This window comes from Xiphophorus couchianus, chromosome 10 (assembly GCF_001444195.1).
Source record: "Xiphophorus couchianus chromosome 10, X_couchianus-1.0, whole genome shotgun sequence".
NCBI classification, from domain to species: domain Eukaryota; kingdom Metazoa; phylum Chordata; class Actinopteri; order Cyprinodontiformes; family Poeciliidae; genus Xiphophorus; species Xiphophorus couchianus.
Genome location: NC_040237.1, coordinates 10,571,961 through 10,807,824, shown reverse-complemented (window position 1 = coordinate 10,807,824; position 235,864 = coordinate 10,571,961). Strand labels below are relative to the sequence as shown.

At 37.7% G+C, this 235,864-nt stretch overlaps 6 protein-coding genes across 11 annotated transcripts; 4 read left to right on the top strand and 2 right to left on the bottom strand.

Annotated features, from left to right (window-relative positions):
* Window positions 1–8,593: 8,593 nt before the first annotated feature.
* On the top strand, window positions 8,594–99,093 carry myo1d (myosin 1D). The gene is made up of 22 exons (XM_028029864.1): window positions 8,594–9,040; window positions 31,004–31,212; window positions 31,665–31,758; window positions 33,270–33,435; window positions 34,197–34,250; window positions 34,896–34,991; window positions 35,594–35,710; window positions 36,960–37,163; window positions 37,698–37,843; window positions 37,928–38,042; window positions 38,836–39,006; window positions 49,949–50,019; window positions 51,071–51,145; window positions 52,570–52,702; window positions 53,294–53,460; window positions 54,540–54,747; window positions 64,925–65,148; window positions 66,458–66,596; window positions 67,219–67,323; window positions 67,500–67,613; window positions 73,946–74,100; window positions 94,738–99,093. Exons 1-22 carry the CDS (start codon window positions 8,946–8,948, stop codon window positions 94,892–94,894), a joined length of 3,015 nt encoding a protein of 1,004 aa, XP_027885665.1. The 5' UTR covers window positions 8,594–8,945; the 3' UTR covers window positions 94,895–99,093.
* A 4,233-nt stretch (window positions 99,094–103,326) lies between these two features.
* Window positions 103,327–109,135, bottom strand: cdk5r1b (cyclin dependent kinase 5, regulatory subunit 1b (p35)). Of its 3 annotated transcripts, none has more exons than XM_028030012.1 (3): window positions 108,679–109,135; window positions 105,103–106,113; window positions 103,327–103,786 (listed from the first exon to the last, which is right to left on the bottom strand). In XM_028030012.1, exons 2-3 carry the CDS (start codon window positions 106,005–106,007, stop codon window positions 103,765–103,767), a joined length of 927 nt encoding a protein of 308 aa, XP_027885813.1. In that variant the 5' UTR covers window positions 106,008–106,113; window positions 108,679–109,135; the 3' UTR covers window positions 103,327–103,764. The 3 variants fall into 3 exon arrangements, with proteins under 3 accessions (XP_027885813.1, XP_027885812.1, XP_027885814.1); XM_028030011.1 differs by having other exon boundaries at window positions 105,103–106,095; window positions 108,679–109,126; XM_028030013.1 differs by lacking the exon at window positions 103,327–103,786 and having other exon boundaries at window positions 105,099–106,095.
* An 816-nt stretch (window positions 109,136–109,951) lies between these two features.
* Window positions 109,952–118,270, top strand: psmd11b (proteasome 26S subunit, non-ATPase 11b). Its single transcript, XM_028030139.1, has 13 exons — window positions 109,952–110,095; window positions 111,476–111,577; window positions 111,809–112,005; window positions 113,723–113,780; window positions 113,996–114,190; window positions 114,582–114,726; window positions 114,829–114,889; window positions 116,115–116,177; window positions 116,395–116,520; window positions 116,879–116,914; window positions 117,015–117,066; window positions 117,152–117,294; window positions 117,368–118,270. The coding sequence occupies exons 1-12, from the start codon at window positions 110,005–110,007 to the stop codon at window positions 117,292–117,294; spliced, it is 1,269 nt and encodes a 422-aa protein (XP_027885940.1). The 5' UTR covers window positions 109,952–110,004; the 3' UTR covers window positions 117,368–118,270.
* A 1,198-nt stretch (window positions 118,271–119,468) lies between these two features.
* On the top strand, window positions 119,469–142,046 carry LOC114152039 (vesicle-fusing ATPase-like). Of its 2 annotated transcripts, none has more exons than XM_028029688.1 (22): window positions 119,469–119,572; window positions 121,419–121,504; window positions 122,260–122,356; window positions 122,893–122,932; window positions 124,471–124,637; window positions 124,742–124,852; window positions 125,021–125,096; window positions 126,123–126,278; window positions 128,724–128,923; window positions 130,630–130,795; window positions 130,973–131,047; window positions 131,750–131,937; window positions 132,452–132,547; window positions 133,224–133,380; window positions 133,462–133,595; window positions 133,943–134,009; window positions 134,097–134,176; window positions 135,605–135,739; window positions 137,112–137,225; window positions 139,711–139,766; window positions 139,950–139,997; window positions 141,598–142,046. In XM_028029688.1, the coding sequence occupies exons 1-21, from the start codon at window positions 119,561–119,563 to the stop codon at window positions 139,975–139,977; spliced, it is 2,241 nt and encodes a 746-aa protein (XP_027885489.1). In that variant the 5' UTR covers window positions 119,469–119,560; the 3' UTR covers window positions 139,978–139,997; window positions 141,598–142,046. The 2 variants fall into 2 exon arrangements, with proteins under 2 accessions (XP_027885489.1, XP_027885488.1); XM_028029687.1 differs by having other exon boundaries at window positions 139,937–139,997.
* A 1,467-nt stretch (window positions 142,047–143,513) lies between these two features.
* wnt3 (wingless-type MMTV integration site family, member 3) lies at window positions 143,514–175,316 on the bottom strand. Its single transcript, XM_028029689.1, has 4 exons — window positions 174,929–175,316; window positions 152,456–152,697; window positions 148,659–148,924; window positions 143,514–146,135 (listed from the first exon to the last, which is right to left on the bottom strand). Exons 1-4 carry the CDS (start codon window positions 175,006–175,008, stop codon window positions 145,656–145,658), a joined length of 1,068 nt encoding a protein of 355 aa, XP_027885490.1. The 5' UTR covers window positions 175,009–175,316; the 3' UTR covers window positions 143,514–145,655.
* Window positions 175,317–185,843: 10,527 nt separating this feature from the next.
* Window positions 185,844–193,009, top strand: ormdl3 (ORMDL sphingolipid biosynthesis regulator 3). 3 transcript variants are annotated; one of them, XM_028030249.1, is made up of 4 exons: window positions 185,844–186,263; window positions 188,292–188,495; window positions 188,784–188,935; window positions 191,475–193,009. In XM_028030249.1, exons 2-4 carry the CDS (start codon window positions 188,322–188,324, stop codon window positions 191,608–191,610), a joined length of 462 nt encoding a protein of 153 aa, XP_027886050.1. In that variant the 5' UTR covers window positions 185,844–186,263; window positions 188,292–188,321; the 3' UTR covers window positions 191,611–193,009. The 3 variants fall into 3 exon arrangements, with proteins under 3 accessions (XP_027886050.1, XP_027886049.1, XP_027886048.1); XM_028030248.1 differs by having other exon boundaries at window positions 185,845–186,181; XM_028030247.1 differs by lacking the exon at window positions 185,844–186,263 and adding an exon at window positions 186,270–186,747.
* Window positions 193,010–235,864: the final 42,855 nt, after the last annotated feature.

The window sequence follows — 235,864 nt, the reverse complement described above, 5'->3', positions numbered from 1 at the left end:
TAAATACGTTTCTGTGACACAGTTCACAGAAACGTGGTAGACACAATATGAAGCGGAAGGAAAATTTAGAAGGAATTCCATTTTTGTTTAATTAAAAATCTATAAAATAGGACAGACACATTGAGTTCCTTAAGTCAATGCTTTATATGGCCATCTTTATACTTAATTGTTAAATTTCAAGTCATTTGGGATTTTTGTAGATCTAAAGACTGAAATTCCTCCATATTTTTCTTTGCTTAGTTGCTCAGATGCAGTCAGACTGGATGGAAAGTCTCTATAAACGCCAATCTTTAGGTCATGTAATAAATTAATAATTGTATTCTGGTCTGGACTGACTGGGCCGAGCTAACACACGAGTATTCTTAATATGCTTGACCTAAGTCAGTGTTTTCCTACCCCGGAATTCAAGGGGCACCCTGCATTTAATGCTTTAGATGTTGCCCTGCTTCAGAACACCCTATTTTAATTATGACTGATTAACAGGCTTTTGTTGAATTGCATACATCAGAATTAGGTGTGTCAAAGCAGCGACTTATCTCAAACATGCAGGACAGTGTGCCATCCGGACCAGAGTTGAGAAATTATTGCATTTGTTTTTCTGGCTGCACATTAAGGCTTGTTGTTCTGCTGAAAGGTGACCTCTGGATTTCTACTTGTATTTAGTCCCATCCATCTCCTGATTAACTCTGATCCCCCTGCATGTTGGCACATAAGCAGAAAATTTCAGGTTTTACCCTTTTCTCGTCTCCCCCAACACGACTTCATGCAGAACTTCTTGTGGCTTTCTTTCAACAATGGCTTTTTTTCCTGTCAACCTGCAAACAGCAACCTGCTGATTATATTTGACTGTTACAACATCATTTTTACCTTTGCATTGTATATCAGTTACGACAGGGCTAAAGCTTAATGTTGAGGAAACCTAAGCTACTTCTCTGAAGCAATTGTCCTGCTGGCAACTGTAAGGTGATTAGCGAGATCTAAAAACATAAAGTTATTTCTGTTCTGAAAATCTTTCTAATCTGTGATTGGTACTGTGAAGTAGTATTGTATTATGTTTAAAAGAAAGGCTCTGCGTAAAGGAACATTTGTTGATTGGATTTTGGATATTGTATAACCACAGCAAGAGCTTCGTTGACATTATGAGTGAAATTCAAATATGTTTCTGGTACAAGTTGGACTCTGCAGTGGTCATGTTTGTGGTGTCCATAGTGGAGCATAGCATTGCTGTAGCTAGGTGTCTGGTTTGGGAACCTCAGTGTATCATCTCTACTTTTTAGAGACAGTGTGGTTCTGTCGGAGTCCTACTGCCATGACCATCAAGATCAGAGCTGTTCCTCCCCATTAGAATCATTCAGTTGAGGTAATTGACATTTCTGATCAGAATGCCTGTATTTGTTTAGGATACGTTCCACTGGGACAGACATAGGAACCCACTGGACAGAGCATATTTCCCTTCTGGCTCTTTGAATCTCTTTAAGAGAATTCACATCAGCTGCACAATGTCATGTCTTGTCAGTTTTCACACATCGTTTTATGCCTTTCACACACGTTTGATGCGTTGCGCTGAAGCGTGCTGAACCAGAATAGGCCTTCTCTATGTGTGTATGGGCCTAAGCCAACCTCTGTTGGGTACACAATCCGACTTAGTGACCATATTTAGATCAGCTGCTTTTGGCCTTATGACCCACACAAACATGATACGGGTTGTGAAATAAGTTTCACCTGACCTTCTCACCAGACCTTTCATTCATCAGTAAACACAAGTGGATAGGGGGCGATAACAACGTGCCAAGTAGAACTTAGCGCTCAACTCACAAATGGGTGATTACATAAACATATTGATGCATGAACATTTTGTGTACAAATGAATAGCCTTCAACTTTCAAAGAACATATTTAGGAGTTCTTGGTTGACTTCAAATCTATGTTATTTAATTTTTTCTTGGTTTTATTTTTCAGTAAACCTATTATGATTATTTTATTTGTCAGGCATTTAAACCTCATTCAAGCACAATTTAAAGTTTGTCATTTCAGTTGTTTATGTGCTGAATGAACTGAACGAGCTTCTGAACATAAAAGTTGCACTTTTTTCTAAGGAGTGCAAATATTTTAACAAAATATTTTAACTCTAATTTGTTGACAAACCTTATTAAGCTCACCTTTTAACCTCTTTCCATTCTATGACAATAATCAATTATGCTAACATTTGTCGGGAAATATAAGTTATGGATAAATAAGTGGAGACGCATCCAGCAATTAGCCAGAGCTCAGATTTGACCAATTTACCCATGACCAACTCTAACTGCCTACTTATCTTTGCGGCTGACTAGTGACAGGGTCAGATGTTTCCCAAAATCTCCATCCTATTGGTTGATCAGCTCCTCATGATGACTCATTCCCAGAAACCTCCAGCTCCATGTGAGCTGCTGAGTTTTGAGACTAAAAGTAGAGAGAGAAACGTTACAACAGACACACCAAGAAGTCGGCTGCTCTGTTGGTTTTATCAGATTTTGTGTGAGGTTCCTGAAAACTTTTAATATTTTTCTGTTTTACTCCCCTCCTGAAAGACTTTCAGTTTCCCTCACTTATTCTTCAAACATGTTTATTGATTCTGAATCCAAAGTGAGCAGTCTTTGGACTCCCTCGAAGTTAGTAACAAGATGGCTACTTGCCTTTTTATGCTACAAAGCCCTTTGTTTAAATTTCACAGCGAGACCAGTAAAATTTATAAAAGTACAATTTTATTCAGTTTAGACACTATTGAACATCCAACATATAATTCAGAGAATGCTCCCTTTATTTTCCTGTCTGTAAATTTCATGTTAGGATTGTTATGTTTTCTAATTAGTTTTTTTTTGCCTTCCTTTTGCTTAAATATATTAATTGTAGATGTAATTAATAATAAATGTTTTCATTGATTAAGTGTAAATATTCTGCATAGCAAACAGTTGATCCATCCTTCTGCTATAAATCATAAAAACAACAGAGTATCTAATGTACATTAATATCTGTAGGCACATTTTAGGATTCATGAAACACAACCCTAATTATTCAATCTTATTAAATATGTTTTCTATCATATTATACAAGGTCATAATAAGGTAGTTGGAAAAAGAATTCAGGCTCTCCTCCCATTTGTTTTTGTCAATGAGTAAAACATCCATGTGGGGCTTCTGTTATGGGCTCAAGTCTATCCAGGTCTAGCAGGCCACCAGCATCTAATCTAAAAACAACCATGAGCAAGCTGTTTACTCAAACACGAGCTGGTAGATCTGCATGCATCGAGGAGTGGAAAGAATCCAGTGGTGTCATCCTTATCACACGGAAACAAAAGCCTCTGATTAACTCGCTGTAGCAACAGGAACGGCTGCCAAAGCACATCGGGTCCAACATCTCGTGTGTATGTTTTTGTGTCAGGACGTTCTTAGAGTTCACATCATGCATGACGTGCAGAGACCAAACAGCAGCTACCGTTAAGTCATTTGCAATATGAAGCATTGAGATGGTTTATTGATAATTATGTTGCTTTAATGACTAACATGAATACTGTATTATCATACTTTTATGATATTACAATACTATTCCGTTTATTTCAATGCCTGGAAAGATCGATCCTGATCTCATTCTAGTCCTGCTGGAAGGTGAACTTCCACCTGGGTCTACAGTGTTTTGCAGCTTCTAACAAGTTTTCTCCCCAGTTTTGCCTCTGAGCTCCATCCATCTAACCAGAACACTGTCTCACACAGGTTGGCTACCTTTTAATTACTAACGTTAAATCTGTCAACAGATTTGCCTACCAGGTATGTGGATCTCTGCAGCTCCCAAAGGATTATTGGGTTCTTTTCTCATTAATGCTCTCCTTCCCTGTCGTTTTGGTTTAAACTGACTTCCATGTCTTGGTAGATTTACAGTTGGTGCCATTCTCTTTCATATTCAAGTGATTATTAAACACTCATTGGCATTTTAAAAGCTGCTTCAAACTTATCTACAACTTTATCCCTTACCTCTATGTTGAATTCCTTTGGTCTTTGTGGCAGTGTTTGCTTGCTGAAGTTCTTTAACAAACCTCAGTCTACCTGAGGAATCATTTAGCTGAGATCAAATTGCACAGAGGTAAACTCTATTTACTAATTATATTACCTTTGGCAAAATTTCACCAAATTTTGCCAAGTAAAAGTGCAAAACACCACACTGTTCACCATTTAAATTTGTTGATAATTTTAAGGTAATTTACTATTTTCTTCCACTTCACAGTTACACTTTGTATTTTTGTTTTTCAGATAAAATCCCCCAAACCACATTAAAGGCTGTGTTTGTAACATGACAAAAATGTGGAAATGTTCATTGTGAGTGCATAATTTTGTATATATTCATGCATTACAACACAAAAATTGTTGACAAAAGCGATGTTGTGGCCATTAGCAATAACAGTTTTCTAAATAGTTGGTTATGAGGGTCTAAATTAAACACACAAGCTTTGCATTATTGATAACTGTAGTTAAACCAGAAATATTTAGTAGAAAGAGGAGAAATTGGAATTTCATTTCCTTTAGAATCAAAATACATGAATAAGGGCAAAGAGTTCCATGTCTCCTTTATGTTTGAGATAGTTGCTTTATTTCAGTGTGAGAATAGTATTTAATTGTGAGCTTTTTTTTTTTTAGAACTGTGGCATTGAAGAAACATATAAATGGGCTTCATTTTAATCTCATACTGGAAGGAAAACTGTTTCTTGACGGTCTTCTTAGATTTGCCCAATGAAATGAAAATGGAAGAAGTGCTCTGCTGAGACAAATAGAAACTTAACTAGATTAACTTAATCAAGATAACGCAATCAACCTTTGCATACGATAAATGCTGTTTAGTAACATACACAACAACTACAATTATATGACCAAAACTGCTCAAGATTAAAGATGGAAAATCAAATTGTAGATATAAAAAAATCATTCCAATGGCTCCAACACATCAAATAATAATCATAAAGTAGTGTTAAATGATAAACAACAAAGAGAGAGCTCAGTCCCAAGTCTCATTGACCTGCACCTTTCACCGTGATATCGCTTTATGACATCGGGACTTTGCAACTGCATGCCTGCTAGCCTGTGTGTTTGGCACACATTTCAATTAAACATTCTCAAATGTTTCAACAAAGACCTACAGCAAACGTATGATTGTTACTTTGATGTGTAGTATCAAAGTATCAGTTACATAGAAATTTCAATTTTATGTGCACTAAATATTTGATTTTATTGTATTTTAATGCAAGTCATAGTTGTAGTGAGTTGTAGTATTAGTGCTCCGAATATAATGTCGTGGCTTCATTTAGAATCCGTTCCTCTGCCGCCCTCTGGTGGTAAGTTTGGTGAAAACAATAAATTTTCCGTTAACATATGAAAGTGGATTTCCTATAGTTTTCTTTGAAAGAGATGTTTGTTGTCTGAGATGTTTGTTTTCTGTTTATTGTTTAAAAAAATGAGAATAATTTCTTAAATTTAAAAACTGAAGATAAGCAATTCATTACAAATAAAATGCAGGACTCAGTCCTGCCTATACTATGCCCTCTTTTCAAAATGTCTCTATTAAACTAAGAAGTAAGGTTTTTCTCAGAGTAGGTCAGAAGAATGTACAATTCCCAGCAAAACTTTTTATTTCGCAGGTAACCAGCTATATCATCCTAAAATGCCAATCCCTGCTGCATTTGTCTAACAGTTCAGCTTTTCCTCACCACTTACCCTCCTTCCTACGGTATGGTGGCATAGTGAAATGACTGAAAGACATTTCAGTCATATCTATCCAAGGTATCTTGGTTTAACCAAAAACGTAAAATAAAAAATGCCTCAGTTACATTTTTCTATAAGAATTGTAAGGTGTGTCAGTCTAGTTTTGTCTATTTTTCCCTCCAACACAATAAAGCACTAAAAAAACTATGGCTGTGTTTTATTTTTAATATGCTGAAAATAGGTAAGAAAATAATCGCCTAGTGTTTTATTTTTCAAAATGTTTAACATGTGTTATTAAATTTGATGTGCATTGTCTTTTCATTTTATGCCTTTTAAGTTTAAAAATATAGATATAGATATAAAAATCTTTGGAAAATTTGAAAATTCAGTACCAGAAACAGTACTTATGTGTAATTGAAACAAACAAATAAAGGGATCAAGATCTAAAAATAGGATATTGAGACTGACAATAATAAAGATAACATTTTGTTTTGTGTGCAGAGGAGTTACAATTAATTCGTAAACAACCAGTGTGGCTAAAGGAATTCCCTTGGGAGACCAAATGTAAACAGGTAGTACTAATATGGAAAATATGTCACAAAGGTACTGATATAGAGTTTAAGATCAATCTGGGGAAAGGAGGATTATGGAGATATTGTTTGTGTTGCAGGGAGTGACAGAGTGAAACAAGAGGAAACAATATTTAATTTCTATGCTTCTATGCTGGAAGCAGTTCCCTAAAAACCTGAGATGTGCAGAAACTGCTGGTTCCTTTTAAGTTTGAAAACATTATCGCTTATTGAATAAGAATAAGGGTAGAAGATTATTTTATCTGTTAATTTCCTTATGCCATAGGAATTTACTTTCTTTCTTTATAAGTGATCCATACATATTTGTGTTAATTTTTTAAACTTATATCTTGCTTTTTATTGCAGCTGTCTTTACCTTACCTTTATTAACTTTTCTGTAAAGTATATTGTACCTTGTGTCGCCTAGACGTGAACTTGCATGCATTTTACACCAGGTGGCACACTAAAATCACCGTGAGTCAAGTTGCTTTGACCTTAAACAAGAGGCCCAATTCAGACATTGGAATATCAGCTGTATATCATTTTGAAGAAAGACTGGTTCAGATTGAGGTAAATACCTTCCAATACACATCAATTTATTTCCCAGTCATACGCTCTTTGATGAATTCCACTTCTCTTCCTTTTATGGTAACAGAGAACATCATAAAATAAAAATAATAATGCGGTTTTTCCTCTGTTTTTTGTGCAGGCTTCGTCATTGCTGTGGAGTAGTGGTCTTTGGGAATATTTGCGATGTTTTCAGGCTGACACAATGCCCAGTCTGGCCCAAGTCTACCCAAACACCTCTACACTTGTGTGGGCGGGGCGCCTTCAATAATGCTGAAATCCTATTGGCTGAGGGGCGGAGGGGGCGGGCGTACACAGACATTGAGGAATAGACGCAATATTGACTTTCCAGCCCATACCGGTCCACTCCTCTGCCATATTGAACGTGGCAAATTGACCTTGGTAACTGATACAGTTATGTTTGAAAACTTAGATCTAATAAGATCTGAATGAGTGATCGTTGCCATAAGAGACACACTCACACATACATTCAACTGACCTTCTGTAATTTTCAGTCAAGAACTAGTGACAATTCAGATTAAAAAAGGTTTGCAACTAAAAAAATACATATTACACAAATAATATGAAACAACCATGCTTGGAATTCCCCTCTATTATCTATTTCACTACCGTGTAGCTTATTCTTGATGAATGACCTTTTGATTTCATTTCACTATCTTCTTGAGCACACAATATTTGTGAATCTGATTAACCTGAAATAAAGTTTGGTTGTCCAGTAGGGTTTTCCTTAAATTTGGAAATTTGTCTGGACATTGCTTATCACTGATTGTAGAGAGACTTCAAACAATCAGAGGGATCCCATAATTAAGAGTTACTGGTGAGGAGAAATATTCAAACATTTTGCAACACTACAAATAAACGCTAATACAGCAAAGACCATAATCAATAATTCTGAGGAAATGTAGAAAAGGTGTGGCATTACTAAAACTGAATTTTTAACTGAGGTAAGAACAACAACACTGAAATTGGTCAGGAAGGCTATAAAAGTCTGACACTAAAATAGGTGAAGGGATTTATGATAATGACAGTTGCATTTTACATTTTAAAACCGTCTCTTCTATGTAGATCAGTGACACAAATGTCCTTTTCTATAGATTGGATTAGACTCTCAAGTCGGATAAAATCCTGAGCTGTTCTAAATATCAGTCAGTTTTGACCCAAAATGTGGTGAAGAGAGGTTGTTTTCCATTCAGCATCACTGAAGCATACATCATATTCAACAAAAGCATGGTTGCTCTTCAAGAAAACTAGAAAAGACCTAGCCTGATTCCATAAATAAATTTGACAGAAGGTCTGGTAGGGTTGTGGTCAAGAAATGATCCGCAAAATCTAAGATATTTGGAGAACATTTTTGCTAAAGGGATTCTGGACACTAAGAGACTCCTGCCAAACAGTACATCAACAAAGTAGTTAAGTTTTCCACAACTTAACTAGGTTTATATATATATATATATAATTTTCACCCCCAACAAATTAAAAAGGTGCAAATGTATTTTTTTTTTTTTTTTTTTTTTTTTTTTTGCAATACCACTTTTAAAAGTCTCAAAATCCTTGAATGGTAAGAGGAGTTTCATAAATCTCACACAAATTCCCTAAAGGTAACGGAACTATCTTGCGCCGCGTTGTTGATTTTGCCTGTCATAATATGGCGGCCACATTGACGTGCGACCCGGACGTTCGTGCTGCGTCTGTTTTGGTAGATCTACGTTGTGAAGCGGAGGGGTGAAAACGACTGGAGCTCGCGCACGCTGTAACGGGACTACTTCAGGAAAGAGCAGGGAAGTTTGTATGGATATGAGGGTTTTTTCCCCTTGTGGATAAACAGAGCTGCTAAAGGAGAACAACGTTTAGCAAACAGAAGGAGAGCCTTTTAAAGATATGTTCTAGGTTAATTTATCATGAGTGGACATAGAGTTTGACTTGCCAAACAAATCAAAATGCGAAGCGTACGCTGAGGAGGAGCTCAACGAAGACCGCCAATGTTCACCTTTTCCTAGGCACTTTACAACAAGTTCTTTAAATATTTTTTCGCTACTTGTTTCAGTAAAAACAACAACGGCGACAGCATGGCAGAGCACGAAAGCTTGGAGTTTGGGAAGGCAGACTTTGTGCTTTTAGACAACGTGTCGATGGAGGAATTCATGGCCAACTTAAAACTCAGGTAAGCGGTCACTCACCTTTAGAACCCTGCTGTGGTGTCTACTTAGAAAATGTTAGCATTTAATCATTTTTTGACCTGAAATGGATTATAAGAGGGGTTAGACGGTGTATCAACAGGTACTAGTAGTTGACGTGTATGCAGCTCTGAGAAACGGTAACTATCGTCATTGTTTTACAATTTATTTTTAGTTGCATTTGTTTGATCTTAATTGTATTCATTGTATAGTTTTGGAGCCACGGCTCGCATTTCCTTTGGTTTTTAAACCGAACAGGTGACTCCTTTTTGAAAAATGTGCGACTCCACCCAGTCTATTCAGGCTCTCGGTCAGCGGGTTGGTAAAAGCATGATGTCAGGCATGCGAAGATGTAACATTACGCTGTTCAGGTGGGGCAGCGGCTCCTACCGCTCACCTCTGCCATCTGTGATGAAAGTGCAAACTGATCCCCAGTGTCTGTTAGAGCTTTTAGTGTCTAATTCAGCAGCTCTGGACAGTTAAACCCAGAGGATCTTTCTGTTTCTCTAATTTACCCGAACAACTACTCTCATGAACACATTTTAATATTTTTGTCACAGTGCAGTTTCACTGCAAAGTGGTCCTTTAGTACTGTGTTTGTAACTGCGGTCATTTACAGCTGTCCTATTACCATTCTGCCAGCACATGAAGGATTTGGTATTAAGTCTTTTTTGTTTTCCATTTAAACTGCAATGTCAAGAATGCACATTGTTATTGGACAGGTTTGTCTTGGGTAAAAAAAGGAATAGAAACATTTCTTCAACATTTTGAAAATATTTTCATTCATTCAAAGATAACAGTTTCTGCATCTGTGCTTGAGCGAAAGTCCATCTCTTCCTTCTCCCACACCCACTCAGGCCTCATTTAGAAAGAAAATAAGACTCTTACTGCATGAAGTGTCTAAAGTATGTCCCAAAAAAACACAGTGTACATCTTTTGTTCTGTCTCAAATAGAGCCGTAAATAACAGGATGAGCTAAGTTTCTCTGGTGTTCATTAACGGCATTGTTTCATTCAGAAATGTAAGCTCCACTCAACACTGTATATTACATTTACGATGTGAAAACATGTTTTTGCTTCTATATCAGCATGCTCAGTGCTTTCATTTTGTTTGATTTCAGCCACAAACTTCAGTATACTGTTTTGGAATTATGCTTGATAGACCATCACAAGTTTCAGTTATTAAACTGTGGCATATTAAAATGTGGCATGTATTCAGTTTGTATTCAGCCCCCATTGTTCAATAATATGTAGAACTACATTTCACTTCAATTTCAGTTGCGAGTCTTTTGAAGTTTGTGGCTGCTAGGTTTGAACACCTACAGACTGAAACGTCTGTCCAGTCTGTGCAAAATGGTACATGGTCTGCGTTTGTTTCCTGCTTTATCAAGTCTAAGGACTCCAAAGCGCTTTGCACTACATAATTTTTTTTCTTTACCTGTTATAGACGCTCCTAGTGATGGTGATAAATTACAATGTAGCCACAGCTACCCTGGATCAGACTGACAGAAGCGAAGCTATAGAATTTGGACTTTGTTTCCTCATATTTTCGACTTTAATCTTGAAAAAGGTTAGAAACTAATAAAACTCTCATTGTTTTTTTTTTTTCTTCCAAGGTACCCTAATACGTCCAGATTAAGCTATCAAAAAAGCAATACCGCTCGAATAAAAAAATAAAATAAACTTTCCTATTATATCATACATAGACCTTTTTACTTCATTAGGTAAATGTCATGAGGTGTGTTTTTCTGTTCCTTTTTCTCCTTATGCCTGCCACCTGGGCGTAATTATCACAGCTGTTCTTGTTGTTTTTGATTGTGTTTAGTCCCAGCGTATTTAAGTTCACCTGTTGTGCCCGGTCCCTTGTGGGATCATTTGCGTTGTTCACTGCCTTCTCAGTGAAGTCAAGAAACGTGTACATAGAAATAGTTACCTGTGCTGGTAAATAAAGCACAGGTTTATTTCCCTTCTACGAGCGGCATCTGGATTCACCTCCTTCCTCTATGGTTGCCCTTGACAGTAAATTAAGTAGAGCAAATGTTGTTCTTAACAACATACAATAGTTGCATAAAATCATATTTTAGAATATATATACAGTACAGACCAAAAGTTTGGACACAACTGTGTGTCCAAACTTTTGGTCTGTACTGTAGATATATTATTGATCCGCTTATGGGATGAAGATTAGAAAAGATAGACACACTAGAAAATTAATTATTTTTCTTGAGTTTGCAAACCTCATCATATGTCTGACATTCTTTAATATTTGGGTGCTGGAGCATCGGTTTTCTATAACACCATCAGAAAAGTCCAGCACATTTAATACCCCTTCCTTATCATTTTAATCCAGTTTGTATATTTACTTTAAGTCTTAGCTTGTAAATAGTCTGTTCCCTGAGTTTTCTAGAGGGACAATGGACAATAGAGTGATGCATTTAGGACCTTTAATAGAAAGCTTGCATTGAATGCAGGTGGATTAAGATATTTTTGGAATGTTATTCTTAGCAGTTGTGATATTGTCTGTTTCGACTTCTAATATGAAACATCCCACTTTCAGTCCAGAAAAGATTAGCAGCAGAACTAAATAAAATAGTTTTTTCCACGGAGCTCCATGGTGACGAGTGCTATTGTTAGAACATGGCCTGCAAGTGACTCATTTGTTATAGACTCTATAGGGACCAGTTATCACGTTAACTACTAGACACCTGGCTGTCAAGGGAGGTAAAGCATGCAGTTGTTAATTGATATTTTTGCCCTTTAATTGTTTCAGCAAAGAATTATTCTCTCTATTGTTTTCTCTCTTAAGTGCCCCTGGGTCTTTTGAAAGGTGCTTGTAAGTTAAAAGTGTAATTAAATCTTAACGTTCATAAACTGACAATTAGAGACTGAACAAGTATGACTGATTTAAAAGAAAATCTCCTCTATAAAGGATAAGACAGCACAGCTCAGGTTTGCATCTGAATATCTGAATGATGAATTGGGCACCTAGCATTGTGAGTCTAGCGTGTTTTTTAGGTATAGAGCATTGTAGTGTAAAATGTAAGGCGATCTGTTTTACAGCTCAATCTGGGTCATTAACAGGACACTGATCATAAAAATAAGTGCAAATCTACAACAGAGTGCCTGAAAAACTGAAGAACCAATGTGTTGCCTAGTCAAAGTCCAGACCTAAGCTTGTTTAAAGTGTTGTAGTAAGACCTTAAATACTAGCTGTCTAGAAACAAATGTCTGCAAACCTGAAAGCACTAAAGAAACAAAAGATTGGATGCAAAACGATTTTACACCAATGAAAGGTTGATAATTCCGTACAGAAGATAACATCACGTCATCCCTGCTGAAGGTGACCGTGCAAGTAGCTCAACATCTGGGGTGTGTGATTTTTAACCCATTGGTTATATTATTCATGGCTAACTGTTCATGGCATTTTATTCATTTGAGGTTCAATTTACCTAATTCTTAGGCCTATTTAATGAATTACATTTATTTGTAAAACATGTTTTACAATTTTACATTTAAGCTGACTTTATGTACTTTTACTCAAGACTAAATATTAGCTGCTCCTGATTAGCAGTAAAAATCTCAAGCAGAAAAATATTCACTCAGTTGTGTTGAGATGTTTCAGTCGGTGAATTATTTTTCTTTAACTAATTTGAATCACCGAAACTCAAAATGTCTCCGGTAAAGAATTCTGGTATAAAAGTGAAGGGGTTTTTCTAGAGGACACAGCCGTTCTGGTTACCAGTGTTTTTACAGCCATGCTTTTTAAATTAGATCAGCGTCTGTGGTGTGAACAGTAGCTTTAGCAGTCGGGCTGCGAGACCTGAGAGCTACCAGATGGCACCAGGCATCATTTTTCCAACTATGTCCTATTTTCTGTCTGTTTGTTTTCCCTCCAGCCAGACTGTTCAGTCCGGAGGTGGCGTGTGCAGATTGTTATTTGTAGAGGGTGTGACCAGCCAGGAGCGCTTCCTTTTTGCTCTCTCCCACCTTCCCCCTTAGTCTCAGAGTGTGTGCATTCATGCAGGGAAATGTACGTGTGTTGGTTAGAGTGGGAGTGAACCACTTAAGGGATGGATCCAGAGGGCATCTAATGTTCTCTGTTTGGTTCGCTGCAGTTATCCAAAATAACTTGGTCTGGAGCACATCTGCCCCGTGTATTATGGCTTCAAAGGACCTGCTGCTGTACAGCCAACTTCGGCTCTCTCTACCACATAGTTTACTTAAAACATATCTCCTACAGTTGTAAGGCTGTCTTTGAAGTTGGCAAGCCCTCATATTGGGACGTTTTTTCCCTTCATTATGGGGGATTTCTACTGTTAAAGTCCTGGCATATCGGGTAATCACATTCCCTTGTGGCAGCAATTAAGCCCTGATATGGAAAAAAGGGCTCATGGTGAGACATTGTTGTTTAAGCTGACATTTGGTTTGTTTGACTTGAAGTTGACCTCTGCAGACTGTTCTGCTCTCCTCAAAATAGAGCCCAATCAGATGCCCAGTCCATTTGTAGAGATGCCAAGATAGAAGTTCACATTCTTGTTTCGTCTTGGGAAGTTTCAGTTGATACAGTGCCTTACAGAAGTATTTACATGATTTTCTTTTTCTTCACATTTTGTCCTGACATAGCCACCGATGTTTCCAAATTATTTTTATTTAACATGATGAATCAACAAAAAAGTAGCACATACAAATACATTTGGTGGTTTTCAAAATTATAATGTCAAATGCATGTGCACTCAGTCTTTTTTACTTTGAGACCCCAGAATCAAATTTAATGCTACCTGTTGCCTGCATAGCATAGGTCAGAAAATGTGTAAGAAGGTCCTCTGGTCAGGTGAGACTAAAATATACCTTTTTGCAAAATGCTGTTTGGTGGAAAACGGACTCTGCATGTTACCCTGAAGACATGGTGAAACACTGTAGCAGCAACATCATGTTAGGGTGTTGCTATTCTTCAGCAGGGACAGGAAAGCTGGTTGTTGGTAAGTTAGATGGAGCTAAATAGTACCAGAAGAAAACCTGCCAAAGGGTGCACTATATTCACCTTTCAGCAGGAAAAAGCCTCTAAACATCGACCCAGAGAGTTACAGTGGATGCTTTAAATCAAAGCAAATCATGTGCTAGAACGGCTCTGTCAATATTAAGGTGCTAAATCCAGTTGAGACTCTAATTGATGTCTATAGCTGTTGAAATGGAGCTATTTTATAAAGGAGAAATGGGCAGAAATGTCAGTCTTCACAATGTGCAAAGCTCGTTAAAACATACCCTAAAAGGCTTGCAGCTAAACTTGCAACAAAAGCTAGTTCAATAAAGTATGCACAACACATTTCAGATTTTTGTCATAATTCAGAAAACCATCATTTTGTATCATTTTGCTCCCATTTCACAATGATGAATTGTGAAGTGGGATCTTCACAATTCATAAAAACCAAAATAAAATGACATGAAGTTTGTGGTTGTAATTTGACAAATCATAAAAAGGTTCATAGTGTATGAATAGTTTTGCAAGGCACTATAAAATTTGGCATCCAACTATAAATGCTTATGCCAAAAACTGTGGTTTTATGCTAAGCAAGGCAGTGGAAAAAAGGTAACCTAACACACACATGAACCTGCTTCATGTTTCATAACATTTTTAGGTTAATACAGATAAAATAAGTACCGAAACAACCTTTTTGATACTGAGCAATTTCCGACTGACTGAGGGTGGTATAGTCTGTGAGAAACAAAATTCAAACAGAACGTATTTGTACAATATTAAAACGTTGGAAAATAACCTTTTCCACTTGCTAAATTTGGAAAAAAGACCAAAAAAAGAAAGTGATTAAATAAAAGTTGAAAGAATAACAGCATTAAGTAAATGTTCTCAGCGTCCTGGAGATCTGACATCCTGCCCGACATCTGAAATGTCTTTATAAGGCAGCATTGTTTAGTCTGATTCCTGCAGCCCAGTGGAAAAAGAAAACTGCTGCATGTTTTCCTTAAATTAATATGGTAGGACTTTTCTTTTTCCAAAGTAACAGCCTTTTTATAATTTGAGATTCTAATATGTTTGGTATGTTTTTCACTTGTGCTAAAAATGTTAAAAGAAGCAAAACTGCAAAGCCTTGTTTTGATCTCAGTAATAAGGATCCAGATGGGTAGGAATCAGTGTTCCTAATATGCAATCTAAATTGCACTGATGTGGCTTCAGCTCTGTTTGTTAAATTATTTTCAACCTGAGGCAATACATTCTTTTCTCTATAAACTTTGGATGGTGTTTATGTTATTCCCCCCCCTAGTGTGCGACTGTAAAGACTGTTGTCTTCAGGTTTTGAATGTAGCTGCTGAAGGACTCTGAGCGATTTAACCCTTGTACTCATGTACAAGGAGTTAAAAGAGACTTTGACCGGGAAGCCTTGGATAATATAGAGCAGAGCAGGAACGCTGGCATTTCCCTTCCTTTCATTGTATCCTGTAGCCTCTCTCTGACTAGTCTGTTATTGTTTTGTACAGTTTGGCACAGCAGTGCATTTTAACACTAGCAACAATTTTACTTCTCAGATAATTTGAATAAATCACAGTTCTGACTTAACCAAATTAAGGTTTGCTCTCTGTTTCTAGTAGCTCCATGATTTAACTTTAAAATGAACCAAGAAATTGCTTTCATATGGGTGTTAAAAAAGCAGCAATTCTCTTCTTTACCCTGCAGGGAAACTATAAGTGTAGTGCATAAAGAGGCTGTGCTGCCTCTTTATCTTACAAAGTAAACAAATGGTTCTAGCCAGACTTGTAAAATAAGGATTGTCCTGGAGATTTGGTTAAAGGCCTCCTTCTCCTTTGTTGGATACAGATCAATAAATGAGCCTCTGTTCCTGTTTAGAACCCTTTTTATATTACAAGTGTTGACATCTTGTAAGATATTGAGCTAGCTTCTCTTTTTGTTTTTTGCTGACTTTCCCTGTATGCATTTGTTATCAATGCACAATACAACAAAGTGCTTGTTCCCTGCAACAAATATGCAGCAGATGCCTCTAAGAATATTTATTCCCAACCTGCTTATTACAGTTCTTTTTCCTTGCAGTGGTCACTGCCTGGAGGAGAATATTTATAGATGATTGCCAAGATAGAGGCTGTTCTCTCATTTACTCTGTGCTCTTTTCAAAACCCGCAGCAATAAAGTATGAGGTCTAATTACCATCATGAACATAAAGATAGTGGATCTAAAGTTGATTCTGAGTGTGTCATTGTGTGAAAGTTAACCCATAAACATCATCAAAGTACTTGGTAACTTATGTGAAAGTAACCTCTTGGTTCCAGGAGAGTATGACCTCTTTAGATTTACTAAAAGAATCTTTTACTGCTTCCCCAGTGACTCTCACTGCTAGTGGTCCTGTTAACATTGAAGGATGAGAGACTCTCCTGAGCTGACTGGATTCATAGAAGGCTCTCTGAGAAATGCTTGCTCCCCTGCAATCCAGCACTGAAAAGTCCAGTCTCACCACAGGAATTTCCATACAACCAGCTGTAATCTGAAACACATTACCATTGCTGCATAAACAGGGCTGTGCCTGTGTAGCTTATTTTCCCCCTCTGAAATGGGTTCACCAGCCCTCAGAGACGTCTCATTTGTGGACTGAAGGAGTTGGCAGACGGGGTCAGGAGGAGGCCTTTAATACAGGCTTTCAAAACCCATTTGTAGTCTTGTTTTATCACCTCTGTGTCATAGTTTCTTGACTTCTGCTTTTTGTTTTGTTTTTTTCTTACTTTAAAAAAAAAAAATCCTCTTAACCCTATATTTAATTTGTGACCAGGAACATTTAGCTTAATAAGATAAAATGTAAAATTGTGGGGAGGGAATCCGTTTTATTTAATTCTTTCAAAAGTTAATCCTCTTTAAAAACCAGGATGGTTTGAAAAATTATTTTGGTCAATGAGAAAATGTTTGTCTCAATTTATTGCTGTCGTTGGTTGGCTGTAAAGGATGTTGACCTTAAGGGTTGTGGAAGAGTCCAAGGATGCTGCATGGACTTCTACTTAAGCCACTCCTCTGAAAAAAGTTGGTTCAGTTCAATAAAGAACTTTATGGTGTTTTCTTTTTCTTTTATATACACTCATCATGGGCACAGATGGTGTATTCATTCTGGGCTTTTAATTATTATTTCCATCCATCTTTTGAGTGTTGGAGGATTTAGAGCTGCAGAATATATTAAGTCCCAAACCTCATTACATTATTGCTTGCCTGCAGTATTTGGTAGGCGTTTATATTTCAAGTTACAAGCATTATAGTTTTATAGACCTAGTTATTTGTCAATCCACCCACTTTGTGCAATGTAGCAGTAAAACTAGAACCAAAACAAACTCTCAGCATAATGCAGCCATCATTATATCTAGCATTGTAGATCTGAAAACCTCCTCTTGACTCCTCTAAACATTTTTTTGTAGGCACACAGCTCCAGCATTGTCTCAGCTAACCTTCAAAGGTATTAAGCTATCCCATGTGAGTCCAGAAGGAAGGGGTCTTTTTTTAAAACAGGTGTTTGTCAGCAGGTTCTCAATTCTTACAAATTCATAAGATGTTTGTTACATACCGAAACCAAAAAAGGTTTAAGCACATAATTAAAACAAAAGATTATTGACCTTCATGGTCATGATGAATGTATGTAAGCTTCTGACTGGCACTGCATGTATGTGTCTAACCTGAATAAACAATTTATGATCTATTTAAATTATTTGTTTTGCATTCAGCAACAAAGCTGTGGCATGACAGGTTTGAATAACTTTGAATAACCCACAGCACCTCTCTGTAGCACATGTGGTGTTCATATTTAGAATTAAAATTTAGCAATCTCTCTCGATGTTTTTCTAAAATATATTTATATTTTTCTTTTTAACTTTGTTGATTCATTTACAAGAGAAATTCAAATATAAGAAAGCTCTATCTAAAATAAAAATTGTAGTTTTGCACTTAACTGATACTGATTTTCCAACATGGAAAAGAGAGAAATAAATGGTGCATGCTCTGTAATATAGGCAGTGATTATTCTCATTTCTGCATCAAAGCTTACACCCCTAATCCCTAAGGTCTAACAATGTGCATGTAAAGAACATGCTGTTGGGTGATGCATTTATGGACCAAAAATGATGGTTCTTTCTTATGATGCGTTCAGTATATTTGAACTTCTTTCCAATATTTGATCTCCAGATCTCAGTCTAGGCCTTATCAATTGAAAAGGGGCATATTAAAATTTCTGACCAATCAGTCAATATAGCAAAATTTTGACAAACTGCAATCAGACTGTTCTGTCTAATTAGAAACGTTTTAGTGAAGCTATTTGATTCTTAATATTTTTTTGGGACTTTTGGTCAGTTAAAAAATATATGCTTGGTGTTAAAATACTTTGTTTTAATATAGTATATTTAATTTTGTTATTGGTGAGTGCATATTTTTCTTCAGTTTCATGCAACAATTAAAATAATCTTGTTTTTATGCTTTTTTATGCTTTTTATGTATTTCTTAGTTTTTATGCTTAATTGCATAATATCGGCTTTTAAAAATCCAAGTTTAACTTTTAGGGTACCTTCTAAAATACTACCTTATTTTAGAAGGTGTCAAAAGGAATGGGGGCAGAGTGCAAAGAAGATTGTTTTATTCTTAATGTTCAAAGATCTCCTTACTCTTTGTGAAGGATGGTGGAGTTTATTGCTCCAAATCTATCTACTACAAATCTATCCTGCAGGGTTTTAATCTTCTCTAAAAAATACAATACCAATTCAAACCGCCTTACATAATCATGCGTTTCTTAGAAATAAAATCCATCACCAAGAATTCCCTGATGTGATATTTGATGGGGATTTAAATCTGTCAGGCCTCGCATGTAAACTGCCTGGCTCATGATTTAACAAGCAGCCGCATCCTCTTCCTGCAACACTACACCACGATTAAACCTCCCTGTTTTACCTGTTGTTGTAAAGTTCCCCCACCCACAGTTCCCCAAGTCTTCGGTGTGACACTGATTTTTCAGATCTGGGTCTCTTTGTAGATTAAAGACCGTGTGCTGTTTCTGTCTGCACGTTGGACGTGTCCTGTCCTGCTCTGACGTTTCCAGCTCTCTTCAGAACTGTATTGTTGTCCAGTCCACCTGTTGGAGCTGCAGTGTCCTGATCCACAGTGGGGGTAGAGCAGCTTACTCACTTTCACAGCCTGTACGTCTCATTACTTTACAGCATCAAAGGGACACAGGCTTCTCAGACAATGGGCTGGAATGCACTTGAGCGTTCAGTGCACTTTGTTTAATCTTTGCCTTGCTTCTGATTGCATTGTGTGCTTTTGCATTTCCAAGCCTCAGTTAACTTAAAGGGGCATATTTTTCTTTCTTACACAAAAAAGTGATATAATTGTACTTTCTAGTTTGGATTATAAATTTGTTCATCATGGTATTTCCAGAAACTCTTTGTACAGACACTGATACTTCTGCATGATGAAATAAGCTAGGGACACATTTTGCTTTGGATTACAATGTATAATAGTGGGTGTGATGGAAAATAGAAAAACAAAGTGCCTGAAAGGTTGGTGTGCTGTAAAAGCACAAGCTACAAATGGAGTATATCTGTATTTCTAGATTCTGTTTTCTATGTGAAAATGGCACAAATAGTTTTGCGTAACTTTAAAATCACCAGTATACCAAGGTTTTAAAAATGAACAGTTTTAACTTTCTGTTTAAATAATTGTTAATGATTTTCTTTTATCCTCATTGTATGGAGCATATTGGGGTCCTACCTGGCCTGTTGCTGTGTGCTGCCAGTTAGCTGGCTGAAATAATTCTCTTACACTTTTCCCTCTCTTAGGCAAGTTCAGGTGTTTGGTTATATAGTCCATCTTGACCAAATTAAGGTCAGCCATGGAAATTAGGGTGCTACTTATCTCTCTTACTCTTTTACTACATTAAAACTGCTTTAAAACCACACCTGGCAAGCTATAACGACTGTTTAGTGGCCTGTTTGTTAAGCAGTAGTCTGCAGGCTCTACCTAATTAGACAGGACTAATTAACCAGGCAATATCAGCTTGTTGTTCTTTCATTTCTGAAAAAAGACCTGAACATCAAAAAGCAATAATGTTCTGTGCAACAACCTTTTGAAAATTACTACTTACCTTTCTGGTGTTTGTATCTCTCTATGTATCAACATCAAAATATTAAATGTCAATCATAACAGTATCATGACTGTAATGGTCTGTTATAACATTTTATACCCACAGCAGTTAGGATAATTGTTGCTTATCCATTTATAATAAAAAGGGATACTTTATTGTCCATTTAATTCATATAACGTTGTTCCTAATATTTCTTTTCAGTAAATCCTAAAATGCACAAAACAAATTTTTATATAAATGGAAAAAAATAGCCATTAATTTTGAATACAACAATGTCCACAATTAATATTAGTTACAGTCCTTGTTCAGACAAATATAAAATCCTCCACTGCCAACATTGCATCAGTTTTCTGATACCTTGTATAAAATTATAGTCATAAAATAAATGCAGAATTTGTCATAGTTGTAGCTCTTTTGTTATCTACTTATTACTGATGTATCTAATTATTTGTCAGCTTTTTTTCAAGTCCTCCATTAGCTTATTTTCTTCTTCTTGTAAGACAGAAATTATATCACTTTCCTTAAATAGCATGTTGAGTAATGTCTGGATTTCTTTGTATCGTATCATTCCTTTTTCTTAATATTCTGTTTCTCTAAATCCATCCTGCTACTCATTTTTACAGCGTATTTGTAGATTAAAGACCGTGTGCTGCTTCAATGTCGGTGCCAATTTCTGTCCTGGTTCATCCCGTCTTTAAAGAGTGTGGTGGACAACTGCTTTCAAACATGTAAAGCGTCAAGCTCCTGACCTGGCTCTCATTTCTTCCAAAAACATCTAGACCTGCAAGCCTAACAGCAACATCCTGTGTGTTGTAGAAGAATTTTGACAAAGCTTTATTTTTAGGTGTCGGGAAACTCACATTTGTGTGGTGATGAAAGCTGGTAAAAATAGGTTAATTTTCAAGATGTATAGCTGGTTTCTTGAGGCGTATTGTCTATGCAGACATCAATAATGACATATTGTTTTTAAGTGGAAGAAATTATAATTTTGTATTGCTTTGCAACACTGATAGTGTAAAACAATATATATTTTTTAGTTTTTATATTGTTTTACACTATAAGATAAAAACAATTTTTGTTTTTATCTTTAATTTATATTTTTGTGCCTTCCTCTTGTTAGTAGTATGTCATCATTTAGATCAATATATTACATCTCAAGAGTTGAGGTTGCAGTGCTGTAAATTTAGCATTATGATCAGTTTAGATAGCACAGATAGAATTAATAAATCAAAAGTTTCCAGGAGTTCACCTGAGAGAATGTAGATCCTTATAGAAACTCCTTTTCCTTCCCAGTTTTCCTGTTGTTATGTCACACAAAATGCCAATAAAGTGCTAAATTTGTGTGTGACGTTGAAGGGGGATGACTACTTTTTTAATGCAGTGTTTTTGATGGATGATTCTGAACTTGGAAGAAATGCCTAAAATCTGATTTTGATAAAATACTGATGTAGGGCTGTGGGATGGTATATGTGTTGATGGGCCTCTCCTCCTACACACCGTGTGGGAGCTGCTGTTTACTAAGCAGGCTTTACAAAGAAGCAGAAAATCCCCTAATGCAGAGCCCAGATGTTGGGTGGCTGCAGACCATGATGAAAGCCTCTGTCACACTTTATTTCTGGTGGTTTCCACAGTTTCAATTTTTAGCAAGTGGCAGACTGACCTAATACTGTATATTAGTACATCTAAAAAAATTGGCATGTACTCAATATTTCTTGCCAGTTATCTAAGGAAGTGAAATTCATTACAGATTTCAATGACTATGGCTTATGGGTAAAACCCCCCAAAATTCAATGTCTCAGAAAATTTGAATATCACATTATACATATTAATAACTGATGTTTTAATCACATCGTGAAAAGTATGCACATTTCCATGTACTCAATACTTGGTTTGGACCTTCTAATTATACTTATCTCCTTATGATATTACTACTGGATAATCATTCTAGGCCAGTAGATTGCAATCACTATTTGCCAATGAGGCCTGAGGTCATGTTTTGAATGTATATATGTATATATAGTTTTCTGAAATCACTTTTTTTTTTTGGCCTTTTGAATCAGAATTTTTCCCAAATAACACATTTCTCCCTCGATACGAGTTTCACAATAAATCATTGCTTGTCATTGCAGTATCATTTTGAAATCACAATTGCAAAAAATGTAATGTTAGGGTAACAGAATGTAACATATTCGTGCTTTATATATCAGTAACGTTAGTTATTTTAATTCACTACAACCTCCAATCATGCATTGGGATACTTAGAGGATTTGGTGGATTGAAGCTTGTGCTAGACTATGAACCAAAGGAGGACAAGAACATGTCCATGAGGAAAATCACATCTCTGTTTCGCCATTGGGAAGGTATAATAGTTAAGTAACAAATAATTTTCAGTTTAAGAGATATGGAGAAGATAAATTTTGACCAAAGTCCACAATACAAATCTCTGGGTCTAGAAGGCAAAAATGACAATAATTTATGGATTGTTATGTAAACAAGCCATCAAATAAAGCTTAAACAGAAAAAAAATAGTAGAACAACAGATGAAGATGGTATGCTGAAATCAAATATCACTGCTGTTCCAGTTATGTGCAAAGCATGATCTGATCAGTGACAATGATGTTTGACTCGTCTCGAGCTGGCACAACATCCATACCCGTTCAACCGCTGAGCTTTATTTGGGGTTTTCCTCCTCCAAATGTTCTTTTATATACTTTCATCCTGTTGTTGTCCGACTGTGCTAAAGCCAAGGACATAAACAGTGTTGAGTCCACAGCAGAACATACCATTGAGTTTTAGGTGTATACATGCTCATTGTTTCAGACTTCACGTAATCCATTAAGTTTTTGCTTACTCCAAATATGACCTTGTTTTGGTTAAGGTAATCCAGATATGTAGTTTTTATACCAAATTTGTAAAAAAAAAAAAAAAACCCACATTTGTGGAGGATGGAATGAACACTTCTTTATGTGTAGTGCATGTATATAATGTTCTATTTATTTTCAGCCTACCCTTCATTGGTTTGAACATATAGCTTTGATTCTTTTGAGATGAGTTGTAGTTGTGAAAAAAGTAGAAGCAGCAAATGTTTTGGATAGTCATTATTTCTCACTACAATACAGCTGTCAGGACACACCCTAAACATTTCTGATGTTTACACTCAGCAAAAGCAGTAATGAACTCGGAAATAAAAGTGGAACAGTCACAGATTATCTCCCTGCAGTTTATAATTCCCATTCCTACAACAACCCTGAACACACACTGATAACGTGTGCTAACTCTGCCACAGATTTTATTGTATAATGGAAATGTAGGGCAGTTCAGATATGTCACTTATATCATTGATTAATTTACTGATAATAAATGTTAATAAACTTCCTTATTTGGTTTTGATTGTGTACGAGATCTTTTGATTAGTTTTTACTTTAGCTTGGAAGTAATTGATGATTGTTGAACATTTTCATGTCTTGTAACATTCACAAAGTAACATTAGGTGAATATGAAAGAATACATGATTTCCAATTTTCTTTAAAAGAATATCTGAAAAGAATGGCATGTATCAGTCAGTGTTTTGTACAGTTTTTTTTTATGGTGAACTTGCAAATTTTAGTCTCTGAGTTGTGAACTTTTATTTATTTCAACTTTTTCTTTTCTCAATCTTTATGCAATAGCTCAAACTTTAACATGAACATTCTTTGATCCAAACAGCTCCATTTTATTTTGCCCTAATCTGACTATGTAAAGCTGCTTCTTCCACATGTGGCAGGGTTCAACTTTGAATTAGGGATGCCTAATGGCTTTTTTTCAGTAATGGATTCCAGATTTAAAATTATTATTGTTTTTATTGTGGAAAACGTTTCTAATAATTTAACCATCAAATTTGTGGGGGGGGTTTTACTGTCTTTTTAGTTAAGGAATCTAATTTACTTGTGAATTTATTTACTCTTTCTTTAATATTATTCATGGTTTAGTTCACCCTTTTGTATTGAAATAACAATTGATGCTAATACAGCAACTACTACTTTTTCAACAATGGCTTTCTTCTTGCCTTTTTTGACATAATTGTCCTGTTTGCAGGATGCTTCAGTATGCTGTTTTCTCACTAATGTTTCCCAACAAATCTGAGGCCTTCAGAGAACTTGAGTGAATTAGAATGCTTATGTTGTCACTGTTTTCTCATCAAAATCCTTATTAGTATTGTTAAACTAACATCCCCAATTCACCTCTTCAAATATAAAAAAACATTACATCAAATGAGGAGGGTAGCTTGGTGATGGCAATTTCTATGTTAACAATTACATTTTTTTCATTGAAATGTTGGCAAACAAAAGAATGTATTCACTTACTGCAAACATCAACAAAATGCCATGGACATTTGGATCAGAGTTGCAAGCACAGCAGAAACTGAAGGCTTCGCAGGATATCTGTATGACTGGAAAAGACCTCGCCCTGCTGAATGTATCTTGCCACAAATCTGCTTTGACTGGTTACATCCCAAAACAATAACTGTGGATTGTAATTTTGAGTCACTCGTCATCCTACAGACCACATGACATTTTTTGGGACCATTGGGGGATATTGCTATGAGCCAAATTACACAGCAAAACCTTTTAATAAAGAAAACGGAGCCACTCCTTTTGCAGTGCTGTGACAATAACATTATTCTGTTGAGAAAATAGAAACAATTGTGTATTATTGCATTCATTGAAGCTGCTTGTGAAGTTTTAACTTTAACTTGCTTTTGAGGATGGAAATTAACTCATTAGGGTTATTCTCTGAGTACTGCTTGCTTCACTCCCCAATGAGAATTTACTCCTTTTTCTTTAAATCTACAGTAGTCTGACTGCTGGCTTCTGAAGGTCAGATACTGACTCACCAAAACTACTCATTTAAATAAAACATCTTTCTGTGTGAGATGTTGTTGGTGACTTGTTTTTTTTTCTGGTGTGATGGAGCCATGTTGGTGAGAAAATGTTACAAGTCGCTGCTGCTCCTCCCCAAGTTAACCATTACAGAGACCCACCCAAACAATTTTGGAGACAGCGGTTGTGTTTGGCTCCGCTCTGTAATTCTGAGGCGAGCATGACGTGTATGTTTACATGCTCTGTTTGAGCAGCAGCTTGTGTGGGTGGTATTTGGGTTTTTCTGATATTTTTAGGGCAGACAGAGTTCCCTGGATAGATTAGAAACACCAGGCAGTGTGTAAGTTTATGTGTTAACCTTTAAAAGTGACTTTTTAACTTCCATGTACTTCCACCAAACTTCCATGTATTTCTCATAATGGGTGAGCTATTCTGCTGTTTGCCTGCTTCATTGCTTGAGATGGTGAAACCTCCAGTAGGTTAAAAAATGCTTTAAAACTTGATCTTAGCATAGCTTCTGTTTTTGTGAGGCAAATCCTGCAATGCACATGGGAAGTGGTTAAAAAAGAGAAAACAGTCCAGCATTTTAGATTTAATGTTCTGGATTTAAACAATAAAGAACTCTGGTTAAGACCTTATGCAGCCATCTCAAGAATAAACAATGTTCAATATTGACTATGGCATCATGATGCTTTTGTATTAATTTAATTACTCAATCAATAGAAGAACTATTTCATAGATTGCTGACAGTCTGTTAATGTCTTTCTGGTACAGTTTTATGGAAAACAGAGACTACAGCATAGAGCGAGTAATTTACCCAGATACTGTGGAAAATAATTAAATTCCTTGTTTTCAGGAAGCACAGATGTGCAAAGCTATCTAAAAAGGAATGTCGATGTGGAGATACAGTATGTATGGTTCATTAGGGCTGTGAGAGAGCAAGAAAGAACAAAATCTTCAGCAGATAACAGAATGAATAAATGGAATACAGCAAAATTGATCTTTTCAGCTTAGACCTTCTGTTATGCATTACACTGAATAGAACATTTTTGTATTCTTTTAAAAATCCCGGCAGTGATCTACTTTGTCTAGAATGCACATTACACAAGTTGTACACTACTCAACTAGTAATAGTTCAACTATCTATATTTTTATCGATAGTTAGTAAAAGCCAGTTTTAGATTGTTGTGTGTCAGTGACTCTGTTCTTTAGGCATAGTGAGTAAAAAAATACAAGATTTTAAGTTCTGTTTTTATTATAAAGAAAAATCTGGATCGGCGAGTCTCTAATTTTCACAAATAATACAGATAAGATAAAAAAAAGTACAACTCTTTTACTAGTCATTAAAGACATTCAAAAGATGCATGACTCATATTTATATGTAATCACTTTATACCCTCTGTTTCACCTCTTCATGCATTTCTCAACCTCTTCCTTGCCCTCTCTCTGTTTGATCCTCCCATGTTTCCTGACTGGGATTTAGAGAGGGAAATCACAGGTCAGACAGTATAATGAAACTTCCAGTCCCAGATGGACAGACTGAAAAATGAGAGCGGATCCAGATTAACGTCAGACGTGCTGTGCTAATTCTGCTTTATACACAGTCCAAAATATCGCCTTTCAGATAGGTTTAAATATGGAATACCTTTAATCTGCTTCATTTTCCTGTATCTATAAAAAGCAATTCTGGGACATTATTTTGACTCATAATTTTCTAAGCTCAGCCCTGTGTGTCATTTAAATCCTCCTTAATCAGAGTGCAACAGATGGATCTCCAGCTCTGTTTCAAGCCTTCAACTGATTAATTTCCCTCTTTGCTTGTGTGCGTTCTCTCAATCCAAACTAGTTCTCAGAGGAATGAAGAAATGTACAAACACTTTAAGCAGATGCTTATAAACTCAGATCTGATGGATTAATGTTTGTCCAGTGTGTCGTGTCTGTTGGGTGAAATAACTGAAACCTCTATGACACACTGACTCTCCCAGTAGCATAAATATACCACAAATATTCCCACCAAAAAACCGTCTCTCACGTTCAGTTGCTCAAAGTGTTTCATACAATTGTAATAATTTTCTCAGTGAGGATCAGTAAGCATTAGCCCACACACTCTGTGTGTTTATTGCTCATGTTTCATTTAATCACTGATATGTGTTATCTGTAAAGGTGGAACAAATTCTAACTGGAAGTAGGTTGACTAAGACAGCTCTAAAGTTATGAAACAATTAACTATTTTAGGTAATTTTCTGGTTCTGCAACAGCATACAGCAGGTTTGATAAATGACAGTTTTGTCATATATAGCATGCAAACTATAAAATGGGAAGTATATTCATGTAAATATCAGGGATTATCTTCTTCATTTCTTTTTTACATATTGTGCTCGTCAGTAAAGTTTAGCTGCATCCTTCCAAACAATTGGAAAGTGGAAGTGACTTCTCTCAATTTTCTCTTTTAAAGGAACAGTAAAGCTTGTATTTCATTGTAACCAGACTCTAGTACTTGCCTTTCCGTGCTTGCTCTAACTGATGCTGAAAGTGTCTACTTTTGACTTTTTACCTTCTACAGTCAAAACTCACAACGTGACTGTTCTTGGTATGGTGCGAATTTGATTTTTCAGTCTCTCACTGGCTGATCAGATCTCGCAATTGCGGTGAAAAGCAAATTTCTCAGTTCATCTCTGTTTTTTTTTGTTAATTCTTTTCTGTTCTATTTGTAATCTAAAGCAAAACAATCCTGATCTATCAACTGACATCTAAGTTAAAAGAACATTAAACACATTTTATTAAAGCTGATCTCTGCTGATTTAAATGTATTTTCTTGGTACCTGACAGCAAAGATTCCCAAAAGACAAGTCCACTTTTGCCCATTGATGACACAAAGAAAACTGACTATGTAGAGAAAAAAAAAAGATTCCTGTGGTTACTTTTATTTATTATGTTTCTGAACACAGAATTTTGACACTTTGATCTTCCATATTTTGCTGAAACATCTTATCACTGAGAGCAGGCTCTGTCACCACCTCTACTTATGCACTGGGATCTGAGATACGTCCCTCCTCTCATGTAAAGCATTGTCCACAGTCCAGCAGAAGCTATTACGCATAAGGCTTAAGTGGGCAGCTCATTGTGTTGGCTCACACTGGAGGAGATGGAGGACCCCTGTCAGACAAAGACCTCCGTTTGACACATAAACAATGGAGCTGGCACACAGCAGCCTTCAGCCTGGGGAGAGGAATGGCACAATGAGTCTGTTTCTGCTGCAACATGGAGGAAGAGTTTGCATGTTGCTTTGTCATTGTAATTCAGAGTTGTGTTGAGATAGAGAATACAAAATGTATTCATCTTATTGTCTCATACAGAACAAATTTTCCTGAATGTATTCAAAACAAGTACATATTTTATAGGTTGTCAGCATCATACAATTTTGTAAAAGGTCATGTCAGACCTGCTGTAGTCTACAGGGTTGGCGACCTAATAAGCCTTGATTATTGTTCTACACATTACATTCAGATAATCATGTTAAAAAAAGCCAAATTTATTTCTTACCCCTGTGAGTTCATAGTGCAATGTAAAATCTTCAGAATGCAGTGAATAATTAAATGTGTGTAAAATAAAATTTCATCCCTATATTTTAAGTGATGAAACATGGACGTGCTGATTAGGATTTAATGTGTTACTGGATGCCAAGCTTTATAAAAAATAAGATTTCAAATGTATCACACGTCCTTTGTGGCTTTGACAAGCTATATTTTGCACTCAAACCTTACATGGGCATATATGCTCTCACTGTTCTAGACACACTAGCATCCTGTGCCATCTTCACCCTTCAAAAACAAGGATGTGCTCATAATTTCCTGTTTGTTACTTGTTTTTGTTATTTTTGTTTTTAAATGTAGAACCAAGCAAAGTGTGAAATCAAAAGGAGTAAAAATAAAATAAAAATAACCGGTTGCAAAAGCCAAGATTTACATATATTTTAACCTGTGACTAATTAGTTCCACGGCCTTCTGTTAACAGTCTGATACACAGTGATGTGGATAATTTAGGTTGATGTTTGAGGACATGAATGATATCAAATCTGCTCATTGCAGCAACATCAAACCATAAAGAGCTACATCTTTTCATTTTGTACTTGAGTCAGCATTTGGTTTTCGGGGAAAAAAATGCCCATTTTTTTTTGGAAACAACAGTCATGCTCCGTTTCGTTTGTCTGGAACTTCTTCAGTCACAAAAGCTTTACACTGAGCTACTACGAATGTCTTAAAAACAATAATGTCTTGGCCTTCTTTGCAAGGCAGCAGCAGAGGTTTGGCAGCTGTGAAGAAAGGCACCATTCTTCTGTGGAGAGAAGCGGAGATGCTAGCAGTGCTTGGACAGGAAGGAAGTCAGCCTGGCAGCCTCATGTTGGGAGAAATGTAGGAATAGAAAGGTTGCATGAGTCTGGGAGTGAAGAGCACACACAGATGGAGGCAGAAAGTGAGACAGGAAAGTGTGTAAATATCTATGTCTGATACGTTGGTAGGATAAGAGCATATTGATTCTCCATAAGAGAAAGGTGTGAAAAAAATAACGATTATGAATATAGGCCAAGACATGGCCGTACCATAACCTTTCTGTGTTTACAGTAAATACTTATTAAATTAACAAAAATAAATCAAACAAAATCTATTTAATAATTCTAGGGCTGTAAACGAATATTTTAGTAATCGAGTAATCTATCGATTACTCCTATGATTAATTGAGTAATCGGATAAAATAAATTTGTAAAATAAAATATTGCTAAATTTAGCATAACACCAGTGTTACTATTGGATATCTACACCAGTTTAATTTTTCATATTTGAGCTTCCCTAACAGTTATTTTTTTGTAGTTTAGAAAATTAACCTGTAACAATAATAGCTCACTTTCTACAAGAATCTGAAATTATATTCAAGTTAATAATAAAGAGGCAGGCTCACAAATACGCTTATAAAAAGTGTCCATACTCAAGCTTTTAGCTTATGTATTCATCTTCAGTCAATTTAATAGATGAACTCTCACCTTGCCCAGACATTTATAACTGTTGTGTCCATGTTAGCGACGGGATTTGACTCCTTAGTATATCAGTACACAGAAACTCCTGAGTTTCTGTGTGTGAGCCACACACACATAATGTAGCTACGATACGTTGCACTACGACACGTAACGTAGCTACATTACGTAGCTGTAACGTAGCTGGTGATGTTACATAGCTGGTAAAGTAACGTCACCAGCTACGTAATGATGTGCTCCGTCACACATTTCTTGAGACCGGGATGATATGACATTTTTTGTGCGGTTTGTCCGTAAAGCTACACTTACACTATAAGCATCAACTACTCAGCCACCCGCCGTGTTCAGTCTATCCTCTTAAATGCATAAATACTCCCGCAGCACTCCCGGGAGGAGAAAAGCTGACGTACTCCAGGCATCGCGCCAGTCATTTTAAAGATGCTTATTGGTCCCCCAAAAACTATGAAAACCCGGGCGTTATCACCAATCAATAAAATCCCCACAGGCCGAACTTGAAAATTGGACGTTATGCTGCTAACAGTTAGCTTTCGTCAAGAACTCATGGGAAGAAGTCAGAGCGCTGCGCAACACAAATAATGTCCCGGTTGGAAGGCGGTGTGCTAAATAATAAAACATAATTTAATGAAGCTCTGAGGCAGATAAATTTTCCTCGAGGAATTTTAATAATCGAGGAACTAGAGTCATTCGATGAATTTCTGAAGTAGGACGGCTCACATGTGAGAACCCATCATGCTGAAATTGTCAAAAGTGTTTCTTTCGTTGTTTTCTTTTAAGAACATTTCTGTATCATGCTTATACTTGCTGTTATTTAAATGTATAAATAAGAATACATGGCTCCTTATTTTCGTGCTTAAAGCAAATATTTCTTTATTTTTTACCAAAAGTAACATATAAATGTTTTTATTCCCTCCAGGTTTGAGAAGGGGAGGATCTACACCTACATTGGTGAGGTGGTGGTGTCGGTGAACCCGTACCGTGCCATGAACATCTACAGCCGGGACACTGTAGAGCAGTACAAAGGTCGTGAACTATACGAGAGGCCGCCACACCTCTTCGCCATCGCTGATGCTGCTTACAAAGCCATGAAGAGAAGGAACAAAGACACTTGTATTGTTATCTCAGGTACAATGAGAAGTTCAAGAATCACAAAAATAATTTATTTTTTTACATTTTAATTTCACATGGTTGCTTTAAAATATATTGTGTTTTCTTGGCATTTAGTGTAAAACTTTTGACTGTTTCTTAGATTAATATTCTGTTTGGCCATTAGCAATGCTGAGGAGGATAAAGCACCACTCTGTGGACAAAGAAGGAACTTAAATCTTAAATTGTTTGGAAGGTTTACAGAACAAGAAGTATGACGTATTAACATATGTTGTTCTGAATGAAGTAAAAATAAATTACTAAAAAGAAACCCAAAAGTGTCTAAAGGACTGATTTGCACTGAAACTGTTTTAACATTATAAACAGTTCAAGTCTCGCTGTTCGATTTGCAAGCCATGCAAACCACTGCAGGGCCATTAATGCCAGAAATACTTTATGGTTATATATTTATCTCTTTCTTTTTATTGCAGGGGAAAGTGGTGCAGGAAAAACCGAGGCCAGCAAGTACATAATGCAATACATAGCTGCTATTACCAACCCTAATCAGAGGGCGGAAGTTGAAAGGTGAGATGAATTTTGGGAGAAAATATGGATTTTGTTTTGTTGGATTACTCTCTTGCTTTGATTTTATTTGTGGAAACCAGTCAGACACGTTCAGTAGGAATAAATTTGGCTTCAGTCAACCGATTGCTTTCATTGTTTTGAAGGAGCCGTAATCTTATTGGAATGCTTACCACCTTACATCAAGGCTCTTGCATCATAGACAGATAAAGTTACAGTCCAGCATGGTGTTATTGTCTCAGGTGACTGAGCAGCTGGTGTTTGCCTTTAAGGCACAAAAAGATGTTATTGCTCCACAGTACAGAACAATCAATTATGCTTTAGAGTGTAATTAAGCTGGATTGATATAAAGGAGATAAGTAGAGCTGTTTGCAAAGCAAACAAAACGTCAGGTAGGAGACTGAAAGGTAGATCACAGATTAAATATTGGAAAATACAAAGTGCTGGTAACACACAGCAGACTGAGGAAGCATAGCTTCGTGTTGGGGGTTTATTGGGCCCATTTTGCAGCCAAAATAACAATCAAGGATTGGACTCCACTAAACCCCTAAAGGTCCGTTGGGGTGTCTGGCCCAAAGATTTTAGTAGACCAAGTTAACATCTCAAACTCATTGTTGTTCTCCCCAAAACATTACAGAAGAATTTTTGCTTTATCACATTATCCTGTAGAGAGGCCACAGGATGAAAAGGTCACAATGCTTAAGTAGGAAGTAAATGTCAAAGAGTCATCTACATAGATGGTGGGACTCCAGGTTTTCAGTTGTGAAACTCTGCTGTTCTGAGCTCACCCATTTGCCATTATTTTTTGACCCTTCATACATCACTTTTAAGGACTGAACGTTGGCTTACCCAACCCACTAACAGGTGTCAGGTTTAATAAATAATCTGTTTTGTTGGCTTTACTATCAGTGCATGTTATGTTATGTTATGCCTGAAGGATATATGTGAGCATTTAAAATCAATAGTACAAAGTACAGTTTCTTATCTCAAAATGTGGTTTACAATAAAGGATCTTTGGGTCAAGTTCAATGATTTGTTCTGTCTTGGTACACTTTACTTTGACCCATCCAATGTCAGAAGCAACAAATTTTCCACAATTATGTGGTCTCTGGAACTGTCTGTCATTGTTATCAAACTCTTGAGCTGCAGAGCTGATTTACTCTTAAATATTAATCCTTTCCCGTGCTGTCTGTACCTCAGTTGGCAGCTCAGAGATTTAGCAGCAGTGGGCTGACTTTAACTGACCTTATGCCTACTGTTAGGTATGGCGGAGGACCTGTCAAGTTGTGGGACCTGGAAACATTGTTAATGTGCATGACGTACTAAACTGAGTCATCACATTAACAATGTAATGTAAACACCATGCTGTTAGATGGATGACCACAGATGCAATGTTTTATACATTTCATTTTCTAGACTGCTGTGTTTTTGAACACTGTACACTTGTGATATAAAGATGTTACTGATGATGTTTGAATAATTTTTTTTCTCTGTTCCACCTTCCCGTTTCACAGAGTAAAAAATATGCTGCTGAAATCCAACTGTGTCCTGGAGGCCTTTGGAAACGCCAAAACCAACCGCAATGACAACTCCAGCCGCTTTGGCAAATACATGGACATCAACTTTGACTTCAAAGGAGATCCCATCGGGGGCCACATCAACAACTACCTACTGGAGAAGGTGGGGTGGTAGGATATCAAAATGGGACACCTTGGGATGGGATAAAAAGATTTGTTAAGACCAAATTTCAAGTCCTGTCAATTGGATTTAGGTCTGAACTTTGACTGAGCCATTCTGATATATGAATTCAAGTTGATATAAATCATTCAATTTTAGCTTTGACTTCTTGTTTGGGGTTCTTATCCTCCATCATCACTCCATTTTCAAGTCAATTTGACACAAAAGACTACTCCATCATTTTCCCATTAAACTTGTCCATAATTAAGAAAAGTATCCCCAGAGCATGATGCTGCCACTGCCATGTATCATGTGTTAATTTTCTAGAAAACTAAGTGTCCAGATTTTGTATTTTTTTTTATTTGGTCTCATTTAACCAGAGAAGCTTCTTCCACATGTTCATTGTGTTCCCTGCATGGTGTGTGGTTCGGTCATAGAGTATACAGATATAGATCTACATTACACACTGTGTGTGACTTTTTGTGTTGCATTGGATTTTATTTAAGGCCATCAGAACATCCAAGGCTGAATACAAATACATGCCACACTTTTTGATGATTTTTCACATGAAATGCTTATAAAATACATAAAAATTTGTGCTGGTGAATACTCAAGAGGTCTGAATGCTTTTCCAAAGATCTTCTACACATTCCAGACTATCTTTATGTTTAGGATCAGTGATGAACAGCAAGACCATTGGTTGAGTTCAATTTATGATGTTGTGACTTAACCAAGCCGTGTTTTTTTTCTTCCTACTAAAACAGTCCAGGGTAATTTTCCAGCAGGGAGGCGAGAGGAGTTTCCACTCGTTCTACCAGGTAATTATATTCACACACCTGTTTGGATTTGCATGAACTCTGTGTTCTGTTGCACAAGCTTCCTTGTAGGTTTTTTTAATGTTTGATGTAAATGTAAAAAAAACGTTTATACAACAGAGCTTTGTTGTGCGGAACAAAGTCCTGTTTTGTTGCACACAACTCCATATATTCTAAACTGGGTGCAGGACCAGTCTGGCAACTGGTTTTACCACTACAATTACATCAGGTGTAGCATATCAAAAGGAAAAGCCCTAGAGAATTGTAGATGTGGTAAATAATTCCATGAAAAGCAGAAAGGTCTGTGTTATAAATCATTTAAAGGGAAATTCGCTGTATTACCATTAAATGTAAATATAACCTCACGGGACTTCTGTCAATATGGTAAGCATCAAAATCTGCATTATGAGTCAGTAAGAATCCTCTTGTCCCTATTTATAGGAGTATATAAAGTGATTCTTATGGATGTTTGTGTTGATAGTTCAGTTGTATTCACAGATTATTTAGTAATGAGACCCTTCTTTTTCATGCACTTTATTCCTGAAATTGACAAAGTTTCAGTTCATTCAGTAATGCGCCACTAAAAAATGTAATCAGAAGTTTTCTAACCAAAATATGCTTCTTTTTTTATTTTTTATTTTTTACTAGCTGTTGAAAGGAGGTCCGGATTCCCTATTACGCTCTCTTCACATTCAAAAAGACCCAACGGCCTACAACTACATCAAAGTTGGAGGCCAGATTAAGGTATTTCAGACTCTTTGTACACATATGAATAATCTACAAGTTATCATACTTAAAACCAAATTTTTCCTAATTCTTCTTCTTATTTATTAATTCTTATCTTGTAGGGCATAAAAAGTAAATCTGTGTTTAAAGCTATATGTTTGGGTTTTAGGAACAGAAATGTAGTGACTCTTCAGGCAGAGTTGCTGTACATAGAGCTTGATCCTTTTCCAAACCTGTTTTTTCAGATCTGCTATCTCTGTTGTTGAATGAGTCAAATGATTAAGAATAACATGGAACCAAAACACTGTACAGCATCCAATTAGCTGATGTCATGCAGCACAGCACACCCAAACAGCTGAGGTGTAGCTTTCCACTCTGTGTCTAAGCAACTTGTGTTTTAATTTCCAGGACATCTGTAATTTAATTAACAGCTGAACTAGAAATCAACCCTTCAAAAAATGAATAGACCACAACATTCAGTGGGAAGATATTACAAATATTTGCTCCACTGTTCAGATTTATAGAAATAATAAATGTTGAATCAAGTACACTTTGTCTTTTGTTCTTTGAATGATTTAGTCAATGTACCTAAAGCATGTTTTATTTTAATCTCTTTGCAGTCTGGCATCAATGACAGCGCTGATTTCAAAGCTGTAGCCGATGCCATGAAAGTAATTGGGTTCACAGTCGACGAGATTCAGACTGTTTACAAGATCCTGGCCACCATCCTTCATCTGGTAATACACAGAAAACCTCAATCTTCATCATTTTGGTTGGCATGATTTTTCCTTTTGCTATTTTTACTAAAAAAAAAAATAACGAAACTGGAAAGGACAGATTTTATTTCAGTTATACTGCTCAGTCACTCCTAGAAACATTCTCCTTAAAGGTTGAGTGTTGGACTTTCCTTTTATAAATGTCAGACTTTGGCATTATAAGAATAAAGGACTCATTATGTTTGTTATCTTGCCCAACAAATAATGAGAAAAGGTACCAACAGGACACTGTCCCCCTTATTATGGGAATATTTTTCCCCTAACCTCTCTGAACACATGCTATTTTACTCCAAGTAATTACAAGCAATGTTGTTGAGGAAATTAAAACAGACTGTTGAAAAAAGAAAAACGTAATAATTAGTACAGTGCCTACAAATAAAGAATAGAGAAATTATGTTTTAAAACTGGAGCAGTTTCATGATTTAAATACTCATAAAAATAAGTAAACTGTAAAGTTTTAAATTCAAAACCATTACTCAAGAGTTTTAACAATGTTTGACTAAACGGCAAAAAATGCTTATAAATCTTTCGTTTATTTGTTAAATTATACGCCATCAGACCATACATATAGAATTTTGTGATGTGGACCAGGACAAAAGAGGAGAGTTGCATACATGAACTACAAAGTAGTAGAAGTGTGACGTAAAATGTTGTCCTGCTACCTCAGATGCCAAAAAGCTCAACTTTGCTGAAGCCGATTGGTACTTTAGACACCAGAAAATACAAATTTGTAGTTTTTGCTCAGGCTAGTGTGAAATGATGTGAGCCAAATCAAATATCTGGTCATAAAATTAGCAGCACTGTAATGGATTCTGATGTTGAGGAAGTCAACACTTTGTATATGTATAAATATAACTACAACATTACAGTTTTACTGAGCTAATCAAATATTATGGTATTTGTTTAGCTGTAATAGGGATACTAAATTTAGAATATTGAAATAAGAAACTTCCATAAATGCGTCTATTTCATTTTTATGCCTTGGAGGGTTTTAAATGATATAGTAAAATCTGAATAGAGTAGATAGAGTGAGCACATCACTCATTATTTAATCTATTAGACTTGCCAGTGGCGTGTTGTAGTTGCTTTGATAAATTATTGCTTTAGTTTTCTATTTCTCGCAAGAACATAAAATATTTTTAATTTTCAGAAGTTCTTACTTAAACAGAAAAAACATAAATGAACCCACGTTCTCTGTTCTGTCCTGCAGGGAAACCTGACCTTTGGAGTGGATGGTGATGTTACCCTGATAGAGAACACAAAGCTTGTCTCTGTCATTAAGGACCTCCTTTCCACCAAGGAGGAAAATGTGCAGAAGGCGATGCTGTATCGCACAGTGGCAACTGGTCGAGACGTCATTGAAAAACAGCACACCACACAGGAGGCCAGTTATGGGCGAGACGCTCTTGCAAAGGTTATTTCTGGGCACCAGTTCTGGTGACCCTTTTGTGTGTGTGTTGTTTTTTTTTTTTTTTTTGTAGCAGCACTAAAGAGATTAAAGCAACAGAGGTCTACATGTGCCTGCAGGATTGTGACATTTCACTTGTTGCTTTGTGTTACTTATGATTCTACTTATCGTAGTTCACAGTAACATATGAGTCACAGTGTTTTGGCATCAGACAGAGACTGAACGTTGTGGAGGATTCAGTTCATGTAGGCAGTTGCAAGACCAGCGCAGTGAAGCTGCTAACAAAAAACAACAAAAAAACTGACTCATTGATATTTTGACACTTTTCATTCCGGTTACTCAGTTGTTGCTAAGCGTTTGTGCCCTGAGATAATCTGAGCACAAACAAGCACAGCATTCTTGTAACCAGGTTGCTATGTATTGCAAATGTTTTTGCCCAGGTCCCTCTTGAAAATGAGATCTAGATCTCAACGGGGTTTACCTGGTTAAATAAAGGAATATATATATATTATTTCCCTCAACATTTTACATTTTCCTCAGGCAATGTACGAGCGTCTGTTCTGCTGGATCGTTGGGCGCATCAATGACATTATTGAGGTGAAAAATTATGATGCCAGAGTCCATGGAAAGAACACGGTCATCGGAGTGTTAGACATCTATGGGTTTGAAATTTTCCAGAACAACAGGTGAAGATAAATGTGAAAAAATTGTTTGCATTTATGTCAGTCAATATTTCACAATTTATTTTATGTGCTTTTTTTATTTTGTAGTTTTGAGCAGTTTTGCATCAACTACTGTAATGAAAAACTGCAGCAACTCTTCATTCAGCTGGTTCTGAAGCAGGAGCAGGAGGAGTATCAGAGAGAAGGCATCCCCTGGAAACATGTATGATGTGTTTTGCTTTCATATTAACCTATGTTTGTGTAAAATTTACCTTCCATCCTTAAAGCAATTGGCTATTGAGTTTAGTTGACAGCACTGGTTGTCAGACACGTTAGAAGTTTTCAAAGCACTGCCGCCATGTCGTCAAGAGAAACAGCAGGTGTTGTCAAACGTTGGAAAAAAAAGAACCAACGAAATCCAGCTTTACAAATAATTAGGAAAGCCCCTGATGTCAACAGTCCCAAATGGGAAAGAAGGTGGCTTCTCACCAATCTCATCTAAATCTAAAATGGCTTCTGGATACTTAAAACTTAAAATTATTTGCATTATTAAATATATTTTTAACATTTTTAAAAATATGTTAAAAATATATAAGAGAAGATTAAGATAAGAGAAGACACAATGGATCTTCATGGTTTTCCACAAGACGTACACCCTGCTGGGTTTTATTCCAAACAGTGGGTGTGTAAGTGTGTGGGTGTATCATAAAAGGGGGTTTCTAGGACCCAGAGGTAATTCACAGTTGACACAGTAATGCATATACAAAGTTGGAGTTCTTCGTGCACTTAATGAATTAAAAAAAACATTTGCATGCTGCTGATCAGATGAGAAGTAGGAAATTTACATCTGTGGTCAATTGATTGATGTATCTCTACTCGAGATTTTGCTGCAAAAACTTTTAATTCTGGTGTTTTTTTTTCCTTTTGTGTTTGGTTTGCACTTTTATCATGTAATCATTGGACATTTCTGTTTTCCAAACTGAATTCACCTCAATCCTTGATCTCCTTTTTTGTAGATTGATTACTTCAACAACCAGATTATTGTTGACCTGGTGGAGCAGCAGCATAAAGGCATCTTCTCTGTTCTGGATGAAGCCTGCATGAATGTGGGCAAAGTCACGGACGAGGTCTTCCTGCAGGGACTGAACGTCAAGCTGGCCAAGCACGCCCACTTCACAAGCCGCAAGGTAGGAAGAATGAGTTGCAGATATTAATCATGTTTTTTTTTTTTGTTTATAGTATGTGACTCTTTGTAGCAGAGTTTGATCTTTGGAGTTGAGTAACGCCAAAGCCGTCTTGCCTTTTCGTAGTTTTGTGTTTGAAACTGATTGGAGATCTGCACCTCACACTGTTTCTTTCATTTTACCTTTCTCATGAGCTGTGTGCTATATTGCAATGACCATTCTTGTCCAAATGCATTAAATATCCATATCTATACAATGTGAAATGTTTACCCTCATAAAATCATTAAATGTTACAGAATACTAGCTTGTTCACATCCTAGATGTGGCTGTAATAATCCAAGAACAGCAGAGGGCAGGTTTCTCCTTGCGTTAAGTAGCTTTTAGTGCTTTAAGTGGAAACTGAATAAACAGGAAGATTCACCGTCTAATTCATACTAATGGTGTCATCAGACTCTCGAACCAAAGCTAAACCAAATGTCTTGTTATTCATTTTTGTTTGCGACATCTCATCTTCTCTGATCTAGTTGATATATGACAAAAAAAGTCTGCTGGGGGCAGAAGTTAAAAGATTTCATTCTACAGATTTTTTTTGCTTTTGACTGGAGGTCTGCTGCAGTCTACTTTTTGAACACCAGGGGGCAACAACTGTCAGGATTTGTTCTTTTGGGAGTCTGACTCAACAATTTGCACAAGTGATGTCACTATCAGCCTATAGGAGAGTGGAGGAGACATATTTACAGATTTATGAGGAGAGTCATACAGGGGAGCTAACGTTAAGTGAAAAGGAGAGCAAAGGATAATGCTGATGCAGTTGGAATGACTTTTGACAGTCATTGCGTGTGTGTGTGAGTGAGAGAGGGAAGCTGTTAACTGAAATATATAAATCAACAGGCTGTGCCAAAAACTGTTCAAAGTCTTCATGTTCCCATGTGAAGCAAAAACACCCAGCAGGCCCACCATAGTTCAGTACCTGGTATCCACCGTAGTTCAGAGTGAAAAAACTGCCCCATGTCACAGGGAGCTGTGAATACAGAAGGACTGAGGTAAAGATTGTACTGCAGGGTTTATTGATCCCTGAAGCTTCTTTTCCTCCTTTCATCCACAAGTCGATATTCTCTTCAATATCACTCTTCTTCTGCTGCTCTCTGACCTGCTCCTCCTGCTGGAATTTCAAAGACATGCCGGGTTTCAGAATACACTTATCCTGCTGGTGCTTCCTGGAACTAATATCTGCATGAATCAATATTGTCTGGAAACCTTTTTGTTTAGTGTTCCGTTTGAAGTCCTTTTCCTGCACAATGTTGTTGTGAATTAACGTTTTTTTTTTTGTTAAGAAGTAATATGAGTTGTTCACTGCTTCAGTGAATCCCATATAAATTCTGAAGGTGTAAATCTTTTTTATGTTGAGTGTGAATACTGTATTTTTATGTTGAGTGTGAATAAGGTATTTTGCTTAAAAATTAATTTGAGCCTATTATATGAATAAAAGAATAATTGAGCCTTCAAACAAATGTTTATATCATCAGATAAATTATTATTAAACCAGCCCTTTCCTAAAGTTTCTCACGGAAGTGAGATCAGTAAAGGCTGTACTCACCTTTGTTGCCAGTGGTTACACTGGTATACAAGCTGTGCACTGTCTACTTTGCATGCAATGCCCCACGAGAAGACATAATACAATGGTTACAAAAATGCAAGGAGTTTACTCACTTTTGTGTGATACTGTATGTACTGGTTGTGTCCCCGTTGGTGGCAACAGCTGCTATCATGTTCATTTGAGAACTGATAACCTCAAGATTGTCTGTTCGAGAGCAAAATTCATGGATGTATCTCTAACAGCAAGTCCAGAAGCAGTAAAACAGCCTCTGACCATCACATTAACACCACCATCTTTGACTACAGAAACTCTTGAAGTAATTTTGGCAGGTTGCTACTCAAACGACATTCTTTTTTTTTCATTGTTGCATTATGACACTCGCTTGGGGTTTTAAACTCTTCTACATTGATATATGTCAAAGACTTAGTATTTAATCTATTGAGAAGACTGTTAATCTATTGTTAAGACTAAGTTTTCTAGCCCAGTTCATGTTATCAGAAGGGGTCTGTGTAATGGTTTTATTGATTATACAGAGAGCAATTGGGCAATGGTTTGAGGGAGATCACTGTTTCATATAGGGTCTAAGTGGGTTTTCTTTTTTTTTGTCTGCTTTTAGCCTTTTATGCACTTTATTGTAGCAGGTGCCACCTGCTGGTCACATTATTTTTACACAGCTTTTTAAGCTGCAGAACAGCATTTTTACAAATCCTATACCTCCTAAATTTTGAACATAGATATCATATCTATGGGTTATTTTAAACGATAACCCAAAGTAGATTTTATTGTTTGTTTTTGCCTAGTTTTTTTTTCCCTCTACATAATTATTTAGATTTCGGGATTTTAACTTAAAGGGGAAAAATAAGAGAAATCCTACTGTTTCACTATAACATCAAATTCTTATCTCTAATCCCATGTGCAGGGTGTATGGTGGTTCTTGGAAAAGGTTTGAAATTCACAGATGTTTGAGGATAGAAATTCCACACAAGTCTGAAGACTCTTTAACCCACCCTAATTCGCCAGCTTCCACCATTCACGCATTCACTCTCGCAGACAGACTAAAGCAGATGTGAAGCTGAAGTAGGAAACGAAGTGTGAGAAAGAAAGAGGGAGTTGGTGTTGTGTGAGAAACTAAGGATTAAATATGAGGTGAGATAACCACACCAAGAGGCAGCAAGAAAGAAAGGTGCTGAGGCATGTGGAAAGACTGTATGATAATCACAACTATATCTGTAGTTAATGATGTTTGGCATAGACTTTCGGCAACATTACAAAAACTGTTTTGTTTTTCCAGCCCATAAACTCCATCAAAAACGTGTATTACAGCCACAGCAGGATGTTTTCTTTTTGTCCTTGATGAACTTTTGTGGCCCGTTCTGTTCAACAAAATAATAAGTAAAAATATATCAGAAAACTAATATAATGTGTCGTTCAGAAATATAGAATTGAGAAAACACTATTGCACTTGTAAGAAAGAAACACCTAAAAACATTGCAAAGCATAAGAAATTAAAAACTTTTTTACCCTAAGACAAGTAAATATCAACCATGAAAATTTCTTTTGAGAAAATCAAAAATGAGTGTAATAACAATAAAAAAAGGTCTGCAGAGCCTTAAGTTGGATAAAAAATGTAACACATACCAAACAAAACACAACTCTGTGTTAGGTGAGCTAATTCAAAAACATCAATAAATATACAAATAAAGACTGGAAAGAGCTGTTATTTGCTGGCTTTTTTATTTTATTATTTTTTTACATTTTTCAAATGGTTAGCATTTGTATTACTTGTTTCCTGCTCCAAACAGGGTACACAGAAAAGACAATCTGCAGGAATAGAGTGAGTCATAGGTCTTGGCCTAAGGAGATGCTCATCTAACAGGATCTGTGCAGCATGTCTGCTTTTTTTCTCACCCTCCTCTCTGTGCTAAATGATGCTACACTGGCCGCAGACTGACGCACAGGCACTCTGTCCAGGCTATTTCATTGCTTCAGTAACTCGCTCTCTACATGCAGCATGTGGTCAGTAAATACACTGTTGCCGCACAGACGGCGTGCTCAGATCGGCTGTTTCCACAGATGGGGAAAGGGTATGTGTACAGAGAGAAAGTTTAGATCCATAACAGATGCACTTTGTTGTGATTCTAGCCCAGTCCGTGTCATCTCTGTCATGATGTTTTCCAGTCAACTGATCAGAAATCCCTTTCATTTACTTCCCAGGGTTCTTGGTCTTATCAAATACTCAAGTTGTTTGAATACTTGGAAGCTTCTAGCTTGTTTACACTTTTTCTTCTACCTAAAAAGGATATGTTTAAATTTGCATAATTGCATGTGATATTTTTTTCCTGCTTGTTTTGGGGCAGTAACATCCAGCTGTCTGCAACATTTCTGCATCTGGTTGTTTGCTATAGCTTTTGACTTTAATCCAACAAGATTTTTAAAAAGGTTTTAGCCATGCTGACCAGCTGCTAAGTGGCAAACTTGTTCAGTTGATTTTTAAAAAGTGTTTTTTTTAGGTCATTATAACACTGCTTAACTTAAGTAGTCAATTTATCTATCTGTCTGTCTGTCTGTCTTGAGAAACGGGTAACTTTGCAAAGGACCAAATTTTAATTAGATCTTCAATGCCTTTCACAACAAAGTCCTATCATAAGTTCTGTCATTCACTCATTTATTGTGACTTTAAAAAGGAGCCTTTTTGTAATCAATTGCTAACTATTCATCATATTTAGCATATTTTATCATAGCATCACAGATGATATTGTGATATCGTGAGAAAGCAGTCAATGTTATGTAACCATGCGGCTAAACACAATTTTACTAATATTTCAAAACAGAGAAATTATGATTATTTAGGTCTTTAGCTACTTATATTATTGATTAGCAGGGTTAGCACACCTAACTATTAATAGACCCCTACATCAAATGAGTGCATTTCTACGTGATGCATGTATAAAAATTACAAAAAATGAAATGTTAAAACATGCTGATCTTTTCAGATATCTTGCTGACTTGAATAAAGATTATTTCTTTATTCAGTAACAGCGTTACTGAATAAAGAAATATTCAGTAACATGAATATGTATGTATCTCTGTATTAGATAGAGATACAGAGGAAGTTAATGTCATGTAAATGTATTGAACGCCCCACTGAAGAGGGTGTGACATGTGGTGTAGTGCATTCACCAATTGGAACAAGATACTTTGTCGTCATTTTACTCAGTGAGTGAGCGTGTAACAGTTACATTAACTTATAAGCAATCAAAACAAAGAATAATCAAGTAAAACACACAGTCTAAAATACACACATGCATCTCCAACAGCTTTATCTTCTGCTCCTTAACATCTCACTTTTTCTCTCCCCCTGTTGTTTTCTGTTTACAACGCTCAGTTTACCTTCAGCTTCTTGTGCGTTACCTTTCACATAGATCCCAGCACGTTGCTTGTACAGGTGCAGAATACTAACAAGTTGTTTGTGTATGTGTACTCCACCAGCTGCCACATGTATGAATTCATGTAGGCGGATGTCCTGGGAGGTAGAGCTTTCACGCACCATGTGTTCGTAGTGCTAATCATCCAAACGAAGTGGTCATTAACACCAGGGAGGTACAAGGTCAGCAAATGTACAAAGGACACGTGGAGGGAGTCAAAATGATACCTTTGTACAGGAGGATATTATATCCAACAGGGCAGCTCCGTGGTTTTATTAATGGGCTGGACTGGGTTTGTACTCATCCCTCTTGCTTAGAGTCAGGGAGGGACGTTGTATGTGGTGGTTTAATGCCCTGATAGCTACTGCAGAGATTCAGAGATGATCAGAGGCTGCTCATCAGGAGGTCTGGCCTGTTTGCTGGTAGAGCTCTCTTTATTCCGGGGACAGAGATTATTGGGGCACAGGTGGCTAAAAGGATTTCTGGAAAGGGAAAAGTGATGGGAGATGCATGGGAGCATAAAGTCTGGCAGGAGCAGGGGAGGTGATGATAAAAATGAAGTCTGGTTTATTGGCAATCTATCAAAACAATCTGTGCTGTAGAAAATGAAGGACATCCTCCAGTACACCAGCTGAGTTTGCCAAGAGTATTTTTTCTGTTGACTTTAACATTAGAAAATCTATGTCAACAAGTAAATCTCAAATTAGAATATCATTCCAGATGTGCTTATTTTAGTTCAATAAAGAAAGCTTTATATTAAATTCTTTCACAACACAGTGCTATATTACAAGTGTTCTTTTAATTTTGATGTGATTAAGAACTAATTAAAAGGCTAGATTATTTTCAGGCTTGGCTATATGGCTGAAATCACAATCTTAGGGTTTCATATCAGTCGATATCGCTAGTTATTGAATAGTTTTTTTTGTTTTAAATATCTGAAATACTGGTGGCTGTTTTATCCAGTTTCCTCTCAAGCTGTTGTACTCATTTTCTCCATTCACTCCACATAGTTTTCCTTTTTCTTTTTTTAAGCAGTTATGGGGCATGATGTCAAAACATGAAACAGTTGCGTGCAAGTTACTCAACAAGTTGTTGCTAGGTAACAATGAGTGAGTTAGATAGAGATACAGAGGAAGTTAATGTCATGCAAATGTATTGAACAACAGCCTTCATCAACGTCTGTGTTTCTGCTAATTTTGCATCTTTTTCTCTAGTGATAAGCTCCACTGTGTAGGTACAACAGGCTCTTACTAGTTTCTGAGCAATTTTTGTTAGCTTCACTCTTGGTCTTCAAAAGAACAAATTACAAAAGCTGTTTTAAGACATTACATTCTGGTTTTCAATTAACATTCATAACATTGAAATATCTAGCACCAAAAATAAAACATTCCTTAATTTTACCCCTTCTACTGTTAGCCATAGCCACTGATTGCTTATGTTCATCCACAGAACCCCCGCAGTTTAACAACTTCAGCAACAGTGTTTTTGTTCCTTAATTGTTGACTGAAAATCCACAGAAATGCTAAAACAGCATCACAGCACCTCAGGTCATAAAACAGGTTTTATGTGTAGTTATGGAGTTTTCATGCTTGCCACATACTGATTATGAGCCCCAGGAAACAGAAATCAAATGACATCCAAACAGTTAGAACAGATGACCCATTCCTCAAATGTAAGTTGGGAAAATCTAAACTTTTTAAATTAAAAATGTGTAGTAACCCTGTCATACAATGAAAGACACACATATTCAATCTGACATTGGTCATGGTAATAGGCTGAGTCCAAATCACAGGAGAGGTACTAATAATGAAGATGCCAAGCTTTGTTTCTGGGGTGTGTGTTGGAGTGTGACTGATTGTTTTGGATGAGGGGACTGTGTGGCTTCCAGCAGATGCAGTCTGCCTGTCTGAGAGAGCATCTGCTCATCTGCTCTGTATGTCCTTTACATGTTTACCTCTTAAAAGAAAAACAAATCTGTAAACAACTTTCTGAATAAACAGAAAGCAATAAAAACAAGTTTTACATCTTTTCTTTGTGGATATTTTGCCAGAGAGAGTGGAGATTTTTTTTTTTTTTTTTGTCTTTTATTTATAATTACCCGCTAAATTAATTGTCTTCATCTGAAATCGTACTTGGCTTTCCTGTTTAAAGAGTAAATGTTTCTGATAATAACAATCTAAAGTAAAATCCCTTTTTGACCATTTCAAGAAGTATGCGTGCTTGTTCAATCACTAAACTCAGCTTTATGGATCATTCCAGAATAAAAAATAATCCTAAATTGTATAGATGCACCACTGTGGTCTACAAGACTTCACAAAGCTAATATTTTTCCTACAAAGACTCTACTTGAAATGACTGAAAGATCACTTTTAAAGCATTTTTCAAGGAGGTCTTAAAACTTTTGATTTTAGTATCTGGCTTCCTTCTAAGGTGGTTGTTTATTGGAGGGTTTGTCAGCGTCACACAGTAAAGAAATTGGCTTTTGATTACGTTAACACAGTGAATTATGAAGCAGTTGTTCAATAGTTTTAGGGAGGAATTGTTTGAAATAGAAAAGATTACAATAAGAAGGAGATATATGAATGGTTTCTGTGTGAATACAGCAAAAGTCGCACTTCATCCTAGGTTCTTTGTGTTCCTGTTGCTCAGACACTATCATCAGAGCAACACATTTTCCTACACAGTCTGCATTTAGTCTAGAAACCTTTAGTCTAATTTTCATCCATTCTTTTCTGCCTTTTCACTATCTTCATTTGCTCATCCTTCTATCAATCAATTCATCTGTTTCCTTTCATCCATCTATCAGGTTTGAATGTGTCCATTCACTTTATCCGTCTGTCCGTCCATCATCGTCTTGCAGTTTGTATTTCAAATTTAAAGCCTGACTTATGTATAAATACCTTTAATACACTAATAGTGAACTTCCTTCTTTTGTCTGAGGGTATAAAATATTTAACTGTGAAAATTTGAGTCTTGCAAAATGATTAAACTTAGACATGAATAATAATGTGTAAACACCATCAACCCACAATCCCTTTAAAAGAACCCATTAACTCTCGCAGAAAGCAATGAATTCAGTCAGAGTGAAAGTGCACAGACTCAAGCCGATCCCCTCATAACGGGCTGCATCTTCTTGTAATGGTGCCAGACTTTTGTGATTATAACAGCTCTCTAATTACTATCTCTTTCACTTACACACACAGGCAATCACACATTTCTTTTGTTTCCTCATCAAACTCTTGTTGACAGTAACTGGAACCAGCTTTGTGTCTCAGTAGATTTCTTCTTTTTTTGCCAGGGAGGTAAATAATCTTTTGATTTCCACCAGGAGTTTTTCTCAAATCCGTCAAAGATTTACTTTCAGCCCCTTTGTGGTTTTGATTTGGGCCTTGGACTTGGTTCATTCAGCTGTCTAAAATAAATCTGAGGCTCTTATTATGTTTGCAGAATTTCCTCTTATTCATTGCTGCTTGTGTGTCTGTTTCTTGTTAAAGTCTGAGAGCTCTTAGCACACCGATGAGTCATTCATCACTTTCAGAAACTAATGGAACATTTTGTAATGGCTGATTTGACAGAATTAGCCACTAAATAACTATTAACATGGCTGTAGAAGGTTGTAATTTATTTTAGCATATACCACCTAAACCTAATAAATTACATTAGATATGATGTAGAAAAAGTTATTCATAAAGCAGGTGACATTAAAGCTCTATGGTTAGCATCAAAGAAGCACATTTCTCAACCATGAATAGTTTTTCATTACATGTTCATCTTAATACATTGGAATATCATAAAAAGGTTATTTTATTTTATTAATTAGGTCCATACCGTTCCTTTCCATTGCCAAATACACTTACTGTTTATTTTTATAAGTGACTCTTAGCTAATGAAAACCCAAAATTGTTTCTCACTAAGTTTGCTAAATAAGACTAATAAAAAAAACTATTTTAGCATAATAATATTATGTTATGCACAATCATGGAAAAGTGCTACAATTATGAAAGTTACCTAAAAGACAGTTGGGCGACTTTCAGTCCCTCGACAAAAGCCACAAATGGTCATTGCTAGATGAGAAACTACTCCATTATACTGTAGTATGGTAGAGGACTTGGATATATGTTTTAGTTGGCTGTCATTTATGTTTTAAATTTTGTTTTTATTGGTCTTATGTAATGTAAATTTTCTATGGTAAACTGAACCATGGACTCTTATCTGTAATGTATAATAATTTAAATTAATTTGAATTAAAGCTTCCAACTAATTAATCTTTACGAGTTTCACTCAATTAATTCAGTGGATATCAAACGTTGATGTCCTAATCTATATAGATGCACCTGCATATTTCCTTCTTGTCCCATTTGCTGTTATTTCCCTTCTCCCTGCTTACTTGACTCTGTCCTCTGCTCTCCTCACATGTTCCCATACAGGCTTCAGTATCTCACTCTTCCTTACCTTTGTTTTCCCCCTTGATGTCTCCACCTGTCAAATTACTTTAATTTTCCTCCTCTTCCGTCTTCTTCAGTCCTCCTCTTGCTGTCTCAGTTTGCCCCCTGGTTTTGAATTTACTTCCTAACATTGATGCACGTTCCTCTCTGTCCTCTTGCTCTTTTACTGTGGGACTTAATCAAACCTGACAGTCTCTGTGTTTCTTGCACCAGTGGGTTTGCTGTGTCAGTAATGCTCATAGCTCTGCAAATCATTCTGGACACCCAGTTTAGCCATCACAGCTTGACTTGTGAAGAGTTATGATCAAAGGGCCACCGATGACTTGACGCTTTGTTTTAAAGTAGACTTGGCACAAATCTTTGACGGTAAATTCATTTAGACTTGAAAAGAGTCCTGCTGAGCCTGATTGTTTAAGGGGGTAAAATAGGTTGTTTGGATTGATGAGAAATTGCACCAGGTTTGTTGCCAGTTTGTGTGAAAGAGGATGAAATGGAGCAACCAAAACATGTCTCCTCCTTCTCTATTCTGGCAGAACTGCCTTTATGTCACAGGAAGTAAGAATCTCATCGGTCCTTCTGGCTCAGTTTGCGTTGCTGACTGGACTTGGTTGCTGAGTCAAATTCAAGCTACAGAAGCTTTAGAAAATGTAATCTGCTAAAGAATATTTGACCTTCAAAAAAGGTTGATAGGATTTTTTTGTCAGTCTTTGCCTAAAAAAATCCATGTATTCTTTTCATGCCTATATTAATCCCATTAAATGGGTACATAAACTGTTGATCCAACCTGTGAAAAAGAGGGATGTGAACTGTTTTCTTTATGATCTTATAAAATGTATAGTAGACAAAAAGATGAAAAATATCCCTCAACTCGGACAGTATAATCACAAATACACGGTTACATTTTTGACTTTGATCAATTTTAACAAGAAAATTCAAATTTCTTTGGATAAAACATGTTTTTCCCCTCTTATGTCATATTCAGACTGTGCTACTGCTCAGTTTACATTAAATAACTGAAATCAAATGTTAACATTTTAATTATATTCAAATGTGTTTATACACACACTTAAAAACGATAGAAGGATTTTGTACAACTCATATTATAAATTACAATAAATTTACAACCAATCAATCTGAATACAGACAAATAAAATCGCCTTCGATTAATATTTACACCTATTTTGGTAACATTTAGAATATTACCCTCTAAAATCTGTACAAAATGTTTAGTGTAAATTTTATATTAGACAATTTATTTCCACTTTGATTTTATTTTTATTTACACTTAGGGGACTTTTCAAGGATAGCTTATATGATCAGTATTGAGCTTGACCTTATTAATGTGTTAAGTGTGACTGTAAATTAAAACCTTTATATATTTTTCTTTTTTAGCCTGTTTGCTATTGAAATATCCACCTCTATGGAACTCTATGTTCACTTTGGTGATGTCCACTCACTGTTTGTGTTTCTCTTTATAGCTCTCACCAACTGATAAGAGTCTGGAGTTCGACAGAGACTTTCGCATCAGGCACTATGCAGGGGACGTGGCGTAAGTATCTTAATTTTTTTTTTTTACTTATTTAGGGAAAGCTTTTACTGATGATTCATCCACTTTTCTGCTTTTTTATGCATTCATGTCTCAGAGCTGCTGACTGGAACTAAAGCTGAGAACATTAAGTTGTTCCAGAAAAAGATTGAGGTTATTAAAGGCCCTCTCAATCAGATGTCTTAGATTTCTTACTTTGTCCATTCCATTCTCTGAAGAGAAATATATTTTTTTCAATATGGTTTCTTTTGATATAGGAAGCTTATATATCTTTGGTTGCTGACTTTGGGTGCAGCTGTTTATCTGTTGTTGTGACAAACGTGCTTCTCTATAAATTAAAAATATGAATGTTTTATTTCAGCAATTTAATTTAATAACATACTGTTGTTCTTTCATGATGCATTCTGAGATTTTATATAGGCATTTATTTCTGTAGATTTTTATCAAACCAAGGATGCTAAATTAACTTTTCAATTGAATATTCTTTTATTGAGATGTACTTGTATAGTATGCATTCGCAAAAAAACAGTATTAAGCATTACCTTATTTTTTTATCAGTGTTATTTGTTGGTCAAAAGTAATCTTCATTGCTATTAAACAGTGTGACCTGTTTTCAGTCACTCACAGCACCTGAACATGACTTATATTGTTAAATCACACACACTAAGAACCATCATCAGGGCTCTCATGGAAATGTGTTGAGCCTATTTGTGAAGGCTAAGTGTCTGGTTCCCAGGGGAGCAGGACCAGGCTGGCAGCCTTGATTGATCCCAGTGCCACAGTAGGGTAAGGCAGGAGACTTAAAGCTTTCACAGCATGGATTATAACAGCTTGGCTACTTATGGAGCTCCTTCACCTACTCAGTATATAATCTGAAGGTGTACATTAGTACCAGACATTTTGTACACTGGCAGAACAAAGCTGAAAAGGTCCTATTTTATTTTAATGACCACAATTTGTGTAAATGATGGTGGTAAAGAACAGCAAGCAGGACAGTATGTCCGAACATTAAAGTGAGCGTCATGTGTACTTACCAGACATTTTCTTTTCACAGGTACTCAGTGGTGGGCTTTATTGATAAGAACAAAGACACCCTGTTCCAAGACTTCAAGAGGCTTTTGTACAACAGGTGAAGCACACCTTTAAACACTTCCTCACATTCTATTTATGTCTCTCGTTGCACTTTCAATTCAAATACTTTCCTCAGATTTATCTAACACTACACTCTTTAAACTTGAGTTTGTTCTTGTAAATATGACATAATAAATCCTTAAAAGTAATGTGTGCACTGTGTACATTTCAATTGTTCATAGCTTTTAAAGCAAATATTTGGAAAATTAAAAGTGAAAGTTTTGTAGCTGAATAAAGTTTCCTAATCTAAAATATCCGTCTTTGATTTTTCAATGTAGGCATGGAATATAACAATATACTTATGTTATGACAACCTTGAGTAAAGATACCACTATATCACTATTATTATACATATTGTAAACCCAAATGAATACCTTCATCAAACTAGAAAAGCAATTCATTATTTCATAGGTTACATTAGTACAAAAATTATTTCCAAATCACTGAAGTAAATATCACTGATTATGGAAAAGTAACCTAGCAGACTACATTCAGCGCTATTTCAATCATGTTTCTACTTGAACAGGATCAGTGAAGAAGTAAAACACTGATGGGAATCAGTTTATCAGCTTTGAGCTCTGAAGCTTATTAAGTATTTTAAGTCGTTTTTTTCCAAATAATTGAACAACAAAAAAGCAGACAAGTTTCTTTAAATTTAATTTTGAAAAGCCTACAAATTCTTTTTCCTACCAAAGGTAGGTATTTTAGTACTTTGGAAATTGACTTTCCAAAGTAGTCAATTTCTGTAAATCTATTAAAAGGTTCAAACTTTTTTTTTGAAGAGAATGTATGAGGTTCACCCAAAGGCTAGTGCATTACATAACCAATGATCTAAATCAATTGGTCCAAATTAATCACATGTTGATTTACCTTTAGAGCCCATTAAAAAACTTTTTAAAATCAGAAATAATCTCACGTATAGCAGACTGGTTTTCTCAAAGGTTTGACTCTAATTTATGCACCATCACAGTGAAAACAGAAAACAAAGGTGTTAAAGGTTTAAGGGATTTGAGTGATTTTACAGAGGATGCTTAACATAAGTCTGTTCATTTTGCTAAAATGCCTTTAGGCATGAACAGAAATTTCAGGGTTGGTTTAGATGTGTTGTGTTGGCGTCTGAATACATAAAAGCTGGAAGCTGCTGCTTTTATTTTTAGTGGACTGAATAAATCAAGAACTGGATTTTAACTGTTGCCTTAAAAGTAAGAAACTGTGTTGGACCATATGGTGCATCTTTTTTCCCTAGAGCACTTTGAAATGCTTTGCTGCTGTAATGTGCTATACAAATAAAATTTGATTGATTGATTGATAGAGAACAAATAATAATTTTATTACTTAAGGTTGCATTTTATTTTATAGTATCTTTCCCTCTTTATGCATCAATTTCTTCAATTTTCTTATCCGTTTCTCTTTTCTTCATAGTTCCAATCCAGTACTGAAGGGGATGTGGCCTGAGGGCAAACTGAGAATTACAGAGGTCACCAAACGGCCACTGACAGCAGCAACAATCTTCAAAAACTCCATGATTTCTTTGGTGGAGAACCTTGCCAGCAAGGTGAGGAGTCACAATCAGTTGAAGACTTAGAACCAATGTCATGAACAAAATGTGAACTCTGTGAAAGGCGGTGGGACAAATCCAAAACAATTCCACAGCTATTATCACAAACCTTAATCCTTCCAAACAAAAATAGCAAATTGTTTGATAACATAAAATATAGGACATAAAAGTAATCATATTGTATTGTCCCGTCAGATCGTTAGTTCCCAAAACCACACCAAAAAAAAAAAAAAGAAGCACATGCTGGGCCATTAATATGCAGTTCTCTAAAGCAATTACAATCAAATACAGATGATTGATGTATGAAAAATGAATCAACTACAGCAAGAAAATATAGAAAATAAAAGAAAAAAGGTAAAGCAGACATTCCCACCTCAAACATGGTGTGAAACTGCATATATACTTTATTCCATAAATGTACTTGAAATACTATCTGGCCAACCTGAAATGCTGATAATTAAATGAACCCCATTTTAATTATCAGCATTCTAGTACCACTAAGCAGCTTCAATCACCTTGTAAGCTATTCTATTGTCTGGTTTATAACTTTTTGACATATGTCAACCTTCTGTCTTCTACAATCCACAGGAACCCTACTACGTCCGCTGCATCAAGCCCAATGACGTCAAATCTCCTCTTCTGTTTGAGCCCGAACGCTGCCGCCACCAGGTGGAATATCTCGGCCTGCTGGAGAACGTCAGAGTGCGTCGGGCCGGCTTCGCCTACAGACAGATATATCAGCGGTTTCTGCAGAGGTATAACAGCCTTAAAAGAACTTTAGAGGCCATCTTTAAGTAAACTATACAATAGCGTCTTAATCTTTTATTCATTGACCATTTATTGTTATCAAGGTGAACTCCTCCATTTATCATGAAATTGACTTTAGGCCATATCGTCCAGCCTTTCCTTCTTGAATGACCATCACAGATTTGGATACTAAGAATAATCGTTGGGCTTTACACTGACTGTGGCGTGTTAATGTCTGTATCATAACCTTAATATCCAGCTCCTACTCTGCCAACTCATCATATATGACCTCACCGCAGTTTCAAAAGAACCCCATCATTATCTTGTTTTAGTTTTAGTCATTTTCCAGCAACCACAATATTTAGTATTTTAGGTAATAGCCACTTCATCTGTATATGATTGTAATTGCTGTAGAGAACTGTTGATGACAGCATATTAATAGCTATTTTTAGAATGGCATTGGTAAATAACCTGCAAAATTTTTTTCCTACTTTATATACCTTTTTAAATTTCTTTTTACATTTAGATTCCCAGTCTCATGCTATCAGAAGCATGTTTACACCCTGATTCAAACTCATTTACCTGCAACTCTACGAGGCAGTTACTGCCTACCAAGATTTGTACTTTATCAAAAAATGGCTCAATATCATTTGATCAAGCTTTGATCTGTAGCAAATAAAATACTAAAAGTTAGACAAAAACGGAATTAACATCTAAAAAATAATAAATTGCACTGTACAATAGGTACTTATTTAAAATGAGCAGAAACTCACTTTACAAAATCAACTTCTTATTAAAATGTCATCTTGACTGCATTGGAAAGTTATTTATTCGCCTTGAACTCCAAACTTTCTCATTTTACAGCTGTAAACTTCCAACTTTGTTGCCAGGACAGACCAAAACAGTTTTTTCTACTAATAAAAATCAGAAAATTGTGACGTACATTATGTACCGACCCCTTTACTCCAATACCGCTATAGAGTGAACTTAAAATAGTTTAAAATAGTATATTAAAAATAATAATAATAAATGTAGCTTTGGAGCAGTTATGCTGCTGTTTTTCATGTCTTCACTTTGGTTTCTTTAGATACAAGATGATCTCAGAGTTTACATGGCCCAACCATGACCTGCCATCAGACAAAGATGCCGTTAAGAAGCTTCTGCAGGGCTGCAAGTTTGACCACGACGTGGCTTACGGCAAAACAAAGGTCTTCATCCGCACTCCTCGTACTCTCTTCAGCCTGGAGGAGCAGCGATCTGAAATGGTCCAAAGAATTGTCGTCTTCCTCCAGAAGGTAATCATGTGACCACATGAGCATATTTTATTTACTTTATGCTAATATGTCATGTAATTAAATCTTTAATCTGTACAGTTGTAATACTACTTTTTTGTCCCTCATTTTACTTCTTGTATTTTAACCCATTAAACAAACTGATAATTACTATTTCATGGTATTTGATAATAATAAAAGAGCTTCTAATGCTTCTAATTCTAAATATCAATCATTATTAAATCTGCCGGTTACCACCCGTAAACATAAATCATCTGATTACAACCTTGAAATGAGATTATGAGCTGCCTCTGTTTCCAAGGCCAAAGATCTTGTTCCTTCTGGATTGCATCAGATGCTGTTCTGCATATGAATAACCTCTGAGAGGAATAAATCTGTCACTCTGCAGTTAATTGGAAAAGCTCAGAGGTGTTTCAGAATCTGAAATCATCTTGTGTTATTGGTGTTGCTTTTAATTTTCTTGTTTTGGAGCTTCTTTATCTGAATGTAGTGGTTTTAAAAGTGTTGATTTTCCTTTTTATATTTTCTCAGAATAGCAGAGCTGAGATGTTAACACTTTTTTTTAGACCTTTTTATAGTTACTGGTGTAGGAGCTGTGAAGTTAAAACAGGTTGCCCAAATTTTCCATCCCCTCTGATTTCCAGGTTGCAGAAAATGCAAACAAATGTATTCACAGTTAAAATTATTATAATGTGGAATTCAACAAATCTGATAAATATTGGCCTTCACCAGCATACCAATAGTTTTTGTAACCTTGACAATGTCATTCAAAATGGGAAAGCAGTGACTGACTGAGATTGTATTGGCTGTCACCTACTTAAACACGGCTCTTGATTCCAGCAGACATGTGAGAGTGACTGGAGAAAAATGCAGCTGAACCACAACTTCAACATAATACGTCAGAATTATTATTATACGTTTAATCTATTTGTCATAAACGACAACTTAGTTAAGTATATTTCCTAATATACTCAGAGCATAAAATAATATGCTCTGAACTTTGGATGCGTCACTGGAGTGAATGGTTGTTGTCTTCCTCATGCGTCAGTGATTTGATGACACTTCCTTGAGGCGAGAATACCAAGATCTTGGTGTGATTATGCTGCATTCGCTGACAGGCATCGTTTTAGTATGCATAGGAAGAATGTGATGGTTTGTAAACTTGGACTGAGACTCTGTCTCAGGTTTAAATTGAGAATATGCAATGCAAATTCTATGTCGGCTTAAAAAAAAAAAAAACAGTTCTGACTGACAGTCACACATGTACAGTATCAGTTTATCAACAGTATGAGAGAGCTCTCGAACATAAAGCAACTGAGGCACATTTGTGCTACGCTTGGGACCCAACTGATTGCCATTCATACATTTTTCCTGCTTGTCATTACTTGATGTCAGCAGATTCCTCCCCACTATGTTGTTGTATTCTTCCACAGCATCAATGTGCACCTTTGTCAAGGTAAGCCCTGACATGAAAGGGTTTTCCAAGGCGAATTATCTTTTGTAGTGAAATGATTGGTTGACCTTATTTATTGATCGATGTGACCCATCAGGAGTTTCTTCTCCCTGAGGAAACCCCTATCTTGTATCTGCGTATAATCCAGCTTTGATAACAAAGAGAAAGCTCAGAGGAATTGAGGCTCTTCCACCAAAGCAAATGGCTCAGCATGGTTGACTTTTTTTCAGAAACTATATTTAATCTTGTCCTCGGTCAGTGTCGAAGCAAAGCTTTCATTATGTGCATGCTCACACACTCCATATTCTCAGAGCGTCAAATAAAAGCGTGACAGCAGAATAGACTCCTGTATCATGCTGTTACTCAGAAAACATCCCAGTCGGAGTCTGATCTGCTGTGCCAAGCAGGCCTCTTATCAGCACCCGGCACACCATCCAACCTTATGCCAGGCGGCACAGTGCCAAAGTTAGTGCTGTATGACTGAGGCACAGACATTCTCCTTGTCCTTGTTTACCTCACAGATTTATATTATTTCCACTTAGTTTGCCCTGTCAAACAAAACAATCTGTGACTCTGCATACAGCTTAAGTGTCAGCTCACACTGCAGCTGCATGTGAAAACCAGGAGACAACGGGCTCTACCATTCAGGCTCCTTTTTCTTCTGTTTTCTCAATGTCCAAAATAGTTCATCAGGGCTCTGTATTGGAGCCCATTTTCTTTCTTCCTTCCATCCATTGTGTATACCTGCTTAATCCTACAAGTATAAACCAGATTAAGCACGTGCTGGCAATTGGCACCTGGAGAAGGTGCCAATCTCCAGCGGTTGTTGGGGGACAACATGGACAGGTCACAGGTCTAACAGCCCTTCTCTTTGCATTCTGTTTAAATTTGATTTGTTTTAAAAAGCTAGACTCCATTTATATGCAAATGACACTTATGTGATTGTCTTTCTCAACATCAGCAATGGAAAATCTTTCCAATCGGCCTTTGAATTTCAGATCTACATTGCACAGTTAAAGTTTGAATTGGACAAAAACAAATTCAAGTTTAATTTGGCTAATTAGAGTTGACTATTCATAAAAAATAATTAGATTATAGTAAAGCATTTCTTACTGTAATTCTAAAAAAATACATTGACATATAATGACAGGCGTTCAGTTTATCAAATCTTAAAAACATCAATACCTTGAAGATTTCTAGCTACAACCTGCATTGAATATGAGGTTGTTTTCACCACATCTGAAGTAATGTCAAAGTAAGGTTTATATAAACCTTGGTAAAGGTTTATATAAACCTTACCAATATTGTTGAATGCATGAGAAGATTTAGGTGTTGTTAGCCATAACAATATGCCATGTTTATTTACTGAAATAGCATTCAAAAGGGCTTGAAAGTGTCAGAATTGATCAATAGAGAAATGTTTGCTGATTTTAATGGAGAAAGAATATTTCACTCCATCAATGTGACTGTTTTGAAGTGGATGCTCCTTCTGTAATGGAGTACATAACACAACCACTGTAATGGTTTTGTTATGTACTTGTTTATGTTGAAAGTTGGTTATAAACTTATGTTCCATAAGATTATTTATGTATTTTATGGGTTTTATGTTTTGCTGCCTTTATGAACTGGTCTCTCTTGGAAAACGTTTCTGCTTTATGCCTTTAAATTACCATAATGCCTCCTACTTTAAGGTGGGGGTGTAGTCGGGAGTACAGGAGGGGCGAGGGCTTCTCCTCATCTCAATTTAATCCTCTATTTATGAGTTCTTTCTTTATATTTTAGGGTTCATCACATCCTTCTACTCTTTTTATTGTCTGGTTTTGTGAAATCCTTCACTGACATCAAGCTGGGAAAAAAAGCAGTTTCATTATTCCTATTTTAAAGAACAGGAAGAAAAACGTCAAGAATCCCAGAGTCCAACATAAATACAGATAGCCCTTAAATTATACATCAACTTCCCCCACCTGCTCTGTGTGTTGCAAATGAATATTTCATAAATCCAAGCTCAGCCATCCACATCACAGTACCTGTCAGCATTTGTCAGAGTAGGCACCATGATGAGACGACACCCCCCTTGTGTACTCTGAGCCTTGGTTTTAATTGCTTTCCAAAGCTTTACATGGTTCATGTATGAAACTGGGTTTATCAGACATGAGGAGTGTTTTGCTATGGGTCATCAGCTTTTATAGAGAAGCCACATGGGGTTTATATGGACAGCATCTAGAGGAAAAAGTTGATTTGATGAAGACCTTTATTTAATCCTTTCCACTGATACTCGGTTGGTAAATCATGTCTTGAGAGCAATGAATAATGTAGTCATTTGAATCTTTCCTTGGAGCTATATTATCGGAGTGGTAAAGAGGACTGCTAACATTTACCTCTTTCTGTGCTGACTTTCTGAAAAGTCGGCACTACCTTGGATCTCCCCAGCAGCCCACACATCTTTACTCTGAATAAAAATAAAAAAAACCTCACCAGAAACACAGTCTCTGATCCTTTTATCCCTCCTGCAAAAAGGATTTAGTTTTTAATTTTTTTTAGTCGGTATTTTATTTTTTATAATATAACAAAGTACATGACTAACTTACAAACATGTAAGGCTGAAGGTGTTGCACTTTATGTTACAACACTGCCAAAAACTCCAATTTTGATTACGTTTCAGAAATGAACTACAGGGGTGGCTAATTAATTAGCACAATAGCAATACTGTACAGTTGGAGTTGAAACCAAAATAATATTGGTAAAATAATATTGTAAAAAATAATATTTTGGTTTCACACATATTCTGTGTGGAATTCATACATTTTGTATGTTCAATTTTGTTTTCTTCACAAATCACACGGATTCGGGACATATAACTGAGAATGTGACAAGTATCGCCAAATGCCCTTTTCTGATATAGAGATTTCCAGAGATTGGCCCAAAAAGTCTGCTTATGCTATATTAAAATGTTCAGAACATCACAGTCTGCCTAGTCATCTCCCGCTCCATCCTACCATCATGTATAAACAAGCTACGATGGACTGACCTCCATCGCAAAAGGAGAATTTTTTCTTTAATAACCATAGCCTCAGATTATTAAAACCAATTATTTTGATTAATTTAGCACACAGATATATAAAGTCAAATTAGTGTCTGTGAATTGCACAAGACTTCCCTAGGAGACGGTATGGAAACATAAATCGTGTAATAGATTTTCAGATCAATTCCATGCAACCCAATCGGTGTAAATGTATTACAAAAACTAATCTATATCAGTTACCCCACTGTGCATTAAAGTTGAAGATGCATCAGACTCTATTAATGTCATAAAACAATCAGTCTCACAACTTATCAATCTTTGTGGATAGTGAATACTTTCACACTTTCTTTCCTTGGAGCTGTCCCATTATACTCCAAGAAATCATGAATCAACCACCAGCATTCAAATTTAATTCTGGATTATTTCAACGTTTGATGGATTTGTAAAACACAAGAATATTACCTTTAATAAAACTCTTTAATAATTCTCATCCAAGAGAAACTTTCACATGCTCTGTCTTCAAATTACAAGTTTGCATTAAATCATTTCAAGGTTTTTGAGACACCAAGGTGCCACTTGTGTGGGGTTCACCTGCATAAAGACTGTTCTGTTCAATCATAGTTCAAATCACCCAAGATTTGTGTGCTTTGCTGTACCTGTAATGTAAAAAATATACATTACAGGTACAGCTAATGCTGCAATGAATAACAACATCTTTCCAAGGTATTTTTAGATGAATCACCCAGTTAATTTTATTGTCCTTCAGATCAGTTTGACTAATGTTTGTTATTTAAAGCTTATTCTGCTGACTATGGGCAATATACCTAGAATCTATTTGGTCCAGTCCCATTTCAATGATCGATGGAGCCAATTCATTTGACTTTTCAATAACACCTCCTTAATGAGATTACAATGTTTCAAATCAGTTTGAACACATTTGTTTCACATCATTGGAGGACATTACCCCTGAGGTAAAAGTTTAAACCCAATGCAGGGAGTAAAGGGGATGAGGAACCAGTGTCCACCAGCAACTCATTGCTGTGGGTTGCTGGTGAGTGTGCCACTCAAAGGAGACCTTCATTGATTTATGATAATGATTGCTGCCCTCAGCTTCTTCCCAGTGTTTCCCTTTGACAGCGAGAGGTCAGCAAACCTCGCAGCTTCACCAGATTCTGTCATACAATCCTGATATTAGCCCCCCTCAGTCCGCCCCGCTCATTGAGTTTGTCATTTAAAAAGCAGTTTGATGTCCCCTGAGGACGTGGAAAGTCACCCACTTGACAGTGGTCCAGCCCTCCTATTGGTCCTTCTCAGAATAAAGTGCAATTTTTAATTTTTTTTATTTTTACTAATCCCATGAAGGAGTTGTTTTCCATATCTTAGAGTGGTCTGTGTACAGTAGTGGCAAGTGTTTACCTTCACAAATACATCACCTCATTGTATTTATAGCCTGGAGTAATCTGCAGTGTGTGCATTCTGATAGGGCTATTTAGATTCCCTGCTGTTTATTCCTCTTAAAAAGAAGATGCCTAGTTAATTATAGTGCTGATATAGTACCGATTTTCAAGTACCGGAACTAATGCCAGCTCTGGTCCTGTTTGTTGACAATCTTTCGTGTATAGAAAGGTTCTTTGAGCACTTAAATAGACTGACAGTGGTTACACTAACAATGATTATATTGGAGGGGCTCTGTGATGGACTGGCCAACCGTCCAAGATTTGCCCTCCCTCTTGCCCACCAGCTCCCCCGCATCCCTGCAAGTATAAGAGGGTATAGACAGCAAATGGATGAATTTTGCTTCTAGATAGCAGCTCACAGTGAGACTCGTGCTGTATTTTATGGAGCTCAGTATCTCAACAGAAACCCTCCAGCCCTTCCGAGTTGCCCTAGCTTTTATTTAATATTCATTTCTCAACCTAAACAGCAGCAGTCTGTCCAGCTTTGTTACAACAGAAAAAGATCCCCCATCTGGGTTTGATGGGCTCGTAAACCCAGAGCCCCTTAGCTTTGTGAGGACAGCCTCCATAATGATCAGATGGCTTTATTAGCCCAAAGATTGAGGCTGCAGACCGTCAGGGGCCTCGTTACAGGCCTGATTTATCCTCAAACCCCCCTGGGTGGCTTCTCCATCGGCCGGGGCCAATCGTTGGAGCCAGAGTGCTACACTGTGGCAGAACATTGATGTGTCTAACTGTGGGGCTTCTGTAGATACCCCCACCATTTTTGCACCATCCATGTACCTATCGCACTCTAATAAAGCTCCAAACACAGTGCAATGGGTTTATGTCTGCTCTCGTGTCATTTATCTGTTTTGTGATGCTCTTTTTATCCCCCTATATCACCTCTTACCACTGACATCAGTCACATTGTAATTAGTGACTTGTGGCTTCGCTAAGCAGAGTTGTTGATCTGGCAAAGACCTGTGCACCATGTGGGCTTTAGGCAGCCAAAATATTTCATGAGCTTTCATTGATTCCCCAATTGGGCACTTTTGTTTTGTTCTTTTGTTTCTATTTGTGTATTGGAAAATTTAGACAGGAGAGCATCCTTCAAATTGAGACAAAGTACAAGACATTTAAACAAAAAAGAAATTCTTGTTTACATTAAATGTAAGCTATTCTCGTTTAATATACTTCATATTGTTGAAGTAACTATAATGAATAGGTTTAAAATAGGAATTTTCTGAATTGAAGGATAAGAGGGTATAGACAGTAAATGGATGAATTTAAAAACAGCATACACTGCAGTGAGTCTAAATATCTTTTCAACTTGCAAAATATCTATATATAACTGGAAATATCAATGGAAATATCACATTCTAAATTGTCCTTTCAATATTATTAATGTGCACAATGATACTGATATGCAGCCCTTACTTAAAAGTCCATCTATTATTTAAAAGCTCTGCATCTTCTTGCTCTCTCTTTTTAGCATTAGTTTACCAGGAACTGTGCTAATGTAGCTATCAAAAGAAAGAAGCTACTGCAGCAGCTTTTGGCAATGCAAGCTGTTGTTTTAACATAAATCTAGCATATTTGGATTTGTGTGCAGAATAAACTTTTTTATTTTTGATTTTCTATTGACTATTACAAGCCAGTCCAGATTAGCACTGCAGTTTGGGGATTATAGTTCTTTGAAACAGCTAAAAATGAGATGATGCCTAATGCCACATTTGCCACCTCTCTACAGACATCACATAGACAGGCACTCAAACTGTAGCTGAGAGAAAACTCATGTTGACTCTGTTAGTTATTGTTATTCAGTGGGTTAGTCTAGGTTAATATAAAAAAATTGCAGAAATTATAAACCAGTTTTATAGGTCAAACAAATATGTTAAACATTTACAAGTAACCTCTCATAAAATTCTTACATGTCCATGCATATAAGGAGTTTATTGCATTCTATTGGATGCAACAGTGTCTGAATATATGACTCCGGGTTATCTATCCCCGCTGTGTAACTGAAAAGCCTTTATTTGCTGCCAAATAAGAAAAGCTCCTCATTTTTTAATTGACTCAGTGTGGATTGCTTTAGTTTTTAGTTAATTTGCTTTTGGTTTAGTCTAGTCATGTATTTATTTTTGGTTCCAAAAAAAATAAAGAAATTGAAATGAAATCTGCATACAGAATTTGATGCCTGCCTGAATTTGGTGCAAATGTGTTCACCATTACAACAGTTACATTTTCATACTTGTCCAGTATCGATAATTAATAGATCATGTTTAAGGTGAACACCAGTCCATCTACTTACTTTCTACCCTTGGTTTACTCTTGTTATTTATCTTGGTGGAGCTGGTGCTTGGACACTTGGTATTTTCGTCTAAATAATAAAAGGATGTTATTCATAAAAGTACAAAGAATATAAAACTTCTAACAATATTTAACATCAGGATGTTAATGCATTAACATAAGCAATATGGTCCTTATGTCAATGCTTTCTGAGTCCTTTATTTCTCTCAGCAATATTTTGATAGTGAGGGTTGACCTAGCTCCTTGCTAGAGCGCCCGATTTACAGCAGCTTAGTGATTACATGCAAAATTGAAATGGAAATAATATGTTAACCTTATTCCCAGAAAACAATCAAAAACGTTCACCTTGTTCCTCCCACTGCCATCACCCGTGAGCACATGGGAGAGTCATCTCAGTTATCTCTCGCTTTTATTCATGATGCATTAGAGACATTGCAGCATTGCAGAAATGAAGGACAAGGTCTTCATTATTCAGCCTACACAGCAATGGAGGGACAATTTTTTGTGAATGTGGGATGATTTGCATGAACAGAAAATAATTTACAAGCCTTACTAAAAATAAAAGAGTAATTTAATTCTGGACGTGATACAAATTTCTGTTCTGATTAGAATCACAAAATATTTGAGGACTCTTTGAAATCATTTTCCTCAATGGTCAGCCTTTTTAATATAAACCACACTGGCCTGTTTTTTGTGGATTTTATCTGCACAGACAAGGCTGACCACAGCTTAATTCACATTACATGATTGATGTAATGTAACTTAAAATAAATAACTTAAAGCTCTGAAAAGCCAAAATTTCAGAAAGCAGTTTGGCTTTGTGATTATTTTTTTCTCATGTGGCTCAGGTTACTGTAGATCATGAATACTTTTTTGGCTGTGCTGTGTGTGCAGCTGCTTTTTACCTTTTTTCTTTGGTTCCAACATGACATTTTCCACTGATGAACAGAAATTTAACACTTTTATTTGCAGCCTCTGATCGATTTGTTTGTGTCTTCAGTGATCCAGCTTGTTCTCTGCATGCTGTTACACTGCTGGTCTCATCAGGTGAAAACTGCCTCCTCCACAGTTTCAATATGCAAATAGAAGAAAGCTTTTTCTTTGCCACCCGCCTCCCCCTCAGTGTAAAGGATTAAATATTCATGATCTCCATGATTACAGTGCATTATACTGAAATGGTATTCAGAAGCGTGCCTTCAATGCACACCCTCCATAGTGCTTTGAACTGTTGATGTTTAGGGCCCTGTCAGTGGATTAGTGGCTTCCAGGGATTATTTAGGGGACACATTAACACCAGATTTGGTGCTTGTGTCAGAATGAGGGAATGCTGTTAAAGTGGAGCATATGGTGCTGGTTTTAGAGAGGCTGGATTAGGAGTTACAGCTCTCTTGGGTCCCCCCTTGAATCTATTATTGATGTTATAAAGGATCTGATAGCCACTCAGTTTATATTTGTTTATAGGCAGTTCTGCTTCTCTCTTTTTTCTTTTAATATTTGTAAGATTATCATTTTCTTCTATATTCGGTGTACTCTTTCTTTTTCTCTCTCTCTCATCTCAATTTCGTGTCTTGTTTCCTGGTATGTTGTTTTATATTTGTATGTTCGTCTTTAACATGTTGAGGATGATATTTCTATTGAAATCTTCTTTGTTGTATTAGTTTTGTTGGTGGGTTATAGCTTTCACTTACACTGATCTTTGTTTTTGCTGTTTCAGTCTTTATGGCAGCAGTTTCAGCAAGATGTCTCTTTGATTATAAGAAATTCTAGAATTACCTTATATTTGCTAACATTTTTGCCTGTCCATCTTTACCATTTTTTTCTTTTATTTATTTGTTTATTTATTTTGCAGGTATCTCCTAAACCAAAAGAAATGTAATTGACTTCAAAAGATTAATTATATTTTGTGAATACTTACTTTTTTTATTTTTTAATCTATACCATTCCCATGTCTTCCAGGTTTGGCGGGGCACTCTCGCCAGAATGCGATACCGGCGGATGCGCGCTGCCCTCATAATCCTGCGGGCCTACCGACGCTACAAGGTCAAGTCCTACATCCGCGAGGTCAACCGTCGCTTCAAAAATGTTCGCTCCATGAAAGACCACGGCAGACACGTGAAGTGGCCGACACCTCCTAAAGTCCTTCGCAAGTTTGAAGAGGCAATGAAGAGCATCTATAACAGGTATTCAACCTGGGCAGCTAAGGATGCGCCAGTTGGAGGTCAGAGGCCGATTTCCAATCTGTAAAACCTTAATTTGCCAATGCTAGTTTTATTCAATTAAGATTTGTTGTTAAAGACTATCATTTTCAGTGTACAGCACATTTTTCTTACTACCAATCCTGCTGTGAGGTTAGTATGTTGCATAGCTTTTTTTTACCTGTTAAGGTCGGGTCTGGGTCAATTAGCTTATAAGTTGGTAATTATTTATCAATTTGGCAACACTGACGAGACAGTTATGAATTGATGTCATGTGGCAAACGGCTTAATTTCTTACCTAAAAACATTGGATAGCCATGAACTAAATAAATATATTTATTCCATTTATTCTAGTTGCACATTTCTACAAAGTTTGGAGAGACACTTGGTTTTGCATAGCTATTATTAAATGATCCCAGATAAAAGCTACATTGATCTGGTTTATCTGTCTTACTCACATCCTGGACTCATTTTGGAACGGCAGGTGTTGATCTGTGTCTCAAGAGTCACAGATGCTGAAAGCAACAACACTCCTATAGTTAAGTGAGTCGCTTAGCATTAGTGGATGTAATTTAGGCCTAGTCTTGGATCCTAGTTTTGGAATGTTAACAGCCAGGATAAAATAAAAAGTTCAAATGTTGTTTTTAAGCTGAAAATTACTTTTCGGGTAACTTACTGATTTCTCTGTGTATCACTCAGACTCACAATTCACTTCTGGACTTGATCAGTGTGATTCTGCAGCAGAGTTCATGATGAAATTCCAGTCTGAGACATTTATAAGGTTCATATTGGGTGTAGTTTATATCTACTTGAAGCAACTGTCGCTTTAAAGTGAAACTCAAAAATAAATCTCCAATTACTCATAGAATAACGAGAGGTCATGAATATTTTAGACATGACGCTTAATTTGCTTAGAGGAAATTTCATTGTAAACAACACATGGTCCAGAGGGTTACGAAGAACCAGATGTGTCGCTTTTCGAGCTGTTTACATCTGTTTCCCGTGGCTTCAGGCTCACGCTGGGTATCGATTTTATTTCTCCTCCTTCAGGGACTCATCTCTGTCTTTCATCTTTTTGTCAGTTTTTTTTTTCACCCTTAAGGCAGCCTTCTTTCAGAATCATGTTGGCTGTCGGGATTTATGAGTGAAAAGGCATCGAAAAATAGCACAGTGCAGCTGGTGTCTGCTAACCCATCGACAGAATGAAAGCTTTGAGCAGGGACATTGATGGAGAAACTTTTCATTTCTGTGATGGCTTTTGGTCTTTATGAATGCCCTTGGATATTTCCTTCAGGTGGTGGGCATGGACACTGATCAAAGGCCTTTCTCCAGAGGAGACTCTGCAGGTCAGGGCCAAGGTAGCCAGCCTGGAGGCTCTGAAGGGCCAGAGGGCTGACTTGGGTTTGCAACGACCTTGGGAGGGAAACTATGTGGTGAGTAGGTGAAGGAGAACCAATTGGATTAAATTAGTTATAAAGATAAAAAAAACAGACGAATAATATTTAACGTTGCCAGTATGCAACATTTTAAATCGATGCAAAAATGCTCTTAGTTATGCTAGTGTTTGTGTGTTATTATGTTTTTATCCTTTTTATCTTTTTGCCTTTTTAATGTACTGAATCAAAGACAATTACATTTTGTTCTGCATATTACAATGGCATTAATGTTGATTTTCACCATACATGGCAGTGGCTATGCAGCTAAATATACTACTACATGTAAAATCTAGTTTGTCTTAATCAGCTTTTTATAAGTCTAGTTTGCAAGTTTCTACTAAAAGTAACATGTAGGATGGCTTCTTGCTGCAGAAGCTGCAAAACAATTTAATAGCAGAGCACATAATCTTTACTTAATTTTTTTTTAATACACTTGAATATTTTTTGTTACTGTTAATTGCTTTGCCTCAAATATAAATTAATTGATGGAGAAATATGGAAATTTGAGGTGGGAAAAGTCTGAAACAATACAAATGTGTAAGAACGATTGTAATTTAGGTCTGATCTCACTGTGATTTCCTTCAAACCGTTTTCTTTTCTCTTGCTTTGTGTGGGACAGAAACGTGACAACCCTGACACCGCTTCGTCATTCACTCTTGTTTCCAGCGAGCTGCAGCGGAAAGACAAGTTCATGAGAGTTTTGTTCTCCTGCAACGTGAGAAAGGTAGAAGGCTATAAAATCATCAGTCCTCAGCTCACCACATTTATCCGCATGTGTGCACAGCTATAAAACCTTCTACTGGAGAGCCTCACCTCCCTCCAGGGTGTGGAGGTTAGCCTGTTTGCCAGCTCATGATGCATCTCTGGGGGATGACTAACGAGGAGCTTTGTGTTTCCCAGATCAACCGTTTTCACAAGGCGGAGGACCGGGCTCTGCTCATCTCTGACCGACACCTGTATAAAATGGACCCCCTGAAGCAGTACAAACCCATGAAGAGCATCCCCCTCTACAATGTATGACACCCCCCATTTCTACATCCTATTTTTAAGCACACAAGGGGTAGTAAACAAAGAGCTCATCAGAAACTCAGTCACAATGAATACGGAGTGTCTGTGAATGTCTTTTAGAAACTCAAGTAGCCATAGATGATTAACTTTAGATCCAAACTCTGACTAGGCCATTGTAACACATAAATATGCTTTGATCTAAATCAAAATTGTATTTCTGGCTGCAAGTTTAGAGTTGTTGCCTGGAACAATCAGTGATGAGCAGTTTCCTTTTATTGAATTTGTTGACAACTTAGTGGCTCTTTATGCCTAAATTTATTAGTAACTTCTATTTTTTTTAAATCTATTTTTCTTGCCATGGGTACTGGTCACTATGCCCTTTAGCCTTTTATACCTCTGCAGTTTTAGTAATTTCACTTACAAATGTCTCCTGCATGTTGGTGGCGTTTGCTATAAGACATTTTGTAGCAGGTATTCACCAGAGGAAAAAACAAAACCACAGAACAAACAGGTTCACCCTTCAGAGGAGGTAGACATTCACATCAGTCAGGTAACATTATTAAATAAGAACATAATCCAAAGCAAAATCTGCAAACAAAGTAGCTTAATTTTTTTTCTTATGGTTATTTTGTTTTTCTTTCTCTTTGGGGTGATAACAAGAGTTGAGCAAATACTTATGACTAATTGCACAGTTCTACTATGAATGGCATACTTAATGTTACCTTTTTAAATTTGAAAGAAATTGACAAGTTTTCTGTAAGACATTGATTTAAAAAAGGCAGTTTGAGAAATTACCCATCTATGTGTACTTAGCCTGATGGACTAAAAATTCGGTCAAGAAGAGCAAACTCCAGCTTACTTTTTCAATTGGTATGATGGTGGAAAGGAGAGATTTTTTGGGGGGGGTTTGTTGCTGCAATGACATACATGTTTCTTGCACTTTTTTTTTCCTGCGAAACTGAGCTGGAGGTCATTTGTAGAGAATAAATGTGCAAGACAGTAATCTGCGAGGCAGAAGCAGGAATAAGTGAGATATGAGGCCGGTGGGCACTGACAGCTGTGACGAGACACTGCAGTGTTCAGTCTAACGAAATGACAAGAAGGAATTACAGAGCTGGAAAGTGGAAACCCGAATCCTTTATCAGAGCATCTGGAGGAAAGATATGGGGATTGAGTAGAGACAGATGGTGTGAGAAAAGACACGTAGCAGGAGTTAAGAGGGTTTTTGGTTATTGTTCATTCAGGGACAAATTGTCACAAACACAAACTGTGAACTCAGTCTACATGCAGAAGACACAGAGGCAGCCATCAAAATAACTCTCAGTGACAGAAGAGAATGACAATATGCACAAAGCTCAAAACATTTAAATATTGTTTTCCACTATCGTCTGTAGTTTTGTTAGCAAAGTCTGGACCAAAACCCAAACCACCAACTGACAGATCAAATTAACAAACAATTCATTTGTATAACCAAGACTAAAATATCCTTTTTTGTGCCATGGTGCTTCATCAGTCAAATTCATTAAAAACAAAATGAGTCACTTTGAGTGGATTGAGTTGTATCACTGAAAATCTGCAAATAAACTAAAAATACTCCGTTATAAGACAGAGGAATTTAAAACTCCTTTTAAATACTTTTTGAAAGGTCTTTCTCAGCAGTCTAAGAAATTGATAACATATAGATCACTTTTTGCCACCTGACATGAAAGACCTGTTACTTATTATAACAGTAATTGAATTAGAATTTTTTTATTACACAGAATTTGATTTATTATTTATTTCTATGTTCCTGATTATGAACCAGATCGTCTAAATTGCCTTGGGATGCCATTTATTGTAAAGTGACAATATAAAAAGTCTCTTGAATTTAACTGAATTGCATTGTGACATCACTGCCTTTGTGTAAACAAAACGCCCAAACCTTTCCACACAATAAAAGTCAAGCTGTGAGGGGAAGGGAATTGGTCAAGGTGAAAAAGTGCTGATGTAGGAGTGAGTGGAAAGGTGTGTATGTGTGCGAGTCAGAATATATAGAGATGTAGTCTGGGAGGCGGTGCAGCTTGACATGGAACTATTGATTAGAAAAGGTCAAATAAAGGGGAAAGCAGTTAGCTGGTTGTTGATTAGCACTGATAGGCCAACAGCACAGCATCCCCTTGGCTGCCCTACAGCGACTATTTACTGCAAAGTAAAGACACCGGCTGGCCTTATAGATGGGTAATAAGCTTGTGAGGAACCGACAACTGTCCAGCTTATGATTTATGCAGCAGTAAATACCTGTGGGTTGAGATTAAACTATTAGTTTAGAGAAATATCCCCTTTTAATCAACAGTTTTTGTTGCTGCTTTTTGACAAATTATTGGTTTCCTTGTTTTTTTTTTTTTCTGTTTCATATCTCCCCCCTCCCCGTCACCCCTCCAAACTCCCCATCTAATCCCAACTACCCCCCCATCTCCCTGCTGTTCTCCCGTTGTTATGCCAACTTCCCGGGAGATAGTGTTGTCATGGTTACTGAGCACAGAAAGGATCAGCTGATGTTGCTCATGTATGTATACTAATCGGACTCCCGTATGCCAGTGTTTGCCCTTTTCTTCATTTTCTGTTTTTTTTAATTTTTTTATTTAGCTAAAAATAGGACAAATATGCAACATAATCATGTTGAAATCTATTTTTATACACTTAAGAAAATCTGGTATTTTAAAAATAAGTTACTAAAAGATGTTGCTGGATGCAGCAGGGCTTACATTATAATCCATCCACTGCAGAGGTCGTTTGCAGAACTTTATGTTCTCCACAACCATGCTAGTCTCTGGTCCTGTCAGTTCTGCAGCAAGAATGGCTGCTAAGCCTCCCTCATTATATTAAAAATAATTTAATCACTGATCTTTCTGTTTTGGGCTGCTGGCTTCTGTTTTGGTTGCATAACCAAAAAGGTTAATCTGGGAGAACCTGCTATTCAAATTATGTTCTTGTGACATCCATGAAGCAGAGCACTTCAGACCAGAGAGCGCTTTTAAAGAGAGGTTCTACCTGGTGGTGGATTTTTTATTTTATTTATTTATTTATTTTTTTTTGCTTGAAAATAAGTGGGTGTTCTTAAATAGCTTTTTTTGCCAGATTCATACAGGCATCTATTGAAAAATCTATAAAAAACAATCAAATAAATTCATACATTATTGCCATAATGCATATCAAGCCAAGAATGAAAATCCAACCTCTAATTTTAGTTTATTTTGTGGGGAGGTAAAAAAAAAAAGTCACATTTATGTTCAGACTCAGAGTTTAAATCAAATTATTAAAGCTTACTTTTGGAGAACAGCAGCAGTTTCTGATTAGGATCCCTAAGTCTCCATGAACATAGGACATCACCTACGTGCCAACTGGTTGTTTGCTAGTTTTTCTGTCCCACCATCACAAACGAAAACGTGGAGTTTGCAACAAACCGTTCTGTGTCTTTAACTCAGAAGACACAGAACGTCTTAAGTTTCAGCTTTAGATGAAACTAAAGCTGAGCTTTCCTCAAACACTCTGGATGGGTTTCTTTCGAAACAAAGGATAAAGTACCTTTATCTGGACTGAGTAGTGTGGAATATCTGTCATGCTGTGGGCCCTTTTCGCTCCCAGCTTCCCTGTAAGCCTCTTTAAAGCATCAATAATGATAGATGTAGGAGAAATATCAAGAATCAAACAAAATCTGTGTAAACAGATAACAGCTTTGACGGATCAAATGTAATGTGTGTTTCTGTTTTGTAAAAATGAGCAGAAATTCCCTTCAGCTTGTTGAGAGAATAAAAAAAAAAACAGTTTTTATAGGTGTTGTGAGACAGAAGCAGCAGAGTAAAGCAGATTTGTTGCAGTCATATTGATCAGTCTGACATATGCAAGACCTTTAAAAGTGTGTCAAGGGTTTACAGTCATCAGGAAAAACTAAGCAGAACAAATATCCAGCACAGAGAAGATTTTTCACTCACTTGATTGAGTCTGACAGCAGTTTGAAACATTGCTAGGTAAGATTTATGACCAACAGCTGAGCAGAGGAAAATTTCCTACAGATTAAATAATTGGGCTTCTGTGTATTTATATAAAATATGAGATGGAAATGAATACTGAAAGTTCATCATTCAACTCATTGGAGCATAAATTGTTGTTCCTTGCAATTGGATTTTTACTATAAATGTAGATGTGACAACCTTTTTGTACCTACCTGATTGTTGGCTGTTAGACAGAGAGCCTTGGTTCTTAAAGCCACATGCATCATTTTGATTCTTGTTATGCTGGTGATATGAACCTGCCTCTGCCTGTCTTCCTTCCTCCGATGGAGAACATTTTCTGCGGGACCGAACTCTGTTGATGGGTGGTAATGTACCTTACTTGCTACCCTGTGGCTATTTCCTCAACACTCATCACCTGTAAATCATCTTACAAAGACAGATGAAGTGAGGAAAAATTCATGAGGACATAAGACAAAGCAGGTAGAGGAGATGAGCTGAACAAAAAAAAAATAGATAAAAGCACCCAGAGCAGAAGAAAGGAAGTTAATGAGATGTAAAGCCAAGCTTCTTTTTCCTCTGAGAAGTGTTTTCCTGTGAAGATATTGGCTTCTTCCTGTAGTTTGTACAACAAAGCAGGAATTCCTCCTTTAACTTGGCTTCTCTCCACATGGTTTGAGGTTTCTAATTAGTGAAATAAGATGGGTCCCCTGGGATTCTGATCAATAATTCTATAACTCCTCATGCTGACTCTGTTTTTGAGGGAAATGTTTTCCATTCATTATCAGGCACCACAGAGTGCCTCTTTTTTAAGTGATAATAATACAATAATGCATTCCTGGCATTATTTCAGACTCATGGTGGTGCAGAAATAGGATTTAATGTAAATTGTTTTCAGTTCAGTATGAGTAACTCGTTGATAAGGTGGTCTGGTAGTACCGATAGAAGAACAATACATGGTATTCGGTTGCACTGTCTGACAGAAGGATGAAAATCTAATTTTAAAGAGAGAAATGATTTCTAACAAACTCTTGTTTTAATTCACTGATTAAATGTAAAAACAGTGACAGTGAAAGAAAATGTGATGGGAGTTTTTTTTATATGTATATATTATGCTTGGTGGCATCATATTCCAAGAAAAGTGAGACATTTAAATTTTAGTTGTTTTTTTGGAGTTTTTTTCTCCACTATTTGACTTATAGATCAGTCAGGGCTGATCAAGGGAATGGCAGATTGATTAGTGTATCACAACTTACTGTTTGTGTTCTATGCATATTTGTTTCATGCTAGTATATTTTTATAAATTATATTTGTCACTCTCTTGGTCAGGTTTTTCTTGAACAATTTAAATATGATGAATAAAACATACAGTGTGTAGTTTCTCAAATGGACAAAATGTTTTATTATATTACTCAATGTATAAATCACAGTTATTTAAAATTGTTTCTTGTTTGGAAAAACAAAGCACTTTTTGGAAAAAAAAAAAAGAAAAAAAAGTATGTTCGACCTGCTAAGTGTGCTAATGTTTTAGTGGCTTTAGTTACTGAAAATCCTGTAAATAAATTTTAATTTTAACACAATATATTTCAGATACTCTTCCTGAGCTTTAGATCTCCACAACTCCTCCAAAGTAATCAAACTTAAGTAAACTTCTCCAACTTTTCCCCTGACCTATCTGCTGTGCTCTTTGGTCTTATCTGATTTTATCTGAGATCAGTTGGTTGCACTGGATCGTATTTAGAAGTGCTGGAGTAAAGGAGGTGAATAAAAATATACAGCACACATTTATATAAAATTAAAACAAATGATGACTTTCATTCCACTTTACAATTATTTGGTAGTTTATATCAACAACAGGGTAACATGGAGACCCACAGGAAAGACAACCAATAATACAAATACTAACGCCTAAGAGCAATTTAGAACAACAAGGTAAGCTAAGATGTTTTTTTGCTGATTGAAAGAAACTGAAGTTCACAGGGACTTACTCCGCACAAAGAAAATCCAGCCAAGATTTTTACTTCCCACCAAATGCCTACAAGACAACAGATTCAACACCTGCTCAGTTGTGCAGTCCTTTAGTTTGTTCCAACCTTACTGACTCAGTAGTCGTTTGATTTTATGTGGGGAAAAGCAGTTTTTCACTTCAGCAGTTTTTGTTTTTTACTGAACCTAGTCATGTGGGCATAGATGTAGCATCTGTTGTGCAACTCTTTTAACCTGTTTGTATCAACTCGTTTATTTCCTGTTACTTGTGTGCCTCTTGTTGATGACTGTGGTCTAGATGTTTGTGTTTTATGATTTTTTATATGATTTTCTCTCTGTTCGCTCTGTGTTTATATGTTGCAGGTGACAGGACTGAGCGTGTCCCCTGGGAAGGATCAGCTGGTTGTTTTTCACACCAAGGACAGTCGGGATCTCGTGGTGTGCCTGCAGCGCATGGTGCCTGCCAATGAGAGCCGCATCGGGGAGCTGGTTGGCACCCTGCTCAGTCATTTCAAGAGGTTAGCAATCAGGGGGCTGTGATAACAAGTAGTGGACAACACATACTGTCAAGAAGCAGGATTTATATTGTATTTGCTGTCTAAAAATATAAAACTTTAAAAAAAAAAAAAATGCTCCACAACACTTAGCTCATTGTCCCCACTTAAACATTTACCATTTTATTTTATTTGCAGCATCACTGTAGCAGGAGTCTACAGTTTTCACAAGCTGAAAACATTCTTTGTTTATTCCCTAAATGAAAATGAGGAGCTCGTGTGTGATGTTGACTGAGGTGACCTCAGGCGGCAGGATTATGGGGCAGGAAGAGGACACAGTCACTCCTGTCCTCAGTTGGACTGTAGCGTTCCCTTAATGTGAGCTCTGTTGTGTTCAGGACACTAACATCACAAGATGGATTTTGTCTGTTGCTGAAGGGGAAACATGTCTGTCCAGCTTGTTAAATAGTCATACTTTGTCAGTAAATGAGAGAGGTTTAATTGACATGTCATAGTAATGGTGAGAGAAGGGCCAGATACAGTAAACAGGCTTTGATTTAAACCATCCCTGTGGCAGGATGTTGCCACTACCATTGTGGAGGTGATGTGGTCAGCATGATGTGCAGTGCAATGCATTTATTTTCCTCCATTGCCTGTGGCAAAATGAAAACAATGCTTCTTAAAGTTTTCTTTCAGCAATTTAACAATCTGGCCTCTTTTGTGAAGGTATGATTCTCAGTTTTTAATTTTTGTCTGGTGTCGCAGCCAATGCCAATTTGATCTCACTTGGTGCTACACTTCATCCGTACCCCCATGTGTTTTTGCTTAAGGCCATGTCTGTCTAGTTTACATCAAGAAAAGCTTTTTTGAAGTCAGAAATTATTAGGCAATCAGTCGTTTATTTACTGAACAGAGGCTCTCTGATGCGTTTGGACCTTTATCCCTACTTAAACTCAGAGCTTTATTTGATTCATCAGACTGAATTTGATCAAAAAGCAGATTTAAAGTAATTTGAAGTACCCATAGCTGGCTTGTCTGCTTCGTTTTGTGTATTGTCCTGTTGTCCTAGCATGATTTTATTTAGACATTAGTACTAATAGAAAGGAAAGGTAATTGGATTGGGGGTAAGTTACCTGCAATCCCCAAATTCTCAAACATGTGTGTAAGTGTTTTATTGTAAAATCTCTCTCTGATCGTTCCTGGATGCTCCAGTGACTGAATCAGGGTACGTGTAATTGACAAGTCCCCACTTTCATTTACACGCCTTATTGTGATCTGTTTTCACAGCAGTTTGTCTGAAACATAATCGTGTGTTGCAGGATGTTGCCACATCTGTTTGTTTCCTGTAGCTGTGTGTGAGGAAGGTGTTAGCATGCTCCGTCACTGCCATTTTGTGATGGTATCTCATGCTATTATGGAGCTCATTTCTCTGTCGGCACCAGGAATGAGGGAGGCCTCCAATGAGCCTTGTGTAATGACCCTCCATGTGTTTCACATTCAGACTCATCCATCACTGAGAAGCCCTGACAGAACAAAGGCAACACCAGCATGTGGAAAGTGGTGTGGATATACGTATATGTGTCTTGTTTTTCTGTGTTTTTCTGCCTGTGGAGGGATTCCTGTAGGTCAGTCTGCATCTGATTACTTGTATATCTGATGCCATAGGTTGTTTTTTGTGCTGTTCTGCCTTTGCAGCTCCTCATATATGTAGCGTTAACCTTTGTCTCTCTTACAACACGCTTCACAGAAAGCAAGATGCACAACAGCAAGCAGGCAGATGGAAGGGCAGCTTACCGCAGCAACAAAGCAGCACTTTATTCAGCTGATAGTGACAGCAAGGCCAACACTGCCACTGGATATAGACTGTCCTCTAGATACTTAATTTCCACTATGGTTCCAGTTTTATTTATTTTTTATTTTTTCGGTAGTTTCCAAATTAATTTGATATGTATTTTGTTTCGTCATAAATTTTAACTTTATGTGTGGTTTTGATTTAGCAATAGCATCAAATATTACATCCTGTGGTTGCCTCTAACTGAAGTGACTCAGAGATTTCTGCAGCATTTTGTAAGAGGATAACCCTATTATCAGCCACGACTTTGTCTGCAGAAATTCAGAAATAGTTCATTTTTATTTTGCATAAAAAAGGATTGGAATAAGATTCCCATTCCTTCACCTTCCCTCCTCCCCTCTTCATCCCCATTCCATGCTTTTATTCCGCATGCCTATTTTTAACTACATCCCCCCATTGTTATCACTTGGGCTTCTAACGGAGCCCCTTCAGCCCCATCATTCTCCGCCTCTTGTTCACTCTGTCTCGTTTCCTCCCGACTCCCACTTTCTTCATTTCTGGCAAGGAAGCAATGAAATATTTAAAACTGTGCTGCTGCTGCTGCTGCTGAGCTCTATATTTGTACAAGACAGATGCACATCTTTCCTCAGTTCATTTTCTAAAATGTTTTCATTTATCTCAGTCAGTTTCCAGTAAACGGATAAATAAACCCAAGTTTTTAAATTCTTTGATTACATGCTGAGAGAACAAAGAAAATTGAAAGTAGTTTTGTCACATTGCAATTTCCATAGTTTTAAATTTACAAAAATAATGACACTTAAAAGTTGGAATTATTTCTTATGGAAAAGAAGGTTACCGTTTTCTTCAATGGGCTAATTCTCTCCACTTTTACTTGTTTTTAGTTCATTATCAAAAGGATTCCTGAAATGTACTCCATTGATGAAAATGAATATAAAAATATAAGGAGATTGGTGGTTTAAAGGTTTAGCAGTTCTGTAAATAGGAGATGCTAGGGTATAAGCTAAGTGCATTCATTCTTGCAAAATTATTCACACACTTCCGAACTTTTCCACATTCAGTCACAAATAATTTCAAAATTGTATGTGTTTTAGGAGAGATGATATGCTATGAATAGACTAACAGAAAGTAGGACATATATGTGAAGTGGAATTAAAAGTACAGTACAGTGGACCCCCACCTATTTGCGCAGAGATCCACCGTGCCCAATTGTATAGAGTTTAAGATAGTTTACAAAGAGATGACAGGGGCACGGCCCCAAAGACTTTTTCCTGTAATTACAGTAAAAGGTGTACCATACCATGCATCACTGTCCTTCTAATTCACAATATTTATTCCAAGCAGTGAGGATAATGCATGTCTTTATTTTATACACACATAAGTACATTTAAGTATTTCTTGAGAATATAATGACTGAGAGAACAAACCTGTTACATTTTCATTAAGGCTAGAGTTTATTTTCTGGACATTGTACAATTTATGGACATTTAAACTAATTGCTTGTTTGACTCAGTGAAACCCACAACTGTGCTTCAGATGGTTTTCCTATTTACTTATGTTGTGAACAAGTGACCCACAGACAAAGGACTAAAGTCAGAAATGTCTCATAGATGTACAAACACAATATCACTAAATACCACAATTTTGTGAATGACTGATAAGTTTTATCTCATTCAGTTTTTCCATCAGTTCTTTAATTTTATTTCTGAGTCATTTCTGCATCATGCTCTTCTGCTCGTGTTCACCCCACTATCCCCTCCACTGAGCCAAAATGTAAAAATAGCTTGTTAGTGAATTATTCATCCTCAACCCCAATTCTCACAGGTGGAAAGCTGCAAGTTTTCTACCCACTGGAATCAACCTATTTATGCAAAAATATTCTTTTCATCCAAAATCAAGAGAAATCAACCATGTTGAAAGGTGACATTAAACATGTATGGATCATGTTGTTCAAGCTGTGTCAATCACAGTTAATCGTCACAGTCTCATACTTCTCCATTGTCCCTGCATGTCAGTCAGCAACTAAAGACTAAGTTGTTTGCAGACCTAGGTTCTATATTTCCTAATTGTCAGGATTTCTGCAGTTTTCCTGTTCTGGAAACCGAAAGGTTTCTAAGGAAAACAGAGGATCATTTGGCCCCACTGATGAGTCACTGCCACTGGAATTTCACAAATACATTATCCGCACATGTGCAGTATGTCTTTTACCACATACCTGTTGTTCTGTGGCCATCTTTGAATTTAAATCTATAAGTCTAATGATGACTTGCAGCAGAAATTTGCCATCGACATTTGATTTATCTCTGGAAAAGTGTAAAATTTGAGCCTATGGAAAACTGTTATTGAAATTATTATTATTATTTTTTTTTTTTCTCCATTGTGCGAACATGTTTCATCTGCTAAGTAGTCTGGTCATCATTCCTTCGGTCCATTTATAAAAATGAGAACTCTGACATTCCTCTGCTCAGCAACTCTCTCAATCTCTTTAATAGAGATCCCAGTGTTCTGTAAGAATGTACATGTAGTCCCTCCAGCACCTTCTCTGCTGGAGAATCCAAGAAAAACTTCAAAAGGGAGCTGCTGAATACTGCAGTTTGTCAGATCTGTTTTAGACTGTCACATGATTTTGACTGATTCCAGTTTCTCAATGAAGCTTATAATATGGGATGTTAGCAGCCTATTTTTAGCCTTTCTGCAGTGAGTTCCCATTTATTATTAACATGAGAAACAGGGTTTTCTTTATAAGTTTAAAGTAATACCCTGTGATTACAGAAATTACCTTTTAAAATGTCTTTAGCGTCTTATAATGGCAGCTTGCATTACCTTACCTTAACTATGAAGTTTCCAAAAAGGGTGACAGCATTTCTAAATGCAGCATGTTTTGTATCAAACAGAAGTCTTACAACATGAATGTACCACAGACAGGCATTTTTTAGAAAAAAAAATAATTAAATTGCATCTTGCATCTCTCTGCTTCCTCTGACTTAATTTTAAACACCTCACTCATTCTGAAAATTACTAATTTGGAGGCTTACATTAGTAACAGCTTTCAAACCTGATAGCACTTGCATGTAATACATTCATTGATTGGAAGATGATAAGGAGCTAGAGGGGTGTAACCAGAAGCCTCTAAAACAGCAATTTGACAGGAAAGAGGGTGAAGATTTGGAAGACATGCAGCAAATGGTCCGAAACCCTGAATCAGGACAACCACTTTGATGATTAAAGCCTCTGCTCCTGGTTAGGTACGCCTGCTCAACCAACAAAGCCACTCAGCGCCTGAAAAAATTAGATTTTTGAGTTTCCTATTGCCATGCTGTCAATCAGCATTGATCAAGATGAAAATCTGACTTTGTTAGCAAAGTCAAATATTCAGATTTTGGCAAAAAATTTCTAGTTTCTTTTTTTATTATTATTATTTTGAATGAAAATATCAAGATTTAAAAAAAGAAACAGGTAAATTACATTTTCTTTATTTCTGTTTTATATTCTACTTATTAAGTGGTACAAGTTTGTCAGTGTAACAGATTTATTGCATCCATTCATGCTTTCTTTCACTCCCCTCTGACCTCCTCCACATTAGTTATGTTCTTCCTCTTCTTAACCCTCCTCCCACCTGACATTATGACTCAGCGCCAATGTGCAGACCTGTGCGCAGACCTTCATTGATCTGTCAGAGTTATATGGTCATATTGTGCTATAACACCTCTCCCCGAAGACATCAACATTTAACTACCCCAACTGTCAGCTTTCGACACTGCAGGAGGGATTTGGGACGTGTCAGTGGGAAGAAGTGTGGAGAAGTGAGGGGGAAAGACTGAAAGTGTCGGAGCGAGGGAAGAGGGAGGAGATGAAGAAACGAGTTAAATGATCTCATAGAAAATGAGCAAAAAACCAAAACAGACAAGGATGGCGACTATAATTTAAACCCCTAGTTTAAAATCGATTTGGGTTCTTGGTTCTATAATCACCTTAGTCTGACATTAAAGGATGTCATCATGAGATTGTCTGTAGATAAGCCTTTATGGCATTTGACTAAAAGTTTTCTTTTCAGTCCATGGTGGATGTTACTCTTGTCATTTGCATAATGCCTGTTGAGTTTTCTGTTTAAACATTAATATTTTGTGTCCAAATTTTGCAATTTTCCATCATTGATGTATAACTTGATCTTCTCCAGAGTTCTCGGGATTCACAATTTAGAACATATTTTTCTTTTTTACTTTAAAGTGACAATTTTATGGAACTTTGCTGTTTTCTTATAGAAAAACATTTCACTGATCATTTAGGCTAACGAACTTGAACCCCTAATTTTTTTGCCTAATCTCACGTTAAAACGTTATTTCGATTTAAAGGTAACAATGTTAATGCTTACTTGTGCAACTTTATAAGGATGTAACATTATCAAATCTTACTAGTGTTTATTTTGCACAAACTAAGCAGTGATAAGTTTATCTGCATGAATGTTAATATCAACAATGTTAGTTGCTGCTATTATTATTAACCGTGCTATTTGTTTTAGAATTTCTTCACTCCCTCAAATTACAGTCGACTGGCCTAACAAAACTAAGCCTCATTTGGGCTCAATATTTAATACATGGACTTCTCCTCTGCATTCAATTTGTGGTCTTTTTAGTTCGTCATTAAGGATGCACATCCAAGCTCTACAAATGCAAAAATACATCCAGTAATGGTGGGGGCACTGTGGTGCACTGTAGCTCTTGTGAGATCAGCAAAAATAATAAAATAGAAGATGATGACTGAAATGGGGGATCTTCTTCCTCCACATCCTCATAGATCACTTCTGTCTACCACTGTGGCTCTTTCTGAGGTGTATCTTATAGACTTCGTCCATTCATGCCATGTTTGCTAATTTTTGAAACTTTACCAAAAATTCAGAGACTAACTGAGAACTGCCCTGTAGTGGCTACGTTGATTTACAACCATTCTAACTTAAACTCATTGAAAGCAGGAGAGCATCGACTCTTAACAGAATTGAAATGGTTGGACTTGTTTATGGTTATAAAGGGAGCATAAATGGACCTTTTTAGTGCCACTGAGTTGTTTAAGACTCTTATGAAGGCTTCAACAAAGTCTTGTATTATTGTTCTGGCTGTCTTTCCAATATAATCAAACACAGTAAGAATAGTCCAAGAAATATGACAAGATGGTAACAAATCAACCCGACTAAGTAGAGTCTAATGAAGACCGCAAATGTCTGGGTAATAACTTAAAAGCCATTAGCTGTCAAGGTGCTGAACACAAAGGAGTCATATGTTGCTTCCTTTTGGCATGGAAAGATAACAAAAGGATGGTAAAAGGTATTCTGTTTGGAGTTATAATGTCTAAAATACGGCTGCATTTCACACCTGTCACTCTAATACCAAGGCAGATGATGAATTTGATGTTTTTAAATAATGTGGTCACTAAATAAGGTGTTAGTTCCATTTTAAAACTATTTTAAAACTAAAATTATTGCTTAATATCAGTAAAACCAGTAAATGGTTCATTCTCACTACGCAAATACTAACTTGTGAAACTGAAAGAAAAGGAGGAGGAGAAAGTTGATCTGTTTGAGTACGACCATAGAACATGATTGGAAAAAAGCGGTCCGTAAAGATGATCTCATAATCTGTTTGCTTTGGCAGATTGTCACCAGGCTCAAATCTTTCACAGTCTTACATCTCCTACTTCAGTGCTCTGATCTGATTATTTTTTTGTTGATGTTATGATTATGATTTGGCAATCTGTTTGCAATTTCACTGAATTGAATCCAAATTATTTTTTTATTCCACCATTTGGTGTAATGGTTTAATGTTTTCTCACTCAGCTGTTGAGATCCTGTATTATACTAATAACCACAATATAGCATGTAATTTCATTTCATTGACAATTTGCATTACAGCATATTGCTGCAAGTGACCAAATGTTGTAATACTGACTAAACAAAGAATTCACCATGTCGAAGGGGCGAAAGCTAAAGATATTTCTCTAAAAACAAATCTATTAATAGATAGCAGATATACTAAACTAAATCTGTTTGAGTCTTTGCAGCAGAAAATGATTCATTTGGAAACAAATATCTGCTGTTGTGCGAAATGTGTAGCTGAGCAATTTAGATTTAACTAACGGCGACATGACCATTGTTTAGAACTGCTTGATAAAAGCATAATGAGAGGGAGGACGCAGAGAGAACTGATGAGGAAAGCAGACAGAGAGGAGGAGACAATCTGCCTTTGTCGTCCTCTTCCAAGGTCACCCTTTCTGCTGAATCAAATATTTCACTCTGGGAGAAATGGGCATCTCTCTCCTCCTCCCCCTTTTCCTCCATCCCTTCTTCTCACTTTCCTCCTCCTCCATCCATCACTTGTTTCACTGCCGCTGCTCCCCCTCCCCCTTCTTGTTTTTCATTTCACATTCCACTTCTCCTCCTCACCACCACCGTCCTCCCACTCACTGCCTCCCTCCTTTCTGGGGCGCTGCGGATGCAGTTCCCATGGCAACCATTAGATCCATGCTTGTCTGGATGTGATCCATTAATAGCCCCGCTGGCTGCGGATAACACCAGCGCATCTTGCGTTGGACCACAGTTGGAGGAAAAATAGACAGAGACGCATGATATCAAAACCAAAATATTCAAAAGAGAAATTGTGTGAGAATGTAGTGAAAGATGGAGTTTGCCTTAACCTAAATTTAGCCTCATTCCCCAGACAGTTAAAGCTGCACATTGACTCCAAGTGCATCCCTTTTTATTTTGTGTCCCCTTAGCATTTCAAACAGAAATGTTTTGAATGATCTTGATTTGTTGTTAGGTGGGTTTTTCTATCGAAACCTTAGATTTTTAGCACAACAAAGCTTTTACGGCCATTTCTGTTTTGACATCCAGCATATTGACAGAACTTCTGATTTTTGTGTTACATTTCACAACTTACAAGTGATTTTTACACATCGAGACTGGGACTCTTTTTGTGCTCATCTCCATGGCTCATCACATTGGCAACATGCTGTACACTGGCTAGATGTGAATGATGAATGGCAGGTGGCCAAGCTGGAGTGTTTGTGTTTTTTTTGTGACTGTTTATCTCTGCAGACCTTGTAAGTACACATCAGAGATAATGATTACAGGGTTAGAAATATGCGGTTTGTCGCAGAGGCAGTGTATGAATGAAAGACCGAGGGTGTGTGAGAGACGGTTTGACCTACTTTTTCACTGCGGAGGACCAGATCCACAGAGATCCAGTCAGCCGCCTTCTTGCCACACCTCTTCATTTTGTCTCACCCACAAGGATAAAAACAATTTGCAGAGTGTTCTGCAGACCCACCAGATCTAATAATAGTAACACATTTTACTTTCAGATGTGACTCATTTAACAGGTGTTTAGGTCAGACAATCACTTAAATTTTATTGTGAGCTACTGCTTGGACACTTATCTGGCTTTACCGCATTTCTTTTATTTCACAGAACATATTTACATGTAAAAATTACTTTATGTGCTTGATGTTCTGTGTGACATTAGAAGATAGTTCTGTTGTCATATTTGTTACCTTTCTGATCAATATAAACCCTCTGAAGTTTTTAAAAATCTTTTTTTTTCTGGAAAATTCAACAGATTAGGCTTTCCTCTTTTAACCAACTACTTTTGATCTGTTGGTTTATTTATGAGCATTTTAATGTGTTTAAATATTCAGCGTTTCTGATCAGAAAAATGGACTCCCCGAACTGTGCCTTTTAGGTTCCCATTAAAACGCTAAATACGACTTGGCACGTCTCATTCATTAATTGCATAATGAGATTCCTCTGCAGTGAATCAGACGCTAATTACAAACAGATCACAACCGTAAATTAAATGAGAGGCTCAGTGGAAATTAGCTGCCATAGATTTGGCAAACATTGTCTTCGCAGCAATTGCTTCATTTCCCCTTTATTCAGCATACATACATAATCATAAAAAGATGTATGTGTGCGATAGACAATTAGGGAAATTGTCTGGTATTGGTTTCGTTGCACTCAGACAGGAAAAGAGAATTTATTTTTAGATGTTGATGGCTGTTGGAACCAGAACCCATGAGTGTGAACTGTGTGTGCGCGCATAGAGGTCCATTTGTTGATTTGCTCTGGAATTCCTTCCATGAACTCTCTGCGTTACTGTAAAAGCTCTGGTCTCAGTAAATGAATGAAATCGGTGGCCTTGCTTTTAGATCACCTGATTCATAGTGTATAAAAGCAATAGTTAAGTGCTGCACCATTAAGAGGTTCCTGTGACCTCTACAATCCTCTCCCAACCCCCAAACACACATTTATTTGCCCAGCAACAGCAGCACACCAGCTTCCTCTGTTAGACCAGTTATTATGGACCCATTGCCCTCCATTTTTTTGTTCTTCTTCCTTCTCCTCCCATCACTAACAATTTCTTCTTCCATTTTTCACCTCTGATCAATCGTTCTCCTATCTTGTCCCCTTTTGACTTATCTATATTGTCTTTCAGTGAATCAGTCCACTTCCACAAAATCTCTTTTACACCAGTTTTCGTTTTCATCTTTTCAGTAAATGACACACTAATTGTGTCAGATAATAAAATAAGTTTTGATTTCACTTTTGGTGTCAAACAAATTTTGTGTTGCATCAACAGCACACTTTAAAAATGGTTAGCAAATTTAAATTTAAAAATGTACATTAACATTTACCTGGCAAAGTTAATTGACCTAAAACAAGTAACCTTCAAAGTAGCAAATTTGTGTTTCTGTTTTTTTAGACATGCAAAGTTGAAGTTGAAAAAGCTGTACATCTTCTTGATGTATGCCAGACACGTCCCAATAATTACTCTAAACATGCAGGCAGAACTGCAATAGAGAGGTTTAGATTGAAGCACTGTATGGCCCAAATATCAGATGTAGATCCAACAGAGAACATGTGGCAAACATTGAAAATTGATGCTCAAAGACTCTATCCATTCAGTTTGACTGATGCATTTCTTAAAAGATGAATGGGCAAGTCAGAGAGCTCCCCACTGCAGGGAAGATTTTGACTGCCTTATAAAAAATGATCAAAATCTAAACTGTGTCCTTTTTCTTTTTCTCATACTCATCATCTTGACTGACACTTACTGTATTTACAATGAAAAACTGTGAATTTGATATTTTATCTCCATCTCGTGCAATGATTCATTCAGTGCCTTCGAACTCTTGTAGCTCTTGAAAGGAAACTTATCATGACCTGACGAGATTTGTTTTAAGAGATGAAACTTTGATTAGGCATTGACTGGCTTTAATGAACAAAATTGGAAACGTAACTACTTTAGAAGTGAGTGCTCAATCTTCAGGAAAAAGACTTAAAGGACGCGACCTGTCTTTATCTGCTTTGACTCAGTGTGAACCAGTGTATTGATTTACCTAATGTGTTTTAAGTTAACTCCTTTGGCCCTTCAGAGTGTGGAGTGTCCTTTAGAAAAGGTCAAAGGCACAGCTGATTGGTGAGTATGATTTAGCTCAGTGGTTTTGAGGTTTTAAGAGGAGAAAAGGTCCAGTGGTGTTGACCCGGTTGGAAATATGAGCTGGTTAAACCACCTGCTGTGTGGATATAATGACTGTGCAGTGTGTTAGCCGCCACCATCTGTGGAGCGGCAACAGTGTCCTCCAGGGACCTGGAGGCCTTTGATTTTTGAGTTTCCGTTCCTAATTCATCCCCCACTGATCTCTTAAACAGTTGAAACGTTGAGGTGAGAAGTGTTCTTTTGTTTAATGGGGAAACGACTGGGAACACCAGACTCACAGCAGCTTAAATAAAAAATGTCACTGATCCCACCTATTCATTACATGTCCTGTGGGAATAAGGGCAGTGAATCTAATAATGGCATATGGAGCACCTTCTAGTATTTTGCATATTTTGTCAATTTATCTATCCTCTACTTTCCTCAGAGTTGAATTCTGGGATTTATGAGCCAGATATTAATAAGGTGCAGCAGAGAGGGTGGAGGGGGTCTTTGGCATACCAGCAAGAACTGAGTTTGTTTATAGAATTAAACTATCACTTTTCTTCATATTTTCATTTAGTAGATGCTGAATTTCCTTCTAGCATAAAACACAAAAGATAGGTGTCCTTTTTAACATTTATTTTAAAAAGCCACATGAATGTAATTTAACTCTGGATTTATGTTTATAGTTTCTGTCCAGCAAGGAAAATCCCTGCCCTGGGTTACTCTTTTTACTCTTTAAAAAAAAACTACAGGTTTATTTTTTAAAGATTCCCTTTTATTTAGCTCCATCGATCTAACTTCCCTCTCCTCGCTGAAAAGAAGTGTCCCTGCAATTTGTTGCTGCCTCCTTGTTTCCCATTAGAAGTGGTGTGTTCAGGATGATGTACAGTGCTATATAGGCCAAAACACTCTAGTCTCCTCTGACGGCATCCTCCTTCTAACAATCTTTCTGTGGTAAACAGCAAGTATTGGTAGATATCCTTGTGTCATTTTCTTTCCATCACCAGATAACAAATTAAACTGTTCAAAACGTGAGATATATTTATACTGAACTCAAATTACATTCAGGAGGAATTAAGTAATTATGTGACATCTTAAGGCATTTGCTTGCATTGGATTTTATTTGGGGATGTTAAAGTAAAATGGTCTGAAAACATAATTCCACCACTTTTTTTAGAGTTTCATTTGTAAAACATCATCCTTTTCCTCCTTCTTGCACTTTACAGTTATGCACAACTTTGTGTTGGTTGATCATATAAAATTAGGATAGAATATGTTATAATATCCAATATAATATATGCAGTTTGTGGTGAAAGCAGCAACCAACTCAACCCACAGAACCTAAAAGCACTTCACACTACACAATAACATCTGTACTGTTGTACATTCAGACGTTTTTGTTGGCCTTTGGCGGCTTTTGATTGTCAGCATTTCTATTCCATAAATGCAGCAGTCCAGATCTCGCTTACTGTGCAAAAAAATAAGAGAGACTCACGGAGAATATTAAAAAGTAGGGCTCTTTTAGCTTAGTTTCCTGCTCGAGTATAATAAAACCTCATATTGCAATTCTTGTACTTTCTAAGCTGCAGACTGACTTTTCTTTAAAGTCTAATCTGTCCTTTGGGGACAATGATATTGTGTAATACGCACCCTCACATGTTAGAGGTTTTTTTTAAGATCTATATGATCTGCTTATTGTTATTTTTATCTCTTGTATGAAGGCATCATTCTTGCTCAGCTATGTTTAGATTTAGGGAACTTCTGTCCCTTTAAGCATTTATTTTGAAGCTTTAGACCTTTCTTTTTTATGCTGTCTTATTGTTGTTGTGTTTATTAACTTGCTTATTAACACTGTTCTTTTGTGCTTGGGTTTGTATTCTGATTGGATGGGGAGCAAAGGCAAAATCAGTTTATGATGCTCTGATTTCCTTTTTAAGGTTGAGTGAAAAGTTTTAATTTGACTTTAGAGTTGATCGATTGAGGAAATTTATTATCATTTTAACAACTTTTCCTTTTCAGTTGTTTCCAGGCTTGAGTTCCTAACAGTTGTATTTGTTTCCATGTCCAAAAAATAATATTTAAAAAAAGCATCATGTTAAAAGGAAGGGGGTGAGTATTGAGGTAGATTTTGACATTTCTGCTCCAGTTTTGACCAGCATTGTTAATCTAATGTGCTCAGGCATCAGCACTTTCCTGTGGTCGTCAGAATAGCCTTCGTGATGATATCAAGCTAAGCAAGGTCTTTGTCCCACTTGTGAAGTAATGCTGTTGTAAAAAGTTTGTTCCAAAAGAGAACCTGCCATGTTTGAAATTGGCAGGTTTACAAAATTGGTCTAAATTGACCTAAAAATCTCTGACAAGTGCATCTCCTGTAAAAAAAGAAAAAAAAACTTTAAAGGAGTATAGGTAATCATACATTAATTTTTGTAATAGTGGACTGATTTAAGAGCCAGGCTTATGGAAAATGCTTCATGTTTCAATTTCTTTAGAACTACTTTGTTTTGCATTTCTCTATTGAAACATTACATCTGCACTTTGCAGCTCCATCAAAACTGCACAGCTCTAAGGCACAGTCATGCTAATTAAAGAGCTGCAGTCAAACAGCCTCTCGGGCAGTTTTTACAGCGTGAACCCCTCTAAGCCACAGCCACTTTAAACTGGGGCAGATCATCTTTTTTGCGGTTTCATCCATCCAGCTGCTTTGAATCAGGTTCTTTGTGTTATGATAATCAGGGACAAGAACTGTTCCACCTATTTGCTGCTCTGGATTATTTTTAGTTTTTATGTAGGTGTGAGTCTGTGCTGCTGAGTGCATGGTGCCATTTGTTGCTCTGTGTGAACGCAGCTCACAGAAGGATGTGAGACATGCAATGCAGCCATGTGAGACAAAGAAAGTGTGATAGTGAGATTAACAGGCTTTTTTGTTTAGATCTGCTGAAGACATTTCCAGTTAACTGAAAGGAGGATGGCAGGAAGTTATGAAAAACGATGACTGGAGTATGCAAAGCTTGAACATACAGTCACGAACATCCTGGTGATTCTGAGGCTTGGGTAGAAAACCTCTACGAGACTTCTGTAGAAAAACATTAAAGTCGGTATTTGTATTGTCAGAATCGATTTAGAACATTGCAGCACAAGTGAAAATGTGTTTTAAACAGATTTAACTACTTAACAGTAAGGACTTTTTGAAACAAAAAGAAATCACGTCGACAATTTGGAAAGCTATAAAATCAATTGAACCTGTTTATAATTAAATGCAACACAGCAATGTATTTGTTCCTCCTGTATTTTAGAGCAAATGTACCTCTGAGTACATCAAAGTTAATTCTTCTTATTTTGCTTCTGATCTGATCTACATTTTACACAAAGACCAGAAAATCTGATGCGGTTTATACACAAAATACATTTTTTCAGTTCAATCTAATTATACAGACAGATTCAAAGTCCATTACATATCTTGCAATCTGATACCAGTTATAAACATAAAGGGGTCAAGTTCAGTTTATTGTTCCATTTGGATGATCTAGCTTACTGCATCAGGTCTGTTTTTGTAGCAATAACCTCATCCAAAATCCATATGTGGCCCTTTAAATCGGAGGAAGCTCCAGCAGTGTAAGTGGCACCGGGGCTTAACTTAAAGAGGGAGATCAGAACACCAAGCAAACACAAGAAACGCAGAAACACTGCTTTAGGAATACTTTGTATGTTAAAGAAAAATGTTAGGGTTAATGTCAGCAGTAGTTTCTTAAGTGGCTACATCTGGAATAGAAACCCAGCAAACATATAAACTCTAAGCCAGTGGGATGAAAAACAGAGTAAACATAGTTAATCACACCAGTAGCTAATTTAATTGTTTACTACTAGAGAAAAAAAACAAAAGGATAACATAGTTACAGCTAAAGACAGTAATTGCAGAGTAGTAGGAGAAAGTAGCAGAGCGGGGAAATATGGTCAGTATGTCCTCCAGCAGCCTTACGGCATTACCAACTTACCTTGCATCTTAGTACATCCTGGTATAGACGCTGAGTGTGGCATTTATTTGCAAACATGCATGGACATTTCCAACAAGAACATAAATAGATTTATACTAGTTTAGGTTGCAAAAAATTCTCCTGGTTGTTGTTCACTTCCACTTCTGTATATCACCTACAGTACATTGAGTTGGTGGAGCCTAACTGCACAAGAAAGCTTGAGCAAATTTTAACTAGAATCCTTGCGCTCTCTCATCTTCCTCATCTTCTTTTTCTTCTGAGTTGTGTTGCTCAGGGGAAAAAAATCTAAAAGCACAAAGGAAAATCCTTCAGAATCAGCGTTAGAATCTGGCATTATTTACACTTTATACAGTTATTCAAACTGAAGGCATCACCGACTACTAAATCGAAAGTCCAGAAATATGTGAGGAACCTTTTTTGTTATAGAACTGTGTATATATTATTTTTTGTTTTGATCCTGATGTGTTTGTGTGCACAAAAAGCTTGGATGTAAACCTGACTCTCCATCAGTCATAAAGGCAACACTGTCCAAATCTGACCTGATGGTTTTTGAACTAAAAACACAACAATACACACTGTCTGAACACATATCAAACATATTTTCTCCTTCTTTTTCTTTCATTTTGATCTCCAAGTTGTCTTAAGATCTAAAATACTGACATAAAGACAGAGCTTTGTACACCTGGGAAGCAGATCCTCTTTGAAGCTTTGACAGATGTATTTTTCTGATTCAATCTGTGCGTTTCCTCCTCATTGCTGTTACTGATACTAAACGTTGGAAACATAAATCTCAGTCTATGAGGGATTAAAATAATCCATACTTGGAGATAAACAAAGAGCTTGATTAAGAATTCTGTTCCATCAGCCTTTAAGTTTCATTCCCAAATGTCTTCTCACCCAGAAAGGAAGGAAGGAATATTTCACTTGAGTCAGAACAAACTTTAGCTTTCCAGCGTGCCATCGCCTCCTCCCCACCTGCAGTACTCATATATATTTTAGCAGATGTCAGCTTGGGGGACATCCCAGTACCTTGTTAGAGGAAAGACCCAGAAGGTGAGCTGGATGGTTTAATGGATCTGAGGTGATCTCTACTGCATCTCATCCCTCTTCCACTGACCTTGCTTTGCTATGTTTTTAAAGACTTGTTTTAAAATTGGGAATATTTTTACTTAAGCATTTTTAAAATTTTATTAAACAAATTATAACCCATTTACCACACTAGAGAGATTTGAAATAAGAAAAAAAAGGCACAGAACAGGGCGGTAAACATGGATGCAATCACTTTTTACTTAATGCAAACTTGTGTTTACATTTGTGACAGTTAATTTTTCTCTGCTGCTGTCAAATAAAAAGATTAAGATTCTTATCATTTTTATGATTCTACAGTGAAAGCACACAAATAACCAAACCCAAATATCACTTTAATGTGTAAATATAAAATAAAATGAAGAGTAAAATACTAAAGACGACGAAAAGATAACTTTATGTCGATGTCGGTCACAAAGTTTGATATGGAAGGCCAAAGTAATGTTTTACATTATAATGCAGCAGACTAACCTCTAAGTAAATGATTGGAAAAATATATAAAAAATGGGCCTCAGATATGATCACATTTTTCATTTTGATCCTGTGAGGAGCAGCAAGACTTCTTGTTTTCCCTTTTTGTTTCACTTGGTGATTCCATATCCAAGGTTACCTTTTATTACTCTGTCCTCCAACTTTCTTCTCTTTCCGCTTTATCCAGATTAGGTTAAAATATCTCACTCCTAAACTCCGACACTCATTCAAAAAGCTGAACTGCCGTCATTGATTGTAATGCAAGAAGGGATCCTTCACCGGGACGATTTTTATGCACTTACCGAGAGAACAAAAACATAATGCACTCTAAATGCACTACTATTACTAATGACTCTACTTTTAAGCCATACAAAGTAATTATAATAAGACCTAACTGTTTACAGTACTGTTTTCATGAATATTGGGGGAAAGTTGAAACAAGGCACAATGTCTGTCACAGCCTTCACAGGATTACGACACATCGTCTGGAACAGTACTAATGTACTAATTGACTAGCGCATAGCAAAGAAGGAATGGTTGTAGTTTTTCTTGGTAAAACTAAAAGCAAGTCGAAATAAAGGTTACAAACACATTGGGCATTGACTCATCTAAATTAGGTCCTAACTTACTTTTCAGTTTGCCCACATTTCTGTTTTAAACTTGTTTTTTTGTTGGTCTTGTCTGATGTTCAAATTTTCTGAAAGTTTGGATTTTCTTTGTCTGTAAGCAAAATAAACAGAAAAATATAATTTTATATTTAATGAATCTATTAATAGAGTTTCCCTTTTGTAACTGAATCACTGAACCTAAGTTACCTTTTCCATAATCCTTGAGATGCATCTGTATGTACAAATCTCGAACACCCATGAAGCATACTGATGCATGTAAAAATAACTTCAATAATAAATCTTCATCAGAATATTTTCCAACCTATTTTTAGCGGTGAAAAAAAGATAACATTATAATTATTTGGTTTCTATGAAACTATACAATCTGTTGTTTTTTGAGCTAATAATAAGGTATGAAGGGTAAACTGACATTCACCCATTGTTTTCAACTTTTCTTTTCTCCCAAATTTCATTTTCTCGCCTTCCTCTTTCTCCAGCCTCTTTTTGTTCACACAGACAAGCTACCTTTGGGGAAAAAAGTGATTCAGGACTCACGTGGCTTGAAGGGCAAAGACGAACACATGCAATGGACTGGGGGGAAGGGAGCTGGAGTAAAGGAAAGAATTGATTTTCCAGTCAAAGAGGCCATCCAATGATGGACCAAGTCTGCCCCCGGGGTTTTGGGGGGCGTTTGAGGGGGGGTTCCGGCTGGCTCAAGCCGACTACGAGTAAAATATTGTAGTCAATGAACTTAAGACCAAGCTGATCATCATTTCTTTCTCTTTAGGGTTAAAGTGCTTACCATTGTTTCTTTAAAACGAGTCTTTGTTTCGGTTCAGAGATGCGTCAGCAGTCCGTTTTTTTTTTTGTGAGGTGGTTTGGATGGGAACGTTTCGGTGTTTTTCGCCCTTCACACAGCACTCGGCCCAACATTCCCTCTGGCATTCCAGCAGCACAGTGAGACGGAGACGGACCGCGATGAGAGATGGACCGAGGAACAGACAGATCGCTGCGCACTCACGCAAACACTACCGTCGGCTGGCTGGCAGCCATGACAGATGGGGGAGTTGGGTTCAGGGGGGGCGGTTGCCATGGAAACCAGCACAGGCGCTACCCACCCTTTTCCACCCTGGATAAGGCGAGCTGCACATGCTCTGCAGAGGAGTGCAGCGTGGGCAGCACAAGCCTTGTTTTTTTTTTCTTCTTGTTTATTTTGTTGTTGTGCAACAAGTCAGATTCAATAGGTCCATAGCTGAAATTTAGACTTTAGATTAAAGCGGCACAGAGCAAGATGGGAAAAATTGAATTTGTTTACATGATTAGTAACTATGTCATCGGGAAAGTGTGTCAGAACAAACACTTGACCAAACAGAACCAGATGCATATTTATTTATCGTGCTTTCAGCCCTCCGGCCCCGGCAGCTTTATATTTCCATCACTTCCTCCTCCCACTCGACCAGAGAGCAATTATCACACAGTCATCTTCTCAGTTTCCATCACATTAACATTATCTCACGTTTCTGTCTCCCTCAGCAGCCCCACAGTTCCCGCTGATTTTATTCTCACTGGCTGAGTCCCTCCATCGATCCTGTTAGAGAGCAAACGAAGCAAAGCCCCAGTTCACCCACAGAGGGTCTAACTGGATGTGACAGTCTCTAAAAACCCGGCCACTGCCGCTCTCTGCTCCAGAAACACAAAATGGGTTGTTCCTTCCATAGCTCTCCTGCATGATTTCTTCACTTATTCATCTTCATTTTCTCAGCCTTTCTTTTCAAATATGCACAGACATGGTGTCTGCAACAGTACATATAGATTCAGCTTCCGCTGTCCTTCATAAATACCGTCATTTTCTCTTACACAGTCCTTCACGCTTTGATCATATGCACCTATTCTCACATCCATATAATCTTTTTAAACTACAACATCTTAGAATTTCTTTTGATGGATGATATAGGACAAGAGGCGTCTAATGACTTCCTGAATCTTTGCTGATGTTAATTTTTTAATTTCCTGCCCCTTAATTCTGATAAAACCAAAGTCTTTGTTACTTCCCTCTTTCATCAAGTTCAAGTATTTTTACTTGGCGTGTCACTTAGAGTAATTTGACAAATTCTTCAGTCATTCCTCATATCCCTATATTTTATCTCCAGGAGTCAAACCCTTTCGTAATACTTGGAAGTGTTCTTGATCTATAATTGTCTAGGCTTTGAGATGGTCATTTAAATTTTTTTTTGAGAGGGCACTCTGAAAGGAAAGTTGGCACATTTCCCCCAACATATAAGGAAACGCTGTTCAGAGAACATTAATGATCACAGCAGCTGAAGTTCAAGTACATTCAGTTAAATTCACTTTTAAATAAAAGATTTTGAGCCACCCTTCACTACTTTATATATCCTGTTATGTCTCTTTTTTAATGTATTTTGTATTCTAACATCATCTTAATGTCATCAGTTACAGATACAGTAGTTTTAAATACATCACTAGTAACTATAGTTAAACAAGTAGGTATTTTTGCTGAACTGATTCAGTGCTGTTGAACAAACTGGTAGCAGTTCCTTTCGTTGTATTGTATGAGTTGATGGATTTTCAAAATTTGATATAAAACTGTTTTATTCTCTGAGTACAAAGGGTGCATTTACATACATAAACAATTCATGAAAATTAGAAAAAAATGTTTTTAGATTTCTTTACCACATGTGTTACAGATGATTTATATACTATGCAGTCGTTTGAATTTATTTGTGTTCTGTGACACAATGTCTAAGTCACTTTGAGACACTATTTTTTTTCCTTTGATAAAGCTTCATTCTTATGCAAAACAGTTTAGGATTTTTTTTTTTTTTCGGTATTGCTGCGAAAAATGTCAAAGGCGCCTTTCTGAGTGAGACAGATAACTCAGTTTGTATGTATGGTGATGATTTATGGCTCCTCACTGTGTGAGCGTATGTGTACCTGTGTGAGTGTGACTGTATGATAAATGTGAGATTCAGTTGTGATTATGATGCCGTTTATGTCAGAGAGGGGGTAAAACCATAATTTATAGCCTTATACATCTTGGTTTCATACAAGGTTTCTAATGCTAAAGGATTTAATTTTTGCGGAATCTAAGGAAGGTTTTTGTGACGATGATAATTAAAAATTTTTCTTCCTGTCCATACTTTCATCCCGCTGCTTTTTGAATATTGAATATTGAATAATGTCCCCATTTCCTGTTCTCTTCACAGTGAGAAGAGGAAGCTGCAGGTGAACATTACAAGCCCCATCCAGTGCAGCATGAACGGACGAAAGTGCACGGTCGTCGTCGAGCCAAAGATCAACCAGTCACATCCGGACTTCACCAAGAGCCGAGCTGGCTACATCCTGGCTGTTCCTGGCAACTAAAACGGGCCAAAAGAAGAAAAGCGCAATAGCTGATTTTTAAACCATTCCGAGATTATAATGAAGATTGTTTTGATTTGCAGAGCTGCTGTTGATGTGGCAAGTAGCTCTACATATGGATTGATTCTTTAAGCTAAGCCAAATTTGTCCTAGTTTTGTTAGTTGTATCATTAAAGACGGTGATATCGGCTAAAAGGATATGGACTTATTACTTACCAAAGGGGAACTGTTGCTTTGGTTAAAATCTGTATTTAAGTTGATTTGCTTTGTGCAATATTTAGTTCGCTGCATACTGATTAGTGTTAATCCAGGTGAGAATGGATTATCTAAAAGCTGTTCTCAGAAACACCGTTGTTGCGTAATATCAGCAAAATCCAAACGTTTCACAGGAATTTCTAATCCCTGAAGCTGGGAGCCCTTGAAAAATGAAGAATACGGTCGATTATGTTTGCTTTCATGTGTACCATTTGTGTTTTCAAAAACTATAATGCTACCAAAGACCGTTCCTATCTAAAGGAGATAATGAAGAACCTGGAATGTCTGCTTTCCTTAATGTTTACATGTGTATCATGAAACTGGGCCAAAGTCTCAGTGACAAATTATTTTAGTTGTCATCACAGGATGTTTGGTAGAATGTGTTGAGCACATTCTTAGCGAAACAATCCTGCTACATAAGCATGTTAAAGCGTTGGCAAAAAATGAACAGCAAGTAGCAAATTAAACAAACTCTTTTCATTTTATTTCATATTGACTGTAGGCGTAAAACTCAATGCTTTATCAGAATTGCTTGCCAGTTCTTCATAAAGATGGAGATCATGTCTGAGTGAGACTAAGGATGCAGGTTATCTTTTCTAACTCCATTAGTTTGCTCAGAGCTTCACCTATAGACCACAGAGACGGGGTTGGACACATTTGGACAGTTCTTTTCATCAGTCAGCTCTTTGGAGACTTGTCTTTTACTCTTCTCAAAGCGTGGAAACCCAAACAGCTCAAACCACATGATTTGTCTTCCACAAGGTGTCAGTTGTGCTACAGTCATCCCTTAGCTTTTTTTTTTTTGTGCTGGCTAAATACAGAATGTGTTTTTCTCTGTTTTGCAAAAGAATCTGTCAACACTGAATTTCACCAAACACAAATTTCATGTTTTAGAATGTGGATTTCATTGTACAGTAATAAATGAAAAAAAGATGCATATACAAAACCATTAAAAATAACGAAATACACACAGTTTGCACAAAGGCGATGTCAGTTAAAAGCCCCTGGCCTTTCACACCACATATTCATAGCTCACTCATTAGCAATAATATTCAAATCCATCCTTGGATTGAACAGACAAAGTAGAGATTTTGGGTTAGAACTATTCTAACCCCATTTTCCCTTTGAGGTGAAATATTTATTTCTGATCTTTTTAATGTTTTCCACAGAAAATTGTTCTTGTAGATGTTCTGGAGCTTTCACTAAAACAATTCTTTTCCATCTTACATTGTTGCTAACAAGCTAACTGCTAACATCCTAGCTTACAAACTAACCACTAAGCCATTATTAAACAGTTTGCTGCTGCTGTGCAAGCTAGTTAGATAACCATTAATGAAATATAACAAAGAAATTTTAAAAGGACCAATCAGATTGATTTGATTTCTGTTTACATGGCTTCTGGTGTTTAGGAGAGTCTGCTGATAATAGGAGTGAGTTAAATTTGAAAGTAATGTTTTATTCATGCTGTCTTTATATTAAACCTTAGATACTCTTAACTATAAAAAATGTTAAAATTCCTTCATGTACAGTTGCTTAATACTTTGACCGTTGTTCTAGTGTTGATCCTGAAAGTCATTAGAGAGCTCCAGAACATTTACAGAAATGTTCACTTCATTTGCTGTTTTCTTTGAACAACAGGAAATATCTGCCTAATCTCCATGTTCTGGTTACAATTTCCACACAGCTGGTTATAGGAGGTCTAAATGTCTTTCTAGATGTTTTAATGTGAATTGCATAAATGACAAACTCAAGCAAAAAGACACAAAAGGATTACACAGCCAAAGCTCCCGTTGTGTTTTCTCTTGACTAAAAGCTTTCTTTATGCTTCACAACAGGAAGGAGAACTTTAGTGGACTTTTAGGCAAGTACCGCACAGTCAGCCAACTGTGTGAGATTTATCCAGAGTTGTTTCATTACTTTGACAATGTTTCCACTTTTTGAAGAGTTATACATATTCCGTTGGTTAATGAAGCGCTTTTAGACAAGAAAAACTGTTGTGAAAATTGTAGCGAAAAAATCGAATCAGGGAAGTGTTATAGGTTTTATTAGACAGTCTACAAAGGAGTAGTTTCTGTGCATGAGTGTGTGTGTGAACTGTAACAGTGCAGCTCTGCATATCCTCCAGCGTGGTAATTTCCCACTGGATTTTCCTCTTTTCCCTCCTCTCTGCTTGGCTCTTCACCGCTCATCATTAGGATGGACTTTGTGTCATTTCTTACTTCAGCACTTCTCTCCAGGCCAGACAAGGGTTGGTGAACAAAGCCTCATTTTTGCTTCCTTTCCTTCTCCTGTCTCCCGCATTGAATGTCTCCACTCTACATCAAATCACTTGGCTCCTGGACCAGCGTAGCTCACTGTACTGCTGGTTGTTCAAAGATTTTTTGTTTTGCTTCTTTTTTGTTTTGTTCTTTTATTTGTTTTACTCCATTTTCATGAACTCAAATGTTTTCAAATAACATTTTTAAAAATACAAGATTGCAAAGAAGAATTATGGATATCCCAAAGCATTTCATAGAGTACACAGTATTACAAATTTATTATCGTACTACCAACATTATTTGATTGTTATTTTGTTAAATATTGCAGAAAGAGTTCGAGACAAATTAGGTACTTTCCGAAATATGGATAAGACTTCTCATTATCTGTTGCAATGAAGCTAAAAACAAAAAACTGTAAAGCTACGTGCATCATTATTTACCACTAATCATGTAGCCATCGTCATTATTCTATGTATTCACATATGGCATGTTTTTCTGTTATGCCGCACAAATGCTCACAATCTATCTGGCCACAAATCTGTTTTATTATTTTACGTATTTTTGAAATACGCACGGATTTTTGTACAACAAAAGAACTTTACACTACTGTGAAAAGTTCTAATTCTTATTATTTTCCTATTTTACTTCCCATGAGAGAGATTTTGTTGTAATCCATCAAAACGATATTATTAAAAAAATTTAAAAAAAAAGGTTCTTGAGGCCTTAATGTGTTTGCTTTGGATTTTTTATGCTTTTTCATTTAAAATATTACATTTCAGACGCTCGGCTCATCACAAAAACAGTTTGTTCCCATTTCATTTCATAAATCTGTGAAACACATTTTAAAAAGACAGAAAATTGTTTTTTTTTCCTTGACATGATTGTTTCCAAACAACTATTTGCTGAAAATTTGAGTTATAGTTTCCCCAAGTTATAAAGTTCAAAGTAACTGTCACAAGCTGTAGGCCGGAGTAGTTTTCTGTTCTGTCCTTAGAGCAAATGAATAAAAGCCAAAAGCAGTCGAGTTTTTGCATCTGCACTTTCTAACTTCTGCTGATTTGTGGCTAAATCTGTAAAAGTAACTCCCCAGGATATTCTGATCACTTGTCGTTTCTGAAAAAACTGTACATTACAATGCATACATTACTGTTATTTGAAGGCTGAGGAAAAATATGCAGTGTTGGCAGATTTATTTTTCTTTGATTTATTTTTGGGATTTTTTCAAAGTAATTTGAGATTCAGTTAATATAGAAATATTGTTAAAAACCATCTTATTTCTAATTATCCCATTATGCATGAGTCTAAATCTGAATGACAGCTTTTGTGCCATTATATTCTTCCCCTTACTGTGATCTATGTTGTTGTTTTTTTTGTTTTTTTTATCCAATCCATGTCAGCCAAATCACAACTGATTATATCTTCTCTCTGTAATTTCTGTTGTCAGTGGCTTTAAGTTAAATCTGTGTGTATGCACCTTTCCTTCAATATGTGCCTAATTTTATATTAAGTTTATATTTTGTAATATTTCCATACTATATATAATGAAAAAAAATCGCAAGTAAAACTAAAGGGAAATGCTGTAATTCTGTGTTGTGCATAGTGTTTTTGTATGATTCAGGTTCAGCTTTTTATGATCCAGAATGATAAATATTGCATTAATCAATTTATTAATAAATGTATTTGCTTCAATTGCTGCCTCTGAGTATGTGTCTGTTGCCCATAATCCAGAAACCGATGTTACACTGGCAATTCCTCTCGGAAAAGTGACTGAAAAAGAAGCTGGGACTTCAAATCTGCTTAAATTGATTTTGTATTAAAAAAAATACTATTTCAGTCAGATTGTAAGCAAGTATTATTTCAAAGAATTGAAAGCATTTTGACAAAATGCATAGACAGAACATAGACAAAATGTGGCCTGTTATTTACTGGGTTCTAATGATTTTAAAAAAAATTTAAATGCAACCTTCATGAGACTGTAATACAGTCAGAGGCTTCTTCAATATACTGCAGTACAGACTGCTACAGGAGATCCTTCCTCCCTACAGTCATCAGGATCTACAACAACTCTTTGAAGTAACTTGGACAATATGAGTTACAATATTTAATTTTGGGGGAATTAATGAAGTATTTTTGAATGCACACAGGAATGATTGACAGTGGTAAGACCCTCCTCCTGGCTTTGATTGGTTATTTCTAGTTGGCACTGGGAGAAAGCAGAGGAATTCGATTTTTAAATTTTTTTTAAAAAATTTTCATGAATTGTCTGTCTCGTACGATACTGTCACATCAGTGACAGTTCGATAACGTTTTCTTTTTTTAAAAATAAAAGTTACATACTGCAGCTGTAACTAGGTGTCACTGGTTTATCTCTTAAAGCCTTTATGCATACATTAGTTACGAAATACTTTTGCAGGAGCGTTTTTGAAAAACCTTATTTGTTTCCTATCTATGTAGTGTAATAGATAGATGCACTACATAGGATTTTACAAGATTTTTGTCCTGTAAAAACATCATTATTTACAGGACAAAGCAAAATTTCAAAGAGTAAACAGTAACTTGTTTATTAAAATTAATTCCTTCTCATGTGCCAACATTGGGTGACGTCCTGGAAAACTGACAGGAAGACTTGGTCATTGCAGACTCCAACTGGTATATTTCTGATGATCTAAACTGTTTGGTTTCCTCACAAGTTAACAACCTGGAGACTATGACTCAGGTTTTCTTCAATTGCCATAACACCACCATTAGGGGAGCAACACTAAGTATTCCACTTCCAATCAGAACGACTGGCGGGCGATGTCTGGTTAGTTTTTAGTAGCCACTGATTCAAACAAAAATCACAATGTTCAGATAATTTGGACCAACGCAAAGCGTTGTTTTACACCGCCACACATCTGGAAAAAAAAAAAAAAACAGGTCACCATGTATGTAATATCACCAGTATTTCCAATATTTGAGCAGGTGGGGTCAGTGTTTAGATAAAAGTGAGCTGAACAAAACAGCACTAACACACGCAAAATAACAAACGCCACCAGCTGCAGCTGATCCAGAACGCTGCTGCTCGCGTTCTCACTAAAACCAGGAAGATAGAGCACATAACACCAGTTCTAAAGTCCCTCCACTGGCTCCCTGTAGCTCAAAGAATAGACTTTAAAATACTGTTGTTAGTTTATAAATCACTGAACGGCTTAGCACCACAATACATTAAAGATCTGCTGTTGTTGTATCAACCTTCCAGACCTCTCAGGTCTTCTGGTTCTGGTTCTGCTCTGCATCCCCAGAACCAGAACCAAACGAGGAGAAGCAGCTTTCAGCATCTATGCACCACAAATTTGGAACAAACTTCCAGAAAACTGTAAAACAGCTGAAACACTGACTTCTTTTAAATCTCAACTAAAAACCCACCTGTTTAGAATTGTATTTGAAATGTAATCAATTACAAATTTATGGATGGAACTTGACTTAATGCTTTGTTTTGATTATTGATTCTATATTGCATTGTGATTCTGTGTTTGTAATGATGTAAAGCACTTTGAAATGTCTTGCTGCTGAAATGTGCTATACAAATAAAATTTGATTGATTGATTGATTGATTGATGTTGTAACGTTGATTAAAAGGACTAAAAGATTCAATGAACAACGTGTGCGCAGATTAAAAAAGGTGACAACAGAAAGTACACCAGTAAATTTCAGTTTCTACAGGAGCTTGCTGTGTTTTTGTTTTTTGCATTTTATGAAGAGCTACAGTGCCTAGAATATCACATAATTTGCTTGTGTGTGATAAATGGACTGTTTAAATGAATGTTTAATTTTCTGCTGCTTGTCCAAATGCTAAGAATCACCTCGCTTCTTAGACACAGCAGATTGAACAGGATAATTGAAGAAGCTTTGATCTCTCTAGAATCGACTTCCTGTTTCAATCTAGTGGTTATGTAACCTCAGATGTCTACAGGCGTGGGCATTCACTCCGTACCCGTTGGAACTTTAAAAGTGGGGCTGTTGATTTATAAAAAGTGAAAATTACTGCTGGGTTTATATTTATCAATCATAAACGTCAGTATGGCAAAATACGTGTTTTGCTTTGTGTTTGCTTGATTCCATGTTTGCTTGAAAATGTATATGGGTGGCGTGAAACGTAGAAGAAAGGTTAGAGTTAGCAACTCTTATTGGTGCTAACTTGGTCAAAGTTGCATGACAGTAAGAGGGTAATTTGTGATACAAAACCCTCCCTTATAGGTAAATTGAAGCAATTCTAGCTTGAGCCAAAATTCTTTCTTCCTGCCTCTAAGGTGGCCCAACCAGTTGTTATGTCAAGGGAGCAATTACTTCTTCAGATTGGTTTAGGCTGTTTTGGATCATTTGTTTCCCTTAGGATTGGAAACCAAATTAAAATAAATTTGATGCCCTAAAACATTTTAGCAATGTTGCGAGGGGGGTAAATACTTTTTCACATCGCTGTAAGCCTTATGTTTTGCACACTTTGATAATTCAGGAAACAAATCTCGGTGTGACATTAAGTGTCTGGCAGTGACATAAAATATCACAAGAGACAAAACTGAGCGATCAGTGCATTTTATTTTTTCATCACAGTACAAAAATAAATTAAAATAAGCAGAAACATACTAAAAAAAAGTTTAAATTACAGCAACTGCTTTTTTTTTGTTGTCATTTTCTTTTTTAAAAAACAGAATGACTTTATCGAACAGCATGTACACCTTCCTCCAACCGAGTCCTGGTACCACTGCGTATGGTTGCTGTTTGCCAAGTTATCCCTTTAAGAAAACAACACATTCTTCTGTACAAATAAACGCTGCAGCTTACACACACTCATCCACGCCTTTGCACACTCACACACTTGCACACACACACCTGCAGCTCATTGAGCAAATCCTTTTGAAGTTTTTAAATCACTGTTTTATCTACAAACAACAAGATACAGAAAAGAATCCGACAGAAATATTTCAACTATCAATTTAGTCGTTTTTTTTTATGGTTTATAAGCTTATAAACAACTAGTGAACAATGCAAGTGAAGAAACATGGCACATTTCAAGCTGAGACGGGGAAATGATTTAGTCTGTTTCACCCGACCTTCTCTGTAGTTCCTGCCTGATCTGAAGAAAACCCAAAGAGCTAAAACAGAAATAACAAGGACTGCTATTTGGAAAAGTGCAGCCCACACTTTTTGATTCCTATTGTCTCATTAATCGGGAGACAACGATTCATACAAGATATTTTCAATAGATGATCTTTAGATATATAGACTGCAGCTGTTATCTGCTTCTGATATGTGGAACATCAGGTTGGGTTTCTTGAAGTAAAACAACAACAAAAAAAACATCTCAAAGCTGTGTAGTTTTGGCATGGTGACGATGGAGGCTGCCGTGTTGGTGATGGTCAGATTAAACACAGGTTTTGATAAATGGGCCCAAAACATAAACAAACCAACTCAATCTTCATTCCCACCAAGGATAAGCACGCCTCCTGCACCATCAACCCCTCCTTTTTAAGTCCTTCCCTTCCTAATCACTCCAATGTGCCCAACTGAATAAATACCTAAATGGCAATAAGTTAGATGTTGGGATAAGTTGCCTCAACGTCCAGTATCTCAGTGTTTTCCTCAATGATATGGCACCGTAAGAACATTTTTAATGCTGAAGCATGAGCACAAGAGTGGCTGCAACACAACCCGTTGACAGAAAAAGTACAAAGAAACTTTTTTTCCCCCTGGTAAATAAATAGCCTACTTTAGCAAGCAGAGATAAATAAAACTAGCGTCACTTTGTTCACAGCATTCTCTTAACGCAGATGCAGTCGGTTCGCAAATCAAGTAAAAGGAACAAACATAAGAATCCTAATAATTGTAATAATAATAATAAGAGCTCTTGGAGGCTTCGTAAAATTGCATGGCACACGTGCAAAATGTTACATTTCTAAGTAGAAAAAGAAAACTTGTTGGAGAACAAAGCAATAAATAAGCCTCGTGGAGCAAAACATCCATGAACATGTCTTTCTTTTTTTTTTCCTTTTTGTTGAATAATGTAAGTCTTTCTGAACACACAATATTCATCGTCCAGTTATTTTTTTTCGTTTTTTTTTTTTTTTTATCAAAAGTTCAACAAAGCAGGGCTGAATGTCCACTGACAGACCCCTCCAAACCCCTTCCACTCCCACCCTTAATACAACTCAGGCTCCGATTGGGATCGAGCTGTCTCTGTCCTCTGACAGTCAGAAATGCATCGCCGCAGAAAAAGAAGAACCCCCCCCCAAAAAAAAAAAAAAACATCCGTGTCAGTGGAGGGGATGTCCCAGAGAGGCAGCGGGAGTTGCCTGTTCATCCGTGGAGCATGAAGAAATCCAGTCAGGCGATGGCCCTCACCCTCCTGCAGTAGGCAGTGCACATCACATTGTCAAACAGTCAGAAGGTCACTGGTGGGCTGATGCAGCTTCAGTCCTGTTCACATTCATTGCTGCAGCTTTTTCATACTGTTTGTTTTTTTTTTTGGTCATTTTGTTCTGTTTTTTTTTTTTTGTCTTGTATTTTATATAATTATGCTTATCTAACAGTTGGTAAAGAACTCACCCAAATCTGGCGATATTTTCTTGTTTTGTTTTTTTTGTAATGTATGTACAGTGTTTATAAATCATCTCTAAATTCTTTCAGTTTTGCCTCCAAGAAATCTGATAATCCTTCATAAAGGTCTTCATCAAGAGGTCTTTCTGAAGGTCATTCAAGGCTTTTTAGTTTGGAAAATTGTGCAGTCTGTACTTTTAAAAAAAATGAGGGAGATGCACTGTCTAAAGTATAATCCTGCACCAGTAGCTGGAAGTCGTGTCTTTAAGACTGGACACAGAACTTGAGACATGGATCACGCTGCAGCTGAGGTTTTCATTTTATAGCTCCACGGGAATCACTTTTTCCATGTGGAAATCCTTAATTCTCTCTGCCTTGCTTTGGTATTTTTCACACAGGCTGCTAGCAGCAAAATCTATTAGGTGCACACGCTGAACACTGGCTCATCTGTTCAGTTTAGAACCCCCTTCTTATGTAAATCAGTGCGGAGGTGATACACTAAAAGTGCTGATAAAGCATCCTGTGACAAGAAAAACTCGAGTATCGATTTCCAAGTCTTGCCACGGCAGCCGTACGTCTCCAGCATGATGGAGGCAAGATGATCCTGCGTTTAACTCCAGCCAGCTTTCCTGTGAACTCTCACCGTTTTAATGAAAAGCATCCTAAAGCTGTCACTTTTGTGTTTGCTCTGGTAATGCAAACATAAATCCCTCTGTATGTAGACCAAACTGTTTAAAGTGAAGGACCTTCAGAAAGCCTGAAATGTTGATTAAGACCATGAAATGATTACAAGAAAGCAAAAGAAATCTGAAGAATCAAATAATGACTTGTGTACAATCCGGTATAATAGTCTTTAAAAAAGCTTTCATTCTTGGGTTCACATCCTTTGCAAGTTTGAAAATACTTGGGGGAGCATTGTGATCCTTTCAGTATATGTAAATATTAAACCAAATGTCAAAACTGCTTCATACAAATATGGAACACTCCCTCGTGTAACCTGGCGTCACGGCAGTTTGGACAGTAGTGAATAAATAGCATCATTGATCATTTCTTAAAAGATGTCAAAATGCGAGACTGGAGTTAACCCCCTTCTCCCCACCCGCCCGATCCCCAGCATCCCCTCACCGGTCCAGGCCAATGAGCAGGCGGCTCCTCTCCTCCTCCTTCTGGCTCTCGTTCTTCAGGTCGGCAAACACCTGAGTGAAGTAGTGGGGGTCGGAGTTGATCTGGAGCATCTTGGCGCTCATCAGGTTGATGATGGACAGGCACCGGTCCCAGAAGGTCTCCTTGGAGCTCTCCACCAGGAAGGGCTTGAGCGGATAGGAGATCTCGTTACCCATGTAGGAGTAGGACAGGTAGAGGCAGGTGAGGAGGACGGCCTGCAGCTCGTGCTCCGTGGCCACCTCGGAGGAGACCACGTCGCGGCACAGCATGTAGACGAAGACCACGTTGGCGGGCGTGATGAAGCCCTGGTCCTGCCAGCCCTGCAGCAGCAGGGAGCGGTCCACGCTGCGCAGCCACAGCACCGGGTCAGTGGGGGAGAGGTGCTTCAGGCGGTAGCAGCGCCGGCACAGGAACTCCCCCAGGCAGCGCAGCAGCTCGCTGGTGGAGGCTTGAACGATCACTCTCTTAGGGGTACCAGGGGCCACATTGGAGTTAGTCAGTGGGGCCTTCTTGACCGAGGATGTCGTGTTGTTGGAGCTCTTGCTGAGAGCCGGGCTGCTCTGGTCCTGGGTGAAGCTGGACAGATTAGCGCAGGACTGCGACTTCTTCAGGTTCTCGTTGTTCAGATGGGACACGTTGTTCTGGTACGTGGCGTTGGGCTGCACTTTCTTGGAGCTCTTCTTCTTGGCCGACACCGCCACGATCCGCTTCCATGGCAGCACGTTGATGAGCGAGTGACGCTTCAGGTTCTTGTCTTTGGCGTTCTTGCTGTTCTGCACGGCCGTGTAGTGGCCCACGGTGGCGGGGCCGTCTTCGAAGAGCGCCGCCTTCCGGTAGCTGGGGGACAGAGACAGAACGGTTCCCATGGCGGCTGATAGGAGGCGTCCAGGAGCGTCAGGGTCAGAGGTCTGAGCTCTTTGAGGGGGTATCTATCACCTGGACAGCCTGCACCTCCTGGAAGCAGAAACATAGCTGGTAAAGATTAGACTAGAGATTTAGAGACGCAGGATGCTTTTATTTTTATATATATTGTTAAAGGAATCATTCTCTAGTCATTAGGTTCATTTTAGATAACATCACAGCTCTCTCAGATACTCTAACAGATATCTTCAGAGTGGTTTTATACCTCAGGATGATAGGAGCATTGATTTGGATCTCTAAGAGGCAAAATGCATCATAAACCACCAGCAGGCATTACGCTGCTTATGAACAGTCGTTGTTTTTTTTCTTCTTCCAAGTTTCACATTTGGTCACATTACTATAACAAACTTTAGTTTATTTTATTGAACCAACACAAGGATCTGCGCAATAATCAAATAAAAGGTAAATGATACACTTAGGATCTGAAATCTTTTACAGTGTTTACAATTATAAACCTAGAAACTGTGGAATACACTAAACCCTGTTTTTGATTTAAAAACAAACTAACAAACAAACAAATTTAAGTTACCTTCATAAATAACTAAATTAATGCTAATTAGTACCTGGAAACCACATTTTGCTGAAATTGGAGTTGTGATTATTTTGTTCTATATCTGCACCAGCTTTACACATCTACGAAGTGAAATCTTGTCAATTTTCCTTTGCACAATACCTCAACATCAGTTCCCTTGGATGGAGAGCATCTGTAAAAACGTATTGCAAGGCCCTGCCATTGTATTAAAGCATAGACTTTGACTATTCTGAATACACAGGTGAACCTCCAGTCTTAGTGTTTTCATAATTTGTTTTCTGTTTTTTTCTGGAAGATTGTCTTGTGTTACGCTTCATCCATTTCCCTAACAACTTGACCTACTTCCTTGTGCCTGACAAAGCAAAACAATCCCACAACATGATGCTGCCATCACTATATTTTGCAGTTGGATTCAGGGTGATGTTTTTTTTTTTGTTGCCGTTTTTAGTAAGAGTGCCCTACATGTCTTGTGGCAAAATTTAGATGGGGATTTGTACCGCTTTCCTTTCCCTTCTCATCTACACTGTCTCACTGTAATTCTGGATGTATGTTTATGGTTCTGATCCTGCTGGAAGGCGGAGCTCCTCTCCAGTCTGTAGTCTTTGGCAGCTTGTCGCAGGTTTTCTTCCAAGACTGCTGGTATTTAGCTCCATCCATCTTCACAGCCATACTGAAGAGTGAAGCATCCCCACACCAAGATATTCCCGCGAGCACCACGTTTCACCGTGGGTCCAGAGTGATACATGGTGTTAATATTTCCATTTTTTAAAAGATTAACTTGCTGGGGACGTCGTTTTATAACCCAACCTGCTTTAAACCTCTTCACAACTTCACCTGCCGTGTCTGCTGTGTTCTCTCTTATGTCCACTACGCTGTTTGTTCACTAATGTTCTTTAAAGAACCTCGGAGGCCTTCACAGAACAGCTGGACTTATTGTGAGATTAATGAACACAAACATGGACGTTGTTTCTTAATTTGCCGATGTCTGGATGCGGCCGTAGCGGGTTTTATGATGTCAGAGTAAAGTGGGCTTGAATACATCGTTTAAATTTCTCTTTTTAGTCATTTTGAAATCCAATAATTTTCCTTCCGCTTCAGAATTTGCTTTTTTTTTTTTTCTTTTGATGGCCAGTCATTTAAAGTCCTGATCAAATACATAGAAGTTTGCGGTTTCAACGTGATAAAATGCGGAAAAATCCCAGAGGAGGTGCGAATACTTATGCGATGCTCTGCAAGTGGGGGAAATGCTAAATATAGCCACAAAGATAAAGAGGATGGTGGATTTGAGCTACACGGATGATTGAAGATGGATCCATAATCCATAATTTACAGTGTGAGAATTATGGCGGACGGATCAGAGTGAATCATGCGTCTCCCCCATCCCCCGCACTAAGATGGACGGCCGGACCGTAAACACCATTTTAGTCATTTTTTTTTTTTTTAAAGGTGAAGGTGGTCGACTTTTATCCACTATTGAGGCACAATAAAAAGCCAAGGTCGCATTTGTATTTCCTCTCAATTAAAACCCACTAAGCTCGCTGAATGTTGGATCACCCCCCCCCCCCCCCCCTTTCCTCCCCTTCATCTCTCTCTCTCACTGCAGCGTTAAAGACCCTCGATCCAACAAGCGTCGTGCCTTCATCATCATGTTGTCAACCTGATTACCGGTTCCTGGTGTGCGGGAGAAATACCAGAACATCCCACTTTATTTTCATGCGTGATATTAGCGTATTATTGTGCAGAGATGAGGAGCTGCGTGTCTGCTGCGCTCTCCGTGGTGCTGAATCTGTTCGACCAAGACAGATCTGTCGCTCTGATAGGCGGTGGCTCACAAATAGAAACGTTATTATTATTCTTTTTCTTCTGCCCATTAATCTACAACATACATGGATACATTTACCACCATTATGCTCATTTGAATTAGACTTAAATTATTATGCTCTGTTAATTAGAAATAATAAGTGCGCATTTCTCGTTCTGAAGAAGAGGAATCCACAAATCCGTTCTACCCAACCAGAGGCTACAGGCTTTTTTTTTTTTTTTTTGCTGCGCAAGGATTACATCAAGAAAGCAAATAAACTCACCAGATCTCCAGCTCAATGATTTGAAAGATGATAGTCTTCCTTAGAGTGACGCGTTTGAAAAATATTACACCATCTCGAACAGAGTAATTGCAGCAAAGAAAAAATAATCCGAGATGTTCCAGAGACGAAGAGAGAGAGAAAGAGAAATGAAAGAAAGCACAACAGATGCAGGCAGCGTAATAAACTGGCCTGGTTGTCGGCGGTGTGGAGACGGCGCCGGGCTGTTGTGGAATGGACGCTCAGATGAAGATGTGCTCCTGGTCCCGATGGCCGCGAGATGCGGGATGCTGCGAGAGCTGATGTTGTGATCTGTGATGGTTGACGCAAAGGCGTTGCAGCGGCCGCCGCGGGTCGCCAGGATCTGCGATGAAACGGCGCCCCCTGCCGGCGGGCATCGAGACTGACGCTTCAGAAACCCAAAGAGATCCGGACTTCAGGGTTAGCAGCGGCTGTTTCTGATATGGGCGACATGAGCGCGACGTGGAGAGCGGCTATTAACTTCCAGTTCGTTTTGTATATAATTATCTCCCAATGCTTCGCAGGTAATTGGAGTGAAATACACTGTATTTTGTTGTTTAAAGTGACAAAATGCAAAAAAGTTTCAGTTAAATATTTTCACAAAACACTGTGAATTTAATCTCAAATTGTTCCAAAACATGTGGAGCGCATTGTCCGGTCCTGTTGTTGCTTTCAACCACATTATGAAACAGCGGTTGCCTGGTACTGACTTATAAATTACTCAGTTTAAGAAAATGTAATTATTTGTATAAGCCTCTCAGATAAAGTCTTTTATGTTCTTTTGTCCGTTTTGCGTTTCAGTTGGACCAAGACAACATTTCAACGAGTGCAGTAATACTAGTTCAAATGTACAGTATTTCTCTGAAATTGGTCTTTCAAGAAAAGTAGATGAATAAGAACCTGCCAAATTCACATAATTAAAGAAATATTTCAAAGACCATTATTTGCCCCCACTTTATACATCATATGTGTTTTGAAAAGAGACAGACAAATACGGTGTAGGTTTGTGTCTTTTCCAGTTTCTTGCACAACAAAGGTCAAAGCAGCCAAAGAAATTAAGGTAGCTCATGTTCTCTTCAAACTCACAGATTATATATATAAGATATGTAAGGGTATCAAAAATAAACCTAAAAATATATTTGTCATTACAAAGCTGATTTTGAAGACTTGTGGGACCTGTTCAACCAATATACTACATTTCCCTAAGTGCACTAAGTCACGCCTAGCGTAGAGCACGCTGACGTCAGCCCGCCAAGAGACGTATTCGCCGCACGTACTTTTCATTCAAGTAGTATTTGAATAAGGAAGATGGCGGCCGCAGCAGTGGTTGAATTCCAGAGAGCCCAGTCTCTCATTAGCACGGATCGGAATGCGTCTATCGACATCCTTCATTCAATCGGTGGGTGTTTATTTCCCTCTTCAGTTAGACCCGGTTCCTCTGAACCTGTTTGTTCCGTGTTTCCCCGCGACTGTCGGAGGCTTTCCAGCAGCTTGAACCGGCGCTGTGCCGTGCTGACTCACTGCTGAACCGATAGCAGCTGGACGTTAGCTCCGCAGCGGCTCAGCTCTCTCTTTAGGCCCATGGTTCCCATGTGTCCCCCAGCAGTTGTAAAATACGGACTTCTTTTTAAGAACTCTGCTCGTTTTCGTGGTATTTTCTCACAGTATATAGGTTCTGTGTCCAACTATCCCCGTTAGAAGGGGCAGTGCTGCGGCTAGCGTTATTAGCTTGTTGTAATGTGGGCACAGTGAAGTCAGCTCCATGATGAGGAAAGACAAACACTCACCGACTTATCTCTGGGACATTTATTAGGAACTTGTTTAAAATCGGCTTGTAAGTCAGCAAGTTCAAATCGGACCCATTTTCCTAACGTTATATATCAGTAGGTAATATGTTTCTATAGACATGGCGGTCAGCAATTTGCCCTGTCACACCTGCCAAATAACTGTCAACTAGTGTCTGCTCTGTTTACTTCAGGACCCATTTTGTTCAGTCTGACTCTGATTCTGAACAGATTAGCCGGATAATCTGCGAGTCAGATAGCACACCTTTAAGAAACATTAAGTTCAACATAAATAATTTAATATTTAAATATGAGCCAACTTTTTAAAAGATAAATAGTTTTTTCTAAACGTGGACAATTAAAGCTAGTTGAATTCAACTCCCTGATTGTCTTGGGGAAATGTATTTAAAGTCCTTTTAAATAGGTAGTCAGAAAATGACACTTTGATGACAAATTCTTTAAAGTAATTCTTTATCATCAGCTTATAGTCTTTGTAAGGAAACAAAGTGCTAACTCCAAAAAGGTCTGACAAAGGCTGCTTTGAGTTGTTTTTCTTGGCATTGGGGTTTCTAATCTGCCATATTCAATGTATCTAGCTCAAACTGCAATCAGAACTAAAATCACTGCAAATAGTGTAATACAAAGTGTTTAGAAAATAAAATGGCATTTAGGCATTTTCTGACTGCATCTCCATAAATTGATATGAAATAGTTTATGCTGGTTAGACATAACTTCAATAATGAAATGGGAGGGCAGGAGGTACACATTGGGGGGGTCACATTTTATGTAGATCCCAACCTCAGAATCAATAAAGCGTATACTTTCCAGAAACTGAGAGAAACTTGTGATACTGCTGACTTTTGTAAAGCAAGCTGCTGCAGCCCCATATTGGAGGAAGGTTAGTTAGGGATCAATGTCTATGTGCTTCAGAGAAGTTGCTTTGTTAGTTTTGTTTTTCTCAGTCATCTTCATTAACGTTTCTGTTTTTAAAACAGTGAGACGAGACGTTCAGGAGAACGATGAGGAGGCCGTTAGGGTTAAAGAGCAAAGCATCCTGGAGCTGGGAACACTCCTGGCAAAGACGGGGCAGGCTGCGGGTAATGTTTTTAATGGTTTAATGTTTGTGATAATTGTTGAAGTGAATTAGTTTTAAATTTTGCCATCACATTATATTTAAAAAAACCACAATCACTTAAACAGTTCCTTAAAATAATTTAGTTTTCCAAGTTTGTTCTAATTTTGAATTGTCTGGCTATTTATATACTACCTTTAAAAGGAAACTAAACGTGCTGAATTGTAAAGTTTTGATGGTCCTCATCTTCCTGCAGAACTCGGAGGCTTGTTGAAGTTTGTGAGACCGTTCCTGATTTCCATCAGCAAAGCCAAGGCAGCCCGGCTCGTCCGCTCTCTGCTGGACCTTTTCCTGGACATGGAGGCAGCGACTGGGCAGGAGGTGGAGCTGTGTCTGGAATGCATCGAGTGGGCAAAGGCAGAGAAGCGGACCTTCCTACGACAGGCTCTGGAGGTTAGTACGTCTAAAGTAGCTTTCATGGGGCGGGTGCATCGAGTAGCACCTAACCCACCCTCAACCACACTTTTCTATGTGAATTTGGAACTTTACTCAGTAAGAGAAGATATGACATTTACTCAAAATAATTTCTGGATTTGCTTTGCAAACCTTTAACTTTTAGCATGTATACATAAAATGTTTCCAAGACAGGGCAGTTTACTGTGGGATCAGAGTGTTTCAAGAGCCATTTAGACCCGACTCGTATCTCTCTATTTGACTTTTTGGATCAAGTAAACCTGACTCCAGGATGCAGTGATCAAAACCTGATCACTCTGTATTCCTGTAATAATGAAACAATTCCTGCCAAAAATATTAAGTTACTTAAGAACCGAGGGGATCGGTTCTTAAAACGCGCTGGCTCAGGGAGTGGGAAAGGTTTCCATCTTAAAGTGAAAGTTGTCATTAAATAAGACTGTTTATAGCATGGCAAATAAATGATAAAAACTGGAACTTGTACAAATGTGATGAAACAGCATGTAAGCAATATCTGATGACTTGCTGCATGTCTTGGCCAAGCTGTCGTATCTAACTCTGGCATTAAGAAACAGTTGGAGTTTTTATTTGACATAGGGAATATCAGGATTTTTTCCATTTATCTTGTTGGAAGGAACTGTCGCAGTGTTTAATTTAAAGATGGTGAAATTAATGTTTATTGTCGTTCCACATTTATGGACCTGAATTCAAATGCTGAACAGAGGAACTCAAAGTGAAATGACTTGTATATAGAGATGTGATGTACTATGCCATCGGCAATAGATGGAAATCAGACAATTTTATTCTTGATGAGATCTGGTTAGCTGTTCAAAAAACCCTCCAACAATTTTAAAAATTATAAAATGCAGTACAAACTACAAAGTTTCCATATTTTTGCTAAGAGCATCTAAAAGCTTGTTCTGTTTTCAAGATTTACAGAAATCAGATCAGGGTTAGGACATCTGATTGGTAATTTTCTGATTTAGAGTTCTTTGATGTATCAAATCAGGGACCAGTCTATCAGTGGATTCTTTGCACTGACATGTACTTATTGTTTTTTTGCTATGTTTGTAGAAATTTACAATTTCTCAAAAACGTCACATTAATCCCAATAAATGTACATTATTTTTGTAGTTAACCTTTTTAAATTAGCCATATCTTTAAGTAGCTTTTTATGTTAAATAACATATTTATGTTGTAAAACATGAAATCCTTAATGTACAATTTGGTTAAAAAAAGTAATCATGAGAAAAAGTAATTATATAAGGCCCTATGTCTAAGCAGCTCATTCAAAAGCATACACTAGCTGTTTTTTTCCTCTAGATGCTGCGATGTACAACTTTTGTTCTTTTCTGAATTTTAATATATAAAAAAAATACCTGGTTGGGGTGTTTGCTGTAAATATCAGTGTAACACCGAGATAGTTACCAAAAAAATGAGCAAATTATGAGTTATTCATCATTTTACAGTGGATTCCATTTTATTTTCTGAATTAAGTGACGTTTATTTTCTTATTCTTTTAATTTCTTGTTGATATTAGAAAGTTTTACCAGAGTTCTGAACTTTTGACTTCATCTAGTAATCAGATTTGGATCTTTAAACGTGAAAATTGAGAACTCCTGTTCTATGAAATGAAGGTCAGCCCAACATTTTCAGTGGTTTGGCTTGGCGCTCATTTTAACATTCTCTCCGATTTCAGGCTCGGCTGATCTCCCTCTATTTTGATACCAAAAGATACCAGGAGGCCTTGGCTCTTGGTGAGTTTTGTTACTTACGCAATGTGGTGTTTTTAGGAACTAGCTATCATGTCCTACTTAAATGAAATCACTTAATTATCACCTTTTTTCTTATGTGGAGCAGATTAAAACGGAGAAACAAGCAGCATGTTTCATATCTGTATGTCACAGTTTAGTAGTAATGTTCAACACTTGATGGGCATGACTTTGACTCGGTCTCGCTCTCCTCCCTCCAGGCTCTCAGTTGCTGCAGGAGCTGAAGAAGATGGACGACAAAGCTCTCCTTGTTGAGGTTCAGCTGCTCGAAAGCAAGACGTACCACGCTCTCAGTAACCTGCCCAAGGCCCGCGCCGCCCTGACCTCGGCCAGAACCACGGCGAACGCCATTTATTGTCCCCCAAAGCTCCAGGCGACACTGGACATGCAGTCAGGTCAGATGGGAATGAAGCTGATGCTTCAAAATTTCTGATGGCTTTAAATCATTTTTAAAAATTATTTTTATAGATTGAAACCGATCTAATCGTCACAACTGTTTGCTAGAAACTGTCTGAAGCAGCTCTTGATTCTTTCTTACTCGCGTGATTTCACAATTTCGGGATTGTTTATGTGAAAGTTTCAGTTTTTCTCTTTTTTAAAAGCAGGAACAAATGACATCATACCTCTGAGCACATGAAAGGTGAAAGGTCCCAGCTGGTTTTGGTGTAACTTTACAGCTTAAACGATCCTCATCTGGCTCTGTGGACGCTTCACATTTCATGGAGGTTTATGTGTCTTACTGTGACCGTAAACGCTTAATGTCGTGCTGTGTCAATTCTGCTGCAGGGATCATTCACGCAGCAGAGGAGAAGGACTGGAAGACGGCCTACTCCTACTTCTTTGAGGCCTTCGAGGGTTACGACTCCATCGACAGCCCCAGAGCCATTACAGCACTCAAATACATGCTGCTGTGCAAAATCGTGCTCAGCTCGTGAGTACTTCTGTGTCTTAAAGTGTACATTTTTATTGAGATAAATGTCTGGAGTTCACTTTTGAAATTTGAACCATAAATTGACTTTTTTGTTTTGTTTAGACCAGAGGAGGTACAATCCCTGGTCAGCGGCAAACTGGCCCTGCGATACGCCGGACGTCAGGTACATAACGAATCGAGAGATTTTTCTTTTTCAGATGTATTAGTGTTAATCAAAAGGTCTGATTAATGTTAAGTGTGTTGGTGTAGATTCTCTGTCATCCAGGACGTTACAATCCCTATAGATGGACTGTTTGATCTTTTTTTTTGTTTCCAGAAGAAACAAAATGTTAGAACTTCTTGTTCTAACATTTTATTTCTGGTGGTTTGTTTGAACCTAAGGGAATCTTCTCCAGCTAGTTTTGTTTTTTCTCATTTAACATCGACGTTTTCATGACCTCAAAGCAATTCTTTTTTAGTTCTCGGAATTAAAATCTGTTTATGGTTAAAACGAACATTTAGTGTCAACAATATGGCGTCTGCCCAAAGCAGCTTTAACTGTTCCAGTTTTATCATTTTAAAACCACAAACGTCAGCAGCATCTGACTAGGATTTTATGTAATATATCACTTTATGATTGTGAAGTGGAAGGAAGTGCTGCTTTTTAAAGTAACATAATGAAGGTGCATTTCCACAGCAGCAACCGTAACCAAAAACTGCTCAACATTTCCTACTGCGTAATTTGCTGTTAGTATAAATCCAGTTGTTCTGTGAAGGCCTTAAAGATATGTTAGAGGAAAAACAGCAGCATGAAGACCAAAGAATGAAGTTTAAAATATGTTTTATAAAACATATCTCAATCGTTGAAATATGTTCTGATCGTCATTTGAAACTACAAGCCTAGCAGGACATGACCCTTCACCTAAACTCACCATATTTCCCCACCACCCTTTTAGAAATTTCATCTGTACAAATGTTTTTTCTTCCACTTCTCCTGATGTGCACTACTTTGTATTAGTGTGTCACATAAAATCCCATTAAAATACAATAAAATTTGTATTTAAAATGTGACAAAACATTTGTAGAATTTCAATAAGTATGGATAGTTTTGAAGAAGTGTATCGTTGTCAGTTTTCCTTTTTTTTAAGGCTGTGTTTACACTCCTAATATTATTTTAAGTCACTATTTTTTTCCCCCTGCATATCTTGATTAGTATGGAAAAGAATTTTTGTGTTTCTAAACTTGATTCCCTTGACCTCAAATGTTTTTTTTTCTCTCCTCTGTGAAATTCAGTTGTTTGCATGTAAACATGAAATGCAAATGCAGCACAGAATGATTTGTTAAACGAGTTTCAACTGTAAACAGAGCCTAAGATGGCACTGAAATATTTTCTGTCTTTTTGTGTTTAGACAGATGCACTGAAATGTGTTGCACAGGCCAGCAAGAACAGATCATTAGCAGATTTTGAAAAGGTAAGAATTATCTTCCACCTTTTATATTCTTTATGAATCAGTCTCAGGACTATTTTGCTTTCTGTTTGACCTCAGCTTTGTTTCCTGGATTAAACTGAGGAAGAAGTGTTGTGCCAAAAGAGAACTTTCTGACGTTTACAAAGTTGTTCATTAAGTACAGATTTATACCTTCTGATTTGAGTCAGTTTTTAATCCAACAAACTATTTTGTCTTTCAGGCGCTGACAGAGTACAAAGAAGAACTAAGAGACGATCCGATCATTAACACTCACCTGGCCAAACTGTACGACAGTCTGCTGGAACAAAACCTCATTCGAGTCATTGAGCCTTTTTCCAGAGTACAGGTATGAATTCTACAAATGCTTGATTTACATCACTTTCCAATGACAAAAGTATGTTGCAAGTCACCAGGTGTGGTGTTGATTTGTATTAAACCTCTCTGAATTAAGAGTGATGCCTCTTCCAGCCTTGCAAATCTACTTTTGCAACAATACCTCCTTCTAGTTCCTTGATCATGCAGTATTTTGAGTTAGTCCCAACACAATACAACTTAGTTACTGGTTTTGCTTTTAAGACACTGTATACTACATCCATTTGTTTTTCTGTTTTATTAGACAGATGCACCGACAGATGCAGGATTAAAGCAACATAGTTTTTTGTTTTTGAAATGTTTGATTTATTTGCTTTGCCGTGTCATTTCAGATAGCACACATATCAGATCTTATCAAATTATCAAAGGTAAGTTTCAGCAGAAACAATTAACTGTTCCCATTTAAATTAAAATCTGTGATTTGTCTTAAAAAATGTACTGGTTTTTTTTTTTTTTAAATCACTAAAGGGTGATGTTGAGAGGAAGTTATCACAGATGATTCTGGACAAAAAGTTTCACGGTAACTTAACATTTCTGGTTCAATGTTGAACCGACTCTGTCGCAGCCTTCAGTGGTGTGACGTACTTTTCCCAACACTCCTCCAGGAATCCTTGACCAAGGTGAAGGTGTCTTAATCATATTTGAAGAACCTCCGGTGGACAAAACATACGAAGCAGCCTTGGAAACAATTCAGAACATGAGCAAAGTCGTGGACTCGCTTTACAACAAAGCCAAGAAGCTGACATAGGTGAGGAGATGTTGGATAAGAAACCACAATTTAGTTTCTTTGTTTTAAATGTTTTCATCTCTCTCGTTCTCAGAGCCGACTCCCCCCGCAGGCCGTGAGATGGAAGAACTGTGTGTGTGCGTGTGTGTGTGTGTGTTTTGACCAGCATGTGTAACATTTTTATTTTTAAAGGGGACAAACGAGGGAGAAAAACAAACAGGATTCCCCCATCCTTGATTTTCAAATGGACAGCTTCATCACTTGTTTGTTTTTTCCTTCCTGATTTTGATAACTCTTCAGGATTCTGTACAACAGTCAACGGCCAACTCAGGCCATCAGGGAATATTGTAGAACTGCATTAAAAAACAGAGAATAATAGGTGTAGGAACACATATATGTTTATATCTGCTGTAAGGCTGGCCCTGCCAAGCATTCAGCTGACTCCATTGCAACCTCACAGGTGCAACATCGACCTCTGTGGCCTTTTGTTTTGCAACCTGCAGAGCAAGGCCTCCGTTTTATTTTATTTTATTTTATTTTTTTTCTTCAACTGGGACATTTGTTATTCCTTCAGGATGCCAACAGTTGAGTCCCCTCTCTATTTCAGCTTTATATAATTTGGTTTCTAGTTTTAGTGTTTTTGCTGAAGGAAAATCACATTGTTGCCACATATCTGCACCAACTCCGAGCCCGTTTTTAAGTTTTCCGAACAGACAGTACGCCATTTCACCAACTGTGCCACCTTTTTTTGGCGCTTCGGTTTGCCTCAAACGTTCGGGCGCAAAATGAAATCGCAGGGTAGAAGTGGAGTTGTTTCCATCGCCTCCGAAAGTCTGCGGGTTTTCCCAAGTGAACACTTCCCCATCGTTAGTTCTTAGCACTAGCAGAGCCTGCTAGTAACCAAACAATTTGTATGAGTTTGATTTGGTTCTTTCTTTTTTTTTGTTTTTCTCTCTCTTATAAAGACATTTTCAAAAATAAATATTTTGTATTTTAACAGTTGTCTTGTCTTTTCCCACAAAATAGACACAAAAGGCTTGATATTCCCTACTACTAAGATTTTTGACAGTGGCCTTCAGTTGATTAAAACAAACTTCTCTTTAAAAATTACCTAGTTAGATCTTCAAACTTATGTTGGTAGAAAGTGAAGAAAATCATCCTGTGAAGAAAATGTGAGACAACAGAATTACCAAGAATTGGATGTCCCTCAAAGTTGATGGGAAGACTGAAAAAAAGTCATGGATGCTGCCAAGAGGCCTAACACTGTACTTGATTTGTCTTGAAAGGCATTAAACACAAAATCTGATTTCAAATAAAGATGATGTATCAGAAAGCAACATTAAGTGAGCTGCAGGAATTTTTTGCAAGCCCCTGACTAGTACATGGGAGAATGTACTGTATTTCTAGGCATTTATAGGTTGGTAATATGAAAGGGGTTTCTTTAGTACAATATCTAAGCCCAGCTAAATTCAGAATAAGGAACATTTGATTTGAGGTCTCCCAAAAGCATGTGGTAAAATGTGTTTTGGTCTGACAAAACCAAGGTTGAACTTTTTGCTGATAATACCAATAGTTGTATTTGGCACAAACGCATTCCTATACCCAGTAGCAAAGCTATTCCCCAAAGTCTGCCATGCTTTGGGTATTTTTCTTTAGTTTTTTTTTTGGACATAACTGGAGGAAATTAAAAATTTAGGTTCTAACAATTTAAAATAAAGATTAAGTTAATTTTAAGCTTAGCTACAACCCAAAGCATACACCCAAATCAAAAAACCGAGGAAAACAGTTCTGGAGTGGCTTGGAAGTTTAAAGTGGGATGAAAACTTCTTCAAACAATTTGTTTACAACCTGATGACAATGTTTGCATTCTAAACCATGATGGAGCAAAAAAAGGAAAGAGGAAAAAATTTGTCTCAGAAAATAAAAAGTCCTTACTTTTCGTGCGAAGTGCATATATTCATTTTAGCAGTAGTTATGGTAATCAATGTTTTTTTTAATTTTTATTCTACAATTCAAAATAAGATAACCAGTGTTCAATAGGGTATACTTTAATTCCCCTTAAACTAACTCAAAATATCTGCAGTTAAGAAAATGCCACACATAATATGGCGACCACCTTCACGTACGACCCGGACTTTCCGTCGGCTGTAATATACGTACCTAGTGACGTTAGGCCACGTACTCTAATCCCGCCTCCGGTACGTCACGCATTTCTGTACGTTTTGCATTTATTTCTGTAGTCTTTTTTTGTCTACGGAACTCTGATGCCCAGTTAAGTCCAACAAAAATGGCGACACGGGTGAGTTTATTTTGACAGGTTTATTGAAACTCCGACACCAATATACAGCGAAGGGAAATACATAAAAGTACACCATACTATTTTAGAACGGGAAGTTTGTTACACGTAAAATGAGCCTGCACAGCATTAGCCAGAGTAGCAGGATCCGTTGTCATTCAGAAGTTCCGGAAGAAGAATCTTATGACCGGTCTGCTGTTTATAGTCGGTTCTGCTGTTGGTTTATAGGTTAAAATGACCAAACACCAGATAGTTGCTTTATCTTCCAATAAGATAATATTTCCGAGAAAAAATTTACCTGTCTTTGACGTGTAAATGCTGCTGAATAGTAAATGTAGCCTCGGTGTTTACAAGGTAAAATGAAGGAAGTGACACTGGATTTAATGGCTGCATAAGGGTGCTTCATCTCAATCTGAAAGTTTTAATTGAAATGTTTTTATGTTATTCAGTACACATTTTTTTAAATATATTTTTCTCCATATTATTTCGTTAGATTTAAAGTTGACAGTCCAACCATTTACACTTCAAAATACATTTACACCTGCTGAGGAAGTCTTGTTTAAAGTTAAACATAAACTAAGGATCACAGCAAGCATGTGGAAGCAAACGCTCCAAGTCAGATGAGACCAGAATTGAACTTTTTGATCCACAGACAAAACTAAAACTGATGTCTGGAGTTAGAACCTAACTGCAAAATTGAGTTTTTGGAGTTAACCTAAATGGAGTTAGATTACAAAAAACAAAATATTAAACTTGAAGCATCCTACCAGGCACCCATAGCATCCCTATATTGAAACATGGTGGTGGCAGAAAGATGCTGTAGGGACAGTGGAGCAAGGAAGCTAGACAATATTTAGAAAATATGTGAACGATTACAAATGACTCAAGTCTGGTAAAGAAATATTGTTTGGATAAAGCATATTTTTGTATTGGAATTGCTTAAATCCTCTTGAGGATCTCTCATAACACTTGAACAATTTTTGTTCATAAAGTGGACACCATCCACTCCTGAATGTGACATTTTTTGTGAAGAAAAGGTTGCTCTCTTGGCATTTACTCATGACAAGTTTTAAGTGTAGCATTTGCCTATGTGGATCTTTGCAAATCTCAGAAGTGACAGCAGCTTTACCTTTGACCTCTACCAAACGATATTGTGACAGTCTCATGGGGAGTTTGCTGCTCTCAGTTGACGCAACTGGCATTTCTTTGCTTTTACTCACAGAAACATTTGGCCGGGATTAATAAATCAAACAATCGCTGGAAAACTGATTTTCACAGAGCTTGCTATCTTTGCACGACGTTAAAATTTGTTCGACAACCTAAAACATTTAAAGGTGCAAAAACAGGAAATCTGTAGTGATACATTTTTTTTCACAGCACAGTGGAGAAACTATTATTTCTCCCACTTACGTGAAGAGTAAGTGGGATTGGTATAACTAGCGGATATATTGCTGGGCTGTGGGGAAGACTAAACATTGTTCAGTCTATCTGAAAAATAATGTGCATTTTAATAATTACCAAGTGCTTCTTTGAAAGTATGTCTATTTTGCCAGAATAGTCTTTCATTTGACTATTAAAGTACATTCTAGGTTGTATGGATTCTTGCTATGAAGTAGCTAATCGGTACGTTGATGTAACTAGTTTAAAATTGCTGAGCAGCTCTTTACCATGCCACAAAAAAGAAAGAAAACAACAGCATCGTGGTGCTTTTTGATTTGTTGAACATAAAAGAAAGTGTTTCCTGACTAAATGTCTAGCATTTAGATTTCTTGGCTAAGTCTTTTAAAAGTAATATTAAATTCTCAAAGGAAATATGAGTAAGTTGTGGTTATTCCTGTCTTTCTTTCAGACCATGAAGGCAGTGAGGTGCCCTACAGACGACCTCTCCCTGACCAACTGCGTCGTGATCAATGAAAAGGAGCCAAACATGGAAGAGTAAGTGGGATTTTTTTCCGATGCATCACAGTTGGTTAACTTTTTCACCCGGCATAAAATCCATTTAGGGATAAACAGTGTAAACAGTGTTGAGTGTAACTTTATGAAACATGCCAGAGGAGATGAGTGTGTTGACTTTAGACCTAAATCCTACCAATCAGCTGACGACAGAGAGAGGGGGCAGATTGAATAATTACGATAAGTTTGACATATTTGAAATAATCTCATGTTTGTACAGACGATGGGCAATGCCATGTTGTTACACTTTACACCAACCTGTTTGCTTTTTATCGATACTTCACAGGCTGATTCTAAAATAACTTGATTTGATTTTTACTTGAAGGTTTAAAGGAATAATCCCACATCTGACAGGAACGAGGATAATGCCTTAAATCTTTTTTAACGTCTCGATTTTAGCCATCAAAAATGAAAAGTCCTTAGGTAAAGACATTACACATAGACTGATATATTTATTTATTTGTCTCTATTAATGTCGATTATTGTGGCTTCCAGTTAAAATAAAGTTTCTCATGATACGGTGAGTGGTTGACTTAAAGGTTGCCCAGCAGACAGTGACAACATTTGATTTGATCTTTTTAAGTGAAATTACCGAAATAAAAATAAAATCTTTTGGATGGTATTCCAGTTTTATTTTTATTTTTTTACCTGAATAGGTTCAGTTAAAAACCCCCACTTGTCTTTGTTTTTTTAACCCCTGCAACTGATTATTGTTGTTGTTTGTGTTGTGCCTGCAGACATGTGGCCGTGTCCAATAACAGACAGGAGTTTGTGTTTACCATTAAGAGACATAATGAAGTGAGCGTCGGCTCCATTGCTTTCAGCCTGCCACAGGTACGGGTCACATGTTTACTCCCCCAACTACATGCTGCCTGACTGTGACTCATCTTTACAGTTAACCCTGCAAAAAACTTGCAAAGAATGTCCTAAAGTTTGACTTAAAAAAACGGTTTTTGAATTTGTTCAAAAGACAATAAATTGTATGGTGTGAATTGTCTTGCTTGAGCCTCTTTGTTTCAATCTGTCTGTTCCTGCTTTTTTCCTCTTTTTCGCTGCCCGCTCTTCCTCTGTCTAAAACACTGGCAGCAACAGAACTCAGGTACTAGTGTAACCTCCTCACGACGGTCTTATTTTACCACCTCGCAATTACCGATTTGCTCAAGTTCTACCTGATGGAAGCTGTTAATAAAAATGCTGTTAAATAAGACCAGTTCCAGAGGAATGTTGCACTCTGAAACATGCTGTAGTCATCTTTTTTCCTGCTAGAAATAGCTTAACTGGCAATCCTGTGCATGTTTAATTTATTCTATTTCCATCATAACAAATAAATGACCCTTAACTAATTCAAGCACTTCCTCTTTTCCCTACAGAGAAAATGGGCGGAAATCACTCTTGGAGATGACTTCAGAGGTGAGCCTTAAGAATTAAAAATCATTTAGATTTAGAACTTCGTTCTTGACCACTAGAGGGCAGTGAAGGATCAAAACTAAACTGAAATAACATGTTTTTTGAGCCATGTCATAAACATAGCTAAAATTCATATTCTACTAGAAACAAAGCGATGTTTAACAAGTAATTGAAATTATCTGAGTGTTTGTAATAACTTTTGAAAAACTCAAGTGAAAGTAGGAAGGATTTTTGCAATAAAAATAAGTAGTTATTTGTTATTTGGGATTTAACTATCGAATCTAAATGGGGCCTAAAGAGCCTCGCAAATATTTACTTAAATGTTTCTGGACAATTTGCTTCTTGACATTTCTTTCTGCAGCCGTTCACAAGCTTTGAGTATTATTCTGACTGGACATTTGACCAATCCTCAACCAGTGGTTGTGTTATAATAGTTTGTACATTTTTAATCTAGCAGGTTATTTTTATCCAGCTTTATTCATTCAAAAACTAGCTTTGACATCTGTTCGGGGTTGTTGTGCGTCTCCATATGTTTGATATTTCATCTCACTGTCATAAAACTGACTCCTGGATGAAATTCAGTAGTCACTATCTCTCTGGCTGAGGTGTTCCTTGCACGTCTCACCCAGGAATCCCATCCAACCTTTTTGTGTTCGGTGACATTAATTTGTCATGTGTTAATTAGCCTCCAGCTGCAGACTTTAAAGACTTCAAACGGCTTGCATGCAACTGACGTTAAAGGCGCTTGACTTTAATCTGACAGAAACCGTCCAACTGACATCTGGTGGGTCATTTAATGCTGATTTCCAAGCATAAAAGGGGGAGAGAGAGAGAGGAGTTCAGCTTTTCTTAAGTGACATAGAGACCGCATAGAATATTAGTTAGCCTGCAGGAAGGACAGACAGTATGACAGTAGATGTGGGTGGTGTCGGTGAACATTTGTCTCAGAGGCTGACCAGCTTCCAGAGACGGAGGTAGCCTCTTCTTTGATGAATATTTTGCCGAAACTCTCCGAGGCCAAAGTGATGCTTGGACTGACGCAGACTATTATCAGGCGAAGAATAAAAGGGGGGCGGCCCACTGGTTCATTCACATCTTGAGGAAAAGAATAAGCTTCATCATGCTTTCAGCGGTTTTGACGTCATCTTAAAAGACTTGAGAAACGCTTTGTGGTCTTTGTAGTTCAGGATCAATATCATACAAGATGACATAGTTGTATGAGGGATGGGATTTGAATCAGAATCTCCTGCTTAACTAGGATAACACTTGTGTGGCTGTGTGTTTCTCAGCAGCATGGTTTGAAACTAAATGTCATTGGCAAACATTTTGGTAGTGAACTTTGCCTCATCAGTTTTAATAGCCACAATTCACTATGTATCCAGGCTACCACGTTGCAGTTAATTAGAATATCATCAAAACTAACAACAAAGCTATTATCACATGGTAGCTACCTTAGTCTAGTATTTTCTGTGAAGTTAAAGGGATAAATAGTCCTTTGTTTAAAACCTAAAGCTTTTATCCTTGTTTTTTCCCGTCCACAGTAACAAACTACAAGTTTGATAAGTCCAAAGGGTGCATAAGCAACATGACTGTGGAAATTGACTTCCTCCAGAAGAAGTACATTGACAGTAACCCGTATGATACTGACAAGATGGCAAGCGAGTTCCTGCAACGCTTCTACAACCAGGCATTCTCCATCAACCAGCAGGTGTTTTGGGGCTTTACAGGGTTAAATATTAGGTCTACACAATGGCTGCAGTTTTCTTTTTTTTTACAGAAATAAAGGTTTTTCTTCTTGTTTCCCTTGTTAAGCTGGTATTTAGTTATTCCGAAAAGCTCTTCAATATGGTGGTGAAAGATATCGAAGCCATGGATATGAGCATCCTGAGAGGAGAAAAGACATCCGACGCTTCAGGAAAGAAGGTATCTGCAAATGTTCCTCTCATCCAGCAGCTTTCATACCGTCTCGAGTCAACTGAAGCTCTTTATTTCCAAGTTAAAGCTGCGGGTTTTTGTTACTCAACATTTCTGTGAGATCTGTGTAACTGTGTCCAAACCAGGATTATTGTTTTCTGCTTCTGTTTTCCTCAGATGAAGATCGGTTTGTTGCTGACAAATAGTCAAGTGATTTTTGAGAAATCGGAAAGCTCAGCTGTTGTTTTGATTGGTGAGTGTTTTTGCATGTTACAGCGCCGCGTGTTCCTCCTCCACAGATTTCTTCGTTTTTAGCTCCTCTGCTTCACTTAAATGTTTCAGATCTTCTCATAAATTGTAATATCAGACAAAGACAGACTGGGTAAATTCATGTTTTTACATGTTGTTTTCATTTAATTGGAGAAAAACTATCCAAGCCCTCCTGGCCATGTATGACAGGGTAATAGCTTTCCTGTTCAAATCATAAACTAACTGTGACTAACAACATTTTCAGGAAAGCTAAGTTCAATTTGAAAAGCCACACCCTGGTTTGATAACTCCCAAACTTTGTCACTGATTTCTTTATGCAATCAGCCTCTTTAATAATGAACTTTTGTTCATTATTAAAGAACAACTATGTGTTGTCCATAGCCTAACACTTTTTGTATTTAAAATCCACTTTAATTTTATGTAATATTTTTATTTCATGACACACTGGGTTTTCATTGACTGCATTTTGTCAATAATCAAACTGACCAGAAAGAAATACCTGAAATATTTCCCAGAATATTGAATGCACATCATATTAGCTTTACTTTTTAAAACTTAATTATTGAAATAAACTTTTGAATTGTATTTTAACTTTTTCAAATGCACATATAAATGCTAAGATAACCCTGGAAAATTATTTTATTTTATTCCATCTAAAGTAACTGACATTCGCTCCACCAGGGGGAGCACAACACCCACATAGGAAGGTTTGCCTTCACATTCGTTAGGCAATATAGCAATAAACAGAAGCACCTCACACACCGTTTGCATTTATTAGTGATTAAACAGATTGGACACAATAAAGTTTATAAACTCGCAGGAAAACGAATGCGTCGTCTTCTGCTTTTGTAGTTCTGACTTTCTGTATCCATTGGGCATATGTTAGAAAAGAGAAAAAAATGAAAGATGGCCCAGTTGCATGTTCAGGTTGGTTGGAAATGTTCTGTGATTGTCATGTTTCAGCTTGCCGGTCGTACATTTAGTGTCTTGTGCTCACTTCACCCCGAAGGAAAATCTAAAACCCGAGATGCTCGGCAGTCCATCATCAGCCCCGACTGGAACTTTGAGAAGATGGGGATTGGAGGCCTTGACAAGGAGTTTTCTGGCATCTTTCGCAGAGCCTTCGCCTCACGAGTCTTCCCTCCAGACATTGTTGAACAGATGGGTAAATGCCCCTCCTCACCGCCCCCTTTTACATTTTTTTGTCAGTTCTTCCTTCTCTTATTTGTCTGTTCCTGCTCATGTGTTCCTGAGATTCCTGAGAAAACAAGATTATTTTTCTGTGTCACTAGAAAATTCTCTTACATTGTCCTCATCATGCTAGTTCTACCTCAGCCTTCTACAAATATATTCCTTAACGGTAATTTGGGGTTTTTAATTGTTTATTTGACCGTTCCTTTTTCTTGGTTGGAATAATTCAATAATATAAAACTGTAATGAATTTAGCCTAAGCCTTTGCTGTGAATTAATTTAGGGTCAAAACTGGTCAAAAATTAAAGCAGCCCCACAATGCTTGACAATTGTGGCTTGTCCATGTGGGGGTTTCTGCAAATTTCAGTCAAACTTAACTGTGTTCATTTTGGACCCGGTTCTTGGTTGGCAGGAGCTCCAGTCCATAGTCATGTTAAAATGAAGCAGAATCTCACAGCACAATGCCACCACCATCCTGCTTAACTGAGGTAGTTTTCTCAGGTTCTTAGCTTAGTGTTTTTTGAAGGTCCAGTTTGAAATGTTCCATAAAAATATAAAATACGTTTATGTTCAAGACTATTATTCAACTTCTATGAGTGCAAAATTTTAGAAGGTGCTATAAGTTTTCAGTTGTTATATGAATCTCAACATGAAGGCAAGATAATTTCTTATAAAAATGTTCTTGAATCAGCAATCGGTGTTAATCAAACAGCCAAGCCTGTGTCCTTTTATGGGCACCGCAGACCGCTGACTAAACAGCCCTGACAGAAACTTCTGCACACACTCATTAATAAGTCTCTGACAGCTGTCAGGTTACATGATGATTCACTCTAAAGGACAGCAGCTCACTCTAATGAAAGCCATGAGTTGGACCTGTTTGTGACTCAGACCCCCAGACCTTGCTTCCCGCATCTGCATTTGATCAACCCCGCACTGTGAGTCTCACTTTTACACCCAGAAGTCTTATGAAAACCTATTGTTTGCACCTATGATTTTAAAAAATGTGCTCCATGCTTAAAGAGTGTAGCCAGAGAGACCTGTACCCACCCTGCGGTGGGGCAGTGGTGGCAGGATGACCTTTAGCTGGGTGGTTGTGTGCAGGAGCTGCCCTTTGGCTGCCGGCAGCTGGCCGGCCATCGTAATGAGATGGCGTGCCCTGATAGAGCTTCCCGCTAAGGGTAAACTTTTAATTGGTAGGCATGTGGAGCAGGGGGCTGCAGGTGCTGACAGGGAGGCGTTCCTGCTAAAAGTCTGAAAGTTTCACCTTGTCTCCCCTTTGCTCCTGGAGAAGCGAGACAGACGGACAGAAACTTCAGAGCTTTGTCTCCGAAAACCACAGAGACAAGCACATCACTTTTCCCCGCCGCGCTCTGCCCCCGTCCCACCTGTCAGCCCGGCTGCTTTTCCCTCAGCACAACCAAATGGCATCTCAGATGGTTATCTGGGGTTGCTCAATTAGTCTGGGCTAAATGTCATTAGGCAGGTGCAAAAGGCCATGAAAAGATTCAGACATTGAGCAAAATCCCGTGGAGAGTTCATCGCATCCAGACACACTTGAACTTTAGAGGGGGAAAACCCCCCATAAATATATAAAAATGAAGTTATTGATCAGAAGTTTGTGCCGGTGGAGCGATTAATTGAATTAGTCGTGACATATTGATTGTTGAAATAATTGTCAACTGATTTAGTAGTCAATTAGTTGACTCAAAAATAAGATGTTTGCAGTTATTCAGTCAAAACTGAACAAAAAATATACACATTTTGCATTTAAGATGACAAAACTTTCTTTGTCTGCAAATGTGTTCTACCCAGAAGTCCTCAAGTGGCGTAGTTTTAGCTTCACTCGGTTCAAATTTGGTAAAAAAAAAGTCCTATTAATCATCTTTTGCTATCCAACTATTAATCGGTTTATCGGTTGACTTGTCTTTTGTTTTGTTTTTTAAACTCTTAAATTAAATTTTTAAAAATTATTTATTGGGAAAGAAGTAAAAAATCACTTTCTCCCAACAATGGCTTATTTTCTTGCCAGACTTTAATAAGAGACAGAATTTTAGAGCTCACAATTAATAGATCGCTACTGCTTGATCTCTTGTCTGATCAGTGTTAGACTTAGCTGAGATTCAGTTATTCTAATTAAGACAATTGAATATGAGAAAGAGGGACTGAATACATATGCATGCCACACCTTTCAGATTTTATGTTTAAAAAATGGAAACAATTCACTTTTTTACGCATTACTTCATATCGGCTGATCTCATACACCACAAAATGCATTTTATGTGGTTTTATTTTCTTGTATTGTGTGTTTCATCCCTTATGTGAGATTTTTATATTTTTTGAATGTGTAAGTTTTGTTAAAGCAAGTCCTCTGTGTTGAAATGAACCCTTCTTCTCGCACTGCGCTTGTTTCTGCCTCCAGGCTGCAAACACGTGAAGGGAATCCTGCTGTACGGCCCTCCGGGCTGCGGTAAAACCCTCATGGCCCGTCAGATCGGCAAGATGCTGAAAGCCCGGGAGCCGAAGATCGTCAACGGCCCAGAGATCCTCAACAAGTACGTCGGAGAGTCTGAAGCTAACATCAGGAAGCTGTTCGCAGATGCAGAAGACGAGCAGAAGAGGGTAAGAGGAGAATACGCTGTTCCCTTTTTTTCAGAAAGTCACTTTCATGGACACAGTTTTATTCAAAGCAAAAAAAAAGAAAAGCTTTCCGGTGTAGCAGAAGGATCTTGCCCTGTTTTATTAGCCATTTATTTTGTTAGTAATGTCAAAACATTCCCGAACCCTTCATTGAGACATCAGAAGTCTCAGACCTCTTTAAAATAATAATAACAAAAAAACAATAACTAATATCTTCACAAGTGGAGAGATCTGCCCTTTAGCCCGACGTAGCTGTGAAGTTCTGCTTAAAGCCCAGCAGCGATCAGTGACACGAGCGTCACTCTGCACCACTTAATGATAGCGTTGGGTTCTCCTTGACCCCTTATTAGACCTCCATACGCAAACACACCCCTACACACGCACACACAGAGGATCCAGTGTGTAACATGCGCAGCCCCACACCTGCCTTAAATGCTACGTCAGGGTTGATAACCCCCCACCCTGCTGCTGGCTCATTTATTCCATCTGTTTGTCTGTGGACGGCCAGGATTTGGCTCAAATTAGATAAACGTGGAGATGTATAAAAGCAGTGCTTTGCGCGAGCATTCATACCCGTTAGATCTTTTTTTCCATTTCGTCACATTACAACCACACATTTTTAGTGTGACGGGTCACAATTGCAAAGTGGAAAGACAATGACCCAACACACCAGACAGACATTAAAACATAGAAGTGCTGACATCATGCTGTGGGCATTTGTTTTCTTCAGCACGGACAGGTGAGCTGGTCTGAGTTGATGGGAATGGTGAGGGGAGCTAAATAAAGGGCAATCCTTAAAGAGACACTTTGATCAGTTATTATTAAGATGATTGTTGTGCCTTTCAAAATTTTTTACATCATGTTTCAAAGAAAAACATCTGTGGTATATATTGGTAGATCAGAACAAAGTAGTGCTTTATATTGCTAAATGGAAGGAAAACTAAGAGTTTTGTTTTTAAAACCCTTACAGTTAAGAATTTAAAATGTAAGACATACATTTCTATTCAGGCCTACTTCTTTCTAAAATGCGTCAAGCTCAGTCGGATTGGATGGAAAACAGTTTTCAAGTCCCAATAAACATTCTCAGTTGGATGCAGGTCTGTACTTTGATTGACATAAAAATGCTCTGATCAAAAACCATTCCTTTGTAGCAGTTGGCGTTTAATTCTGCTAAAAGATCAACCTCCACCCCAGTATCAAGTCTTTTCCAACCATCACCAGGTTTTCCTCCAGGATGGCCCTTTATTCAGCTCTATAAACCTTCCTATCAACTCCGAGCTGTTTCCATTTCTCTAGAGAAGAAGAACATCCCAATATCATGATACTGCCACCACCAGATGGTGTGTTGTTGACAAAATTTCTCCTTTAAGTCCTTCCCACACCAGCTGGATTTATACTGACAAATCTGGACTCTACTTATTCATTAAGAAACATTCAAAAGCAATTGATTGTTCTGAATTTTATGTGCAGTTTTTCTATCGCACAGAATAAAAAAAAACACTAAACACAGGCAATACCCTTAGGGAACTGGAAGGTTTGTAAGCTTGATCATTCTGACAAAGTGTGTTTGGCATTAAGAGGCGAAGAGAGACCTCCGTGCTTGTAGGTGCAGATGTTTTAAGATAACAGCAGACGGCTTATTTACGGTCTGCGCGTTAATCTTCCTCCTCTCCTGCCTGGCTCCGCAGCTCGGAGCCAACAGTGGCCTCCACATCATCATCTTCGACGAGATCGACGCCATCTGCAAGCAGCGCGGCAGCATGGCGGGCAGCACCGGTGTCCACGACACAGTGGTCAACCAGCTGCTTTCCAAGATAGACGGAGTGGAGCAGCTAAACAACATCTTGGTCATAGGTGAAAAGCCCCGTCGCTCTCACTTTCTCTCCGGGTTTATGCAACATAAACTCTCACACTCAACAGGCTGTGCAGTGTTCTAGCTGAGCACCTGCACTCTATCTCCTGTGTGTCATTCATCCTCTTCCCGTGTTTCCCTTCCTCTCCTGCTATCTCGCCATCTCCCGTCTCCCTCAGGTATGACCAACAGGCCCGACCTGATAGATGAGGCCTTGCTGAGGCCCGGAAGACTGGAGGTGAAGATGGAGATTGGTAAGACATGAAGAACACACACAGACAAGGCTTCACTCCACTGTTTATTTCAAGCAGCGTCTCTCACAGGCCGCAATGTGGATTTATATTGTATTAATTATAACAGCAAAAAAAAAAAAAAGAAACTATTAATTGGTCCAACATTCCTGTCTAAACTAAAGTAAACAGTCAGGTGGGCGGTCTCTTGCTCCAGATACATTTAAGAATGTTTTCTTAAATTTTGTGTTAAATAAACAATTTTTTTTTACCTGTTATTGTTACAGACACGCTTTATAATTTATTTATTGAATCCAGACATTAACAAATGAAGCCCAGACTAAAACAAAGCAGTGAAATCCCTCAGCTGTTGGTAGCCAGAATGTTATGCAAAAAGCCCATTTTTTCTCATTTCTTTGTCCTTATTAGTCAAAGCTTATCCTTGCAAACTAAATATCTTAAATTATAATTAGAAACAGTTTCAACAAATATCAAACTTACTCCAAAGGGAGAGATTATGTCTAGAGTGCTCAATTAGAATGAGTATGCTGTATCCAATGGGGATGAAAATGGTCAGAATGATAGTAGGAACTTAATTCTACTCATATTATTGCCACAGTACAAGATTACTTTCATAGTGCATAGCCGTTGGGGTGTTTAGAATAGCTTTTCAACTTAATAACTACTAACTTACTAAAATCATTCTCCAACTTTTTCTTTCTCCAGGGTTACCAGACGAAAATGGTCGCATTCAGATCCTAAACATCCACACAACAAAGATGCGCCAATACAACCTGCTGGCCACTGATGTGGACATTAAGGAGCTTGCTGTGGAAACTAAAAACTACAGCGGTGCTGAGTTGGAGGGACTGGTCCGGGCCGCACAGTCCACCGCCATGAACAGACACATCAAGGTCAGATTTTCCTTATTTTAGGGCTTTTTCGATATGTGCATTGTAAAAACTGAAAAAAAAAAAATACTGTACATCTTACAAGAAGTAAATACTATATGAATCCAGGTGCAGTGCAGGTGTTTATTATGTTTGGACTTAAGCGTTTTATCAGGTGCACCGGCTCAAATCTACACAGCTCACTGCTGCACACAGATAAGGAAAAGTTCTCATCTGTTAAGTGTTCTGCCCCCACAGGCGCATACACTCAGAGAGCAGCAGATATTAGAGGGTGATGATAAGTGACGGACAAGGGGTGTACAGATCTCTGATGGCTCTGACGCTTTTCTTCACTCCTCTAAGCAATTATTCGTCCCTCCCTCTCCCTGTCTGACCTTTTTGCTACGGGGGGAATGCTGTCTCATGGCACGTTGAGCAATCTAAATGTGCCGTATTTCACGTAAAGGCGGTATTTACCAGGGGGACATTGAATTGTATCAGTTAGGAATGTACTTATTTTTTTTTTGTGCTGTTGCAGGCCAGCAGCACAGTGGAGGTTGACATTCAGACGGCAGAGAAGCTGCAGGTCAGCAGACTGGATTTCATGGCCTCACTAAATAACGATATCAAACCGGTAAGTTTGTGTGTGCATCTCTGTTTGTTTCTGTCCTGATGGAGTCAAATAGGGACAGGAAGTCACCAATCAAACTGGTTTCCATCATGTATAGTCATTCCCTTTTCTGCCTTACCAACAGTAGGAGACCGTGGAGCTCTTTATTTTGGCTCTGCAGAAAATCATGTGCTATATTGTAGTAAAATTATTAATATACATTGGTAGTCAGAATGAGCACATGCTTTTTTATATACATCCTAAGTATGTCATATTCTAGTTTTCTCTATACTTATATATCCTCCTTTTTAATTATGTATATATTTAAAATTTCACTCTTAGTACTTCTCTCTATTGTAATGTACAGTACATACTATTTTTGCATACCTGGCCAGGACAGCTATGTAGCAGCTAGCTGACTAGTAGATCAGATATCTGTCTGGAAGTTTGCTTAGCAAGCTGCTTGTGTAGCTAGTATCCTATTTGTCTATTACTTTGGATAGATGACTATTTGCCTGTTGAAGTGAATAGCTATCTGGTCAGTTTTCCAGCTTTTGAGTAATATTAGTATGAATTATTGCAACTCCAACTTGTGTAAAAGTTTAAAAACATTTGAAATTGTGTTAGTTGTACCAACAACATTTAACAAATTTTTCGTTATGTATAACATGGTACAATAATATTTTCTGTCTATTTTCAGGCGTATGGAACCAACCAGGAGGACTACGCCAGTTACATCATGAACGGTATAATCCGGTGGGGTGATCCAGTTTCAGCAGTCCTGGAGGATGGAGAGCTGCTGGTCCAGCAGACAAAGAACAGTGATCGTACGCCGCTGGTCTCTGTGCTCCTGGAAGGTAGATCAACATTAATGCGTTCAAACCCACAGGAAGAAAAGCATTATTTTTCCAACTAAACTTTCCGTGTTTCCCTCTCAGGCCCACCTAACAGCGGGAAAACAGCTCTGGCAGCTAAGATTGCTGAAGACTCCCAGTTCCCTTTTATCAAGATCTGTTCACCCGACAAGATGATCGGACACTCTGAGATCGCCAAGTGTCAAGCAATTAAAAAGGTACGCTTCATTTTCATCTACTGAAAAGTTTAAATATACATCATTTTTTTAAACTCTAACTCGCAGGAGATATTAGAATTAAAAACCATTGTTTTTTTTTTGTTGTTTTTTTAAAAACCATACATTTTAAAGGGACTTGTTGAAATGCAGTTCTTGTGGGTGAAAGTATAGATCCAAGTTTTTCTGTTAACTACTTATGTAATATGGACCTAATAACCTTGAATTGAGGAAAAGTGTTTTTTACTGAAAACAATTAAAGGAATTTAAATCTAGAATAAACTCATCCAAAATTATTTTGTCAGTTTCATCTTAGATTTAATGCTTAATTGGTTTCTGTTTCTTAATAGATATTTGAAGATGCTTACAAATCGCAGCTGAGCTGTGTGGTAGTTGATGACATTGAGCGCCTGTTGGGTAAGAACCTTGTTTCATAGAAATCAGTGTAGATGTATCTTATCCTGTCAATCATACTCAGGTTAAAATGCATTATTTTTTTTTCAGATTATGTACCGATTGGTCCTCGTTTCTCCAACTTAGTGCTACAAGCTCTGCTGGTTCTCCTCAAGAAACCGCCTCCAAAGGTACTAACAGTTTTAGTTGTGTTATTTATCTCCTCCTCATGCTGTTAGACCTTAGGCAGCAGAAAGAGGGCAGCAGATCTTATGGATGCCTACACAAGGTCTTATGAGGAATTGATGGAGGTCCTTGGCTGCGACTGGCATGTGAGCAACTGTGTGAGGTTATTAGCAAATGTTTTGCTCCGGGTCCGTTGTGCTCAGAGTGAATGGTGGCGATACAGACCAATTTCTCATAGCTTCTTTGGTTGTAGTTTGTTGTTGTGTTTGTAAATGAGGGTATAACCCACTATATGGCTGCTTGAGAAGTGGCGCGGGGCCGGGCGCTGAATGCCTGGGTGCAGAGCTCCTCCGGGGTTGTAAAGCGCTGAGCCCAGCGGGGTGCCTGGGGCCGGGGGAGGCCAGGGGGACACGGAGGAGAATGGGCTCTGTGAGAGATCCAGGACCTGGCAGAGCTGCCGCCTGTGTGGCACCTCATCTGCATGCAGCATCACAACCCCCCACGCCATGGGGGGGAGCGGGCAGCTATAATCCCCCTGTCTGCTCACCACTCCTCTGCTTCTCCTTCCTCCGTTGTCTGCTCCTGGTTGTCCTCCAGCTCGTCGGCTTAGTGGAGCTGCAGTTCTTCTCTTTTGTCTTCTTTTTTTTTTTTGCTCATGTTTGCCCTCTGTGCTGTTGTTTTCTACTCTATTCTGCTATTAGTTTCTGTTCAGTATGCTCTTGTTGCGACTGAGACCCCGCTAAATGCCATCCTTCAGCAGGGCCGACAGCGAATCGCATAATCGATTTATTATTTTAAAGTCTGCAGAAAAACCTAAAATGAAATGAAGCAGAAAACGGCTCGTAAGGAGTTTTCTTGGCCTTATGTTTAAATAAACAGCACAGAATTGTCTAAAATGATGTTTAATGCATCGGGTTACCTTTATTTTTTCTCAGATTTTTGTTAATTATTGGGCAATTTTAAGAAATTTTGAGAGTTTTTAATGTAAATTTTATTTTCTATAATATGTCTATTTATTTTTTTTAAAGTCTGCATTCAGACTTCCTCATAAGGAAAAACAGATGTTTATATCTGTTTATTACATGTTATTTTTTGATTTTATGTGACGGTGTAATTGAGCATCATTTTATTGATTGTGTTCTTTACAATGTGCAAAAAAGGTGCAAGATATAAGTAAATGGTCATCTGCTTGTAATGCAGATTGAACACGCAGGGTTTTGGTTTTTGTAACGGGATTCAAGTCTTTTCAATTGAACAGAAAATCCACAAAACTTACATCCATGTCTACAACATGTGCTATTCCATTTTCTCTTTTCTTTCTATATGTGAGCTTTCTGGTTTAAAATCAAGTTTGAATCTCTGGAGAGAAAAATCAGGGAGTAAATTGGTGATAAACAAAAAAAGGAATGAAGCACATGTCTCCTCCCTTTCAGGGACGTAAGCTGCTGATCATCGGCACTACGAGTCGCAGAGACGTGCTCCAGGAAATGGAGATGTTGGACGCTTTCAGCACCACCACCCACATTCCCAGTATTTCCAGGGGAGAGCAACTCGTACAGGCCCTGGAGGTAAAACATGCACGACTCAAATTGAGCAGGATAATTAATTACATGTTCCTGATATTATGCATTCTCTCTATTTCTCGTAGGGATTCGGTAGTGAAAATGATTCAGTCTAAATTTCACAGAGAGAATCTCAATCACAAATACATGAGAGACAAAATTGAACATAGATTTTACATCAGTGAGTGAAAGAAGTGCTTAATCCCCAAGAAAAACAGGATGTAAAACTAATAGCATTTTTGCTGATTATCCAGAATCCTGAACATGTTGTCAGGGTCAAATACTTATTTCATTCAGTGAAATGGAAAAATATATAACTTTTGTTTTATGCCTTTATTGTCCTTGCATCTTAAAATTAACCTAGCATAAAAATCAGTCATATAAATTGCTAAATTTGTATAATATCAAAAAAAAGAATGTAATTGAAAAGTTAATTTATTCATATTTCCAGTAACACAATTCACCCAGTGAAACACATTATGTAGATTAATTACACACTGTCTGAAGTTTTCAAGCCCTTATGTCTGGTAGTGCATCTTCTATTTTGTTGAATTTGAATACATTTGAATTTTTTTGAAAAGTAAAATTATTTTCATAATTCAATTTAATAAAAACACTGCGTCTGCAGACTGAGGCTCAGAAGCCACATTAAAGCTTTCGAGAGTGGCTCTTTGACAGAGTTTTTAAATATAAATAAATAAAAGTATTTATTTAAAAAATGCTAATTTTAGCTGGTTTTCCATGTGTATTTTTATGCAATAAATGCCACAACAAATTCTCAGAAATGAAGGAAAATATTTTTCACTTTTGAAAAGTGCTTTTTTCCCCCATTACTTTTCCATCAACTTGAAATTCAGCAAAATGCATTAAATATTTGTATTTGTATTTTTTTAATAATACCCCAAAATACAAATTTTGATCCTTCAATTTAATCACAAAACCCGCCCATTTTCTAAAGTGTGTTTTTATTAAATAGAAAAAGACGCGTTATCTAAATAAGTGCAGATTTGGTCACATGAGATGATTTTATGGAGCAGAAGTGAGGATAAAATGTCTCTTTGGATTGTAAAAGCTGCTGACCCATGATGTAGGAAATAACATGGACTTAATATTTCTGGTTTTAAGATTATTTATGTTGATCTTTATTGATCTGATTCTATGATAACTTGAATTGTGAGTTTTCATAATCCTCGAGATTAACTAAAAACCTCAATCATCTATTAGTTTCACTTCACGGAAGTAACTACTTTGTGAAACTGAAATTGAGCGGGATCTCAATATATTTACTTATTACTGTATGTTTTGTATCATATTTGAGCTATTTTCATATTTTATGTGGTTATGTTCAACTTGTATCTCTTCTCTCTGCTCCCCTCAGCTGTTGGGGTCTTTCCAGGAGAAAGAACGACTCAGCATAGCTAAAGCAGTGAAGGACAAAAGCTTGTGGATTGGCATAAAGAAGCTGCTCATGCTGATTGAAATGGCCGCACAGGTATGGATAACAATATTAGTTATTATTCAACATAACACTTGACTGTTGAACTGGAATAACTTCATAGAGCTCCTTAAGGATTGTTGTAGTATTTGAAAGCATGCTGGCTCAGTAGCTCTCCAGGATTTCTGGAGGTGCTTCAATTTGATTTTTTTCATAATTATTATTAAGCTGCATTTCCACCAGATGAACAGTATGTGAATATTCTCACTTTAACAGAAAAGAAATCCCTTAAAGACCTGATACAGGACTTGAGAGATGCAACATTCTTCACTTGAACAAAGGTTTTTGCAATTCGTAGCAAGTTTTTTTTATTTATTATTATCATCTTTTTTTTTTAAAGCAAAATTGATTTTTATGTTACCTAATTTTTTACTCGAGGGACTATTTGATAATTAAAGTTCCAATACACTAATGAAAATCCACATTTTATATTATTTGTATAAATGTCTTTTATTTTTAGTTATATTTTCAATAATTAATTGTTTGTAGAGACAAAAAAAAATCTACTTTAGGAAATGAATCTTTTCCATATGAGGTCACGTTGCTGTGAAACCAAATCAATTTATTTTTAAGGCTTTTTGCACATCTGCACCAGGGATGCTAATAAGTGCGGAGAGTGCTGTATATCACTGCTTTTATAGCTTTGTGTTGGCTCCAACAATGACTGATCCTTCCTCATTTTGCTCTATAGCAAAGATTTAATTCGCAACGTCTGTAAAACAGTTCCTTTTCGTGGAAGCCCTCACATTCAGAACACGGTTTCGTAACCGTGAACCGAACTGCGTCCCAGCAGCTGGGAGAACTGCTCGTGAACTGGAGCCGTACTGGAGCGCTCTGCTCGACAAATCATCAGCGAAGCCACACGGTTTTCATTCCAGCTTGCGGATGACAGGTTTTTGTCCCAGACTGACAACAAACAGGCCGTCGAGAGCTGAGAGTGTCAGCCAGATGTGGAGGAACACGGAGGGATGGGTTGATTCAGCTCAGACCACACTGCCAGTTTCAAATTTGTGCTCTGAATATAAAATCCAACATGACTGATTGATTGGAAAGGCTATCCTGCATCCTCCAGCGCTTCAATTTTAACCCCTCAACTGTATCAACTTGCCCAACTTCAACTCTGCACCTAGTGTATTAGTAAAGTTGAACAAACTTGATTATTTGCAGTCAGAATTTTTTTCCATATAGCAATTTGCACTGATATCAGATGTATCAAAATTAGGGTTCCAATTCTTTATTTTATTGGTTTCCCTTTGATAGATACAATAAGATTCGATATGGTTTTAATTTTTTTAAATGAGATAAAGGAAAAACCCTAAACAAATATATATTTTTTGTTTTGATGTAGTGTTTTTTTTTAAATTATTATTTAGTCTTATTGCCACCAAAAACACATTTATTTTGTTGGGATTTTGTGTAATGGACACAAAGTAGTCCATCATTGTGAAGTATGCAATTTATTCTCTAAGGGGTCAATATTAACTCTGGAAGAGCTGCATATATTCCCATTTCAGATGAAAGAAAAACTTCTAGACATTGAAACCACAAAGCTGCTCTTTATGGAAAAGCACCAATGGAAGTCCATAGCGAGCATGTCGTAGACAGTGGCCTGCGACACTTGAGCCTCAAATGAGACTAGAGGTAACTTTCTGCCCTCCATGCAAAATGCTAAGGAACCCTCTCGTATTTGATGGAGCTAAATTCAGGACAATACTGCAAGAAAGTCTGAGAGATGCTGCAACCGACTTGGGACAGAAGTTCACTTGTAACAGGAAAACAACCCTAAAAACACGGTCGGAAATGCAATAGGATGGTTTTTAGATCAAAGAATGTTAATGTTCTAGAATGGCCTTGTCAAAGTCCCAAGCTAAATCAAATCAATAATGACAGCAGAACAGGACTGTAGAAAGTACCGACTCAGGAATACACATGCATGTCAAATTTCTAGTTGTTAACCGAATTTAAATGTATGCATTGTTTTCCTTCCGCTTTACAACAATGCACCACTTTGCATCGCTCCAGATGAAACAAATCAAAGTTTGTGGTTGTAACGTGACTAAATGTCCGAGGTTTAACTGATATAAATCCCTTTGTGAGGCACTGTACCTTATTTTGCTGCTTGTGTAGCCCGACAGAACGTCTCCTGCAGCATCATCTCCTAACTTTGTGTCTGTTTGTCTAGCCTGGATGCAATGTGTAAGAGCTGTGGTATGCACTGTTGCAGCCATGTTTTACACCCTCCCTGTTCTGCGCCTGAAGAAATATGAACCTGTGTTCGCCGAGACATGCTGCGAACAGGCGTGCGGCGTCACTCGTCTTCACATTCCCGGTTTCCCTCTCGTTGCTCCCGTGCTTCACAGAGGTTGAATCCGCTTCTTCTCCCCCTCGGCCCTTTTTTTTTTTTTCACAGTTTGATGTAAAACAAGGTGTTCCAGTTTTAGCAAAAGTGAAACATAGTTTCTAAGACGTTTCTCTCTTGCAGATGGACCCTGATTACAGAGTCAGTAAGTTCCTGAGTCTACTGAGGGATGAAGGAGGGTAAGTATCCTCTTCCTGTTTCTGTGACACTGAACACTCTCACCACACTCGCACACATCTGTCACTGTTGACCGAGACAGGGAAGAGCCAGATGTATACATTTCGATCAGTATATGAAGTGAGATTAATAATACACATGTTCTCTCTCTGTTATCTTTTTTTTTCTGCAGCCTTGGCTCTAAGCTGGTTGGAATCTGAAGGAACACAGTGAGGAAGAGTCATCCTTCATTGGTAAGACTGCAGAGCCTGGATTAAAGGGAGATTACATGGAGATGAGCACATGTAGCGGCAAACCAGATTAACAATGACCATTGGCTTCATTAATACTCCTCATGCAAATGAAATTGGAAACTGCAGGGCTTGTTCGGTACGGTGGAAAGGTTTAATATCAACCTTGATTTGTGAGATATCCTCCCCACCCTCTCTCCAGATTTCTTCTCTTTTGAAATGTTTCGGATCACCAAGCGTCTTTTAGACAAAGACAACCTGAGTAAATAAAAAAACAAGATTTTCATTTATTAAAGGAAAAGAGCCAGCAAAGCCAACCTGAAATGTGGAAAAGTAATTGTCCATTAAACCTAGCAGCAGGTGCCGTAAAGCATTTCTCATAGCTAATGGGTGTTTTGCGTCCTTGTTGAGAAGTTTGAATCAACTTTTCTTCGCAGAGGTCTTTTAATTCAGTCACATTGAAGCGTTCTTGGGCATTACCAGCCTGATTATGGCCTGATTTAAGGCTGGACTTTGACTAGGTCACTCTAAAACCTTTGTGCCTATTTATTGATCAATTTTAATCACTTAACCACTAATTTTTAATCCTGCCGTGAACTCATAGCCGGACAGCATGGCATCCTGAAGAAGCAAAACGACGACCACGTTCGAATTTTTAATACAACATCCTTCTTTGAAATGATGCCAATTTTGTCAGATGTAACAGCGACACCTTTTAGAAGGTTCCACTTTTTTCTCATCTGTCCACAGAAGTCATGAAGATCATCAGGATCACATTTCCACTCATTTTGATCAGGGTGTGTTTCTGGCCTCATCTCTCTCAAATGGTTGCAATTTTTTTCCTCAGTCTTCTATTACTTATTGTTAAATCATCAATACTTACCTAAGCTGGCGATTAATGTTCAGACAGATGACAGTGATTTTAATTCTAATGTTTTTAATACTTTAAAAAAAAAAATAGGTTGGAGTATAATGTCTTTCTTTTGAGTTTGCTTGGCCTACTTCATACAGTCAGGCAGGATCTACTTATATCTGGATATTCACAATCACAAAGTAATCTTAAAGTATTAAAATAATATCTAAAACATAACACCATCACTATCCTAACAAGTAGTCAAGGTAACTGACGTGTAGTCTGATTGTTAGAAGATAAGAAGGGAAGATTTGTCTTTTTCTACAGTAGATGTACATGCTCTTCATCATGTATGTGTAATTTTGAGTCTGTAAATTTGATCCAAATTTTACGTTTTTGCCTGTAATGAGAGCATTTGAACTGAAATTTGAAACAAAACAAAACTCAAAGTTTCCAAAAGTTAAGTACCACACGCTTAACGGCGCCTTTTAACATCCATCCTGTGAAACTTGGCTGCCCACGGTGCGAAGACTACAAGAAAAAACTTCTTTGCCTGCTGCAGGAGTTTTACTTCTCATCGCAGCCTCAGAGACATATGGTATAGTCGGCATAAACAGCGTTCCTAAAAATAAGCCGACTAGACAGCTGCTCCCCTGTGGCGGCAAGTCCTCTTTTTTTTTTTTTTTTTTCTTCCCTGCCAATCTCTTCTCACTTATATTTGTTTGTTTTGGGGTTTTTTTCTCCGCTCAGTGACTGAGAAGCGGAGGTCTGAAAGAGGCTGGCAGGGGAAAGCATCAATCTGGATCCTTCCTTCTCGTCCCTGTGAAGTTCCCTCCAGTGCAGATGTCAGCAGCAGCCACCGACCAGGACACCAACTTCACTTCAAACCTGTGCCAAGATGGGAAATGAGACTAGAAGTGTGTATATGGGATACTTGCGTTTTGGATTTACTGATGACTAAAGCTGCCATCCTTGTCGCCAGAGCTGCTTAGGGATTTTTACTCATTTACGTTAAAGAGTCAGCGCAACTGAGGCACGTCTATAGCAACATGTGCACAAACACTAATTATGAGACAGTTTTATTTCAATGCACGGATTTGTAGCCTAATCATTCCATGACACGACTTGGTGTTCAAGTTGTGCACTCGCTTCTATCTGATCTTTTTATTATATGAATAAATTCTGTTGCTTGCAAGACACTCTGGTTTTGTTAATTAATGCTCATCAATCTTTAGACTGTGTGCAACATTTAAGAATCGTGCCTCATTTCTCGGTTCTGGTCATCCAGACTTTTTTGTAATGTTTAGATATTTAGAGGTTTGTTTTTGTTTTTAACTTTGACTATTATTTATCTCACTTCTGCGCAGCATTGTTTGTGCAAAACCTTGAAAATTATTCAAACTCTTTAAAGTTCTTCATTTTCATAAATTTTACTTTTAAAGAACATTTTGTGTGACGCCCTTACATAATGTAGCTCATACTGGTGGTGCTTTCTGATATGGGCAACTGCTCAGGGCAGCATCTTGTTGGGGGGTCGTCTTCCCTTCTTGGTTTTGTGTTTTCACCCATCTGTGGTCTAGACCAGGAAACTGTCAAAGCTTCTGCCTTAATAGCTGTGACAGTAACCACTTTAATATAAGTGGTTACTTTAACTGCTGGAAGACAATTACAGGCTTAGTAAGAATGCAGAATTAGTTGTAACAAAGAGAAAAGTTTCAAAGCCTTGTAGTGCTGTGAGTGATGCTGCTTACATTTCTTCTGGTTTTATTAGAACTGAGGAACGTGTTGTTTCGTCGCCTGTGGCTCAGTTTTAAGAATTGTGAGCTCTAGTGAGAAGGGACCTCAATAAATGAAGAACAGCAAATTTGATGTAAATCAATAAAATCCAGGGTTCCAACGCATTTTCCAAGTAAACGTCCCACACTTTTCTAACCTCTAGAGTTCTCAGTCAGTATTTGAATCATTGTCTGTGTTTAAAGTATCAAAGATTGCATACAAATTTTAGATATTTCCAAATTGTTCAGATGCAAAAGCTGCAAAACCAAATGCCATGAAGAAGGCTAGATGAATGGAATGGGTGGACGGATGGATGCAACACTGTATGTGCAATGTTTATTTAACTATCAGCACAAAAAACCTTCTGATTAGAGTCATGTTCTTTTATAAATTCAAATATTTATCATGTAGACAATAAAAGTAGGAATAAAAGTTGCTAATATTTTTACATTATTTTTCCCCATACTTAAACCTGAACTGTGTGGGAACCCTGGAAATACGGTCCTAGTTTGAAAAATGCGCTGTCATTTTGTTCAAATTTTTTTAAAAAAATACACCAATATCAACTTGACAAGTGAAGATATTGATCTGACGATGGAAACATCAAGAAACACGAGACAGACAGATTTTTCTTCTTCAAATATATAATCTTAGTTCAATCATACATATATATACATTGTATAATAAATAATATTTATAAAAACATAACATTTACGATTATAAAATAAAAAGGGAATTATTCACTTTAAAACATTTGTACAAAACTTTGGATATAGCAGGGGGGGTAAAGTCGGGATATTGAATAGTGGAAAGGTACATCCAGGTAGAAGATGACACAAATATGCTAAGCTATGTCACACAGAGAGGACAGCCTATACAGGGTGGGTATAATTTATAAGAAGCATGAGGAACCATCACAAAATAATTTTTTTTTTTTTTTTATCTTTTCCCGCACAAATGACCTCATTTTCCCTTAGTGATCTCCTAGTTAAACCTTAGTTAAATCCATTCCTCTGCTGAACTCCTGCATGCTCCCTCAGCGTTACCACGACGGTGCGGCAGGCATGTTTTTTGGGGTGAAGCACAGACAAGAATACAGCTTCATAAATCAGACCTGTTGAATGCTTCAGGACGGGAAAAACATGAAGGAATGCTTGGAGAGGCATGACAGCCAATCAGAGGCTTCCCTAATCCTTGGTCTCCACGTGTCATCACATGTCCTCTTGTTTTTACTGAATCAGATTTATTTTTAGACACAAATCTTTATGTTGAACCCGATGAACTGTAATCAAACGCGCTAAGGCTCGACTCAAGTATGGTGCATGGATTCATGAGCAGTTTACAGGTCAAACTCGCCCTCGGAAAGTGCAACAAAGCTATTATTCATAAGAACTTTGCAGACTTTTTATTATTTCTGTATTCCCACCTAGAGTTGTTGGAATAGTGCATACATAAACCCATGTGGGGATGTTGGTGAGAGAAATGCGCATGCGCCCTCCTGCATACCTTCAGTCCCATCCCGATGGCCATAATTCAGAAATGCGGGGCTATAAACCTCACACTGTAGCGTGTACATACAGTATATCTATATATCTATATATATCTTCCAGAATTCGTAGTTGACTGGTCCAGTGGAAAGGACTCAATCAGCTCAGTAGTTTACAGTAGACAGGACTGTTGCACCGTCAGCGTCTGCCTACTGTTTTCAGTTCAGTAGTTAAAAAGTGACATTTGGGTTGCAGAAGAATAACATAGGATTTCATGTTAGTTTTAGACGTACGTAAAAGCTGGAGAAGTGAGGTGTAAGTTGGGAAGAAGGGTGTGTTTTACTACATTATGTGTTTCTATACATGCCACAAACATCATGTTGGCATAGAAGAGGGAAATAAATAAAGACACGGGGGAGAGGGCTCTGAAAGTGGCACAACTGCTTCCCATGAGTGACGTTTTTCAGGTAGTCCAGTGCAGGGGTTATAAGGACTAAGTTGTTTTGTTGTTTCTGATTTACCTTTAACTATCCATCACGGAGCCCTGCGAGTGTCAGGTGTTTCAGTAAAAACAGAGATTAAATGGATCGTGTTCCTCAGATCAGGAAATAAAGTATGTTAGAAAACTAACTAGAAGTTAAAATCTTAAAACTCTGCATCACTTCATCAGCTGAAAAGTAGAATAAATGCAACATTCATATTCTAATAAAACAAATCATAAGTTTCCTGAGTGTTTAGGTCACAGGTTCCTAATGTTGGGATCATGATGTCAGGTTATTGCCATAAGTGTTTCAAAGATTAAAAACTGTAATCATAAAGTAATTCAAAATGTTTACTGTTGTGCCATGTTATTATTTAACTACCTTATTATAAGTATTTGTACTGTTCAATGTGCAAAAACTGAGGTGGAGAAATATTTGCTGCCTTATAGATTTCTTCAATTTGTCACGCTTAAATAACTTAGATCAAACAAATATCAAAGTACTTTTACTTTACTCTAAAAGTATTTGCTTTTAGAGTATTTAAAAGTAAATACTCTAGAAGTACTTACTTTTACAGTAAATACTAAAGGTTTTCTAATAATGATTTTATTTATTCATTTATCCAAATTGTTCAACATTTTTAAAAATATTTCAGTGGTAGGCCTCCATTTTATGTGACAATGTTAACAGAAAGTGTAAATGTCTGATACGTCCAAAGTGATTTAATGACTGTACTGTTAATAGCGCTGATGGATGAATATTGCATCTGAATATTGCAAGATGTTGACAATCTTTTAACTCCAGTTATACAGCTGGTGTATAGAAACACCAGGGTTACTGTAAATCACTGAACCCAAGGAATTACTAAACTAAACTGACCTAAGCTCTGTTTTTATTGTTGTACCTGACCCTGGCTTGGCTCCGGACATTACAGCCTATGTTTGTGTCTGAGTGGGTTATTGACCGGTATGCAGAATGTGTCTGCGTCTGCAGGGAAGTTGTGCAGGACACGGGGGTTAGGGTAGAAGGTCCAGCAGTCAGTTTGCCTTAAAGTACAGGCCTCTTATTTGCATGTGTGTACATCATAGACACGCACACACTCTTGGCAGCTGACGTAGCAGCACCAGTGGAAGATGCAGTGGCATTTCTCCTTGCGCTTCTCAGTCCGGGTGTTGTGGCCGCGGCCGCAGCATAGGAGGTCACATCCCTCGATGCCATGTGACGACACGTTGCAGATGCGGTCGCGCGTCCCGAATGATCCCGTTTCTGGGTTGGGCTCGCAGAAGTTGGGCGAGCCCTCATAGTAAACCAGATCGCGCTCGGTGGGGTGCTTGAAGAAGTTGTACTTCACTCGTAGTGTCTCCACCCAACCCCGTGACTCACGGTGCTTCTCCACCACCATCTCTGAGGCGCTGTCGTACTTGTCCTTCAGGTAGTCACCCAGCGTGCGGAAATCCGGCTGTGCCCACCAGCAGGTCTTCACCTCGCAGCTTCCAGAAAGGCCGTGACATTTACAGCGCAGGTGCATGTGGTCGAGGATGGTCTGAGAAACACAGAAGGCAGTTATTAGTTTGTGGGATTATATTTTGGATGTCATTGACCAATTGAAACAGCAGTGCACAAAAGCACCTCAGATTTGACCCAGAACTGTTTCTCTCCAGGTCTCATTAAAAAGTCTTTGCCAGATTTCTATGGGACAAGCTAACCTCTATCCAGAGATATGCCTCCCCACGATCTCAGGATATATACAAAAAAGATATGAAGATATGACTTTGTCGGTCACATCTGCCTGCTAAAGATTTTGTCAGAAGGCCTGTCAATACATGTCTTTTAGAATATGTCTCCACCAGTTTTGCACATCTTTAGACTTTCCAAGATAGCTCAACATTCATTTTCGACTGTAGGGACAGACTCCCAATTAGACTGAGTTCTGGGTGTCGACTTGGCCAATATAGCAGTACATAAATCGTTTTTTTGTAAACTATTTTATTATAAATCTAACTTTATGTTCTGAGTCTTTGTCATGTTGGAAGGTGAACCGCCACCTCAGAGGGAAATCTTTTGAAGGATCTACCTGGTCTTCTTCCAGAGTTGTCTTGTATTTAACTCTTCCTGCCTGGTTTTGTTAAGTTTAAATCACAAGATTCTTGAAGCTGTGATTATTGTACATTTTTTAGCAGACATTTTCCTTCCACTTAGCTTTCTGTGAATATTCTTGAATAGAGAGCAGTTGGATTCTTTAGCAATGATTATTTTTAGGCTTATCCTGCTTGAGGGGGGTGTCAAAGACTATTTGCTGGGCAAAAATCAAGTCAACATTCTTCTTCTATGTTTGTATAGGATGTAAGACTGTCACGTTTTGTTGGCTGTAAAGTTAGTCAAAGCTAACAAAATGGAGATATAAAAATCTAAATGTTACATTAGACTGTAAACTTTATAAAATATGTTATATTTTTACATTTGTGTTAATAACACAATGCTGAGGTGTTTTAATCCAATGTAAAACCATGAGAATCTCCATAGCAGCCCATTGCTTAGAATCAGCAGGTTGCGTTGCGGTTTATTGTCTGAAGCTTGCACAGTGCTGTTCTGCGAAATAAAAACGAGCCACTGGCTGTATGTTACTGAGGGTTCAGGCAGCTGTGAAGCACAGATGGTTTGTGCTGCAGCTAATTCTCTCTGAAGTCAGCGTGCTTTCCCTCAGGGCACATTTTACCTTTGTGTTTTGATTTAGTTGTGCTTTAATTTAGCAGATATATTTAGCAGCTGAATTCCCCCAGCTAGGGCGGAAAGCGGGTGGTCGTGCACTGGTGGACTGGTGACATCACGATGTGAGCTTGTCATGCTGAGATAAAGTCCCAGGCCCTCGGGGCTAAACAATAAAGTGTGAGAGCACCAGGTGGAGAGAGCTGGAGGCCTCTGACGGCAGCGCTGCTCAGTTATCTCCTGTGGCCCGTCTAACTGCTCCGGTGTGCTCGGATCAAAGGGTCGCCTTGTTCCCGTGTGGTCCCTCTATTTGCCCCAGAGCGAGCAGCCGAGGGCCTGTTTTCCCCCAGCGGTGACGGCAGCCAGTGATGTTTTAAGTCTGAGTTGATACCCTTTCTCTTACACCGTCAACTCGCTCGGGTTATTTGACTGTTGGGGGAATTTTTTTCTTCTTCTTCTTCGTTGGAACACCGAGCATGAAAGGCAAGGTGTGGGGCTGACTGTTGTTTAAATGAGTAATTAGCCAGTCATTCAAAGTCAGGAGCTCAATTTCAGTCAGTCTCGGAAATGTGTGGACGAGTCAAATAGCAAATCCCTGCCCATCTCATGAACAGTTAGTAATCCCAAACCGCAGTGTTTACCGCATAAATCATCTTCACAAGCAGCTCATTATTTTAATCTTCAAAATGGCCTAAACGTTTCTTGAAGTTAAATTAAGTTAACTAAGTTCAACTTTCAACAAATACACTGACCTGCATTTGAATTTACAAATGGATGTCTTGTGGAGTACGTCTCCAACAGCAACAATTCGAAATGTAAATTTTTGCCCATATCATCTTTGCCAAAAAGTTCAAGTTCAGTCAAATTGGATGCACTGCTGGACAGTGAACCTTTGACCCCGTCTCAAGTATTTTACCACCTATAATGGATTTTCTTTCTTGATTACTTCATTGGTGTCCTTGTCCCTGAAGAAGGAAAGGTGTATAGCCAGGACTTGGTTTGCAGCTGTGGCACACTCTTTTCTATTTTCAAATGATGGGCTCAACAGTTTGGTGTAATAGGCTATAAATGCTTAAGAAGCCTCAAATGTGATTGAATTAAAACAATTCTGCAAAGCCAAGTGGGCTAAACTTCCTCCACTGTGATCTAAAAGACGCATTGCCAAGTTTGTGAGCTGAAATGTTTAAGTTTGACAAAGAAAGTAAAAAAAAAGAAGGAATTTGTAAAGCAAAACACTTTTTCAAGGCATTATACACTCAGAAGTATTGTTTAAAGCCTACCCAACTTAAGTCTATTCGGTACTACACATTTACATTTTATTGGTCAAATCCTATCAGTGACTCTTTCTGCATGTGCTTACTGTGCGTCCGGCCTCGTTGTTGTGCCGGTTCATTGCAGAGCGAGCATCCGGTCTGTTCTCTCTGGCATCTGCAAATTCCCTTGACACCAGCACCCCAAACTCCGCGTCCTCGCTGCAGCCGCCCCACTTCCAGCCCTCGCCCGGTGGCCCCTTGTGGTGTGAGTCGCAGCCGCACATGGTGGACGTGCCCTCGGCGCAGGATCGGGTCACTGCGAAGGCAACACCGGCAGAGGCTATGGCATGGACAAACGCAGACTCTCTCGTAGCTGAAGGAGACAATCGAAGACAGGCAGAGTAGAAAAAAAAGGAGAGGAGTGTCAATCTTGGATTTAAACATGGACAAAGCTGCTGCCAACATCCAGACAGATACATTGAAAAGGATCCCTCCAGGCAAAACCCTTTTAACACAGCATTTTATCTATGGAAGCAGCAAATTTATGGGCAGGTATTTGCCAAAGGAAAAAAACGAAAAGAAAAACAAGTAGCTCAAAGAAAACTCTCCTTTTTTGTATTAATTTTTTAACAGTTTTTGTTTACAATTTTGTTTACATCAGTGGCAACAAGGATAAATCCCTGCCCTGAAACCTCCCCTTTGTGGTGTCAGGTAGGCCCCGGCATTGAGTGGGAGCTCAGTGACCTCCTGTCATCCCCTAGGTGTGCTGCTGTGCATCTGGATAGTGTTTCAGGAATGTTGTCACCCCCTGCTCCTCCTCCGCACCCGTCCCAGCTAGGAGCCCAAGGGCCTCAGGTGAAACCGAGCAGAGCGTCGGCCCGTTTCTTACTGATGCTGAAGGGATGGAGTTACGCCTCCTTTCAAGGCAACAGCTTATTATGTAATCAGATACCATTGTTTCACAATCACAGCACACTTACCACAGCTCAGCCATTACACCTTATTAGATCTGCTATAGACTCACACAAGTATGGCAGTGTGTCATATAGCTGACTTGTCAGGAGCGCTTTGTGGCCTGATCTCTCCAATACAGGGGTTAGGGCAGATCTTATGTTTTTTTGCCTCAACATGAACAGAGAATCAAACTTTCAGCTGCATCTAAAGCCAGGAATTCCTCCGTGACTCAACTTTAGAGAAAACCCAAAAGGGGCACTTTACAATCCTCACTAATGCTCAACATGTCTCCAAGCAAAGTTGCAAAAAAGATGGACTTCAAAGTCAAGTCAAGTCAAGTAGATCTTTATTGTCTTCTCAACCATTTATGAAGTGCACAGAAAGACGAAGGCAAAGTGGTCTTGATCAGCAGTTCTCCAGCCTTCCTGTAAGTTTTTTGAGAATTTTCTTTGAAAGTTGTCCTCTTTATTCATTCTGTTTTCATACCATAGCCATGTTTGTGCACTGTTTGCAGCCCACTATGTTTAATTTATTCTCAGTCATAAATCCAGCAGTACTGTGAAGGAACACAAGTCAGGGAGAAAAGATGTGGAAAATTTTAAAACAAGGTTGGGTTCTAAAAGAAAATCTCAAGCTTCGAACATCTCATGGAGCACAACAAAACATATTACTATCTCTGTGGTGGCAGCAGTATGCTGTGGGGAAGCATAATGTTCAGCAGAGAGAAAAAGCCTAATCAGAGGTGATGGGAAGACGTAATTTAGCCAATTACAGGGCCGTCCTGGAAGATTCCTGTTGCAGACGTTCAACTTCCAGCAAGGTCACAACCCCAAACACACAGCCAGAGCTACAACGGGATTGTTCAGATCAAAGCATATTTATCTGCTAAATAACCCAGTCAAGGTCCAGATTAAGATTTTCTGGCACGACTTAAAAATACATACTTTTGCAGGGTTCTCTATTGATCAAGACCTATTTAACAACAGCCTGTGCTTTTGGAAGTAAATTTTGTAGAAATAAGGGATGACTCAAGACTTTAGCGCACTTTACAGTCTACAGGTTGGGCTTCCTTTTCTTGCCCTGCCAGGACCAGTCAGACCCTGAAAACAAGCCCCCATGAGCCCTGGGCCCCTGGATCTCTGGCTGTCAACCAAGGCCAGCACTGCTCCTGCTACCTGCTGGGCCCATCAATCCGCCTTTGTTTCCCTTGTGTCACACTGTATTATCTGCACAAAGGACCCAGCGACTAGCGCCCCCACAGCCCCGCTCTGCCCAGAGCTGGCATTCCCTTAACTCCCCCTCCTCTCCCTCCAACTACCCATTTCCACCTCCACTCTGAGCTGAAATGGCATACACCCATTTCCCCCCCCCGCATCTATACCCCTGGTTCCTTAGGCATTCACCAAACAGCAGCGCCAATGTGCACCTGAAGGTGGCGACAGGTTGGACGTCTGCAGAACTCCCTTCTTTTTCCTTACTCCTAAAGAGACACACTCATCGTCTTTCCTTTGCTACTTCCTTCGCTTCCTCATCCCAAAGATCTACTGGTCTAGATTTGGAGAGATCCCCTTTCAGGCTGTTTTCATGACAGAGTCAAAAGGGCGTGTGAATGGGGTGTCCGTGGGAGCTGGACTGTGTGGGGAGCGGACTGGTCTTCATGCACAGTAGGGGTTGAGCGGAGCCCCTAGGCCCTTTTCTGTTGCCTGTAATCTCATTTGGCCTCCCCTATCCCTTTTATTTGACTGGAGAGCTTGGACTGCTCACACTGCCCATTCCTGCCCTGTTTCCCTCTCATCTGACACACAAGCTAATTCATTTCCAATCAGAAGGCTTAGTCACAATGCAGGACCGTCTACCTTTAAAATCTGGGTTTTGAGCAGAAGACATGGTTCTATTGTTTCCTGTGTGAGGGATACTCCATATCAGTAGTTCTGTTAGGGAAAAGCACCTGATATATTTTTTATAGGGTGTCAACTGCACTTATTGCACCAATTTGCCAATCGATCAAATCAATATCTATCTGAATAGAGTCAAAATATATTGCCTTGAAATGTTTTTTTATGAGGTTTTCACATTTCGTCAGATTACACCCACAAACTTCAGTGTTCTTTTTCTTTTAACAAAGAATATTCGAAAAGTATAGTGTGTATTTATATTCAGTCTGCATCAGGACATTCTAGATCCAACTTTAACTTGAATTACATATTTATCTCTTTTGGGGCATTCTTCTACAATCTTTCAACATTCAGAGTCTGAAATCTTCATATTACAAAATAGCTCAAGTTTATTTAAATTAGATAGTCAGTGACAGTCGTCACCAATTTTCAAGTTTTGAAACTTCAAAGACTCAGATTCTCCATTGACAATCTGTGGCAAAAAACGTGGAAGGATGTTTGAAAATTGTCTTGCAACCTCACTGCTTTAAACGTCTCCAAATCTGTATCCCTGATCTGTCTGCTGTGTTCTTTATTCTTCATTATAGTTACACATTATCGTATTGCAGTTATCCTAATCAATATTTCTGAAAAATTCTCAATTTCAAAACACTGCTTAAAATTTGGGTTAATTGTTGATAATGTAATTATTAGCAATAGTATAGACCTCGTACTCTTGATATTGTTTTTTCTCTAATAAACCTCTGAGCCTTCACAGAACAGTTGGATTTGTACTCAGATTTAGTTGTACAGAGGTGGAGAATGTGGACTGAGGCTTATTTATAAAAGTAAAAGGGACTTCATACATATACACCCTAGTCTTCTCACTTCTTTATGTTTGAAAATATTTTTATACAACTTTTATTATTATCCTTCATCTAAGTAGAAATGTGGAACTTTCTTTGCCACAGAAAAACCCCCAATAACATGCATTGAAACTTGTGTTTGTTACATGACCATATGTGTAAAAGACTTACACATTGAGTCTATGAAAACAATTAGTATTAAGGATCTACCTTTATCCAGCACTGGCCCGAAGATGGCCAGGTTGTCCTTTATGGTGGTACAGTTCCACCGGCGGCCTCTGAACTGGTGCTGACATTCCTGGATACCCAGTTTGACGCCCTCAGCAACACTGGGCATGATCTCGATGTAGTTACGACAGAAGCGAAGCTGCTTGGCCACCAAGCCAGGGATGGAGCCACACAGGAGGGGTTGGGAGCCCAGAGACGAGTACTGCTGCCCCAGGGCCAGGGACCTGTGTCACACAGCGAGAGATGGGGGAGGGGGGTCAACATTTTTAAAAGACAGCTACAGAACAAGAACAGTCTTGGATTTTTTGGTGACTTTCCCAGAAAATGAATGAGTGAGACAATATGGTTGGGCTGAATATGAAAGGATTTTCTGGACTTGGACAAAAAAAAAAGTCCCCAACCCCTCTCTTGTATGGATTTTGCCTGGATTTGTATTTAGTGAGCCTGGGGGTTACAAAAGGTCTCTTGTATGGAGCCCACCTAGATTGGATAATATAACTTGTGTTGAAAAAACAAACAAAAAATGGCTGAACCCCCTACGTGGGTCTTGGCTTGGACTTAAATTGGCATTAAGAAAATCAGTACAAATTTGACAACACATGTTGGACCCATATGGGTCTCACTTTTCACCAGCGTTGCTCTACATCAGCGTTTCTCCATTCCGGTCCTCAGGCCCCCCTGCCCTGCATGTTTTAGGTGTTTCCCTTCTGCTACACACCTGGATTGAATCTATGGGTGATCAACAGGTTTCTGCAGCACTTGATGGTCATGCAATCATTTGAATCAGCTGCTCTGGAATAGAGGCACATCTAAAACATGTAGAGCAGGGAGGCCTGAGGACTGGAATTGAGAAGCACAGCTCTACATCAAACTCATGTTGGCAATTAACATGGACAGTTACTCCTGTTTGGAGTCAACCTATTTCCTACCCTCACTGGCCCCATATGGAATGAATTGACAGAGAAGTCTGAACAAAAAACAACAAACAAGCAAATAAATAAACAAGCTAGAGCAGTTTATTGGGCTCTGGCTATGTATTTCCGGTAAAAACATTGGAGTGCTTTGCTGCTGGATGCCGTAGTCATCCATTTTCAACTGGGAGCCCTGGACTCATACTTAGAGGACTTTGACTGCAAAAGAAGTCATGACTTAAAGATGCTGACAGATTCATATTGGAACATAAAGCAAAGATGAGATTATGAGGTTCCAAAACCCACCCCTCCATGACTACACCTTGAGGTCCTGTCCATGAACAAAGCTAACAGGATCGGAGGCAAGGGCAGCGGAGAATCCAACCCGCACTCGGAGAAAGCTCGATTGTAAGTTGAGAATATGGATCTCAACTCTTGCTTTGTGCACACAAGAACCGGAAAGCGTTGAGCTTCTTCCACAAAATGCCTTGCTGGACATGGTTTGAAGCTTCGCTAGAGACACAATGGACAACCAAACTCTTGGTCTGCAACTCTACAGATGTTGTTCCAGTGACTCGTGCAATACTGAAGAGGTGCATAACCTGCAACAACCCGACAATATCCAGAGCCTTCAAAATCTCATCACCCACATCCAACTTACTTTTCCAAGTACTTCAACAACTACAACTTCATAGTAATGGATTCACTTTTCACAGAGTCCCTTGACTCTGTGTCCTCTGCAGAGGACAAGATGACCAAATTTATGCAATCTTTAATTAAAGAACTTGTTCACACAGAAAATATCTTAAAGGCAGATGTTATTCAAAAGTTCCTAGTGGGACAAAATAATTATTATCAATAAAAAGGACATATAGTCAGCATATTCTCAAGGATAGTAAATATGCAGATTGAGTTTTCCTTGTAATGAATGTTAATAAAAGTCTCTGATTCTGATTCTGGTCTGGAGCAAACCAATGCAGAGAATGAAGAGAGGAGTTATCTAGCCAGGGATGGACGTTGGGCCTTTACATCCATAACCCTGCAAATAACCTCGTACCACATCAGAAAATGTTTTCTGGTGAGAAACAAGTGCTCCTATTGTACACATTTATGTATTTGATATTGACAATGCTAATTAGTAGACAAAAGGATTTGCATGTAGATGGATGACACACACACATACACCCCCCCCCCACACACGCATACACATATATATATTGCATGGAGACAAAAGGTCCAAACCCAACAAATACTCTCAAACTTGTTTTGCTTATACTTAAAATTTTTCAACACCTCATCTCTTCCCATTCAGCCAAAGAAAAAGATAATTGTCTTTAGCCAAAAGATCAGAGATAATTCATTTTCTAAGGATTGATGATAATAATAATAATAATAATAATAATAATAATAATAATAATAATAACTGCATTTTTTGTTGTCATTTCCTAACAAACACTTAAAATTATGATGGGTTCAATAAACGCGGTCATGCTTAAAACAAACTACACCCTCTTTTAGTACTATGGCTTTACATGTCACGACATATAACAATCGTCTGCTCCTTCCCAGGTTCTAAAATGATTCAAACCTAACCCCAAGTGTACAAAGGCATTCAATAGATTATACTGAGATTATACTGATCAAATAAAGTTAAAGCAGGAAATAAATCCCTGTGGGCACACCCAATGATTGATTTCTAAATATCTTTAGCAATAATATCTTGTACTAATAATTTTCTGTGTGACTTTATCCTTGTCTTACTGTTTGTGGAGAACTAATTTACACAACATTGCCTCATTGTTGGCATGACATGAAAGTCTGGAAAAATGGCCACACATTTTAATCTTTGGCATACAGAGGATTCTTGGTCGACCAATGGCTGCAAGGGGTTTAGGTCTTGTGGCTGCAAAAAAGTCCCAAATCATTGCTCCTACACCATCATGCTCGACAATTGGAATGAGGTGTTTTGGTTGATTTCTTTCTGACATTATGCCTTGCAATTTGGCCAAACATCTCTGCTTTGGTCTCTTCTGACCAATAAAGCCCTTCTCAGGATGATCCACAGCAAACTAAAAGGTGCATTTGCTTATTGACTTAAAACAAGCTCCTATTTAACACATCCTGGTTTCCACCGTCCTATACAAGTGATACACGTGCACGTAATTTTTAATGCAACGTATTCATTTTGTGTCATGATCTGTAGGTGTTTTAACTTTTAGTTTCAATTAGTTTCTGGTTTTAGCAATATCTTACTTAGATCAAGTTCTAGTTTATTGCTGTGGGCTAGTTCTTTTCATTTGCAAATTTGATCAAGGTTTTTTTTGGATTGTTGTTCCTTTGTCTACAGTTTATGTTAGCTATAGGTTTTTCCCTTTTGCTTGTAATTTTCATTTCTTGGCTTTCAGTTTGTTTTGTTCTGTTTTCCTCAGGTTATTTATATTCTTACATCTCAGCTTTTCCACATCTTCTAATTACACTCTTCCTGCTCTGGCCCCCAGCTGTCTCTACTTACTTCTGATTAACTCTTATTGGTTCATCTGCTACTTTCACCGTTTCCTTAGCATTTAAGTCAGGGGTGTCAAACTTCAGTCCTCAAGGGCCACTGTCCTGCCACAGGTACAAAACACTGGAATGAAATGGCTTAATTACCTCCTCCTTGTGTAGATCAGTTCTCAGAGCCTTGCTAATGACCTAATTATTCTATTCAGGTGTGGTGCAACAGAGTCACATCTAAAAGTTGCAGGGCGGGGGCCCTCCAGGCCTGGAGTTTGACACCTGTGACTTAAGGGTTTCATGGTACATTTCTATAAAGTGTCTTATTCTATTGCCCTCTGTTAATTGCCATGGTTCTCAGTGTTTCCCTCCACAAACAGCAACTCACAATAACATCTCATCCCCCATCCCCTTGGTAGATTGACTGTGGACTTTATAAAACACAGTGGATCAACACCAGCAGTTGACATGACACCCCAAATTATCACTGACAGTGGAAACTTCTCTGTAAAACTTGGGCTAGTTGGAGTTTGTGCCTCTCTACTCTTTCCCCAAACTCTGGGATCAAAGTAAATGTATAATAGCCCAGGTAAGACGGTTCTGACACTGTTTCTGTTTCAGGAATGATTGACCACAAGGAATGTGACAGTTGTACTCCACGTCCTGGAAACATCTGTGTGAGGTCCACACCTTTTGAATCTCCTCCAAACTCTTGAATGAGCATTCCTTTACAACCCTGTCAATGCTGTGGTTATTCGTGTTGCTTCTGAATCTTTTTCTATCACAGTTTTTGTCTTACTCTCAGTTTTTCATTAATACGTCGGCTGCAGTACTCTGCAAAGAATGCGTCTTGAGCTATAAACGTTTGTGTTGACAAGCACATTTCTGTAAAGTGAATCCTTTTACTATTTGTTGTTAATATTCATCTTGGGCTTCTTGGTGTTGCAGATTGTAGCACGGTTGCCTTGCAGTAAAAAGACCATGGGTTCGAATCCCGGCCTGAATGTTTCTGCATTTTTGGATTCTCTCTGGGTACTTAAAATCATTTAATCAATACTCATGCCAACCCTTATCAGTTCCTTGGAATCTGGAAGCAAAGTAAATATATGGCATATAAATATAAAGCACAGCAGCATCCATAAAGTCCTACAGCAGCAGCAAGGGGGAAGACTGACTCCAGTTTCAATAAGGTTATTAATAAAGTTTATACTAAGAGTTTCTGTTTATTTTTCTTTCTGTTACATCGGGAGTGGGAGTCCCATTCCAGAGCATGGATACCGTTGCTACTGATTTTAAAAAGTATATATATTTCCCACTTGTTTGCATGGACAAATCTGCAGATCTGACTAATAAAACCCAACAACCTGTTTCTTCGCTTTGAGAAAAGTCCCCTTTGTGCAAAATCAACCTTGCTGCTAAATTGTTAATTTGTGGTTTAGCTGCTCAAGCTGGTGTTTCAGCAACAACCATGTGTGTTGCTTTTTCACTTGTAATTGACGAAAAAAAACCGTCATGAGCCAATGAGCCATACCAGAGGACTCCTGCAGATGTGTCTAAACAAAGAATAATCACTGGGGAATCATGCCAGGAACTATTACACTTTCATTCAGGTAATTAATTTTAATTGCTTTATATTTCTTTTAAACAAAATGAGACAGAAAACATGTTGGTCATGCCTAACTTTTAACATGCTCAAACAGAACAGCACAAGTTCTTCCAGAAGCTCAAACATCTCAGTGAGGCTCGGTAAAGGAGCGTGCCATGTATTCATGACATTTTTTCCTTTTAAAATGATGAGTGTCGGTGCATTTCAGTGTTATTTTAAGTGATAGGCCAGCTCACAGTTTTAAAGTGATTTACAAATAAGAAAGAAATAAAATTTGTTCTTTTGTATTCAGTCCCTTTTAATTTGCTTCCTCGATGTTGAGTCTGGTATATCCAACTTCCTTCAGATGTTCCATTTTAGGATTAGGTCTCGGATGTTTTCAAGAGAACGTTTATGAACAAACAGCATCATGAAGAGCAAGGAAAACAAACTTCAAGTCAGAGATAAGCTGTGGGGAAGTTTAGAGAAAAGCTAGATTATAAAACTATATCCCAGGCTTTGAACATCGAACAAAGCAAAAATATTTCCTCATCAAACCCCCCCCCCCCCCAAAAAAACGGGGCAGCATCATGCTGTGGAGACATTTTTCTATTCTATCCTTGATCTGAAAGTCATGTGAGAGAATCTGTTGACAGGGAAACCATTATTTGTTTACACATCACATTTAATTTTGTCATGGTCTAATCAAGTAAAGGAGCTACATAATTTATTATTAATCACATGGTTTGCACCCCTGTCTCTCCTAGAAAACATAACTGACAGAGATAATTCCTGCCATTCCTCCACAGAGTCCAGTACTGAACTGTGTGTGTGTGTGGGGGGGGGAGTTCTTCCTGTTAAAAAAGAGTGCTTCCTTTCCACAGTCACCTCAGGCTAGCTTACAAGGAGGGATTATTGCAAAGTCTACAGTTTGATCTAACCAGCTGTTCTTCTTTTCACAAATATGTTTTTACCAGCTGCCATCAGGAACTAAGTTTTAAAGCATTTGATTACTGAATTGTATATTACTGATTAAAGGGATTTATAGGTCTTGAATCGGTAATGTGGCTCTTCAGGACATTTATTGTTAAATTCAACTTTATAAATAAACTTAATTGAACTGAACAAGACAAAGGCAAATGATAAAAGAAAGCAACAAGAAATCATGTTTGCGGTTTGTGGCCAGTTCAACTTTTCACACACTACTTTGTTCAGATTTGTCACTTAAAATCTCTGTAAAATACATTAAAATTTGTTGTGACCAAAAAAAAAAAAAAGTTGTAGGGATATAGGTATTCCTGCAAAGTTACACACAGCATTACATGAGAACATTTACAGGGTATGAAGTGCTAAAGAAAGCATCACAAGACGCCCCACCATTCAGGCATCCAGATGGATTACCACGGGAATAGTCTGAGAACAATTGATCAGCTCAGAGCAGCAACGTCCCAGAGGGTGCAACCCAATCACAGCAGGCGCTAACACTGACAGATGAATGCCTCACCTTGGCACAAAAAGTCAAGTCATCCTAATCAAATGTTCGCCTTTATAGTTTCTGATCTAAATTATGCTTTGTTACATCGGGGTATCAGAGCTAAACACTGTAATATGAGGCCTGGCTGTTTTGCCTCTACAGCTGCTGTAATGAAACATGATGAGGCCATAACAAGCCGGGAACAACTTGTGTTGCTGGCACGATCGACACAGACACACAACAAACAATTCTTACGTTTCATCAGGAATGTCTGCCTCAAGGTTCTTAAAGTTAGGGAAACTTTCAAAATGGAGTGGCTGAAATGCTGTCGTGCAGAGTTAGCAACTCATCAATCTCCAGTCATGTTCCTGTCATGCGCTTATCCGAGCATACGCAGCCACATTATCTCATCTGCCCGCCCTGATCCCACCAACATCACACAGTTCCTATGCTGCTGACTTCACTCCGTCTGATGGGTCTCTGACTAAGGACCTCAATTACAATGTCTGCTAGTTTTTTTTTACTGCCCATTAACTTCTCATTTGTGGGAAGGAGTGTCACAACAAAGTTAGCCAGTTGGAATTTTGTGCAAAAGATTTAAATTTTCCCTATTTTTACATTTTGTTTTATTCTGAGTTTATTGTAATCTTTCACTATGGTTTTGATCATAACTTGTACAGTGCATCAGTATAAAGCGATGTTAAATTATATGAATAAATCAGTCTCATAATTCTTAAAAAATGAAAAGAGATGTTAATTTATCTACAAACTTCTATTTAAAAAACAACTTTACAGTCAAATATCTCTTTTGCTCTTCATCCCACTAAATAAAAAACTTTTAAGCTGTAAAAACCATTAGGTTTTTTTCGATGTTTTTTTTTAATTGAAAAAAACCCCCATACCTTTTCAAATTTTATACATGCTTGCTAAATAAAATCTGGTCATATTCTGGCAAAATGTTTGAACTAAGATTTCATTTCAGTTTATTTTTCCAAAGACAGACATAAACGTCTTTAAAATGGGAAAGTAACTAAATATTTCTGAATTGTGTATTCCACATTTGCATAAAGTGGCAAGTTTTAGGTGGTAGTGTAGTAAGCTTTTTCGGCATTTTTAATTTCAATACACTGTTCACTTTTGCCCCATCGTTGACACAGCATTTAAGAGCTACTGTGGAGGGCGTAAAGCACTGCAGTCCTTCAGGTTGCTTGAGGTTGGATGGGCTGTGCTGAAAGGAATTTTGTTGTGCTTCGGTACAATAACAATAAAAGTATTCTGATTCTGATTCTGACTCTGCTGAACCCTGACCTCGTTTCTAAATTTGAAATATGAAAAAAAAAATGTAAAAAGAGAGGAATTCAAAGTTTCTGAACCCAAACTGAAAACAGAGTGCCGTACTTTGGGCCGACATGTGGTGCTAGTTATGTCTTACAAAACCAGCTGTAATCTCTATGGACATTCTGTTTGCACACTACTGTTTCTTTCTATACATAGGAAATGGTGTTTTTCCCAGTCAGATTCACAAAACTAGGCTCAGTATATTATCAGTTTTAGACCAAAACAGCTAAGATAATTTTGATCTAATATTGTGACAGCTATGTCATTTATCACTTATAACCTACATTTCTAAATTACAACGTTCCTACTATTATCTGTGAGGGATAGCATTCTGGTCGCCAACATCTCTATAAGTGGTGGATATCAAAGGCATTATATGTGTATGATCTAGCCAAAGATATATTGCCATGTGCGTTGTGAATGGACTTCAATTATAAGAGTCTGTCATTTGCAGTTCCAACATCTTGGGATGATAATTGCAAATCAATACAGTATACAGCTTTAATATGTGTTTGGCATTTCGCCTGTGCTCCATTATATCTGACTAACCTCTGTTGTGTGGTACATGCAAGCTGTGCAAATGCAAGAGCTAAATAAAGCAAGCTAAGCTGTTATGCACCATCCTCCAGATGTTATTTGTGTTTAATCCTCCTGCATAACATACTTCTCAAACTAGATGAACACCTCTCTGTGGTGTCTTCCTGTGGTGATCAAAGGCTTGACATGGGTGGGTTGAGTTCTATCCCCCTAAATCAATGTCAACACCTGTCAAATAATCCTCTGTGCTGCAGAACAAAAGTAAATCACAGATTGAAAGTTTGATCTGGAAGGGATTAAACATGGCTCTGGGTTAATTTCCAGATTCTAGTCTTATTTCTTACTTAGGCATAACTATGTAATTCCTTTACTTACATGTTGCACCCTTTAAAGCATTTTGTATCTGCGTTCTAAAACCATTGCATATGTGTTTACTATTCATTGTAGTTACATATTTTCATTAAAATAATGGGTCATAAAAATGAGAACAAATTGCCTTTGTGGGCAATATGAATTGACACATGGTCAACATGAAACATCCCATAAGTGACGAGATCATTTTTTACTCAGCCTTTTTAGGTACAAACTGACAAAAACTCTATAGCTATGAAGTGGCAAAAGGGTGAAATGACCAGCACCTGCTTTAATAGATTGCTTTTTTTAAAACCCCGTCCCAAAAATGATAACACACTTTGATTAAGAGGTCAAATTTTAGCACCAACAATTAGCAAACAGCTGTTTTTAGTTGATAAGTTGGCATGCGGTAGACATCACCTCATCAAACTTCAAAGCTGATGGGCCACAGCAGTAGACGCCCAAGCCACATGCCAGTTCTGTCAACTAATGACACAAAACTTAAAGAGAAATCCACACAACTTCACCAAAATTTGAAAATTCCAAGATCGTGGAAAAAATCGGCTGGCCTGATGAGCCTCGATTTCAACAACAGTAATCAGAATTTGGCATAATCGTCACAAAAACCTGGATTCATCTTGCTCTGTATCACTGGTATTAGCTGAAATTGGTGATGAGATGATGCTGGGTGTATTTTCTTTGCAAACTTTGGGCCATTTAGCACCAATAACAACCTTGAACGTTGGAAGTAGCCATTCTCTGTTGGCTACTTCCAACACAATAATGCACCAAACCACAAAGTCTAAATCTTCTCATACTTGTTTGTTGAACATGACAATGGATTCACAGTACTGTTGGCCTCTTCCACCACCAGATCTCAGCATGTTTGGGAGGTAGCGGAAGGTTGTTGATATACGACAAATCTGCAGCAAACTGCATGTAAATTAGGGCTAAAATCTCTCAAGAATGTTTCTGACACCTAGTTAACCTGATGCCAAGAGGATTTCAAACCATCCCTAAGGCAAAATGAGATTCAACTCGATGTTAGCTAGATTATGAATTAACAAATACTTTACTTGTGTTAAACTTCTTGTTATTATGAACAGAAAGCGAACACATATTTCAGCGCTTTCCTATGTTTTAATTTTTTCTAGGTTTTAAGATCTGATAATTCTTCATTTGTCTGCTTGTTCCCTTTCCTCACTTTGTATGCATGCACACGCTACAATATATGTACTATGCTTTCATGTTACTAGTACAAAGCAACCAATGTCCAAAGAAAAACAACGAGACACGTTCAGGCAGCCTCAAAAACTGCTTATTAAGACCCCTTTCAAAGGAAAAATCAGCTTTATGTTTTATCTACAGTACAACAGAAATAAATGGAGTACATACAGTATATGTACTCAGTCTTCCTACTCATTCAACCCAACCTCTTTCCCACTACTACGGCAACACTGACCCAGTCAATGAATTGAAGATTTCAAAAATTAATTTACCAACCACATGAGAGTTTGTGGTGGACGTGCTTAAACTACAAGCGGTGGATCTACAAGCCCATTTTTCTTCCTTTGCAAACGATGTGCCTCACTTGATCCATAAGAGCAGTTGAGATGAAAGGGATATCTTTTTGGCTAGGTGCTAATGAGAGTCTTAACCCTGAGGGTTTATGAGGTTCATTGTGCAAACAGACACACACGCAGACTCATGCAGATAGACCACATGTGTGCCGTGCTGATCCCGCCTGCTCTGCCTCACTTCTCGGAAGCCACGAGCAACATGTCTTGACTGAGGGAAGGAGCAGCAGGCGTAGAGACCTCCTGAGAGGCTGAATGCCGAGGAAATCCGCTGCAGGGGGAACAGACGAGCGGCGCAGAGGCAGCAAACAGCAGGACTCGGGAGGTGCGTGCCCAGACTTGTTTGGATGGGGCCTCCGTTGCCCTTGGGGGGAGTTCACAGCTTGGTTGGGGGTTTTCTCAGTCTCAGAAACTGGGGTGGTGTGAAAGCATGATGGGCCACTGGAAACCACAGAGATAAAGCAAAGGGATTCCACCACACACCTTGCTGAAGAGCTAAATATCAGGCAATCAAAAGACAGTCACCATGAAGACATGGGCAGACGCCCTCTGAGACAACGTGCTCCAACATAAACATAATCGCACTTCAGAATCACTGAAGTGTTAATTTTGTTTATGTGAAGACACAACATGAGTCAAGGTGATTATGTACATTTGGACATGTGTAGGTGTGTCTGTGTAATGAAATATGCATTACAAACGTTAGTGTGTGATGTGTCTTTTCTAAGATTCTTTGAGAGACAGCAGTCAAGAAGGTTACTCACGAATTTGTACCGTTGATGTATTGGTCACGGACCATAAATAATGGACTGAAGAACGTTTGGTACTGACCATGTGCCAATTCATGGTTGTTTTAACAACAATCTACTCAGACTACTATAAGGAATGTGATTATTTGACTCCAATATGTTGTATTTACTGAAGGGAAATGACTCAAAGTTCCTGTTGGTTGTTAGTTCGATTAGGGATTACAGTCATATTTTATAATTCAGCTTTCCCACACAGAACCAAAATAAAAACTCAATCTTCTGAAAATAGATAGTATCAACCCAAAACCTTGATACAATCTCAAGGAGTAGATTGTGCAGTGGTAGCTGATGTTACATGTAGATCTCATTTGGACATAATTTACTGCTAAATTCACATGCAGTCGTAGTTCAGATCCATATATTTGATTTATGCTAGACGAAGCAAAGCTGCATGATTTAAAAGCTTAGAGTTGGAACTAGCTAATTTAATTTCATACTTTAATTTCAAAGCAGCCAGCCTTTCGTAAAAATGTTTAAATAGGCCTTGCTCAGTTAATTATCAGTCTTTCTTAACGTCTTTGGACTTTTGTTCAATTATAATTTTTTTTTAGCCACTTTGACTTTGGCTTTTAAATCTTTCTGAAATAAAAAAATTGGAAACTCATGTAAAAAGCTTTGCAAAGAAACTATCTTCATATATAGTTTGTGAACGATACCAATAAGAACAGTCTGACAGACATTCAATATGTGATATTTTACAAGAGAAAAGTCTCAAATTGCTTTTAGAACCCAAGAAATCAAACTGTAATATTAAGTCTACAGATAATTGAAATACAGCAAGTTTGATCATTTTTATCTTTTTATTTTACCTTAATTTATCTTAATATTTAATGCAAATGCCTAACTACAGATAAATTGGATACACTGATAAACCATTGTGGGAGTATTTAGGTATGAAATGGTTTGTTTCCAGGACAGAAATAGGATAGGAAAGAGGTAAACGGCTATTATTGATTAACTTGCATAACTCTGCATGTAATTGCATGGTTTTGCAATGGGCACTGTTGGAGGTTTCAAATGGAAAAAACAAAAATCAGTTTTAGTTTTCATGAATTCAGTTTTCTTGACAACACATCACAGTAAAACAGTTAATGCTATTGTTTTTGTAAATTTTGCATTCGTTGGACATTAAAAATCTTGGGAAAATATCTGAGTAATATAATTATTACATATTAATTATATTATATTTGATATTATATTTGATAATATAAAAACGTAGTACAAACTGAGTGATTTATTCTAGACAAACACATTTTCATGTTCATATCCTAAAGCAGATCATCCAGTGGCAAGTTTGCAGCTCCGGCTCCAGCTGGGAGGGACTGTTGTAACAGGACTCAGTCGCTGTGAGAGTTTTGACAAGGGACAGACACCCATGGCAGAGCCCCCTACTTCAGTCAAGTACATAGAGGAAGATAGGCCCTAGGAGTCTCTAGTAGTACCAGAAAAGTCACAAGATTTACTATTAGTTTCTTTTTTTGAAAAGGTCTGAAGCCTGAAGTCAGTGAATAGTGGCTACAGTGGTTTGCTTTGACTGTTAAAGGTAATTGCGGCACAATACAATGTCCATATGTCCAGCAGAGGGCAGAGAAATGCACTGCCACATGCGTCATTGTTGGGAATCAGTTGATCACTTTGTTTTTCACCATGTGTAGTTTGCTACTTAGCTAGCCCTTAAAGTTACTTCTTGATTTGCTCTGAGAGCACTTTGCTTGTACAAACAGATTTGACATTGGCATTGAATTTGATTAAATACTTTGGAATTTCATTGTGTTTGCCCACAGCAATTATTGATGACGGGTGCCAGTTGCTCTGAGCCATGTCTGAATAAGTTAACTTAGTTTTTTAAAAAAGTTATTAATAATGTTGGCTTATTCTGGGTTTGTGCCTGAAGCCCCAAGCCCCAAGTGTGTTCCTCTGTGAGAAGACTTGTGCAGCAGCAGACTGCAAAAACATTGTTTGCATTAAACTTGGATCCACCTCCGGTTTACCTCTATATGTTGACGCCGCCACACAGCTTTGTCAGATTTGCCCGGAGGACACCATGAGGCGCAGAAGGTACCGTGCACTGGAAGCATTGCCATCAAAGTCGCGTATAGAAATCCCATAACAGAATCCGGGAAAGTAAGGAAAAAGTCATTTGAAGGAGAGTAAGTGGAACAAGCAAAGTTGCTGCCTTCCCTCCCCCTGAGCATTAATCTTTTTTTCTGATGGAGGCTGGAATTTGTCCAAATTTTGTTGTTGTTTTTTGCCACTTCTGTTTGACACACTTTATTTATTGTCCATATGCTGCTGAATGATCAGATAAAAAAAAAAAAAGAAAAGACAGAACCCCTCCAAAACAAAGGTTTTAGAACGTGTTGTTCTTTGTCTTTACCACTCTCTGCTGACATTTGAATCGAAGTTGAGACAAAAAGCTCTCAACTGACCCAAGACTCTATCTGTAAGCAGGGAAACTGATCAGATGCCTTGCATCAAGGCATCAGTAAATTCATATCAAAATTAAACATAATGCTGGTGGACAAAACTGACCCTTAGACTCTGTCTGAGCAACGGAATAACAGTATTTTGTGAATTAGTCATAAGAGCAAATTGCCGGCACCACTGCATGAATTGTTAGCAGCACCTGATGCAACATAATGGATTGTTTGGAATGGCACGCCTGGAATTTCTTTGTGAAAATTTTAAATATCATGTTGTAAATGAAATTTATTTTAAAAAAGCTAATTGCTGCTTACTTTCTCATGGGTGGTTAGCTGAAAAAAAAGTGTGAAACTTTAGAAAAATATTAGCAGAAGACAACCTGCCAGTTCTCAAATACTTTGCAAAGATGATAGCCCAGCCCAGGGAAACCCCTCTCCAAATCTAACAATCTGCTATCTTTCTGGGATTAACTCTCAATGCATGTTTTCGATTTTGCTGCTATCTCTTCCAAGTTGCTCAATTTAGCCTGATTTAGCAGGCTAAATTGAGCTAGAAGTGCTGCAGATTTATTGGCATAGAAATGTTTCACCCCAGGTTAGGCATGTTCCTACTAAGAGGTGATAAATTTACTGTTGATTTGGATCCAGACCTGGATCTGGAACTTAGCTTCTTTTTGTATTATTCACTGTGGGTGGAGGCTTACAATCTTGGACTGTACTTTGTTACTAAAACAATTGAAAATCTAAAAAAATTAAAATCATATGGAGAAATTTGGGGTGTGTGTGTGTGTGGGGGGGTCTACATAATTCCTTTATTTATAAGCACATTCATGAAGGTTTCTTGTCATATCAATCTTGATAGATAAATAGATTCATGGATGAACAGAGGAGCTGATGGATGGACAGAAAGTAACCAATTGACAATGTAAAGAACAACATTGTGGTTGGCTATGGGTTCTATTGATGCTCACTCCATCACACCAACAGATTAAGTCTGTAACACAACTCTGGACTAATCTACATATTTCTGCTATTTATGCCAAATTCTGATGGTACCTGCTGAATGTCAGACAAGGCAACAGTTTTCCAATCTCTTATGGTTCAATTTCAGAATAGTCTGCTGGTCAGTTTCCGGTTCATAGAGGAGTGGCCTTCAATAATGCTGCTGTAACCCACCTGTTTGAATTTTGTTGCTTTTCTATCATCTCAAATCAGCCTGCTCATTCTCACCTTATGTCAAGACATTTTTGTTAACACAACTGCTGGTCACTGGATATTTTTTCATTGAGTCTTTGTAAACCCAGTTAAAAAAAAAAGATCCCTATAAATAAGCAGTTCCTTAAATATTTAGAACAGCTACTACTCACTCCTTTTTTGTTCTGCATTCTGTTACTCAGGCTAATCTTCTGCAAGTTACCATAATGCCTAGATGCCTAAATGGATTGAGTTACTGCCTTATGATAAGCTGGCTCGTGTTTTTGTTTTGAAGTAACAAGCAATTAAACAGATGTGCCTAATATCCTGGGTGGTGACTGTATGTCAAAATCAAAATTAAAATATTTCCACCTGGGCTGAACTTTGTTTCTAGTCAGTGACGTGACGGTTTTGATGATTGGTGTGATCTGAACATCTTTGCCACTGACATACATGTTGGAAGAAATGTATTTTGCTAATATTTAACCTTTATAACATCCCATATCGGTGAGATCAGCTAGAAGATTTAAAATCAAGCAGGCCTGTGTGTGTGTGTGTGTGTGTGTCCATGCTTGTCCTCTAATGATGTCTTAGCCCCTAGTCATTGTTGTTTTCCCTTTGAGGAGCTGTCTGCTCTGTGTTTTACTGCAATGGCTGTGTAGCAACGGAGTTTGTCATTTCCTTCAGAAGCACGATGCTTGTCCTTTGATGGTTTGTTAAGATCATGACTCACCTTCAGTGCTTTGAAATATCAGAAGCCTTTGAAGCTCTCACCTACCTCCAGTTTGACTGGATAGTGTGTCACATGTTTCATGTTTTAGATGAATATGTACAATAAACTCCAATTAACTGATGTAAAAAAAACCCAACAAACTATAAAAAGCCTTTAGTTAGCTATATTGTTGAGTGTAGCTGTTTCACTTTGGCTGTAAAGATTTAGCAAAGATCTATTTTAGAAAAAAACATTTTGAACACATTCAAGAAATTATTATGACAGCTGTTGAATAACCTCTTTGGGTGATCTGGATGTCTGCAAAAAAAAACCAAACATCCTGCTTGGCTGGCTACTATCCTGTCACTTTAATACTTTTTTGCATAGTTACCACTTTTTGCTAATGACAGTTATGCTTTCTTGGCACAATACAATTTAATTGATCCTTATGAAAATACATTCTGAAGTAGCTTTTAAGATGAAAATATTTGAAAGTTTGAGTGATTTTGTTATTCAGAAACTCACAATAACCGAAGGTTCATGGTAGATACAGTACGCAAACTTAGCCTAGAATACGTTTAGCCTTAGCAAAATCTATTAGCCAATAGTGCATTATTGTCTGTTTGGATTGATGTTGTGTACAATGTTTGTACTTTTACTTTTATCGCACCAAAAGATTCATCTCTGAAGGATACTTCGGGAATAAATGCACTAGATCTTTCCCGACAAATCTGAATTCACAATAAACTATATAATTTTTGTATAATTTATTTTATCATTTTTTAGCAGTTCTTCTCAGTCTGTTCTCTCAACCAAAACCACACATTACCAGGATGGTAAATAGTTAATGAAGGAGTGAGGCAAATGTAGATATGTCATAATTATTTGTTTTAATAATTCCATCCAGTCCTATTCAGAAATAAATCTTAAAACCAGTCTTAGTTAAAAAGAATTCAGTTTGACTTTGTTTCATCTTGTCGTAATTGAAGCCTTTGTAAAATTATTAAAAATTATTAGGTCACATCCAACATTATCATTAATAAACCAAAATCAAAATGGTACATTTCAATAGAGTTTTGAGGTATTCTATAAATAGAATTAGAGGAAATCCTGTGCCTGCCTAACAATTACATTTTGTATCCAATGCGCAGAAATTCTTCTCCAGAACAAACTCTAAACCACTAACTCTCCAACTAATTTCATATTGGCTCCTTTCCTCTTGCTCATTAGTGTTTGATATACCTTGTCACAGCCCCCCACTCCACACCACACTTCACGTAGTGTCCAACTTCTGGGCATGTACAACTTTTACTGTGCCATCCAACAAATGTCTTGAGGACTACAATTATATATTGCTCAAAGTTGACCAGTATTGAACAATTTACCATATCCAATATTCTAAACTTCTATTGGATTGTTGCTGTGGTTGCTCAGTCATGGCCCACTCCAGGCAGTTTTTGAAATGTTTAGATTTAGGGAATCAGATGAGGAACTCACAAGAACCAATACTGATTAAAATTAAAGCACAAAAAGTGAGTTCAGGTCACGCTGGATGAGAAGAGCAAGATGAGACAAGCATCAGATCAGCAGAGACAAAAGGAGAGTAACTGTAAATAACACCATGAATAGGTCAGGGCACCTGAGGGTCCAAAGTACACAAAAGTATCTTGTACTGTTCTTAGTCCACTTAAGAGATTGGAACTGTAATACTACTAGTATCATATTAATGCTGCAACTTTGCTTCAATATGCTCTACATATTTCAAGCTAAAATTTTGAATAGAAAAGAATAAAAACGTTACTTTTTGTTGCTTACTGGGGAAATTCAAGTGGACCAGCAGCAAAGCGACAGATATTAAACTGGTAGCTTTTGTAATAGCAAGAAATAACAATAGAAATTAAATTATCAGCAGCAGCAGCAACAACATGTTGGTTTATTAAAAGAATAGGAAGACAAAGAAAAATCTGAGTAATGCTAAGAAGGCGTTTGGCAAGATGGTTTTAAGCTACGTGGTTCCTTAACAGACATGGACTTTTTACTAGTCTAAATTTATTCTAAAGTTTTAAATACATTTGATTTCAAAACCACTATGGTTACCATCCTACCACGTCACTGCTTCAACCAACAGCTTGGAGCAGCAGCAATGTAATATTTGTCATAAGAGTGATTGTGAGGGTGAGCCAAAAGGAGGAGCTTTCAATTTACCAGCTGATCTACATTTCTACTCTCATCTATGGCCACAAGTTCTGGGTAGTGACCAAAAGAACAAGATTTCAGATAGAAGTGGTGAAAATGAGTTTCCTCTACAGGATGTCTGGGATGACTGAGAAGTTCAGTCATTTGGGAGGAGCTCGGAATAGAGCCGCTGCTCCTCCACATTAAAAAAAAGCCAGCTGATGTGGCTCGGGCATGTAGTTAGGATGCCTCCTGGTCGCCTCCCTGCTAAGGTGTTCAGAGCCAGGAGGAGACCCAGAGGAAGACCCAGGAGACACTAGGGGGCACCATGTTTCTCAGCTGGCCTGGGAGCGTACTGGGATTCCCCTGAATGAGCTGGCCCAAGTGACTGGGGAGAGGAAAGTCGGGGTTCTTCTGCTTAGGCTGCTGGCCCTGCGACTCAGTCCCAGAGTTGAAGGAAGATAACAGATGGATAAGTAATATTTTTGTTTTGAAAGAAATTAAATCATTTCACGATATGGAATCTACTATGATACTGTGGGAATTTCATATTTTTACTCGAATTTATCACAATGTGGGTTGGTATTTCATACCACATTCTAAAGTGACAAATTAACAAATTATTAATACTTTTCAATGTGCTGACATTGTTTCCTCAAACAAATAATATTTTATTTTTTCCTTTTCTATGTTGTACTTCCAGTCAAACAACTGATAAAATTTTTGTTGCATCAGTTTTGCATTGAACAAAGCAAAGACCTACTTTCATTATTCTGAACTGTTGATTTTTGACCAAAGATCTGGACTGTGTAGTCTATTGCCCTTTAGAATGATGTGAACTGCGTTCAGTTTGTATTGAGAAGGCTAAAAACAAAAATCAATATAAATAAATCGTAAACTGAAATTATGACTTGGGAGGTTGCAGGTTTCTCATCAATCCCAGCCTCAAAGTCCAGTAGATAAAATATATCAACAAGATTCAGGGCTTGTTCTGGTTTGTGTTTCTAGTGGTCACTGAGCTAAACAAGTAGCAAATTATTCTGGTTTTCAGCTTGATAATCCCCAGATTTGGGAAATGGAACACATCGGATCACAACAGTGGATGTTTTCACTCCTAAGTGAAGAGTTGTTGTATTTTAATGTTACACAGACATTTATCTCTATAAGCAATGTAATATGCATCCACTGTCCCTGTGGAAATGAAAAAAAATGCTTTGAGTTTAGTTTCTAAAGAATAGCATTCTTTTGGATGTTCCAGAATTGTGTTTCCCACCCACCGGAGGAGTTTTCAGAGTAATACGTGGACGTCTTTGGTCGTTCCAGAAAAGCCGGCAAACAGAGGATTTTCTCACCATAGGTAGGCGACCTCTCAGTTTTTTTGGATTACGGACTGAAGGCTTGGAGGGGAAGGGGATGATTGTCACAGTCAGATAATGACATTCCTGAAACCCAGAGATGGCCTCCAGAGTCCTGTTTAAGCCACTGTTGCTGATCTGGAAATGTTTGTTTGGTAGATTATTGTAATAAAGGGAATCCTTTACATTTAGTGCGTGTTTGAGCAAATGCTCAATGCCTTGAACCCGTTTTTCAAGGTATTTTGAAGGGGTTTTATTAATGCTCCAGTTGTAATCAGAAAATCTGATTTTGCCTTTAAGAAGTTGCCTAGGTTTCTCTTTTTCTCTCTTATTTTTCACCTTTTCCTATTTTGTATCTTTTTTTTTACTTTTAAATTGAACTGAAAAGGGTTTCAGGTTTTACCAGAAGCAGCATCAGGAGCTGAATCTGTGCAACGTGCCTTCCTTCTGGCAAAGATTCACTGGCAGAAGTGAAGGCAATAAAGCAAAAAAGCAGTTATCGGATTTGAACATCCTGCTCCGCTATGTGAGTTAAACGATGAGTTAAACCGCCGCTGATGTTTGATGGATATTATTGGAGAAAATTCAGCCGAGTTAATTCTTTGTTGAAAGTGACTGTCATCATTCTTTTTTATCCATCACCGTTATTGCAGGAAAGACAAACCCACTGACAGAGCGGCTTAAAGTAAAGCACACCAGCTTAACACATTATCACGTTTTTGACCTTTAACAATATCTGTGTTTAATAATGTTTTATGGTTTGTTGTGCAATTTCTACTGAAGAATCTCTGCATGATGTGTGAGTCAGGTTGGAGGTTTTAGTTGTAGATTCAGATACAATGTCTTAAAAAAGCTGCCACAAAATTCAGTGTATTGTATTTGGATTTTATATGGAAGCACAAAGTGAAGGAAAAAGAGCACATAATTTACAATAATAACAATAATAATAGTAAAAAAATCCAAACCTCCTTTTTAAATAGACCTCATTGGTGTCTAATTTAATCTCAGCACAAATCCAGATGTTCTGTGGAAGCCACAGAGAACACTAGTGAACAAACAACATCATAAAGACCAAGGAACACAGCGCTGCCACTGCGACGGTCCAAGAAGATTATCTGGTCGAGAGTACAAATGACCTCAGCAGGACAATTACCGTGCAATGAACGTGCAGCCAGAGCTAAAATGCAGTGGTGGAGATCACTGTGTGTTTGAATGGCCCAGTCAAAGTCCACATGCAAATACCATCAAAAATATGTGGCAAGACTTGAAAATTGATGTTCATAGACACTCACTTTACAACCTGACAGAGCGTTAGGTATTTTTCCATGAGCGAAAACTTCAATATATGTGAAGCTATAAGCATGCCGGATTTTAGATTTTACATGTAAAAACTTTTGAAAAGTGGCAGAAATTTATAAAACTTAGTGCTAATCTGGGGAAAAAAAATTCCCCATTGAAGTTTGTGGCTGTAATGTGACAAAGTGAGAAAAGTTAAGCAGACGTGAGGGAGAAGTTTCAACTTCTACATGTGAAAAAAACATGGAAAAAAATATTGAAACTGTAATTACAGGGCATGGTGGAGGTGAAAAATATTTACTGAGGGTGACTGGATACAAATGCACTGGATACATTCTATGTTTTTATTTGTAAAAAGTTAATAAAAACATGAATCCTTTTCCCTCTGCTCACTATTATGCGCTAGGTTTTGTTGGTCGATCTCATGAAATCAGTGATGTTTGAAAAAAAAAATATGAAAAAGTGGAATTCACACTTTTGACAACTTCTACCTATCTAACATGGCTGCATTTATAAAGTTGTCCTCACTTCTAAAACTGGCAGATTTACACTTTATGCTTATTTTCTTCTTCCTATGACACTTCATCTCTGTGCGTAAATGCACATCCCTGGAGTTACTTATGCTGCTTGGTTTTCTACGGCCTGTCTTGTAAAAAGGAAGGCAGCCAGGCATGTAGCAGTCAGAACTCTCTCCAACTCGTCCCGCCTCAGCTTGAGGATTTATGGCCAAGTCATCGCTACCACTCCCCCACCCCCCTGCCTCTCCCTTCACACCCCCAACAGCCCCCTGAGGAAGAAGCTGAGAAGACACGGCTTGGGCCCTCGCTGAAACTCTGCACCCTCCTGCTTGACGCACCGCCACCTCATTTTGTCTCCTTTCAGAGTCCTGCAGGGCGACGCCACTGACATCCCCGTTTGACACCTAGACTCCAGTCACCTGAAGCTACAGCCCCCCCCATCATCCTCTTTCATCTTTACACCCCACCTCCCTCCTTTCTCCTGACACCCCTCCACCCCCCACACCTCCTACACGTCAAAATTTGGTACCCAAATCAAAGGTAAGTCTGCATTGTTTGGGCTCAAACAGTACACCAGTGTCATGTAAGCTCCTTGAAGAGAACAGCTGCAGGTAATTCACATGGAGAGGATCCCGAGCTCTTTGTCACTGTTGTCTTATGAGACTCGCTGAAGCCAGGCGTGGGCGTGAAGTTCTCTCTCCCATTAACGCTTCAGCCCTGTGGCCTGTGTGCTTGGCAGCTCTCTGCTCTGTAAACGAAACCAGAAGAAGATGCTCGCGGTTTGGACGCCACCACAGTCGGACCACATGCTGGTAGAGCTACAGGAGCGCAGTAGCTCCGACAAGTTCTGTGCGGTGGGCCAAAAGACACGGAGCTCTGTCGCACGCGGGCTTGTTTATGTTACAAAAGGCCAGATAGGAGGTTAAAAGGTCAGAAATTTGTTTTTGTTTTTAATCTATCACTTTAAAAAAAAAGAACGGGAGGCGGGAGGAACAAAACCTGACAAACTTCAGGTTTTAGCTGGTTATTTTAGCAAATAATGAAAAGAAAAATAACATTTTGGTTAATTTTAAAATGCGATTGGGATGAAAAACATGCTTCAAAAACAAAAATAAAACTAAAAACATAAATAACTTTTGAGCTTTTGCACACTTTCTTCTCTAAATGTCTTTATTCAATTGAAAAATAATAATATTTCAGGGGATCTTAAATGTTAAGTGGTGGCACACCATAGACAATCAAAGCACAACCTTAAACAGCCTTAAACAGTGCCTACGGTTGTATGAGAAAACTATTAATAGTTCAGGGAAAAAAAAGTCTGACTTTCCCTTAAAAGCATTTATTTAAAAACACAATTGGCATCATGTGTTGCCTCCTCGGTGAGCTGGTGAACCCTCACAGATTTATTTGCGTAAGTTAAAAGGCAAAATATAATTTAGAATAATTCAGATGTTCCCAGAAGTAAAATGAATCCTTTTTATAACAACACGCTCCATAATGATAAATGGACCAGAGTGTGGAGGGGAAAAAGCACGGCAAGCCTTTTCCGTTGCACTAGTATTTGAGGTTAAGATTCTTTGGACCGGGCCGGAGAACATTTTTCCACGCAGTCGACTGAAAGTTGCACCCTCAGAAAATGATCATTAGACCAAATAGACTGACAGTCTGATGCCTTAAAACTGTGAATTTTTATGTTTTACTCACCACCAGATGGGATAGCCTCCGAGCACCCGTGAGCTGGACAACCACACACACAGCAAATATCCAATCAGATACAAATCCATGAGGTAAGCCTTGTCAAGTGTGTGTAAGTGGATCAATACACAGAACTTGCAATAGGCAGTGAAGAAGAGTTTCCAGGATGAAGAGCTTCTGGAGTAGCTTAATTGTTGAATGAAGTGGAAATTAAAATATTTGACAAAAAAAAAAAATTGAAAAAAAATTCTTCCTCCTGTTTTTCCCCCTCTCTTTCTTTGAGTCGGGCCAGGAAAGTGTGTCTGTCTCCAAGTAGTTAAGAGAATAAGTGTCTCTTACACTCATGCACACACTCCTACCCGTCCTCTCCTTCCCTCCCTCTCTCTGAGGTTCTTCCCTAAGGTAGATATCTTTTCCTCTCTCTCCCGACTTTTTTCTCCCTCAGGATGCCTCATCCACAGGCCCAATATTAAAGTGGAGGGCGGGCGGGGTGGAGATGTAGGTGGTGTTGGAGGGTGTGGGGTGGGAGGGGGAGGGGAGAAGGGGTGGATTGTAGGATGAGGTTTGGAGATGTCAGCTGGCAAGCCAATCACAGGAGATGGCCTTAGGTAACGAAAAAAATTATTATTCGTTCCCATCTGTCAATCACACGCCACCCCCTGGTAATGTGGAAGAGAAAGGATAGAGTGCAAAAAGAGAGCGAGAGGGAGGGAGGTACAGGGAGGGACAACATGAAAAAAAAGGTAAAGTGGAGTTGTTGCTCAACTTGTTTAATCCGTAATCAGAAAAAAAAAAAAATCCCCCTAAAAAGTGGCCGGAGGCAGGTGATGAGGACTTTGGAGGAAGCTTGGCAGTACCTGCTGACACACATGTTGACATTGATTTGTATTTTCTTTTTTTTTTGTTTTACAGAAGCTTGTGCTCTGACTAATTGATCCGGATATAACCACTGCACTCTTACGCACATATCCCGCTCCTGTGCAGACATACGGGGAATTTTCCAAACTGTTCTCCTCCCAACCCGCCTGAAGAGGGCATAAAGGGGGTCCACAATAAAGCCATAAAACGGCAGAGAGGTGGTTGGGCCAGGCACGCAGGGGTAATGTGCTCCAGCGGCCCAAAGGCGACACATTTTACATCAGTACTATTGTCATTCTGATGGGCTGTGAGGCGAGCAGCCGTGGGACAGAGTGGGGGGGCGATGAGGAGGGAGGCAGAGGGTGAAGGAGGAGGGTGGGACACTTGAGATGATCTTAGCCTGAAGAGAACATGCAGGAGATAAACCCACAAGGAAACTGATCAGGACGAATGCAAACAAGATACCCAGACAAAGATCAAAGGAAGGCGGTTGTACTGATGAGTTATCTGGATTATCAAATCAGTCACAATGACTTGCATGCAGTGCCTCAACCGCTGTGGCTTTTTCACAGTTTGTCACATTACAGCCACAATCCTGAATAAAGTAATTTATTGGGGTTTTATGTGATGGTAATGCAACATTGTGAAATGATGATCTCAAAGGTTTATACAAATCATTATCTGAAATGTTGCGCAGCCATGTCTCTGCAGCAAAGTATAGTCCATGAAACTTGTTCAAGCAAAACAGCTAAAAGCTCAGACTGAATAAAATGCATCTCTGAGCATAAATATCAAGTCTTTCTTGAAACTCCAGAGACTGTCCTGGCCATTATTTGATCCAAACCTTTTCTTTGCAGCTCTGTCTGAATTTCTACCGTTTTTGTCGTGTTTGAAGCTGAATCTGTCGCCCAGTCTCAAGACGTCGTCAATTTTTCACTCAGGATTGCTTTATACTTTGCTCCATCCATCTTTCTATCTGTTGACCAGTTTCCCTTTTCCCGTGGAGGAAAATATTCCTGTGTGATGCTGTCGCCACCACCACCACGCAGTCTTAATTTTATTCTGCACCATATTTTGTATGTTGGGCAAAAGGTTATTTGAACAATGTTGTTGTTTTTTTTGCCAGTCTTTTGTAAAATGCAGATGTGTGAAGTGCATGACTAACAGTAGTTGTCCTGTCAACAGATTGCCATATCTGAGCTGTGGATCTCTGCAGTTACATTGGGCCTCTTCATGAATAAGATTGACAGACATTGTGCCAGCCTTTCTAATATCTAATCATATTTGCAACAATTCAATGCAAAATGTTCAAAGATTTGGATAATGTTTTATAATCCAGGTCTGCTTTAAACCTCTCCACAGCTTTATTCCTGACCTGTGTTCCTCTTCATGATGCTGTTTGCTCTCTAATGTTGTCCAGCAAAACTGATGCCTTCACTGAACAGAGGGATTTATACTAAGAGTGAATTACACAAACATCTATTACTGACTAGTTCATTTCTGAAGAGAATTAATTTCATTACAGTTCATTCTGGGTGTCAGAATAAAAGGGCTGAATACAAATGCATACTATATTTTTTAGATTTTGATTCCACACCCCAGTTGTACTTCACAGCAGATGCATAATTTTAAGTTTAACGAAGACACAGAAAATGGTGCTTTACTGGACTGAATTGGCACATTGAGGCCTTTTACAGAGTTTACACAGTCACAGTTCAAATTATTATTATTATTTTTATTTTAAAAAAATATGAATGTTCAAATTCAGACAAAAGATTTCATACTGACTAGAGTTTCACCTTAAAAAATTCTAATACTTTTTGTTTTAAATAGCTTTGATTCCTAATGTTTCACATCCACACATACAACTCATATATCAAATTGTAGTTATTTTTGTCTTCTTTCACTCAGTGTTTCTTCCACTTTTATAGGAAAAACATTTTTTTTATTAAATCACCGCAGACAGAACTTACTTCTATTAGATTTTAGCTCAGAATTTCTGTCTCAAATGTGAAAGTTAAAAAGCTTTTAACTACCTTTATTAAATATTGTATGCAACTAAATATTTAAACATGTGGACAGCAACAAGGTTCTTTCATTAAGGGTTCAACTTTCTTTTTCAATATGCCTGAAAGTTTTAGCACAGTGACTGCTTGTTTGAGAGTCACTTTTTCCGTTTCTGTATTTGATAGAATACTCCCTCCTTCTCCAGAAAAGGTGGGAATCACCATAGCAACCAGTGATTATAAGCACTTTTCAGGTTTCTGGTTCTCACATGACTCAGCAGGCTCTTCTTTCCCATCATGATCAATCATCAGGTAAGCTTTAAATTCTCACTGTAGATATCATAATTTGATGTGTATAAAATTTTCTAACAGTAATTTTATGGGCACATTAAATATTCGCTGAACATTTTCTAGTAGAAATCTATTGGTCCATAGACAGCTAAATGTTGTACATTTTTGTCCTTTCTTTTGAATAAATTCATAGATTTTAGTTTTTACTTTTTAAAACCTTTTTTTGGCAATGCTTTATAGAGTCAAGTCAGGTTTATTTGTAGAGAACATTTTTAGCAAAAATTTAAAAAAAAGAAATCAGTCATCAATTGTAAAACAAGAAATAAACAGTGTATTTTGTTAAATGGCATCATCAAAATCATCAAAGAAACAACAAATATTAATTATCAATCAATTAAATAACAAACCAGATTCTCTAACTAGGGTTGGTAAAGCATCTATTTATTGTTTATTGCCACCAAAATAATATGGCATTAGTTGTAAGCATCTTACAAAAACAATCAGAGATTTTTTTTTTTTTAGATGAAAGCCAAACAGAAAGACTGACACAATTTGGACTTGACAGACATATTTTAATTGATTTATGGAAAATCAGAGTACTTTATTTGATAAAACTGGTTGCAATCTTAAAGTGGTTATAATGGGAACTTTCCACTACTTCTTTCTATTTTCAACACTGCAAAATCTAGCTCTGGCACCAATAAATAGTTTATTTCTTAGCAACAACTTTGAGTCAGGTCAGAGGAAAGAAAAGCTTTATGCTGAGCTTGGGTTGGTTCAACGAAGTCATCAAAATCTGGATATAGCTTAGGTTTTGTTGTAACTAATTTGTGATAAAAACAACAACAAAACTTTGAGTCCTGAGTGTCCATGCTAACAAACAGTTGCATTAAAATATCAGAAAATCACTGTCTCTAAATTCATCACGCAGCACAGACAATAATTAGGTCAAATCACAGTATGAGATGGTTGACCATTGGCTTTTTCATAACACCAGATGGAGTTTACTCAACATAAAACATCAAAAGCAAATCTTGTTCTATTAATTAAAAGAGATATTAACAAGATATGTTTTTTATGTGAAGAAAAAATTGACCTGCAATAAGTTCAACTTCAGTGAGTCACGAGTTGGAAATTTTGTCCCACCAATGAATTTTAGCAGTGATGTGTTCGAGGTGTTTATTGCATGTAAACCTTCTCCCAACATCTTAACCAGAGCAGAATTGTGAACTGTGACTATGAACTGGACTTTTCCACTCCTTGGTGGAATTACTGTCATTTTGTGGGTCATTGTCATGTAGCTGGTTCCAGTTGTACTTTAGATTTATTTATTTTACAGGATGACGCAAATATTTCTCTGTAATACCCAGTAGAACCTATGGTGGCTTTTCTTTATGATGTGAGCTGGATAAGTCCTGTTGCAGCAAAGCACCACGAAAGCATGACACTTCCACTATTATGCTTTGCAATGTTGTGTGTTTGGTTTATATAAAAAGATTTGAACTGTTCTGGTGACCCATTTTTTCTAGAAATCCTGGTCTTTGGCTACATTTTGTCTGGCAAACTTCAATCTATTCTTCATGGATTTTTTAGAGAGCAAAGCTTTCCTCCTTGCACATCCACTTATAAAGCTATACTTGTGGAGTCGCTCTCTGATTGGACAGACAAGACACTTTTATATCACAGTTGTAAAAGCCCACTGTAAGTTCTGTGATAATGTTCTAGTATTTTTAGGGACTAATTTTTGCATTTTGCGTTTACTGTAAGGGTGAGTTTGTTTGGCCAACCAGACCTAGGCATGTAGACAATGTTTGGGATGTACTCCACCTGCTCATTATTTTTCACTCAATTAAATGACTCATGTAAAATTCCTTAAATAAGCCAGCCACTCTATTATCACTCAACAGACACATAAGCTGCTACTATCTACAAGTAGTAGTAGATAGTGGCAGTTTTTGGATCTCACAGTGGTGTTCAGTCTTACTTCAATGAATATAACAAACTGTCTGAAGTTTAAAAAATAAAACGCAGAATAAATATGTTTACCAAGTTTTTTCTTCTGTGTGCAATTTTAACCATTTAAGGGGGACATTTTATTTCTAGACAGGTTAAATATTTTTAAAGTTATCATTAAATATTCATAAGTCATAGTACTTTTTTTAAAAACAGACTTTAATAAATTGTTTCAGCAATTTCTCATGATCAACAAGTTATCATGCAGCTTCTCCTTTAATACTTCAGGAAACAGCTCTGGTCTCTATGTTGTGGTGCCAAAGGGCCTCTGTCCTTCTGATGGCAACCTGTGGAACCTTAGCTACGCGAACTAAGAGGGTCGCTCAGCAGGAGCAGGGTGTATGCTTTCTGCAGAATAGATTGTGTGCCCATTGCAGGGAAAGAGCCCAGTGACCATAGCTTAGAAGTCAGTAGTTGGATCCCTCCCTAACCCCATCAGCCGCCCACTTGGTGTTTCATTTCCCTGTAACAAAGAAGTTTGGGAAACGGGCACTGACTGAGTAGCCTTCGACCTACCGCCTGTTTCTGTAAAAGTGGGGGGTAAATTTGGCAGAAACAGATAGACGTCCTGGTGTAACACATATAAAGCTCCCTCTAACTAGCTGTGACGGGAGTATTCTCCTTTATAACCAATCGTTTTTCACTCGCTCAAGTCAACATGTGGTATTGTCAATGCGGTGCTGACAATGAGGCATGTCTGTTTGTAATTATGAATGCTGTTGTGTGTTACAGCATCGTCAGAAATGTGCAGAGCTCAGCTTTGGGTGACAGCTGCTGTGTGGGAACGACAGACAGTGATTTGAGGGCCAAGGGTAGGTTAGGAGAATGTCAGTGGTCTTATTTATGAGTACAGGCGAAGGAATCAGTCTGCGGTCTGAATCCGAACAGCATTGAGACCACATTTCCCAGGTCGAGGCTGCAAGTGCAACCCAAAAATGTAAGGAAAGGCAGCAGCAACTGAGCCCCATGTCGCTGGAAACGAACAGCACTTGTGGTGAGGTTTTTTAGAAATATCTGCAAAAGAAGACCACAGTCTGTGAGAAGGGGGGAGGCAAACACTGGGGTCCCCTACCGTGCTGGTTTCTAGGGTGACCTGAGAAAGGCCATAACCAGGTCCGGCTCTTTCTTAGGCCTAATCAGCGTATTACCACAAAGAAGGACATGTGTTAAGCCCCCCACCTCTCTACCAATCCTACTCAATCCGAATAGCATGGCTGGACACAGGCAGCCAATAAAACCAGGATTAGGAGGGTATTTAAACACACTGAGGCTGTTGCGAGAAAGTTTCTGAACATACCCAATCCCGCCCTTTTCATCAGTCCCCTCTGTCTGTCTTTCTTTCCATCTTTCACTATATTTTACTCTTTTCCTTCCTCTTTTCAGTGCTCTCATCGTGTAAGCTTCTCACACAAAAGAGCATCCAGGAATTACTCATTTTGTTGGAGTAGCTCAGCAAATTCCCAGTACCTCTTGTTCACCTCCCTCCTTTATGCCTTTCGGATCCTGTGCTTTGTACGTTTGTGATAAAGAATTGTGCTAAATCTCAATGACAATTTTGCGAGTTTGACTAAGTTTGAGGAAGAAACGTACTTGTCTATGGATTTTAAAGTGGATTCAGCCATGAGCCAGAGTCATGGTTGATTCATGTTGCTTCCATCTGTTGAGCAATTCTCAGTAATTAATGCCTGATGATGGTAGTGAAGGTCAATCTGGCACTGTATTCTGTCTGTAGGATGTAAATTGTGTTTATTGTTGTGACTGTATTGAGATTTGGAAGTGATACGCCACTCAGCGGTTAGGAGACCCATCTCCTGGAAATGGAACACTGTTAAAGATAACACAAATGCCTTTGTCTGGACTTTTTAGGACAGATGACAAGAGTTCAGCCCCCAAATAAATCTTTTTCATTAGAGCAGCAAACACTCCATCTCTCCATAGTTTGAGTCGCTGTGTGAGCCGCTCGACATAATGCCCAAACCTGCAGCAGTCTTCGGCCGGACACTGGGGCTGCCTAATTAAAGGGCACTTAAGCTCTACAATGTGTGGCCGTGCAAGCTGGAGTTGGTGGGGGTCCCTCCCCTCACCCGTCGGGGACTCATAAACAAGGGAGTCCAGGACAGAGTGAGATAAGAGGGCTATGTGCCAGGGACTTTGTTCACACAAGATGAAGAGTCAACAGCCTCCCCATCTCTCACCCCTCTTTTAGCCATCCCCCCTAATAACCAGCTTCTTCAGAGAAGCTGTGAACACAATGCCATCCCACTCCCCTCTTCTTGCTCTCAATCACCACAGGGACAATGAGGGGACCCCCCGCCACCTCATCTTCACCATCCTTCTGCCCCTCCCCTACCCCCAAACAGACACTTCTTTTATTGAAATTCTTTGGTGTTCTAATCCTCAGCTTCCTCCGGGGCCAATAATGGACTCCCTGCATCAGCCTTTTCCAGTGAGGCTATCATCTTAGCCTGTCTGGGTCACAAGTCCACCTCTACTGGAGAGAAATCCCCTCCAAGTGTCATTTCTGTCACAAACAGTGTAGAAATCCCCAGCACCATTGACTGACACATTAAACGAAAAAACAAACTGCCAAATAGTTCTGCATTTAGGTAAACTTTCTTCCAGCATTGCTTGGTTACAATTTTAATTTGATGCTTCACATTTTTGTGCAGTAATGCCTACAGTAAAACATAATGAAATTTTCTTAAATTTTCTTTTTTTTAAGTTTATTGAATTTTTTGTTCTTTACTCAACATTGTTGCTACTGTATATTTTTACTATTTAGATTAAAATATCATACAAAATATATGGTACTAAAGAACAGCAGTTTTATTTTGGACATGATGCTCATTATATGTATTTTAGTTTTTCATGACTGTTAAAACATACATTCAATATAAACACACAAGACATCTAAGATAATAACTGTAAGTTTCTCAAATTTTAAAATAAAATAGAGGCTTTTTTACAATAGTTTCTCTCAACAAGCAAGAATTACAGAGAAACAATTGCAGTGTGGGAAAACAGGCAGGGATGAAGATCATGATCAGATCTGTGGGCTATTGGTGACATCTGCTGGTCCCCTGCAGTCAGAGTCCTGGGATGGTGATGGCAAAGAAAATCTGAAGTATTTTTGGATATCAAAAGTAAAATACACTGCTGGAATGAAATTTTTCTGATATTTACATACAGTTACAGCTATACAGACTTGAATCCAGCAGATTATCTGCAGTAAAGTTCAAACTGGTTAAAATGCTTTTCATCTAAGAACACCTAGAAGCCTGCAGATTTGATAAAATAATAAACAGGTGGCAGCAGCAGGGGTAGAAATGTTCCTTTACACAGTCCTTATCCATCTTAGCCTAATTTTGGTTTGATAGATAATAACAGTATGAAATCTTTTCAAGTCAATAAAAAAACTTTATTAATACATAAATTAAATGTTGTAGCTTATGTTATAAAATTTTCTTGAAAGAGTTGTTGTAGATGCTGATGGCTGTGTTAAGTTAATGTCTCCTGTAGCATTCTATATTTCAGCATATTTGAAGAAGCCTCCTCTGAAAGAAGGCACTGCTGTTATTGAGTGTTTTTCCACATTTTCAGTTCAATTTATAAATTTTGTGTCTTGAATATAGAAAATCTTAGAAATGAGAAAAAGTGAACTTTAAGAGAAATTAGTTGTTAAATGTTTAAGTCTCATTTGAAGCAGAGTTGTTTAGTTGTTCCACCAGCATCTTAGAACAATAGTTGCAAGTGAAAATTCTGTCTTTTAGGCAAATAGCAATATTTTAGCATCAACTGCATCAACAAGACTCACTAGTTGTTGAATGTTATTCTCCTCTTCATGTGTATTTTAACATTTCCAAAAATTATTTCCTTGTTCCATTGCCAATAATGACTTCATACCACTGTCATCTGGGGCTCACATTTACTAGTGCTCTAAGTTTACATAGCTTACCAGTCTAACACACCTGAGGCGGTGTGAACATAAGAAATGGTTCTCTGTCAGCCAGTCAAACCTGTTTGATGCCACTCAACTCAGGGGGTACTCTTAGAGCAGGTATCGCGTAACATTGGATGCAAGCAGAACATTTAGCATTCAGTTTAGCATCTAGGCCTCAGGCTACTGTAGGCCTAAATTAGCATTTGGACTTATCTTTGAATCTTGTTCTTTGATATTGGGACCAGAGGATCAAGCCTGTCGGTCATTTTTAAAAAAACATTTTTTTACCTCCAGCAAGGTCCTCTCTCACATTAGCTACATAAGGAATAAAGGGTGCCTTACTCCAACAAAGCACCAATCAAGAACTTAATTCCCTGACAAATATTGTCATCCTAACTTAGTTCACTCAGTATTTTGTTAAATTTGCACAGAAGGTATATTCTGAGACGAAATGGGATACTTTGTATCTGTTACACTGGGTGGATTGTGGTAACTAAACAAAGTATTTCTAAAGCATAAAATACAATCTTAAATAATCTGAGGTTCAGCTTTAAAATGTTTTGAGAACCTTGCAGCTATTACTTTAAATGTAAAGGGGAATGGAAACTTCTTCAATGCACACCTCATCAACATGTTGAAACGGACATTTAGAATAGAAAGACATCATATGATGTACATTTTTAGTCGTGTTTGTTATTTGTTGATGTTTGGTCACACTCAGTCATCTGTCTCTCTTAGATCTTGTACAAAAAGGCTACCTCCCAATCCACCCAACAGCCCTACCCCACTCTGAACCTCTTCCTCACAGCTCCACCGGACTAGCGGCAGCAGCAGTTGGGAAGCACCTGGTGGAACCTCTGCTTAGCTTGTCACACAAACCACAGCACACTTAAGAACAGTTGTGAACGGCATCAATGCACAGCATGGAAAAGCATTGTTGTGATGATGTGCTGAAAGGAGAGTGTTGGAAAGGTTAAGAGGATCTTAAAGAGACAGAGGCCAATTTCAAGGCACCAGATGTGGCTACGATGTAAAGTCAAATTTGTTTTTGATATATACATCATTTTCAAAACAACTCCAGGTAACATAGTTACCCAATTATGCTATAAAAAGGCACTATATGGGACTGAAAAATTGCACAATACCCCTTCTTTAATAGGTCAAGTTGTTCCAGTGTGTATTTGGTGCCGCTCCAGTGGGATGAGAACACGTAGAGAAAATTTGTTGAAAGATTAACCTGGTGATGCTTCATTGTTTATTGATATACCACTATATGATATATACTGTTGCAACAGCAGTTCAAGATATCATCAAAGGTTCTCCGTAAGCCTTTTTGCATTATACTACTTACTCAATTCATGTATATCCACTCATTCATGTAACCATCCACCCCATTATGTATTTGTATATTTATTTGTATATTCATCTCTGTAGAAATATCACTTTTAAACTAAAAGTTTGACAACGGAAATGTGAGGAGTCTTGGCTTAGAAACTGCATGAATGAAGCAGGAACACTACATCCATGTGTTATGGAATGGAATACTAGAACTGCAGCTCTCTCTCAAAAACTAGAGTTGAAAAAAAAAATAAAAATACATTTAGGAAGCTCAGAAATGGTTGTTTTTTTTACATACACACACACACAAAAAAAAATCACACAACGTTCTCTACATAAAATAATACAATTTGTCTGCCCTGAACGCCACTCATTTTTCCTAATCCCACCTCTCTTGGATTACGTGAAGGGGGCGTCGTCCACGGCGACTCACCGTACCAGACGCTCATTGCTCGACTCTCCCCACGTGACACAAGCCAACCAACCGCTGCAAAATGCCATGAGCGAAGCCTCCGCGAAGACATGCGTCCGTGAGAGTGAATGTATCAGTGACGGGCTCTTTGTGGACTGTGCGGTGTTGTCAGCAGCTGGCGTGGTGGAGGACGGTGTGGAAGCGGAGCATCGCTGATCTGCGCCTCCCTGAGCGGATGGTTCCACTCTGAGCGGTCGTGTGGAGCTCAGGGAGAGCAGGGAAGAGACAGCTGGAAGCACCCGGACCTCTCCCGGTTACATAACTGAGCTTATAGATTACACAGAACCAGTGATAACGGACTGTTGCCCCCGACCAGGTCGGAGTTCAACCACTTTCTCCACCCGGTAAGTGGAAACTCACTGAACTGAAGAGAAATCGGCTCATCTTCCCTCCAGCCGAATTGGCTTGGAGGACATTCAGTCTGAGGTAATTCAGTTTGCAGGTAAGTAAGTTTGAAAGCATGCTGGGATGCGGCTGTTCACTGACGGCAGTGAGTTATTTTTCTCTCTCTAAGGACTTTATCTCGCCTCTAAAGGTTACTTTTTGAAATAACAACAAAAACTTTGACGTGTGTTACTCTTCAAGCTGTTTTTCCGTTACTGAGAATGTTATTATGGTCTGGCAGACGCGCTTTTCATTCATTTTTTGTATTGTAAACATCTTCAGGCCCCTTGAACTTTTTCACATTATGCCATAATTCAGTCACAAACTTAAGTGTATTTGATTGAATGTGAGTAATCTGCAGCCTCTAACAGGTTTTCTTTACCACTGTCTATAACTTGACTCAGTCCATAATCTCATAGACACTGACCAGCTGTTATGTCCCTAGTGAAAACAACAACAACAACAACAACAACGGAAAAGATCCCCATGCATGATGGTGCAGTCGCCGTGCTTCATAGTGGAGATGGTGTGTTCAGAATGGGATACAGTGTTAGTTTTTGCGAAAGTTTGACGTTGAAAGCTTTGTTTTGTAACTTAACTCAACTTTAAGCTTCTCTATTTCCTCTCTGACCTGTCCATGGTCTTAATGATGCCCTTTCTCTGAAAACAAAACCTGCTGAGGCCTTTTAGACGACAACTGGATTTGTACTTCCTGCGGTACAAATTACACCTAGTTATTTATGAATTAGGTGTTACTTCTGAAGGCAACAAATCAGATTATGTTTCGGAGTATTAGATAAATGTTGCTAAATACAAATACATGTCATACTTTTCAAGCTTTGATATTATTCATTTCACTAATTCAGTCAACTTCATAATTATCCAATACTTTGTCATGAAACGCTCGGCTAGAATCCACGACAGTTGTAGGTTTAATGTTTTCACTTGAAGTCAGAGTTTGTAATCTCTTTTATTAGATGGGTCAGCCAAAAATGTTCTTCAAAACAAATATCAAGTAAGTGATTCAGCTAGACTTTCAAATGATACCAGCATTTTATATTTTAGCAAAAAAATCAAAAATATGGAGTAACTGGTGCTTATAAGACCGTAAACTAAAATGGAATAAATTAAGATGAATGCTCAGAATATGTATAAGATCATAAGTATTCCAAAGTACTAATGTCTAGGTAAACTGTAAGTACATTTGTGACTGAACTAGGTTTGGTTTCAACCAAATGCAAATGTGGAGACGGATTGTTTCACAGCCCCAGGCTACGACCAGATAACCCTGTTCTCCTTTACTTCTCTGTCTTATGCCTGGAATGACTAATAAATCTTACATTTACAAAGAGAGCCACTGAGAAATTGAACGTTTAGGCAGAAGATTAACTAGTCATGCTCTGCTGTCCATGCAGTCACTGCTGTAATGATGGTCTTCAATAAATTTTTATATAAAACTTAATTTATTTTATTAATTCCAAAAGTGGAACCCATTTGTTCATTTCAAGAGTTTTTTAAAAAAGTTTTTAGTTTAGATGCCTTCAATTAAAAGGCAAAAAAGAGTAAATTATTTTTTTGTCCTTGACCAACAAATCAAAAGAAAAGCAGTTTTTAATGTAATATACTTCCTGATTATGAGTTAAACTCGAAAAGGTGTTGCCAGAAATTTAACCCCAGATTGGCAGAATTTCATTTTCTTTTCTTTGGTGATTCATGAAAACCAAGTGTTTTGTAATGCATGTTTTACATAGGGCTGTGCAGTATATCGCAAATCTTTTTTCATTGCAACAAAAGGGGCATAATAATTAATATTGAATGGACTATTGGGAATAAAATCATCACCAATTAACAGATTTCAAGTGTCATGAGTTCATACTTTACTCATCAATTCACCCTGTTGGACAGAATTTCCCTGCAGCTCTATAGGACAAAAACATTAAGATGTCTAATGAGACTATGAGTCATTGTCCTGTCATCTTTAAATCAACAAGGATTGTTAAATAATTACCTTCTGCAACCAAGAAAAAGTCATAGCCGTGAACATTTGGATTTTTGTTTATATTGTATCAGATAATTCCAGCGACATCAGTGCACGCCACCATGAACGTGGGCACGGCGCACAGCGAGGTGAACCCTAACACCCGGGTGATGAACAGCAGGGGCATCTGGCTGTCTTACATCCTGGGCATCGGCTTGCTTCACATCATCCTGCTCAGCATCCCCTTCGTCAGCGTCCCGGTCGTCTGGACCCTCACCAACCTCATCCACAATCTGGTGAGAGGAATTCCCGCAGGCTTTACTTCCATCATATGGCTTTGACATTTTGTGAGTGAGATGTGTCAGCGAAGGATCGATGCAGAACAGTTGTGATTTTTTTTCTAAAAAGCGTTTGTTTGGTGATTCAAATTAAGACAGTGGTTACAATGAACATTCCATGTTCAGAGGTGGTGTTCTCACCTTGCACAAACTTGTTTTTAAGTTTAAACTTTGAGAAAAAGCCAAATTTCCCAGTTTTCTCCTATTAATATCTCTGTTTTGCTGGTTGTTGTGCGTTCGTTGCAGTGCATGTACCTCCTGCTTCATACGGTTAAAGGAACTCCCTTTGAGACCCCGGATCAGGGCAAGGCTCGCCTCCTGACCCACTGGGAGCAGATGGACTACGGCGTACAGTTCACCGCTTCACGAAAGTTCCTCACAATCACGCCCATTGTACTGTAAGTGACCCACCCATTCTCCCCTCATCGGTGAGGTTTCCGTGATCCGTTTTCTTTCTTTTTCTGCTCTCTGTTGCCTTTACTAATGCGAAGTGGGCCAGTAGATTACGATGGTTACTCACCGCATCCACAAACTGACAGAGGACTTGGGTTTTTCCGCAGGTGCACCCATAAGTGCTTTCCTGGCTTTTTCTTCCCTCGTTATCATGAGAGTTCAGTTTACAGGAGGCACTTTGGTTTCCTGGGTCGGATTTGCAGCCTCAGCAAGAATACTGTAATGAGAGCAGCTCTGCAGGTGTACACCGTGCTTCTGTACACATTTGTCGTCTCATTTTGCAGTCAACGCCAACAGGAAATAGTTTGTCAGCGCGGGAACGAAACAGCACTGCAGGATGTCGTAAGTCTTTAGAGGCCTTAAATGTGTTGCTGTTCCCAAGACAACAGCTCAGAGCATTTTCAATTCTCACTAAGTGTTGCCTGGTTAATTAAAAGCGAAATTAAGCTATAAATGAAATCACAAATAAGGTATAGAAATGTACTTTGTGTCATTAAAATGTCACATCAGGTAACAAGATGACTAAAAAAAAAAGCTGCTTGGTTGGTACTAAATGTCCTGCGGCAGATGAAGCCACATTATAGTTTACAAATAGCTGTATAAGACCAAAACTTCAAAAATATGAAAGGGCAAAGGGACAAAATGACCTGCACCCGTCAGTTTTGTTACTCTGTATTTTGAGGAGACTACTTCCATTATGTTTTCGTAATTTATTATTTACAAATGTAGCTGTGGGGTGGATATGGATATAAATACATTGGATCAAAATGTGGCTGATGCAAATTGTCATCTTTTTTACGTTGATGATAGTCATTCATTGCTTTGCATTGTTTCTTGAACTGTCCATGAAGCACTTAGAAGCTGCTTTTAATGTCTTTCAGGATAACATACTTAAACTGAAGCTTGTTCTGAATGCATTTAAGACAAAGCTTCTGATTTTAAGCAACTCTAAAATTAGATCACATATATTCTTGCTGTGGCTACCCTGGATGGAAGGGACATGGAGATGATCAGTTCCTATAAATACTTAGGTATGTTAATGGAAGACGTTCTCAATTATTGAGATGAATATGAATAAAACTAGATTTGTATTAATGCAGTAAGCTGTGCTTTATTTTAATGTAACAAAAGTGACTTGTTGCTGCCACTTTTTTTTTTATCTGTGTTGAACTATAATGATCTTTTGTATATTTGTGCCTCTTTCCAGTGTCTTCATTAGATCGATACAGGTTATCATTCTGCCCTGAGATTTATAGCAAAATGCAACATCTTGACCCACACACTCAAAAAAAGCACAAAAGATCACCAGGCAATAGTCTTTGCGTTCCAATAATCAGCTCTTGGTTTCTGCGTTTGCCTGCCGGGTACCACAACATGGAACACTCTGCAGAATGTCTTGTATCATAACAGTTTAAGTTCCCTGGGGAAGTTTAAAGCTTGATCGACAGATTGATGGTTTTAGATGTGGCTTCTTAAATTGTCAGCCTTTAATTCTGTCTGATGTAACATTTGAAACTGTGTCCATTGCTTTTCCTAGCCATTAGGTTAATGGTTAGTTAGCTCAGCTTCACACAGACAGCCACCTGAACTGCCAGTTCTTTGGAAGCTATGACTAACAAAGAAAATCCCCTTCTATCGTAACATGTGGTAATTTAACACTTGCACATCCATACTGAACTGTAGTATTGCTGTTCTAGCCTTTTACTATTATTTGTTATTTGTCTGAGTTATTTCTCAATATTTTGTTTTGTTTTATTATCATGATTCATTAGTTGGTTTATTTGATCAGTTTGCTTATTTTTCATTTTTGTCTTTTTAGAAAAAAATGCTTTGTAAAAATTGCTCTGTAAAATCTCTACATTAGGCTAGTGTTGTGAGAACCGTAAGACTGAATGTTGGTTGTGTAATAATTTCTGATATTCAATTCAATAGTACTTTATTGATCCCAAAGAGAAATTTAATGTTGTTATAACTCCTTAATTGAAGTGGTTCCCTGACTTGTTATTTTAACTAAGATAAATTCCATCTTTATTATTGGTTTTGTTAAAAAATAAATGATTAATTATTAATCATTACATAAAGCAAATTTTGTTGCCAATCCAAAAATTAGGATTTTTGGAATGATAATCTGGATTCACATTTGAATGAAATGGCAGGACGGTTGGCCATTCTTGCTGCAAAATCCTCCAATGTGAGTGAATCACATTTTTATGCTAAAAAGGCTATAGCTAATTGCATTAAAATCAATTAATATGCATCTAATGATTCTGAAGTATAATCTGAAAACAGCATGAAATGTCACCCAAAAAACGGACCATTTTTACTGTTTTCTTGCAGATCTGGCCAACACTTCAGCTTTTAAGCACAGAAAAGGGTCAACTTCTACCAAAGAAAAAACATAAATCTGTGATGTTGAACATGTTCCTGACGACTCCTTGAACTCAGATTCTCCATCTCCTTTCTCCGTTTCTCTTTTTGCTTCAGGTATATATTAACCAGCTTCTACACAAAGTACGACAGAGTCCATTTTGTGGTCAACACCGTGTCTTTGCTCACGGTGCTCATTCCCAAACTGCCGCAGCTGCACGGCGTTCGGATCTTTGGGATTAACAAGTACTGACAACATGGAAGAAGAAGAGATGGAGGTTTACGGTCCCCCCTGGACCGCTCAGAGCACACAGTGTAATGAGCCTCTGATGAGGACCTTTCGCACCTTATTCTGTTGAGGAGCTCCATAAAGGAAACCTACTGAGGATGCTGCCATGGTTCCCGATCAGCAAGACTCCGAGAAGAAAGCACAAGCGGATCGCGTCATTTTTGCAACAAACTGTGGTTCATCCTCATGGTTTACAAACACTTTATATTTTATTTAAAGATGAATTTCTGACATTTCTGAAGACTCTGCTGGCACAAAGAGGCAGTTTTAAAGTTAATTTTTGTTTAATGACACACTACTGTATTTATTCAGCCTCGCTCAAGGCTGCAGCTTCGTCTCTTTTGAGGTTTACGGCTTCAGTTGAGAGCAACAATTCTACACTGACGTGGTGAGGAACTGGCAAACTGCTGGAGAGGCGAGACACAGGAAACCACCTAGTTATATTTGGCTCTGCACTGCTCTGCTCTGCGCGGGGTCAAGACCGGGAAGTTGAGCAGCTCTTATTTTTATCTGGCCGTTTCCATATTTGGAAAATACTTGTCCTGGTTTGTCCTGTATGCAAAGTGTTCTGGCACAGAATGCGTGAGCCGTCTCTGACAGACCAGCAGACCACAATCTCAGTTAAGAGATAAGATTTTATTAAAATACCAACAAGGGTACACATTTACAGGATAGAGGTACTTGCTTCAGCTGGCTCCTGTTGGTAGATCAGTTGAATGTAATCCAATTACAAAATGCCACAAATTATTCAAGATGTTTTTCTTATTTACTTAGGAGATGCACAGATTAAAATTCCTCTGAATTATGATATTAGGTTGTCTCATCTTTACATCTGTGTATCTTGTGCAAAAATAATAGCCGGATTTCTTTGATGTTTCTATTCAATCCATGTTTTAGATGCAATTAAGCTCAAATTTGGCAAGTTAGCATCACTAGCAAGGCACTGAGGTGTACCAAGGTTTAAAAAATCTGAGGTTTCAAAACTGCAAAACTTCACTGCAAACCCAACCCCAGCAGGTTGGTGCCCACTGCTGGTAGGCTGGCTGAAAGAAGGCTCCTCCTACACCTCGTCTTTGCATTCGAGAAAGACTAAATTGTCCTCTCAGAAAAATTTGGTTGCAACAACTAAAGTCATAGAATAACGATTAAATAAGCATCGCTATAGCTATGTCAATACGATTCTGGCATACGATTTTGTTTAAGATAACTGTATGAACACCATGAACCTGTGCCATTACAGTCATGCTTATTAGACTGTGAGAAACTCATGCCGACCCACGCCTATCACCAGCTGATCTTATTTTATGCAGAGATAAAGCTGTACATTTGTGACAGTAAATATAAAGTGTTGATAATGATGAAATAAGCCCTCACATAACACCGTAAAGAAACAACAGCTATAAAGCTGTAAATATTCTGTGTGCCAGACAGGGGAGCAAATATTCAATTGCCTGTCCAGCTATACAAACTAAGTTAGTCACATTAAAGGAACGGTCAGGTTTGGATACAACTTGGTCCACATGCAGTGCTGGGTACCGAAATGATTGTAGTTGCACGGAGTTACCAGACGTGCACACATGATATTTAAAAGCACATAGAAAGATCCTGACTGAAGCTGCTTCATGAGTCAAACTGTGTGTTACAGTGGGTCCTTTATGCTGAAGGACTTTGTTTGGGGTGGAGATGGGGGGATTATTCCCTACTTCAAGAACAATTTAAAAGAAAAATAATAGAAACGGTTTTATGCAACAAAAACATTAGGCTCATTTGTTTCTTATGCAATTCTTGACCATAATTTGATGGTATGAAGGCACGGTGTTGTCCCCCTCCCCCGAGGCCCACGACAACACATCTGATGGTCTCCGCTCCATTCCCCAGCTGTGGTTAGTTGTGGATTGTAGTATTTTGTTGGGCCAAACAACCATAGGGAAATAATGTAGCTCAGGGGTCTCAAACTCCAGTCCTCGAGGGCCACAGTCCTGCAACTTTTAGATGTGCCTCTGCTGCACCACACCTGAATAGAATAATTAGGTCATTAGCAAGGCTCTGGAGAACTGATCTACACAAGGAGGAGGTAATTAAGCCATTTCATTCCAGTGTTTTGTACCTGTGGCACATCTAAAAACTGTAGGTTTGCGGCCCTCGAGGCCTGGAGTTTGAGACCTCTGCGGTAGCTGAAGTCGCATGGCTTTGTTATTTAAATGTTTTATTTATTTTTATGAATGCAAAGGAAGCAGCTGTTGATGTCTTAATTGGAAATACAGTATTGGGAAATGGCTGCTGGCATTCCACAGTAAAATGTGTTGTTATGTAGTGAGCTACTCTGGATCTTTTGAGAGTATCTGTTGTTTTCATTGAAAACAATTTGTTGTGTAACATTTCTGAAAAAAGAAAGTCTGTGAGGTTGTTCTTTAGTAACTGTATCTTCAATCAATTTAAGAAGATTAACAATCCATTTCTGAAGTTTGGATTGTCAGAAAATGAGCATCAAGCACATGAATTGAAACCAACTCTTTTCAAGCTAGTGACAATGTAAAGTTTTTCACTTGGCTGTTGAGTTGTATGTACAAAATGAGTTTTTAATATTTTAGGATATGTGAGTAATGATTTCATTTGTTCTTTGAAATGTTAAAACACTTGGACATTATAGATCTACAGAGAGTTGAAAATAAGGTGGAATAAAGATGATTTGCTCTCTTTAGGACACACACTAAACCCTTTACAGAGAGTATTGACCAGTCTGCAGTCTTGTTCAGAGGTTAATTTGAATCTTAGAGTTATGTCTCCCAGTGGCCTGCTTGGACTGGGCAGAGTGTTTGGTACTTATAGTCCTGAGCCAAATTAAGAATGAAAAATGAATCTAATAAATGTAAGAATTACCCTGCTCTTTGTGAATTGATTTCTCCGCAGTGGAAGATTTGTCTGCTTTCATAATTGATTTTTTATTTTTATTTTTCTCAACAGCTGTAAAGAATATTGTTTGCACTCCTTGTCAACTCTGCGAGAATGCATCCAATCAAAAATTAATCTGTGGTCTTTATTTCAGGCTCGTAAATGGATACATGTATCGTACAGTGGCCCTTATGTTAGACAACACCGAGGGGGTTTTAAACATTCATTAAGTGAAAGTAACAAGAGTGGAACAAGGAAGATTTATCGTGACTTGAATTACAAAAATCAAGATTTGATATCCTACTAAAAGTCTTTCCTGGATTTAAAGATACTCTTCTTGGTTAAATTCTTTCTTTCATTTATTTTTAAATATTTAAATAAAAAAAACAGTTGGAGTTTACCTGACTGGGATAGTTGTTGATAGCTTTTGCAGTTTTTGATACAAACACCTCTCAGGGCTGCAGTAGGAAACTTTTAGAAAAATGTTTTTTTGTTTTTTTTACATATTTGTTAAAACTGTCACTATGTCATTGCAGTATGGCAGGAGGCAGATAACTGTAGAAAAATGAAGCTTCTCTGCCTCCTCTCTATAGTCCTACTGACATCTGCAGAAAAAGACTAACTACATTGTACCATTGCAGTCAGTAACTCGGCACTTTCTTTATGTAGCTTGTTCTTCTTTCTCACAATAGTCCATCATGAAAGTTCTCAGTTCTAAGAGTTAAGAGATGACTATGTGAAGGCTGCAGAAGTTTGTTAAGGAGCATTAATGAACAAACAGCATCATGAAAACAAATAAATACAGCAGACAGGACCGGGATGAAGATGTATGTGGGATAAAATATGTTTCTTGTTGATGAATAACATGAGAATTTAAAAGTTGATTTTCACTAAAGCTGTAATTCAGTCCAAATGAACTTCAATTATTTGCAAAGAATCTGCAAAAGAAGTCAGTCTCTAGATGTGCAAAGCTCATGCAGAGACCAACATCTAAATTTGGATGTTTTGTTGTTAATGTTTGTCTCTAAATAAATGTGGGACTTATATAATACATTTATGATTCAACAACAGAAAAGATTGATCTTTAAAGATGGCAGAATTTTATTTTGTGTGTCTTTTGTTGTAGATGAAACATACAAGCTGATTTTATTTAGGACTGATATTAAAAACCTAACCTCTGCCGACCCCACTAGGGACAAGGGTGTAAGAAAATGGATGGATGGATTAAAAATCTAAAATGTACTTCTCCACCAGAGAGCAGCAAAGAGCCGTTATTGACTTATTTGAAAGAACATTGAACCAAAACCCAGAGGGTGTGTGGAGTGATTCCCGTTTCTGATCATTAATTTATTATTACAAACAGTAATTTATATGCACTAGAATACATTTGAAGTGTCTGAGTTAGTGTTCATTTAAATCCTTAATGAATACATACAAAAAAAAAATGTAATAAGTGAAAGGAGACAAAAAATGCTGTTTTTTATTTATTCTAAATAAATGCTATATTAGTGCCTGCAGATTACACATGCAATATATGAATCATTTATACAATTTTTTAACATTTTCTTTATTTGCTTTTGTTGTTGTGTTGGACTGTAACCCATAGAGCAATCAGATCAGATCTTTAAAAGTTCATAATTATGCACGCCCACACACACACACACACACACACACACACACACACACACACACACACGCATGCACACACAAAAGATCAATTATAATATTTTTACTTCTACCCAGGAAATTATAAAGATGATAATTGTTTATGTTTAAATTTATATAACTCATTTTCTGTTGGATTATGTTTTATAGTGAGAGCTAAAGATGAGTCTGCCATCTTAGTTATTGGTAGCCATATAGCCATAGGTAGCTACCAATAAAAACTTCTAACACTTTGGAGTACTGGTTCTACAAATAATGCATGAACCACTCCAATTTGACATGAGTTTTTCTTCCCACATCTTTGCCAGCCATGTGCATTAGGTTCTGCAAATGAACCAGAACAAGGTTTCTATTTTACCTTGTTGTTTTATTACATATGTTCAATGAATAAAAGATGATCCAGTTTTTCTGCTGCATATAAACAAGTTTAAATGAGCTCAGTCTTTACAAACATGCTATATTTCCATAGTACTGCTTGCAGACGTACTTGAATAAAGGGCATATTTAATGTCATGGTATGCAAGAGTTTTTTTTTTATTTTTTCACGTTTTCTTGTGTTTTATCTCATATCCACATGCACTAATGACATGATGCAGAACTAATTTGCTCAGAAACCCTTTTATACCATCAGTTAAAAGTATTCTTAACTCAAAAAGTTTAGCATTTTATGTCCTACTTCTTGCTACAAATCTACTTGCCCTTGGGGAAGACAGAGATAGGTTGGACCAGAAAGCTAAGCATATTTCTTTGGGATTTTATGTGATACACCAGCAGAAAGTGTATAACTGCCAAGTATAAAATTAGGGGGAAAATGACCCATTGTCTCTCTGCAGTTTATCTCAAGAACAGTCTGACTGCATGGAGAGTGTTTGTGAATTGCAATGTTAAATAAAATCTTACCACATATTCTCATTTGGATTCTAGTCTGGGCTTTCACTGGACCATCCTAAAATAGGAATACGCTTTGATTTAAATAATTTCCTTATACATCTTTATGTATGTTTAGTTTTGTTGTTCTGTTTGGAAGATGAAGTTCACCACAGTAGGTAATTATACTCCTGATTTTTCTATATTTAGCTCCACCTATTTTCAATACTGACCAATTTCCTTTCTTTGCTAAAGTAAAACATTCCCCACAGCATGACACTGCTACCACCACGTTAAAAAGTGGGATTTACATATTTACTATTATGTACAGTGTTATTATGTACTTTGTTCGGATCTATCACATAAAGTCATAATAAAAGAATCAAAATTTTGTTTTGTAGCATAAAACTTCAAAGAGTATGAATAGTTTTACTTTACATTCTAACCCTTCACTTTTAAATGATATTCAACAGTTCTATCTGGTCATCTCTTAATTTAGTTATCTGCAATTCAGGAACTGATGTCAGGTGTTTCTGTTTGTTTCCAGCAGCATATTATAGATTTAACCATGTCTGAAACATGGATTTCAATTTTTATGAGTGCAGCTGCAAACAATCCAATCATCTCTGAATGTTCCTTCCTGCTATTTCTGTGTGAAACATTTCACACGCTTCCCTAAAGTACAAAAACATTATGCTAATTTTAGTCTGTTTGCAAAGCAATTAGAAAAATCGAGGTGAGATTTTTTTAAAAATTCTATTCTGCTGAACCAGAGTCACTGGTATTTTACTCTCCCCTGAGCCCCGGAGTTCAACTTGCAGGCAATTAAACAATATGTCCTGTGTTGTACAATTTATTTTGTGTTCTATTTACAACAATTCAGTGTGAAGGGTTGTTGCAGAGAACTCAAGGAGTTTAAAAAGAAATGAAAGCAAAATTAGATTTCATTGGTGATGAAAAGTGACATGAAACGTCAGGATTTCCTGTCCTGAAATGGAGGTGTTGAGGTGGTGAGGCAGACGCTGTGTAGACCCAGGATGCGATAACAAATGATTTTAATAATAAATGTCCATAATAACACAGTCCAACATGGTCCAAACAACGGGCAGCACGGGCGAGCGGAAGCCAGGGCTCAATGCCAGTAGCAACAGTTAACACAAAGGACGAGACAACGGACTGGGAACACAGATGACAGAGACTAGACGCCAAATGAGACGAGGACCCGAGAAAGACACAGACACACAGGTGACATAAAATACACGGAAGGGTATTTAGGGAACGAGAAACACCTGGGAGTAATCGAGGGGAGAACAGGACAACACGGAGACACAGAGACACAGAAAACTCGAAACAAACACATAGAAAAACACGGAACATGACATTTCCAAATGACCCAAATGAAATAAATGAATAGTAAAGTAGTAAAAAGTGAGCTCCTTTAGACTCTATTCAAGACTTGGCCACCTGACAGGCAACAAACTCTGAGTTTTATTTAAAAGTAGAAAAACCATCAGCAGAAAAAGCTGGCCTTGGGCAGCAGTGGACCTTCCAACAAATGAATAATCCAGAAGCTAAAGGGGCTGTTCTTGGTTGGCAGAGCTCTGCCTTGACTCCACAGACAGAGATGAAGTTTTGTTTTGACATCTTTTTCAACACAGCTGAAAGGACAAAAAAAAAAAAAAACACTTGATCTTGAACTTGAATGACACACTCATTCACCATTTAAAGGGATGTTTAGAGATGTTTACTCCCCAGAATGTTTTTTTTAGTTTTATTTTACTTTTTTATGAACTTCATTTTTTATCAAAAAAGTGAAAAGGAAGGCAGAATTTAGCATGCACCTCTGAATAATGCAGACATTATGTGGGGGGGTTAGGTTAATTAAATCATGTCCCTATGAACTGCTGAGGAGTTTTTATTTAAATTGAGTTGATAGCAGAAATCCACTTTGAGGCTGAGTCATGATTGCCAAGCTGTTGTCTTAACTCTGTCTAGTAGACCAAGCTTCTGCCCATTTTTCTGAGATGTGTTGCTTAAGATGATTGACACAACTTCAGATAACAAAAACCACTGATTAAATCCTAACCATCTGTTCACAGTCACATGCACTGACTGCTGTTTGTCTGCTATTGTCTTCACTGCAGCCATGTTCCCCCGATGATCCCCTCTCAGGCCCCATCACTACTTTCTCTTCATTCCTTTCTTGTCACTTACTGTGCTCACACAGTATGAGTTGCAAAAAAACTCCCCAAATACATTAACACCTCCACAGTTTGGGAAAACAACGGAGCAGAATGTCCTTGACGAGGAAAAAAAAAACAAAAAAAATACAAAGAAAGAGAAATAACAAGCCAATCCGGGATGCTCAGGAAGCCCCAGGTAATTAATTAAAATCATAGTCACGGGTTAACACCCTGCAGCGCACTTCTAAATTGCAACAAAGTGAAAGCTAATTAGGCTTGTCCCTTAAGCTGCAGTGTTTTATTTATGATGGCATTTCCGGAGCCTTTCCTCAATTTACGGTGCCGCTTCAATGGTGACCAGCAAATTTTACACTGCTGATTTAAATTTTGTGTGTCACAGGGCCATCGTAAATCCTATTTTCTGGTGGAAATAGAACGTTAATAATGTAAAAGAAGAGTTGTTTATTAATATTAATAGTTTGGGGATATGTCTGTGTGTGGCTTTATGGGCTGTGTTAAAACTCCGCCCCGGGACAGTCCCCTCCCAGGTCCTCAGAAGCTATTTATCACAGGAATAGCGTCACCACTGGGCTGCCTCATCCATAAAAAGCAATAAAGTGCTTCTAAGGATTGAGTCAGAGACACTGGTCATGTCCCTTAATTGTGTTTTAGCTAGTTGGACAAAAGTGAGAAAACTACCACAAGTAGTGGTAGTTGCTGTTTTCTGGTTTTCAAATGGCTGTGGCTTAGTGAATGCTAAAACTTCTCAGCTAAACATGCCCACATAATTAAAAAAAAATAAAATAAAACCATTGTCTCTGGTTCAGGATTGGCTTTCACGTAAGGAATGAAACATAAGTAGTACATGTGTTCATCTGACCACTGTGGCTCTTGAATCTCTGACTTCGTCCACTCCTTGTGAGGCTCCTGGCTGTTAAGTGTCTAAGTGTGCCCCGTGTGTCTGTGTCCCATTTTTATTAAATACTAAAAGAATCCTTTTGATAATTTAATTAGGTTCTTAATTCAAGTAAAGCACACTAGACTTCCCTCTTCAGTATGTGTGCTTTTCCGACACTTGGGAGTTATTCTTGCCAACGGTCTCCACTCTCATCACGAGGACCCTCTGAAGGATGCACTAATTTCATCTTCTGTGTCTCAATTACATTACCCTGCCGCCACTCCGCGTATGCTCGAGATGGAAAGCCGAAAACCTCTCCACGGCAGGAGGCATTTCCGCCATGTTAGTGAGATATATTACACCAGGTGTTAACATGTGTCTCTCTTCACTGACATCTTTACTTCTACCCGCCCTCAGTTCCCTTTTAATCTTCTAAAGTGGCGCAGGAGCAGGGTCAGGAGGACCAGAAGAAATCTGGAATTACAAACATCGTCCTGAGGCCTACGAGCACACGCACTGGAACAGCAAGTCATGCTGCGTGAAAGTCATGGAACTACAAATCCTTTACTGCAAGCACCATAGTATTGGACTGAATATTTGAGAGAAATACAACCTTTAATTGAAACTGTAGACATTAGAAAATTATACACATGAATCTTTGAACTGGTGAGAAAACAGAGCATATTGAAAAATGACTAATTATTATTAGTATTATTAGTTTTAACTTTAACTTTAATAACATAAAGCTGCATAATTTTTAAAGTTTAATCAGTAATACTTTTATAACAAATTTATGTCAGATCATGATTTCTTGGTTAATGTCAAGTTGACATAACGAAGACATTTTGAATAATGTCAAGTTTATATTAAAAGTGTCATGATTTACCAAATGACACTTTATGACAACAGTCATAAATATTCATGAAGATTTATGATGGTGTCATGACAGTCTTATTCACAACCCGTCAAATAGAGTGTTACCAATTTTACTTTAAATTAATCTGTAAAAAAGATTTTCTTGCTGTTTTTCTTGTTTTCTTGCAAATATTTTCTGATTTGTTCCCATTTTTATTCAAGAAATTGTTTTCATTCTTCCTTTGTTGTCTTGAGCATAAACCACAGAGGTAACTAAAAATAACTCAAGTGGCTCTAACTATAACATCGTTACCAGTCAAACTCTTCCAAAACTACCACAGTGAAAATGAAACAACAATAAAATGACGAATGGATCTTAAAATAAAATTATTCAAACTTTGCAGGCAACAATTCATGAAACTCTGGGATTAAATGATTATAGGATGATGTATGCCTCTGGTCTTGTTCCAAGCCTTCACTTACATTCTTTTCTTGCTTCTTCATAAAGGCAAGCAGAACTGGCATCACTAAAGCAGCAGAGGAAAGCCTATGAAACGTGTCCACAAATTTGCAGATATTAACAAAAATAAAATTTGAGCTGCCTTTATTTATTTCTCCTCACAATCTCACATTTTGATCTCCCGCCCACCTTTTTTAATTCTGTGTTTACTCGCAGACAGATGTTGCACTGCATGAAAAATTCAATGAGGTCAGTAAAATATTTAATATCCATTTCTGCTCTCGTCTTTAAATTTTTACCTGACGTGAACCTCTCCGCCGTTTGTCCTGGGCGCAGATCGGATAAAGCCGCAACGCCACTGACCTCTGAGACAATGTTGTCTTCCGGAAGTTTGACCCTTTCTTTATGGATGGTCAGACCCACAACTTTCCATATGAATAATTCATCGGTGGTATTGTTTAAATGATGAGCGAAGTGATTCATCCTGCATGAATCTGCGGACGTGATGAATAATGCAACCTGCTTCAGGAATCTTGGACGCTACACGTTCATCCCCATCTTTATTCCTTCAATATGCTCTGGTTCTGTTGTCATGCTCCATTTTCTTTGACTTGAACCTTTTTCCCTTTGTTTTGCTGTCATAGGTTTTCTCTCAGAATGGTTTTGTTCTCCTTCTCTTCTAAATTTTCTTAGTCCTCTTCCCTCCCTGACCCCTTTCTTTCACCTTTTCTCTTTGCCTTATTTTTCACAGTAATGTTTCCTGAGTGCTTACTTTATTCATGAGGAGCATGAGATCAGCTTTATAGCAGCCATACCTCCCAAGTACATCTATTTTATAAAATACCATCCTTGGAGAAGAGAACACTCTCTGCAATTAAGAAATCAGATTTTTGATTTTTTTTTTTCTTTCAAATAAGTTGTGGCTTACATTTGCACTGCTGGGTCACGATATTGAGTGTTGTTATTTTAGTTTGTCAGAGAAAAAGTATTTATCCTTTAGCAGTTTCAAGCTCTTTAAACCCTGCATATTATTTACAAGTGGAATAAAAATAGTTATTACATTTTTTTATATCATTTTCACATGCCGTTTCAGTCAGAGAATCCGCCTGTGTGTAATTTCAGTACAAATCCAGATTTTCTGTGAAGATCTAAGAGGTTTTACAGAAATCGTCCACGATGAATCAGAGCACAAAGACTGAGTAACTCTATTCAATACATTCAATACATAATATTTCCATTCTCAGATGATGGCTTTCAAAATGTACCAAGACATGATGAATTGGCAACTGCTGGTGATGGAAGAGACCAAAACTGAACCTTTGCCCAAAAAACTACACAACAGTGACAGATTTCTGATCTTTGTTCAATTTTCTCCATCCAGACTTACTGTACATGTATATTTTCAAACAGGATTTATAAACATCAGCTGGTAAATTTAAAAACCCAACAGGGTTTTTAAATGGAGTCACAGAGTTTCTAAATTCAGGTGAAAATGTCAGCAGCAGATGCAGTTTTTTTATTTTTTGATTCTGTGATTATAGTCCACACATCCTCAATAATATCCAGTTAACATTCTCAAAGGTGGTTTCTATTAGCTGAAGTGTACCACAAAGCCACACATTTCCCGTTTACATTACATCCATTTTGTCAAGCAAGTTTGGTTTTTAATACAATTTGCTGATTAAATTTTGTAGTGAAAAAATATTACCTGTCAAAATGATTGAATAAGTTGATCTTATCAACTTTATTAATATTGTGCAAAGATACCATCAGCAGACTGATAGTGGAGTGTATTTTCTTTCATTATTTTACCTGAGTTGAATACTGCCGGCACCATTAGAGACGCTTCCATTCAAAACCTGTACAGATGCAGGTAATCCGTAAGAGTGGGTGAAGAAGTGGCAATAAAATGTTAACTTAAACAGAGAACATCATTTGAAAAGGGTATATGTCGTAATTTTCACAACTTTTACCTTTCATTTATGTTCAGGTTTGAGCTGACGACAGTTTTATTCATGTCCTTAACAGAAACTGAGGAATATGTAAGGGAAGCGCGAAAGAAAAAAATAAGGTATGCACATGGCAACCAAGGACACAGCCAAAAGATGGTGAAGAGTCATAACTTCATGTTTGAAATAGCAAACTCAGACCAAAATGTAATAGAAAATGTGTCTTGCTCCTATCTGAATTCATAAAGCAAAAATGTGTATGTGGTGAATTATCAAGTGCAGGATAAGTGTTGACCGGAAACACTAGCTGTGGGAACCAACTCTATGGAGGGATTTAAAAGTGGAAACTATTTGTGTTTTAGCTAAAATGAAAGTAAATCAAAGAATGTAAATACATAATTCATTCCGTCTTTCATATTCTCTAAGGTCCTCACTTCTGTTTTTTTTTTTTTCAGAGCAGATTATGATTTATGTTTTGTTGTGTTAGTATTCACAAGTTATGTGGTTCTAAAATATATTTTGTGTGTTTACTCTTTAAATTGTTTAAATTGTGTGTTTCCTTTTTTGATTTTAAGCAAAGGATGCAAACAGGAGTCGGGGGGGGGCGTTTGATCACAGAGCCTGATGGGATCTGGGTGGAGGAATGAGCTACGTATAGCCGACTTCAACATCAGCTAGGTGGAGGGCAGCCAATTAGCTGACAATGAGAAGACAAGCAACCTTATCATCTTCCCTGGCATACATCACTCGGGCTGGGCTGCAGTTCTTCCTCTTGCATTTGCAGTCCCATTAGGAAATAAGCCCTGAGTCATATTTCTTAGATCCTACTTGAGAAGATCGATAAAATGGGAAGGAATAGTTGCCAGCGGGCCACTTGTGTCTGAGTGGTGACATCACATCGAGCGCAAGCTGGGGGAGTCTTGCCGGAGCACTTTGCCTGAGGGAGAGTGCGCTGGTGTTGAGGCACTTTCCACAAGCTATTTAATGATTGGCTTTGGGGTACTTTCTTTTTTGGGGCTTGTAAGGTGTTCTGTTAGGCATTTTTTTGGGGGGGGGCTTTTTAAATAAAGAAACAATCTCTTGAGCCAGAGGATACCTCTGGTATTTTTATTAAAAGAAGTAAATTAAGCAGACAATAATTAATCAGATGCGTTTTTGTTAGCCAAATACTGTATAAGTCTGCTGTTCTTTTCTAAATTGGATTTTGTTCATTTCAGATAACATTTATATCTATTTGGCATTGAAAGAAAATGAATTTTTGGCAATAGAAAGAGATAATTTTTTTCTAGTGTGTGTGTGCGTGTGGGCGGTTGCGGGGGCGTGTGTAGGGGTGTGTGTGCGTGTGTGTGTGTGTGCATACAAAAATTATGCTTATTGAAATTCCACATGTACAGGCACTTTGTGAGCAATTACCACAGTCTGTTCAGTGCTACCTAGAGCCATTTGCACATTTCTTTAGAGAAAAGCATTTTATTTAAAGAAGCCAAACACACTGAAACGAAAGGAGATGAGCGAAACTAAGAAGTTACCAGTAACACCAGAAGCAAAAAGGAGACAAAAACCCATTCTGCAGCTCTTGGAGCAACAGTTTGATCATGATTAATCACTTGTGTAACTTTGCGTTAAATTTATTCTGTATAACTCGTGACGGGGAGGCTGGGTGGCTGACTGCAGAGCTGGTAATAATGAGCAGATTATTAAACTATGTTGTTGTTCATGAGCCCTTCAGTCTCATAATTAATCAAAAACGTAATCTAAGGGACAACGTGTACACCCTATGTTGAGTAATTTTTTTTATTGCGCGTAAAAATAGATAAAAATATTTCTGATATTTCTTAGGATTTTAATTGATCACATATAAACACTAAAATTAAGATTTCAGCTGAAGATTAGTAGAAGTATTAATGATGGTCATTCAACCAAATTGAGGCATATTAATCAACAATTTGTTACTTACTTATTAGTCAAAATAGATTAACTTAGCAAAGAAACATAAAAACAACACAAACTTTCCAAGCAAAAATAAATTACGCTTATTAATCTACAAGCTGCTGGAAAATTTTCACCTTGTTATTGTCTCCCCAAACAGTTACTCTGCAGCTCTGGGTTGATCCCTGTTCATTTATTTACACCAGGGTAAATTTTCTCAACAAGTGGTCGGCTTTCTAAGCTACATCTCCCACTTTGGTCGCTTCTACAGACTTTACTTCATGTATCGCTCCCTGAGGAACACCAACATGCTAAGCTAATGGGATTAAGGCCAACAGATTATTGTGGCTGTAAGTATGTCCTGCAATGTAATAAAAGCAGCCTATGTGCCATAAAAGTGAGGTTTAATGTACTTTTACATTTGTGATGTGTTTGTCATTTCCAAGCTACAATATTGCAATTTAAATTACAAAATAAATAAATAAAAATCTGCAAAAGCTGTTTTTAGTTCATTCATTCAAAATGCTGCAGTGAGAAGTCTGATGAGAAAAAAAAGATGAGGTCATGTTCCTCCAGCTTAAGCTGGAAAGACAGGGTTAGAATTTATTGTTCTCATTCTTACATGTAAGAAAAGAATCAGTCTCTACCATATATTAAAGGTCTGATGGTTACGTTTGTTCCCAGCAGTTTACTCTGTATGCTTTTAAAAGGGGGCTATTCCTCACTCTAGATCTCCGACTGCTCTCCATTCATGCATCATCTGCAAGAACTGCTGCATTGATCAGCAATTTATGTGTTCTATTTTTATCTCCATCACAGAAACATGTCTTGTTTCTTGCTTTGTAAATAGAGCCGTTGATCCCAGCATAAATATGTTCTCTATTTGGGGTTGTCATCCTTTGAAACCTTGACTTTCCCCTGAACATTAATGCAGCTAACTGAACACTCTTTTTGACAGAGTTTTTACACCAACTAAATATATATGGTTACGATTGCATAAAGTGTTGTGAAATGGTGCTATATCTGTCTGATGACAGTGCACCAGAAATATTTTTATTTCATTTTTCCAATGTGCCATTTCAGCCCTTTCTTTAACACGTCACTATAGCTGTCATCTTTCACATTAAAGGCTTTTAACCCAGAGTTCTGACACTAATAAAGATGGATCCTGACAGCTTGGTGGAGCCTCCTCAAGTCGTGCATCAAGTTCTCTGTCTCTGTATTCCAGCTGCCTGACTTTGTGTTAACAAAGGACCATCCCTGTGTGAAAGTTTCTCTCTATAAACCCATTGGTTTTCATGACCCATAAAAACCGATGCATGATTTGTGAAGCCAAAAGTGTGATCATCTGTAGGACTTTATGTTCATCTTTAATACGAGGTATTAGATGAGAGATCTGCACATGCTCAAAACACAAGTAATAAATAAATCATGCTTGCATACTGTGAATCATTAAAAGAAAGGCTGGTGATGAAGTATCCATGAGCATGGCCCTGAGTGTGAGTCCATGCGAAGAGTACAGACTGTACGATGCTAACACTTTCAACAAAATGCTCGCAAAAGGCATGAATTTAAAATGCAATAATTAAGCCATTGTAATTAAAAACTCTGCTAGCCTTATTATTAATATCTTATTTTATGAAGACACTGAGTATCTTCAACTAGTTCAGATATCTCTTGACATGTCAGTCCACACTTTTTATACATATCTCACCTTCACTGCTTCATATTTTTTAAATCTGTTTGAATCAACATCTCTGCAACATGTAAGCTCTTCAGCCATTGTGTGACGTGTTGGATGTCAGAATTCCTGCATGCACGCTTTGCTCTGGATGTCGAATAAACAAGAAAAGAGTCAGATCAGCACCACTGACAGAAAAGGTTGTCCTCTGCAAACATAGAGCAGCTTTAGCTCTTTGAATGACAACGCTTTTTTTCTTCTTCTGCAAGACCGAAGTTAAAAATTAAACTTCGAAAGCCATTAACGGACAACTTGTGTGTATTAAACCTAACATTCATGCCTGTTTCACCACTGTAACATTTCCACACTGCACATACTGGACAGCTGCAACAAATGGCTCGCTGACATCACGCAAATCTCGAATACAACCCACAACCATCCTACAATAAAGATTCAGAGACAATGAATGAATGAGAATTCAGCTTATTTGTAAGTATTTATAAGTATATACTGTATATATATATGGAGACTTGGAACCAGATAACTAGTTTTGTTGTCACAAAGTTTAAGGTTTTCATTTAGTTTTGTCTAATTATGGTTGTACAGTTTTGAGCAGTTGCTGAAAATTACAAAGCAAATATAATTGGATTCAAATTAGCTAAATGTCAACATGGCCCTTTTGAATTTTACACATCCATCTATGTGATTTGTTATTTTCAGCATCAATGTGAATAAATAGGTATTTATATGGCCTCTGTTTGTTTCCTGCAGTTTTTTTGAGTTGTAAACTCTATCATTATTTTGTAGAACAAAATGGAAATAATTACTGATAAAATTGGTTTTATCTTTGATTGTGTGTGTGTGTGTGTGTGTGTGTGTGTGTGTGTGTGTGTGTGTGTGTGTGCGTGTGTGTGCGTGTGTGTGTGTGTGTGTGCGTGGGTGTGTGTGTGTGTGTGTGCGCATGTGTGTGTAGAAAATGTACAATGATCCGAAAAAAGGTCACTTTAGAGTTGTAGGCTTTGAGCTAATCTGCAGGATCTCTGATGGGAAATCATGTCAGATTTCAGCTGACTTTATCTGTTTTTTAAATAAGATTTAATTTCACTTATTTTACTAATGATTGTTTATCAACGCAGAGGCAGCTTAATTTTTTATGAAAAATGTCCAGTAATATGGAAACAAAATAGCTTTACAGCTTTACTAATGCACCCACACCTCTTAAGCTTTTTTCCAATTTGTCATGTTACAACCACAAACATGAATGTATTTCTTCAGGATTTTACAAACCAGATCAACTCAAAGTCCATGTAAGGTAGAGGGATCGTAATGGAAGATTTTGAAAACTAAAATGTGAAAAGTACATGTTACCACTTACTTTCACTTTTTCGAGTTTTGTCTTGAGCAGTTTTGCGAGTTTAAGGATTTAAATTTTTGTAATTTTGTTATTTGCAATTAAGGTCGATAGTCAATCGCTGTATGGCAAGATCTATTGAACATAAATAATCTACAAGAAGCATGAATACATCAAAAACTCAAACTCAAACACCTAGGAAATGGGATGGTGTTAGTCTTTTTTTTCTTCCCCTTATTTAACTTTTACTTTTGATCTTTTCTGACCAGAAAATCTTCTTCAACATGTTTACTGTGTCTCCTCCATGGCTTGGGGCAAATTCCAAACAAGATTTCTTAGGACTTTGGTTCAATTAAGATTTTGGGGGTTGTCACTCTTTTATATAACCCAGAATTGTTAAATCCATATGTAGTTGTCTTATCTTCAGATGATCCCACCTGTAACTCTCTGCAACTCCTCAAAAGCTACAAAGTTACAGGTTTGCAGCAAAGTTCTACTATTTTCATTTTCAGGTGATGACAAGAGCGAAGCTCTGTGAACATGTCACAGAGCTGTGACGTGTTTTCTAACTCATCTGTGTTTTAATCTCCACAGGGTCCCCCACACTTTTATCTCTGACACCCCCCATCACCCTCCAAGAAACGTTTGAGAATCTTCTCTCAACTTTATAGATATGCAGAACTTAGTGTTGGTCTGTCACATGTCGTCTCAATAAAATACACTCACATTTCTTGTTGCAAACTTGTCTAGTTCTGAAAGAGGTTAAGGTGGTACAAATATAGCACGGCCTAACTGGCTATAACGCCAACAATCCTAAATTGCATCTTTTATTTGGGCATCTTTGTTCAAAGGAAATGGCAAGGACATAATAATGTCCTCACTGTTACACAGCTCAATGTCTTATGGAGAAATATGAGCATTATTTAGATATTTAAAACAAAACATGAGTGATTAACATATTTCATTTCAGACAGATGAATCAATTGGTCACAAAAACAGGTTTGTTTCTATAGAGGAAGAATAAAGAAGATGTTTTTTATCACCTCATGATAAGAAAAAGGGGCAGACAGTTTTCTGATCTCTTCAGCTGCGTCTTCATATAGATTCAGAGGCAAACTCTTTGATGGAGTTTGCATTTTTGAAGAGCTTCTGAATTTATCCCCAATTTCAGTTTGCTGATGTATAAAATATTACCCGGAACTGTCAGCCAGCTGAGTTTCATTTGGATTTCAGCAGACATACGGCGGGGTAAATGAAGTCTGTACGAGTGTATATGTGCAAACGGATGTACACACACATGCATCCTCCTGTATTATGCTAACTGGATCTCTCTGTGTTTTTTTTTTCTGTCTCTGCCTGCTCCCACCCCACCCCAGCTGCTGCTTTGATATTAGTTTTATGAAATCTACAGCTACAACTAATCTGCTTCTCTGAATCTCATTCTCCTCTCATCATCTTGGCCTTCTCTCTGCCTTTTATCCTCCCACCGTCAGCAGAACACAGGAACTGTGACTTTCTTCTTTTATCTCTGTTTTTTTATTTATTTCCAATGCAGAGCATTGAAAGGATGCAACATTTCTCATCATTTTCTGCGGCCGTCCGACTGTGCGGCTTTGATAAGGTTTCCTTCAGGTGTCTGTAAGTTTTGTCTTCTTCGCTCACAGAAGAAACCATGATGAGCAACCCCCTCGTTATCCTGCAAGACTTTGAACGAATCCCCAGCTGACCCTAATGTCCCAAATAAACATGGTAACCTACAGAGAATTAAAACACTTTAATCTCACTTTTAAAATTCTTGGATGCGATTTAATATTCTGTTAAGTTAACTCTTTGAAAATAAGAAGTCAAATGTATTTTATGTGTTTCCCAATTTAAAGACTTTACACATTTTTTGAAGCAAGCAAGGTTGTAAAAAACATCCAAGGCTTTGAACCTTTTCTGAAAGAGTGACACTACTGCAAAGCTTACCAACACAGGACATAGGCCTGTCTAACTTGACAGGCTGGAAAAGGAGAGATCTAAAGTTCAGGTGGGCGAATCAGTTGAAAGGAGAACTTTTAGCTGTGCAATCAGCAAACCATCTCCCTAAGGAAACGTGGCGAGAAGACAGCCATTGTTGAAAGAAAGTCATAAGTTAATCTATGCAGCTGTTTTGGTCCATCCAAACTCTGGATTTCAAAATCTGCCAATCTTGACCAGTGTACAAATCATCGACCCAGGAGAAGGAGCCGGTTTAATGAGCATAATCCATCTGTTTCTAAAACCCAGTAAGAACATGATGTGATCTGATGTTCTTAATAAAAGGAAACTTAATCTTTTCCCTCCCCTCTTACTTTCTAACATTAAATGAGATGTTTCTTTTTCTGTTTTGAATCTTTTCAGGTCATTCGTTACTGCTTTCTTTAGTCATAAGTTCAAGTAGAACAAGGGTGTGTCCAAATTCAGAAACTGCATCCTTCAAAGGCCGAATCTCAAGGCTGGTTGTGCCACAGCGATGTGACAGAGGTTGTACAAATTTGAAAGACTCACTGGGTGACAAATGTGAGATTTTGGCTCTTTTAACAGCGACAGAGCATGAGATACAGCAGGAGAGAGTACAGTTTTAAATTCAAGTATATTTAAAACATAGGTGTACAAAAATGTAACACTTAAAGCAGTTTCGTTGTTAGACTTTTGTCATTTTGCAAAATTATATTTAAAAGTAATTTTTGTTAAAAAAAAATTGTGAATAAATTTAATGTATTAACAAGAAATAATAAAAGATATCTCCAAGCTCCATTTTTATCAGCCTGTGCTTAGAGTAGTCATGGTTGCTAGGCAACAGGACATTTGCCAAGGTAAAGGTGGGTATAAAACTTAATGCTAGACAGTCCAATTTCACAGCCGCTCAGTTCTGGTCTTCACAGATGTTGACGAAGGACCGGGTCGTCATGAACTGGGTCCATCTAAGGATGCAGCCCCTGAATTTAGAAACACCCAAACATTGCACAACATTTATACAATTTAGGAAAGCCCAGATGACAATGTCATGTCTCTATAAGACCCTCAGAAAACATGTATCAGTAGTACAAGATAGTCTGACTGATTGTAAGGAATATAGATATTCCTATATGTTTGAGCTGAGCAACAAATGAGGGAGGGTTTAAAACTTTTGCACAAACTTCAGTGGTTGCACACGTTGTAATAATTGAGGCCCTCCAGCCTGCATCGAAGCAGTCGGCCAATTTAGCACTGCTGTCCCTTGAGGATTGTTGTTAAAGAGGCTGAAGACAAACTGAAGCTGTTAAGAGTAAGAAAACTTAATCAATGACTGTTTATCCAGGAATGACTGTTGATCTCAAGTTAAGTGTTGAAGTCAAAGGTATCGATTTCAAATAGTCTGCAGTCGAGCGTCTCTGATTCAGGAGCCAATTAAAGCTCTTAACAAGCTTGTTTACAGATCCAAACAGCTGCACTGATCGAGAGGCTCCTGTTATCTGCGCTGGAATAAAAAAGCATTATTGTTCTCCATTGATTGCTGGCTGCAATTTTCAGCAGTAAATGTGTTAATGAGTATGATTGTTTCAGAGCTCCTTGTAAAGGGGAACCCCTAGTTTGTCTTGGCCCGTTGGAGTGGAAATAATGAAATCCAATCAGCTTCTGTGCCTTGAGATGAGGGTAAATAAAGGAACAACAAGACTCTTTTGGACATCTAGTCTATTTTTGTTGTGTGACGTCTTGGTGTTCTGAGTGAGATGAAAGTGAAAAATCCCCCTGTGAATAAACTGAGACTGGTCTCACATTTAAGTTAAGTTGTTTGCAGGGAACACTGACATTTAGCACACACCCAACACATAAAAAATATAACTCGTAAGGCATGTGTTGCACTAAAAGGCTTCTTGTATAAAACACTTTCTCACAATGGAAGTGTTTCACATCAAGGTGATTTTTACGGTCAGCATTAATAAACTTTTCTCAAAGTGTGAGTTAGATGACTCATGTGCCCATGGTTTTAATGTGCGTGCTACAGCAAAATGATCACCAGCTGTCAAGGATGATAACTAGATTTCATCTCTGTTTTTATGTGTAATAGCGTAGTTATGATTGCCTGTTTTATTATTGAAAGAATATTTTATTAAAAATACATAATGTGAGGACTTTGGTCTGCACTTTTATTAAAATAGTATAATTCTTTTTCATGATTGCTACTGAAACAAAAATACAATTTCATCAATCAAAGCAAAAAATAAAAAACAAACACATTTAAACTGTGTGTTCTGAAATGATGTTTTTTTTTAAATAAAATAAAATACAGAAAATTGGTCTGTTTAATGATGAATGGCTGTTGCAAAAATAGTTATGTTTGTAAAACTGTTTTTTTATGCATTCATTAAAAACATCACTTTGCATGTTAAAAAGAAATCAAACGTAAGTCTGGTAACATGTAAAGTATTAAAATCCTGTTTTTCAACCACACAACATGAAGATCCTCCTCTACAACTTTACAGTTTTATTCAAAAGAACGTTTATATCCTGTCTAATGTTTTTGAGCCTTTGAACATTCACACATTAAAACAATATGTGCGATCGTTTCATAGTAACCAGTCTGACATGCAGTTCTGTTGTTGACATCAAAATGATGTTTAAATGTGTCTCAGGACATTCCAAGGGTTGTGTTTGATTTTTACACTCCCTGAACAGGATGAGCTGGTGAAGTGTTGAAATGACTCACGACTCAAATAAACCACAGACCAATTCCATCGTTTTCCTCCAGGCTCTGATTTAATTACTCTTTCTTTGGTATGAAATCATAAATCAGATGTGTGAGTTGAGTTCAAAAGGTCAGGCTTCAGAGCTATTGTCTTGAAGTGATTATCTATTTCAAAACAACAACATAGCATCAGCTAATGATCCCTGGAGGAATCAGCTGCATATGACGTTAATTTTGTCTCTTCACCATTTATAACTTTCTGTCCTCTGACCCTCTCTCTTTTCACAAGTAGGTTGGGGGACATTTTGTACCAACTTTAAAAGCTATCATGAAGATATTTTCTATTATCTACTGAGTCTACTGTAAAAGAAAAAAAAAAAAGTGACTTCAAGAAATACCTACCAGCAGTTTGTAATTGTTTTGCTTTTTCATCTGGAGCTGGTAAAAAGTCAATACATGTCATTGTAAGTAAGTTATGATCACAAACCTGACTTCTGTTTAAATTTTAAGTTTGATTAACTTCATTTCTGAAATGTCTTCAGTCTGAATCCAGTTTGTTATCAGGGCTCAAGGAGTACCAAGAGTTAGAGCCGTAGACTGAAAAAGGCTGATTGAACAAAAGGGCATTAAATGAAACTACTACTGGTCTAATTTATTGCCATGCCAACACCATGTCTCAAGCATTTGTTAAAAATCTGCTTTTGGACCATTTTTGTGATATTTGTCAAAAAAGAAGCAGACTTTACCATCATTTTTTTGTAGCATCATGCTGCAGCCTGATCAATACTGTCTCCATATTTAGGAGAGGGTTGTGCATAATTTATGCCTCAGGCAAAGTTCAAGTGCATACATCTCTTCACATTTCACTGAAATTTTATGCAGAAAAACCAAGTACTTTACTGCATGGAAAGTGTCAATTTCTTTCAGCACAATTTCCAAGTATGAATGCAATGCATTCAAGTCTCAAGAGATTTTTATTTTATTTTAGATGTCAGCCACTATTTACCTTCATTATTTGCTTCACTCCAATATAATGTTTCTTCTTTGATCATTGAGTTATGTTTTTATCATGTAGAGCACTTTGAATTGCCTTGTTGCCAAAATGTGCTACACACAAACTTGACTTGAATTGACTTGACTCAAGCATATTGAAACTCAATATGATTATTGGCACAGGGACAAACTTTACTTCACGAGTTTATTGATAATCTTGGGAAAATTGAAACCATATAATTGATCAAGCAGAGCATTATGGTTAACTGAGTCAATGCCAGTGTTAAGGAACACACTTCCAGCAGTTCCACTTTTATCCACCGAACCTTCAACCTTGTCCAAGAAGTATTATATAGCCCTTTTTGTAGACCTATTTAAATCTAAAAGCAAAGTACACTGGAAGCAGCAAAACTGGATTTTTGTAAGATCTCAGAATTGTTGTTGTCAGTCACCTGATCAAAGATATCAGAGCTTTCAACAAAGCAAAACTAAAAATTCTCATCAGCATTCAGTTATAGATATGTCTCCATGTATTATTTTATTTATGTAATGCAAGCTAGCAGCCGAGGCATGGCCCCGTGCACCTCTTTACTCCTACCTCCTCATTACTGTCTGATTAGCTCTGGAGCATCACTTCAGCACTGAATCGGTGAAGTAATCACTGCCATTCGGTGACCAAGAGGTGGGGAGTGCTGTCACCCATGGCATACCAAGCTATTGCAGCTCATTTATTCATCCAGAACACACCAGCAGCAGCCCCTCCTGTCAGCTCTAGTGGTTGTAACACTCCAAAGGTAATCATACTCCAAGTTCTTCACTTTAATTTGAACGTGGAAGGTGTAAGAAAGAGAATATCCTGTTTCTGCCTCCTTTAGCAGGTAAAATGTAAAACCAGGGTTTTTGTTAAAGAAAACTTTAATTTGATGTTTCTTGTTTGTTTGACTACAGTAGCGGGTCAACATTCAATTTTCAATGCATCAGTGATGCTGAAGCTTTGAGTGGCTAATAGAATAATGCAGTAATTACAACACGCACAATTTTATACATAACAGACCATAGATTTTCATTAATGTTGAGATTTTGGGGAGGATCAGCCATTTTTAAATGTTATTCAAAAATCAACCTCAGAATATGTTTTGGGATCGTTGTCATGTTAAGTAACACCCAATTAAGTCAGATGGTTCGCTTTCCTTGTTGTTACACGAGCAATCAAATAGTTACACTAACAATGAATAGCAACACAGTGAGAAGCTGCCTCCATCATACTTGGCGGTGGCTGAAGTTTTCAAATGTATAAAACTTATGTATTTCCAGAAAGTTCCAAACAAGCTCAGACATGTTGATCTTGGAGCAATTTTTTACTTTGGTCAGCACCGTCTGATACTGCTCTTCCAGAAATTTCCAGATCGTGGTAACCGTCAGTCGTTGTTGAACATCCTAACCAATTGCTTTTCATTTATTATGACAATTTCTTTTTCAACTAAGATCAGGGCTTTGTAAAGGGCACTCCAAATCACAGAATTTGTTTTCCTTTAACCACTTTGTATCTGAGTTAATGTTACATTTTGGGTCATTGCTGCAAATCACCCACACAATACTACAGTAGGCTCCCACCACTGTATGACTTAAAATATATCCAAAAGTAAAATTAACCAATCAGAAGCTTAGAAAGCCATATGACCTCAGATCAGAGGAGTCGACCTGCTGAATAAGCATATTATTAAGCAGACTAAAAGAAACTAAGAAGGCGACTTTCCCAAATTCTGTAATGTCACCAAAATGCCTGTATTTTTAAATGTCGAACTTAAAAGAAAGCAACAAAACATATACACACTGCTCAATATTTTGGTACTTAGCAAACATAAATATATATATTTTTTTATGTTAACCACCTGGAATTGTAAAAATTTAGTGACTGAGTATTAAACAACGGTAAAAAAAAGTGCATGTAAATATTCAAAAACTTATTTTCAGCACAACATTTCAAGGCTATCAAAATAGATTGAGGGTCACCAGTTGTGACAACACAAATAAGAATGTATTTTAACTGAACTTTAGTCCATTAGGAGAGAGTTTGAGGAATACACTTGTAGTAGAAGAAAGATGAATTAATATGCACTGCAGACATCGACGAGAGCTTGTGGAGTTAAAAAAAAACAGCCTACACACTCCTTTATCGAATCTTTGATTGTTTCCACGCAGCTACTCCATCATCCTTGTGACCTTTGCTGATTTTCAGATTGAGCGAGCAAACATTAATAATGCTCTGTAGGTATTCTTCAGCTGCCTAACGTCTGCTCAACTCTGAACGCAGCACACAACATTTGTGCTTGTAAAAACTGCTGAGGGATTTTCTCCCCTTAAACATGCTATTAGCTATTCATGAGAAACAGATGCTTCTAATGCCAAATTAAAATGGATGTCTACAAACAGAAAACTACGGGGAAGGGAAATTACAGCTCCCAAATCGCTCCCAGCTCTCAAATGAATTTGATCCCTGCCTGACATGTAATTTAGAAGCTCCGTTTAGCTGGTCTGATGTAATGTGCTTTATAAAAGCCCCACATAGCTTCATGGATTTACATTCTTTCTATCTGCCTCACTGTCAGTATCAAGTGATTATATTTTTAAACTTTCACTGTTACATGATGGATAAATGGATCTAACATTTGCCCTCCCCCCGATCTATCATACATTCATGTGATTTGTGACCTCAGTGGGCAATAATATAGATGGATGTTTAATATTTAATAGGCAGGAGGGATAATGTAGCTACGGACCCTGACAGTCTGGGGCTACGCCGCTTTTCTGTTCTGAGTGATGTGGCAGGATGTGCTCAACACCCATCAGAGCCAGGTCACTCAAAGCTTACGAAGCAATTATAGTTTGTTTGTTTGTTTGTTTTTTTCCTAGTTTTCCACATTACTTTGTAGGACACAGATTTTCTAAATGACCAAATACAGGTGCACCTCAATTAAAAATTGGATTATCTTCGAAAAGCTCATTTGTTGTAGTTTTAAATTGCAAAAGAGAAACACACATCTAGATTGATTGTATTTCTAGCATTTAATCCTGATCATTTTGAAGAAATTTGCAAAAAAAAAAGCTGATACTCAAAACCTACAAACAGCTACTTTTAATGTAGAATTTTCTCCCCCTCTTTAGTTGTTATATTATAGCAATAATTTCAATGTGCAGGAAATGCTCTAGTTTTTAATAATTGTGCACACTGTGCAAAAAAAAGTGAGCAGTGGTAAATGACAAGATAGTTACATATTTACACTGTACTGACAGATTAATTTTAATCTAAAGTGTCATCAAACAATTGAGCTGCACAGGATGTGCACTGACAGCAACATGTCTCTCCAATAGATAAGGACATAAAGCTGCTGACCACATTGGACCAAGTTAAAGTTTCTCGTTGTATGATTTCTGTTGCAAAGATTGTCATTTCTGAGCAGAACTAATTCACACAACATCATTATGAGCAAGTTATTCCTAACACAGAGAGGACGCAACGGTATCCGTATGTTGCCAGAGCAAATGAAGAGCAGAGATTTATTTCTATTAAAAAAATAAGTAATAATGTGGTTAAAACAATGTTAAAAGAGTTGCTACGGCTATGAGTTGAGTTAGAAAATCACAGGACTAGAAAGTGAAGGTCCCTGAGAATGGGAACTGCTGAATCTATGATGATCTGATATATCTGACAGACATATGGGTAAGTTTCCACACAGCTTGTCCAAGGGACTGACGGACGAGGTGTCTTTTTTCCTTCAGAAAAGTCTCCTCTGTCAGTTGTCATAGGAATCCCAATGTGGTCAGCAGTTGTATGGCCATTGTTGTCAAACATATTCTCTGTAACACTTTAAAGCACGGGTGTTACATAAAATTGACTTTCTTTTAGCTTTATATCATGTTATAATGTTATTCCATCATCAAAAGTGTACCTGGAGTGTTGTTTGATTCTTTTATGCATGTTTGATGAATCCTTAAATATCTTGTAACATATACAACATTTTGAAGTTAATAAAATTACTTGACTGTGATATAAAGTGGCACTTCGTGCCTGAAAATACTTAATACCAGCCTTTTTAAGCATCCATCAAGTCTTTATCACATGTTTCTAGTGTGACATGTCTGTTTTTAATTCGGTAACAATTAAGACCCTGTAAGAGTCTGCAAACATGTCCTTTAGTGTGAAAATGTGTATATAAGAGCCATGGAGTTGGCTGCACATATTTCCATGCTGACTTCTTTACTGTTATCCCTGAACATTTGTGTGGAAAAAAGGTCTCCCATATTTGTGTGCATATGCATGATTTATACAGGAGATGATAGGAGCTGTTTTTTGCAGCCTAAAGATCAAATCTGAGGTGTTTTTGTGCACTATGTTACATTTTCTGTCAGACTGTAGATTGGGATCCTACACCTTTGCACCTTTGACAGATTGGTTGACATCTTTAGAGTGCCAAGCAGACACATGATTTCTTTCCTTATCAGTCACCATTCTGCACTGACAAGCCCTCCGTACTGGAAAAAAATGCATTAAAGCTTATGTCCCAAAGCATCATTTGCATCAGCACACTTTCTTCTATAAAGGAATGTGCATTTGACATCCACTGACAATTTTTAAAAAATGTCGACGACAAATAGGGATGAGTCAGCACTGGTCTATAGCCTAAGAAAAGAAAAAAAATTATGTTATATTCACTGCATGAAATGTGATTTTTATATTTTTTTTAGAGTAAGCTTTTCAAAGAGAAATGAAAGAAAACAATGCCCATAGAAGCATCCCATTCATATTCTCTGTCTCAGTAACAGAGTCAATGCTCTGAAGGACAACTTCCAATAAAATAAATTGCTGCTTGAGATTTTTGTTTCTAGGTATGAATGTTTGAAGTATAAAGTAGAGGGCTGACAGAGCTGTCCTTCAATAGACTGTCGCTTTTGGTGGATATTTTGAGCTTATAGCTATGAGATGCTCACAGAACTGTGTGATATGCAGACATAAGTGCACAAGGCTTTCATCAAGTCTTTATATTGAGCCTCACTAGTTCTAGATTCCACAAACTGTGTGTAACCCGGGTATAAATTTTAACTTCCATTCCCCCATTATCCGGTTTCTCCACTCCCTGTCCCCTTTATCTCACATCTCGCGATATCTTTAATGTAATGTAAGCGATTCTCGCGAGATTTCTACACAGCCAATCGCTGTTGGGAATTAGTGTCACATGTACCATCGCAGGAGCCGGGAGGTATGAAACATTAGGACGCGTTGGGAGGAGCAGAGCTGCAGGTTAGTTGAGCGTTGTCATTCATCATTCTCCTTAATGCTTACATAATGTGCTGAACTGTAGGAGCCAACTACCGAGAGCCAAAAAGGAGGTGAAAAAAAATCTGTGTGAGATAAAACTGCGGAATTGGTGAGTGTTTCTGTGTGTGATTTAGCATTAGCTCGTTGTCACTGTTTGTTGGTGTAGCTGCTAAATTACTGACTGTTAACCCATTTGATGGACAATAAGGTGCCTTAAATATTTATTGAGCACTTGTTTAGATTTGGTTTTTTTACCTTTCATGTTAACTAATTTATATGGTGCATATTTATTGGATTTTTCATGGATGTAATTTATATTGAATTTTATAATTATTGAAAATGCATATTGACTGAAATTGACTGTTTTAGAATTATTTATAGTGCAAAGAGTGCCATTTAATGAACTTGTGTGCACACTAGAATGTTTTGATTATTTATATATATATATATATATATAAATGGTCCTGTTTATTATTCAGGCCAGGTTCGATGGCGAGCTAGAGCCCAAGAAAAGATTGCACTTTTGGTGCTGGAAGACTTCTGCTTCTCCTGCCAGTCTGGTAAGAGGCTCCTTGCAGCTAATGAACAATTTTGTCCCCACTCTGATCTGACTTTGGTCAGATGCTTTGGTCAGATGCAGGTGCTTGGGACCTCTAATCAACCCCAGCTTGGGGTAGATGAACTAAAGGATGTGGGTTCATTTATGTTGGAACTGTGGGATTGATAAATTTTGGTTTTTGTTTTTCTTTCTTTTTTTTTTTTGCACATATATGGCCATTTGGATGTTTCCACTGTTGTAAATATGTATATACTTTTGTTCACACTGTAAATACAAGGCACTCGCAACTGCAAACTTCTAGTCTGTCTGCTCCTTCATGAGTCGCACTTACCTTCTGTGAAACTAGCTCATTGATCTTATTGGTCACAATTCATTTACATTTATTGAAAATGTAGTAAATTATCTTTACAAATATGCTACATGTGCTTTTGAGATTTTGAAAATACCATGTCTACAAAACGATTATGATAAACTGTGAAATGTGTATGCTGCATGTCAATACCTCTCAAAGCAATGCACTTAGTGATCTCTTTTTGCTCTAGTAAAATCCCAGTAATCTGACATTTTTTTGATGGGTTAATGTAATACTAAGTGCTAGTATCACATTAGATTCTGTAAGTAGATCAGATTTAAACATTTAATTTCCAATTTAAATTTCCATGTTGCAGTTCTGAGGATGAATGTATCCCTCTTAGTCGTCTCTATGTAGAATACTCACTGACTAGGTAACAAAAAAAATGCTTAAGTATAATTAAGCTCCCTTCTCAAATGCTACAGTTCATGATGTACCGTTAAATAAGTAATTATTATCTACAGCTTAGTGAGATATTTAATTAGACTTTTGTCCACAAGAAAAAAAGGAAAAAAAGGACCAAATATTTTCTTTTCTGCTACTGTAGATAACTGGTGGCCCCTTTCAGATTTTTCTACAATATTTTTGATCCGTGGGATTTTAGACCTTTGCAAAAATAGAAAAAAGAAACACACAAACGAAGAAGAATCAATGATGTAGAATCAAAACCGTTTTATTACTGGTATTTAGATGATTTCTGTGGAATTCCAGAGAAGACAGTTTTATTCAAACTCTCAAATATGTAAATGTAGTTACCCCAAAACCAGGGCATGCTTTATGTTGTCTGTTAGTGGTTTGTTCTCCGGAAACCTTTGGTTTCTCTGACACAATCCTGTCTGAAAACATCTATATGACCTCAAATGCAAACAAAACCAATAAAGAGCAGTGAGAAATATCAGCAGGAGCATTCCATAGAACAGAGGCAATATTGAGAATGGAGGATAAAGGGAATAAGACCCATTTTAATAAACTGCACTACTTTTCTTTTCATTTGAAGCTAAGACTGTCTTAGATTAAAAACTAGTCGGTATTTTCCTCCTGCTTTGGTTAGGCGTGTTTGTTTTTTTCTGAGCTCTAGGCATGAAGAGTTTACTTGAAGGCTCCATCTGTAAATTTTATCACTGTTAAGTCACAAAAAAAAGAAAATAGTAAATGGTTGGATTTAATCTTTTTATAAAGACTAACCCAACAATAAATAAAGGTTTTAAGGAAATATAATAATTGTATCTAAATTACCGTACAGGTTATCTACGAAATTGGAAAAACATTTAAGAGATCACCTGATACATTTTTACAAAGTGGTTGATTTCAAGTAATTGATTGCTCTTGATGTTAGCTGGAAGTGTCGAAGAAGCAGAAAAATGTCATGCAAAACATTCTTTGCTCTGTCTTCAGTAATATATTGAATATTCACTGAAGATGATGCAAGAAACTGCGTGGTGACCTGACAGTTTACACATGATCAGTGTTTATTGCTGAGTGGCTGGTCAAAAGCCGAAAATATTTTTATTTTTTTAACCCTAACCATTTTGTGAATCTGTGAAAGCACCAAACATTGATTTGAAAGAATATTTTCTCCCAAGCACATTTTATTTTACTTCAGTGTTTGAAAAAACAAATTTATTATCATTACTGAGGAAAAAGGTCTTTGCCTTCTTTGTTAAATCATGATTTGACTTTGAATAATCACATATTTTAAGTTTAGTTTCACAACCCTGGATAACTGCCAGAACTGTGGAATCAGAAAACAGTTTTAGTTAAACCTGTCTGACATCATTTAGACAGCTAAAAAATCTCAAAAACCAACACAACACACCCTAATAATAAAGAAATTCAATAGCAGATTAGAAACAAAGTTGCTGAATCCAGGAGCACGCCATAAAAATTTTTTTTTTGTTTTACTTTTGGATATTTTCAGGGTATTTAACATTTATTTTGCTACAATAGTTAACTTTTTAATAAATCATGAAAGTGAAAGCGGAGTGTTTTCTAAGTGAATTCAGTGAATCAACCAACATCATGGCGGCAACTCAATGCAATTAGACATCTTGAGATGTCATAACTCACTGAAACTTGAACTGAGCATCAGAATGTGGGCAAAAGGAAACAAAGAGACTTGCAGCATAGCAGAGTTGTAGGAGCCAGCCTGGGTATTTCAGAAACTGCTAATCTACTGTGATTTTCACACACAGCCACTCCCAGATTTAAAGAGAATAGTCAGAAAAAGTAAAACAACAAATGCAGGAATCTATCATGTCAGCATGGATCACATCCTGGAGGAAGGCTATCACTCCTTCAGCTTGTTGAAAAAAAAAGCCCACTAAGAAAAATGTCTTGAAGACTTGAACGTCTTCTTTAATGACCAGTGAGATTGTGTACGCTGCGTCTCTCCCTTCTTGTGTTGACAGCTGCTAACTATTTATCATTTGTTCACACTTCTTAGGACCGCGTCGCTGTTGTTTTCCAACACTCTTCATTTGGCAGCTCTCTGCTTTAGACTTTCATAATATTTGTCTGAAAGAACTGCAGCAGCTGCATTTACTTAATGCAAATCAGATGAGCTGCTGTTGGGCTCATTTGCCTGTGTGGTCTCCATGAATCCACAACAAAATTGAAAACATCAGTGATTTAAAATGCTGAAACTCCCAACAGTAGCCTGCTTCAACATCTGCTCCCACAAACAGACAATGCACTTCAACCTCTTCTCTTTTTTTGTTCATCCCTCCCTCATTCTTCACATTTTGTCACTCTAAAGATGATTTACGCTAAGACATTCTCCACCATGGTGCGCTCTTTTAATCACTTCCTGGAACTGCTGGATATGCCACTATGAAAATTTCTGCATTGCAGTAGAGATGATGCAGGGAGGAGAGCAAAGACGCCAGAGGTAAAAATAATACCAATAAAAAAAGGAAGTTCATTTGGATGTTTTTGCACCTCGGAGCTCTGAAATGTTATCAGTGTGAATGAGACAGTAGCTCACGACAAATCTTGTGATGGAAGCAGTAATGTATGGTGTTCTCTACAATTTTCTGTGATGAAAATAGAAACTGGAAATAACCCATAAGAAATAGGCTGGTAACATGTAAGAAATGCATAACATTCATTGTTTGGACTTAAAATCAATTAAATGTTATGTTATGGTCGAAAAATCATGGGGAACTCTACCTTTTCTATCAAAACTGGTATTGAGTGGGTTGCACTTACAGAATGTGCAACCCACTGATAACTGATAGATTACATAAAAAGCTGCAGTCCTTTATTTTTTTCTTTAAATCACAGTTGAATTGAAAACACGCACATATCCATGCACACACAAATTTAACTTAACACTTATTTTTATATTCTCTTTTTTAAATGATTATTTGGGGGCTAACTGGTACAGTGTATGAATTAGCAACATTTTTTAAAAAATGCAAATTTCCATAAGATTTAAAATATTAATTAGAAACTGTGACCGCCGTCCTCAGGTCCCACAACTTTCAGGCCAGTTTTCTTTCACACAGGTGCTGGTATATTTCCTCTTATACACCCCAAATCCTAACAATGATCTTAAACACAAACCAAATTAGAAAGACGTTTAAAAAGGGAAAAGAGGTAAAAACAAAAAGTCAACTTGTTACTGACACAAAAAATTGTCCTACCTTATTTTAAAAATGTGTCTGGCTTGTAAAAAATTTTTTGGTGAAATGATATGTATGGAGAGAAACAGACTTAACTCCGTCAACCAGATTATCATTCTATTTCATATTACGCAAACATCGTGCGATTTCATGTGACGCAACAATTAGACTTTTTACTTTCAGTCTAGTTATTAACTGAAAGATCAACTTCTCTGAAAATATGAATATAATTACAGTAAAGTAATTCTAGGAGTAAAGTGCATTTGGTTTTCCCCATTGGAGCACTTACACACCTCTGTTGTCGATACTTCTTTCAACTAGCATCTGCTCTTTTGTCTTGCACCGAGTTCTTGCATTTGTATGTATGTGACACTAATGAATGAAACCTATGCTGGAATCACAAACACTTCTGTAAAGTAAAACATTGCAGTAGCACACAGGAGGAACAAGCTTCACATTTTGTATTTGTGCTCTTTCTCCTCTATTCTGATTTGATGCTATAGAAGTTGTAAATTGTTTGTGAATTAGATATGTCTTCGCTGCAGTGCCTATTGCACCAAATAGAATCTTCTGATTGCAATGCATGAGTTAATCATTTTGTGTGCTTCTTGCGGTTTCTGAACGTATATATTAAACAAACATTTCACAGAATCAAAATTTGATTTACCTAGAGCTTCGCGCCACACTAAACAGCAGAGGTCAGCAATTTTCCAGAGCATTTCTTTCTTGCTCTCTTTCTTTATGAATACAACTTAATTTTATCTGGTTGTTCAGTATTATCTCAGAGGGAGGTTCAAATTAGTTGAGTTTGTTTCTTGACAGAAGCGTCATGTAATACCTCCTACTTAGTCTTGTATGAAGTAAATATAACATGCACAGCTTTGCAAAGGCCTTTATATCCCCTAAGCTTCACATTATGTCCTATTGCAACCACGTATTTCAGTTAATCTTGTGGGAATTTCAAATGACAGACCAACACAAAATAATAGATATGTGGGAAGTGGAGTGAAAATGGTTTTCAGCAAATATGAATCATAAATGCTAACTCAGCTCCCAGTACAGGGCCGCCTTTTGTTGCAGTAAGAGCTGCAGGTCTGGTGAGCAACATTCCTAACAGTTTTACTCATCAACAGACCCTTTTGGCTTAATCACTTTAAAAAATATACCTCAAATTGAGACTGGATGGAAAGTGTGGAACAACATCAATATTTAAGTATTTCCACAGATTTTAGGTTGGATTTGGATCTGGACTTTGATAGGGCCATTCAAACATACAAATATGTATTGATCTAAATTATGCAATTGTAGCTCACAGTGTCATCCTGTGATTCTTGGGTAAGTCCAAGAATCACTAGACTTACTCAAGTGAACATACAGTAGGTACTGTACTGTATGTCCACTGTGTGATGCCAACCTGTCATGATTAATTCAATAATATGTTCAGGATGATGTGTCATGTGTATGGTGGTTTGAGCAGTAATTCACCCGATTCTCTAAGCTTGGGATATCACGTTATAAGCTAACACAGCCTTACGCTCCACAGCTTCCTCCCTGATTTGTCTGAAACTGTTTGTTCACTAATGTTCTCCAACAAACCTCTGAGGCCTTCATGGAACAGTTGCATTAATAAGGAGACGAAATTACACACACGTGGACTCTGTTTACTAATTAGGTGACTTTTAAAGTCAATTGGTTGCACTGGATTTTATGAAGACGTAACAGAAAAAAGGAGGCTGAATATAAATATGTGCCACATTTTTGGGCGTTTGACTATTATTATTTATTTGTTTTTATTATTATTTTTTAAAATAATGTAGCAATTCCCTTCCACTTTACACTTATAAAACCTAATAAATTACACTAATGTGTACCAGCAATGTGCAAAATGCTATAAAAAAAAGGAGGGGGGGTTGAATACTGTTGCAAGATAATGTACTTGCTTAGGATCTTGGCTTTTAGCTACATTTTCATTTCTAACAATCTACAATTATTATTTTTGTTTGTTTCTTTCCAAGCACCAACTTTACAATTGTGAAATAAAATGAGTTGAACAAATAGAGTTTGCCTGATTGCCTGACATGAGTTTTTCAGTGGATGGTCCCATGCCTGTAATTCTGTCTCTGCAACCTGGTTACAAAGCAGAATCTGAGCATCTTTGGAGACATTTGTCATATTCGCTCAACAACCATTTGTGTTATTTACTGTTAACATCGCCAGCATTTCTAAACAGCAGGATTTTTCTCTCCGTCTAATCCTTCTGGTGGATTCATTATAGCTATTTCTGTTTCTGCAAGAGATCCCACTGGCTTATGATGTCGTGTGATTATTGTGTCTGATTAATGTCTTCCTAAGCAAGTCCCTGCGGCGACGGTAATGCACATCATTGGCTGCATTTTACTCTCGGTGAGATCTACAGCATACTTTCACATTCACTTAATCAGAATATATGTTCCGATGAGGTTTGTTTGTCAAATTGAAAGTTCCTTTTGAAAACAAATTTTAAGCAGCTATTAAACTTACTTCTCATCAAGTCAGTGTTTCTACATTAAAAACATATGTTTTATTACTGGTCTGATGCAATATTCTAATATTAAGTGTAACGTTTCCATTAGATGTAAGTGAAAAATTATAATTCACAAAAATAAAAGCTTGAAAATATCAGTCTGTTTTTAATTAATCAATATAAGGGGTTCCACTTACTGAACTGAGTTACTGAAATAAATTACCTTTTTAATATTTTAATTTGTTGAATGCAATTTTATATTGGCTGCATATTATCAGTTAAATACAAGCAGCCTTATTTGCTAATTTGCATGCAAAAGTCGAACATTTCTCTCCAGTTCACAACTATAAATTAATCCATGCATAAGTGGAGCATTTATATACACCAATCCATGAGGCAGAAAGTTATTATCACATTTACATGGATGATTTCAGGGGGGAAATGAAGGCATTTTAATTGCCTGCATTTAAAACAGTGTAACTGTTTCACTAGAACTGAAAAAGGTTTTCAATCAGAGCCAAGAAAATAATCTTTTCTATCTTTATATGTTAAGTTCTTTTTGGCAAACCTACCCTGATTTTTAGCTTCATCAAGCAATAGATATTCAATGGAAGTACAACAAGGTTTAATTCTGCTGCAGTCCAAGTGTCTCGCATACTTTAAACACAACTAAGCACTCATTCAAGCATTTCTCTTTGGAAATATTGCTTGTCAGTCTAAAGAACATCCCTAATGAAGTCCACTCCAGTCCTGAAGCACTCATTTTTCCCAGATATCTTCTATGACCAACTCAGAAGGCCTTGGTAGTCACTGTGCATGTAGATCTGCCATTGTCTTTCACCAAAGTGTTTGCTCTGGTCAGTGATGACCATAATGTTGCTCAAAGCCTTCATCCATTGTTGTTAGAGTTTGGTGTTTTTGTTGAAACGTTGTTTTCAGTATATCAAACGTTGTCTGATCAGTGTGTGTATTTAAATCTTACGACCAAAATGAATTGAACTGAACAAAATGCCCTGAGGTTTCAGAGGGGGATGTTCACTGAAAAACATAGTGTGCAGCAGTAAAGATCCAAAATAATTTTTTATGGCATACAGTGTTGCAGTGACATTGAACCAACTTTCGTGGGCATGAAGTCATCTTGGAAGTCCATTAAAAGAACTTTGTGTTTGTTATTTCTTGACTACATTTGGACCTCTTCTCAGTGTTAATATTTGAACACCTTATAATTTATATAGCAGCTATTCACACCTTCACTCATTTGTTTGGCTCCTTTTTAATTGGAGTTCTGGTCTTACGTTTCTGATTGCTTTCACTGAGCGTTCCATCTTCTTTAAGCTTTAATCCCCCCTGCTCCCTTCATTGTGTTAATTTTTTCATCTTTGTTTCTCCAGCTTCTTCTTTTATTCCCCTCCTCACAATATCTTGTCTTTTCATCTCAGTTTGTTTGTGCATCTGTCTGTGCAGCCTTTTTAATCAATCGCTGTTCTCCAAGCTCAGCTTGTCCTTGGGTTATCCTCCCGTTACCTCTGGCTTTTGTTGCATCATGAAATTATGTTTCCATTTTCTGTTAAAGGACCTTTAAACTTGGGGGTTGCTGTGGTGGCGCAGGGGCAAAGCACAACCACATATTAGCCTTAGTCCTCGTGGCAGTGGTCGCAGGTTCGATTCCTGGCCTGGCAACATTTGTTGCATGTCTTTCCCCTCTCTCATTACTCTGTTTCCTGTAGAACTACTTTCAATAAAGGCCACTAGAGCCAACAAAACCTTTTTAAAAAAAAAGGACCTTTAAACTGACCAAGAAATTTGGCATGTTTAACTCTCCGTGTCCTCCATCTGTGTGGAGACTAATTATGCTATTTTATTTATTTATTTTTTTTACAAGGTCCTTGTGAGGTTTTTGTACTGTGTTTTTATTCAAATACAAGTAGATATCAGAGCTAAAATTCAGCATTCGCCTTCTTTGGAATTATTTCTATTTACCTTTTTCCCCTCCTAGGTGTGTTATTTTTTTAAAGATAACTTTGCAATGATTGATCTCTTCAGGTATATTGTCTCTCAGTCTCCATGGGGCCTTCGCAAGCATTCAACAAATAGAGAAAACAGCCATTTTAATTTTAAAATCTATATATAAGCTGCATGCTGTCCAGCCTTGGATAATATTTAAAGACAAACTATGTTTTCACTTGTTACAGAGGTAAGTATTTGTGGAGTGTCATTGATGAAGCTTTGAATGACGTATTGCTGCAATTTTACGACAGTGGAGATGAATGCGTTTGTTAGATAAAAGCATTATTGTCCCTGAAGTATATGATGGAGGTTGGTGGAGTATCTTTGAAGATGGAGAGCCCGATTCTGTGACCTCCATGTTTCTTCTTTAACTCAAAACAACACTGGGTTCTGATCAGTGAATTTTATGTTGCTTTAATTAATGCCTCATTAATAAGATTAATGAGCCCAGTGGCATTTCTGACAACATTAACTCTCGTCATCCACAAACTAGTAAAAGAAACCATGCTGTTGTTCTGAGCTTCCGCAAAGAAGAGACCTCTCGTATTAAGTTGTGGTGTCAATCTTATCATGAACAGATCTTCATAAATGAAATTATTCCAGTGTACGCTGCTGCAAGGATGCTGTGAGGCTGCATTTACGTAGTGTATTAATGATCTCTCAATATATTACCAACTTTGGTTTGTTGGCAACCCATTTGCAATCATCCTCATGATGAACAACTAGATGCACAAAATGAACTCAAAATGAATACTAGACTTCATCTACATGCCACTGAGGACATACTACCCTTCACTGCTTCTGCTTTCTGTGGAGCTCAGCTTGATAGAGTCTATCCCTTCTCAATCCTTCAGCCAACTGGAGCATGCTGCCAGTCAGAGTGTAAAGAAGAAGGAAAAAAAAGATTAAAACTCAACATTTGGTTTATGCTTTTTTAAAAATTTTCATTCATTTTTTTCATTTTTATATTTTCTAATTAACAATCGCAATAGCCCTGATAAATCTCCATCCAAATTCCTTTCCAGAAGTTTTAATTAAACTGTAGTGCTGTAGTGGTCATTTTCATTTTTAGCCCTCATAATTTGCCTCACTTTAAATATTTTGATATCTTTCTAGAAAAACAAAATCCCATATTTTTACTGTGTGTGGTTGTTTTGGGATTAGGCTCAAGGAACATGAGTGAGGCCTTATTCGCCACAGGATAAATTTAGCAACCTCCTTGAGCATAGCAACACGGAGAAACTCTTTCTTCAAACCTTGTAATTCTGCAAAACTCCTTATGTTAGTGAGCAGATTTCTTTTTTTTTTTACTCTTCATGCAGCTGACCATGATTTTATTAGTCTTGGTGCTATTTTGGAGCATGGAAAACCATCCCAAAGTATAAATAGTATTAATCTTACTTGAGCTCACTTTTTGGCTACTCTATCTTCCTCCATTTAGCGAACAAAGATGACTCTTTTAGAAACACACAGACAAACACACTCCATCAAGCATAGGCATAGTGATGACACACATTAATAAATGTTTAATCCCCCATCTTTTACCCACAGCACAAATTATAGCACAAATAAAATTAACTCTCACTTATATATGCAAAGTAATGTGACTCGTTCATCAAATTTACACCCTCAGTATTACTGAGACACGGCTGTTTGCTGAATAGATACAGCCGGATCAAAGCGCTGCTCTAAGTCTCTTGGAGAATAGCCCTGCAGGTGCAGAGGATTTACCCCAGCAAGCAGGCTGATAAGTCCTGTTCTATATTCACAGCCAAGGAGAGCAAAATGTTCTTCGCAGTCTGCCTTCCTACATCTATGTTCAATGAGCCAGAAAAAGATCCTCCCGTTTTGGTCCTACGAGCTGCCGTCGTGTCCATGTTTACACTCCACAGTCCTGCAGGAGCACGTCAGCAGGGAATCTGTTTAAATCCTCGAGACGTTTGTCTTCATGACATGTTTCTCAAATCACGTTATGCAAAGCGGAAGCTGAAGTGCTTTGAGGACAGTGAGTTGAAACTTTAAAACTCGACTTCCTGTTGTTAAAGATTAGTTTTTTCTGTTGCTGGTAAAAATAAGAATACAAAAACAGCCTAATAAATGTCATAGTATGCTGAATATTAACTTATATGTTTTAATACTACATTTGAAAAACATATAAAAATGCATATTAGTTCAAAAACTATATTTTATAAGCAGAATTAATTAGAGTCAGACATTCAACAATAAAGATTTTTTAGAGCTGCGGAATTCTGCTTTTAGTTTTCTATCGAGAAGCTTTTCTTTCTATCTCCACATGCAGATAGAAGAGGCTTTGTTGCCCAGTAGAAATGATTGAACAGATCGTCTGCCATATTGTGCTCAGCATGTACTTCCTGATCATTGTGAAGATTTATTTTAGCAAACTTTAATCTATGCTTCACATTTTTTTAGAGCGGTGATTTCCTCCTTGCCTACATTCCATGAAAGTTAAATCTCCTTCTTTCATAACTTTACTGTCAACAGGAACAAGAACATGTTCTATGTCCAGTGATGACATATTAGGATTTTTGGAGACTTAATTTCACTAATATTGCCCGTGTATCTCAATATAGTTCACATGTGTTGGAGATCAATATGTGAGTTTCTCATCATCAGACAAAAAATATTCAGAAATACTCAAACATGCACTCTAAGGAACAAGAGGAGGATGCAGGTTCTGTCAAACAGCGGCACTAGTGTGCATAGGAGGACAACAGTCATAGTAGATCTCATTATTGAGCTTTTGTAGTTGTTTGAAATAAGATGATGGCCTCCCACCAGTGCCATAGAAGACATACTTGTGATTTTTGTGCCTGTTGCAAACTGTTGATGCCATTTTGTGCTCTTTCTCACTCTTCACAAACACACATTTCACCTCTGTTTGCTGTAGTTCTTGTAACCATGGAGACCTACAGAAAGCAAACAGGATGGATGCCCCCCACTCAGCTCACAGTTCTCAGTTACCTACGGAGTGTGTAAAATATGGGGGCGAATGTTCCCCACAGTGCGGATGAAAGCGCCTTTGTTGGGTCACTTCATTTTACAATGAAAGCCATGTTTCACACTGACTTTCTATTTTTGAAGACCTGAAAGGGAGAGAGAGAAAACACTTGAGAGCTAAAGGTTTTTCTAAAGGGAAAAATTCAAGATTCTGTTGTTGTTCGATTCTCATTTTTCAATTATTTTGATGCAGAAAATAATAAGAATAAAAAATAAAAACATGTAGAGAATTACAAACCACAACTTTAAAGGTTCAACATGAACTATGGTTTATCTTCTACCACTTCTATATTGAGAAAGGCTGACGCACTGCATCTCTGTGCGGTCCTTAAGCAAATGGCAAATGACCAGCAAAGCTGCCCAGAAAAGCATTAGCCCCAATGTTCCCTTCCTGAAGGATATAATCATAATTTATTCTGGAAATGCTTTCTTTTTTAGTCTTTTACAGTGCCTCTGAATAAATATTTGTCTCTCGTTTCTTTTATCACTCTCAAATTATGCCAGGATCATATAATCAGGTCAAATATTAGAAGAGTTACACTATCTTAAAGTCATAGATGCTAGATGTTCCAGTTGCTAAAATATATGCTCCCTCTTATAGAATATGTTAACTATTTGTGTTTTAGTTCTTGAAAACATGAACTTCATCATTATTAAGGTTTTAAAAAAACATCCTAGGGGAATTACTATTTTTTTATTTAACCTGCAAAGCAACATATTTAAATGAAACTCCTCAAATTCTTTTGTGGCTTTAGGTCATAAATATTAGTGGTTCTGCTATTGTTCCGAGAAACTGCAGTATAAATCAAATAATCTAAGCTCCGAAGCATTAAGTGTTCTAAAACAGTGCCTCTGGGGTTTTTTTTATTCTGACTTACTTTTCTTGGTTGATTGTGATTGTTGCAATGCCTCTCTCACAACACTGAAAAAGCAAAGTCAAGTATGCTGTAGAAGTTGAGCATAAAAGTGTTGTAGTGTTCTCTGGTTTTGATTGTTCATCCAAGATATATGTTTTTCACCCAGAGTGCCATTTTTATTGTGCACAGATGATGAGAAAAAATATTACATCCACAGACACACTTCTCTACTTCTCTTCGGTTTGCCCTGCCATTACCAGCTCTGTTTCAACACATTACCGAGTTTAAATGCATTTCCATACTGACAGCAAATCACAGAAAAAATTTTAAAAGCACATTCATTTGGTGGGTTTTAGGCTGTTTTAGTCACTGTTTTTCTTTTAAAAATAATCGGCTTCTATATAATATTTTCATGCTTAAGTATGTAACACATAAAAGCTGCCGGTTTATTTGTGCACTCATGTGTAATAGAGCCCTCGCTATTTCTGTGTTCACTTAAATCCACACAGACAAAATACAGGGAACTGGTGTTAGCCACATAATCCAGATTGTGGGTTATTCTTTGCATCTAACTATTTAGCAGTTTCAATGCTGGTGAAATGACGCTGCAAACCGGACCGTATCATGGCTTTTTACTTTTTACTCAGATTGAAATTTTTTTTTAAAATTCCGTACTCTACGTTGAGTTCAAGGCCTATGAGTATTTTTCCTTTTTTCTTTGCAAAGGAACTGTCAGAAAAGGCACTGCTGGAGACCGTTGCTGGAATTTTTAAATTGTTTTTAAATTGTTTTCTGGTTAAAAGCTCTTTATGTAATTACACTATATTTTCCTGTCAGTCTGCTGCACTCCACTGACATTCCTTCAAATCTTTTTTCTACCCAATCTCTCAATTTCCCTTTTTTTAATGCTAAAGAAGAGCAGTGGGTTGGTGCATACAATTATTGTTTTTCTACTCATCTTATGCTGTGTATCAAATTCAGTCACTCAAAACGGAACAGAGTTCATTGCAAAGTGCTTGTGACCAGACACAAATATATACATTATTATTGGTTCATTCACACATTCATGCTTGCAGTGAAATTAGAAAAATCAAAGATCAGACAGTTCTTTTATTATTTTTTTTCATGAGACCTCAAACTGCACATTTTCTAAAACTTCTGATAAACACAGAACTCTCACTCATTAAAATGTCAGTGCTGGATAAATGTTTGTTCTTTCTGCTTGAAGTCTCTGCATAGAGAGGCAGCTCGACGCAGACTTCTCCATCTTAGCAGCCCAGCCGCTCTCAGCTCTCCCAATGGTCGTGCACCCTTCTTAAACTGCAGCATATTCCCGCTTCGTCTACACTCCTGACAACCAAGAAAAAAATTATGCTTCATTGCAGCCAGTTTGGCAGAGCGCAGGGCATAAACACAGTGCAAGGTTTCCGAAGAGAGATTATTGTGTGAGCCAAACTCAGATCAATGCTTGGAGCTGAGTTTATCTCTGCAATCATTTGCACCACGGCAGATTTGCTGCTGTCAGACACAAAGTAGTTGCTTTGATATATGATGTGCTGAATGAAAACTTAATATATTATTGCTTGCTGAACACAACTATTCAAAGACAATCGTGATTTGATCTTAACAATTAAGTTGGCTTGTTATTTATTGGCTCCACAGTGCTGAAAGAGAGCTCTCAGATGGTTCATTTTCCACACTTTTTATTAAACCATGAATCAAGAGCAGAAAGTGGTTGGTAAATAAGAGCAAATTAATCAACAGGCATCAGATCAGGCCAAAAGAAGATTGCCAATACTTCACAGGTGAAGTGAATGACTCAGGGGCACTTAACACAACTTTATTAGAAGATCAGCACATTTTAGCTTTTGACCTTTATTAGGGTCGTTTCCAATCATTCCCCGTGGCCAGGAACATCAATAAAAGAAAATTAATGTATACATCAAAAAACCACACACAGGCATAACAGATTCTAAGTAATGACCTACTGGCTAAGTGACTTAAAAAAAAAGTTACATAAAAGCAGTGTTTCCCAACTACTTGGTTGGGTGCCGCAGCACAGAAGTGTGCTGTGCGGAATTTATCAGATGTGCATGGAAGATTATCCACTCCACTTCAAAACAAGAAAGACTATTTTGTTCAACTGTGTGAACAAATGGAGAAACGGCCAGCGAGATGAGTCAGAGAGCACGTTGCAGTGAGCTAGCAACCAATTAAATGAACACATTACTAAATCAAAACTGCATAACAAAATTTTCTTAAAAGATGATCGGTGCTGTTAAAGGAATAGCCTGAGTCCTTCTCTCAAATGATATAATTTCTAGATGTATTGAAGACATGTCTGCTGATGCTGAAAAGATAGTTTTGGAAACACTGCACATTAGTGGCAAACTTGCACTACAAATGGATGAAGACTGGCAAAAAATATGCCGTGGAATATTTTTCTGTTCTTTTTTCATCACGGGGAAAAAAGAACAGGCAAGGATTTTTTTTTTTTTACTTGCGTCAGAGTACCTTGAACGAGTAGGACTGAAGTTGCAAAACTGCTAAGTGTACCAATGGAGCAGGTGCCACGTTCAGGAACAACAAAGAATTTGTAAACACGGTGAAAGAGCAACATCTACAAGTCATTGCGATGCAGTGTTTTCTGCACCAGGAAGTGCTCGTTGCCATGACATTTGCTGGCAGCTCTGTCTGGTGTTCTGGAAATATCCCGCGTGTATGGCAGACTTTCTGAAGATGAGATGCATAAAAAGTTAATTTTACGAGGAAATGGGACCAAAACATACGCTGTGCTCCACATGGAACAATTGTGACAAAGTTTTAGGCTGAATCTTCTCACAACTATTGATAAAATAAATGAATTTTGTTCAAATTTGATATGTTTCCACTATGAAAACATATCAACATATCATTCATGGCTGACTGATGCCAAGGAGTTCCCCATTCTGGCGAACAAAACCGTGTCAGTTCTCATCCCTTTCTCTATAACCCATCTATGCAGGTTAGGCTTTCGTGACTCAAAACGTTTTGGAAACACTACACTATTGTTATACAAATATACTGTGGCTAACATGTTGCATACAGGCAATGTGTGCAGATAAAATATTTGCCCTTGTAAGTGACATGTCTTTGTGAAACATGTCAGAATTTCCTTCTATCATGCAGATCCGCCACCTTCTGAAAATGTAACACTGTGTGTTGTTAATCACTGCTAAATAACGTCTGCCTCCATGACGGCATGAGACACTTGCTGCGTGAGTTTCAAAAGGTTTCTTTCACGGCCAGCCTCATCCTTTTAGATTGAGCTCCATGGGGATTTTTGTCTCCCATCATTTCCTGCCCACCACCGGAAAACCAGGGGAAATCAGTCTTTGCTGTTGCCAAGTCCCGGTTGTAATGAGATTTAAGGAACATCAAAGTGTGGTTCCCTTTGAGGATGAAAAAAAATAGATAGAATGAGAAATAGGTCTGAAATTTAAATTTTCTACTGAACATGAATCAGCATCATCAGGTGTGCAGCACAAAAAAACCCCACAAAAAATCGAGTCGGGTGGAAAATGAGTTCC

What these genes read in the sequence shown, in the direction of transcription:
- myo1d (XM_028029864.1), top strand. Translation starts at nt 8,946, where the DNA reads ATGGCAGAGCACGAAAGCTTGGAGTTTGGGAAGGCAGACTTTGTGCTT. An exon ending in TGGCCACCATCCTTCATCTG is followed by an intron (nt 35,711 to 36,959) that starts GTAATACACAGA and finishes TCTGTCCTGCAG; the next exon opens with GGAAACCTGACCTTTGGAGT. An exon ending in CCCACTTCACAAGCCGCAAG is followed by an intron (nt 39,007 to 49,948) that starts GTAGGAAGAATG and finishes TTCTCTTTATAG; the next exon opens with CTCTCACCAACTGATAAGAG.
- cdk5r1b (XM_028030012.1), bottom strand. Translation starts at nt 106,007, where the DNA reads ATGGGAACCGTTCTGTCTCTGTCCCCCAGCTACCGGAAGGCGGCGCTC. An exon ending in CTGCTCATTGGCCTGGACCG is followed by an intron (nt 103,787 to 105,102) that starts GTGAGGGGATGC and finishes TGCCTACTGCAG; the next exon opens with GAGGGTGAGGGCCATCGCCT.
- psmd11b (XM_028030139.1), top strand. Translation starts at nt 110,005, where the DNA reads ATGGCGGCCGCAGCAGTGGTTGAATTCCAGAGAGCCCAGTCTCTCATT. An exon ending in CGACATCCTTCATTCAATCG is followed by an intron (nt 110,096 to 111,475) that starts GTGGGTGTTTAT and finishes TTTTTAAAACAG; the next exon opens with TGAGACGAGACGTTCAGGAG. An exon ending in TGCAAAATCGTGCTCAGCTC is followed by an intron (nt 114,727 to 114,828) that starts GTGAGTACTTCT and finishes TGTTTTGTTTAG; the next exon opens with ACCAGAGGAGGTACAATCCC.
- LOC114152039 (XM_028029688.1), top strand. An exon ending in AAACAACATCTTGGTCATAG is followed by an intron (nt 130,796 to 130,972) that starts GTGAAAAGCCCC and finishes CGTCTCCCTCAG; the next exon opens with GTATGACCAACAGGCCCGAC. An exon ending in TAAATAACGATATCAAACCG is followed by an intron (nt 132,548 to 133,223) that starts GTAAGTTTGTGT and finishes GTCTATTTTCAG; the next exon opens with GCGTATGGAACCAACCAGGA.
- wnt3 (XM_028029689.1), bottom strand. Translation starts at nt 175,008, where the DNA reads ATGGATTTGTATCTGATTGGATATTTGCTGTGTGTGTGGTTGTCCAGC. An exon ending in GGAGGCTATCCCATCTGGTG is followed by an intron (nt 152,698 to 174,928) that starts GTGAGTAAAACA and finishes TGTGTGACACAG; the next exon opens with GTCCCTGGCCCTGGGGCAGC. An exon ending in CGGGCCAGTGCTGGATAAAG is followed by an intron (nt 148,925 to 152,455) that starts GTAGATCCTTAA and finishes TGTCTCCTTCAG; the next exon opens with CTACGAGAGAGTCTGCGTTT.
- ormdl3 (XM_028030247.1), top strand. Translation starts at nt 186,712, where the DNA reads ATGATGGTGCAGTCGCCGTGCTTCATAGTGGAGATG. An exon ending in CGTGCTTCATAGTGGAGATG is followed by an intron (nt 186,748 to 188,291) that starts GTGTGTTCAGAA and finishes ATATTGTATCAG; the next exon opens with ATAATTCCAGCGACATCAGT. An exon ending in CCAACCTCATCCACAATCTG is followed by an intron (nt 188,496 to 188,783) that starts GTGAGAGGAATT and finishes CGTTCGTTGCAG; the next exon opens with TGCATGTACCTCCTGCTTCA.